Source organism: Phascolarctos cinereus, unplaced genomic scaffold (genome assembly GCF_003287225.1).
Source record: "Phascolarctos cinereus isolate Bilbo 61053 unplaced genomic scaffold, phaCin_HiC Scaffold_3;HRSCAF=262, whole genome shotgun sequence".
NCBI classification, from domain to species: Eukaryota; Metazoa; Chordata; class Mammalia; order Diprotodontia; family Phascolarctidae; genus Phascolarctos; species Phascolarctos cinereus.
Window position 1 is genome coordinate 149,662,923 of NW_027555736.1, and position 288,358 is coordinate 149,951,280.

A 288,358-nucleotide genomic window follows, 5' to 3' on the forward strand; every position below is an offset into this window, starting at 1 on the left:
TTTTAATAGAGCAGTGCCAAGCACCTTGTGTTTCCTGAAGTAAATGTTTGAATTCCATCACCTGCAGAGTGAATGAGAAGAAAAAATGGCTGTGACATCTTTAGAAAAGTGGGATTTTAGAGCTGGAAAGGACCTTAGAAATCTAGTCCAGCTCCCTGAGATGAAAAAAACTCAGGCCATGACTTGCCAAGAGATTAGAGTAAGTTATAGAGTGGTGTCCTCTGACTCCAGATTCAGGGCTCCTTCCATTAGGCCAAAAGGCCCTCCTGCTAACTACCATTTCTAGCCATGAGCACCTTTGCTGTCCAAAAATGGACCCCAGGCATTCGTTTGGGGGCTCTTATCATGCTGACATTGGACTTGGAAACAAAAGACCTAGGTTCAAAGCCGGACTCACTTCCTTACTACCGATGAGGCTTTCGGCAATTTGCTTCACAACTTTTAAGGACTCAATTTGCCTCTTTGTAAAAATGAAGTGTTTGGACTAGATAATCTCCAAGTTCCCTTCCAGCTCTAACCCTAGATGTGCTCTCCCAAGCCCAAGCAAATACTAAGTGGCCACGATGATGCATTTGGTGCCTGCTTACAAGCAATTCTGGTGCTCTGAATTTGGATTCCCTGCTGATCTGTTTTGCTTCCCAACTGATGGCAGCAAATTATCCCATGTACATATAAGCATTTTGCAAATGCTTCTAAAGAAGGGATCTATCTATACTCCTGTGGAGTCTACTTTGAACCGCTCTAGCAATGTTTTAATTTTTTCTCTCTCTCCATTCCTTGTTCTCTTGGGTTTGAGAAAGGATATAACCACTCCTTCATGTTTTGCCCTGCTTTAACTACACATAAAAAGCAGCATGACATAGTGTCTTTGAGGACCTTTTGGAGACAAGAGAACTGGGATTTTTTAAAGTGTATTTATTTTTCGTTTTCAACATTCACTTCCATAAGATTTTAAGTTTCAAAATTTTTCCCCATCTCTCCCCTCCCCCCACCCCAAAGATGACATGCAGTTTGATACAGGCTCTACATATACATTCATAACCTATTTTCACGTCATGTTGTAAAGAAGAATTCGAACCAATGGAAGAAAGCAGAAGAAAGAAAAAAAAGAGAGCAAATAATATGCTTCAATGTGCATTCAGACTCCAGAGTTCCTTTTCTGGATGTGGACAGCATTTTCCATCATGAGTCCTTTGGAGTTGTCTTGTATCTTTGCATTGCTGAAAAGAGACAAGTCTATCAAAGTCAGTCATCACACAGTGTTGCTGTTACTGTGTACAACGCTCTCCTGGTTCTGCTCACTTCACTCAGCATCAGTCCGTACAAGTCTTTCCAGGTTTTTCTGAAGTCTACCTGCTCACCATTTCTTATAGTGCAATAATATTCCATTACATTCACATACCACAACTTGTTCAAGGCTGGGGTTTTTAAATCCTGCCTCAGACAGACAAGGTAACTGGAAAGTCTTAGAGTTTTTTTGGGGGGGGGTTTGCACGAAGACTTTTGGGAGACCCTGTATAACAGCTGTATATATGGACAAGTCACTTAATTTCTCAGTGTCCCCAGACAACTCTCTAAAAGTCATAAATTATAAATGAGTTGCCACTTCCCACAATGGGAGTCCCCTACACCGTGTCAGACAACACCAGCCACGAGTGACCCATGCCCACGACACTCCCGAGTGCTACCAGACCAAATTAAAATGTAATTAAAAATGTTTAACAAAATAAAAATACAATAGAACATAATAGCATTAACATGTGGTTTTCTAAGTCAATATGCAGTCTGCAGTATAGTCTAATGCCCCCTTCCTCCCCAACCCCCTTGTTACTGTTTGAGTTACACACCACTGCCTTAGGCCACTGCAATCACAGGTCTGGGCAAAACATTTTTCATTCCTTTGATCTTAGGATATAGACTTAGAAAAGAACTTTTGTGATGGAGTCCAACCCCTTTATTTTACAGATGAAGAAGTTGTCACACAGACGTAAAATGACTTGCCCATCCATGGTCACAAAGGCTTTTAAACTGCAGAGAGGGGATTTGAACATAGGTCTTCCAGCTCTAATCCCAGAGTTCTTTTGGCAGCTCACTATGGGAGACTCTTCACTTCCACTGGTGTAACTGCTCAATTTTTTTTTTAAACTACTGCCTTCAGTGCCAGTTTATGAGCCAGTCCCCAAATACCTACCTCATTATTTATGATAGTAACTCTTTTCACCAAATCCTGCTGAAAATAACTTCTGGTTGTTTCTAAAAATCAAATAAATCCGTCCCCAAAAGATTGTTGCTGCTGAGGATATTGACCAAGATGTGCCACTGGCGCAGCTGGTCCAAAAGACCCATCTTATAAGTCCTTTGAAGAGCCCTCAAATGAAAACTCTCCTCACTTTACATAAAGATAAGGAAATTGAGGCCCAGAAAAGTGAAAGGACTTACCTGTTGTCACACAGCTAGTAAGTAACAGATCCAAGATTTAAACTGAGATCTAACTCCAGATTCACTCTCTTTTCCACTATTCTAGACTTCTTTCTTTAAGGCTGATTCCAAAAGCCCAGATCATCCTTACCATGTTCTGAGCAGCCTTCAAGATACTTTCAGTCCTTCCCCTGCCACGTGCTGCTGTCCTTCAACTGTTTTCCCATAGCTGAACTCCACTAAGATTGGTCCAGCCTCAAAATATGCACAGAAAAGCCCCAAACAAAGGCAGGAGGTGACTTCACAGATCAATCAAACCACCTTAGAATGTGTTCCTGTTGCCTGGCTGACTCGGTCCCTGACAACCTACCTAATCCCCTGACCTCAGCCTGGCCCCACAGTTGGCCTCACCGTGTTGTGGTGTCCTTACTGGTTCCTTGAAAACCTTGCTGTCTCTGTCTACCCTGCTGCAGGCCGGAGGTCTCCACCACCCCTTCTTACCTGTGCTTGAGCTACTCATCTTTTCCTTGACACAAGCTGGACCCTAGTGGTCATTGTACCTACCATGGCCTGTGACCTCCTGCCAGAATGGAATGGAAAAAGCCCTAGGCTGGAGTCCAGTGATCTGGGTTTGAGCCTCAGCTCCAACACAAGTTGAGTCCTCGGGGAAAAAAGGTTCACAAGCCTTGCATTACTCACCTATCAAGGGCATTGTGGAGGAAAGTGCTAGGTAAACCTTCAAGCACTATAGCAGCATCAGGTCAGTTATTATTCTTGTATAAATTTAAGCTGCTGTTATTTTATTATTATTCATGCCCTGGCACTGACAACAGCTTCTCGGTCCCATTACAGGCTAATTAATATGAGGGTCATTTGTTGCTTAATGCATGTGTAGTTTTATCTTTGGGAAACACTTTTATAGGTAAGAGCCCACTTCCCCTTTCTGTTGCTAACCAGCTACCCCATGAGGTATCGATGGTTAGCAGCCTTTCCACTCCACAAATAGCATTGGCGGGAATGTGCTTGGGGGAGGCAGATCTTCCTCCATGTATCTTAAGCACTCCCCTCGTTACTCAGTGTTCACTAAAAACCAATGCATTGTTTCCCATGATCTTTAATTCCCAACCTGTGAAGGAGAATTGACCAACTTACTCATGAATTACTAATGTAATTCATTACATAGACTTATAGAATATATTGAAATAAATGCAATCTTATTACTTTCAAATAATGTAGCTATTGCATTGGCCACTGAACCCTAAGGATCCATGGGGCCTTCGGTTTTGACTCCCAACTGAAATTTCCATGTATTCTCTTTCCCTGTTAAATATGGGCTCCTTAAGAGTCAGGACTGTCTTGTTTTTATGATTATATTCCCAACATTTTGCACACAGAATGCACTGACGTGCTTTTTCATTCATTCATAGATAGGGGTTATTAAGAAAGTACAGCTTAAGGTCATCACACTTCAGTTCACAATTGGCCTCAGTGACACATTTGCTGACCACTCACAATGTATGAAGGACTGTGCTCTCAGATGCACATAGCCAATAAATGTAAGAGTCAAGATTCAAACCTATTTCTTTCCACTGAGGCACCTTCACTGTTACAACCAGGCCGGTGCATAGGAAGGAGACAACGTAGCATAAATATGAGGAAACATACTGAATCAGAAGACCTGGATTTGAATCCTGGTCTGCCACCTCTGTGACCTTGGACCTGTAAAGTGAGGGGTTAAACTACATAATTCCTAAGGTCCCTTGAGACTCCCAAGCTATAATCCTGATTTTCATGTTTCTCTTTTCTGCAGTAAGTGACACTCAAGGTCTAATTTATTACACGTTATTCATCTGCTTCATTTAGGGCTGAGGCTGTTTTAAAGGAAACATTTTTAAGGGGAAGCAAAATTCTGTGTTTTAAGGCACTAAAGCCATAACCTCTTAGAGTTGCTATCACAGAAAATCCCAACAACATAGTTCCCTCTAGAAATAGACATCATTTTACTTTCCTATCATTGGTTCCTTTGTGAGGGGGGAGATAAAATCCCTTCATTACAAGCTCCATAGAGCAACCAAAATAATTTCATTGTCATGGAATTTTGTTAAATGGAGCTCACTGGCAAAAGAAAAAGAGACTTTCTTGGCTACAGGATGTTCTCTTTTGCTCTTCACAACACAGCCCAGTAAAATAGAAAAAGCCCTGGATTTTAAATCAAGAAACCTGGGTTCAGATCCAAGCTCCCTAATTTAACTACCCCTGGGGCCTAAAAAAAAGTCATTTCATCTCTCTGGATCCCCGTTTCCTTCCCTGTAAAATGAGGGCTGGACTGGATGATCTCCAAGATTCCTCCCCGGCTCTAATTCACTTTAACAAACATCTGAGCATTTGTTGTTTGTAAGGCACTGTTCTTTGTGTTGAGGCATCAACACAAAGCAGATAGAGCTGAGTCAGGAACAACTGAGTTCAAATCCAGCCTCAGCCACTTACTAGCTGCGTAACCCGGGGCAAGTCACTTTACTTCTGCTTGCCTCAGTTTCCTCATCTGTAAAATGGAGATAATAATAGCACCTCTGTCCCAGAGCTGTTGTGAGGATGAAATGAGATAATATTTATAATATACTTTGTAAACCTTAAAGCAATATTTAAGTGCCAGTTGTTTTTTTTTGTTTTTTTACTAGACTCTAGGAATACAAAGATAAAAATTCATCAGCCCTTGCCTTCTGGAAGTTTTTCTAAAGCTAAATGTTTTATCCAAGGTCACATAGCTAATAAGTAGCTGAGATGGGGTTTAAACCCACACCTTCTGGCTCTAGGCCAGAGCAGTGGCACTGCTGAACAGTTGCTATGTGAGGAATACAGAAGAAGCAGGGTATGGTCCCGAGTTTTAGGAGAATGAAGTGTAGTTAGAGCAGGGGTGTGTTGGAGCAGGCTCGAACCAGCCCATGAGAGCTAATTGTTAAATTTTCATTATGAACAAATTACACCTCAGATATCAGCAAATGCTACAAACCAAGGCTTGATTTATTTCATTATCCAGGCTTAAGAAAATGATAGAGGACATTCCAATAAAGCAAATTAAACTTAAAAGTATGTGACATGTAATTTTTTTTCTCCCAAAAGCTAATTGTTAAACATTTACCAACACACTGCTGATTTGTATAAAAAAGATACACAAAATGAGGAAACATTACAATTGTATAGAATTGCATGCTAGCTTGTCAATAAAGACTATAGGTACTGTGGAAATTCAGAGAGAGGAAGCATTACTGGAGATTATGCTCTGTGTGAGATTATTACTCTAGCAAGTGAAGCTCTCCACAGCCTGGCCCCATGCTACCTTTCCACCCTTACATCATGCACACTATGGCCCAATCTTACTGGCATTGTTATTCCCCTCACCATCTCTCATCTCTGTGCTTTGTTCATTGGCTGTCCCTTATGGCCACAATGTTCTTCCTCTTCATTGCTACCTCTTGCAACCTGTGGTCTCCTTCAACACCCAGGTCCAACGCCACCTTCTACATAGAGCCTTTCATGATCCTCACAGTCACTGGAGCCTTTACCCCTAAATTCACTTTGCATCCAATTTGCACATACCAATATATGTGCATGTTGTCTTCTCCCATGGAATGTAAACTCCTTGAAAGCAGAGACTTCACTTTCACTTTTATCTTTGTATACTTAACATACTTGTTATATATACTTTGTGTGTGTGTGTGTGTGTACTTGGTGCTGTACTATGTCTACCTAGCACAGAGCCTAGTATTGAAGAAATGGGTTTGTCAGGGGAAGGGAATAAGCACTTACATAGCACCTACTGTGTGTCAGGCACTATGCCAAACAATACCAGTATTATCTCATTTGATCCTCACAATAGCCCTGGGAGGTCAGTGCTGTTATTATCCCCATTTTACAGTTGAGGAAACTAAGGTTAAGTGACTTGTCCAGGGTCACAGAGCTAGTGAGTCACACATATTTAAACTCAGATTTTCCTGCCTTCAGGCTTAGAGTCCTACCCACTACACCACCTAACCGAGTGGAGAGGAGACCTGTATGATTGGACATGTTGAATTTAAGATGTTGAGGATTCTGAGAGAGAATCCCAGTTTATATAATATACTTACTAGACCTTACAGTTTAGTAAGGGGATAAGACAAACACAGATCACTGTAGTATACCATGTTATATAATTGCATTAGATAGGTGAAAACAAAATGATGTATGAGGTCAGAAAGGTAGAAAGATTGCTCAGTACTAACAGGAGGGCTTCGTAGAGGACATGGAATTCAAATTGAACCTTAAAGGAAGAATAGTAATTCAACAAGCAAAGGAAGAGGAGAGAGGGTATTTCAGACAAGGGATTAACCTTAGCAGAGGCATAGAGGCAAAAATGTGGAGTGTTTGTTCAAAGGGTGGGAAAATAGCTCAGTCAGACTGAAGCAAAGAGACTTTGGGAGAGAATCGGGCTGGAAAGGTAGCCTGGCACCAGTGGATGAGATGCCAGGCCAAAAGAAATCTTAAAGTTTCATTTTGCTTGAGGGGGCAAGAGAGAGCCATTGAAGGTTTTAGAACAAAGGCATGGTGTGACCGGATTTGTGCAAGAGGAAGATCATTGTGTCACTGGAAAGAATGGACGGGGGTGGGATGGGGTGAGAAGAGAGTGGAAGTGAGAAATTTTGTAAAAAGCCATTGCACTAGCCAAGGCAGGTGGTAGTAAAGGCTTATACTAGGGTGATGACAGGGAGAAGAGAAAGGAGAGAATGAATAATGGCAAAGAGCTAGTTCCCAGTCTTTCCTCCCATCTGCGTACTTTCCCAAGCAACATATGTCCATTTTGATGGGGTCCTTCATAAAATGGTTCCTTCTGTGACAGAGAATGGAGAAGGGGAAGGTGGTAATGTGAAGTGTCAATGGGGAGTGTGTGTATGTGTGTGTGTGTGTGTGTGTGTGTGTGTGCGTGTGTGTGTGTGAGAGAGAGAGAGAGAGAGAGAGACAGAGAGAGAGAAAGAGAGAAAGAGAGAGTTGGGGGGGAAGTGGCATCCATCATATAGGGTGACCATCTACTCCATCAATACTAATGGTGCCATCCTGCTGCACAAACCTTTCCTGATCAAGCCTTCCCTGTCTCTTCCAGGCTGGTGACTACAGCTACATTGCTCATGCAAACTTTATCCAAGAGGAAGAAGCTTTAAAAAAGGTTTCCTCCCTCCCCACCAAGGGCAGAATTAGCCCTTTAATAGTATTCACCAGAAAGACACCATCTTTGCTGGCAGCTGGGGTAAAGAAATCCATTTAACAAAAATGTCTGTCTTTGGGATAAAATCTACCAGTTACTGTTTGCCTTTAATGAGGACAGTTTGGATCTTTGGTGTCTATTGTTAGGTTTTTGGGGAGCAAATCACCTGTGAGAAGTACCAGGCATTAGCTCCAAGAAACTGCCTGTAAGCCTCCACCTAACAGCTTCATTCTCTTTGTACAGTACATGGCCCTATTTAAATGTCATTTTGACTTCAGAGCCAGGAGGCACCGACATAAATTTCAACAATTGCGGACAATTTTGATTTGTGCTAATAACATCACATTATGGCTGACAAATTGTTCCTTTGAGAATCCTGGCAGGGAACAGGGGCAAATGTGGGGTTTTCCATCTGTTACATCCTGGGGTCTCCCTTATTGTTCTATGAACTAATCCCAGGAAAGATGCTCCGAAGCAGAGCCCATTTTGGCCTTTACTCAGGAGACTCCCTTTCTAGAAGAGGGAGCTGAGTCTTGAAGACATAAAGGGACTTGCGCAAAATTAGATAGTCAGTCAGTGAGAGATCCAGGGTTAGAACCTGGGACTCAATCCTAATCCAGATCTCTCAACTCTACCTCCTTTCAATGAATAATAATTCACTAAAGAGGTTCTTTAAAAAGTATTTTCATAATGTCAATCTTATACTCTAAACCTTAATAGTATCGTGTTTCCTTCTTCTATACCTTGTCTAATCTCCTCTGCTTGGCATCCAAGGCCTTCCACAACCTAGTCCTTACTTATCCTTCTCCTTTCCTAGTCATTTTGGTTTTCTCTTTCTCGTTCTTGACTTTTTGCTCACAATTCTTTCCCAGTTCGACATGTTCTCCTCTATCAGTTCCAGCTCTACTGATATTTCAAGGCTCGGGCCAACAAGTGTCACCGTCACCAGGATGTTCAGGGGGAACTAGCACCTCTGATGTGAGGGTTTGCTGAGCTTTTTCACCTTTAGTGTCCACTTTTAGTGTCCGCCTGTCACCCAGCTCTCACCTGTGACTCCAAGGAGCTGCAGCATGTACAGTAGCGGCCACACACCAGCAAAACAGACAAAAACAGGCAAGCAGACTAAATAAGGCTGAGGTAACCGACAGGCCTCAACCCCCGTGGTGAAAAGGGGTATATGTGCCCCAAGCAGGTGAAGACTTTCCCTAGCAGAATGGACAGATGAGGACAGTTTGTTCCAACGGCCATGAGGGCAGCCAAAGCAGGCGACGTGGAATGCTTAGACCTTGGTCAGACATCAAAGATGCCAAGGGCATCCAGTGCATTCTGGGCCATTGCCAGTCATCTTGACTTTTGTCTTGCTGCTGGACTTTGATGATCCTGGGAGAGAGAGGGAGACTGACGACTTTGTGCAACTCTGCCTCGCTCCAATCCAAATCACACACGAGTCAAGACATCACCTGTGATGGCATTGGTCCTTTTCTAAAACGAAGGACGAACACCCTGACCTAGAAGAGGCAGTTAGGACTGGGCCTGGAGTCAGAAAAACCTGAGTTCAATTCTGGCCTCAGACACTAGCTGTGTAACCTTGGGCAAGTCACTTAACCTTAGTTTCCTCAACTGTAAAATGGGAATGATAACAGCACCTGCTTCCCAGGGTTGTGAATCAAATGGTTTTCTCTCTTCTGACACTGCCACCTGTCTGCTACAGGTCCTCATCACCTCACACCTGGACCATTGTAATAACCTACTGGCAGGTCTCTATGCCTAAAGTCTCTCCCTCTCCAGCCCATCCTCCAGTTGTCTGGGCCTTCCTTGTTCAGAGTGAATGTAAATAGTAACTGTTTCTCTTTTGGCCAGCAACCCTGAGGATCTTCCCCTCCCAGTTTGATTTTTTTTTGGGGGGGGGATTAAAGGGACCATCCCTAGACTCACTTCTTAAAGAGGCCTGTTCACTGAATGGACATTACCTCACTCAAAGTGAGAACCTGTAAAGACCTTAGTGTAAAAGGGCCAGGGTCTCCCATTGCATCCTGGGCCATCTGGAGGAGAAAGTGAGGCTGGTGACCTTGCACAGCCCTCCCTCACTCAAATCAAAGTCAACTGCAAGTCATGTCATCCTCTCCCTGATGTCACGGTCCTCTTCGAGAATGAAGGACAAACACAATAACAACAACTGACCGTGTCCCTCCTCTATTCAGTAGCTCCCTCTCAGTTCCAGGATCAAACATAAAATCTTCTTTTTGCAATTCAAAATAACTGACTGCCTCTTACCTTTCCGATCTCTGAACGCCTTATTCTCCTCCATGTTCTCTGTGATCCAGTGGTAGCTGGCCTCCTTGATGTTGCTCAAACAAAACGAAACAAAAACACTACCATCTCCCAACTTAGGACATTATCACTGGGTGTCCCTCATGCCTGGAAGGCTCTCCCTCCTCATCTCCGCTCCCTGGCTTCCCTGGCTTCCTTCTAGTCCCAGCTAAAAACCTCACCTTCTACAGGAAGCCTTATTCCCATATTCCATTAATTCTAGCGCCTTCCCTCTGTTGTTCACCTCTAGTTTATCCTGTATCTATTGTGTTTGTATATAGTTGTTTGCATGGTATCTCTCCCATTAGACCATGAGCTCCTTGAGAGCAGAAACTGTCTTTTGCCTTTCTTTGTATCCCCACAACTTAGCACAGTGCCTAACACACAGTGGGTGTTTAATAAGTGCTTGTTGACTGACTGACTGCTGTGTATATAGTTGACACTTAATAAATGCTTGTTGAATGTTGTATTAGTTAATTTACTGTCATGGTTTATTTTATCACATTCTTCTTTGATTCCAGAATTCAGAGTCTTGAGGAAATGGAACATGGTATGTCTTGATGAAGTGACAGAGAATTAGAATGTGCTTGTGAGGATCTCTTCCATTCTCTGGGCCCCTATATATACAAAATGAAGATGTTGGTCTAGGTGAACTCTCCCATCCCCTGAACACTCTGCATTCAGCTGTTGGCGTACTAAGCCCCAGCACCCAAACAACCCCAAATTTAGCAAGGGTCATGAAGGAGAGGTCAGAATTTAGCCTTGGGATTTGAGCCTTTAGGGGACTGGAGGAGGAATTAAAGAATGTCCTGTGCAGGTCAATACAATTTAAGGGGTATTTATTGAGGGTTTACTCTGCACCTACCACTGCCAGGGTGTTGTATGGTAGATGCTATAGTCTTCGAATTGAATGGATGTCCAAGTTACATGAACTAAGTCAATGCATTGCTTGTCCAAATGTGTATATATACATATATACGTATGCATATATATATATATATATATACATATATACATATATACATAAATATATACACACATGTATATATATATATATATATATATATATATATATATATATATATATGTAAAATGTGGGCAATTTGGATTCTTCATTTACTTGATTTTTTTATGTGACTTGCTAAACTGATCTTTCTTTAGTGATTGTGGATCTCATCAAGGAGACCCTATAGGGCTCTGGAGGCAGCTAAGTGGCACAGTGGATAGAGCATTGAGCCTGTCACCAGGAAGACAATTCAAATCCTGCCTTACACACTTACTGTTTAATCCTGTAGAAGTCACTTAACCTTTGCCTGCCTCAGTTTCCTCAATTGTGAAATGGGGATAATAATAGCACCTATCTCCCAGGGTTGTTTTAAGAATCACATGAGTTAGTGTTTGTAAAATATTTAACCTAGTACCTCACATGTAGTAGGCATTTAATACATACTTGTATCTTTTTTTTCTTTCTGGGACTTAATACAATCAGACAATGAAATGTTCAAGTAGGAACATATAGAAAACCTTACCATTGGTGGAAAGAGTTGTTAACACTTTTTTAGGAAATAAATCCCCCTGGCAGTTTGATGAAGCCTTTGGATTCTTTCTCAGAATAATGAGGGGGTTTTTTTGTTTATAATTAAAGAAAATGCTAAATTTCAGTTAAAAGTTAATTGAAAACAAAAATGTAATTTTCTTTCCCATCCAAGTTCATGGACATCAGCTGAAGAACTCCTGATCTTATTTTCACAATAAGTTCAAAATAAACACATTGACTTAATATTAATGACCATAGCATAAAAAATTAGAAGCAATCATATGCCTTTCATAGCTATGAGTAGAAAATGTATTCTTAATCAAACACAGGATAGAGATAATTGCAAAAGGTAAAATAGATAATTCTACATGCAATTAAAAAGCATCTGAACAAACACAATTAATGTGGCAAAGATAAGAGAATCTTCTAAGAGAATAAGGTCAAATGGGGGAAAAAAATCTTGGCATCAAATTTTTCAGATAAGGCTTTGATGGAACAAGGTGTATAGAAAATTAATAAATATAAGACCAAAAGCCATTCCCCAATTGACAAATGGTCAAAGGACATGAACAAACTGCTCTCAAATGAATTGCAAATTATTAACCATATTAAAAAATACTCCAAATCATTAATAATAACAAATGCAAATCACCTCATACCCACAAATTGTCCAGGATGACAAAAGATGGAAATAATCAATATTGAAGGGGTTGTGAGAAGATAGACACACTATTGCATTGTTGGTGGAGCTGTGAGTCAATACAACCATTAAGGAAAGGGAAAGCAATTTGGAATTATGCAAATAAAGTGACTAAAATGTCCATACCCTTTGCCCCAGAAATTCCATTTTTGGGGCTCATACTGTAAAGGGGACACTGATAAAAGGAAATTCCCCCAAACACCAAAATATGTATAACAGCATTTTTCCAGGGTAGCAATGAACTGGAAACAAAGTAGTGGGGGAGTAGCTAAACAAATTGGGGTACGGGAATGTAATAGAATATTTCTGTGCTGTAAGAAATGATGAATCTGATGAATAGGGAGAAGGATAAAAAGATTTCCGTGATCTAACACGGAGTGAAGCAAGCAAAGCCAAGAAAAGAACATATGAGATTACTACAGCAATGTAAATGACAAACATAACCATGAAACAATTGAAAGTGGATGTTGCAAAACTGCCGAGAAGAAACATGGTTTGAAAGAAGAGATGTGAGGATACACTCTTACCTTTACCCTTTTACAGAGGTGAGGGGTCCACAAATGTTGCATGTTGTACATATTTTCAGATTTTTTCAATATATTTTCAGACTTTTTCAATGTATTCATCAGCTGATTTTTTTTCTTCTTTTTCTTTGTTTCTTTTTATGTTTTTAAAAAATACTATTTGTTACATGGGATAGTTCTCTGGGATGTCAGGTAGATTTGCTGAGCAAAATCATGCTGATGTGAAAAAAGATATCAAGAAAAACCTATTGTTAAAAAAGAAGAAAGTGAATGTTGCCAAATTACAAAGAACAAGCATGATCTCAAAGAAAAGAGATGAGAAGACGCCCACTCCATTCCTTTGCAGAGGTGGGAGGTCCCCAAGCATGATATAGTGAATGTTTTTTCAGACGTTTTTGGTGTTTCAATACATCTTTCTGACTTTTGCCTCATCTTATTCTTTTTTTTCTTTAAAAATATTATTTCTTAGATGGGATGCTTCTTTGAGATAAGAAGGGGGAAAGATATTAATAGAAACTCTGATGATATAAAAACAAAAGATATCAATACAAATTTATCTTTAAAAATTCCTGATCTACAGTGAGTTCCACTTGGACTTTGCACAGGCAAGCTTCCATGCCGTATTTCACAAATATATTTCCCTATTTTATGTCTCACGTGGTATTGATCATCAGAGAATCATTGATTCTCACAATTATCTCTATAGTTGCATGTATAAGATAACTATAATGCAAAATAATGAATGATAAGTACACCAAAGAATTGTAAAACAAAATGCCTTGTGAAGTTTTTTCTGAAAAAGATTGTTATTGACTTGGAGAATGAGGAAAGACTCAGTAAAGATGGTGGCTCTAGTTAGGCTTTAAAGGAGGACATGAATTAAGATGGCAAAGATCATAGGTTTCATCTTATATAAGTAAGACACATTTCTAAGACTCATATATCCCTCAGCCTCAAACACAGAGTTCTTCACAAACCATAATAGGTACCCAACGAACAGATGAACAAGTTACCTAGAAAACATAAGTTTAACTACACACAACTCTGACAATATCACTTCCTTGCTCCAAAAACCTTCAGTGGATCCTTTTTGCCTTTAGGATAAAGTACACACTCCTTAGCCTAATATTTAAGATCTTTCCAAATCTCACTCTAACTTACTTTGTATTTTATTTTTTTGGTGAGGCAATTGGGGTTAAGTGACTTGCCCAGGGTCGCACAGCTAGTAAGTATTATGTGTCTAGGTCGGATTTGAACTCACATCCTCCTGATGTCAGGGCCGATGCTCTATTCACTGTGCCACCTAGTTGCCCTTCCAACTTACTTTTTAAGACTTACTTCACAGCATCCCCTTCACGCACTACTCCTTCCAGCCAAACTACACTATTAGTTCTCTATTCTCCTGCTTCTATGTGTTTGCATTGGCTTTCTACACCTCTTCCCTCCGATTTAAACACATTCATTCTTCATCTGTATTGAAATCTCTATTCCTTCAACGGCTATGTTATTTACCACCTCCCCTGATTCTATAAGGATCACGATGAAGTTTTGATGCCCTGGCTTGGAGGCTAAGGTACCATAGTGGGGAGCCCTGGTAGCCAAGAGGGGACTGGCACTTGGAGATATGGAGAGCTCAGGGCTGAAAAGCAAGCTTGCCTAAGAGCAAGCATTGTGGCACAGGGAATTGAGGACCAACCTCTGCGTTAGCATAAGCAGGGTTCAGGTTCCACTAGAACACATATTGGATCGTGACTTTGAGTGACTCACTTAGAGACTTGCCTGGGATATTGAAGTTAAGACTTTGACTTGAGGCAGATCAATAGAATGGAAATCAAGCCAGACTTGGAGTGAGAGGACTTGCTAATTATTTACTACCCATGTGACCTTAGGCAAGTCTCTTTCCCTCTCTGGGCCTCAGATGCTCATCTGTAAAATGAAGGGGTTAAATCCTAAGGACCCCATCAGCTCCTTCCTAATTGGATTTCATGTGTCGTCTTCTTGAAAGCTTCTACCTCTTCTGACGTGTAGGGCAACCCACAGCTTTTCCAACATCAGCTTTTCCAGATAAGCAACCACAGATGGAGAGTGGCTGGGGGAGAGGGAGGTTGCTAATCTATCATTGAATCCTACTGAGTCATGCATAGTCGGAAGCTACCAAGGATTGGAAAAAAGGAACTCTTACCAGAAGAGTGACTGAGACAAGACATTCACAGCTGTGCCTCTTGAATGTTCCACATAAAGTAAAGGAGACTGAAAGAATTTAATAATTACAAGTGACCTAACATTCTTTCTTGCTTGATCCTCACAACAACCCTTTGGGGCAAACAATAAGTATATTATCACACACTCACCACCCCAACACACACACACTTGCTCTCATGAACTGGGGTGGGGGGGGGAGGGAAGAAGATGGAAAGAAGAGGGAGATGTTATCCCTTTCCTGAGCATCTTCTAACACTACTGTCTTTAAATCTGGTCTTCTCCTACCTTCCCTGCCCCATCCCTGACGGACAAAATGCCACCATTAGCACAGCACCCCCTTGACTTGTCTTGGAAAAAAGATTAGTGTAGTGGATACAGAGCCTGCCTAGAAGCTAAGAAGACCTGGGTTCAAAATCTATTTCTGATAGCTAGTAGCTGGGTGACCTTGGGGGAGCTCCTTAACTTCTTTCAGTGTCTGAGGCTATAAGTTTCAGAGAAGGTGCTGATCTGCATTGGTAAAAAGGAGTTGCCTCACCTTGGAGTTCCATATGCTAGATATAGGTTCCTGTGCCTTTCTTTAACCCTTAATTCTTGAGCAAAATTTAAATCACTAAATGAAGGTCACTCATTCAAGCTCTGATTCTGCATTTCACCTCAGTCTGAAGGAGACAAAGTAGGGCACATAAGAAAGGAGGGAGGTATTGGGCACTTGAAGAAGACAAGAAGTGAATGCTACCAAGGGGGAGACCTTGGAAGCCCCTTTGAGATTTTGTGGTTCTGAGACTGTGAAATTCGAAGACTGGCTTCACAATTTTGAATCAGCCAAGGCCTATTCTTCAGCTACGCTGGGAATCTGGAACTACACACCAGGCCTCTCTTGCTTCCCTTCCACCCCTCCCAAGCAGTTGGGAAAATAATGCCCAGAGTGGCCATTTAGGAATCCACGAATAGCTCTAAATAGAGATTTTCTTCCTTGTTCAGAAAGTTATTCGTTTTGCATATGGGCTTTAAATCAATACCCCAGAGCCCCTTCCAGTGACATATTCATAGCTTTTACATGCCCTGTAAGCAGATCTTGTCAGTGCATTAATATTTTTAATTACAAACTGAATTAAAATAGATTAACTGAAAAAGGTAGCCAGCACTGTAGCTGAGGGGTGTGGGTGGAGCAAGTTCACCCCTTTCCCCCAGACTATGAAAAACAGCTGTGGCTAGCCCTTGGTGGGGGAGGGAGAAAAGATACTGGAAAGACCTTCTTTGACTAAATCCTGCAACATACCCATAAGCCGTTCTTCTCCACCTCTTTGCCTGAGCTAATTATTAGACTCTAATTTTCTGACAGCAGACATTGGGGTCTTAAATATCTTCTCTGCTCTCTCCTCACGCCCAGGCACTTAGAACAGTGCCTTGCTCCTAGGATGGCTCTAATAGAGTCTATATTGGACTTACCATAGAAGCTATTCCAAACCGGTTCATTCCTCCTTGATCCCCTCTTCAGTACTCTATCCCTTTACTCTCTCAGCTGAGGCCCTTATTCATGTTTCTCTCCCCAAACTAAGGCCATTCACCAAGAATTCTCTTTTCTCTCCTCACATCACTCAGACATCTTCCCACACTACTTCCTCCTTCACTGCTGCCTCACAATAAAGAGGAGGTGGCCCTTCTGTTTTCTAAGGGAGGGAAAGGAGGAAGGAAGGAAAGAAAGAAGGAAGGAGGAAAAGAAAGAAAGAAGGAAGGAGGGAATAAAGGAAAGAAGAAAAGAAGGAAGGAGAAAAGAAAGGAAGGAAAGAAGGAAGGGAGGGAGGGAGGGAGGGAGAAAGGAAGGAAGGAAGGAAGAATGTGAAAACATTTGCTAAGCCTTTATTCTGTGCCAAGCATTATACTAAGCCTCAGGATACAAATACAAAAAGAGGAGACACAGCTTGTCTCTTTATGGAGCACATATTTTAATAGGAAGAGATGATACATTTAAGGGAGTGGTGGCCAGGGAAGGGTGTTTGGGCTTGGAAGATTACAGCGATGGTAAGGGGAGCCTAAGGGGAGTAGACTGACACATGATTTCCAGTAGCAATAGAAGTATTGATTTGTTATGGTTCCAACTCCAGAAATTGGGGAGGGTGCTCAGACCAGCCTGTAAAGTGAAGCGTGGCTGGAGCTGACTACATATAATGGGTCCCTTGAAGTGCTCACAAATCAATACAGTGCAGAGGCCAGGGCTGAATTCCAAAGCCCGAAAGAGTTATGCACCCCACCCCTCACAGGGTATGGAGAAAAAAATCTTGTTTGACTGGTCTAGTCTAGCATGAAGAATACAGTAGCTTTCCCTACCAGCTTTTCTGGGGAAGCTCAACCCTCCCCTCCAACTTATCCTATCTGATATGACCTGCAGTAATGGCCAAGTTTAAATATCAACTAGCTGGCAATTTCCCCAGCATTCCCTACATGAGTCAGCCCATCTGAAACCTTAATTTACATCCTAGGTCCAGCTCTCTGCTCTCTGCCCTGTCTTGTTTGACCCACATAAGAACCCTATCAAAACCTACCCTGCTTCACCCCTTTGGGGCACCTAATTCCATCCAAGGTCTCTGCCGAGTGTTCTAGATCCACCTTCCCTGACTGATCCTCCATTGTGTCAATGTTTTCCCCTAATAAAGCTTTCTTACATTATTGGTGGAGTGAACTAATTCACCCATTCTGGGGAACAATTTGGAACTATGCCCAAAGGGCTATAAAACCATGCATAACCTTTGATCCAGCTCTACCATTGCTAGGTCTATATCCCAAAGAAATAAAGGAAAGGAGAAAGGACCTACTTGTACAAAAATATTTATAGCAGCTCTTTCTGTGGTGGCAAAGGATTGGAACTTGAGGGGATGCTCATCGATTGGGGAATGGCTGACCAAGTTGTGGTATTATGATTATCCTATAAGATTATCACTATTACTATTACTATTGTCCTATAAGAAACCATGAGCAGGATGGTTTCAGAAAAACCTGGAAAGACTTACATGAACTGATGATACAAAGTGAAGTGAGCAGAACCAAGAGAACATTGTACACAGTAACAGCAATACTGTACAATGATCAACTGTGAATGACTTGGCTATTCTCAGCCATACAATGATCCAAGACAACTCCAAAAGACTCATAATGAAAAATGCTAACCATCTCCAGAGAAAGAATTGATGGAATCTGAATGCAGATCAAAATATACTATCTTTCACTTTCTAGTTGTGTGTGTGTGTGTGTGTGTGTGTGTGTGTGTGTGTGTCTGTTCCCATGTGTCTCTGTGTGTTTCCCTTTGGGTCTCCATCTTTTTTTTTTAATTCATTCTCTTTTTAATTTTTAAAAAATTGTTCATTCTTTCCATTTAATAGTATTTGCCGTCTTAGGGAGGGGGGAGGGAGGGAGAAAAAAATTTTGAGCTGTGTCTTCTTTCACAAGATGACTAATATGGTAATTAGTGTTTTGCATGATTGAACATGTATAACCCATATCAAATTGCTTACCATCTTCAGGAGAGGGGTGGTGAGGGAGGGAGAGAGAAAATTTGGAACTCAAAAATTTTCAAAAAAGCATGTTAAAAATGTCCTTACCTGTCATCAGAGGAAAAGTAAACCATTATTTAAAAAAAAAATAAAGCTTGCTTACTTACTTCCCTTTCTCTCTGTCCACTTGGGTGGCTATATTGCCCGGCCAAGCTACCAATTCTCTCCTTAGAACAGCATAAGCCATCATCTAAGGTTGTGACTCAAGATTTTAGTAGCCACACCTGTACTGCAAGTTTCTGATTGAGAGAAGGTAGATAGCCAAGAGTTGAGTCAAGAAATACATGCTCTGGGTGGGGAGGCCTCCTACCTTCTCGCTGACACCAGGACTGTGACTAGGGCCCTTCCCTGAACCACATGCTCCTAGGGCTTTTTCCCTTACCAACATAAGTGGAAAACAAGGGAGATTACCCCCTTTCCCTATCCTGGATCACAGTATTCCAAACTTCCCTGAATCTGTGTTAAGACATCCAGAAGGTGAAGACATCCCTTTTCTTCCTCTTTCTGTCATCTTAGAGCCTGGGAAGCCCACTGCAGATAGGACTTCCACAACAACTAAATGTCTGAAAGGCTGGGTGGCCACAGGCCATCCTTTCTGGTGATAAGCATGGCCTATGAAACCAAAGGGAACACAAAACTTTAAACTGAAGGAGATGATTGGGATGAAACTGAATTTAGACAAGAGATGTGCCTATGTATACAAGGCAAAAAACAAGACAATGACTCCTGGTGGTGAACCCAACTGAGCCAGAATGATCTGGGGAAAGGTGACTCAGGCTCCTGGGAAAAGTGGCATGGTGCCAGCGGAGTTCTGTAGCCATTTATATGCCAAGGCCCCACGACATGGAATCCAGGTAATGCAATATCTTTAGAGGGTCTAGAATATTACTGAAAACTAAATAAAATCCTACATTCCAGGGGAATGTGCATTTTGTTTTGAATGGCCTTTTCCTAAGACTTCAAGGTCTATTTATGGTGCTAATTAATGCAAGATCTGACAAAAGGCAAGACTTTAGAAGTAACAGATAAACTTCATTTTCCCCCAATATCCATTGATATTGGTTAATTTAATGTTACATAAATTTATTCTAGTTCAGAAAAAGAGTAAAGTTTAATGATACTTGGTTAAAAAAAAAGTATTACTACTATTACTATTACTATCACATTTCCCACCCCAATTCCCTTTCCATTTGTAAATTAATAATTTGCCTTAATAGTTTATGGGGTGGAAAAAATGAGGGCAATGCCATATCCAACAAGAGATTCCTAAGATGTTATAGAAAAACATGGGCCTGAGAGACCAAAAATCTGGCCTCTATTCCTGGCTCTATCACTAATTTCCTGGATGACCTTGAACAAATCACTTTCCTGTCTTTGAGCCTCAGTTTCTCTATCTGTAAAATGAAGATACTGAATTAAAAAATCTCCAAGTTCCCTTCCAGTGCTCAGTCCTTTGATTTATCTGGTTATTTCAATGTTGGGGCTGAAAGGGTCCTTAGAGGCCTATGTGTCTGTCATGTGTTATTTCCATATAAGGTTGGGATTACCCTGCTACACTGTCCTACTTCTTTAAAGAAGGCCTTTTCCCTTTCCTCCTCCCCCTCTGGAGAACAGTAAAGAGAGCCTCTGACATAAATCTTTGGAAGGATGGTTGATGGTCTTGGTGTCAGGAGAGGAGGCAGGATCATAACTACGCAAAATGTCATTTTGGAATGCCCTGGGAGATACATGGGCCACAGATAGACCTCCTTCTTTAATTGCTTATAATTATAATAATAATGGCCACTTACATAATGCTTTAAGGTTTTCAAAATGATTTCTGTGTCTTGTATCAATTTCCTGGTCCTTGTCACTACAAAAAAACCCTATTTACCACCCTGAAAGGGAACTGCAAGGGACCTCAGAGGTCTATTGTTCACCACCACCACCACTCCCCCATTTATAGATGAGAAAACTGAGGCCCAGGGAGGTTAATAATATACAGATATCACTTTAAAGTTTGTAAATATTTTTGGAGTAGGTGCCTCTGACACTCTCCCTATCCCCATCATAAGCTAGGACTTTGCCACTGTGACGGGTGATAGCCAAACAAATAGCATTTAAAATGGAGGTAGGAATGGGTTAACAGGTATCAGAGTCCCTCCTGCTTAGACTTACACAAGGGCGCCATCTGGTGTTCAGTCATGACCCTTCTCCAACGGAACAGACTTGAGAACCTGGGGCTCTCCAAGGTAAGGGAAAGTTTGAACCTCAGTTGCAACCTCCTTCTCCAGGTCCCTACAAAAGGGCAGGAGTGAGCCAGGAAGTGATGTCAGGAAGAGATATAAAGCTCAGTTCCTCCTCTTCTGTTTTCCCAACTCTCCAACCCTGACCTACTAATCACCTCTCCCTCTTGCTCTTTACTTGAATCTTCCTACCCCCAAAACACTCAGGATAGTTCTTTTAAATGCCTAGCCTCAGTGTCTAGGGCTTCAGTATGGCATCACGGACTTGGAACTGGGAAGGCCCAGGTTCAAATCCCACCTCTGACACTTACTACCTGTTTGGCTGTAGGACTCAGTTTCTCCATCTATAAAATGAAGACGTTGACCTCTAAGGTCCCTGCCACTCTAAATCCATGATCCTGTGACTGTTTCTCCTCCCCACCTTTTAGCTACAAGCCCTATTTCCTGAGTCTGATTAGTCCTTCCTCACTTCTTCCCCAGCATCTCTTGGACAGTGTTCCTTCTCCTTAGAAATTCCTGAAAGTCTTCCCCTCAAGCTACTCACATTTTTAGAATCCATCTTTTTGGTTGTTTTGGGAGTTTTTTGGACAGGGTCTATGGTTTTATTGGTATGGGGAATTCCCAGAGAGGAGCCTCCCCTCTATCAATGAAGATCAGCACTAGCTCAGCAAAGTGTAGCCTTGAGAGTTGCCTGGTCACTAAAAGGTTAAGTAACTTGCTCAAGCTCTCGTAGGCAATAATATGTCAGTAGCAGGACTTGAACTCAAGCCTTTCTGCCTTCAAGGCCAGCTTTTGCACATTATACCACCCTGCTTCTGTGAGATCACCTTCTTAAACTCAGGTCATCTGCTTTTAAAGTCTTCTGGAGGTAAACCCCTGACTTTTGTCTGTTGTACAAGAGGATTGCATTAAGTTCCCAGAAATAATATAATGGGTAAAGCCACCTCTTGCTGGGCAACTTCCTTACCCTTCCCCTCCCTAATTCATGACTCAATAAAAGGAAAAGAACAATGGCAGCTTTTCCACTCAGACTCTAAGACTATTTCCCAGAATTTCCACAACCTTCTCAGAAAGCCCGTGCCCACCAATCACGGATCTCCCCCTCCATCCTAACCTTGCCTCATAAAACACTCGTTTTACTTTATCCAGGGTCCCAGCAACTTGTGTTCTCCCTCCCAAGGCTAGCTTCCATCTATTTGGTATTATCTCTTCCACTAGGAGGTAAGGTCCTTGAGGCCAAGGACTATTTTTACTTTTTCTCTATGATGCCACCCCTTACCACAGTACCTAGCACACTGCTTGATGATTGGTCAATTGAACACTTATGTTCTTGAGTTATATTGTGTTCATTTGCATTTACTTCCACATTACCTTTTGAGTAATGCTTTCCCCCATCTCTGGGAAGCCTTCTAAAGACAGGTATAATTTTCACCCTTAGTTAAATATTAAAGTCGAATTTCAACCAAAGGGCGGTGGAGAGATGCCTGGTGGGCAGGAGTGGACTGCAACACATCATATATGAAGATGCGTAGAAGAGAAGTGATATAAAGGATACCATGAGTGATATTTGACTGGATGCACCAATCATTCAGGATTACTGATGGGCAACAGTGTACCCTGTTGGTGTCTACAGAATGGTAAAACATCCAGAGAAAGGCACCCACAATGAAGAGTGGACACTCAGGGCTGGATTTATGGGAGAACATGAGCAAGTGTTGCACAGAATGGGCACGGATGGATGGGTTGTTATCCATTAAAAAGCCTAGGAAGTGTCACTTGGCTATCTCCCATATACACTCTCCTTATCTTTGGGGGTGGAGAAGAGATAGGGGATGGGCAGTGGAGATAAGAAACATCTGGCTTCACATGAAATAAATAAACTGTCAACAGGTCTGTTTCTTAGCTTGGTAGTGATCTATGATTCATGTGTTTACCTGCATTTACAATCCCTAAATCTTGAAGTAGGAAAAGAAGTCAGAGATAATCTAATGTATCTCTAAATCCTATGATTCTCATTCAACCTCAGACACATTAGATATGGGGTCAAAAGGACTGGGTTCAAATCAAGGCTCTGCCATTTGGGGTCATAGAATTTAGAGTTGAAAGGGGAACCTGGAGATCATCTAGTTCATCTCCCCTTATTTTACAGACCAGAAAAATGAGGAACCAAGAGGTTAAGTGATTTACCCAAATTAACACAAGTAATAAGTGGCAAGGCCAGGATTTGGTCCCAATCTTCTGGCTTCAAATACAGTGCTATTTCCATTACAGCACATTATTTCCAATGCTTAGCACAGTACCTGGCACACAGTAGATGCTTAATAAATGTTTATTGATGATATCTATTGAGCCAGTCAACAAGTATTTGTTAAGCACCTGCTATGTGCTCGGGACAAATTCTGGGGATACAAAGAAAGGTGAAAATACAGTTCCTTTCAAGAAGTGCACCTTCTAGTGGGGTTGAGAATATGTAAATAACTACGTGGGCACAAAATATGGGGAGCAGAGGCAATTGCCTGGGAGGTGCAAAAGTCCATGACATATGAGGATAGAAGGCTGGTGGACTGTCTGAGGAGGAATCAGATCATCCTACTACCTCAGCTTTGACTCTGGAAGAAGGAATTTTGGGTTAAGGGAACACTGTGAACAGAAAGAAGTACAGAGTAGTGGAAAGAATATTCAACTAGACTAAAGCTTCTTGAACCAATGGCTTTTCTGCATGCTGTAGGAAGAGTTGTTTATCAGTAGACAGACTTTGGAATAATATGGCATAAAAAACAACCCTTTAATGTACACAATTAAGGATGTTGGCTTAGGGCTAAATTAAATATTTACATAGTTCTCATTTCTTTCCCTGTTCTTTAGTGCCTCCCTCATGAGGCTAAAATATTTATCAAGGTCTTCGGGAAATATTTCCAGACCTCATTCATAGCTCAGAAAGTTATTTGATTTATAGAGAAAGGCGTGAATTTTTTTTAAAGCCAATATCTGAGTCCTTTCCTTTGTGAAAAAAGATCAGACTTCTGTAAAATAAGGGAGTTGGAACACATGGTCTCTAGGATCTCGTACAGAGGCATAGACTCTGAGAGTGGAAAGATATCTCAGAGACCGTTAAGTCCAACTTACACATGGACAAGAATCCTTGCTACAATATCCCAAGTGATTGTCCGGCCTCTGCTTGCAAACCTCCGGGGAGTGATACATATTCAGAGGATCTCCATTTGATTCCTCTGCTACTTATTAACCCTGTGACCTTGAACATGTCCTTTCTCCTCCTCAGGCCTTAATTTCCTCACCCTTAAAATGAAAGAATTGGGCTAGAATTGCTTGTCTCTGACATCAATGATGGCCCTTACAACTAGAGGATGCCATGAAAGATTTGTTATGTGGCTGATATTGACATTCACCTGCTAGGAATACCTACTTCAAAGGGTTTTGTCATCAAAAGGCTTAGGTAGATTGTAAAGTGATACATATGTGTGTATGTGTTATCGTGATGAAATAATGACTAAAGAGTCATATCCACATCCATATCCATATCATATCCATGATAAACATGACCCAGGAAAGACAATTGTTATCAAGGTTAGCTATCTAATGTGAAATTTATTAATGCTATGGAGTTAAATTTTAACCCAAACTTGGCATGCATTGAGCTTTATACGTTAGACATGTTCCTAGCAAGGTAGTGATTACATTAAACTTTTGAAAATTGAATTCTATTTTAAGTGCACTGGGGGGAGTCACTATTTGAAGCAATTCTATTATGCTTCCCAATATAACATGACAGATCATTCCCTAATTAATCTTTCATATATTTTTGAATTTGCAATGTTGGATCTTGAATGGCACTTTACCATTTTAAAAGGGCTTTCTTTCCCAGGTAACACAAATGGACATTTGCTGTGCATGGCACTTTAGGGTTTTCAAAAGCACTTTACACACATCATCTCATCTGATCCTTGAGATAACTCTGTGGGGAAGTTACCACAGGTATTTCAAACCCATTTTACAGGTGAGGCTCAGGGAGGTTACCTGACATAGGTCCACAGTTAGAATATGGAGATGCTGGGACTAGAACCCAGTTCTTCTGTCACCTAGGGTAGTGTTTGTTCTGCTAGGCCAGGTTGCCTCACCTAAACCAGTGTAGACCTTTTTCTACGTGTTACAGTTTACTATTATTTCTTACCATTCACCTACATTGGGCAGTGATACAATGGAAAGAGCCCTGTGTTTATTACCAGAAAGCCTGATATAAGCGCTACTTATTAGCTGTGTCTTGGGCAGATAATTTACCACATTCTGAGCCTCAATTACCTCATCTGTAAAACACAGTTAATAATACATGCTCTCTCCACCTCACAGGATTGTTGTGAGGAATGCACACTATAAAACACCATAAAAACATGTGCCATTAGAGGATCTCCAAGGAAGCTTTCCAGCTCAACATCCCAGTATCTCCTAATGGACCTTTGCTTGCATTTCTTCTCCCTCAGTGTCTCACTCAAGCCCTTCACATTATTCCAATACTCCACATACATCATACAGATGGTAGCTGCCACATACAGTCTCTTTTTGGTATTATTAAGTATTTTATTATAAATGTAACATTGAACATGAATATATACAACTAGACCTGTTTATTAGCTATTTACTTTAAAATTAATTTCAATGCAAGAAATATCATAGCATGACTTAGCCACTCCCTCTAAAGCCCCATCAGGATTCCTTGTCCATTCATTCTCATCTACTTTTCCTTGTTTGACCATAGTTATGGTGTAGTCCGCTTGTGTGTCTCTGATTTTTTTTTCTTGCTTTACACTTTTTCATAAAAGTCTTTCCAGATTTCTTTATATTTCTCATCTTGCTTATTCTAATTGTACTGTAGTATCCCACTATACTCATGGACCGTATTTATTTAACCATTCTCCTACTGATGGCAATTTAGAGTGCTTACAGAGTATTTTTGTTTTTGTTTTTGCTTTTTTTTTTTCAATTACACATAATGCTGCTATGAGAAGTCTTTGAATGGATGGCTCTTTTTAAAGTTTTTGTTAATGTTTTCAGCAAAATATCCCTAATGTAAGTCAAAATGTATGATTATTTCTGTAAGTTTCACTGTATCATGCCAGATTGTCTCCAAAAAGAGCCTGCAAGTTTGTAAGTTCCATCAGCAATGAAGGAATGTACCTGTATCTCCACAACCCCACCAGTGTTGAATTTTGTTGTCTTTAATTATCATCACCTATTTGATGGATGTATAGTAGTACCTTAGTGTTGTTTCATTTTGGATCTCTTTGAAGTTAAATTTATTTTCAAGTGATTATTAACAATAATTTGTATCCCCTCCAGACAGGTGATGAACTCAAGGTGTAGAATGGGCTGACATTTCAGCTATATTCAATATACTGAGGGGAAGGAAAGGGGAGGGATGTTTTGCTTGGCTATACATATCAGACACATGAATTTTATTTTTCTTTCTCTCAATTTAGCAGGCGAAGAGGCCAGCTTTGGGGTTACTAAAATGAAGAAGAAAAGTAAGAAAAAATCAATGAAGCATTTATAAAATGCAGAGAAGAAAGGACAACAAAGGTTACTGGTCTACAAAAAACAGGACAGCTTTGAAAATAACATGTAGAATTTATTATATACTTAAAAGAAAAGCAAGTTTTTCATAATGTTTTTTCTTTAATTTGGAAGCTCTGGATTTTGGCTTTGAGATTCCTGAGAGTTTTCACTGTGGAGTTTCTTTCAGGAGGTGTATTCTCTATTTTCACTTTGCCCTCTAGTTTTAACAGATCTGGGCAGTTATTTATGGTTTCTTGAAATGTGGTACTCAGGCTTTTGTATTGGTCATGATTTTCAGGTGGTCTGATGATTCATAGCTTAGCTCTTCTTGACTTGGTCTTGACGGGTCTTCTTGACCTGTTTTGCCATTTGTTACTTTTTTCCCTTTTTAAAAAAATATTGTTTTTTTAAAAATTTTATATATAGCTAAAATTCCCTTGTATTTCACCTGCCCTCTCCCCCTCCTGGAGAACCATATCATATAACATTTTTTTAAAGAAAAGGGGGGGGAATTCAGCAAAACTGATCAATACATCAAAAAAAATCTGACAATATGTATGCTGTGTTCCACTTCCGTGGACCCTCCCCCCATACACACACACACACACACACACACACACACACACACACACACACACACCTCTCTGCAAAGGATTGAGGGGAAATGGTTTGTCCTCTCTCTTCTTGGGGGCCAAGCTTATTTGTATTTTTTAATTATATTTTATCTGCCCTCCTACTACCCTGCCTCAACTTAGCAATTAAAAAATAGAAACCTGGAAGACAAAGCCTTCAATACATTGCTGCATAGTCCAGTAAAATAAATTTTCATATCCAAAATTATATGTCTCTTTCTACATTTTAAATTCATCATTTTTCTGTCAGGTGAGTGATATTTCTCTTCATTCTTTTGGACTCAAAGTTTATCATTCCATTGATCAGAGTTCTTAAATTCTTTCAAAGTTGTTTTTCTTTATAATGTTATCATTATGTAATTTGTTCTCTTAGTTCTTCTCACTTCACTCTGCATTAGTCTACAGAATCCTAAGTCAAAGGGTATAATATACTTTAGCCACTTTATTTGCACAATTCCAAATTGCTTTCCAAAATGGTTGTGCTAATTCATAGCTCCAGCAGCAATATAGTAGTGTGGTCAGAATCCTCCCACACTGACTATTCCTAATTTTTGTCATTTTTCCCAATTTGCTGGATGTAAAGTGACACCCCACAAGGCTGTTTTGATTTACATTTCTATTTTTATTATTAATTTAGAGCATTCTTTCATATGGCTGTTAATAGTTTGAAATTCTTTTGAGAACTATCTGTTTATATGCTGTAGGTCAATTGTTTTTTATAGCATGTCATTTTCCTCTTTTTTTAAAAAAATCTTTTGAATTTGTTTTATTACCTTTTGTTGCTTCCTGGAGTCATTGCTTTCTCTTTGACTCATTCTAATTTTGAGGGAGTTCAATTCTTGAGGAAATTTTACTGCTGCTTGTTCTAAACTGTTAATTCTTACCATTCTTCCTCCTTAGCTGTCATTGGTTTTTAACATTTCATTTTCTATTTCTTGTCTTCTGAGTACTCTTTTAAAGGAACCCATTATTTATTTATTTTTAACATTTTAAAATTTTGAGTTCCAAATTCTTTCCCTCCCTTTAACTCCTCCCCCACCCATTGAACAGGCAAAAATAGGATTCCAATTATACATGTGAAATTATGCAAAACATATATCCATATTCACTGCTTCTGACCACTGCCTCCCCTAATCTGTACTTCCTTTTATCATCTCCCCCCACCCTATCTTTTATTCCCCTTCCCTCCTATTTACCTGTTGGATAAGATAAGATTTCTATACTCAACTGAGTGTGGATATATATTCTTCCCTCTTCGAATCAATTATGAGAGAATAAGTTTCAAGCATTGCCTACCACCCTCCCCCATTTTTACCCTCCGCTGTAAAAGCTCTTCCTTGTGCACCTCTTTCATGTGATATAATTTTTTTTCATGCTACCTCTCCCTTCTCCCTTCTCCCAATGTGTCCCTTTTCTTCACCCCTTCATTTTGGGGAGGATCATCTCAACATAATTGACTCACACCTATGCCCTCTGTTTATGTAGAGTCTTCTAACTATTTTAATAATGATAAAATTCTTAGGAATTACATACACAATCTTCACAGTTCAACTTTTATTCAGTCTCTTTTGATTTCTTTTTCATGTCTACCTTTTTATGCATCTCTTGAGTCTTGTGTTTGAATATCTATTCAGCTCTGGCTTTTTCATCAGGAATGCTTGAAAGTCCTCTATTTCATTAAATATTCCTTTACTTCATTATACTCAATTTTGTTGCGTAGATTATTCTTCATTGTAATCCTAGGTCCTTTGCCTTCCAGAATATTATATTCCAGTTCCTCTGCTCCTTTAATATGAAAGCTGCTAAATCTAATGTGATCCTAATGGTGGCTTCATGTTATTTGAATTGTTTCTTTCTGGATGCTTGCAATATTTTCTCCTTCACCTGGGAGCTCTGGAATTTGACTATAATATTCTTGGGAGTTTTTAATTTGGGTATTTCTTTCAGGAGGTTCTATTTTACCATCTGGATCTAAGATATCAGGGCAATTTTCTTTTGTAATTTCTTAAAATATGATATGTAGGCTCTTTCTTTGATCATGGCTTTCAGGCAGTTCTTAAATTTTCTCTCCTTGATCTATTTTCCAGATCAGTTGTTTTTCTGATGAGATATTTCACATTTTCTTCTATTTTTTTCATTCCCTTAACTTTGTTTTATTATTTCTTGTTGTCTCATGGAGTCATTAGCTTCCATTTGCCCAATTCTAATTTTTAAGGAATTATGTTCTTCAGTGTACCTTGTACTTCTTTTTTCCATTTGGCCTATTCTGCTTTTTAAAGGAGTTATTTTCTCCCATGAATTTGTGTGTCTCTTTCACCATTAGGTAAACTTTTTAACTGTTTTTTAAGGTATTATTTTCAATTTTTTGTGTGCCTCTTTTATCAAGTTGTTCATTCTATTTTCATAATTTTCTTATTTCACCCTTATTTCTTTTCCCAATTTTTCCTCCGCCAGCCATTTGTTTTCTTAAACTCTTCCAGGAATTCTTGTTGGGCTTTTGTTCAATTAGAATTTTTGAGGCTTTGCTCGTAGCTGTTTTCACATGTGGTCTTCTTTTGAGTTTGTGTCTTGGTCTTCCCAGATGCTGTCGTAACTTCTTATGCTCAAGTTCTTTTTTTGTTGTTTGCTTATTTTCCCAGCCTATTTCTTGAGTTCAAATTTTATGTTAAGTTGGGCTCTGCTCACCTGGAGGTAGGGAGGAACTGTTCCAAGATTCAAGCTTTTTCATGCTGCTGTTTTCAGAGCTAGTTCTGGGGGTCTGCTTTCAATGCTTCCAAGGTGGTATGATTTGGCGAGAGGTGTGATCCCTGCTGTCCTGGTCTGCACTCAGGTGTTTATCTAGGAAGGACCCCTGCTCCCTTGCATCTACAAATGCATTTTTCTTGGCTCAATATTTATTAGGTCAATAGTTTTTTTTAACTTTCAATCTTATTAATCTCACCTTTGCTTTTCAGGATTTCCAATTTAGTACTCAAGTGGGGATTTTTAATTTGTTGGGATTTTTTTCTAGTTTTTTTTTTTTTGGTTGCATGCCCAATTCATTGATCTGTTCTTTTTCCATTTTGGTGATATAAAAATGTCGATAAATAAAATTTCCCCTAAGTACTGCTTTGGCTGCATCCCACAAATTTTGATATGTTGTCTCATTGTTGTCATTTTCTTTTTGGAACTTGGGTTTCCCCAGGCCTCAGTTTTCTCAGTTGTAAATGAGGCCTCTTCATGTTAATAAATCCCATGATGATAAAATGATAACATTTATATTGCATGATGTGCCAAGCACTTTATAATTATGATCTCATTTGATCCTCACAACAACTCTGGGAGGTAGGTGCCGTTATTATCCCCATTTTACAGAAGAGGAAACTGAGGCAAACAGGTAAAGTGACTTGCCTGGAGTCAGATAGCTAGCAAGTGTCTGAGATTGGATTTGAACTCTGGTCTTCCCGACTTCAGGCCTGGCACTCTATCCACTGTTCCACCTAGCAGCCAAGTCCACCCTTCTCCTGCTATCTTGGATAGAAAGGTAATTATAGATCAAAGAGAATCCAATTAATTATAACCTTAGTTCACTTACACACTTGCATTAGGAATGAGAGCCATTCTACCTAAGTGCACTTTCCAGATAACTGGAAATAAGGAATAAGGTTACTTTCTAAAGTGCTGCATCTTAAACTTTAGATTAGCAGAAATCTTTTAAAAACCTCTTCCTTTAAAAAAAAAAGAGTGTACTGATCATAATTCAACTATCAAAGCAAGGCTTCATCATTCAGAATATCATATGTGTGTGGTCCCTGTAATATGGCTTAGTACCTGGGGCTGTTAGGTGGTATTCAGTCTATTTGCCCTCTACTAAATGGTGGGAGGACCATCTCCAGTCATGCTTATCTACATCTTGCCACTGGTCCCAGATGGCTCTGGAGGATAAAGTGAGACTGGTGACTTTGCACAGCCCTCTGTCACTTAAATCCAATTCATTTGCAAGTCATGGCATCACCTTCCTGATGTCATGGTCCTTTTCGAGAAAGACAAACAACAACAATATTCTCTTTAATTAGATTATTAATTGTTTCTATGATTTGTTCTTTGACACATTTATTCTTTAGGATTAGATAGTTATCTTTAATTAGTTTACTTAATTAATAATTATATTATTATCTTTAGGATTAGATAAGTTTCCAATTAATTTTTTCCAATTAATTTTTAATCTATCTTTTCACTACCCTTTGTTGAATGTAATTTTTATTGTATTATGATCCAAAAAGAATACATTTGACATTTCTGCCTATTTACATTTGGTGTTGAGGTTTTTATGACCTAATACATAATCAATTTTTCTGTAAGTGCAATGTGCTACTGAGAAAAAGGTATATTCATTTCTATCCCCATTCAGTTTTCTCCAAAGGTCTGTCATAGGTAACTTTTCTAATATTCTATTTACCTCCTTAGTTTCTTTCTTGTTTTTTTTTTTGTTTGGATTTATCAGCTTCTGAGAGGAGACAGTTGAGGTCCCCCCCACCCCAGCATAGTTTTGCTATCTGTTTATTCCTATAACTCACTTAACTCGTCCTTTAAGAATTTGGATGCTATTCCAAAAAAAGAACTGTGGAGTTTGTTTGCAGATCGAAGCATACTATTTGCTATTTTTTTTTCTTCTGTTGTGTTTTGTTTCCTCTTTCTGGTGGTTCCTCCTATTGGTTCTAATTCTTACTTATAACATCACTAATGTGAAAATAACGTTTAATAGGAATGTTTATGGATAGCCTATATCAGATTGCATGCCACCTTGGGGAGGGAGGTGAGGAGGGAGGAGGAGAAAAATTTAAAACTCAAAAGCTTATAGAAGTGATTGTTAATAAATCAAAATAAATTAATTAAACAAAAAACAAAAAAATAAAATGAGGATAATAACACTTTTTAAAAAATTTGGATGCTATACCACTTGGTGCATATATGTTTAATATTGATATTGCTTCATTTTCTATGGTATCTTTTAGGAAGATATAGTTTCCTTCATTATCTCTTTTAATTACATCTATTTTTTGCTTTTATTTTGTCTGAGATCAGGATTGCTACCCCTCCCTTTTTTTTTAACTTCAGCTGAAATATAATAGATTCAACTCTATCCCTTTTAGTCTGTGTGTGTGTCTCTCTGCTTCAAGTATATTTCTTGTAAACAACATATTGTATGATTCTGGTTTTTGATCCACTCTGCTATCTGCTTCATTTCGCTGACATTCACAATTATGATTACTGTGTGTTTCCCTCCATCCTATTCTTCCTCCTGGTTGTCTTTTCTCTCCTTTCACACTTTCCATCCTCTTTTGCTTCTACCTACCACCTCCCCTGATCTGCCCTCCCTTCTTTCAGTCCTCCCCACACTCCTTTACTTAATCTCCTCCCCTCCTACTTCCCTGTCAGGTAAGATATATTTCTATATTGACTGATTGTGTATATTATTCCCTCTTTGAACAATACTGATGAGAGTAAGGTTCAAGTGATGCCCATATCCCACCCTCCCAACTTCCCCTCTACTGTAATAGGTCTTTTGTGCTTCATGTGAAATAATTTACCCCATGCTACCTCTCCCTTCCTTCTGTACCCAGTGTACTCCTCTTTTTCATCCCTTAGTTATTTTTTATGTAACTCCCTCAAATTCACCTTACACCTATCTATACCTTCTGTCTACATATATTCCTTCTAGCTGTACTATTAGTGATACAATTTTTAAGAATTACAAGTATCTTCCCATGTAGGCATATAAACATTTTAGCTCTATTGAATCCCTTATGTTTTCTTTTCCCTTTATACTTGTTCATGTTTCTTTTGGGTCTTAATATTGGAGGTCAAATTTTTGGTTTAAAATTCTGGTCTTCTCCTTATGAAAGCTTGAAATCCTTCTATTTCATGAATGACCATTTTTCCTCCTTGACATTATTATGCTTAATTTTACCACATAAGTCATTCTGGTTGTAGACCTAGCTCCTTTGCCTTCTGGAATATCATGTTCCATGACCTCTGATATTTTAATGTTGCAGCTGCTAAGTCCTGTGTAATTCTGATTGTGTCTTCCTGATATTTGAATTGTTTCTTTCTGGCCAACTGCAGTATTTTTTCCTTGACCTAAATAGTTCTGAAATTTGGCTATAGTGTTCCTTGGAGTTTTTATTTCAGGATCTCTTTCCTGAGGTAATTGGTGGATTCTTTCAATGCCTATTTTGCCCTCTGGTTCCAGGATATCAGGGCAGTTTTCCTTGATAATTTCTTGAAAGATGCTGTCCAGCCTTTTGATTATGGCTTTCAGGTGGTCCAATGATTCTCACGTCATCTCTCCTCAATCTACTTTCCAGGTCAGTTGTTTTCCCTGTGAGGTATTTTACATTTTCTCCTATGTTTTCATTGTTTTGAATTTGTTTTACTGATTCTTGATGTCTCTATAAGAGTCGTTAGTTTCCACTTGCCCAATTCTAAAGAGTTGTTTTCCTCAATTAGCTTGAGTACTTTCTTTTAGTTGTATTTTTTAAGGAGTTGTTTTCTTCAGTGAATTTTTGTATCTCCTTTTCCATTTAGCCAATTCTACTTTTTAAGTAATTGTTTTCTTTTTCCAAGCAATTGACTCTTTTTTCATAATTCTCTTGCATCACTCTCATTTTTTCCCCAATTTTTCTTCAACCTTTCTTATATGATTTTAAGGTTCTTTTTTTTTTAGCTCTTTCATAAGTTCTTCTGGGTTTGAGACCACTTCCCCATTTGTTTTGGGTTTTTTTTGGGGGGGTAAGGATTTTCCCGTAGGTGTTTTGACATTGTTGTCTTCTGAATTTTTGTCTTGACCTTCTCTGTTACTATAATAAATTTCTATGGAGAGATTATTTCATATTGTTTTTTGCTCATTCTTTTTGGCCTTTTCCCCTTTCTTTTAAATTTAAGTTCTGTTCCCATGGTGGAAGGTAGCCTGTAGGCCATTGAAGAATGTTTTCCTCTGGTTATTGGATAAATTTCTTAATTTCTTGTGGTAGGTAGCATGGTTTGGCAGCTAGGTGGCATAGTGGATACAGTGCCAGGTCTGGAGTAAGGAAGACCTGAGTTCAAAAATGGTCTCAGAAACTTACTAGCTGTGTGACCCTGGGCAAGTCACTCAACCCTGTTTGCTCAGTTTCCTCATCTGTAAAATGAGCTGGAAAAGGAAATGGCAAACTACTCCAGTATCTTTGCCAAGACAACCCCAAATGGGATCACAAATGGTTGGACATGACTGAAAATGACTGAACAACAATCATAGTTCAGTATTGTTGCAGTATTCCATCTCCATTTAGGAATTTTTGTAATTCTAAAAGAATTTTGCTCATCAATATATTAGTAATAAATTTATCAGAGTTTGTCATTTCCTCAATGTAGACAACACTTTAGGCCTATTAAAATTTTTTAAAAAGCCAGTGTTTTACAATCTGATGACAATATTTAGATCTTACAGGTTCGCCTGCACTGTTTCTGACACTGGCTTTGCTTTAGCCTTGAATGAAAAAAAAATTACCTTTTTATAATCTTCAGTGCTCCAGTCTTTATGTTGTCTTGCTCCTGACAAGAATTTTTTTCTTCACAACCTTTTTAGAAGTTATATTTTTACTCGTCTTTACCTGGCTTCTCTTTCCTTCTCTATCATGATTTCTGAAATTGAATTGTCATTTCCCCATAAGGTTCTTAGCATTACTACCCCAGCAACCAGGTCTTCTGAACTAATGGGAATCACATCTAGAATAGATTTCCTTTCATTGGTTTCTCTACCTTTTGAAGAATCAAGGTATTATTAAGGCAAATCAAGAAACAGACAAGATCAAATAAATTACCTGTTATCCCATCTTTAAGAAGACCACACCATATTATAGGAGAATGGAGAATAACCACTCCACCTTCTAACTGCTTTGAAAATCTTTGCTTATTTTCTGAGGAATAATTAGGCTGTTCAGAAGCAATCATTTGTCAGTTCTGCTGTTTTTTGTTTTCAACCACACTTTCTCGGCACTTTGATATGACTGATCCTATTTCATTGTGGGCTTGAATTATTCCTGAAATTCTTGACTTCCTTACACCAATAGTCACTACATTATCTCTAAAAGTCATTGAAATGTGCTCTCTAAGAACTACACCTTTTGCAATGAAGGACATCTGTGAGACCGGAAATCCAACATTTGGCTAATAGAGTTATTATCTAAGGTGGGGAAACCAGTTTCCTCTGGTCAAGATGAGATGTCCTGAGTTAGCCTAGTGTCAGCAAACAAGCCTGATGTTTTGTAAAGTCTTATGAAAATTATTGCTTGTCCCAGGTAATTCACACATGACTATAGTAGATACTTCATAAATGCTTGTTAACTGACTAATTGACGATCTTAAAGACACTCTGATGAGAAGGCTTAACTGCTGAAATTTCTAAACAAACAGTTTCAATCCCTGTTGTTACAACTCTTACAACAAAATGATTTAGTTCCTTTTCAGCAGTTCTTGTTTCGCTCTTTATTAGTACATTGAAGTTTAACTGAAAACTTTGAGATTTGTTCAATATGCTTCCATACCCATCCCTACTGTATCATGCCTTTATGACCTATTCCCCAAATTCTGTATCTATTTCCTGTTATTATGATTATTAGCAATAATAATAGCAAACATTCATATAGTACTTCAAAATTTGCAAAAAGAAAACCACTGAAAGAACACATAGAAGAACCCTCCACAATCCTCTGAAATGATAACAGAACAATTGAACAAATGTTAAGAATAATTCATGAGAGCAATTTAAAAACTTACAAAAAGTAATAAAAGAAGAAGTAAGTTTGGAAATCAGAGCTCTCAAAAATTAAACCCGAAGGACAAAAAAAGAGAGTAAAGAAATGAGAACAAATGATAACTAATCCTTTCAAAACAGTAGATTCTCTGGAAAAGAGAATGAAGAATATGGAACTCACATATTCAGAGGTAGAAGAAAATCAACTGAATTAAACCAAAGGATAGTGAGAAGAGAAGAATGCATGAGCTTTCTACCAATGAAGGAAATTGAGCTTGAAGATAAACATTGAAGAGATAATGTATCTGAAACATGTTACCTACCTCCAGAAGGACAGGTGATAGACGAGATGCAGAGTAAGACATACATTTTTGGACATGGACAAAATAGGAATTTATTTTGCTTAATTGTGAAAATTTGTCACTAGAGTTTTTCCACCTTTTTTTTCAATTTGAGGGAGGAAGAAAAATGGAGGAGAAAGCTTAGGAATAGGATTCTACCAACACTCCTTCCTGGTAAATTGAGAAGGGAGCAAAAGGTAGGCTAGAATGAAACATAGACAAAGAGGACAGATTTCAAGTTACATATTGAATTTATTATGCACTTAAAAAGAAAAGCCAAATCTACATAATAGAGATTCACATTTTCATGTACAATCCTCTCCAATCCCAGATAGATGTAAATGGAGAGTAAGTTACAACATCCCAAATAACAAGTGGGTCAAAGAACAAATCATAAAACAGTAAATGTATATTTCTCAGGGGATTAAAATAATGACAAAACTTACCAAAATTTACAGATGCTGCTGAAGAAGTCCCTAGACAAAAATTTATATCTCTGACAATATGTTGACAAAAATTTTTTAAAGAGATTAATACAATTCTTTAAAACCCTAGAAAACTGACTAATTAAAAAACTTAAGCATGAAAGGAGAAATTTTGAAAATCAGAGAAGTAGATGAAGTTAAAAATAAAAGAGATGACTGAGAAATTAAAGAAAGCATAATGTAAAACATCCCAATTAGCAAAATTAGAAATAATTATCTTGGGGCAGTTAGCTGGCACAGTGGATAGAGCACCGGTCCCGGATTCAGGAAGACCTGAGTTCAAATCCAGCCTCAGACACATAACACTAGCTGTGTGACCCTGGGCAAGTCACTTGACCCCATTACTTAGCCCCCCCAAAAAAGATAAATAGTTATCTTGACTGAATATTAGGAAGAAAAATCATGCAAGTCATAATTGATCTATTGGGGTGGAACCCTAGTCCAGATGAATTTACAAGTGAATTCATCTTCTGAAGGTATATCTGAATTTTAGAAACATCTAAAATCCTCCTTGATGGCCAAGGTAGGGAATATAGTGAAAGAAAGGAAAGAAAGAAAGAGAGAGAGAGAGGAGAGGAGAGAGAGAGAGAGGAGGGAGAGAGAGGAAAAGGAGGAAGGAGGAGGAAGGGGAAAAGAAGGAAAGAAGGAAGAAAGAAAGGGATAGAGAGAGAGGAGAGAGAGAGAAGAAAGAAAGAAAGAAAAGAAAGAAAGAAAGAAAGAAAGAAAGAAAGAGAAAGAAAGGAAGGAAGGGGAAGGAAGGAAGGAAGGAAGGGGGAGGGAGGGAGAGAGAGAGAACAAAAGACAGAAAGCAAGAACAAGAAAGCTAACCACAAAAATCAAGGCATGACTGTAAAGCAATGAGACTGGTTTTGTATTGTGGTTGCTGAAGGTATCAGTGAGCAGATGAAGGCAATATTTGGGGTGACAACTGTTGAGGAAAGAGAAGAAAGAAGAAGCCTTCCAGTCATCTCTAAAATTGCTGCAATGGAATGGCGTCCTAGTCTGACAATAGCTACATGTACATATTAGATACAAAGGAGAGGCTAAAGTACAAAAGATAGTGGCTACAAAAGAAGACCATAGAACATTTAAATCCCCACCTTTAACCCCATCTTGAATTCTTTGAAGAAATGACATAATTATAGTGCATCAGGGGACCTGTAATTTAAAAACTGGATATCTCCAAATAAATCTACTCCATAAGGGCTAATGACCATGTAAGATAATTATTAGAGGTATTATTACCCCCATTTTACAGATAAAGAAACAAAGATTCAGAAAGGTTATGACTTGCCCATGTTTGCACAGCTGATAGGTGTCAGATTTAGAATTAAACCCATATTTTTTCTGACTCCCAACACTCTAACCACTGGACCGCCTGCCTCTTGATCCCCGTGTTTTAAAAGTTACAGTCCCAAGATTATCCTTTATCATCACATTTACCCCAAGCTAAAGGCCATGCCAACCGTCCACTTGGCACTTCACCACTTACAGAGTTTTAACATTCTAGCCAGTGGGGTGTTATCCTCATCTTTTTATCCCCACCCTCAGCTCAGGAAGAAGAAAAGAGCAAAAAGACTTGATTTTGTATGGTTGTTGAGGGGTCTCAGTATGAACAGATCATTGGCCAAGAATGATATACAACTGATAAGCAGCCTGAGTGCCACACTGAGAACCCCAGTATATTAAAAGGACCAGAAGAAGGTGTCCAGGGAGTTTTACGGTTCCTTCATAGAGAATTCATGGAAAGACTCGAACAGAAATCACATAAAATGAGGATGGAGGACCTGAGATCTGCACTGGCATTGTAGAAAGTACGAAATCACTGGTTTACCAAACTAAGCACCTGAACTGGAAGAGATGCTGCATCCTGAGCCATTCAAGCGATGGTCCTGCTGTGTCTGCCTGTGTCAGACCACATCCGCAATAATGGGTTCAGTTATAAGCATGGCATTTGAGGAAAGATATCGATAAGCTGTAAGAGGCAGCCTGGCATGGTGGATATAGGGTGAGCCTTGAGGTCAGGAGGTCAGGGTTCAAGTCCTATGCTGATACATAATAGATGGACAAATCACTTCAATTCCCAGCACCCTGGGCAACTCTCTAAAATCATAAATTACGGATGAGCTGCTGACCTTGAGAGCAGGGACTGGTTTTTGTTTTTGCTTTATTTTTTGGGGGGGTACACCTGGCTAGCCCTTAGCACCGAGTATGGCACATAGTAGGTGCTTAATAAATGCTAACAGACTAACTGGCAGCTCTGTTTCAGTGGAGGGAGTTTCCATACTGGGGCTTCCAAATAACAACAACAACAACAACAACAACAACAATAATAATAATAATAAAATAATAATAATAATAATAATAAAATCCTAGGCCTGAATCACCCTACCCCAACCACAAATAAATGAATGAATGAAGAAATAAATAAATCCATGAGTTATAGAGTGCTAACAAAAAGAGTACAGCCAGGATGAAGAAATACCCATAGGAAGATCAGCTAAAGAAACATAATATTTAGCTTGAAAAAGAGAAGACTCAGGGATATTGTATTAGCAGTCTTCAAGATCACTAGAGGTAAAAGAAGGATCAGTTGGGTTTTTTTTGGCCTAGGAGAGCAGAACTAGTCTCTGTATAGGTGGTAGTTAGAGACGTGTGATGAAATGTGTCCAAACACGTAGAGCCGCCCACAAGTGGAATGGGGAGGCTATTGTCGGACAGAGTTGGTTCCCCCTCCCTTAAGGTCTTCAAGCAAATGCTGGACAGCCACTTGCTCGATATTCTGTTTGAGATATTTTTGTTCAGATATGATTTAGACTAGATGGATTCTGAGGTCCTCCTCCAAGTTTGAGATTCTGTGAAAAAACGTCCTCATGAGTTCAGTGGATTCAAGAATCCTGCTTATCACACCCCCCCCACACACACACATACACATGCACACACTCCCACATCCCCACACATCCCTTTTCTCAATGGCCTATGATAACTAAAACTCTACAATATGGCTTAGATCTTTGTTTCCTATTAAAATGAGAACAACATTATTATGATAATTAACATTTATGTAGCCTCTTAAGGTCTACAAAATACTACACATATATTATCTTATTTGCCCCTCACAACACACTTGTGAAGTAAATGCTTTTATTATCCCTCAGGAAACTGAGGCAACAGAGGTTAAATGACTTGCCCAGCATCACAGTTAGTAAGTATCTGAAGCCGCATTTGAACTCGGGTCTTTCTAACTCCGGGTTCAGTTCTCTAGCTACTGCACCACCTATCTGTCCAGTGAAGGGTCACTATTAAGCATTAAGTCATTTGTTCTACCGTCCACCAAAGTGGGTTGTACTCACCTCAGAAGGTGGCCAAGACAATCCATTTGAATATGGGAAGAAAACAGTAGTATTTCATTTTTATGCAAATAATGATAAATTAAGCTTTTTTATTATCTAGTCTATGGAACAACATTTTCACCATCACTTGATCCATGTGTTGTATACAGAAGGTGAGGTATCCTGAGGGAAGAGTGGGAGTTTCACAATGTAGAGGGGTTGACAGTGATGCCCTCGCTCATTCCTTAGCTCTCAGCAGATTGTGGTGTAATGTATTGCAGTATGCACGTACCCTGTTAAGTGGATTTACAGGTTATGTATCTAGTTTTAATTAAACTAACCCTCATAAAATGGACAATTGGCTATAAAAGATTCCTGCAAGGAAACCAGTTTGAAGATTATACTAATAATGCAAATACAAAAGAAAATGTCAGAGACGTAAGCTGTCAGCTCCTTGAAGACAAGAATGACTAGTATGAGCCCTTTGTCAGTCACATGAGGTAAAAACAATGATAATAATCTAACCAAGTTTGACAAGAAGTTGATCCCTTAAATTCAAAGTTATTAAGAAGATTATTTGAAATCTGGACTTTTGTACCAATGCATTATCATTAACAATGAACCCCACCCTGTTGTTATTATTGTCAATTGTGTCTGACTCTTCATGACCCCATTTGGATTTTCTTGGCAAATGCTGGAGTGGTTTGCCCTTTCCTTCTCCAGCTAATTTTTTGTAGATGAGGAAACTAAGTCAGGGTGTGCCTGGGATCTATGTGACTAGTGAGTGTCTGAAGCTGGATTTAAACTCAAGAAGATGAGTCTTCCTGACTCCAGGCCCACCACCATATCCACTGCACCACTGAGATGCTTAACCTATATATTATTCCTTAAGATTTTAGCTAGTGCCATCATCATTAGAAAAACATATCTGATTAGGCTTTTGTTGCCAAAAACAACTTAAATGTGTTATCCATTAAAAATGCATATCCACACACTTTAAAAACTTTGAAACCAAATTTTCTAACCTGTTTAAAAATCTTCCAAATGAAGTGGATTTTGACCTCATTTATTAAGAATATGAAAAAATGCAATGCCTTCCAATTAGTCTGCAAGAAGAAATGACTATCTTCAGGGGAGATGGAAATTTCCTAGTCTTTGCAATGAGATCTTTGCAAAATTGGTGGCTAGTGTTGAAAAATGAGAGTCATGGCTTAGCAAGCACAGGCAATGATGTACTTCTATCTGTATCTGTGAATCTTTGTGAGGTCTCTTTTTCCCCTATGACTGCTATTAAAACTAAGTAAATAAACGGAAGTTAGAACTATACTTTCAAATATCCGTGCTGCAAAGTGCTAAAGCAACATTTTCAAAAATAATAAAACATTTAGTCAAATTGCTCTTGGTATAAATATTAGTATTATCAATTAAGAATATTATTATATCTAATAAGAGCCAAAAAAAGGTTTTTTTGCTTTGTTTTTTTGCCAAAGTGATTTTCCTGAAGCCCATATCCCACCCAGCCACCTCCTTCCCACATAAAAACACATGTAATAAATTCTAGTGGCTCTGGATAAAAATATCAAACCCTCTGTTTGGAATTTGAATCTTCCCCACCTTTTATCCCTAGGCAAAACTGAGAGTCACATAATGGGTAAACTTGGAAATCTTAGATTAGAAAGTCCTTGAAGGTAGAATCAGTTTATGGAGAGCTCTCTATGTAGCAAAAGGTGAACATAGTGCCTTGGGACAATCAGATACCGAAGAAGGTCTTGATAATGAAAGAGTGATGATGAAAGAAAACGTCAATGTCTCACTGAGTTTGTGTCTTTCCAGGCTTAGGACAGATCTTGGCAGATCAAAGGATCCAGTCATTCAATAAGCACTGGCTGAATGCTTGCTGCACAGATTTAAGATGCAGTCATAGAATCCCATAGTCTGAAAGCTGGAAAGACACACAGCTTTAATCTAGCCTAGGGGTTCTTACCTTTTTGGTGTGTCATGGACCCCTTTGGCAGCCTGGTGAAGCATATGGACCAGTTTTTAGAAGGAATTTTGGATCCGAGAGCCAGCCCATAAATTTAGGAGCCAGAAAATGTTGTTGTTGTTGTTTTTTCCTAATGGCGCAATAAAGAATTTATCATTCACAATGATGCTGTGTTTTATCATCCCTTGGCCTCGGTCTACAGTCTTGATTTTATGGTATTCCTACTGTAACTGTCACTACCCTGGTCCTCATTGCCTGAAGGCCAAGTGCAATGCATTAGATTTCATCCCTTCCCCCAGGGTTCTCCAGCAGTACCCTTAAGAAGGTTGGGGGAGAGGGTGTCTGTCTCTGCCATTGCTCAAGCCCTTGTATTTCCCCAATTTTAAGGATCCCCAATACCCCAGTTCCATTTAACAGTCAGATACGCTTTTACTAAGGAATATTTACTACAAAGGTGTAACATGAACAGACATTCAAACATTCCACCTCCACCATCTTGGGGAGACAATCCCCCTTTCTCTATCCCTCCTATGCCTCTGGGGAAGAAAGGAAGATTAGGTTCATAATTTAGCTCCGTTTTTACAAGCATAGCCTCACCAAGCTGAAAGTCCAAAGCTCCCTGGGTTTGCATACAGGTAGCCTACCAAGCCTACCAAGACTTCCCTGCTCCGCTGGCAGAAACATTCTAGGTGATGTCAAGGTCACCATGACTCTAGCTTCTGGGTCCAGAACCCCACCACTCTTGCCTAGGACTGAAACAGGCCCTTTTCCCAGGGCCACAGGGCCTAAGGAGAAGAGAAAGATGGACGTTCTCCCCACCTTCCTTTCGCCATCCCAGCTTAGTGCACGGTGCCAATACTGTGGGTGAACAAGACCCACACCCTTGGACAGCACGAAGTCTGTTAGTTTTAAAGATTCATTCCATTTCAGCCATGCAGCAAGTGGAAAGAGGTAATTCTGACCCATATGGTCGGAGAATAAAGAATGTCTTCTCCCAGAAGCAAGTCCCTGCCATCAACCTCATAGATGCCTCCATCTTAGGTGATTTGAGTATATGCCAAATCTGGATTACACTATTAATATTAATGCCACAAAGTATGGTACCTTCTTCTCTCCCGATCTTCCCCATCATTTCCTCATGCCTGTTTTCCTTATTCTGACGTTAGGCAGATAGGTGATATTGGAGAGAGGACTTGATCTGGAGTCAGGAAAGCCTGAGTTCAAATCCTATCTTGGATATTTGATAGCTATTTGACTTTGAGCAAATTACACGACCTTTCTAAGCTTCAATGTCATCATCTGTAAATCAGGGGATAATATGAGCACCTACCTCACAGGGTCATTGTGTGGATCAAATGACATGAAATGCAATAGTACTTTGCACACCTTAAAGTGTTTTATAAATGCTAGCTAGTAGGTACCTCCCATTCCATCTCCGTCCTAACCAGTCCACTCTATCCCTTCCACCCTATGTCTGTACACAACCTGCCTTGCCTCAGGGACTTCAGACTCTCATTTCTTTCTGTGTCCACCCTCTTCTTCATCCTCCAGATGCCAGCGGTTCAGAAAGCCCCATTTATTTGCAGGGTGAGGACTTAATAAGAAGCAGAGTACAGAGATTGTCTTCCTTCAGAATTCCCCACTACGGACCTTCTCCCTTGTTCCTTCTATCACCAAAACTGCAAGATGTTTGGAATTAAATGCCCTAGGCAGAGTGATGATCAGGATTTGTTACCTAGGTGAAGTGTTTGCCCAGGATCACAGAGCAGGTCATTGGCAGAGTTGGGACTAGAACCCAGAATTCTTTCTGAGAAACCACATCTCTCAAGCTCCATCTTCTACATGAAGCCTTTGCTCTCCCTACCCCCACCCAATGCTACTACCCTTACTCCCAAATTACCTTGTGTTTGTTCATTTTATCAAGCAACAAGTATTTATTAAGTACCTACTGTGTGCTACTAATGTGCTGTTAAGTACCTACTATGTACACTGTGTTAGGCACTGAGGATATAAATACAATTGGCATAATCTCTAGTCTCAAGGAACATAGTACTAATTGAGGTGGAGGAGGGGGGAAGGAAATATATAAGTATGTTTAGAATAAATCTAAATGGAATAAGTACATTGTAGTTAAAGATAAAAAAAGACACTAGCAATTGGAGGAGAGCAGGAAAAACTTCACATAGAAAATGGTGCTTATTGTTCATCTATTTTTGAAGAGGACCGATGACATCACCACCGATGTCTTGACTTGCACATGAATTGGATTTAAGTGAGGCAGAGCTGCACAAAGTAGTCAGCCTTACTCTCTCTTCCAGTCATTGAAGTCCAGTTAGGTAAAAGTCAAGAGGGCTGGCAGTAGCCTGGGATGCAGTGAATAACCTTTGATGTCTGACCAAGCTCTAAGTGCTCACAGCCCATTCTACTGGGAGAACTCTTCACATGCTTGGGGTAGACATCTTCCTAACTCACCAATAATTTTGAGGCCCGATGTTTACCCTCCACCTGATTTATACTGTCTATCAAGACAGTTTTAGCAGGTGTGGCTGCTGCGAGTGCTACAGCTTCTTAGAGCCACAGGTGAGAGCTGGGTGACGGGTGGATACCAAAGGTGGATGAGTAACCTCACAGCAGAGGTGCTAATCTTCCTGAATCTTGAAAGGAGGGAGGAATCCTATGAGGTAGATGTTAAAGTATGTTCTAGAGTATGTGTGAGAGCTAGAACAAAGACATAGATAGAGTGGTTAGAGTATCATGGGAAAAACTGAGAGAAGGTCAGTCAGGCTGGATTAGAGTTTGGAAGGAGTAATGTATAGAATCAGGAAAGATAGGCTGGGGCAAGGTTGTGAAAACCTTTAAAAGCTAAACAGAGAGGCTGATATTTCATTCCAGAAGCAAAACACTTCTGCTGGCGTTTATTGAGTCAGGAAATTACATGATCAGATTTGTAATTAAGGAAAATTGTTTTGATAGTGGTGTTTAGGAAGAATTATAGAAAGGGAGAGACTGGAAAAAGAGACACCAAGTAAGAGGCCATTGCAATACTCCAGACAAAAGAGGAGGAGAGCCAGAACTAAGGTGGCAGCTGTGTGGGTTAAGAGACTGGGTCAGATTCATGAGATCTGGTAGAGGCAGAAATGGTAAGATTTGGCAGCTGGACAGATCTGGGGGATGAGAGAGAGTGAGGCATTGAGGATAACACCAAAATTGAAAACCTGGGAGCCCGGAGGAATGGTGATGTCTTTGACAGAGAGCTGTAGAAGGGGAGTAATAAAGGTGATGAACCAGCAAAGCAAATGGAGAAGAAACAATTAGAAAGGTAGGAAGAGAATCGGAAGTGTTATATGTCTCCCTGTTTTAGCTGTTATGTTTGAATCCTCAGTGCCTTGAGCACTTGGCACATAGCAGACATTTAAGAAATCCCTAATTGAAGAAGTGAATGATTAATTGATTGGACATCAATTTTAAGTCAACACAGTAGGAGCGGTGATCAGATGTGTCCTAATTTGGAGAAAGCATTTTAAAGACTTATTTTTGTGTGTGCAAAAAATAGAACAGAGTTTAAAAGTATCTCAAGGTATCTTACTGAGTCACTACTGGATTTTGTGGTTATTCTTTTTAGTTTGATTTCAGTTAAGAAATATTCATTGAGCACCTAAGGGAAAGGCAAAAGCCGGAATAGTTGAAGCAAGAGGACACTTGAGAGTGCCAGGCACATCAAACAAGTATCATCACTGCCAGCACCACCTCCCTTCAGCCCTGGTCCCTGCACTCGAGGACCCCCAGAATAAGAACCTCACTCCCCTCTACATGTGGTCACCAGCTTTGCTTCCAGCCTGGCCCCACAGCCATCACAGAGGGAGCCAAATGAACAATGGGGAAGAGAAGGAAGGCATTGGGAGCACGGGAAGAAAGAGCAGAGAGGGCACTGGTCAGCTGAACGGGATGAGGAAGGGAAAGGGGAAGTTAGGAGCCCACAAATGAGAGGCAAGACAGAACATCAAAAGAGCACTGGATCTGGAATTAAGGGACCTGGGCTTGATTCTCAGCTTCACTGGGTAATATCAGATCTTAGATTCAGAACCGAAAGGGACTTCAGAGGTCATCAAGTCCAATTCCCTCATTTTACAGATGGGGAAACTGAGACCCAGAGGTGGTAAGAGGCTTGCCTAAAGTTGCCCACACAGTGAGTGGCTGAGCTGGACTAAGAACCCAGATTCTCCAACTCTAAAACTAGTGCTCTTTCCTGGACACCATGAAGTCAGTCTTTCTAGTAGTGTGACCTTGCCAAAGTCACCTAACCTTATGTTCTACCTCACAGGGATGATGCAAGGAAAGTGCTTTACAAGCCTTAAAGAAATGCATAAAAGTGAATGGTTATTATTTTATGGAGGCCCGACCATAAGGCATGTGTCCAAAGCTCAGCCCTCTGTTACTGTCTCTACTGCCTTCCCCCCTCAGAGGCAAATGATTGGTTGCCACCTCCTTGTATACTTTTTAGGCCCCTCTTTTGTTGGTTTGGGGATGTTGGGGAATGACTGACTTCAAACAAATCTATTTGAAAGGTGAAAAAAGTCCAGTGAGTAGCTCTGCTGCCAGGGCAGAAGGAGTCATTCTTCAGTCAAAAATTGCTGGAAAATGAGCAAGACCTGTGAACATGGAATCTGGTACATATTAATCAATGAGTACTGCGTTATTTCTGATCAATTTCCACGTCATTCTCCCTTGGGCAACTAGGTAATACAGTGTGCAGAGGACTGGGTCTGGAATCAGGAAGATCTGAGTTCAAATTCAGCCTCAGATACTTCCTAGCTGTGTGACCCTGAGTAAGTTACCTGTTTACCTGGGCAAACCCTGTTTGCCTCAGTTTCTCATCTGTAAAATGAGGACACACTGGAGAAGGAAATGGCAAGCCCTCCAGTATCTTTGCCAAGAAAATGCCATGGACGAAGTCTATGGCGTCACATAGAGTCAGACACGACCAAACGACTCAACAGCATTCCCCCTTATTGTTTGTATTCTGGCACTTCCCATGCATGCCCTGCCTGGGGGCGGCACCGCCATCTGCTCAAAAATGTGAACACAGAAGTAAAAGTCAGCTGGTTTAACACCTAAATAGGAATCTCTTCTACCACATCCTTGGCAAATAACATCCAGCCTCTGCTCAAAGACCCCAGGGATGAGGAGCTCACTATTATCCCAAGTCACCCCAACACACTTGGTACTATGTAGTTAGGAAGTTTGCCCTTACACAGAATTGAAATCAGCCTCTCAGCTCCTTCCATTCACTGCTCCTAATTCTGCTTTTAGATGCCAAAAAAAAATGAGTATAAGCCTTCCTCTATATGACAGCACTTTAGTTATTGAAGATAGCTACCATGTCCTCCCTCAGACCTTTTCTGTACTTCCTCCCTTCATCTTCATAGAGCATGGCTTGTGGTCTTTTCATCGACATAGTCATTCTCCAATGGATACTTTTTAGTTTATTGATGTCTCTGCCACCTACTCCATGCCTCAGCTGAATTGGAATATTTGCCCCCCACCCCCAGAAGCCATGCCATTCAGTGATGAAGGATCTTATGAATTGTGAATGTTTGGCCTAGAAAATCCTGAGTTTTAGGAGTTGATGGGACCTTTAGAAACTCAGTTGAATTCAACAAGTATTTATTAAGAAGGAAAGTATTGTGCAGGGAAAAAGTTATGGAGTCATAGGACCTGGGTTCAAATCCCACCTCTGAAACTTGCTACCTTTATAACCTCAGACAAGTCCCTTATCACTCATGGCTAGATTTGAAGCTACAATATACATTTTTTACTTCCAGGTTGTAGCTAAAATCTAGAACTTAGAAGAGACTTCCGGGTCATGCCACCAACAAGATGGAGACTGGACATTTTCCCTGATCTCACAACCTCTCAAATCTCACCAAAACAGAAATTACGTGCCAAAGACAAAGAAACTTTGGCTTTCTCCATCATTTAGGATGCCTGGAACCTAAAAGGAGGCATAGTATCCAAATTTCCAAGTTCTTTTGGAAATGAAAAGGTTAAAAACAAAAATGAGTTGTCACCCTGAGCTCATGCTGCACCCGTTCCCCATTGCCCACCATGCTAGGGCAGAAAGGCTGCACTCATCAACCCAACCTTTGGGTTTGCTCTTATCATCCATGAGTCTTAGTGTCCTCTTCTATGAAATGAGGGCGTTAGACCAAATAGCCTCCAAGGACATTTGTTGCTCTGTATCTTTGATTCTATGACTGACTATGTGCCAGGCACTGTGTTAGGACCTGGAAATAAAGACCAAAAAAAAGAGTCAGTTCCTGCCCTCAAGGAGCTTATATTCTATCAGATAATCATCCATCTCCCAATCCTAAATTTGTCAAGAACTCTAAATTTCTCTATCTGATCATAATATTCTATGATCCCACTTCTCCGTGTGCTTTACATGTCTAAACCTATTTTTCACCCTCACCATACCCTACAACCTCTCTACCTCTCAGTACTTTTTTTTTTTTACTCCCGCTTTGGATACACTAACCTTTAATAAATCATTTCCACTTTGTATTATACTCTGCCCTTGAATCCTTCCTTTGCCCCCTAATCCTATCTTCTCTCAGGCCTGTCCAAACACAAATTATCTGCCTTCTCAGCACCCATTCACACACTGCTCAACAGTTCTGGAGGAAATCATACCGACTATAAACTCTGGAGAGAGTCAAGCTTACTATAAATTCATTCTATATAATCTCAAATGGGCTCTCACTGTAGAAAGGTGATTGTGTTCTTCTCTTATTGATTTTCTGTTCCGTTCCCCACAACAGTTGTTCTAACCCTTATCCTGTCTTCTCAAGACTCCCATAGCACCTCTGCTTTGCTGAAGACTTTGCTTTATATTTTACTGAGAAAACTGAAGCCATTTGCCACAAGATCCCTCTTTTCTTTCTCTCCTCATATTACATCATTGTGACACTATTGCCTACTATCTCCTCATTTACTCTGTTCTCTGATGAAGTTGCCCTTCTTGACAAGACCGATTCCATAATTACCCTTGATTTCATCCTTTCCTGTCTTCTCCAGCAGATTGCTTCCATCAGCATCCCCTCTATCTCTCTAATCTTTAATCACACCATATCTGCTAGTTCTTTCCCTACTACTTATGAACACAGCCAAGTCTTCACATCCTTAAAACAAACACCAATTCTCTACCTCCAGCCATCTCTGCTATCATACTTTATTCCCCCCCCTCAGGTAAACCCCTTGAAAATGTTTTCTATAATCCATACATATCTCCTTCCTCGTCTCACATTCTCATCTAAACCCTATTCAATCTGTCATCTGTCATTGATGTCATCACCTCAGCTGAAACTGCCTTCTCCAAAGTACCAATGATCTCCTAATTGTTAAACCTAATGGCTTTTTCTCAGTCTCCATCTTTCCTGACCTTTCTGCAGCCTCTGAAACCATGGACCACCCTCTCCCCATGAATATCTTCTCCTCTTTGGATTTCTGTGGCATGGTTCTTTCTTCATTATCCTCCAACCTGTCTGACTACTCAGTACCCTTTCCTGGATTTCCATCCATGTCATGCTATGGGTGTAGACCCAAGGCTCTGAGCTGGGCCTCTTCTCTTTTCTCTCTACACTCTTATTTAGTAAGATCATTAATTACCAAGGGTTCAAATATCATCCATATATAAATGACTATCTGTCCCTAGCCTCTTTCTGAGCTCCACTCCCATATCATGAACTGCTTATTGGTCATTTTGAACTGAATGTTTCATAGGCATCTCAAATTCAGTGTGTCCAAAAGAGAGCTCATGATCTTTTCCCCAAAATCTATCCCCCTTCCAAATGTCACTATTACTGTCAAAAGCATTACTATCCTTTCAGGTACCAGGACTACAACCTAGGCATTATCCTCAATTCCTCTCTGACTCACCCCACATATCCAGTCAGTTGCCAAACTTTATTCTATCTCCATATCTCTTGTATTTATCTCCTGTCCACTCACACAGCCACCACCCTAATCTAGGCCTTCCTCATCTCTTGCCTATGATATTGCAACAGCCTCCTAATAGTTCTCCCTGTCTCATGCATCCCCTCACTCTAATCTATCCTTTCCTTAGCTACCAACATGGCTTTCCTAAAATGCAAGTCTGACCATGTTGCTACCCTACTCTATAAACTCCAGTGGCTCTCTATTTCCTGAAGGAGCAAATAGAAATTCCTCTGTTTGGCATTCAAAGCTTTTCATAACCCAACCCCTTCCTACCTTTCTAGTCTTCTTGTGCAGTACTCTCCTCCATGGACTCCATAATCCAGCCATATTTGCTTATGTGCCATTCAAATACTGTGCTCCATCTCCAGGCCTTTGCATTTTATCTCCCCCAGGCCTCTTGCTCTTCACCTTCCCTTCTTGGAATTCCTGGTTTCCTTCAAGTCCCAGCTCAAGTTCCACCTTTTGTAGAGAAAGCTTTCCAGGTCCTGTCACCTGCTGGAATCTCCTCCTCTGAGGTTATTGTGTAGCTACTTTTTGTATATATACATATGCACATACACATACATATACATATAAAATCTCACCCATTAGAATGTATGTATATGTGGGTAGATAGCTAGATAGATGGAATCTCACCATTAGAATGTAAGTTCCTTGAAAGCAGGGACCATTCCATTGCAGTCTTTGTTTTTCTAGCATCTGACATAGTGCTGGGAATATAGTAGGTACTTAATTAATGCTTACTGATTAATTGTAGGGTATATTCAGGGAAGATCAGTACCTATGGTGGGAGGGATATGAGGCCTTTTTCAGGGCCACTCATCCACCTTTGGTGTCTACCTGATCCACTCAACTCTCATCTGTGACTCCAAGAGGCTATAGCAAGTGGAGGGGCCACACCTCAGTAAACCATTTTTATAGACAGGCTAAACCAGGTTGTGGGTAACCAAGGGGTCTCAAACCCTTCAGTGAGTTAGGGAGATGTCTACTGTGAAGACATCCCCTGGTGGAATGGGAGGATGAAAGCAATTTGTTCCAATGGCTGTGAAGGTGGCTGAAGCAATTGTAGAGAGGTTAGAACTTGGTCAGGCATTGAGGATGCCAAGGTCATCCACTGCATGCTGGGTCATCACTAGTCATCTTGACTGTGTCCTACCACTGGTCTGAGATGACTCTGGAAGAGAGAGTGAGTCCAATGACTTCGTACAATTCTGCCCCACTTAAATCCAATTTATGCATGAATGAAAAGACATCACCCATACTATTTTGCCATTTTTACCTATCTCAAAGTGACAAAGCAGCAGGTGTGGATACACTGGGAGCTGTAGACACAACCCTGAACACAGGCAGCCCAGGCCATAGGGTTGTTTCTCACAGGCAGCAGTGAGATTCAGCAGCCCCCTGAGTGTCTGAGCAGCCTTTTAAGGACCTCACTGCTCTCTTCCTGGTGTGAGGGAGGGGCTAGACGAGGTGCCCTAAAAATTGTCTGCCTACCCAACCCTGGACCTGTTTACTGTGGCAGGTGGAGATCCTACCCTGAGGTTAAAACACACACACACACACACACACTCACACTACAAAATTTTCTGCAAAGATGATTCTGCTCAGAATTGCAATAGCTCAAAAGAAATGTGAGATGCACAAATTTAGAAACCCCACCCAAAAGTTCATATGGATTATTTGTGCCCAACCTATGGTAGAGCTTTTTTCCATATTGATCTGATCACCACAGTGACATCCTGTAACTTGACTCTAACATAGTGATGTCATTTTAGTCCTCTTGGAGAACAAAGGACAACCAACACCACTGGTTGATTAAATTAGAGCAGTCCCAAAGGGAATGGAATGGAATGCTTCAGGAGGTTGTGAGCTCCCCAACTCTGGGGCTGGAGTGGAGGCAAAATGACTTCTTGTTGTGGATGAAGATAATATGGCACAATGGAAGCACCATTAGACCTGTAGTCATGTGGCTTGTGCCTCTCAGTTTCCTCAACTGTAAAATGGAAATAATACCACTTATACTTCCCTACCTCAGAGCATTGTAAGGAATAGTGGCAGCTCAGTGTCTGTGGATAGAGCGCTGGCCCTGCAAATCTGGCCTTGGATACTTACCTTGGGCAAGTCACTAAATCCTGTCTCCAAAACAAAAAGGAATGTGCATTATAATTTTTAAGGTACTATACACACACACACCACACACACACACACACGTATGTATATACATATATATATATATAAATTTCAAACAATAGCATTTAACAAGTGCCTACTACAGCCAGCCTCTGTGTTAGGAACTGAGGACATAAAGACAAAAAAGAAAGAGGTTTTGCTCTCAAGAAGTATGGTCCACTGGAGGAGAACACAGACACATATATGCAAAACACATATGAGGTAACCCAGAAAGAAGGTGGGAGGGGGTGAGCAATGTATCAGTAGCTGAAGGGGACCAGGAACGGGCCTCATGCATGTAGAAAGGGACATCTGATCTGACTCTGGAAAGAACCCCAACATTCCTGCTATGTTACGGGTTAGGGTTCCTTAGTGTAGGCTTCATGGAACCTCAAGGGGTCCATGGACAAATATCAAAGGTCTGTGAGCATGGATGAGAAAAAATTATATCTTTATTTTCATAAGCCTCTAACTGACATGTAGCATTTCCTTCAATTATTTAAAAACATAATTTGGATTTAAAAACATAATGCTTTACTGAATTGCCAAAGGGGTCTATCACACACACACACACACACACAGAGGTTAAGAATCACTAAACTAAGTTAATGTCTTTGGGCTTCAATCTGATCATCTGAAAAATGAATAATAACCTCTGCCTTGCCTACCTCTGATGGGTGTTGTCAGAATCATATGAAATAATTGATGTGAGAGCACTTTGAAAGCATATAAAGTGCTACCCATATTTAAGATCTTGTTATGTAGTGGTGGTAATTTTTTAAAAGTTATTTTTGCAGTTAGTGTTTCCTGAGCTAGCCTTATGTGCAGAAAACATTTAGCAGACACATTAGAGCAGGGGTGGGGAACCTGTGGCCTTGAGGCTGCGGGCCGTACTTGAGGACCTAGAGGGCCATATGTGGCCTTACGGACGAAAGTTCCCTACCCCTGCATTAGAGGAATGCAAAGAGAAGCACTATGGAGACCTTGAAGGGACACTGCTCTTACAACTGTAGGACCTGGCCCAGAATCTGACTGTGTGACCTTAGGCAAGTTGTATAACTTCTCTGGGTCTCAGTTTCTGAAAGGATAAAATGGGAATAACAATACTTGCACTCTGCCTTCCAGAACAGTTGTGAGAACTGCAGAAATGTGAGCTATAATTATTATACAAAGTAAGGGAGTGGGTAGAAATCCTGTTTTTGCCTTCAAGGGGCTTAAGAGATAGATAATAATAGCTAAAATGTTTATAGAGTTTTAGGGCAGCTAGCTGTTGCAGCAGCTAGAGTGCAGAGTCTGGAGTTAGGAAGGCTCATCTTTCTGAGTTCAAATCCAGTTTCAGACGCTTTCTAGCTGTGTGACCCTGGGCAAGTCATTTTACCCTGTTTGCCTCCGTTTTCTCAGGTGTAAAATGAGCTGGAGAAGAAAATGGCAAACCACTCCAGTATCGTTGCCAAAAAAACCCCAAATGGGGTCATGCGGAGTCAGACACAACTGCATATAGAATTTTAAGCTTTGAGGAGTACTTTACAAATATTATCTCATTTTATCCTCGCACACGAAAATGACTAAAGAAGGTTCACATAATAAAAGTATGTCTACTGTTACGTGAAATAAGGTCTGAGTGGGATTCAGAAGGGAATACCCCTCCATACCCTTTTTCCTCAGGCCAGACTGTTCTCCCCACTGTCCCCAGAACAAATCCTGGTCATTGTGGCCATTAGCAGCCTGGCCATTCTCCCTGTGCTCCAGTTACACACATCCCGGTGCCGGCTGAAGCATCTCCACCTGGATGTCCCAAAGCAAGTCCATCATCTTACTCCCTAAACCTGCTTCTCTTCCTAACTCACCCCTTTTCCCTTATTATATGACCATTCTCCAGGTTCCAAACCTCCAGCTCTTCGATTCTTGCTTCTCCCTCAGCCCCTCAGTCCAATTAGTGACCAAGTCCTCCCAATTCTATCTCCTCATTGTCTCCCAAATGAGTCTCTTGCTTTCCGTGAAAAATGCCAATCTCCTACATATTCCTTCTCAAATCCTTCTGATTCTGCTCCCTGCAGCTGCTGGTGCCCTGCCTCCCAAACTACTTTGTATGCAATAACTTTATACCTATTCTGTATGTACAAAGAGAAAGAAGCCACATGGCATATTAGATAGAGAGCTGTCCTTGGGGAAAAAAAAACAAACTAGATTTGGGGCAGCTAGGTGGCACAGCAGATAGAGCCCCAGCCATGGTGGTGAGACAACCTGAGTTCAAATTCAGTCTCAGACACTAGCTGTGTGATCCTGGGCAAGTCACTTAATGCTGATTACCTCAGAAAAAAAAAAGAGCTGGGTTCAAGTCTGGCCTATGACACATACTGACTATGCAATTTTGGGCAAGCTACTGAACCTCTCAGCTCTCCAGGCAAGTGTCTGAGACTACAAGTCACAGAGAAAGTGTTAACCTGCGCTGATAGAGGGAGTTTCCTCACATGAGAGTTCCCTGTTAGTGAAATCACGGGTCCGATCCTTCACCTTGCATACCTTCTACATTCGTTGTCCTCCCTATTAGAATCTAAGCTCTTCTTGAAGGGAGATTGTTTCATTCTTTATACTTATAGCCCCAGCATCTGGCACATACGAGGCTATACTTAACAAATAATTGGTTGACTGATCCTTCCCACAGCTGCTAAAATAATCTTAATACCTAGTTCTTGCCACGTTGCCCTCTCTGCTTAAAAACTTTCAAAAGCCCCCTTCTTCATGGAGGATAAACTACAAATTGCTTTTTCTGGGTTTTTATCCCCCAACATCTGGTCCCAACTGGCCCATTTTTTTTTCTATATTATGCCTCATGAGAGCTCTTTGTTCCAGTCAAACTAGACTGACTGCCGGCTGATCCTTGGGTCTCATAACTGCACCAGCCATCCCCTGGGCATCCTCACAGGCTAGCCTTGTATTTAGAATATACATATTGAAATATTCTTTCAATCCTCCAAAGCCCAGCTCAACTGCTACTTCCTCTATGCAGCCTTCCCTGATCTCTCAGTTAAAAGTGGTCTCTCTATCACCAGATTTTATTCTCTAGAACACTTTTGTTTAATCTGCCAGGGAAAACTGCTGGCCTGATACTATTCACCAATACAGAAAGGCACCAGAAAGGTCTATGCTCATCCACATGGTTTTTCATTGGATAGAATGTAGAGCAAAGACTTTTCATTTTGTAATCATTGTATTACTAGGGTCTGGCTTTTAATGGATGCTTAATAAATGATTATCTATTGATTGACTCAGGGCAGCTAAGTGGCTCAGTGGATAGAGTGCTGGGCCTAGAGTCAGGAAGACTCATCTTCCTCAGTTCAAATCCAGCCTCAGACACTTACTAGCTGTGTGACCCTGGGCAAGTCACTTAACCCTGTTTGCCTCAGTCTCCTCATCTGTGAAATGAGCTGGAGAAGGAAATGGCAAAGCCTCTCCAGTATCTTTGCCAAGAAAATGCCAAATGGGGTCATGAAGAATTGGTCACTGCTTGAAATGACTGAACAACAAGAAACTGATTGATTCAACACTAGGGCTGCTTTCAGGAAATACTGAGCTCTCGATGGTTCTCAGAGAGCTGCTACTCTACCTTTCCTCTTGTGATTGATTGTTCGTGCCCATCTTGTTAGGTTAGAGGTGTGGCTTAACCCTTAACTTGAGGCCCCCCCCACTGAGAAAATTCTACCTTCCTCCTTTTATCTTATATTTGATGAGCCCTAATCCTAAGTGCATGGCATATTGAAATCAATAACAGAAGGTTAGTTTAACTCAACATAGTCTTACCTATCCTCATGGACTCAAAAAGAATAATAAAATCCAAGTATATTAAAACAACCATCACCTGGGCTATATATCTATGGCTGCTTTCAGGTCTAGGCAGCCAAAACCACTCTGTAGACATGCGTACTCCAAACCAGGAGTTTTTGGACAGAGGAGTTCCTGGACAGCTACTTCCTGATAGCTGCTCCTACAAAGAACTAGTAATGTTCCTGACTCCAACCATTCTTCCCATCCCCACCTGCTTTTCCACTCCTGTGCTCCTCCAGGGTTCATGAGGGAACGCAGGGAAGTGGGATCAGCTCCTGATTCCACTGTTTTCCCAACTACAATTCTGCAAGTGGTAAAACCCAAACAACCAAACAGAAACTTTCTGATTCTTCCCCCTGTTTCTCAGCATGGCTGTCTCATCTGCTAAGTTGTTTAGGTTTTTGATCAACCACTGAAGTCTGATCATCAGTAATGGAGCAATAGAGAGGAATCCAGGGCAGGCCAGAGAGATTCCTCTAGTCTCCACTGGTATCTTTTCTTCCCTTTGCTTCTCCTCCAATGTTTACTTTGCACCAACCCCTGGCATCTCACACCATCTCTGCTCGAGGCTGATTTTTGGTTCTTTCCATTTGGTTTCATTTTTGTGGGTGGGTTCAACCTAAAGATAGCAACCATTTGTCAAGCGGAACAAAGATATAACCCTTGTTCATGGGAACGTCTTCTTTGCCCTTATCCTGTTTTATCATATATCAGATTCGTTTGCGTGTATCTTAGATGCCCCTCTGCCATTAGATTTCAAGTTACATGGAAACAAGGGGTTATTAATTTTTTCTTCTTTGTGTCATCAGTGTCTAATACAGTGTCTTACACATAGTAAATACTTATTAGATGTTTTAAAATTTTATTTCTCTATGACTTTGCTCAAGCCATTTCCCATGCCTGGGATTGGTTTCCCTGGCTTTTTCCTTACCCAAATCCTGCCCACCCTTCAAGGCCTAGCTTGGGTCCCACCTCCTACAGGAAATGTTTCCTGACTGCTCACTGATCTCTCCCTTGTCTGAATTCCAATAATGTAATCACAAAATTTAGCACTTGATTCTATCCTGTCTATATTGTTCTGTTTCCTGTTTTAGTCTCATTTCCCCTTCTGGACTCTAGTTAGGCTACTTGATAGCAGGGGCCATATTTTATACCCCACATTGCCTAGTATAAAGTGGGTCATGTGGGAGGCACTCATTGAAGGCTGACATATTGATAGTTTATGGCCCAACATTGACTTTTGTTTATAATCAAGTCATTTTTCAGCCGTGTTCGACTCTTCGTGCCCCTATTTGGGGTTTTCTTTGGCAAGGATACTGGATTGGTTTGCCATTTCCTTCTCTAGCTCATTTTACAGATAAGGAAGCTGAGGCAAACATGGTCAAGTGACTTTCCTAGGGTCATACAGCTAGTAAGTGTCTGAGGACAGATTTGAACTCAGGAAGATGAATCTTCCTGACTCCAGGCCTGACACTCTATCCACCTCGCTTCCCTACTGTCTTTAAGCCTTCTTTAATTTTGTAGGGAGCAGGCCTAAGAGCCTAGAAGACCAGGAGTTCAAGTCCTCCTCTGATATACACTGTCAGAGTGACCCCTGGCAAGACATTTAACTCTCAATGCCCCAGTCACAACCACCCTTCTGTGAGTTGCCAAACAGGTACCTATCTGCCTTAGTGACAGCAGTTTCCTCCAGAGAGATTCTCTAAATTAAAGAAATCACAGATCCAAATATAAATAGATAGATAGATAGATAGATAGATAGATAGATAGATAGATAGATGAATGAATGAATGAATGAATGAATGAATGAATGAATGAATGAATGAAATCTTTGCATTTTTACCATGAGCATAAAAACAGGCTTGCAGATGGGAGCTGGAGAGCGTTGCTGTTTCCAGTTGGGGCACCAAGAGTCCCTGTTTATCTTGGCCATCATGAAATAGAGTTGAGATTTTTTTGGGGGGTGGGGGTTAGATTCCTAAGCATTCTGTGCTGTAGTTTGAACAGGGTGGGGAGGATGCAATTGTGTTTGGATTAATCTCCTGGTGAACATTCTGTGGGAACATTATGCCTTTTAAAGTCATTCATCACAATGTCATCAAAATATAGCATGATAACAATTGCATTTTCTCTCTCAAAGGGCTTTCAAAGCTATTATCTTATCTGAGCTTCAGTACACCCCAGTGAAATGGGCTGGGCAGCCATTCATTTTTATCCTCATTCTGCTGATGAGAAGCTTGAGTATCCCAGAAGGGAAGTGACATGCTAAAGATAGCCCAGTGATTTAGTGGCAGAGCTGAGACTAGAACTCAGGTCTTTGGATTTCCAGTACATTTTGTTAAGCAACTATCTAAACTGGATTCTTTCTTTTTTTTTTTTTAGGCAATAGGGTTAAATGACTTACCCAGGGTCACACAGCTAGTAAGTGTCAAGTGTTTTGGTCTGATGCCGGATTTGAACTCAAGTCCTCTTGATTTTAGGGCCAGTGCTCTCTCCGCTGTGCCACCTAGCTGCCCCCCAAACTGGGTTCTTTAAGAGGCAATTCACCACAATCACTGTCTCCAGCACTCTAAGATGTAAGAGGTCACATCGGCCTGAACAAATATATAGAGTATACAAAGGCACAAGACAATAACTAGCAAATAAAACTCCAATAGACAATATTCATAGGATCAAGGGGTTTTAGAGATGAAAGAAACCTTGCACTGCATCTAGTCTACCTTCCTTGTTTTACAAATAACAAAACTGAGGCCCAGAAAGAGGGAGTGACTTGCCCTGTGGTCACACCAGTAGCAACTTCAACTCTGCATTTAGTACCTTGGGTGAGTCACATTCTTTTCCTGGGGCCTCATTTTTTTTAATGAGGTCCTTAAATCTAGGACCATATGTCCCTAAGTATCATTTGAGCTGCGTATTGCCATGAAAATAGACGAGAAGATCTTATCCTGTCCTCTACCTTACAGATAAGGAAACTGAGGCTCAGAAAAATGGACATGCCCAAAGTTAAGAGAAGAGCGAAGACTAGAACCCAGATCTCTTGACTTTCCTAGGCACTGAAGTTGCCACCACACGTACCAAAGCAAAGACGTGGGTAAAGAGAGTCTCCAGAGAACTAACTGGGAGGAAAAGTGAAAACTGAGAAAACCAGTGTCTGTTTTCCAATCAGCCCAGTACCTGAGGGCAGGGGTAGGAGGTTTCATCCCTTCTTGATGGGATAAAAATCTTTTTATAGAAGCTAGATTCTGGTGGTTGTTTCTTTGACTTATATCCTTAAAGAACTTATTTTCACTAATTTTAGTAGTTACTGAGGGGGAAGAAAAAGATATGAAGCCAATCCACTTTTATCTCCCAGGCAGGAGACTCCCTGTCAGTAGAGGATCCCAAATCTCTCTGCTGGTGGGGGTAGGTCCCACAGTGACCCCTGATCCCTGGACATTGCTTCCTTTAACACAATTTGGAAGTTTTCCTTTCCAGAATCCTGGGAATTCCTCAGGGAAAGCATTGGGGACAACTTCTATCTTTTTGAACACCAGACTGTCAGGGCCTGAGGCCACTTCTAGTGGATGGATCCTAAAAAGAAGAGACTTCATTTGGCTTTCCAAAACTTCATGTTCTTCTCTCCAAGGAGCTACTGGACCAGACTGAGCGCTGATAATCCTGATCTTCTCTTATGTTTCAGATTCTAGAAGCTCCTAGAATGGGAAACCCTGGTATAACTGAATGGGGTAAGATGAAAGAAGACACACATTTGCCTTGCCTTTTTTTTTTAAAGGCAGTATGATACATGGCACACTTCAGGGGCACCTTCAACCCTCAGATCTGGCTTATTTACAACTTTCTCCACACTAAGACTTCAGTTTTCCTGTTGCAGAACAGATGTTGAGAAGGCAATCTTACCAAGCCCCACAGGAAAGACATTGCTGCTTTCCTGTACTGCATTTGGGCTCTCCCCTTACTTACCCTACTATCATTTATTCAAAATAAAGGCCATTTCCTCAGCTTGGCTTCTATAAAAGGGGGAGGGAACTCAAAAGGGGAAGTGGCCTTGTAATAAATAATAAAACTACATGGGTATTTGCAGGATGTTGTAAGCTCTAGAACAGGAGTACTTAACCACAATTTGGGGATTTATGGAAACCTTTAGTGTCTGATGGAGCCTCGGGACCCCTTCTCAGAATAATGTTTTTAAATAAAACTTGTGGGATTACAAAGGAAACCAATTATATTAAAATATGGTTACCCATACATTTTAAGAAGAATTTAAAAAAACAAAACAAAACTTGAGGACTCCCAGTTAGGAAACCCTGATCTCATCACACTGAGAAGATCATCTCCATGGAGGATTTATGAGCAGACTTGGAGAAGGCTCAATCAGGATGGCAGAGAATAGTTGCAGACTGTTTGTTGGAAGGAATACTTAACACGAAATCATTAATCCAGCAGTGGGTGTGGTACCCAGTCCTGTAGTCAGAAAGACGAGGGTTCAAATTTGACCTCAGCTGCTTACTAGATGAGTGAACCTGGACAAGTCACTTAATCCCCCTTTGCCTCAATTTCCTCTTCTGTAAAATGAGCTGGAGAAGGAAATGGCAAACTACTCCAGTATCTTTGCCAAGAAAACCCCAATGGACGGCTGGTCCTCGGGGTCACAAAGAGTAGATATGACTAAATAACAAAAAATGGTTTTAGGATTTGGGAGATGGCCTGTATTTGGAGCAATAGGCACCCACCATAGGAGCCATATCCTGTAGTTCAAAGCTCAGTTGTATTTCAGTTCTGTGCCATCTTATCCCTCCTCTGGCGTTCTCAATCTAAAGCTGAAAGAAACCTCCAAGACCATTTCATTCAATGCTCTTTTAAAAACAAAACAAAAACTTTTAATATTATTACTTTTGGGGCAGCTAGGTGGTACAGTGGATAGAGCACCAGCCCTGGAGTTAGGAGGTCCCGAGTTCAAATCCCGATTCAGATACATAACACCCACTAGCTGTTTGACCCTGGGCAAGTCACTTAATCCCATTGCCTAGAAAAAAAAATTATTTTTTTTTAAAGTACACTCCAGTGTCTTTGTCCAAAAAACAAAACAAAACAAAACCCAAATGGGGTCACAGAGTCTGGTACAGCTGAAAAGAAACAGCTGAACAACAAAGTTAAGGTAAAATACTTGTCTAAAGCAGTGCTGGTGGTGTTGAAGGAATTTGAACTCAGGACCCCTCATTCCAGAGTTAGTATACTTTTCACTGTACCAACGCCACAAGTTGAGCATGACTTTTTCTCCCCATCCCCAAGGGCACCAGAGGCTGTAAGTCTCTGCTGAGAATTAAGATATGAGCTTAGCCGTAGGTCGTTACTCCCCGCAGGCCAGGAGACACTGCAGGTGGTGGCCGGGGCTTGGATGCGAGTGTTGCCGAAGGCCAAGAGAAAAAGGAAATCACCTCTTGGAGGGGCCTTGCCAGGATAGTCAATGCCCAGCCCTTTTTCCTTCCCCCCCTCCCAGTCCTGGTGCCGCCTGCAGAAAAAGGGCGAGTGGACCTTCCCCCTGCGCTGGCCTGCCCGCCCCGGCTCAGCTCCTCCCTCGGCCCGCAGGGGCAGGGGCGGAGACGGACCCGGCTTGAGCAGCCCGAGCGGGCTGGGCCAGGTGCCGCGCAGTCTGTCCAGGAGAGGGGAGGTCAGGCTGTGGCCGTAATCGTCGGGGATCGGGGGAGGGGTGTGGACGCCTAAGCAGCCCCAGCCTCCGGCCCATCGCTCTGCTTCCCACCCCAACGCCCCGCAGAGCCCAGGTAAGGGAGCAGCAGCAGGGACGCCCTCCTCTCCGCCTGGCCCCTAGAGCGCTGGGCTGCGGCTCTCTTTCCTGCGCCCGGCTCCGCAGACTCCCGTTTCTTTCCCCACTCTATAGTTTTCTGGGCCTTGGTTTCCTCCTCTGTCATGAAACGTTGGAGTGTATACACGATCTCTAAGATCCCTTCCTACTCTAGCAGTCTAAACTCTCCTGGCGCTCCCCGCCACACGCGCGCCCTCTCCCCGGGCCACGAATGTCCCCTCCCCTGACTTAGCTGCGCACCACCTGTGCCCCCTCTCCCTCTTCACGCGCCTCAGCTCCCTCTGCTGCGCCCTGAACTCCCCTTGCGCCCCATTCTGGCGGCATGAGCTCTTGGAACCCGTGAGTTCTCACTGCACAGACTTTTCAAGAAACTTACTTATTCGACATCTAAGTTCTGTCAGTACCCAATTTCTACAATTTGCATAGCCCCTATACACGCTACAGTGAAGTACAGCTCTCGGGAGTTCAGAGCCCTCAGTCTTGAAGGCGGAGGTAACGGACAGGAAGAGGTGTCACTGACTTTCTTTGAATTCATTTTTATTTATCTCTGCCCACCCACCCCCGCCGCCGCCATCCCCATTGCCCCTAGCCTTGTATCCTTGAGAGGTGACTGAGACAAATGCTATTTTCTTAGGCGATGTTGTGTTTGTCTTCTGCCTCAGTTCAATTCAGATAATCCATTAAGAGTCCGTGCAAGACTGATAAAGATTTCCCTAGGAATCTTGACTAGGAAGCCACTAAACACTGGAGAGGAGGAAATCTTGGTCTCCTTCGAGTCTTGGTCCAGGGACAACTTGAAGTTTCAACGGGTTCCCCACGAGTTCGTGATTTCTTTGAGAAAAGGGACGTTGTAGGTAGGGATCAGACAAGACTCCATTGATAATAGCTGACTATAGCTATTTATGCTTATATACATTATCTTACTTGATCAGAACAACAGCTTTGTCAAGTGGGTAGTGCAAATACGATTCCACTTTGCAGATAAAGAAATTGGGTCCAAATAAGTCAAGTTTTTTGCACAAGGTCACCCAGCCAGTAAGTAACCAAATTGTATTACGTGGAATGAATGGCTTTCCCATCCAGGTTGGGGCGAGGGAATGAGGATAGAGACTGCACCTGTGGATCAGGGAAAGAAATTTGCCAAACTAGTGGCAAGCCTCTCTACAACTTATACAGTCTTAGTGGCATTTCCTAGAGCACGACTTGGCCAGCGTCATAGCCAGTGTGTCCAGAATCTGGACTTAAACTAGGTCTTTTTGGTTTTGAGGTTACTTTCTGTCCTCTATACGTCAGATTAAATTGGGGAGGGACAGGGAAAACTTGATCAAAGCCATAGAAAAGAGAAGGAAAGAGTAGCCGGTAGGGAAAATTCTTGAGCCTTAGATGCAAGTTTTCCAGATTCTGCTTGGTTCTTGTTGCAAGCTTCCTCCCTTTTGTGGGTAGATGTGTCTTTCCTCAGCTCCCTTGCAGGCTTTTCCGGCTTCCTTAAGTCATAATGAAGCTCCCACCTTAAGCAGGTGGGATCCCTTTAATTCTAGTGCCTTCCCTCTTTTGATGATTTCCTATTTATCCTTTATAGTTTGGTTGTACACAGTTGCATTGTTAGATTCTCGGCTTCCTTAGAGCTGGGACTGTCTTTCCGCTTTCTTTGTCTCCCCAGCACTTAGCATATAATAGGTGCTTAATAAATGCTTACAGACAACACTTTAAAAATAATGGTCTGGAGCTGTGATTTCTTGGTTTCAGAGAACTCCAAGTACGGAAATCCTCTCTACTGAGGAAAATCAATAACTTTTCTGCAATTTCCAGTCTTACAAAGTTGTTGGGAGCCCTGAAAGATTAATTGACTTGTCTAGAGTCACAGAACCAGTTTATGTCAGAGGCAAGATTTGAACCCAGATCTTCCTGACTCCAAAGTTGGTTCCTCTATCCACACTGCCTCAAAAGCTGGAAAGTGCTTTCCTTATAACTCTGGAGGTAGACAATGCAAATATTTACAAAATGGGAAACTGAGGGTCCAAGAGGCTCATAAGTAAGTACCAGAACCAGATTTAAATTACGACCTTTAGAATCTATGATTCTACGGTAGGTTCATAGGCGGGCAATGTTAAACAGGGACTTCGATGAAAAATAAGTTTTGTTTTTGATTAAGTGAAGGGGAAGGGAAGGGAAGAAGCATTTATTAAGCACCTACTTATGTGCCTGCCACTTTGCTAAGAACTTTACAATTACTTTCTCATTTGATCCTCACAATAATCCTGGGAGGTGTTGCTGTTAATGATCCCCATTTTACAGGTGAGTAAACAGGCAAATAAGTTAAGTGACTTACTCAGGGTCACAGAGCTTGTAAGTGCCTGAGACTGGATTTGAACTGAGATCTTTCTGACTCCAGGCCTCTGACTCTACCCACCATCATTATTGAAATTCAGAGAACTGAAATATTTACTCAAAGCCATCCAGTTAGTAAGCTCTGGAGTCAGTCTTGAGAAAGGTATCAGAGAAGGCAAGAGCATTAGGGACATTTTGCCTTTCCACTTAGCTATATCCTGTTGTCCCTTAAGGATGTAATACTTTTTTTACCTCTCAAATCAACAAACCTACTGAGTCCAGGTGCTGGAGTCAGAAAGATGGAGACAAAATTAAACATAGTTCCCATTCTCAAGGAGCTTACAATCTAATTTGTTTTAACATTTCAACATATTATTTATTTATTTTTATCATTCTCTTATTTTTAAATCCAAATCCTCCCACACCCACTGAGAAGGCAAAGTAATATGATGTCAATTAGATGTGTGAAATCATGCAAAACATATTTCAGTATTTTTTTTTAAAGAGTGTGAAAAATAAAGTAGAAAATTTTACTTCAATTGCACTCAGAGTTCATCAGTTCTCTCTCTGGAGATGGATAGCATTTTTTTCAACATGAATCATTTGGAATTGTCTTGGATCATTGTATTGATTAGAGTAGCCAAGTCTTTCACAGTTGATCACCATAACAACATTGCTGTTACTGTTCATAATGATCTCCCAGGTCTTCTCACTTCATTTTGCTTCAGTTCATGTAGTTCTTGCCATGTTTTTCAGAAACTACCCCCCTCATCATTTCTTCTCACTCCAAATCTAGGACCCTTTTCATTGTACTCCACTGCCATGTTTTACCTATTTCTTTGTCTTCCATATATAGCACCCAGCACTTCTGAGCACTAATATTTCCTGATTCATAATCCTTGTTGATGACCTGAATGATTATCCCCAGGGTAAGAGAAATTGCTGGACCAGTTGTTGCAAGTGTATCTTGTAACATCTATAGTAAATCCAGGACAATAAGATGGTTGCCCTTGTGGTTTCCTGACAGGTCTACCTGTACCTCTGGTAGGTGATTATCTACCTACCAAGACTAGTGGAGAAGCTAGAGTTTATATTCTGTGCACTCTACCCTCAAAAGAGATTGGAGTGATGAAATTCTTGAAGGGGGCTCTTCCATCCAGGTTTATAAGTCCCCAGGAAATGCAAAGGGAAGTTCTGGTGGCAAGTTTACTAGACTGGGCCAGCAGAGAGTGGCAGAGAGAGATGGCGGCCGGCTTCGGGGTTGTGAAATGCAGAGTGAGGTCTCTTTTGGTAAGGGCTGGGAGCCATTGAAGGTGTCTGCCTGAAATGGGACCACTTTTCTCTTGATTGGCTGTGATTGGTAAATTCAAGAAGCTACCTTTTAATTACCACTAGCACATATGGAGTGCTTTTGTTTAGAAAGCATTTTCCTCACATTTGACCTATGAAGTAAACAAGTATTATATTCCCATATTACCATTGAGGAAACTGATTTAGAGAGGATGAGGGACTTCCCCACAATGGATCATTAAGTGGTAGAGCCAAGATTCAGGTAGGCCTTCTAATTCTTAAGTCCAATATCTTTCCATTACACCACCCTTAAGTAAAGTACCTCATACTTTAAGTACTAAGCACTTCAGTAAAGTACAATGAACGTCATTCAATTAGAGCTGAAAAACCCTGCACCCCTCTTTTACTCCATATCTTTAGGAAATATAGCCTTGTTGTAATTGCTCCCTTCTGTGCACTCAGTGATCCAGCCATACAACCTATACAACCAGCCCTCCATTCCTCATATCCAGACCTTTGTATTTGCTGTTCCCCATGCCTGGAATGCATTCCCTTTTCACTTCTGCCTCTTGGGATCTCTCATTCTCTTTAAAGCTTAGCTCAAGGGTCACCTACATGAAGCCTTCCCTGGTTCTCATAGCTGAGAACCCACTGCCTCCCTAAACTACCTGGTATTCATTTTGTGTATATGTGGTCTTTATTTATACAAAGGGGAAGGGAATAAGCATTTTTATAGTATCCACTATGTACCAGGTCCTGTGCTAAAAGATTTATAAATATTATCTCGTTTGATCTTCACAACAGCCTTGTGAGGTAGATGCTGTGATTATTTCCATTTTCCAGTTGAGGAAAGTGAGGCAGACAGAGGTTAAATGACTTGGCCAGGGTCACCCTGTGGGTGTCTGAGGACAAATTTGAACTCAGCACCCTGTCCACTGCATCAACTAGTTTCATTATGGATGAATTGAATGAATAAAGTATTTATTAAGCACTTACTATATACAAAGCACCATGCCTGTCTGCTTGACATTCTACCTGAAATTTCTTTTAGAAGAAGTATGTAGTAGGTGCCCTGGGAGCTTCTTGTACATTTTCCCTCTAGCCTTCTTGAAAGGGTGCCACTAACATGAAGTCCCAGCATCTGAGTGGGCATGCATTGACCAGATCCCCATTTTTCTGGGACTGGAGAGACCAGAGAAGCATGGGCAAACTGGGGCCTTGGGAAAACAAACCAAATATTTGTTGCAGAATGATGGCTGCTTCTCTGTTCTGCATCATGTCTGCTCCTTCCTCCCCATTACAGGGTTGTTGGTGTTCTCTCCTTGTTGACATCACCTTGTATTTTCTTCACCAGGTACATGTTGTTATCCCTTCCCCCAACCTCAGTAGAATGTCAGCACCTCAAGGGAGAGGATAATTTTGGTTCTTATCTCCCTCACCCAGCTTGCAGTCTTATAAAGACGGGATAGCTGAGCATCCTTGGGTCTCAAAGGAATGAACAGTGGTTGTTTAATCCTTATTTACCTTCAGCATGGTGAGATTTGACCCTTGGAGCTGGATTTCAGAATAAGTGAGTGAGAACAGATGGGAAAAAATGTTTCCATGGTACCATGTGGTTAAATCAGGAAAGGATTTGCACCCCTGGGGTGTGGCACCTAGGAGACCTAGGGACATTAGGTGTTTTAGTGGCTGGTGGCCTGGTCTGGTGACTTCAGGGTCTGGAGTGGCTGCTGACTCAGCTTGAAGTCCCAGAAGGAGGTTAGATGGTGGGGATGGGGTTTCAAATGGTCTTTCTGAGACATACTGGGTTCCCAAGTATATGACCCTGGGCAGGCCATATTACCTTTCTAAGCCTCCATTTCCTTATCTGTAAAATATGGGTAATAGCATTTCTATTACCTATCTCACAAGGTGGTTGTGAGGAAAGTGCTTTGCCATCTAAATGTGAGTTAGTATTAGTGTTTTTCTTCCTTCCTTTTCCTCTTTATTCCCCACCCACGTTTCAGCATTCTTCCTTGACACAATAAGTGGATTTAGACTGAACTTAGCTAGCTCTTGATTCCTTATGGGTGGAAGGGCAGGCCAAGTAGGTTCTGTTTCTTCAGCGTAGTTTCCTACCTCTGTGGAAGAGAAAAGCCTCAGACAAATTTTTACAAAAAGCCAGATGGGAGACTGTGGAAGTAGCACATTGCATATAAAGTCAGATTTGGGAGGGGGCAGCTAGGTGGTGCAGTGGATAGAGGTCTGGCTTTGGAGTCAGAAGGACCTGAATTCAAATCCAGCCTCATACACTTGGTACTTACTAGCTATGTGACCCTGGGCAAGGCACTTAACCCAATTGTCTCACCAAAAAAATAAAGCAAACAAAAAATGAAGTCAGATTTTTTTCACTGTATTGGTTGTTTTGCTAACCTGTTTTGTGGAAGAAGGCAGTGGTATATTAGGAAATGTAGGTAATATAAAAACCGAAGATACCAATTAACACTTTTTAAAAATTCAAAGATCCAGGGCCATCTAGGTGGCGCAGTGGATAGAGCACCAACCCTGGATTCAGGAGACCTGAGTTCAAATGTGGCCTCAGACACATAACACTTACTAGCTGTGTGAGCCTGGGCAAGTCACTTAACCCTATTGCCTAGCCAAAAAAAAAAAATCAAAGATCCGATGCAACAAGTGAAGTTTATTGACTAAAATGGAATTCAATATTAGTTGTGGGCTAATAATTCTCTAATAGAGTAGTTCCCGATATTTTTAGGATGTGAGAGAATCCAAGAAGATAGTAGTTGTAAGTATCCATTGACTGATTAAATGCTTCAGTGACTTAGCACTTCATCAACTCAGGCCAGTGCAAACTTTCTAAAAGATCATTCTGTGGATAAAAAAGTAAGATATCCCTTTAAAAATAGCAAAACACATAAGAATAAGTGTACTTTTCCTCAATATCATAATAGCACTTAAAACCAAGAGTGTTATTTTTACTTTTTATCAGAGAAACATTAGAAGTCTTTCTAGTAAGATCAAGGGAAAACAAGGATGTCTGTTTCCTCTGCTTTGATTTGATATAGTTCTAGAAATGTTACTTATAGCAATGTCAAGAAAAAGAAATTGAAGGGATAAGCCTAGGCTGAAAGGAAGCAGATTGTACCTATTTGTCGAAAATGTGATAGCTACTCAGAGAATTCCAGCAATACAATGAAAAAAAAAATTTGAAAAAGTAGCTACACTAATGTAGCAGGTTATAAAAAGGAACCCACAAAATACATCGTCCTTTGTGGATATTACTGGTGATAAGCCTCTCTGAAACTCACTAGACTGGTCCTTCCTTGGATGACAAAAACAGTCTGTCATCGGGCCCATACTTGAAACCTCTCCAGCTTGGTAAGACCTGCCAGAGCTTGACTGAGTAAAATACATGATTACACAAAACTACTAAGAGTTCAGCAGTGCTTGTTAATGAATTTGTATTTTATTCTTTATAACAGGATCTAAACACATTTGGAAAATTATAGGTGTGAGAGATATTCATTCAGTCCATGGAAGGTGTAGCTGAAAATAAAAATGACAATTCTTGTTATAAATGTTTATAGATGCCTTGCAATAATGCCAAAGTCTCCCAGGGGTCCTTGGCCCATAGGTTGGGGTCCATTCCTCTATGATACCACTATCCCCTACCGTTTTGGATAATTGACATAACTGGTTGCCTTTGATTTCTGTAGCTTATTCCTAAACTATTTTGCTGCTTAGCTCCACCCTGGTGCTTAATTTCACAGGTGTCCCCCCACTTCTAAAAGAATTGAGAATGAGAAATTTAGGGATAATGTATTATCCCTTGGCTCCTGGGTTGAGGCAAAAATACTCGTCACACCCCCTGCAAGGCCTTTCTTGCAGGTAAATGATACAGCTACATTTATGTAGCATTTCACCACCACAAAGTGATTTCTATATGTTACTCTCTACACCCTCTACCCACCATTTTACCAGTAAAAAAACTGAAGTCAAGAGACACTAAATTACTTGACCACTAAGTGTCAGATCTGGAACTCTGAGTCATTTAATGGTTATTTACTGCCTATTGTATTAGACATTGGGATACAATGACAAAAATGAACCAATCTCTGACCATAAGAAGCTTACCTTATCTATGTATACTGATAAATTAATGTGAAATAATTTGAGGAGAGAAAGAAAGTATTGACCATGGACAGGGGAGAAAGAGGATGAGAGGAGTCAAGTGTTAGAGAAGGCTTCCTAGCGGTAACACCTGAGCTGAGTCTGGAAGGAAGATATGGATTCTGAAAGATAAAACTGAGTAAGTATGTTCCAGTGATGAGGGACTGCCTAGGAAAATACACAAGAGGCTAATGATAGACTGTTGAGTTTATGGAACAGTTAGTAGACCAGATGGACCATATCACATATACAAAAGGGAATAATATGAAATGAAATAAACTAGGAAGGAAAATCAAAACCAAATTCTGGCAAGCCCTAAATGCCAGACTGAGGAGTTGGTATTTTATGGTAGATTCAATAGGGAAGCACTGAAGTCATTGAATAAGGGAGTGGCATGGTCAGGAATGCACTTTGAAAAGACTATTTTGGCAGCTGTGTGGAGGATGACTTGGAAAGGGGGAGAGACTGAAAGTAAGAAGTGTTGGGGTTTTTTTTACAATAATCCAGAGAAAGGTGATGAGGGCCTGAAGTAGGGTATTGGTCATGTGAGGAGAGAGAAGGTAGTGAGAGATATTGTGGAGGTAGAATGAGTAGGATTTGTCAATTAATTGAATCTAGGGAGAATGAAGAGTTGAGGCTGATGTTCTAAACCTGGGTAATGGAGAAGATAGTGGTGTATTCAGTAGAAAAAGGGTCGAAATTGGGGCAGGTAATGATTAGGTTAGTTTGGGACCATGCTGAGTTTGAGACACAGACAAGATATCTCAGTGCAGGTGAATAAGCTGGCAGTTGGTGATGCAAGACTGGTGTTCAGAAAAGAGAATAGGACTGGAGATGTGATTTGGGAATCATCTAGGTCAGAAGGTCTGCAAACTATGGGCTGAATACACAGTTCCTTAAGATAAGAATGGTTCTTACATTTAAAAAATGTTTTTATTGTATTTAAAAATATAAAATCATTCTTACAAAAACAGCAAACAGGCTGGATCTGGCTCTGGGGCAATAGTTTATGGACCCCTGATCTAGGTTAGAAATGATAACTGAACTCAGGGGAACATAGGAAATCACCAAAAGAAGTCAGTGAACAGAGCCCAGGATCGTGTTGGGGACATTCAGATTAGGGGATGGGAGATGGAGAATAAGAAAGAGGAGTCAAACAGGAAAGAGGACCAGCAAGTAGTGTCACAGAAGTCAAGAGATTTATGTGTCAAAAATGGCAGAGAGGTCAAAGGAGAAAATGCAGCTAGGTGGGCCTGAAATCAGGAAGACTCATCTTCCTGAGTTCAAATCTGACCTCAGACATTTACTAGCTCTGTGATCCTGCGCAAGTCACTTCAGTCTATTTGCCTCAGTTTCTTCATCTGTAAAATGAGCTGGAGAAGGAAATGGCAAACCACTCTAGTATCTCCACCAAAAAAAAAAACCCAAATAGGTTACTGAAGAGTCAGACTGAACTGAAAAACAACTGAACAACAACAAAAGAGAAAGAGACTTGGGAGTTAGATCACAGGATCACAGATAATTGGTAATTTTTCAAGAAGTTTCAGTAGAATGTTTCAGTAGAATGGTGGGACCAGAAGTCAGACTGCAAAAAGTTGAGCAGTAAGTGAATTGGGGAAGTAGAGGCAACCAATGTAGATAATTTCATTTGAGGAGTTTGACAGGAAAAGGAAGAAGCATATAGGAAGATTGCTTGAGAGGATGGTGAAGTCAAGGGAAGTTGGGGGAGGGATGGGTTGTTGTTTTTAAAAGTAGGGGAGATCTAGGCATGTTTGTTCCCATTGGGAAAGAAGACAATAGATTGGCAGAGACTTGAAGGTAGGAAAGAAAGAGGGAATGATTGATAAGGTGAGAGAGGAAACAGGAAGACATGGGATTGAGGGCACAAGTGGTTTGCCCTGGCAAGAAGAGGGGCCACCCTTTCTTGTGTGACTGGACCAAAATAGGAGAGAATGAATGAGGTTGTAAAAGTATTGGGAGGTTTGTGGAATAAAGGAGATGAGGGACCCAGCCAAAGATGTTTTGATTTTTCTCAGTAAAGTAGGAGGCAAAGTTATCTTCGTAAAGAAAGTGGTTTCATTGACCTTGAGGAGAATGCAGATTATGAAGCCAGGTTTATTGATTTAAAAGAAAAACATTAAAAGTTAAAAGAGACCTTTGAGATGGAGGATAGCATAGTATACTGGAAAGAATGTTCCTTTGCCTGTAAAATGAGAAATTAAGATGAGATGATCTTTAAATTCTTTCCAGATCATCACAGGATGGTCTTATTCAAGCCTCTGATTTTTTCTTAATTTTTATTGATTGTTTTTGTTTCTAGATCACCTTAATATCTCAATATATCCTTCCTCCTACCAGAGAGCCACCACTTATTAAAAAAGAATAACAAAAGAGAAAAACAAAAGCAATTCAACAAAATCTACCTGTAGCAAAACCAAGTCTGATAATATATGAAGTACTCCATGCCCATTGCCTCCTGCCTCTTCAAAGAAGCTTGGGAAGCGCATTCTCACATCTCTTCTTTGGGGCCAAACTGGGTCATTATAAGTTCGCAGCAATTCAGTTTTGGTCGTGATGGTGTTCTTTCCTTTTTTTTTCTTTGGTAGTCATTGTGTATATTATTTTCCTGATTTTCCTGGATTCCCTGATTACTTCACTATGTATTAGTTCATGTAAAATTTCCCAGGCTTCTATTGTCCTTATTAATCATTTCTTTAAAATTTTTATTGATTCCTCTTTGTACATCACCTTTAATTTTTGATATACCACCCTCCTAGAGAGCCATTCTTCGAAACAAAGAATAGAAAGGGGGGAAATCATTTAGCAAAACTAATTAACATCATATGTAGTGTTATTATATTAATATTAATATTAATATTAATATTATATGTAGTTGTATACCCTCATAGTCCCCTACCTCTGCAAACAAGTAAGGAAGGTGCATTCTGCTATCTCTCCTTCAGGGCAAGTAGATGGCACTGTGGATAGAGCATGGGTCCTGGAGTCAGGAAGCCCTGAGTTCAAATTCAGCCTCAGACATTTACTAGATATGTGACCATGACCAAGTCACCTAACCTCTGTCCACCTCCGTTTTCTTCATCTGTAAAATGGGGATAATAACAACACCTATCTCCCGGGGTCTCTGTGAGGATCAAATGAGATAATAATTGTAAAGCACCTAATTCAGTGCCTGGCATGTAGTAAACACTATATAAGTGTTAGCTATCATTATTATTATTATTATGGCCAAACTTGGTCGTTATAATTTTATAACAGTCAGTTTTAATTTTTGCTGTTGTTATTCTTTCTATTTACATTTTTGGGTTCATTGTGAATGTTTCCCTGGTACTGTATACTGTTTTCCACCAAACTGCTTTCCTGTTTTCCCTGCAATTTTTGTTGAAATCAGTCCTTTCCTGGTACAGCGAGGTGGCTCAATGGATAGAATGCCAGGCCTGGAGTTAGGAAGACTCCTCTTCCTGAGTTCAAATCTGACCTCAGGCACTTACTAACTGTGTGATCCTGGGCAAGTCACTTAACCCTGTTTACCTCAGTTTCCTCATCTGTAAAATGAGAAGGAAATGGCAAACCATTCCAGTAGCTTTGCCAAGAAAACCCCAAATGCGGTCATGAAGAGTCAGACGCGACTGAAATGACTGAATGACAACAACAGTCTTTTCCCTGGTTCGTGTTTGTAGGTTCATACAATACTGGGCTATTGTATTTCGTTACTTCTAGACTATTGTGTTCTTTTGCTTGTACATCATGTTTATCTAGTGTGTTCCCCAAAATCAATCATAAAGTTTTAAAGCTGGGAGGGACTTTAGAAAGCTTCTGAAGACCATCTATCCCCTAGCACTTGCATGGTTGTTATCTAGGGCTACCAGTGCTGTTGCTAGGATTTATTCTCTGTCCAGATAGCCTGAATGTCTTTTTCTCTCTCTCTTTCACAACCCAGGCAGGAAACCACATAGCAACAACGATCTCAGCGTTTTCCATCAGGGATGGCCTGCTCCCCTCCCTCTAGGGAATATTATCACTCAAGTAAAACTTGTTCTGCAGGTTCTTCTGAGGCTCCAAGAGAAGTCCATGGCCCGGTTTCCCTTCATTTGAAATCAGCCCTATCTTTGCTGCTGACTTTAAAATAAAAATAAATTTATTTTTGTATTATTTATTTACTATATTGTTTATTATTTATAATGATATAATAAATATATTTATTATATTATATATTATTATTTTTATATTTATAAAAATAAATTTATTTATATGATTTTAAAATAAAAAACCAAAGCAATCTGAGAGCACCTTGCATACCTGTCTGCCCAAAGAATAAACAGAAGAGTTTCATATATGCCCAGTAACCTAAAGGAATCAGGTGTCCTGACCTCGGACACAGCTGTGAGATGGTGGGCAAATGATGTCACCTGTTTGAGTCTCATTCGTCTTCTGTAAGATGAGGGCAATAATCATTGCAGCACCTCCGTCACAAGATTGTTTTTAGAAAGGAATTTTGTAAATCTTAAAGTGCTGATAAATGACGTTTTTCAGGCACTTCAAGGTATACAAAGTATTGTGGGTAAGTGAGGACCAGCTTCCCTGACACCCTTGACCTCTCTGGTGCCAGTCTAAGCTTGGCTTTATATCCAAACAGCTGGGTGATCTCAAGCAAATCATCTTACAGAGCCCCCAGAGAACTGCTGAGGGACCTCAAAGGCCGTTCACCAGGCCTCTATCTGTACAAGAAGCCACTCTCTAATACCCACCTTCTGTATAAAGAGCTCTGGAGAGGGAGTCCACTTCATGAAGGGAGCCCATTTCACTTTTAGTCAGCTTTCAATGTTGGGAAATTTGTCCTTACATCCAGCCTGGCTCTATGTCTTTGCAACTTTGACTTTGCTCCCAGTTCTGACCTCTGGGGTCTCCACTTCAGTCATATCTACCCTTGCCTATTCCTCAAAAAAAGTTGTTTGAAGATAAAATTAAATGACATGTGAAAGCACTTTGGAAATTAAAAGTGACACAGACATGCAAGGGGATCTCTTACCCTAATAAGGAGGAAAGCCATTCCCCAAACCCTTCTACAAGGAGGGGAAGGAGAAGGAAGGTGCCTTATTGGTGCAGTGAGCTGTCTTTTGCACCCTTGCCCTTCAGAATTAAGGATTCGTGTCTCATAAAGGTCCCTGCTTCCTATGCCCTTCTTGTGGACTATAAGGTCATAGCTTCTCATAGGAATAAACTTTAGAGACAACAAGTCTGAGTCTCTCATTTTAAAGAGGAGAAAAATGATTGTCAGAAGTCGGTCAGTGAGCATTTATTAAGCTCTTACTATGTGCTAGTTATTATGGTAAGTGTGGGGAACACAAATAGAAGTAGAAAGAAACATAGTCCCTGCCCTCTAGGAGCTTGCATTCTAAAGAGGGGAAACAATACATAAAGGTACCCAGTCCAGGGCATTGTAGAGAAAGTCCTGCAGATGTGAGTCAGAAGGGCAGCCTGGCAAGGGATGAAGACATCGCCAGCCTGTGTCTCCTCTTAAGTTGGAGGTTTGAGGAAGAGTTAGGCAATCAGAAGGTGAGACTTCTGAGGTGCAGAGTCCTTCCATCATGAGAAGTAGTCCAGAGGGTGATGGAATCTTCCAGAGTGAAGAGGTTTCTATGGCTTTGGGAGAGAAAGTCCTGTGCAAATGAGTCAGCAGGGCATCCTAGAGAGGGATGAAAGAGTGTCCTGGGATCATAGGAGCTGGAAGGGACCTTAAGGGTCATCTGGTCTAGTCCCCTCATTTTATAATTGAGGAACTGAGGCCCAGAAAAGTGAAGGGATTTGTCCAAGGTCACACGGGCAACTCAGAGACAACAATAACATTAGCTCTCATTATATATACCATGGTGGTTAACATGTGCTTTCTTTACAGCACGTCTTTAGGGGAGGTAGGCAAGTACATTTTATCCCTATTTTACAGGTGAGGAAACTGAGGCTCAGAGCTAAAATAACTATTCATACAGTTACATAGTAAGGATGAGGATTTCAAGTCCCCTCAGTCCAAGTCTGATGGACTGTCTCATAAACTGGCCCCAATGCCTCTCCTTGGGGAGGTTGGCATTTGGGCAGGGATTATGCTTATCCTTAAAGGAATTATTCGGTAAAGGTGGAAATTTTGGACCCTGTAGTATCAGGGCCTTCCAGGGACCTCATAAATCACACCCCACTGGTGACCACCTTCTTTTGGTGTTTGGGGCTAGTCTTGCCCTTAACCTTTCCTTCTTCCAAATTCCTGGGGGTTAAGAGAGCAGCAGTCTTCCTCCTTCAGATTAACAGACCCTGATCCAAGATAAAATTTTCAGAATTCCTGTTCCCAGTTTGCATTCATTGTTATTGTTATTTAGTTAATGGAAAAGTACCTATTGCCACATGCCGTGACTCAGTATTTCATAAATAATGGGGCCCTGTCATTCCTGGAAGTTGTCCCTGGTAACTTGGTTTGGGCATTGGGATGTTGTTACCATAGGGGAAGGAAAGTAGATGCCAGGGCATTATTCTGAAGTAATCTAGTATAAGAGTGAAAATGTGATGAATCAGTGATCTAGGAGCCTTCATTAGAATGACGAGGATGACAGAGTTATAAGGCAGGACGTGTGGTGGAAAGAGCTCTGTGTCTGGATTCGAATAACAACTCTGACTTCTAGGGCAAGATCATTTCACTTCTGATCTGTTAAATGAAGGGGCTTGATGAAAAAGATCAAATCATCAGTCAGCAAGCAATTATTAAGTACTTACTGTGTGCCAGGCCCCACATTAAACCCTGTGGATACTAGGACAAAAATGAGAGTCCTATTCCTTAAGGAATTTACATTGTTTTGAGGAACTTTCTAGCTTTCATATTTAAAATCCTGATTTCCAAATTAACTAGCCATGTGACCATGGACAGGGCTCTCTGAGTCTCAGTTACCTTACCTGAGAAAATGGCCATCATAATAATAAAATTTGCATTACCTGCCTAAGGGTTATCAAAGAGCTTAAGTGTAATATACACCTCAGTGGTGTTGGAGATGAACTGGTCTCCTTGAGGACCACACCATCAGGGCCATATCATTCACCTCGCCCTGTGGCAAGGACTTTAGATTACCTACAGAGGTCTCCAGGATTACCAACACAACACCAACCCACACTCCGGGCTTAGCCCAAGTGATGAAGTAGCCATTTTAGAAGGCTACCATGCCAGCAGGGCTTTGCTCCCTCCTCTCTGTTTGGAGTGGGAGGGCCAAGAGGGGTGCCCATCCCTGCCAGAAGCTGGATCACCCTGCTTGGCCACATTATTTCCAGAGGGGAGTGTTGGGGGTGGGCTGGATGTTTGCACAGACTCAGGGCTGCTTCCATTTGTTTATTCCTCTGGAGTTAGCTGTTTATTAACTTCATCCACAGAGATCTGCTTCTGACCTTGGAGGGAAAAGAAAGGGGAGAAATGTCTGTTTGTGGGAAAGACTGACATGCTAAGGATGTTGCGTTTTTCCAGAACAGAGAAAGGGCTTTGCAAGGGTAACAAACAAAAACTTGTTTCTCTGTTTCCTGTTTTGGAGAATGACTGTGACTTTGGGTTTCAGGGAAGGGTCTCCATGGAGCATGACACAAATAACCTTCAGTGTGTTTGGTGAAGCCTATGGACTCCTCAGAATAACGTTTTAAATGCATAAAATAGAATACATGTGATTACAAAAGAATCCAATTATATTTAAATATAACTATCAAGTATTTTTAAAGATAAATTCCTTGATCCCAGGTTAAGAATCCCTGCCACAGGGGACAGGGACTGGACCTGACCTGTGGTTGTAATGGTATGGGAAATTCCCAATTGGGATTCCCTCTACCAAAGTATGTCAGCACTTTTATTTATTTATTTATTCATTTGTTTGTTTAATTTGTTTATTCATTTATTTATTTCAGTTTACAGACCTAGGGAGTCATTTAGAACAGAGTTGTCAAACTTGCAGAAAATACATCACAGATAAGGTTAATTTTTTTGAGTCAATTTGTGGCCTGCAGGGATTCCATTTGAGTTGAACACAACTGGCCTAGAGCACTGGAAAGTAAAATGTGTGACACAGCACCTAGAAACCAAGTCTTCCTAGATCTGAAGTCAGCTCTATTAAGCCATCTCAGTTAGCAGTACCTTGCCCTTTGTTGGCAAATCTTCTCTCCCTTCCCCTATGCCTCTACCCTCCAATGCTGGAATTAATTAATCAATCATTATTTTTTCAGGATCCTGCATAAAGTACCATAGAAGAAAAAAAGTAAAAGAAACAGTTTTTGCCCTCAAGGAGGAGACTTGCTGTCTGGTTGTAGGGAGAAGACCAGAGTTGTTACTAAGAATTCTGGTCCATGGTATAGATGCAGCTGAATGGTGATGTTAGAGAGTCAGGGTGAGCAGCTAGGTGTCATAGTGGGTAGCGTGCTGCCCTTAGAGTGCAGGGTCAGGAGCTATGGGACCTTGGTGCATATCCTTTGAAATCTCCAAGCCTCAGTTTCCTCTTCTTGCCAGGTGTTGGACTTGATGGCCTCTATGGCCCCTAACATCTCTGATCCATGATCCTGTGATCTGAAAAAAGAGCTTGGAACTCAGGACCTAAGGTCCCATGGGAAGGAGACAGAAGGTCTGGGCTAGAACCCCGATAGGTATGGGTGAGACTGAGAATATTGCTCCATTTTCCAGGTATTACAGTGTACTATCGAGACACAAAGGCCAGTCCTCCCTGGTGGGGTAAAGTTGGACTGGAAGAGAAGCAGGGCCTTTTCCTTGTAGCACAGCTAATAATAACCAGGAGAAGGGAATAAAATGAAGGGCAAAGCATATCCTGGGGAAAAGAAACCCTGAAGCTAACGTCGAAGGCCATAGAAAGGAATGAGGGGCAGTCATTTGGTGGGTGGTAATGGTAGGATGGCCCTGGGGAAGAAGTATGACCACTCCCATGTCAGCACCTGGGAAAAGCCAAGGACTTAGGAAATCAGAGTAAGAAGAGACCTCTGCAGGCTGTGGTGGGCCCGAGGGTGGGCAGGCTCAGGGAAGGCCTTACAGAGGAAGTGAGACTTGAGTTGGGCCCAGAAAGGTGGAGGTGAGGGAAGTTTGGGGTTTTAGAGCTAGAAGGGACCTTACCTTAAGAGATAGCCTAGGCCTACCCCTGGCTTTTAAGGATGAGGAATCTCAGGTTTAAGTGAATCACTAGAGGTCTCATAGGCTATCAGTAGCAGAGCCAGGATTAGGACCTAGGTTCTTGGATATCAAATCTGGTGGTCTCGTTTCTGTATCATTCAAAAGGAAAGGTGTTCCAGAATAGAAGTGGGAATGTGAGATTAGGGCATAGTAGCTGGTTTACACATACTCATACACACACATACATTTACACTATGCATACATATACATATATGTATGTGAACATGTATATGTATATGTATATCATCTACTATGTGCCAGGCAACAATTTGGTGACAGAGTATTATTATCTGCATTTTGCAGTTGAGGAAACTGAGGCAATGCTTTCGTAGCACCTACTAGGTGCTAAATTCTTTACAAATATTATCTCCTTTGGTCCTCACAACAGCTCTGTGAGATGGTGTTGCTATTATCCTCATTTTACAGTCAAGGAAACTGAGGCAACAGAGATTAAATGACTGGCCTGGGGTCACACAGCTAGTATCTGAGTACAGATTTGAACTTCGAGCTTCCTACTCTAGACCCAATGCTCTCTCTACTGTGCTGTGCTGTGCACCTAGCTGCCTCTGGTGCAGAAGGTTTATATTGAGTACAGAGGTACCAGTAAAGTTAAATGAAATAGGGTGGACATTGTGTCTTCTTTTGAAATGATGGTGTTTTTTACAATTCTGTGTATGTAGTTTTATTTTTTCTTTTCACTTTCTGCACCAAGCTCAAAGCCCTGCCTCCTCCTACCCTGACTCCCTTCTGGAGCAAAGCGAATTCTGCTCTGCCATTGTTCTCCAGTAGGCAAAGGGAAAAGTGATTTTGGGGTTTGGTTTCCATTGATTTGCTCCCTAGGATATGGGGGAAGGTGAAGCTGAGGTTAGAGCTAGAAAGAAACTTAGAACGAGCCTTAAGAGATTATCTAGTTTGGGGGTTCTTAATCTGGGGCTCCTTTATGTATAGATTCCAGGGAGCATGGCAACTTGGATGGGAAAACATTGACATCTTTATTTTCACTAACCTTTAACTGAAACAGATCATTTCAATTATGAATTAAAAAAACCCACTCTTCTAAAAGGGGGGCCCATAAGCCTATGGACCAGACCACCAAAGGAGCCCATGACACACACAAAAAGGTGAAGAACCCCTATTCTAGCCCAACCTTCTCATTTTTTACATAGGAGAAAACTGAGGCCCAGAGAAGGTAAAGGCTACATAGCCTATGAAAAGCAGAGCTGGGGGCAGCTAGGTGGTGCAGTGGATAGAGCACCGGCCCTGGATTCAGAAGGACCTGAATTCAAATCTGGCCTCAGATACATAATACTTCCTAGCTGTATGACTCTGGGCAAGTCACTTAACCCAATTGCCTCACTAAAAAAAAAAAAAAGCAGAGCTGGAATTTCTACTCTGACTGGGCTGTCCTTCCATCATACTACTAGCCTCCCTAAAAACACAGACAGTGATCTATTCTCTTTACCACCTTACCAGCTCCTCTACCAGCTCTTGGAGGTGGCTTCAGTGTCAGGGGAGATGAAGGTTATGCTTGTGAAATGTCTAAATAAGGATAGACTCGGTCAGTAGGTGAAGCATGTCTTTTATGGCCTTCTTCCTGACTCTCCTAGCCTCTGTGCCAAGTTATCTAGGGTGCCTGTGTCCCATTTTTTATTCTCATCTGACCTATCGATGACTCCTTGCTCAAGTGTTCACTGCAAAAGTGAGAAGACTGGATTAGATCTTGTGATAGGAAGAACGCCAGACGGAGCCAAAGGCAGAAGACCTTGGGTCTGCTGCCAGTTTGGGTACCTGCCTGTCTGGAGGGCAAGGGCTAGCTTTGCGTTTTGACTTTGTGTTCCCAGAATGGTAGGCACTTGATAAAGGCTTGATGGGTTGAATTGAATCAGGTCTCTTCTGGCTCCAGTGATCTTTGGATTTATTCTAGTGTCTGATCAATGATCTCTACAATTTTATTCTATGATTTGCCTGTTAAGCTAAAGCTTAACTGTTTAGCTGTTAATGGAGGCGTGACTTTTCCCAGAGGTACCTGCATTTCACTATGGGATTCTGCGAAAGCATTCTAGAAGTCCCGTTTAGGACCCATGAACTCTCAGCACTGTAGGCTGTTGGCTCTCTTTAGAATCCTGAAGGTCACAAGGGAACAAATATACATGTAGTTCCCTGAGTTATTGGTTCAAAGTCCTTGACTAGACAATTACTCTCTTATTGCCTGGGGATAGCTCTTCCATCCTTATTTAACTTTGAATGTTTACCTTGTCCCCTCCAACTGCCTCCTAAGCTGCAGAATGGCAAGGGACAGGTCACAGGATTCATCTTTGTGTCTCCTCAGTCCCTAGCCCAAGATCATCCTTGCACGCTGGAAGTAGGCCAGTGGTTTCTAAATATGATACAATGACCTACCCATTGTTTATATTATAGTGCACTCTATATACACTTTCCATCAAATAATCTATGTGGATGCTTTTCTTACTTTATGTGCTATTCAAATAAAATATAACATTTAATGTTTTACAACAACACAAAGAAATCTTAAATGATATAAAATAACAATAATTGTGATAAATTCACTGCTTGAGGATCATAGGCACATAGATTCACAGTAACAACGACAACAGTTATTTTATGAAATGCTTACATGTGCTAGGCACTGTGCTGGGAATACAAATATAAGTAAAAAGAGTGACAGTCCCTGCCCTCACACAGCTTACATTTTCATTAGGAAAGGCAAGACATAAAAGGAAGTTTTTAAAAGGGGGTAGGGGATGGGAGATGGGGCATAGTGGGAAAAGAAGTCTAGAGAACAGAACCCAGAGAGAATGAAGAAGTGAACATAGCTGGCATGGGCTCCTTAAAATAGAGGTTCTGGAAGGAATTGTCCAATCAGAGCAGGAGGCTGGAGGAGTCATGTGATTTTCTAGGCAGTCGGGGAAGAGTGATCTTCCAGGGTTTGAAGGCTGCTGAAGCATGGCGGAGAAAGAAATTCAGAGAGTTAAGGACAAAGTCCAGGGACAAATGAAGGGGTGAAATTTAGACATGAAAAGCCCTTTTGATCATGCCCCTTTCATTTTACAGTTGAGGAAGTGGAGGCCCAGAGAATTCTTAAATTCTCTCTCCAATTCTCTGACTTGTCCAAGGTCACACATGTAGTGAATAGCAGAATTAAGACTTGAATCCAGGTCCTCTGATTCTAAACCTAACACACATGTCCAGTTTCTATTCTGCCTTCCAAAATCAAAGAGGAAAACATGATGAATGTGGGTGCCCCACAAATCTTTAAGCTTACAAGCTAAGTAGCTGGAAACAGAGACGCAAAAAGGACATGGAGTGATCTCCTTGCCTAACTTAAGCCTCAGGGAGAAGTGGGTCCTTGGCCTTATGGCATCCCATATCCAACCTGAACCTTCTTCATCCATGTGGAGATGGGAGGCCTGCAATTGAGTACATCAGGTTGTCATCACTGGAGCCCAAGGCTGAGCAGCACTGTAACACTAACTCCCAGGGAGCCAGAGGAGACAGAGTGGACTCTAGCATCAGTCACCAAAGGATAGGGCTGGTGGAAGACCCCAGATTACCATTATGATCTAGCACTGCCATAACTGCTGGAGCATTACCATCTAAAAGAGGTGAGGAAGGGTAGGCTACAAATCTTCCCCCCCAAAAAAACCCAGGCATGACAGTGGTATTTCACCTCTTCTTTCCTCCCCATGCTAGCCTTACTCTTACTGATTTTAATTTTGTTTTTATTGAAAAAAAGCTGATGTATTTATGGAGGAGTTGTACTGATAGCCAATAAATACGACCATTACTTTACTTGGCAGCTTTCCTCCCTTCCTTCTTCCTCCCCTCAGGGAGCATGCCCCACAGTTTGGAAAAGGTGATCAACAAATACTCATTTTTTTTAATTTTGACTTTGTTCTAAGTACCAAAAAACACCCCCTCAAAAAACCAAAAACCCAAACCCAAAATATTTATTTTTTGAGTGTTCCTAGTTTTCATACCCCCTACCATCGATTTAATTTGCCTAACATATTAAATTAGGAAAAGGAATAAAGGAATTTTATATTAAACAAAGCTAAATATTTGGCTAATTTTCCTCTATTCAATAATAAGCATTGAAGTATTTACTTAGTAGGCCTGTGCTAAGTGCTGGAGATACAAGGACAGAACAGCCAAACAAAAACCAGTCCTTGCTCCTAAGGCACTTACATTTTACTGGCTCTACCACTGATCCCTTCTTCCACCCTGCCTTGGCCTACTTTGGTTTAATATAAACTTGACACCCAGCCACCAAAGGCATTCTTAAAAGTCAACCAAGCCAGGTTGTAACAAGATTGTTCTAGATGTGGCATCTAGGAGAAAGGATAGGCCCTGTGAGTCAGAAGATCAAACCTCTAGTCCCTGCCCTTTTGGACTTTTCTGTGTGATCTTGAACAGGTCATTTCTTTAGGCCTCAATTTCCTGGTCGTCCTCTCTCAGGTAGACAGCCTAATGCCTACAGAATAGCGTTTTTGACAAATGTGCTGGGTATCTGTAAGATATAATTATCAATGACAAGTAAGAACCTCAATCACTGCTCCCAGGGCATCCTTGAAGTGTCTATGAAGGCCGTGGAAGAGGTGAGAGATGGAAGGAATTCTTTAGCACTTTGCCATTTATTTACCAAATGCTCTCTTTACTGTGCCCCAATGAGAGAGGGCAATTTCAAGTGTTCTTACCTCCATTTTATAGCTGATGAAGTGACTTGCCCAAGACTGCCTGGCTAATGATCATAAAGCTACAATAGGAAGCCAAGTTTCTTGAGGCAGCAGGGCATTAGAGAGCTGATTGGCTTAGTAGTAAGGAAGACCTTGGTTCAAATCCTGCCACTGGCCCCCTGACCAGTTATGTGTCCGTAGCAAGCTACTATGATCTCTCAACCTCAGTTCCTTCATCCATCAAATGGGGATATAGTAGTAACCTCGTAGGATTATTTTAACGGTCAAATGAAATAATGTACATAAAGTACTTGGCAGCTTCTATGCTTTATTTAGCATCATGCAACTGTGTTGTGATTGTTTTTCAGTTGTGTCCAGCTCTTCATGACCCAATTAGGGATTTTCCTGGCAAATATATTAGAGTGGTTTGCCATTTCCTTCTCCAACTCATTTTATAGATGAGGAAACTAAGGCAAACAGGATTCAGTGATTTGCCCGGGGTCATACAGCTAGTAAGTGTCTGAGCCCAGATTTGAACTCAAGTCTTCCCAACTCCAGGCCAGGCGTTCTATCCACTGCATCACCTAGTTGTCCCATAAATGTCACTAGTTGTGATTGTTTTGACTTTCAGTCCAGCAGTCTCCCCAGTAGAGCTCTGAAGGGCTGCATCTCAGATATGGAAAGGTAGGGAAAGAGAGGTTTGGCCTGGTGCTGCCAATCAGACCTTCTTATATAGCATGAAAATGGCATTGTAAGTTAATTTCAGATTTTACTTTCAAAGGAGTAGTAATCCTGTAGAACTTTTCTTTCTAAGCTGCTCTGATCAAAGAACCGGATTATTCTATCGTCCCTATGGCAATTCCAACACTATGGAAGAATGGTGGTAAGAAGACAGAACCAGTTTTCCTAACCTGTTAAAAAAAAGTCTGAACTTTATAACCATCAGTATAAAAGAAACAGTCAAACAAGCATGCACAATTTAAATATCCTTTGGTCTTTTGTAGTCTACAACCCTGCTGATCACAAACCACAGGTCACTGCACCCAACATCAGTAGTAGTCTCTATGGCTACTCCTGAACTACTAACAAAGTGGCAGAAAGTGAAGAAATTGTACTGTGTCCACAAAAAATTTTTGTCATCTAATCTCAACTGGACCTTCACTTTATGTGTGTGTGTGTTCAGTCATTTCAGTCATGTCTGACTCTTCATGACCCTATCTGGTGTTGTAGTGGCAAAGATAATGGAGCGGTGTGCCATTTCCTTTTCCAGTTCATTTTGCAGATGAGGAAAATGAGACAAACAGGGTGAAGTGACTTGCCCAGGGTCACACAGCTAGTAAGTGTCTAAGGTCATATTTGAACTCAGGAAGATGAGTCTTCTTGACTCCAGGCTTGGCTCTATCCACCGTGCAACCTAGCTGCCCCTGGACGTTCACTACTGCTTGTAATTCATGGATTCATCTCGGATTGGCTCACTAGCATGCTCCCCACAATTAGTAACTGTAGCACTTACAGCAGATTCTGTAGAGAAAACGCAGCCAGGATTCACTTCCATATTTCAGTGAGGCAACAGAAGAGGACTTTTTATTGTATCAGTCCAGTTGGTCTTCAAGAATGAACATCAGCCCAGTGATGGGACGTAGGTTGGTTGTCCCCAGGACCAGCCTTGCTAAGTTCATGGAGACTTATCACCCAGACTGGTGAATTTGTTTTGGCTGCAATAACTCTCGAAGAGTAAGTTGCAGCAAGGCCACAGTCAGAACTGGTAGAAAGAGTATCCTCATTGATGAGATCCCAGATCCTTAAAGCATTAAAATAAAATATTTCCTCTAATGCCCACCATCATTGCTTATTATTTTATTTTTCCATTCTCTAGTGCATTAGTTATTAAAACCTGTTTGAAGCATGTTAAAATAATGAAAAAGGCAAAGGAAACAGAGTTAGATCAAAGAAAACCTCAATCAGTTCTAAGCTTGAAGGAGAATTCATCCCACCCCTAATGAGTGTTTTGGATGATGTCCCATGGGTCCCAGTATGTGCTCTTCCACAGTAGTTGGCTAGGACTCACCACTTCTCTGACGCTGCTGCCTTGGTTCTCCTTCCACCTTTCTGACCACTCCTTCTTAGTTTCCTTTGCTGGATCTTTATCCGTGTCATGGCTGCTAAGGACCTAGGGTACCTCTTCTCTTTTTCTTATACACCATCTCACTTGGTGATCTCATCAGCTCCTGCGCTTCAGTCATCATCCTTATCCAGATCTGTATATCCAGTCCTAGTCTCTCTCCTGAGCTCTAGCTCCTCATCAAGACATCTTGGGTTGGATGTACTATAGGCATATCAAGATTAATGAATCCAAAGCAGGACTTACCATCTTTCCCCCTGACCCAAGGGTTCTTAACCTAAGGGTCCACAGGGAAGGGGTCTTCAGGGTGGGGGTTGGGGAGTCAATGAATTTGTACGGGGAAAAAAATGCATCTTTAATTTCACTAACTGAAATTTAGCATTTCCCTCAGTTTTGAATATAGGAAACAAACCATTATTCTGACAAAGGTTCCATAGGCTTTATCAGACTGACAAAGGGAGTCTGTAGTACCAAAATAAATAAATAAAAAGTTTTGAAGCTCCTGCTCTATATCCTTTTCTTTCTTCCCACCTTTCCAATTATGATCATCCTCTGAGTCATCCAGAGTCACAACTTTAGCATCACTCTCAACTCCTCATTCACCTCTACCTTCTCAATATCTATCCTATAGGAATCCTAATAGAGCCCTTCTCATCTCTTGCCTGGACTAATACAATAGTTTTCTAAGTTGGTCTCTTGGCTTCAAATCTATGTTCCACACAGATGCCAGGGCAGTTTCCTAAAGCCCAGTGTGACAAATTGTGGTCATTCCCCCCAGCCCTATTCAGTAAACTCTAGTGGTTCCTTATTATCTCCAGGATCAAATATAAAGTCCTCTGATTGGCATTTAAAGCTTTTCAAAGGCCCTTCCTACCTTTCTAGTCTTCCTATGCGTAGTCTCTTCCACACAATCCAAGAGCCAGCTACCACGGCCTACTTGCAGGACAGCCACTGTTTCCCATCTCTGGGCCTTTTCACTGGCTGTCTCCCTTGCCTTGGAATGCCCTCCCTCTTCACTTCTTCTTCTTAGTTTTCCTAGATTCCTTCAAGACTCTACTCCACACCCACATTCTCTAGGAGGCCTTTCCCTCTTCTCCTAGCTGACCAGGACTTCCCCTTGGAGATTACTTTCCATCTACTCTGTGTGTATAGTATCTTGTAAGAATCCAGTTTTTACATGTTGTCTCCCCTATTAGAATGTAAGCTTCTTGAGAGCAGAGATTGTTTTTTATATCTCTTTGTATCCCCAGAACTTAGCATAGGATCTGGAACACAGTAACTTCTTAGGAAATGTTTGTTGGTTGTCAACTTCAATCTCTCCCCTGGTAATAGTGAGATGAGATTCCTCATTTCACTCTTTATAAACGCGGTAAGAAATAATCATCTGCCTATACAACATTTGATCATCCCTTTGAATTCATTAAACAGATATCTATCAAGCATCTCTTCGTGTCCTTTCTCTGCTTAAAGTTTGGTAGGGAAGAGGACGGACAAAAATAATTAAAGGATAAGGCAGTCCATGCTAGGCACTTCATGAGGTCATTAGTTCAGTGCAGGACCATTAAGATCTAGGATGAGGATGCAGGTGTCCTGTATCTAAGTCCCAGTCCCTCGGTCACAATTTAGTAGTCAAGGGAGGCAAGTCAAGTCACTGTTCTGGGCCTTCAAATGAATGGATTAAACTAAACACTCTTAAACTGCAAAGACATTTACTATCACTTGTGAAACTGAGCAGCCCTTTCCTAGAAGCCAATATATTGGCTGTCCTTTTACCTCTACTGTTCCCTACAAGTGCTGTGAGGCTGGAGTCAGGAACATCCAAGTTCAAATCTGACCTCAGATACTAGCTGTGTGACCCTGGGCAAGTCACTCTGTCTGCCTCAGTTTCCTCAACTATCAAATGAGGGAAATAATAAGACCTACTTCCCAAGAATGTTGTGAGGATCAAATGAGATAATATTTGTAAAGAGTTTTGTAAAGTGCACAGTGCCTGGCACATAGTAGGCGTTTGATAAATCCTTGTTTCCTTCCCTTTCTTCCATTGTCCCTTATCAGCTTACGACTTTGTTTCCTTCTTTTCTAAAAAACAAAAAATGAGGCCATAAGTTCTGAACTCCTTCATTGTCCCTGCTCCATGCCTGTAAGTTCGCCCATTTTCTCCCTTTTACCTTCTATCTCAAAGGACCAGGTAGTCTTTCTTGCCAAGGCTAACCTAGCCTTTCCTCTCTCCTTTGGGAGGTGCCTCATCTCTTCCATAGTAATGGTAACTATGGGCCAGCTAGGTCGTGCAGTGGATAGAGCTCTGGCCTTGGAGTCAGAGGATCTGAGTTCAAATCCAGCCTCAGACACTTGACATTTACTATCTATGTGACCTTGAGCAAGTCACTTAACACTGATGGCCTCACCAAAACAAAACAAAAACATGGTAATAGCTATGATACCTCACATTTATATAATGGTTTAAGTTTCTTCAGAACCATCCTGAGAGGCGGATATTAAAAGTGTTACCAGTTTACAGATGAGGAAATGATTTGTATATTGTACTGAGAATGTAGTACATACATATATACATATATACAGCCATATAGTACATAGGTATGTACTATGTACATAGTTGTTTGCATGTTGTCTCCTCTGCTAGAATATTAGGTCCCAAAACACAGTGTTTGCCCTTTTTTGTACCCCCGACTAATAGCACAGTGCTTGGCACATGGGAAACATTTCAATTCTTGCTGACTGATTGACTGACTGACTTGACTAGGATCACAAAGCTAGTAAATGACAAATTCAGACTGGGGTCTTGTGATCACAGCTACAACATCCTCCACCAAGTCAAGCTGCCTCTCTACTCTGCAGTCTATTCCTACTCACTGGTTCCTTCTACACTGTCTACAGCCATGCTCAAGTCACAGGCTATCTCCAAAAAACAGAAACAAAAAACAGACCTTCTCTTAGATCAAGCTAGTGTTGCTTTCTGAACCTCCTAGACAAAAAAGCCTACAATCCTTGTTTTTATTTCCTTATCACTCACTTACTCCTCTTCTTCTTATAATCCATCTATCTGCAAATTCCACCTTTCTACTGAAAATTCTCTCTCCCTCCATTACTCAATCCAATGACCCTTTCTCAGGCCTCATCATTCTTTGTCCCTTCTGGAGTTCTTGACGCTGTTGACCATGTCCTTTTTCTGGATGGTCTCTTTTCTATTGGTTTCCATGACATTGCTCTCTTCTAACCTGAACAAACATTTATTAAACACCTACCATGTGCCAGGCACATAGTGCCCTGAGCACTTTACACTTCATATGCGTTAACACTTTACAAATTTTATCTCATTTGATCCTCACAACATTATTGGGAGGGAGGTCTTATTATGATCCCCATGACTACTCCATCTGAGGCTAATTTGCTGGATTAATCTATCAATCAACCAACAAGCATTTCTTACATACCTACTCTGTACTAGGTATTGGGCATATGCAAAAATAAAAGTGAAATACCTTCTGCTTTCAAAGAGCGTAGGTTCTATTGAGTCGTCATCTTTCTCCCTCCTCCAAGCATGGATGTCCTTCAAGGCTATCTTCTGAGCCATCTTCTCTTCTATTTCCCCGTAGTCTCTCTCTTGCTGATCTCCTCCACTTCATGTCCAAGCAAGTGACTTCGAAATCTATATATCTCACCCTAGTTTCTTTTCTAAACACCACCCCTGAATCAACAGCTGCCTGTGGGGCCCTTCCTAGAAGCACCTCAAACTCAGTGCATCCAAAATGGAACCCGTTAACTTGTCTCCTAACCCTTTCCCACCTTTAAAATTCCTGATTTCTTTTAAGGATACCATCATTGTCCCAGTCACCCAAGTGTGTGACCTCGGAGTCACCTTTGACTCTTGCCTCTCTTTTACTCCCTTTTTCCATTGGTGTTCATGTCCTGCTGATTCTCCCTTCATGATTATTTGTCACATCTGTTCCCTTCTCTTTACTTATGTGAGTAACAACTCAGTCCAGGGTATTATTATTATTATTACCTCTTACCTAGACTATTGTAATCGCCTCCTAAATGGTCTCCTTACTTCCTGTCTTTCTCTTCTCTTTCCCACCTATTTTCTATGCAACTATCAAAGTAATTTTCTTAAGAGACAGGTCTGACCATTGCCCTCCCTCTCCCCAAAACCTTCAATGGTTCCCTATCACCTCTAGGATAGACTACATACTCTTTAGGTTGGCATTTAAAGCCTTCCATAGTCCTGTACCAAGCCTCCTTCTCACAGTTATTTTACTTCTTTCTTTCTTTCTTTCTTTCTTTCTTTCTTTCTTTCTTTCTTTCTTTCTTTCTTTCTTTCTTTCTTTCTTTCTTTCTTTCTTTCTTTCTTTCTTGTTAGGCAATGGGGTTAAGTGACCTGCCTAGGGTCATACAGCTAGTATGTGTTAAGTGTCTGAAGGCAGATTTGAACTCAGGTCCTCCTGACTCCAGGGCTGGTATTCTACATGCTGTGCCACCTAGCTGCCCCCATTTTACTTTCTTATTCCCCTTCATGCACACTATATTTTAGCCCAACTGGACTGCTAACTATTTCATGAACTCAATATATGGAATTTCCTGATTCTCTACATTCACATTGCCATACACCATGCCTAACATGGATTCATTAGTCATCTTGGCCTTCCAGTATTCTTTTTTTTTCCTTAAGGCTCAGCTCATATCATCACTCCTCCACGTTGCCTCCCCTCATCTTCCCCCCCTACTTCCTCTCACATATAAGTCCATCTTTAAATATTCCTAGAATTCTTTGTATGGATGTCTTCTTTTGTATCATCACTCCTTACCTTGTATCATATTTTTCTTTGTACAGCTTGATTTCAGTGCAAGTTTCTTGAAGGCATGGAATGTTTTCTTTAATCTTTGTATTCTAAGTGCCAAGACAGTACCTTGCATATGGTAAGTGCTCAATAAATATTGAATTTATTTGAAAATGAGCATATATGAAACCATATGGGCCAAATTATTAATACCTTGTTTATAAACATATATTAACAGAATGATAACAATAATATGCTCTTCTGGTCTCTTTTACGTATATTTTAGGAGAACTTGGCTGCTATTATTATTATTATTATTATTATTTTAAACTATAGTAGTCAGTATATATTGTTCAAAGCCTACTTGAGACAGAACCTATTCTCCTGGTGGTGGGATGTCTCTTGCTTCTGGGTGAGGGCAGAGGATGTTACCCATAAATAGTAGAGTGTCTGATTCTGAGAACCTGACAGATTACTTCATAATCCTTAAAAGCTTAATAACTTCTGTTTTTATCCCTCCTAAAACTTGTCATCTCAAGAGCAAAAAGAGGAAGACTTCACCTGCAATCAGTCTTATTAAAGTCCATAAAATGTAGTCTGTGGACTGTGAGAGTAAAAAGTGATTCTGAGTCATGGTGCAAATCCTATTAGTGATAGTTACTACCTGGATGACCCTGACCAGGTCAATTTGCTTCTCTGGTGAGCGTCAGTTTAGTGTCTGTGAAATGAAGGAGCTCAACCAGTTGACCTCTGATGTCCCTTCTGGTTCTAAGTCTACGATCCTATGATTCCCACTGAAAAGTCAGAAATCAAGAAAGATCGTCTTTGGGTTCTCAGGCTTCCTTTCAGCATCTCTTTCCTTTTTCTTCGTTATCTCTCCTTCATTTTGCTATCCAGCTAGCTCTCCCTACTAGGTGTTCTCCCATTCCCAGGGGTAATTGCATTTTAATGGAGCACTAATGAAGATCGAAGAGTCTTCAAGACCTGAAGGAATGAATTAATATCTAATGATGGTGTATTAATTTTCAGAGTAGGAGGGATATTTGGCACATATTACCCCCTCTAATCACACCAGGCCCTGCTTGAAATCTCTGAGTGTTGAGAGAATGAGAGACAAGACTGTGACTTAAACAGTCCAAGGGCCAGAGACTGTTCTGTTAGGTATAATCTCCAACTACACCTTAAGCACACAAGGTTTTGGGAACAGTGTTTGGGAAAAGATTTCTTATCACTGGAAATGCTTTTTTTTTTTTACTTTTTCATTTTTCACACAAAACACAAAGCCCTCTCTTCTCTTCATCTTATTCCCTCCTGGGGCAAAGTAGATTAACCTATGCCAGAATTGCTTTGGAATGAGCAAAAGTAAAGGTGATTTGGGTATTCGTTTGTCATTGACTTGCCCCTAAAGCTTGAGGAAGATGAGGCTCAGAAGACTGAACTTAGATCTGGACAGAACTCCAGAGATCATCTAGGTCAGGGATTCTTAACCTGGGGTCTGTGTACTTGCTTTTTTTTTCCCTCAGCATTTTGATAACTGTATTTCAATGTAATTGGTTTTCTTTGTAATTTTATGCTATTTGTATTATGCATTTAAAAACACCATTCTGAGAAAGGGGTCTGTAGGCTTCACTAGACTGTCAAAGCGGTACAGGACACAACAAAGATTAAGAAGCCCTGGTCTAGTCCACCTCCCTTATTTTACAGAAGAAGAAACTGAGGCCACAGAAGCAGTAAGAAGCAGAGCTGGTATTTCAGCTACTAACCCAGTGTCCTCTCTCCTACACTGCTCTGTCTTCCTGGTACCCAGAGATCTCTACTGCCAATCAGCTTCACCACCAATACCAAGCTTTTCGGGGGAAAGTAGAGGTGTGCTGCAGCCAGCCCACCCCAGCTTGCGTCAGCTGGTTGTTAAAATTTCAGTATGAGCATCTGTATTTCAGAAATTAATCAAGGTGATAAAACATGGCTTGATTGCTTTGTTGGATAGCTAGACAACAGGAAATGATGGAGAAAGTATTAATACTACAAATTAAACATAAAAATGTGTCATAATATAGTTTTGTTTTGTTTTTTAGTGGGGGAGGGCTAGTTGTTAAACATTTACCAGGATGCCATTGGGTGAATGAATGTTTTGGTTACTGGGAATTCACGGTATCCCCTGTAGGCAGGGGCAGCATATAAAACAGATGTTCCTGGCGAAGGAATTTTGTATAGATGGGTTATAGAATGCATAAAAATGTAAATTACCAGTGAGAGGAACTTTCAGCTGGAGCCTGAGCTTCCCCAAGTGGGGAGCAGTCCCCACAAATTCCATGGGTGTTTATGGACAGTGTATGGGTCTGGAGCCGGCGGATATAGGTTTGAGCCCCACCTCTGCCACTTAACTACTTGTGTCACCTTGGTACAAATCATGTCCTGTCTTTAGGCCTCAGATTCCTCATCTTTAAAATGAGAGAGTTGGGTCAGATGAGCTAAAAGGTCCATTTCAGCTCTAACATTTTATGATCTGACTATAAAGGTGTAAAAAGACTTTTGTTTACCTGCTTCCCAGATGTGATGGAGACTCAGGATCTAGCTGTATATTCAACAGAACTGATTTACAGTGATCATCGCTCCATTTTTCATAGGTTTTTGAATAATGCATTTGGCTTCCACTCAGTTTTTTTTTAAACCACTTATTAATAATGCTAGAATAATGACTCCCATGTCACGCTTCGGTGATGGGGCTCTTAATCTGCTGCTGTGTTCAAATATTTTGAAATGTGTTCCTTATGCATATTCAGACAGCAGGGGAAATATTGTCTTACAGAGGAGAATGAAAATAAATCTACTACTATAAGTAGTCTCGGGCATGCCACAAGGGGTGCTACGGGCACAAGTAGTCTGCCCTGAACGGTGGCTACAGGGCTGTCCCTTGGCCTTGTTCTGTCACACGTCACTGACCTTGGTAAGTCACCCTCTCTTTTACTTCCCCACGGATAATGAGGCATTTGGACTCAACTGCGCTTCCAGGTTCTACTACTGCTTCCTTCTCCCAGCACATCCTGGTGATCTTGACCCTTCCTCCCTGGCTTATCTCACTGATACATGTAGATCCTTGGATCGTCTTCTGCCAGGGCATTTTCCTCCACTCCCAAGTGCTTTGGGCTGGTTTGGTAATAATTATGTGGAATGGCTTACCCATCCACATTGTACTTTAACACTTCCTCTCTTTGTCATTCACATTAAGTCTGGGGAATGAATGATTAACAGGGGTTGGTCTTATGAATTTAAGTGGGTTCACTACAGCTAACCTTTCATTGTCAGGCAGATCCAGGCATAGGTGACCTCGCTGTGGGCCAATCTGCTGTAAGTAGAAATATGTATTTGAAGGGGTTTTGGGGGGTGAGGAGGGGAAAGAAAGTAACTATTTAAATAGGTCCTACTATGTGCCAGGTACTATGGTAAATGCTTTACAAATATCTTATTTGATCCTCACAACAACCTTAGGTGTAGGTGCTGTTATTATCCTTATTTTACAGTTGGGGAAGCTGAGGCAAACAGCAGTTAAGTGCCTTACTCAGGGTCACTCAGCTAGTAAGTGTCTAAGGCCAGATTTGAACTCAGGTTTCCCTGACTCCAAGTCTCATGCTGTATCCGCTGTGCCACCTAGCTGCCTTTGCCCTTTCTGACCATTGGACTAGAACTTTACAGGATTCCAAAGAATAGCCTTTTCAGTCCTCTGACACTCTCATTACCAACCACCTTCACCTAATAATTTACATCACATTCCTCTTTCAAAATAAGGACAAGTGGGTCAACTTCTTCCTCTTCTCTCCTTTGTTTCCTGGCCCCCCTCAACCCTGCACCAAGCCTCCCTTTGGTTACTCAGTCTTCTTCATGTCCTACTCCCTCCATCCCACTTATTAAAATCATATCCATCATGTATTATAGTTACTTGTCTATGTTTCATCTCATAATTACTGTAAACCCCTTGAGAAGAGGAACTATGTTTTACTTAGGAAGTCCCTATTTTGGTTTTCAGGGAGACACAGACATAAAGCAGATGGGGGAAGGAAGAGGAGAGGGGATAAATTCACCAGGTGTCAGTGCAGCAGCACATTCTGTTCCAAGAGATCACTCCTCAAGCAGGTCAGATTCAAACAGACTTCAACTGCACATGATTATATTAAGTTTGGGGTAGCAGCGCCCTTTCTTTCCAGTGGGCTGACCATTGACCTAGTGAACCTCTGCACATCCTACAATCCCCAGAGCTCCAAAGTTCCCAGGCTTCCCCTATCCCTAGAGACTTCTGCTTCCTATGATCCTTCAGTTCTTCCTTTAAGTGAGAAAAAAAAAAACCCAACACAACTAGATTTCCTATCAGCTTTCTTGGCAATAAGGATCTACATCTATCTTTGTATATCCACAGAGCCTTACACATAGTAGACACTTACTAAATGCTTGAATCGAATCTTTCAAGGCCACAACTCGTTTTGCCTCCTTCAAGTCTTTGCTTGACACTCATGATTTCACTGATGTCCCCATTCTCTGAACTCTTTTATTTCTTACTGTGAGCACATAATGTCTCATATTTTTCTCAAAAGAAAGAAACAAATTTTCAAGCATATATTTTTTCTCTCCAGTGAAACATGAACTTCTTGAGAAAAGAAATAAAATCAGATATTCTTCTATAATTCATAGGTTCCCAAAGTGGATGATACTGCCCCCTGAGGACTGCTGGAATGATTCAGGGCAGCAGTAGTAGCCTTGAATGCAATTGGGGGGCATTGAATAAAAATAAGGGGGTAGTGGAACCATAATGAAAGAGGAGAAGAAAATTTTGAAAAACTGTTTGTACATGTTTCATCTGTTGTGTAACGGAGTCAAAGTCATAGTGATTACATTATTTTCCAAATAAACACACAAAATGCAACTTATAATGGATCAATAATCAAGTCTGCTGAGGGGTTTTAACAAGCAAGTGTTGGCGGGCGAGCCTATCGCTCATTGTCAGGAAATCCAACATGCATCAGCAGGTATATGTGTGTGGAATGACTTGTTTACAATACAATATCATATGGTTCCATGATGCAATATTGCATCATCAAAATTTCAATGCAGGAAAAACTCCACAAATTTACAATAAATTATGAAATTTAAGATGCATCATTTCAAAAAATGTTTTTTGAAATGATGCATATTTAAAAAAAAAACCTTTAAAGGGTTAAAGTAGATTTCCAAGGGAGTGCTGAGTAATTTTTTTTGACAAGGGGGGTGGTAGGCCAAATAAGTTTGGGAACTTCTGTTCTACATCTTTTAAGAGTATCAAGCATGGAGAGAAGCACATAGTAGGTATTTGTCAAATAAGTACTAAGTTGAATGGAAAGACTACTTCCTTTAGAAAAATTCAGATTCAACCAGTACTTATTAAGCACTTACTATGTGTAAATTCAAATGCAGCAGGGCATAGTGTCTAGAGTACCAACCTTGGAATTAGGAAGAGCTTGGTACAAGTCCTAAATCCAATACATACTAACTGTGTGACCATGGATAAGTGACTTGGCCTCTCAGCATCCCAGTCAACTCTCTAAGGCAAGAGGATCTTAGCCTGGGATCTACAAACATCTAAAGAGTCCATGGATAGATTTCAAGAGGTCCATGAAATTGGATGGGGAAAAAATTACATTTTTAAATTTTAATAGAATTGGTTTACTTTGTAATCCTCTGTTTTGTATTCTATGCCTTTAAAAACATTGTTCTGTACTAGTTCATTGTTGGTGGAGTTGTGAATTGATCCAATCATTCTGGAGAGCAATTTGGAACTATGCCCAAAGGGCTATAAAACTGTGAATACCCTTTGATCCAGCTATACCATTACTAGGTCTGTATCCCAAAGAGATTTCCAAAAAAAGAAAAAGGACTCACATGTACAAAAATATTTATAGCAGCTCTTTATGTGGTGGCAAAAAATTGGAAATTGAAGGGATGCCCATCAATTGGGGAATGACTGAACAAGTTGTGGTATATGAATGTGATGGAATTCTATTGTGCTATAAGAAATGATGAACAAGCTGACTTCAGAAAAACCTGGAAAGACTTACATGAACTAATGCTGAGTAAAGTGAACAGAACCAGAACATCATGCACAGTAACAACAACATTGTATGATGACCAACTTTGATAGACTTAGCTCTTTTCAGTAATACAGTGACCTAAGACAATTCCAAAAGACTCATGATGGAAAATGCTATCTACATCCAGAGAAAGAACTATGGAGTTTGAATCTAGATCGAAGCATACTATTTTTTCTTTTTTTTTCTTTCTTGTGGTTTTTTCCCTTTTGTTCTATTCTTCTTTCACAATATGACTAAGGTGGAAATATGTTTAATATGATTGTACGTGTATAGCCTATATCAGATTACAGATCATCTTAGGGAAGAGAGAGGGGAGGAAGAGGAGGAAATTTGGGACTCAAAATCTTATGGAAGTGAATGTGGCAAACTAAAAATAAATAAATTAATAATTTTAAATAAATAAAAAAATAAAAAACATTGTTCTGAGAAAGGGTCCACAGACTATACCAGATTGCCAAAGGGATCTATGACATAAGAAAAGTTGAGAACCTCTGCTCTAAACTTCTTTCTCAGCGATCTCATTTACTGTAGTGGTTCAAGTATTATTTCTAAGCAGATGACTCCCAGACCTATATAGGTGGGAAAGGAAGGAGAAGAGAATATTTATATAATGCCTACTGGGTGCCAGGCACCATACTAAGTCCTTTACAAATATCATATTATTTGATCCTCTCAACAACCCTATGAGGTAGATACTATTATTATCCCCATTTTTAGAGAAAATGGAGGTAAACAGAGGCAAGATTCGAACTTAGGTCTTCCTAACTCTAGATCCAGTGCTCAATCCATTGAACCACCTAGCTTCCTGTCTATCCAACCCTAGTCTCTCTCCTGAGCTCAGTCCCACATTACCAACCTCCTGTTAAACACTTAAAACTGATTGTTCCATGGGCATCTCAAACTCAACATAGTCAAAAGAAAACTTTTTCCCCAAACCCATCTGTGTTCTGAATTTCCCTCTTTCTGTCAAGGGCACAGTCATCTTTCCATTCGTCAGATCAGAAACCTCAGAATCATCCTTGATTTCATATGTTTTTCTTCACTAAGGTGGACACTGGCTTCCTTCATGCTTTGTCACCTCTTGCCTTCAGCTTCTGTAATAGACTTTTGATCCGTCTTGCTGCCTCTGTGCATGTCTGTGTCTACCTATCCTGGACCAGCCTTTCTGCTGACCTCCATTCTCCTGTCTCCATTGTCCTTTCAGATATCTCGAATTGATGTCCAGGAGACCTCTTAAAGGAAAAGTGTCCAAAACAGAACTCATTATCTTTCCTCCCATGCCTTCCCCTTCTCCTACTCTCCCTATTTCTGTAGAAGGCAACACCATCTTCCCAGTCCCTCAGGCTTACAACCTAGATGTCATCCTCGACTCTTCCCTCTTTATCACCCCAATATCCAATCTGTGGTCAAGTCTTGTCGATTTCATCTTTGCGGTGTCTCCCAAATACACCTCCTTCTCTTCTCTGAAGCTGCTGCCATTCAGACCCTTATTGTCTCATGTCTGGACCACTGTAATAAATAGCCCACGATTGGTTCTATATACAGCCTCTAGCCTTTCTCCATTCTACTCAATTCTCCATTCAGCCGCCAAAGTGATTTTCCTAAAGCACAGGTGCAACAACATCATCTCCCATTACTCAGTAAACTCCAGAGCCTCCCAATTGTCTCCAGGATCAAATACAAAATCCTCTGTTTGGTGTTCAAAGCCCTTCGTAACCTAGCCCATTCCTAGCTTTCCAGTCTTCTTAGAGGTTCTCCTACGTACTCTTCAATCTAGTGACACTGGCCTCCTAGCTGTTCCATAAATGAGACTCCATCTGTTGACTCCAAGTATTTTCTCTGAACATTCTCCTTACCTGGAATGTTCTCCCTCCTCATCTCCACCTACTGTTTTACTGGGCTTCCTTTAAGTCCCAAGTGAAATCCATTTTCTACAGAAATCCTTTCCCAGTCCCTCTTAATTCTCGTGCCTCTTAGTGATTTTCCACTTATACAGGATATATCTTGTGTGTCAATATGTCTTTGCATGTTGTCTCCTCGCATTAGACTGTGAAGTCCTTGAGGACAAGGATTGTCTTTTGCTCCCTTTTGTATCCCCAACACGTAGCACAGTGCCCAACACATAGTAGGTGCTTAATAAATGTTTATTGACTGACTCAAGTCTCCAAGCCATCTTCCACACCACTGCCAAAGTGATATTTGTAAATCCTAGGTCTGTCCACATCATTTTTGGCTCGACAAATTCTGTTGACTCCTTATGATCTTCAGAAGCAAATACAAACCCACCTGTTAGGAACTGAAAGCCCTTCACAATCTGGCTCCACCCAACCTGCTTTCCTAGGCTTATTATACATCACTCCCCTTAATAAACTTTTTCAGCATGGCCAAACTTGCTGTTCCTTACACATGAAATTCCATCCCCCATCTGTATGCATTTGTCCAGGCTGCCTGCCATGCCTGGAAGGTACTCTCCCTCCTCATCTCTAGTCTCCTTCAAGGCTCAACTCAGCTGCCTTCTCCCACACATGAGTCTTTTTCTAGTCTCCCCAGTCACTAGCATCTGCCTGCTAAAGGAGTTAGTTACCTTATGTTTAATAAATTAATATATTATTAATATATTATAACTAATTAATTATAACAAGAATATTAATGTTTACCTGTATACAGATTGTCTTCCCTAATAGAATGTAAGCTTCTTGAGGGCAGGGACTGCTTAATTTTTCTATTTATATCTGGAGATACAAATATTGAGCAGCATGTGGTATACACTTAAAAAATACTTCGTTTGATTGATTAAAATGTGTATTATTCATAAGACACTGTGTTAGATACTGTTCATGCCAAGACAAAAATAAAAAACAGATTCTGCCTTCAAGGAGCTTGAAGTCTATTGGAATCAATAACATGTACCCATAAATAAATGCAGGATAATTTGAGAACAGAGCAGGCACAAATAACTGGGGGAAGGGTAAGAGATAAGGAAAGGCTTTGCCCTGGGAGAAGCCCTGAATGACCCTGTGTGGATTGTGTGGAGGTTTTGGCAGGGAGAGAAGGCATTCCAGGGCAGGGGACAGGATATGCAAAGGCACCAAAGCAGGAAATTGAACTTTTGAGTTTGGGAAACAGCAAGAAAAGGGTGACAGATGTAGCAGTTTAGAGAGCCTTGGTAAACTTAGGGAAAGCAGGTGCAATCAATCAAGTGATGGGGTCAGAGGCCAATAGGACTAGAACATCCAGTATACGTGGAAGGGAGCAGTGTGAAATTCATCTGGAAAGTCAGGCTTGAGCCAGATTATGGTGACTTTAAAGGTCAAGGTGAGGAATTTGCATTTGTCTTGGAAGGAAACATGGGGGTCATTGAAGATTTTTGAGCTAGGGAGTGATGTAATAAGACCTGGGCCTTTAGGAAGATTATTTTGGCAGCTATATTAAGGATGCTTGGAGAGGGGGGAGTCTGGAAGTAGAGAAACCAATTAGTATAGTAGCTTCCAAACTTTATGTAGTGACATCCACTTTTTTTAACAACAAAAAAAAATTGTGTATCTCCCACTTTTCATAAAGCAACCCACAAAAATAATTTTCTTATATTCAAATAAAATTAATAATTTATTACCATTTATAGCACACAAATTTTAAACATATGATAAAAATACTGTGTAAAATAATTAATTGCTGTGCTGCTTTGATGGCCATAAGAGCATAGATTTAGAGATGGAAGGTCTTTGCTCATCTAGTGCAACTCCCTTTGTTTTGCAGTTGAAGAAACTGAAGGCTAGAGAGTTTAAGTGATTTGTCCAGTCATACAAATAGTAAGCAGCTGAACTAGGATTTGAACTATGATTCCACATCTAGCATGTTTTCCACTTGCACGATGCTCCCCAAAGGTAAAGGGGAATCTTAAGCCCTCTGGGCTGGGACATACTATGTAGGATCAGAAGTGAGAGGAATACATTGGGTTGCAGCCCCACTTCAGAAATGTCCCCCAGAATGGTGGGCTTTAGCAGGCCTTTGCAGTAGATACCAGGAACCTTCTTCACTCTGTGAAAGGGGGACATAGGGAGGTCCAGGATCAAAGCACAGAGAATCAACATAAGAAGGACTCCTGGAGTAGCAGTACCCTGGTGTCTGACATCTCGGAAGCATTTCCAGGCCTTCATATTCCCAAGTGGAAGCATTGGCTCCCAGCACCCAGCTGCAGAGTAGGCATCAGACTGATTGGCATAGGGTTGTACTACTGCCATAAGCACCCATTCCCCCTTTATTGGAAGATCCTAGTCCTTTCCCTGTGGGGCTGGGGCCTCTGCCTAGAAGATGAGAAGAAATTAGGTACTCATGGGATGGAGAAGCTAAGAAGAACTGCTGCTCTGGTCCTACCTACACACAAGGCAGTCACCCACAGCCCAAGTGCGATGTGCTTCTGCAGCTCACTACCAGTTGAAGTGAATTTTCCTTGTTAGTCTCATTTTTGTTGACTTCGAGTTAAACTGTTTTCATTGAATAAAAAAGGTTGAGGGAAAGGAGATGTTTTTGCCAGAGTTATACTCAAAAGAATGTCCAATAAGTCTTCTGGAATTGTAGTTGATCATTGTGTTGATCATAATTCTTAAGCCTTTCAAAATTATTCATTTTTACAATGTTATTATAGTATAGATTCTTTTCCTGGTTCTGGTTGCTTAACTCTTCATCACTTCATAAGTGCCTTCTTAAGTTTTTCTGAAACTTTCATCATTTTCTTATGGCACAATAGCATTCCGTTACATTTTTTTACCATAATTTGTTAAGCCATTCCTTATTAATGGCCTCCTCATTGGTTTCCAATTCTTTGCTAAAACAAAAAGAGTGGCTATTAATATTTTTTGCACATAAGAATGTTTTCTTCTTTTTTTGATGTCTTTGGAGTGTAGGCCTAGTAGTTGTACAAATGGGTCAAAGAATATACACAGTTTAGTAACTTTTTAAACTAGCAGGGTTTTTATTAAGGCAATTGGGGTTAAGTGACTTGCCCAGGGTCACACAGCTAGTAAGTGTCAAGTGTTTGGTCTGAGGCCAGATTTGAACTCAGGTCCTCCTGACTTCAGGGCTGGTGCTCTATCCACTGCGCCACCTAGGTGCCCCTAATTTAGTAACTTTTGAAGCACAGTTCCCAATTACTTTCCAGAATGGTTGGATCAATTCACATTTCCACTAACATGAATTAATGTACCTGTTTTCCACAGCCCTTCCAACACGTGTTGTTTCCTCTTTTTGTAATTTTGCCAATCTGGTTGAAAGGAGAAAACTCAAAGTAGGTTTGATTTTCATTTCTCTATATGGATTTGGAACATTTTTAGACATAGCTATTGATAATTTGGATTTCTTTTTGATTATCCATTGGAAAGCTGTTCTTTTTCTTAGTAACAATAATAGTGAAGTTTGAAGGAGGGGTGGGCTTAGAGAAAAAGAAAATGGATTCCATTTTAGACATGTCAAGTGTGAGATACTTGGGCAATTGGATATGTAGGACTGGATTTCAGGGGAGAGATCAGAGTTGGATAGCTAGATTTGGGTTTCATTGGGTAGAGATGGTCATTGAATACTTTTGAGCTAATGAGATCACCAAGAGAGAGGTTGAGAGAAAATAAAAGAGGTTCTAAAAGAGCTTCAGAGGACACCTAATGTTAGAGGGCAGGATATAGATTACTGGTAATGCAACAAAAGAGACTAAGAAAGAGTGGTCAGATGGGTAGGAGGAGAATTGGGAGAAAGGAATGTCACAGAAACTAAGGGAAAAGAGTACCCATGGGGAGAGGATGGAGTTAAAAGCTACGAAGAGCTGAAGAGAGATGAGGATTGTCAAGGTTTAGCAGTTTAGAGATAATTGGTAAACTAGGAGAGAATGGTTCCAGTCAAGGGAGAAGTCATTAGGGCCAAAAGCCAAACTCCAAGGTGTTGAGAAATGAATGAGACAAGAAAATGACAGCAATGAGTAAAGACAGCTTTTCTAGAAGTTTGGCTCTGAAAGGGAAGAGAAAATATGGCTCTAGAAGGGTATCCTTGATTAAAAAGAAAAAGAATAGGTGAAAGGGGGGTGAGATGGGGTAGCATTGTATACTCCTGGGAAGAAATCCAGCAACCAGAGGTCAAACTCATTCAGATGAAGATCTTCAGAATAATAGTTGGATTGGTATGGACAAAATAATCTCACAGCCTGAGACGCCTTCCTCAACTTATCTTACTACTATAGATGGATGATTATCTGAGTAGTTGGAGGAAGTTCCTATACCTATCTAGGAAATCCCTGATGTATCCTTCTAGAGAAACTGTAAGGCTGCAATTCCCACCACAGCCTCCAGAAGACAAAATGGCCACTCATTCAAAGAATGGTGCAGAAAAATATTGTGTGAGGCATGAGTCAAGAACATTACCAGATACCAGACAGTATTTAAACTGGCTCAGACCTTCACCACCTCTGTCTGGACCACTTCTGTCTGCCTCTTAACTGGTCTCCCTGATTCCAATACCTCCCTCTCCAATCTCATCTTTGCGCAACTGAGAAAAGAATCATTCTAAGGCACAGTTCCAACCATGTCATTTTCCTGCTCAAAATTTTTCAGTGGCTCCCTATTGCCTTTAGGATAAAATACAAATTCCTCATCCGAGAATTAAAACTTCTGCACAATTTGGCTTCAAGCTATCTTTCCAGGTTTATTTCACATTACTCTTTCTCGTGCACTCTGTATGAAGTGTTCAGGAGGATTAGCTTCTCTGGTGTGAGAGTATGCTGAGCCCTTTTCAGGGCTGCTCATCCACATGTAGTGGTGTCCATCTGTCACCCAACTATCACCTTTGGCTCTAAGAAGGTGTACATGGCCAGTGGCCACACCCCGGTAAAACCTCTTTGCAGATAGGCTAAACAGGTGGAGGGTAACCAGCAGGCCTCAAACCCATCCATGAGTTAGGGGGGTGTCTACCCCAAGCATGTGAAGACTTCCCCAGTGGAATGGGTGGATGAGAACAATTGCTTCCAATGGCCACGAGAGTGGCTGAAGCCGGTGCTGTGGAGCACTCAGAGCTCGGTCAGACATGGAAGATGACATGGTCATCCACTGCATCCTGGACCATCACTAGTCATCCTGACTTTTGTCATGGCACTGGACTTCAATAACTCTGGAAGAATGAGTGAGGCTGATGACTTTGTGCAGCTCTACCTCATTTAAATCCAGTTCACGTGAAAGTCAAGACATCACCCCATGATGTCCTTGGTTCTCTTTGAAAAATGAAGGATGAGGGGGCAGCTAGGTGGCGCAGTGGATAGAGCACCGCCCTGGAATCAGGAGGACCTGAGTTCAAATCTGGCCTCAGACACATAACACTTATTAGCTGTGTGATTCTGGGCAAGTCACTTAACCCCAATTGCCTTGCCAAAAAAAAGGAAAAAGAAAAATGAAGGATGAGCCACCTTCTAGCTAGAAAAGTTTAGTACCTACTAGATAGATGTTTAACACCACATGGTGGTTACAACCTACACAGCAGAAGCTAATAGTCTTTCATGGACTGTCCCATGGCAAATTCCCATACTATAAATACAGACTTAAAATACTCTAGAAAATTCAACTAACAAACTGTCCTAGAACCAGACCATTATCACAGACTGAACCATTGCTTATAATCTTCTAGACATTACATCAATTCATAAAAACTGGAGAACAATATTTTTTATAGCTGTCACCATCCCAAATACTCAGTAGCCTAACATGTAAAATGAGGGGGCTGGACTTCAGCAGGATTTCTTCACCTTTTTTGTATTTGTGCCCCTTTGGCAGCCTGGGGAAGCCTATGGACCCTTTCTCAGGGTACTGTTCTTAAATGAATAAAATAAAATAAAATACACAGGAGATCCAGGGAAATCACTTATATTGAAATAGAGTTATCAAAAAGGGTTTGAAAACAAGTTGTTGGGCCCCATGTTAAGGACATCTAGACTAGAGGGACTGGGGAGAGTACTGAAGAAGAGCCCCAGCTGCAGATGATTAGCATGTTGTGGCTGACTTGCTGCCTGCCTCACCCTGCCCTTCTCCACTCCCAGGCTTAATGTTGTTCTTTTTGTGACTTTTTCCCCTATTGCCCTACGTATTTACTGTAGCCTGATCTTACCTGTATCTAGATGGTAGAGGGGGGAGGTGAGGCAGTGATTTGTTCCCAATTCTGCCCTGCTCTGATTGCCGCACCCACTGACCCTGGCCAAAGGAGATGAGCATCTTTTAATATCTCTAACCAAGTCAGTGTGGGTCAGTGGAAAAGTCATTGACTTAAAGCCTGAGGAGCTGGGTTCAAATCGTGTTTCTGTTGTGTTTACTATCTGGGCAAGTCCCCTTGCTTTTCTATAAAATAAGGAGGGTTTGGTCTTTTTCAGCTCTAAATCCTATGATCCTACATATTTATCGCTTCATCCTCACAGTAAGGTTTCCTGGGCACAGATGAGGGAAGCTATGGCCCTACCCTCAAGGAGCTTACATTCCCCCTTCTCTCTCTGTCTCTCTGTCTCTGTCTCTCTCTCCATATATATGCACATACACATTTTATATATGTATACATATATAAACATATATTTTAAAATTTTGTATATGTTTTATTTTGTGTGTATACACATATGTATATACATTTTACATATGTATACACACATATATAAACATTTAAATTTTTGTATATATATGTTTTAGTGTGTGTATTAATACACGTGTGTATATACTTTTTATATGTGGATACATATACACATAGACATATATTTAAATTTTTTTGTATATATGTTTTATTTTGTGGGTATATATATATATATTATACCCATTTTATGTATGTATACATACACACATATAAACATTTAAAATGTTTTGTATATATGTTTTATTTTGTGGATATATATATACATATACACATATACACCCATTTTATATATGTACACATACACATAATAAACATTTTTATTTATATACATATATATTTTATTGTGTGTGTGTATATAAAGACATAGACATATACACACACCATAAATACAAGTCATTTTCAATGAGGAGGCACTAGCAGCTAAGGGGAGGCCAAGGATCAGAGGGGCCTTTGGTGGAGTCACCTTTCCCTCCTTAATTTCCAAGGTAACAGGAACCTGAGAGCGCATTTGGCAGGAGGGCACCCACATGCCCACATTCTTCAGATAAGTTCACCTGGGGCCTGTGATTGCAAATACTGACTTCATCTGTGTTAAAAGGAAATAGTCAATAATGCTTTAAAAACTGGCTTTTCTCCCTCACTCTCTTCCTTTTTTCTCCTTCCTTGTCCCTAGCCCCCTTCCTCTGTGGCAATCTGGACCCATTTTAAAGCAAGGAGGTAAGAGCAGGTTAATATAAAATAAACACTTCATTGATTAATCAGTTGATAATAAAACACCCTAAGGGCCTTGGGTGTTCCCATCTCTCAGATGTCTAGAAAGTGATTTCTTCTGAGTCAGAAGTCATCTTGCACCTGCTGTGGTTTTATTACATTTCCCCCCCCTGCTGCTGCCTCAGGAGTCTGTCATTTATTGTTCATTTTCCTTCAGGACATGCCTCTAATGTATGTTTCTACCCATGGTGTGCGTTTATGTGTATTGGAAAGAACACTGGGCTGGCTGGGTTCTGAACCTAGCTCAGACACTAACCAGCCATGCCTGATTAACTCCTTGCGCCTCAGTTTTTCGATCTGTAAAAAAAAAAAAGGCCTTTGAACACCCCAAACTACACTTTAGGGGACAAAAGTGGTATGTGGCTCGGTGGGTATAACTGGGTATGCCCTTCTGTCCATGTGACAAGTTAGAGGTGCCATGTTTTGTCTACTTGACAATTTATGCTGCCAAGCACTAGACAGCTGAGAATTCAGAAGAAATGCCCAGAATCAGCTCTGATACCTCTGTCTGCTCTGCCAGAGGGAAGACAATGAGAATGAGAATGTTATAGGATAGGGATTGGATCTCTGGTTTCATCGGTGTAGGGCACTCCCAGAATAGTGGCTCTGACTAGGGCTCTCCTACAACACTGTTTATGGTAAGAGCTCACATTTATGGAACACTTTGAGGTTGATAACACATTTCCTTTGTATTATCTCATTTGATCTTCACAACAATCCCATGAGGTAGTTGCTGTTATTATCTCCATCTAAAGATGAGGAAACTGAGGCTTGGAGATGTTAAATGACTTGTCTGAGATCACACAGCTGGTTAAGTGTCTGAAATGATATTTAAATTAAACCCCCAAATTGGAGTTTTCTTGGCAAAGATACTGCCATTTCCTTCTCCAGCTCATTTGACAGATGAGGAAACTGAGGCAAACAGGATTAAATGACTTGCCCAGGGCCACACAGTTAGCAAGTATCCGAGTGTGGATATGCACGCAGGCCTTCCTGCCTCGAGACCCATGGTTTTACCCATGGTGCTACCCAGCCGCCTGATACCTGACATTAAATCAATTCCCTTTAATGAGCCTCAGTTTCTTCATGTGTAAAGTAAGGATAAAAATAACTGCTTTGCTGACCTGACAGGGCTTCTGTAGGGGCTCAAATGAGATCATGTTTGGAAAGTGCTTTGCAAACTTGAAAGTGTCAGTTATCATTATCAATCAGTTAGCAATCATTTATTAAATGCTTGCCATATGTCAGGAAGTGTGTTGTGTTGAGGACACAAAAAGAGGTTAAAACAGTCTACTCCCTAAAAGAGCTTACACTCTTTTAAAAAAAAAAGATTTTTATTTTATTCCCATTTGCAAGAATTTCTTTTCTTCACCCTTCCACCAGCACCCCACCCTGCAAAAAACAAACCTTTGTAACAAATATGCAAAGTAAAACAAATTCCCATATTGACCATGTCCAAAAATGTATATCTCAATCCACATCTTCAGTCCATCACTTCTGTATCAAGAGGAGGGTAACATATTTCCTCTGGAAATGTAGTTGATTGTTGCATTGATCAGAGTTCTTTCAAAGTAGTTCATCTTTACAGAGTTGTTAATGTAAGTCTCGTAAGTCTCCCCAGGTTTCTCTGAAACAGTTTCTTTCATCATTTCTTATGGCACAATAATATTATATTACCTTCACATACTATAATTTATTTAAGTCATTCCCCAATGGATGGACACCCCTTTAGTTTCAGTTCTTTGCTATAATAAGAAGAGCTGCTATCAATACTTTTGCACATGCAGGTCCTTTCTTGCTTTCTTTCTTTGATCTTTTTGGGTCATAAGCCTAGTAGTGGTCTTGCTGGGTCAAGCATATTCACAGTTTAATGACTTTTGGTATATGGTTCCAAATTGCTTTCCAGAAAGACCAGACCAATGAACCACCAACGGTGCCTGTTTCCCTGAATTTCCTTCAACATTTGTCATTTTCCATTTTTGTCATCTTTGTTGATGTGATGGGAGTGAAGTAAGACCTCAGAATTGCTTTAACTCGCATTTCTCTGATTATTAGTGATTTGAAACATTTTTTCCTCCATAGGGCTATTGATAGTTTGGATTTCTTCCTTTGAAAATGGACAGTTTGTATCCTTTCCCCATTTATCTATTTGGGAAGTGGCAAGGAGTTTCCATTGTAATGGGAAGGATAACAGTTACATGAATAGATATATGTGTAGAAGGTAACCTTAGAGGGAAGTAGAATAGGTGGAGTGGAGTTGGGCAGGAAAGACCTCCTGCCAAAAGTGGAATTAAATTGAGTCTCAAAGGAATACAGGTATTCCTAGAGGCAGAGGTAAGGGGGGGAAGGCATTCCAGGCATGGGGGACAGATGGTGCAAAGGGCATGTGGATGGGAGATGGGAGAATTGTGTGTGAAGATTAGGAAGTTGGCTTAGTAAGGCTGGATCAGAAAGAGAGCAAGTAAAGCGTAAGAACATTGGAAAGATGGCCTCATTATTGTTGTAGGAGCACCTTCCATCCTTTGGTATCTTTTTCTAGATGAGGTCGTGAGCTTTATCTTATTGACTTGGTTTCTTCCTTTCTGGCTGCTTTTTGTACCCACTGATGGTATGTTCATGTTCTTGGGGTCCATGTGTGTTCATACTCAGCTCTCTTGGAAGGAAGACTGTGAAGCTTGTCCTACATATAGGTAGATAGGCCCTCATGTGGTGGGGCCATACTCCAAACATACTCCAAAAGAGTATTTTCTCCACCAGTCTGCTATAGTACCTGAGATTCCAAACATTAATATTCCTTTTGACTGAAGGGTCTCTTCATCTCTAGGTCTCTATAAATACAGGAAGGGATCCATTTATAACTGCTATCAGGAATTACTTTTTCAGATTAATTGCTTATCACCTGGCAAAGAACGGGCCTTAGGGGACAGGTAAGGTTTGATGAGCAGTGGCATGGAGGGAGGTAAAGGTCCAGAATGGATCATTGGTGAGGAAGTTCAATGGTCTGTGTTTAGGGCATAGGTGGCATTGTGTGAGGTAGCCTTATTCATTTTTCTTAGCGCCAAGTAAAGGGATGGTGAAATTAGCAGAGTTGGGATGTTGGACAGCAGCTCATAACTGCGGCCTCTCCTTTGCGTCATTTCTTATTCCCATTCTGAGATTTTAGGGCCTGTCCTTGAAAAGGTTGCTTAGTGGTCTATGGTACATGATCTTTTTCTCTAGTCACTATTACAAACTCATTAATGATACCTCTCTTAGATAGCAAAGCAGCAGTTGAAGCAAGGAAACCATACTACCAATCAATCAATGAGCATTTGTTTAAGTAGCTAGGATGTGCTGGGTACTGTTCTATAGAAAAACAAGAATATTTCAATTCTCATACTCGCTTGTGTTAGTTTTATTATATTGAAGCAACAGAACAAAACAAAAATTCCTTGAATTTCTTTGTAATAGCTAAGTCACAAACAAGATCAAAGAGAGCAAGGAAAAAATACCCAAAACAAACAAACCAACCCCTCCTACCATGTTATATGTCACTTGTTGACTGTGATAAAATTCTAGTTTTAGTTTTGTTTGGTTTATTTCATCACAACATTTATGTATGTGCTAGGCACTGTATAAGTGCTTTAAAAATATGATCTCATTTGATCCTGAAAATAATCCTGTGAGATAGGTGCTATTATTATCCCCATCTTACTGTTGGAGAAACTGAGACAGACAGAGGTTAAGTGCTTACCCAGGGCCACATAGTGTCTGAGGCTGGATTTGAACTCCATGAATCCAGGCCCAGAATTCTATCCACTGCATTACCAGGCTGCCAGGACAAACCAATGTAAGTTTATTTTATTTTATTTTATTTTATTTATTTATTTTTGGCTAGGCAATGGGGTTAAGTGACTTGCCCAGGGTCACACAGCTAGTAAGCGTTACGTGTCTGAGGCCGGATTTGAACTCAGGTCCTCCTGAATCCAAGGCCAGTGCTCTATCCACTGCGCCACCTAGCTGCCCCCCCAATGTGAGTTTAAAAAAAGGTAAAAGACACAGGTGGTTTTCATAGTCTTCCCTTGTTTTCTCTCCCTAACAAAAAGGCATTAGGGGCTTTGAAACCAGAAGCTGGAGGAAGAGCCCAAAGGGACGGAGGAAGAAAGAACTATATTGCTCTGGGTCACGGGAGAACGTTAACCAGCAGATCCTGAGAAGGAGAGGCTAGTACCAACCCAGGATGTTGAGCCTGAAGCTGCCCAAGCTGTTCAGCATAGACCAGGTGCCTCAGGTAAGTGAGCTTGGTGAGACTTGAGGGGAGCCGGGTGGGGGCCCTGCACTGGATTTGGTGAGGGCAGCTGGTGAAGTCTGCCTGTGGGGCTTTTCCCTGCTCCCTCCTCTTCTGCCCTCTGCCTCTGATGGTTCCTCCCATCTTTTCCCCTTCAGCTGCCCGTGGGCCTCATGTTTTCTTCTGCTCTTCCTGCCTTCAAAACCTGTCCTCAGTCTTCCTCAACTCTAGGGTACAAATGACTGACAGCCACTCTAAACAGGACTTCCCCAGCTCCTGGGGGTATTTAAGATGTAACAGGGCTGAGTGTCGAAAGGCTAAGGAAGTGACATTCTTTTTTTTTTTAAGGCAATTGAGGTTAAGTGACTTGCCCAGGGTCACACAGCTAGTAAGTGTCAAGTGTTTGGTCTGAGGCAGGATTTGAACTCAGGTCCTCTTGACTTCAGGGCCAGTGCTCTATCTACTGTGCTGTCTAGCTGCCCCTGGAGGTGATATTCTGATGGAGGAATTTGGGCATCAGCCTAGGAATGGGCAAGGATTTCTCTGAATGATAAAACTTTCTTTTTCTTCCCCTGAAGTAAGGGACTGTCTGTGGGGATGGCATCACTATATTTTCCTAATTGCTCTCTAGGTCTGAGTCAGAGTGGGGAACCTGTGGCCTCGAGGCCACAGGTTCCCCACCCCTGCTCTGAGTTGAGAAAGTGAGAGGATTGGCCTATATGATCTCCAAAGCAAAAGCCTATGACCATATGTTCTTTAGACATTCCTAGGATGAAGTGTGATCACCAGGGCTATCCTACATCAAGGATCATAAAACAGACCTTTGGCTGCATATAGGATTACAGATTCAGAGCTTGGGGGGACCTCAGAACATATCTAATTCAACCCCCTCATTTTACAGGCCTAGGGAAGTTCAAATGACTTGCCCAAGGTGACAGAGGTAGTTAGCATGAGGGGCAGGATTTGTGTCCACGTCCATTGATTTCAGAGCTGGCACTGTTTCTAGTGTGCCACAGTGCCTTTTCTGCTTAGGATCATGGATTGTAATTACCCTTTTAAAGGTTTGTAGGGATTTAATGGACTTCTTGGCTTGAAAACACCTCCATGAAAGATTGTTGAATGGTTTCTGGTTTTGAGACATTTTTGTCTGCTTGGTTGCCCACATAACAGTTAGAGGAAGCCAATCTACACAAAAGCTTTTCCGTAAGTCCATGTGCCTACCCTCAATGACAAAAGAAAAAGTTGCTTCATTTCATTCCTGTGTTTGTGTCCATTTCTGCTGGGTCTCAATAAGGAAATGTTGTGGCTATTTCATGGAGGGCAATGTATTGTTAACTTTCATGTTGAGGATATCATAAAGGAATCTAAGCAGAATTTTCACTAAGGTGATTGCCAACGATTTATGACTTTCTCCAGAAAAAAAAAAAGAGTTCCTAAATGAACGCTCCGCCAAGATGGGAGATTAGATGAGGCAAACTGCCAAATTCTCTCCCTAAAAGCCAGTCAAGCTATTTGATTCCAGGTAAGATGATATTGAAAATACTCCTAAAAAATGCAGAGGAATTTGGTTTTAGGATTGGTGTGTATGTAGGAAGCACTGAAGGCAATGGGCCAATTACAAAATGAGTTAGAACTCCTATGAAAGCCACAATTAACTGTTGTCCTAGCTGTAAACCTGTGTACACTTCTGATGTGTTTTTTGGGAAACTAGAGGCCTTCAGATACTATGAACAGGAGATTCCATTCCTGAATTTTCCAACTTACACCGTGGGGCTACATGTTGAAGATGCAAATGTCTTCTCTGGCTGACTGCAGACAATAAAATCAGATGGAAATAGTGTTATGGTTTTGCAATATCTGTATCCATTGGAGCCAGAGGACAGATACCATGACACTGTGTTTAGATCTAGGTGCCATATTTGAATAAGGACATTGACAAGCTGGAACATGTCCCAAAGAGGGTGACCACCATGCAGAGAGCACTTAAAAAAGAGTTGTCATGGGATTAGTAGCATAATAGCTGTCTCCTAGTATTTGAAGTGTGGAGACATTGTCTCTCTCCCTCTGTGTCAGAGGTTCCTGCTCTGAGTACAGGTGCTGGGAGATGGTTATGTTTCTTCCCCTTCCCTTTTGAGGTCTCCCAGAAACAACCTAGCTGGCCTAGCAGCTATGGGAAAAGACAGGAGGAGACAGACAGAAGGAAAGTAGGAGTGATTCCCTGGATTCCACAGGACTTAGTGGGAGGTGCTTATTGGAGTAGGTGGCATAGTATTGGGCTTCTAGGAGAGACTCTACCTGATCTACAGGAGAAAACAGACTGATTTGAATGGTCTGAGGAAGAGGTGATACTGCCACAGCCACCTGAAGATTGCCTTTGTGTGGGGACTTTGGCCCTGAGATCCTGGCATAAAGCAGTTTTCAATAGACTGAAGGCGCTCAAGGTCTGATGAAGTTTCAGACTAATCACTAAAATAGTCCAGTTGCTTAAGAGATTGTACCCAGAGAGGAAGTAACTAGTACTATCTGCTGGAAGAGAGCTGAATAGCAGGAAACAAAGCAGAGAACTGTAAGAAGGCCCTTTTCAAGAGTGGAGAATAGGTGATGAGGAGGATCCATGACTTCTGCTGGGGTGGAAGGATGGTTGCAGTAGAATGGTGAGCACAGACAAGAGGAGAATTGCTGTGGAAAAGGCAAGAGCGTGTGTCATTCAGACAGCGGTTGGAAGTGCCCTTCGTAAGCGCTGTCTGGTTGACATCAGCTCTTGTCTTTTCACTGTTCATTTGTTCAGAATCCACAAAGGGTTAAATGAGTTGTAAGTGTAGCCAGATTAGGAAGATGTCTTTCCAGGTGTACCAGGAACATCATGAACGTCACTTTAGGTCACCCCCTCAGCCTGCTGAGTCATTTGTGTTGGTATTTAATCTCATGTTTATAAGCTCAAGAGCCCTGGGAATATAATCTTTTCCATCAAATAGTTCAATGGATATGGTTTTATGAATGGAAATGATGATGCATCACCATTTACCAGGCTGCTGCTCCCTAAGGGCCCTGCAGCCAAACCCTCCTAAATGTATTCTCTCTTCCTGGAGAATGACAGCTCCATGAGGGCACAGATTGCCCTGCATTTGTAATTGTATCCCCAGCAGTTAGCATGGTACTTTGCATATAGTAAGCACTCAATAAATGCTTTTTCATTCTTTTTCCCATTCGTTTATTCATACATAAGCTATTTTGTTGTGATGGCAACTGGCACTACTTAGAAACAGAATGCTCAGGTTGCTTTTAATAGCAAATAAGCAGATTGCAGACATTTGGAAAAGAAATGAAGTCATTTAGTAAGTTAACAATGGATTTCACAGTGTGAATTACAATATTACAGTCTGCTCCCTACAACACCACTGTCTGGTCCCTCGGTGGCTCCTGCTTTCCACCTGACATTACAGGGTACATATTTTGTGTTTACCCATCTGTGCTCAACAGAATGTAAAGCACTGGAGGATAAGGGCTATTTCCATTTGGCTGTGTGTCCGCAGTACCCAGCACATACTGGCATATAGCAGATATACAATATGTGCTTCTTGTTGAATCTCTGAGCAAGAGAATGGAAGGAAGTCTTTTGAGAGCAGGGATGAGGCGCGCTCCCCCCCCCCCCAACCCAAGTGCTTGTCTTAAGAGAAAGTTAGGTTTATGAGTGCTGTAAATAGTCTCATACATACGGATCCCTTCTCTTCTTGACCTCCTTGGGACATATGCCTAATAATATGCTGGGTCAGAGGGCATATACAGTTTACGTGGCTTTTTAGCTATAGTTCCAAAATTGTTTTACAGAATGGTTGAACAAATCTACTGATCCTCAATCCACAAACAATGCATTAGTATGCCTAACTTCTCACATCTTCCAACAGTTGCAGTTTTCTGCTTTTGTCACCTTTGCTAATCTAATTTTGACCAGAAGTGAATCTTTTCAAGCGAGTTGATGGTCACTGCACTGGTCAGACTATATTTGGGGTAGTGTGTTCAGGTCTGGATGCTGCATTAAAGAAACTTCTTTTTCATTGTGAACTTAGCAATCATTAACAAATATAAGCCTTTTAAGATACAAAGACAAACACGAAAGGGATAATATAAGAAATTATGAACTGTTACACATAGCTTTGTTTTTTAAAAAATATATAACATATGAAGTTTGACAAAGTTTGAGCAAATTGCTCTGCGTCACCTCCTGCATTTTTTTTCTTCTGTGTATTTAAAAAATGTTTGATTGGTGCTTTTTTTCATGTCTATAACTACCTACTAAATGCACCTTCTCTTCCCCCTTCCCCAACTGCCCCAAGTAAAAGACTTGCGGCAGGTAGGCATAGTCATGCAGAATAAATCAACACATTTGCTGCATCTGAGAATACATGTCTAATTCTTTACCTCTAGTCCAACACCTCTAAAAAGTATATTTCATTATGTCTTTTGGTTGAGATTTAGGGGTGCTGGGACCCTAAAATCACAACAACATGCGTCCTGTCCAAAAGAATTCGACCCAAGCGTTCTCTCAGCCAAAGACAAGGTTTATTAGAACACTGGTCATATTGGGCAGACTCTTAAGGAGTCTGAACATTAGTAAGCTATTGGCTAGATTATCAGAATCTGAGCAGTGGCTAGATTTTAAGAATCTAAGCACCTTAATGGAGATAAGATGGACCTTATATACAGAAAGACTATGGGAGGGATCTAGGAGTGGCCAAGTAGTTTGGGATGACTGGAGGAGGGGTCTAAGGAGATCTAGATGGGAGTGGCCAGTAACCTGGGATGAACAGAACTCCTGGGACCTGGACTATGGTAGCCAAGGGAGAATGGAGGCTAGCTTGGATTAAGGGTGGGAAATGGCTGGGGACCATAGGGAGGTAGGGCTAGGCTAGGTTAAGGGTAACAGAGAATTGGGACATTGGGTGTAGCCACAGTGAAAGGCCAGTTGATGGTATTATAGTCTCAGGCAAATGCCAGAGATTTAGACATGTGGGAAAGTCCAGGGTTTTTTCCTTTTTGGGGCCTAGATCCCATCCTCATCATTTTTAATGTCATAATTGATTGCTGCTTTGATTAGAATTTACAGTTTTTCAAAGTTGTTTTCCTTTCTTCTAGTTCTGCTTATTTCACTCTGCACATATTCACGTAGGCATTTCCATTCTTGAATTCATCATACTCATTTTCTTTTTTTTAAACTTTATTAATTTAGTTTGATTTATCAACAATCACTTCTATATGCTTTTGAGTTAAAAATTTTTCTCTCCTTTCCTCCCCCCCACCCTCCCCAAGACGGCTATAGCGATTCGACTACCATAGTTCTTTCTTTGGATGTGGACAGCATTTTCCAACCCAAGGCCTCTGGAGATGTCTTAGATCCTTGTGATGCTGAGAAGGGTTCAGTTTAACAGTATTAGTCATTGCATAACGTGGCTGTTATTGTGTACAAAGTCCTCTTGGTTCTGCTCACCATACTCATTATTTCTTGCAGCATAATGAAATTCCATTACATCCATATACTACTATTTGTTTGGCAATTCCCCAGTCGGGCCCCTATTTATTTACGGTTCTTCACTGGACAAAAAAAGTCCTGCTACAAATAATCTTATACATATGAGTCCTTTCTGTCTTTGTCCTTCTTGATGTGCATGCCTAATAATAGTATTGCTGGGTCAAAGAATACATACAGTTCAGCGACTTTAGGAGTATCATTCCAAATTGTATTCTATAATGGCCAGACCAACAGTGAATTCTCCTACAAGTCCTCCAATAATTGCTATTTTCCATTTTTGTCATCTTTGCTAATCTGATGGCAAGGTGTTATACATTTTAAGAGGAAGATGGATGACTTGGAATGCATCCAAGGTGGTGAGACACCCAGAATTACATTGCATGATACTTGGTTGGTTGAATTGGAGGCATTTAGCCTGGGATAGAAAAGATGTTTTGAGATATCTGTCATGTGACAGGTCTGTCATCTGTCATTTTTCCCTCTGTGGCTCTGGAGGGGAGAACTAGGTTACATAAAGGCAGATGTAGTTCTAGATAAAGAAAAACTTCTTAGAAATCTCTAAAGCTAGAAGAGGCTGAAAGCAAAAGTCAGTTCTCTGTCACTAAACTACTTGTTTTGAATGTGATGGAGGGGATTCACATTTCAGGGATGTTGGACTAAATGACTTCTGAGGTCCTTCTAAATAAGGAGATTCTAAGATTCTTATTTTTCTCTAAAGCTCTTACATTGGAACATCAAAATAATTTCCCAACAGAAGGCTGAACTAAATAGACATTTCATTTGGCTCTAATTTTTCCGGGGCCTTAATTTGAGTTCAGATAAGATTTGAGTACTTCTGGATAAATTTAATTATGCATGTCCATTCTATTGCTCCCCACCACCCTTAGAAAATGGAAAAGTGACTCTCAATTATATTGAGAGAGCTGAAGCTTAATTAATTGAAGATGGTGGTTGGGACTGAGCCTATCCTGAAGAAGTTGTAGTCTCCATCATGATCATCAGCAGCACCACTGCCATCATCCATCATCATCACCACCATCATCAAAAGGCCTTTGTGAAGTGCCCTGCTATGTTTATTACTGAACTGGAATACTCACTACCTAGATAGAATCTCAAGTAGTCCCTGCCATCTGAGGCTTATATACCAAGACACATATACTCATGAAGACAAATAGGGTCATGAGGGTGACTGCATAACAGTATAAGGACATGAACCTGGGACAGAAAGTCAGTATTTGTGCTATGCACATGCAAAGGATAACTTCATTTTAGGTTCTTTGCAAAGTGAGGGGATGTGAGGAAGTCTTTTGACTTGCCACTTCTCCAAGAAGGCTAGGAAGGCTTCTTGGAATGGGAAGGAAGGAAGGGAGCTAGGGAAGAAGGAGGAAAGGAAAGAAAAGAGGGAAGTGAGGAAGGAAAGAGTAAAAGGTAGGAAGAGAGGAAAGAGTGCAATGGCTTTGTGGGCTCAGGGATTGGAAAGAGAACCTTTATAGGCACAGATCACAGCTTGGAAGAAAGTTATTTCCTGGTTTCAGTATGTGCCCCAAGTTTTTAATGCACACTGAGACATCAACAGTAAATGAACAGAATGAAACATTCTTTTCCTCTCTCTGCAGGTGTTCCATGAACGGGGCATAATTTTTGGCTATCGTCATCCTCAGAGTTCAGCCACAGCCTGCGTCCTCAGCCTTTTCCAAATGACCAACGAAACCCTCAACATCTGGACACACTTGCTCCCTTCCTGGTATTTTCAGACTCTTACCCTCAGTTCTTTGGAAGCAGAAATTAGTTTGAGATGATGGGGGTGGGGGTGGGGAGAACAGAGGAAGAACTTTTTGTGTTTGTTTGCCAGTAGGGAGCAGTGTCAGCCAATGGCCTTAGGTAGCGGTTTATATAGGATTTGAATGCTGGACAATTGAGATATTCATTCCTTTGGGTCTTGGTTGCTTTTTAGGTATAAAGAGTTCCCTCTTAAAATACAGATACTTTCTGGAGAACTGTTATGTATTAAATAGCTGACACTTCAGCAAGGATTATTATAACTACCCACTCCAAGCAAAGCCTTTATAGCACACAGGATAGAATACAGGATAAGTTAACATCAGAAAGTAAGAGAGTAAGTGCCAAAGACAAAGAATTTACAGGGTTTCTTGGCCACGGTCCATTATAAAGGGTGGGGGGACAGAGGCAACAGATAGTGGTAGAACTAAGATTTTGAACTGGATAGGGGCCTAGGGAAACACCTTCTCTAATCCTCTCATTTTATAGGTGAGGAAACTGAGTCTCTGAGAAGTGGACTTACTGGTTAAGGTTATACAATTGACTAATTAGTTGCAGACTTGGGGCTAGGTAGAGAGGTATCCTGATTCTCAGCCTGGGGCTCTTTCCTTCAGACTGCTTGCAATTCAGGAAAGAGCAGAGATGGACAGATGAGAAAAGCACCTAAGAAACGCCTGGGAACTAGGAAAGAGGGCCATGAGATCTGTATGCAGAGGAGAAATGCTTACCAGAGACTTCCTATGAGTAGAACCAGAGGAGACACTGGCCTAATTGACTGGAGAGAGGCCCTTGGACCTAATGGCAAAATGGATGAACAAAAAGAGAAACAACTTGATGTAATAGAAAAAGCACTGAACTTGGAATCAGAGGGCCTGTCAATTACTGTTAATGTGCATGACCTTGGGAAAATTAGTCACTTTACCTCTCTGGGTTTTCTCAACTTGTAAAATATGTTCCCTTGATCCTGCTGAATCTCAATTTCCACATCTAAAAATGGCAATAATAAAACTCTTGCTATCTACCTCATTGGAATGTTGCAAGAAAAGTGTTTTGTAAACTTTGAAATGTTATTTCTATGTGTTATTATATAGTGGAAGGAACACTGAACTTGGAATTCTGAGACCTAGGTTCAAATCTTGGTTCTGCCATTTTACTTCTTGTTTTGATGTTTGGGCAAGATATTTCAACTCTCTTGCCCCACCCCACCCCCAGTTTTCTCATCTGTAAAATGGGGGATTGGACTAGATGATCCCAAAGTCCCTCCCTCCTCTAGATTTATGATCTTATGAGCTTGGTGATCTGCTAAGAAAAGTCTTGCTTTCTCCAGGGACACAAGAGCTGAGAGAAGAACTCAGCTTTGGCCTGGGGATATGGGAATAGAGAAATGCTAATAAAAAAAAATATATAATCCCCATGTTGGTAGAATGGAAGGGGAGATGACAACAGGGAACACTTGGAAGGAGCTTTTAAATACCTGAACCAAGCTAATCGATGCTTATGAGTTTACCCTCATGAAATAAATCAGTAGTTCAGTTCAAAAAATGTTTATTAAGTCTATACCACGTGTAAGGCACTGGGCTGAACGCTCTGCTGTACATAATGTATACCAAAGGATTTGCTTTGTCAGGAAGCTCAGTTATACATTTGTGCTAGTCTGCATGTGGCCTGCGGGGAACAGGATGAAAGCAGGGGTATTGCCAAAGACGATGCAGAGAAGGGAAGGTTCCCCAGCCCAGGGACAAGAGTTTTAAAAAGAGAAATTGCTTCCTTATTTACCTTAAGTGGAGACGGTCTAGAAAGAGCATGAGACAGGTCAGGATGACCTTGGTTAACAGTGCAGGATACCTGCTAGACGTATGCTAATTCACTTCTGGGCCTCATTTTTCTCATCTATAAAATGAAGGTATTGGATATGGTAATCTTTCCCTTTCATAATAGGAGCTACATTAATAGTTAACATGTGCATACTTTAAGGATTCGCATACTACTTTAAATATATTGTCTCATTTTATCCACACAACCACTCTATGGAGTACTCATTGTGTAGATGAGGAAACGGAGGCTGACCTACTCAGGTTCACACAGCTAGTAAGGCAGGATCTGGATTCATAATCTTCCTGACTCCACATTCCACACTATCCACTATTCCACTTATCGGTGTTTTTAAAGGAGCTGTCTTTAAGTGAGGGTGTGGAATTGAGTCACAATGATCAATAAACTTCTCAAAGTTAGGTGTAAACATGTGCCAGTTGTCTCACCTCCCCCAGCTGAGGGGACCCATAATTAAAATTGAGAAGTGGATTAATACAAACATGATGAATTTATATAGGGTAGTGTATTGGGTCAACTGTCTAGCATATTACAAAGACATATATCTGATTTTACAAAAGAAGAGCAGAGATAGGGAAAATGATCCTGAGAGTTATCATGAACTATAAGCTAAATATGAATTAGGACTGCATTATTAAGGGGGGAAAAAGGATAATGAAGTAGAGAAGACTTCAGGGGGGAAAAGGAGGATATGAAGGAATGTTCTCCTGGAAGAGGGATTTGCTTCATTCTGTTGAGTCCCAGAGGACAGAACTGGGAGCTATGAGTGGAAGCTGTTATAAGAGGAAAAAAATCCCAACATCCTAAAACTGAGAGCTGTCCCAAAGAAGAATGGATTGTTCTGGATGGTGGTGCTTCTCAGTGCTGGGATGCTGAATGGTAAGCTCTTTTGGAGCTCATCAAGCAAAAGCTGGATAACTACTTGCTTAGTACCAGGAATTATTTTTCAGGGATGATTTGAATTTAACAGCCATTGAGGTCTCTTCTAAATCTAAAATACTGTCTCTATGAAAGTCTCAAAGTATGGCATAAAGCAGGAACAGGCTTAAAAGTTCAAACAAAAACATTTAGGTTAGAAAACATGGTGGATTTCCTAGATGAAGATGTAAAACCCTAGGAAACATCATTAACAAAAGAGCCTGTCAATTGTGTTTCTTTCCCTAGAAATTTTAAAGAAAAGGGGAGACAACTTCTGAATGGTTTAAGGGTGTCCCTAGAAATAGAGGGTAGAAGAATTATTCTTGAACTAGAAGAAATCTTAGGGATCATCCAATCCAAATTTCTCATTTCATAGATAAGGAAACAGGCTTACAAGGGTTACATTGGATGACATCATCAGAACAATTTGCCATTCTTGGATCTTAGGATCCAATGATTATTGATTTAGAATTGGAAGGGATTTTGAGATTATACAGCCCAACGCTCCACCTGAGATTATCCAGTCTAATCCTCCACCTTTTATTGATGAGGTTGAGGACCAAATAGGTTCTCCTAGGTCTTGTCCAAGGTCAAACAGGTATCATAATGATAATATGTGTATTAATCTCTTCATATTAACTTTGTATATCAGAGGTACTCTAAGTTCCAAAACCTGCTTCTATTTCTAAGTCTTCCTCTCCTTCTTTGCCAAGCATACTTTTCCATCCAGGGTATGGTACTTTGATTAATCATCAAAGGAAAACACAAAAGGGGGAAAAAAACCTGTGGAATACATCTTCTTTAATCCTAAGCAAAGAAAAAGGAGCTGGAAAGGTTGCCTTGCATCATCTTGACCGAACATGGAGGAACGTTACATGTGTTTCAGGTACTTCATGTGGAGGTTTATGGCCACCCTGTGCATGGTTGATTTCTGGAATGACAGCTACTCCTGGCCTCTGCTTGTCTACCTGAGTACCAGCTTCATTTACCCTTTTGCCTCCAGCTGTGCCCATACCTTCAGCTCCATGTCCAAGAATGCCAGACACATATGTTACTTCCTGGATTATGGTGCAGTCAATCTCTTCAGCTTGGGTAAGTGTGGCCCTCTCCTTCATTCTTGGTTTCCTTCCTGTCCTGTGATGGACCAAGTTGTTCAACTTCTCTTAGCCTCAATCCCTTCTCCTAGAATAAGGGTATGCTAATGCTTGCCTTCCACCCCCATGCCTTGGCAGAGATGCGAATAATGACGCGTTACATTTGCACTAATGCTTTGTTTATCCTTGCAAAGTGTCTTTAAATCCATTGTACTTTACAAAGTGCTTTTCGGTACATTATTCTATCAGGTCCTCACCATAAGACCTTGCCAGTTGATATATGAGGAACCTTTTAGGTTCCCACAAAGGGGTGAAATGCCTCGTATAAGAGTCACACATCTAGGGTGGTGGCAGAGTTCATACAGTTTAGAGCTGCCTTAATTTTCTCCTCTGTAAAATAGTTAATACCTGTAGCATCTCTCTACAGAGTTGTGAGATTCCGCTGAGGTAATGTATGTAAAGTGATTGGCAGACTTTAAAGTGCATATAAATGTCAGCTATTTGATTTGCAAAATGTCACCATCTTTGCTGTCAGTTATCATCATGATCATCATCACCGACATTGACATCATCGTCGTCATTGTTGTCGACATCATTTTGCCTCTCCTAGAGCTACCAGGTCTAGAGTTCAGGCCTTTTGATTCTTGGTCCAATGTTGCCTTCACTATGCCATATTGACTCCTTTATATTTCTTTTTTAGTGGTGCAGCCTGGGATAACTACTGGTAATTACCCCCCTCATGTACCTGTGCTCGACTTTGCATTATGTTTATTTGTGTAATACCAAGCACATCTGATAATTGTCGCCCCTTCTGGAGAATGTGAGTTGCTTAAGGGCAAGGACTCTGAGAATAGCAGTGGAATGGGAGTCAGAAGACCTAGGTTCAGGATTTCACATACCTGACCCCAGCTTCTTCCTCTGTAAAATGGAGTTGTTTGTGGGAAAAGCATTTTTCAAAGCTTAAAGCAGTAAATGTTTTTGAGCTGCTATTTTATGTCATTCGTGGCACATAGCAGGTGTTTGGTAAGAGATGCGATGAATAAATAAATATAGCCCTGAAAATCTACTGATAACATCCAGATGGGAAAAGAACCTTGTATTCTTCCACAAGATAGGGAATTATAAGATGAAATTTCATGAATGCTTTAGAATGAGCACCATGTGTGGAAGCAGGAGGTCTGTGGTCACTTGACAGCTTGCTGTAATGACAAGTTAGAAGATCTGGGTTTGAAATCTTGGTTTTGTTACTCACCACCTTAGTGTCATCTTGGGCAAGTCACATGACCTCTCTGGGCCTCAACTTCCTTCTCTGTAAATGATAAGATTGGATCTCCTTCTAACTCTAACTTAACTTATTAGTTATGTCAACCTTTCACAACCCCTCCGTTGCCCCACTGGCAAGTGAGGATGCCTAAGCTGCTCAAAGAAAGAGTCTGAAATAGATGCTCTCCTGAAGTCTCTTACTACCTGTGTGACCTTGGGTAAATCACTTACCCCAACTGTAAGAAAAAACAGGATTGGGCTAAATGACCACTAAATTCCCTTCTAGTTCTAAAGCTGTTATGCTTTTAGCTCTCTAGGACATAGGGTTTTAAGAAATTTAAAGTCCTTAAAAAATAACTTGGATCTTAGCCCAGCTGGCTCAGAGTAGTTAAGCTGTCCTGTACAGCAGAGATGTTAAACAGAATGCTGCCCTCAACAGTCCCAAGTGTAGCCTGCACCAGATTAAAATGTAATTGGAAATTATTTAACAAAAGAAATTAGAATGCAATAGAACATCGATTCTATTTGAGTTTGGTGCCACGGCTATAAAGGATGGAACCTGAGCTAAAGCTTTTCAAAAAAATTTAAAAGCCTAAATCTGAGAAGGAAACCTGGCAAAATGACTTATCGTTTATGTTCCTGTGCTCCCATAAACAGGATGTGACATATCTGAATATCAGAAAGAGGATAGCCTTAAATAAAGTAAACATTAAATTAAATAAAAACTTCAGGGGCAGCTAGATGGTGCAGTGGATAATGCTCCAGCCCTGGAGTCAGGAGGACCTGAGTTCAAATCCAGCCTCAAACACTTAACACTTACTAGCTGTGTGACCCTAGGCAAGTCACTTAACCCCGATTGCCTCACCAAAAACAAAAAAAAATAAAGCTTCAATAAAGGATACTACACAAAGTTCTTTGCCAGCTGTATGTAACAACCTCTGTACACCTTTTAAGGTACCTGCACTAAAGCCTAACCTTCATACATTGGTGCAGTGTAAAGAGTGCTGGATTTGGTGTCAGTGAACCTGGGTTCAAATCCTGCTTTGCTGTTTACAACCTGAATGACCTTGGGCATATATCACTCATGTCTCTGTTGCCTCAACAGTCAAATAAGGACCAGGAGTTATCAACTTTTTTTGTGTTATGGATCCCTTTGGCAGCCTCATGAGTCCTTATGAGAAGCTCTTTTCATAGTGATGCATCGAATAAAATATAAAGGATTATGAAGGAACCAATTGTATTGAAATACAGTTATTAAAATATTTTTTAAAACAGGTTCGTGATCAAGTCCAGCCTTAGACACTCGACACTTACTAGTGGCCCTGGGCAAGTCGCTTAACCCTGATTGCCTCCCCAAAACAAAACAAAACAAAACAAACAAACGAACAAACAAAAACCAGGTTCATGGACCCTAAGTTAAGAATCCTTGAACTAGCTGACTTTGAAGGTACCTTCTAGATTTTATCTATCATCCTATAGTCCTTTATAATGTTGTCCTTCCATTAATCAGCAGCTTGGTAATACAGTGGCTAGAGGCTGGGCTTGGAATCAGGAAGACTCATCTTCTTGAGTTCAAATCTGGCTTCAGACACTGGCTGGGTGACCCTGGACAAGTCACTTAACCCTGTTTGCCTTAATTTCCTCATCTGTAAAATGAGCTGAAGGAGGAAATGGCAAACCGCTCCAGTGTCTTTGCCAAGAAAACCCCAAATTGGGTCACAAAGTCAGACAGGACTAAAATGTCTGAACAAAACAACAACTACTTCAGTTAGTCAATCAATCAACATGAATTGAGCACCTACTACATGCTTAACACTGTGATAGGTGTTGTGGGGAATATGAAAGTCTAACACAGAGACCATCCTCTGAAAGCACCTACTGACTGGTTAGGGAGAAAAGACATATACATATTAAACAAAGGACAACAGAGCATATTCTAAGCCTATTTATATGGTACAGATGACAGGGAAGAACTTGGAATATAGGAATTCAGGAGGAAGAAAGGGTCACCGTACTTGAAGTAGTCATATAAATTTCAGGGGAAAAAGGGGGACAAACATTAAACATTAAAATAACATGTATTATCTGCTGTGTGCAAGACAGTGAGCTGCTTATGCGTTCATGAATTCCAAGAAGCACATGAAAAGGTCACTGCCCCCAAGGAACCTTTGATTAAGCAGGATGGGGGTGGGAGGAGAGGTGGAAGGAAGTGGAAAGATTGGCAACACAAGGCATTGTGTGGAAAGTAACTTAGGAAATAAAATAAAAATACAAAAAAAAGTGGCAGTTATGTGGTGCAGTGGATAGAGCACCAGCCCTGGAGTCAGGAGGACCTGAGTTCAAATCTGGACTCAGACACTAGCTGTGTGACCCTGGGCAAGTCACTTAACCCCAGTTACCTAAATAAAAATAAAAATACAAAAAGTAACTTAGGAATAGTACGGATGACAAGTGTTATAGGACTTAACCTGGGACTTGAAGGAGGGGAGAAAGGCACTCAAGGAGGTTGAGGAGAACATGTGCAAAGGCATGGGAGATGGGAATAACTAGTGTTGAATTCAATATCCTCTATACAATCATCCTAAAGAATCAAATCTCACCAAATCTAAGTTCCTTTTCTAAGATCCCTTTAACATTTTATATCATTCTCAGAACTCAGAGGTGGGATATATCATTGTAAGCTGGGGGTAGTCAAGCAGTGCTTCATGGAGGTGGACAGAAGTAGAGGGAAGATTTGATTAAGTTAATGAGTGAGTGCTACTTTCCCACGGAATTATATAATAGGAAACTTTAAATCTCCAAAAATAATTCCTTCATGGGACTCATCTATCTATGTACCACTTACATCAACAGGTTCTGCCATAGCCTATTCTGCATACACATTCCCTGCCATGTTGGTTTGTACCACCTTCCATCACTACTTTGTGTCCCTGGCCGTGCTGAATACCATTTTGAGCATTGGACTTTCCTGCTACTCCAGGTATCCTTGGTATTCTTTTTCTCTGGGGGGCATTGGCTGCCATACAGATATTAACTGTTCAGATGGTTTGAAAGAAGAGCAAAAAAGGAGAAGCAGATAATGGATCTCACTCATGGAATGACTAAATTTGTACAATTGGTGCTAGAGCCCAGAAGGAGGGGACATATTGAGACTCTTAAATGGGAAGGTAGAGTAGTACACTGGATTTGGAGTTGGAGGACTTGAGCTCAGATTTCATCTTCACTACTTACTGCCTATATGACCATGAGTAAGAAGATACTTAACCTCTCTAGGACACAGCTTCCTTATCTGTAAGATAAAGGGGTTAAACCTCTGAAAACGTTTCCAGGTCTAAGTCTATGATGGCAAGTATAGGTCTGAGGTCAAATAGCAGTTCTGCTTAACTTGAACATGGCAAGCTGATGCCCAGGTTGAATTAGGTTCCCATGGATTTCCAATGCTCCATCTTGCTCTGTTCTCTACTTAGTATACCTAGTTATAGAGGACAGGTCTGGAACTCCATGTGAGAATCCTTACTTTTGCCTGTAGTATCATATAGAGGCATCATAGGGGGTGTAGTGGGTAGGATACTGGCCCTGGAATCATGAAAACTTGGCTTCAAATTCTGCCTTTCACAATTACTAGCTAAGTGGTCCAGGGCAAGTCACTAAACCTCTAGTATTCTTCAGGTAATTTTTTAGGAATCATTTACTAAGTCACAAACTGGTTCTAATATGTGCAGTTACCACTTGGGGGTAACCTGGGGAATTCGCCACAGGCATTTGAGTATTTATATCATTCTCTATATTACTATGTAGGACTCCCCACAAAATTGTGAGGGGGAAAGGAATTTCTGTCATCTTTTTTTTTTTTAATATTCCAGCACCAAACTTTATTCTCCATGGAGAGGAAGTCTGATATAGAGAAAACAGTGCTACACTTGGCATCCTGAACTGAACTTGGGGTCACCAGACCTGATTTCAAATCCTAGCTTTGCCCTTTATCACTTGTGTGAGCTTAGGGGGAAAATACTCCTCACCTCTCTGGGTCTCAGTTTCTTCACTGTAAAATGATGGGGCTGAACTAGATGACCTTTCAGGATCCTTTTAGCACTAGAAATCTGTGGTAGGATCTATGATAGTAAGAGCAAACCTTGGAATCAGAAGAGCTGGGTTCAGGTCCTGTTTCTAGTACAAACTGCCTCTGTGACTATAGACAGGCCATGATAAAAATGGTTAATAATTTTCATGTTAATAAAATGGTTAATAAGTTAAGTCTTATCGGGACTGGGCAGAAAGCATGTGGCTTTCGCAAACCTGATGCACTAGCTTTTGGAAAAAGCACTATGGATTTTTGAATAGCCTCAGGATTCTTGTCACAACATGTGTCCCCCTTACTGTTCTGAGCTAATACTGTTGCTATTTTCCATGAGTGAATATCTTCTAGCTTAAATATTCTCTCTTGATTTCTCTCTGTAAAGATGTTGATTTACAGGTTGCTGTGTTCTCTTTAAAATACCCCTACTCAGCCTCTTTCTCCCCACTTTATCATCCTAGAGTACACAGTGCTCCCAGAAAAAAAAAATCTTTTAGGAAATAGAGGAATGCTGGAAAGGATGATCCATCCTGGCTATAAATTAAATAAGCTATTAAGGTATTTTTTCCTCCCCCCCATCTTCTCAAGGATCTCAGTCAAATCAATCAACAAGCATTTATTAAGAATCTGCCATATGCCAGGCACTGACTATGTTAGATGCTGGGAACCAAAAGGCCAAAAATAAACAGTCCCTGCCCTCAAGGAAGGGCACACATCATTCTACTGGGGCAAACAGGTTGTACTCACTTAAGGATATGTAAAAATATACAAAATAAATAGACGTAGGTACTGGTTAGGTAAGAGAGATGGGAACACATTCTTGAAACACAGTTACTCCCCTCAAGAAGCTTACAATTCAGTTGAAAAGATAAAAAATTAGTTGATAAGGGTAATTACAAACAAAAGATGTCACTGAGGCAATGCATGATTAATGTCAAGTGAGTGACACAGACATTATAGTGTAATCCAAGGAACACTAGGCTGGGAGTTGATAGGCTGGCTTCTAGTCCTATCTTGGACCATAAAACGGGGTTTCAGTTTTCTCATCTAAATGAGGAGATTGAACAAGGTTATTTCTGAGATCTCTTTAACAGTCTTATCATTCTCAGAGCTCAGAGGAGGGAAAGATCACTGTAGGCTGGGGACAGTCAAAGAGGTGGAAAGAGGTAGGGGGAAGATTTGATTTATTAAATTAATGACTGAGTGCTACTTTCCAATGAAATTGCATAATATGAATTTTTAACTTTCCAAAAATAACAGAAGTTTTGTAGGCTTTTTATAACTCACCAACAAACCACCAGGTTGTATTATTTCCACCTTGATTCTAACTGAGAATGGGTCAGTTGCTCTTCAGCTGTTGGGACTTTTTTTTTTTGTTTTGGAGGGGAGTCTGGTTTGACATGTCAATATGTTTGCAAAGATTTGCAGAGATTGATTGGTAAAGGTGTTCTGGTGTCCAGCCCAGGAATCCTCTTAAGACCTTGAATGTTTTTGTAAATATCCCGAAGTCAAATAGAATAGAGTATTTCGATTTACTTACTGGGCAGATCCATGTCAACTCCCAGCAGCCTCAGCTTACCTGCATTGCTCTACTTCTTTTTTATCTTAAACAACAGAAGAGGCCAAACTGAGTCAAAAAAGTAGTGGACTGTGACATGTAAAGACTTCAGCCAAAGGTGACAGAAAAGAACTGGGAAACACTGAGAGTACAGTAGGCCTGCAAAGCCATGATTTTGTGACCTTTCAAGAATATGAATATTCTTGGAATTCAAGCAAGGAGCTTATTTTTGTTGTTTTAGACTGTCTCTGTTTCTTCTTCATTTCTTTTCCTTCCTTTTCTGTGTTTACCACTTTCTGCCATTATTCTTTCAATGTTTTGTTTTCTATTTTCCTTCAGGTTTTCATTCCATTTTTTTTTCTGGGACACAGAGAGAATATTAGGTAAAGTCCATGGAGGGTATATTGGTGAAAAGAACACTAGGATCAGGAGGCAATAGACTGACAGAGCCACCTTCCTCATTTTACAGATGAGAGAAGTGAGGCCCAGAGAGATTCGGTGACCCATTAAAGCTTATTCTGTAAAATGAGGGAGGTGGCTTAGAGGACCTCTGAGGTCCCTTCCGACTCTAATATTCTTTGAATTTAATGTTACAATGTTTGTCAAAGACTTCCTTCTCAACTTTACCCTTTCATATGGTTTTCCTCTTCCCTTCTTACAATTGCTCAGCCCTCTATTAGTAGAATAGTCAACAGTGGGTTGAGAGAAGTAACTTCAGCTTCCCTGAAGGGAATGAAAAATAATGCCATTTCCCCCCTCTTCAAATTATTAAAAGGTTGCCAGTTTTCAATGAAAGAAATCCAAGCTATGAAAAAATCAATATGAAAAAATACTCTAAATCATTAACAGGAGAAATGCAACTCAGAGGTTCCATCTCATATCAGGAAAATGCTGTTTGTTGGAGGGTCTGTGGGAAAATGGGCACAGTAACATGGTCCAGTCATCTTAGAAAGTAATTTGGCACTATGCCCCCAAAGTCACTCAACTGTGCTTATCCTTTGACTAGTGATATCAATTACCTCATAGAGATCAAAGAGGAAAAAGACCCATATGTTCAAAAATATACTAGCTCTTTTTGTTATAAAAAAGAACTAGAAATGAAGGAGGTGCCTATCAATTGGGGAATGGCTGAACAAATTAGGTAAATGAATGTAATCTATCAATCAGTAAACATTTATAAATGTTTAGCTAACCAGCTAACCATGTATGTGCCAGGCACTGTGCTAAGTGCTAGGGACACAAGAGGGGCAGAAGACAGTACCTGTCCTCAAGGAGCTCACAATCTATATACAAACAAGCTATACAGAGGATAAATAGGAAATAATTAACAGAAGAAGGTGTTAGAATTGAGAGGGGTTGGGACAGGCTTCCTGTAAAAGATGGGATTTTAGTTGAGACTTAAGGAAGTCAGGGAAGGCAATAGGTAGAACTGAGGAGGAAAAGCATGCCAGGCATGGAAGACAACTAGAGAAAATTCCAGTAGCCAAGATATGGAATGTCTTGCTTGTGGAGTAGTCAGAAGACCAGTGCCACTGTATTGAAGAGTATATGTCAGGGAGTACGGTATGAGAAGCCTAAAAGGGTAGGAGGGGGCTACGTTATAAAGGACTTTGAATGTCAAATAGAAGATTCTGTATTTGATCCTGGAGGTGACAGAGAGCCACTGGAGTTTATTGAAGGGGTGTGTGTATGTGTGTGTGTGTGTGTGTGTGTGTGTGTGACACATGACTGGACCTATGCTTTAGGAAAATCACTTTGGTGACTGAATGGAGGATGTATTAGAGTGGGGAGCGACTTGAGTCAGGCAGACCCACCAGCAGGCTGAGGTGATGAGGTAGTGACGTCCTTCATCAGAACGATAGCAGCAGTGTTAGAGGAGAAAAGGGGGGCATATTCAAGAAGTGTCACAAAGATGAAATCAGCATTCTTTGGCCACAACTTGGATTGTGTATGGGGAGGTGAGGTGAGAGATGTGAGACTTGAAAATGACTCCTAGGTTGCAAGCCTGAAGGACTAGAAGAATGGTGTTGCCCTCTACAATAATAAGTTAGGAGAGGGGTATAGGTTTAGGGGGAAAGATAATAATGTGTTTTGTTTTGGACATATTTCGTTTAAGATGCCTACTGGACATTTCAAGATGTCTGAAAGACAGTTGGAGATGCAAGACTAGAGGTTAGCAGAGAAGGTGAGGCAGGATGGGTAGACTTGAGAATCATCAGCAGCGAGATGCCAATTACATCCATGGGAGCTGATGAGATCATCAAGTGAGGTAGTATAGAGGTAATGGAATATTACATCATAAGATGAAAGGGACAGGTTCAGAAAATCTAGGGAAGACCTGTATGAACTGATGTAGAATGAAGTGAGCAGAACCAGGAGACAACTTCTGCAATGACAACATTGGAAAGAGAAACAACTTTGAAAGACTTAAGACATGTGATTGATTCAATGTTCAATCATGATTTCAGAGAACTAATGATGAAACATGCTATCCCCCTCCTGCCAAAGAAGTGATGGCCCTCTGGTATAGAATAAGACATACGTTTTGGGATGTAGCTAATATGGTAATTTCTTTGGCTTAGCTATGCATATGTGGTACAAGGGTTTTCCATTTCTTTTTTCTTTTAAATTTAAGAGTTGTGAAGGGATAGGGTCCCCCCCCAACAAAAAAGAGAAGCATACTTGAAGCATTTTAAATATATACATATGTATATATATAAATACACATACACACACATACACACACATACATATATATATGTGAGACCAGACAGAAGGCTAGAAAAAAATTATAAACAAAAGCCAAACAGCTTTGAAAATTACATGTTGAATTTATTATATGTTTTAAGAGAAAAGCAAATTGTACACAATTACAATTATATGTAAAATCCTCTTTTGTGTTCTGCTGTGTGTATGAAAATGTTCGTTTTATTTGCTGTTAAGTTCAGAATAAAAAATTTAAATTTAAAAGCAAAAATAGTATGAAAAGTCTATCAGCAAGTCAAAAAAAAAAAGCAATGTCATTCTATTACAGTATATATCATTAAGGGCTAATCCTAGCTCTGTGATTCAGTACCTATGTGATATCTAACAAGTCACAGAGCCACTTTGGGCCCTCAGTTGACTCGTCTGCAAAGTGTGAGGGGATTGGATGACATCCTTTACAGTTTTAAATTTATGCTTCTCTAGTAAAACAGAGCCAAACGTTTAGTCTCTCTGGCAGGGAACGACCTACTGAAAAGCTCTGGATCTGGTTGGGAAAAAGGGGGTCATGCATTCATTGCTCTTAACCCTTTTCCTTCTCTAAATTATTATTTTGGGTTTGTGTGTATTTATTATTTTGTTTTAGTGGGTGATTTGGATGTTTTTAGGGCTTAAGGAGGTCAAAGAGAGTTGAAGAGTTTCTATTTAAAGATGTACTATCCCATCCACTCACCCCTACTACCATCCCAAAAAAATCTATGAAGAACTAGTTATCAAGCTCAGCTTTTCTCCCTCTCACTCAGATAGGGGAGCACTGATAGTTCAAAAGGCATGAAAGGTGATGGGAAGAATACTGGGTTTGGAGTCAGAGGACCGAATTTTGAAGCCTGGCTAAGGTACTTATTACTTATGTGACCTTGGGCAAGTCTCTTAATTTCTTTAGGTCTTAGTTTTTTGATCTGTAATATAAGGAATTGGATTAAATTACTTCTACCATCTCTTCCAACTCTCAGCTATGATCCATATTCTATCTTTTATAGCATAGGAATGCTATGTGGACTGGGACCAGAAAAAAGAAGAATTTGTTTTATAGGATACATTATTGTTAATGAGATCAACAAAGCATTGTTCCTATAAGCTGTCTCCTAGAACATGAAATAAATATCAGGCCCTTCCTTGGAACAGTGTTAAGTTAAAATGAAACACAATCTGTAACCAATAAAGATCTCCATGGGACAGAAAGGTTTTTTTTTTTTTTTAAAAAGATTTAGTAGCCTACATATTTCAGGCAGTGTGTTTTCATATTCTAAAATTCCATTTTAACAAGATGTGGATGTGTATAGCCTTCTGGGATTCCTTGTCATAAGAATTTACCTGTAGCATATTTAACCTAAAGGTAATACTGACTTTTTGGAACTCCTCTATCCTTTCTTGGGTACAAAGAAAGAGAAGCTTTTTTTTTAAATTCTGTGTTTTTTGTAGATCACCAGGCCTATCAAGAGCAGACAGTTGTTTTGCTGCCTTGAAACTGGCCCTTAAATATCTCTCTACTTTGCTGGGATTAGGGCCCCAGCTGCTTCTATAAGTAAGGAGGTTGAACTTAGATGATTCTTTTTTTTCCTTAATAGTATTTTATTTTTTTCCAATGACATGTAAAGATAGTTTTCAACATTTATTTTTGTAAAATTTTGAGTTCCAAATTTTCTCCCTCCTCACCCCTCTCCCTAAGAGAGTAAGCAATCTGATATAGGTTATACATGTACAATCATGTTAACCATATTTCCACATTAGTCATATTGTGAAACAAGAATCAGAACAAAAGGGAAAAGCCACAAGAAAAAGAAAAAAAGAAAATAGTGTGCTTCAATCTGCATTCAAATTCCGTGGTTCTTTCTCTGTACGTGGATAGCATTTTCTGTCATGAATCTTTTGGAATGTCTTAGATCATTGTATTGCTGAGAAAGGCTAAGTCTGTCAAAGCTGATCATTGCACAATGTTGCTGTTACTGTGTATAATGTTCTCCTGGTTCTGCTCACTTCGCTCAGCATCAGTTCATGCAAGTCTTTCCAGGTTTTTCTGAAATCCACCTGCTCATCATTTCTTATAGCAAAATAGTATTCCTGTGCATTCATATATCACATTCAGCCATTACCCAATTGATAGGCATCCCCTCAATTTCCAATTCTTTGCCACCATAAAAAGAACTGCTATAAATATTTTTGTACATGTGCGTCCTTTTCCCTTTTTTATGATCTCCTTGGGGATACTAACCTAGTAGTGGTATTACTGGATCAAAGGGTATACACAGTTTTATAGCCCTTTGGGCATGTGAACTAAATTATTCTTTTGGGTCTGATATTCTATGATGACAAAACAAGTTGTAAAGCGAGACCCCCCTCCTATCCCAACCTTGATTATCCTAACTTCTCCCCACTTCCTCAGCAGGGAGATAGAAGTGGCCTTTTCGAGATTTGCAATGTAGTTGTTGAGTATTTTTCTCTGCCCAGCTTCCATCTCTCCTCTTCCTTCTTTCCTCTATTGCTGTCTCTTTCCTCTTTTTCTTTCCTTTTAGGATCAGCTGAAGACCATCATTCTACTCACCTTTGCAGAAGCACTTAATTGAGGCCACCTTCTACAATGGGCAAAATATTGATTAAAATCCCAGGAAATCCATAGTTTTTGTGAATGGTCAAGTAAGTGTATGTGGCCAAGTGACCATCCTGTCCCTTTTTTTCTGATTATGATTCTATGATTTTGTCACCTTGAAAATAAGAGTTACGGCAGGGCAAGAGTAAAATATAGAGTGAATTTTTAGTTTTTAGGCAGGTTTAAGTGAATCTTAACTAGGCCTGAAGGCAATGAAGCATGTGTATTGATTTGGGTGACAAGAGGAGAGATGATCAACATTTGAATTCTCCCAATGTAAAAGGTCCCTTATGGAGCAGGGAATCCTAATGGCCCATGTTCCCAGATGCAATCTATTTAGTGATCTGGTGACATGAGGTGGGTCCCACCTGAGAGAAGAGGTAGGTGACCAGGATGATGAAAAAAACCTTGAAATAACAGGATCAGCTGAAGGAAATGTGGATGTTCAGCTTGGAGAAGATTGGAGGGAGAGAGAGGGAGAGATATGAAAGCTGTCCTTACCAAGAGGACTGCCATGTGGAACAAGGTGTAAAGTAGATTTGTTCTCCTTGGCCCCAGAGAATGAACTGGAAGCAATTGATGAAGTTTGCTGAGGCAGATTTCAGCTCCACGTAAGGAAAATCTAACTATTAGAAGTGTCCAAAAGTCACATGGGCTGCCGCTTTGGGTAATGGGTCCTCCTTCACTTCAAGTGAACGCTCAATTGTTGTTTGTCCTTTGTTCTCAAAGAGGACCGATGACATGAGGAAGGTGATGTCTTGACTTGCAAGTGAATTGGATTTAAGTGAAGCAGGGCTGTGCAGTCACCAGCCTCACTCTTTCCTCCTGAGCCATCTGGGTCCAGTGGCTAGACTTAGATCTTAGGGGCAGGTAGGTAGCACAGTGGAAAGAGCACCAGGCTTCAGTCAGAGGACTCCTCTTCATGGGTTCAAATCCGACCTTAGACACTTACTAGCTGACCCTGGGCAAGAATGCTGAATAATCACTTGGGAGGGGAATGTTGCACAGGGAATTGCTAATTAGGTACAGATTGAACTAGATGGTCCCTACTAAGCCTGAGATTCTAGCATAAAAGAAAAAGTATTGAACTAGGAATTAGATTTGAGTTCTAGTCCCATTAACTAGTATGATGATAGGAAGGTATCTCTCTGGGTTCCAGCTTCCTCATTTATAAAATGAGTGGATTTAAGTAGATGATTAAGATCTCCTCAGATTCTGATATTCATGACTTCTTTGTGCTATACATAGCCTTATGCATCATATCTGCCAAGGGATAGCTAATCTAATAGCAAGTCTTTCAGAATAAGATGCTAGCCAGATTTCAAAATACTATAACCCAATTTGAATTCATTGTGAGTCACATTGTAAGTCACATGACTGATTCTTGGGGTATTTTGTAAACATTAACTGAGCACTGTGCTAGGCACCAGAAATACAAGTATAAAGAATGATAGGAAAAGAACATGGGCTGGCCACATGGCAAGAGTGAGGGGTTATAAGTGGACAGCCAGTGTTCCACTGGTCCCCTACTGATGTCAAGAGAATACCTCTAGCAAGGGAGACCTCTAGTACCTTGGGAGTCACTCTGGTGAACTTTTGGAGGATATGGCTGAATTTCACAGGACGGCTATGTGTGGATGAGTGATGACCTGTCCTAAGAGAGCTTCTAAATTGATGACTTAACAGATTCAGTTGAATATTGAGAGTTTGTCTGGAGATTGTGGCAAAGCATTTGACCAAGTCTTTGTGTAGAAAAGATGAAGAACTGGGTTAAGGATAGCATAATTTGAAAATGGCTTTGAAACTGGTTGAATGGCTCTACCCAAAGAGTAGTCATTAATGGTTCAGTGTCAGCTGGGATGTCCTTAATGGACTGCTCCCAGCAGAGATCTGTGCACAGCCCTGAGCAATTTAACATCTTGATCAATGACTTGAATAAAGACACAGATGACATGCTTTTCAAATGTGTAGGTAATCCAGAGTTGGAAGGATCACAGAGCTAATATTTTATGATAGTTAGAATTCAAAAAGATCTTGACAGCCTAGAACACTGGAACTAAATCCAAAAAAGATGAAAGTCTTAAACTTGGGTTCAAAAAATAAACTTCATATACATACACACACACACACATGTTATATAGCAGTGCATCTGAAAAAGATCTGGGGTTTTAGTAAACTGCAGCTAAATATAAATCAACAGGTTGGTATAGTAGCCAAGAAAGCTAATGCAGTCATAGGCTGCGTTGAGGCATAGTGTCTACAACTGCTCTAACCAGGCCTACACAACTGGAGTATTGTATGAAATTCTCATCTCCACATTCTTGTAAGATCATTGGTATAAATGCAAAACTTTACAGAGAGTGACTAGGACAGTGAAGGGCCCTGAGACACTGCCATACCAGATTTACTTGAAAGATCTGGCACCCTAGGCTTTAGATTACTCATTTATAAAGTGAGACTAGGTTAGCAGAGATATGGTTGGACTAGATGGCCACTTCAAGTCCCATCTAGGTCTAGATATATGATTCCTATGATCCCCCATTGTGTTTAGGCGTAAGTGAAGGGTGAAATGGGACAAGTATTTGTTAAGCACCAGCCATATGCCAGGCACTGTACTAAGTGCTTTACAAATATTTACTTGATCTTCAAAACAACCCTGAAAGGTGGGTGCTATTATTATCTCCATTTTGCAGATGAGGAAACCAAGGCAGAGGTTAAAATGACTTGCCTAAGGTCACACTGCTAGTAAGTATCTGAGACTGGATGGACTCAGGTCTTCCTGACTCCAGGCCCAGTGGTCTGGAGAAGAGAATATTTGTCTTCATATAGTTAAAGGGCTGTCACATTGATGAGATTCTTTTTTTCCACCTGGCCCCGGATGGCAGAATCTATGTATTGAATCCATTTTAAGCTTGACATAAGGGAAAATTTCCCTACAGTTAGATATCCCAGAGTGGAATGAACCTCCTCTGGAGATCCAGTGAGTTTCCCTTCACTAGAGATCTTCAAAGCAATGGTGATACATCTGTGGTGTATGTTATAGAAGGCAAGAATTCTTGTTCAGGCATTAGTTGGACTCAGTGACCTCTGAAATCCCTTTCAATTCTGGGATACTATGGTTCTGTGAGTTATTATACTTATATAATCTATGACTTCATCAGTGTTGGAATTACCTCCATCAGTGAAGACTGTAACTTGTTAAATGGTCTGTTGAGAGCTGTTGACTGAGTATAGCCAGTCTGATGAGGAACCTCTTCAAACTTTGTGAGTCTGAACCTCCGACAACAGCCATGAAGCCTATCCTTAGGCCTTACTAACATGGTAACATTAGGATCTTCCTTTCTGGAGGTATAGCCTTCGAAGACCAAGGGTTACCTCAATAGCATGAAGAGGAATCAGAGTGGGATTTTAAGGGGGAGAGCTATTATTGTAAGTCAGATATTTTCCAAGTGACACAAAAATACTTTGGTTAGGGGGCAGCGAGTTAAAAGACTTCATCAGGATTTCATGAGGTGTGGTGTTAAAATTACAGCCTAGGATTATTGTGGCTCTTTATCTGGTGCCTGGGGTTATTAGACAGGCCATTTTAGTTTGGGTTATAAAGATAATTTTCCCACTATTAGGAATTCCCATTATTTCCCATTCTTCAGGAAAGCTAGTTATCCTGAAGCTTAAGGCCAAATATACAGCTGATTTTTTTAATAGCTTGGGATTTCGAGTCTAGCTTTTGTGACTTATCAACACTTCCCCCTCCCCCTTTATTCTTCCTCCTCGTTTCTATTTTTTTTTCTCTTCCTTTATAGTGCTTGCTTTCTGAACTTGTACCTGGTTTTTGTCTTGTTTTGTTTTGTTTAAACAATATTGACAAGTTGGTGGCCAGGGACGGAAGGGGAATGTTAGTAGCAGGTTTTATTAGAGATTTGGAATAGGGTAAGTTGAAATACAAATAAAGTCAGGTCTTTAGGTAGCTGTGGATTTCCACAGCCCATGAAAAGTATTCCTTTCACCCATTAATATAGAGAACAGCTGTATTAGCTGACAATCACCTAGGTACGGGAGAGAGAGAGATGGACTTAGAGTCAGGAAGTTCTGAATTCAAATCCTGTCTCATATACTTAACTGTGTAAGCAAGTGTCTTAAAGTCTCAGATTCTTCATCTACAAAATGAGGATAATAGTAACACCTAGCTCAGAGAGTTGTTGTAAGGATGAAATGAGATAAAATAAGTAAAGTGCTTTGTAGACCTTAAAGCACTATATAAATGCGAGATATTATTAGGCACCTGATAGCTTTTGGGAAAATTACACAACTAGTAGAATAAAGCTATGATATATTGGCAAAAGCCTTGTATTTAAAATTACAGGATGTAGGTTCACATGCTGGTTGTGCAGCATGACATTTATACTTATTCGTGGCAGATCATTCATTCTCTCTGGGGACTGGACTAGCTGCCTTCTAGATTCTTTTCAAGCTTGAAATCTGATGTAGTAAAAAGCATAAGGAACTTAAGTCAGAAAACCTTTCTCTACTCTCAGCTTTACTGTTTACTGGACACATAAACTTAGATAAGTAGTAATTGCTCTGACCCTTATTTTTTCCAGATTTGTAAAATGGGAATAATACACGCAAGGCTGTTGTAAAGATCAAATAAGATAATACGTTGAAAATACTTTGAGAATTGCAAAAGGGACATATAAACATGAGTGGTAAAAATCATTTCTCGAGGAGTACAAAAATTTGCTTGATAGAAGTGAGGCTTTTAGGCAAGTTGTACAGAGAAATGAACGTAGTAAGATATAAAGGCAAAAGTAGGGGTGGGTGGGAACAAGACCTTAAATATTTTTTTTAAGGCAATTGGGTCACACTGCTAGTAAGTGTCAAGTGTTTGGTCTGAGGCCGCATTTGAACTCAGGTCCTCCTGACTCCAGGGCCGGTGCTCTATCCACTGCGCCACCTAGCTGCCCCAAGACCTTAAATATCGATGAAAATCCTAGCTACAAAATTAAAAAATTTTGGCTAGTGTTGAGAGGGCCAAAAAGTACTTTGTTTTAGTTAGGCACTTAATAAATCTATAGAATCTATGTTTTACCATGTTTCCATCAGTCAGATAGTCTTGCCTTTACAACTCTTTAGGCAGTAGCAGGACACTGATGTGATATTACTAGATACGTCACATCCAAGTGTTGGGTTTTCTGTTTGTCTCTAGCATTCTGAATCAATTAGCTTCATTTGATTTGTGAGATTGCCATAAGAGCTGGTCAGCACATCAGTTCTGCAGGCAGGCTGGCTTACCAACAGAGACCTTGGTGCTTTGCTGCAGCAATCCATTTTTTTACTCCTAATTTCCCCATGTCCTGCTATGTCAACTGTTCTGTTTGTGCTATCAACTTGACAAACTCCACTCTCATTTACTTGAGTTTCAGTAATGCAGCCTGTTTCTGTGTGCAGTATTGTTGACTGTGCCTTGCTATTGTCTGACTTCCTTTTTAGCCATTGTCATCACTCATTTTAATATTTCATCTATCTTAAGATTTGGAGGGGTTAAAGGGGGAAAGAAACAATGGATTCATATTAATTCTGCTTCCTCAAGATTTGGGCTACAGATGTATTAAATATTTAAAAAACCTCCCAAAGTCATTAAATGCCTAATAGAGCCACTGGGCTTAATGATAATAGCCTGATGAGCTTCTGATTAATTACAATACATCATAACCTTCATAGAAACATACAGAAGGCAAAAGAATAATGTTAACTGACCTGTTTCACTCAGCTCTGTGCTTACATCCACTCTTACCCCACTCTGCTAGTGAACATTTGGTCATTGTTCTTCATGTCTTATTTGAATTTTAAATGGCTCTTTGGAAATTGAATGACATGACCCTCTGTGTGTCTTTTCCCTCTCCTCACTCCCTCCCTGACTTGGCTGGTCTCCCCTCCAGTCTTGTTTCATTTGTTTCTTGTCGAGTGATTGGGACACATATTTTTTCTCCTGCTAGTATTGAGATGGGATCACTTGTCAGAAATTGAAAATGATGGTGGTAAAGTTTGCATGCAAACAAAAGCATTTATATGAAACTGCTTTAGTCCTTTTCTTTATATCTCTGACCCTAATGTATTTTGGCATTTTTCCTGAAAATGTTTCTTTTCTCTCCACTTCCTTTCTTCTAATTTGATCCAGGTTCCTCGAAATTCAGAAGCCCAAGCTCTGTAAGATATTGCGCATCCTGGCCTTTGCATATCCCTATGCCTGGGACACCATCCCCATCATTTGCAGGGTATGATGGCTCAGTTATGTTTTTATGTAAGCCCTCTAATAAGATATACTCAATCAACAAATATTTACTGAGATGCTGACAGATGCAAAGTGTTGGAGAGGAAATAAAGATGTTTCAGACATTGTATCTTTAAGTTGAACAGGTAAGCGATGTGCATGAGAAGATAATTAATAATACATGAACTGAATGCCGAATGAGTGTTACAGGCAGTAAAGTGCCATGATTTCATGGGAGAAAGAGACCACCATGGATTGGGATAGTTGGAACTTGAACTCAACCTTGAAGAATGGAGGTCATTTTAAATAAGCAGAGAAGAGAGAGAATATTCTAGGCAAGAGGAAAGGCATGAGTAGAACCTTGGAGGCAGGAATGTAAACGGTTTATTTGAAAGATAGCAGTTGATACTGTGAGTATAACAGGCTGTTGTGAGAGGGAAACTTGGCAAAGGCAGGGAAGAAGGGGAACTGAGGATTTGCCCGGGATTATGCTCAGCACTATAGGAGATAAAGTAGTAATATGACAAAATGCCTGTTCTCATAGCGCTTCTAATCTATCTGGGAAAATAAGATTACAACAACAAAATAAGACAAAATTTTGCATAAAATTGGGTGTGATATAGATTATGGATATATTATAAAATGTAAACTTTATTCAGAATGGTCAGGAGTATGATGGTTAATCAAATATATTTTTGCTTGATAGATCATGCCCTACATATATTGCCGATTTTCAAAGAATTAGAATACAATAAAATACATTTGTTATTGTTCAATACTGAGCACAATTGAATCTGGTTTTGGTAGCAGTTTAAGTACTTACAAGTTACCTTTTTTATGATGATGTGCTCAAAGGCCTAGTAATAGAGTTTTCTGCTTCCAGATGCTGGGTAAGCTAGCATTTAGTTTTTACTTTTTAATGTGAATAGAATATACAAGATTTTAACAATTAAATGAAGATGCCCTTATATGTACATGCTACACTAAAATATGCCAGCTAGGTAACACAGTAGATAGAGTGCTGGGCCTAGAGTTACGAAGATCTGAGTTCAAACCCAGCCTCAAACATTTACCAGCTGTGTGACCCTAGGCAAATCACTTAACCCTGTTTGCCTCAGTTTCCTCATCTGTAAAATAAGCTAGAGAAGGAAATGACAGACCATTCTAGTGTCTTTGCCTAGAAAACCCCAAATGGGGTTATGAAGAGTTGGACATGACTAAGACAACTGAACGACACCACCACTAAATATCCGCAGTGTTTTCTTGCTACTTCTGTCCAGCTTCCATGGGAGACATGTGTTGCACAAACCACAGTGCTGCATTACATCAAAACATCATTGGTCTCATGGACAAAGTTGGAGAACAGATTGCAGCTCTTCATGAGAAGCTACCTGATACCGTACTTGATGTCTCCAGTCCTAAAGCTATTCAGATTGGGGATGGACTGACCCAGCTGAAAGAAAAGTGGGACAGTCTGAATAAGAAGGTACAGTGATCATAAAGGTCGTTTTGATAGAGCTGTGGAAGAATGGACACACTTCCATCATGACCTGAGTTACTTCAGCCAGTGGCTGGTATAAGCCAAAGAGTTACTGCCTGATTTCCATACTGCAGATGGCGGCCTGGGTCTAGAGAAGGCTAGGATACATCAGCAGGAACTTGAAGAGGCAGTTAGCAGCTGCTGGCTAGTTTTTCACCACTAGTCTGAACTGGAAAAGACATCATCTACAAACTGTCCAGTGCAGTTGATTCATGCCTCTTGGACAAAAAGCTGCCAAAGCTCTGCAAATGCTGGAATGCAGTTGTGACAGAAGTGTTGGAGAGAAAGCTTAGCCTAGAAACAAAAAATGAACTGCTATTGAAATTCAGAAAACGGCCGCTAGGTGGCTCCGTAAATAGAGCACCAGCCCTGGAGTCAAGAGGACCAGAGTTCAAATGTGCCCTCGGGAACTTGACCTTTACCAGCTGTGTGACCCTGGGCAAGTCACTTAATCCTGATTGTCCTATACAGGAAAAAACAAACAAACAAACAAACACTAAATATATTTGCTTTGGGCTCACTTTGAATAAGAATCTCTAACAGTTTCAGCAGTTTATCTACAGATCCCCTTAGCTTCAACTGCTGAAAGCCACAAATGCAATGAGATAATAGTACTAGTATCTAGTATATGTATATATGTACGTTGGTATATACAGATTCCAGAATTATTGTTAGTCTGTGATATAGGTAGAAATGAAGGCCACTGTCACTCCCTACCCATTATTCTCCAATCATTCATCTCACTTTATGAACAATCTCTAGGCATGACATTTCTTTTAAACACCTACAGCTATTCTCGTCATCAGAAGGGAGTTCTGGGGAGGCAGCAAACCCATATCACCAAAAGCACACAGTTATCGCCATCCTTGCTTGTTTCCTCTATGCTGCGCACTTACCTGAGAGGCTTGCACCTGGACTCTTTGACTATGTTGGTAAGTAGTAGGAAACAATTTTTAACTTTCCCCCCTTTTTGAGAGGGGTTGAAATATTCCAGGAGCTAATGCATGTGTCCATTAAGGAGTATGTTGTGATTAGGGGGGAGAAATAACACTTCCGGAATGACGACTTCAGGCTATCTCTTTTCTTGTATTGATATTTCAAGTTTGCTTGTCCCTAAGGTCTCTGGACACAGTAATTCAGTACATTTCAGTTATGTTGAAATGACTGGCCAATACCAAGACTCTGGATGAGATTCCAGTGGAAAAAAAATGGTAGACTATGGAGTAGAAAAATTTTGTGCACTAAAGCACTGGCTCTAGAATATGTGGGATCTGGCCCTGGCTTTCAGTAGGTAGCTTATGGCCAAGCTCTGAGCCCCAAGATTCCCCATCTAGAAAATGGAGTTAATACCTGATGGGGATGCTAAAAATGTTTTAGAAAATTAAATTGCTTGCTGAAATTCTGTTGGTTTCTTTATTGTAGGTCACAGTCACCAGCTTTTTCATGTGTGTGTCATCTTGGCAACACACTTACAGATGGAAGCCATATTTCTGGACATGACATTGAGAAAAGAGTGGCTTTTAGCTACTTCAATACCACCCTCTCTCTCTCAGACAGCTGGGGCAATATGTCTGTGCATCATCTTCAGCCTCATTAACATCCTTTACTTCTCAGTTGCTCTGTATCAGACTCCAGAGCCAGAATTACAAAAAAAGGAAACGTGATCCAACCTATAAGCTTTTTTAAATATATAGGATAATGTGATTATGTTTTAACTATGTTATCACTGAAAAGTGGCACAGTACTTCTCATAAAATGCTATGATATTCATATTGGATTTGTGAATCAGCTTTTGTGAGTAAGCTGGTGTGGGAGAGGTATTTAAGTGGGGGAAATGTCTCAATTGCACTGATTTTGTATGTAATTTGTTAAAGATGGAGAGAAGTTAGAACATGTCTCTGTAAGACCAGATAAATCATATTTTATGAAGTTTAAATTTATTTTTATCAATTTTTCAACTTGTATTACATGTCAAGGGCTAAGCATATCACTGATCCCCCTTTACACTATAGTTTTTGAAGAATTACTTTATTCTATAATGAGATTCATATTGAATATCATCTATCAACAATCCTTTAACTTCCATGCTTCCAGTCCTTCTAAAAGGAGAGAAATACAGGTAAAAAACAGTTGGGAGGGTGCACAAAGAGAGAAAGAAAAGAGTAGTAAGTACTATAGAGGTCGTGGTGGGAATGGAACCTAGAGAACCGTGAGAGACTCCATTCCCTTCTCTGTTGGTTGGCTTCCTTTCTTCTTTCTGCTACAGAAATGGATGCAGAGAGTGTTCTCTTTCCCTACAGTTCCATCTGGTATTCAAATTGGGCAGGTCCTATCTAACTCACACGGTAAGCAGATCTAGGTTTTAGAAGTGTATTCTTAGAATCCTCTACTGATGGCTTACTATTGTAGCCTATGAAGTGTTTCCCTAGTGCCAATGGGATGAAGGAATACAAGATATAATGGACTTGAAGTATTTAAAATAATGAACTTTTGGTGACCAAATATTAAACTGTGATTGTTGGTTTTTTGCACTGAATCAAATAATCATATATATATATATATATATATATATATATACATACACACACATACATACATACATACATACATACATACATATTCTATAGACTTATAGAAAGTCAGAGTTAGGAGGTGCCTTAGAAAAATCATCTAGTCTAAACCTCTCATTTCATAGATGAGGAAACTGAGGCCTAAATAAAAGGCTTGGTATTGCAAACTTGGTAGGGTACATCTGAATCCCAAATCACAAGTAACCAGTTGTTCCTGGGTCTGCTTAATTTCTCTAACAGGTTACATAAATGGTCTTTGTTTTCCTGTCTGGTCTCTTTTCTTCTTTTCCCCTTCCCTACCCTGTCACTTCTTTTTTAAGACCAGGGCTTAGAGAGATAGGGCAAAATTCTCCATGAGGAAACAGATATTCAAGCATGTACTTCCTCACCTAGAGGAAAAAGTTTGAATTTGGAATAGAGGAGCCACAGTGGGCGTGTAGGCTATCATCTTCTATCAGCTCAACATGTGCAGGAAGTTTTTGAGGTTCAGTCACAGAATCAAGATTAAAAAACCTACTGAAGTGCTCCATGTAGACATTAACACTATTACCATTTCACATTCATATACTGCCTTTGAATTTACTAACATCCTGGGGATTAGCTGGGTATTCTTCCCATCTGAAAGGTAAAAAACTGGGGCTCAAGGAACTAGAGGAAGGTTAGTGTTACTTAGTCAGCAATAAATTCTGGATGACCCAGAATTGCCTCATTTAAAAGTGTCAGCCCAAGGGAATGGGATGAAAGTTATGCCTATTGTTTCTCCAAAGGTTCTGTTACCAAGGGAAGAAGGGCAACAGCTATGGAAGGGTAAACAGTTTCATTGTAAAAACTGTGGGAATGGAGAAGGATTATTTTCAATAAAAAGAAGGTTCTCCTGTTTCCTATGTTTAATATTGCCTCAATTTTAAATATAATGCAGGGATTAGTGTTAGTGTGCCAAGAATACTAAAAGCCAAAGAAAGAGAATGTAAGATATGTCACAGAATATATGAAGATCTGCCTATAGGGAATATCTTCAGTATTCATCAATTTAGTATTCAACATCTCATTTCATAAGGATTTTCCCATTTTGGTTCAGATGGTTTCCACTTCTAGGTAGGGTTAAAACTCCTTGTATTCACTATTTGTTCCAATACAATGCTTTCACAGGACTAGGTTAACTGTTTGCAGAAAGTATAGAAATTGTGAGATAATGAATTTACCATGGATCCGCTTATAAACTCTCTTATCTCAGATCACATTACAGTATAATTTTTTCTCATTCATGAATATCCTAAATAATGTATTTAAAATGAAACCAGTTAAGATCGTAGAATAATCTTGCACCCATTCAGGTAATAATTTATTGTAGATGCATAATCAAGAAATATATTTTCATTCTATTATCAGTTTCCTGTGGATACAGTAGACTGGCAAAATATAATTATATGGGTAGGTCAGTCTTTGGTACTTTATTGTAGGCTGCGCTGAAGGATGTGCTATTGGAATAGTCTTACATTAGAGATATTAGACCTTTGTTGGCTCAGATCACTCTCACTGTAATTTTAAGTCTGTGGTGAAAATGTTCAATGATACAAATTTTAAATGCTTTTCTCTATTTGTACAAAACACATCATGATGATGACTGCAATGTTATTTTTATTATGCATGGTAGCACAGCACTGATAATTTGCTTAAGAATTGGATCAGAAATGATTAATGAGGATTATTAGGTTTTTATGATGTAGACGTATGTGATTTATCTTTCAACTAGCATGTGACAGAATACATTTTTCAAATTGACAGAATAAACTATCAAATTTTTCAAAATTTTCTAGGTTTGGGTATATTATATCTTAGTAGAGGTATAATGCATTAAACTTTTTCATAAAGTTTGTGATCAAAGATATAACTTACAAGACATGAATTTTAGAAATTTTCTTCTAAGGTGAACTAAGAATTATTTACATGTTTAAGAAACATCAGTTACCTTTCCTTGGGGATAAGGATTGGACCTTGAGCTCAGGGATATATGGAGTACTCACAGATGAGGGGACTTTCTACCAATAAAGATCGGTTCCTTCTCTGCAACTTATAATCAGAGTTGCCTAGAGCTAGAGTTCTGAAAGGTTAAGTGACTTGTCTGGAGTCACAAATTCAATGCTGGAAACAGGACCTGAACCTAGATCTTCCTGATTTCTGGGGCCAGCTCTTTATGTACTCAACCACAAGGTCCCACCCTATCCTCTTTCCTTTTCTCTCCTTTCCCACTTCCCTCTTTCTTTGGAGAGAGGTAGAGGGGATACAGATGTAATAAGCAATATCATATATAATGATATGCAATTATGTCTTGGTACTGGTAGAAAGTTGAAAGGATGGCAAGCAATTCACTGATATACCTAATAAGAGTATATCTCATAATACTCAATTTTTCTAACATTGCAATTAAGGTAAAATGTGTTTGTTTGGAAGAAGTCATTTATGTTCAAATCTTACTGAGATCTGTACCTGATCTGTACCTGAGAAAGGGCTGTAACTCTTTCAAGTAGCTATGCAATGTCTTTTTTCTGGATAAATGAATGATGGTTACTGATAATGATATTATGATAATTTGGAGAACCTTAAATGACTATGTGACTACAAAAATGATATGAATAATTTTTGGTCTACTAATGAGACCACGAACACGAACTAGTTGAATGCTGAAGTTTCTTGCCAAAGATCCGTTATGGATAAAAAGATAAGGTCAATTGAGCCCCCTTTCTAAATAAGAGATGTTTTTTCAAATTGTGCTCACTGTATGGATTTCTTGTTTTCAAAAACATGTAAAATAAAATCTATTTATTATAACATTCATTTTCCCCATGATTTTGGTCATTTTTAGATCACTTCATAAACATACTTAAAAAAGGCTAGTGTACAAATGAATACCACTTAGTACATTTATTTAAGAAGGTTGATGACAGTTTGCTCACCTTGGTTAAAAGGGCTTTTCTTTTAGAAGCACAGCATCATAGTTCTTCTTAGACAGGAAAAAAAAATTGTAATACAGCCTTACTGTGTCAGTCTGACATGTATTTGGTAAGCTTTATTTAGCTCCTTAATTTGTCTATTATCTCAGTTTAGACACACATACCACCGTTCCAATCTGAAATGGCCATCCATCTTCTCTATATCAAACAACCTTCTCTTGTTTGTAAACCTTGTTTAGACATATCTACTCCATCAAGACTCTAATGTTCACTTCAGATCAAATAATGGTCAGGAAATGCAATAAGAAACGACTGTAATTCTTCCAATCCAGAATGTACAAGAGGTCAGCTGGAAGCCCAAGCACAATAGGTAAGGGGACCCACCAGCTAAGCTAGCATCAGTTTAGTGCAACTACATCAGCATCTGGTAGTGCCACTAGAGACGAGCCAGGGATAGCGTACCGCAGCATGAGCACAGGTCTTCCCCTGTAAAGCCTCAGGATGGGAAGCCTGGGAAGCAGAAGGAGTCACTGCAACCAGAGACCAGCCCAAGGGCTCAGAGGCCTCTAACATTCTGTTCTGAGATGCCAGAGAGGGCCCTGAAGATCCAATGCTCAGACCCTCAAAGATCAGGAGTTCTTAACCCTGGGACCGAGGACATGACCAAAGAGGGCCAACCACTGCACACAAACGCACATTAGAGAATAGAGACTGTCACTGGCATAGAGTCTTAATTCTGGAACTAAAGCTGGAGAACTGAGTAAATCAAAGAAAACATGAATCAGTATCAAAAATTGTTGTAGATCTAGAGATCCCCCAAAATGAAAAAAACTCTGTAACAGCTGCAAGCAGAGGCACCAAGGAAAAGAAATGGATTTTTCTACAAGGACTACATGAATACATAGAAGAAATGAAGGAAAACATAAAAAGTGAAATAAACTGTCTGGAGGAAAGAACTGAAAAGATATTAAATAACTTAGAAGAGAATGTGGTAAACTTTATCCAAGAAATGGAAACTAGAACAAACCAAAAAGAAACCAGTAACTCCATGAGATGGCAAAAAATATTGCAATAAAATTTTAAAAATAGAATATATTTGATAATAAAAATTTACTGACCTAGAAAATAGGTCCAGGGGAGATTACTTATTTATTTTTCTTTTTTTAAATTTATTTTTAGTTTTCATCATTCACTTTTATAAGATTTTGAGTTTAAATTTTTCCTACTTCCCCAAGATGGCATGTAATCTGATATAGGCTATTACATGTATAATCAATCATATTAAACATATTTATTTCCACATTAGTCATGTTGTAAAGAAGAATCAGAACCAAAGGGAAAAACCACAAGAAAGAAAAAACAAAAAGAGAGAACATAGTATGCTTTGATCTGCATTCAGACTCCATAGTTCTTTCTCTGGATTCAGGGGAGATAATTTAAAAATTATTTTTTATATGCTTTATTATTTTTCTTTTATGCAGAGACTTAAAATTTTTTTTTTAGTTCTGAATTCTCTCCCTCCTTTTCTCCCCTCCCTCACCCAATGGGAAAGCCTGAAAAACAAAACCTATTACAAATATATGTAGTCATACATAACAAAATTACACATTAGCTATTCTCCCCTCTCCTCTAAAAAAGCAAGAAAAAAATGCACTCTCAAGTCCATCGGTACTCTCTCTGGAGGTGGATACCATGAGTCCTTTGGAATTGTGGTAGGTCACTGTGTTGATCAGAGTTACTAAGTCTTCCAAAGTTAATTATCTTTGTGATATTGCTGTTACTGTGTGGATTGTCATTCTCCTGGTAATGCTTACTTCATTTTGTATCAGTTCATAAAGGTTTTAAAATCATTCCCTTCCTCATTTCTTACAGCACAAGAGTATTCCTCACATTCATATACCATAACTTGTTCAGCCATTCCCTAATGGGTATCCCTTAAGTTTCCAATTCTTTGCCACCACTATAAATATTTTTTTTGTACATATGGGTCTTTTTCCTCTTTCTTTGATCTCTTTGGAGTAGAAAAGTTTGTGGTCAAAGATATAACTTACAAGACATGAATTTGAGAAATTTTCTTCTAAGGTAAACTAAGAATTATCAGTTACAGGGCAGCTAGGTGACGCAGTGGATAGAGCACCAGCCCTGAACTCAGGAGGACCTAAGTTCAAATCCCGGCCTCAGACCAAACACTTGACACTTACTAGCTGTGTGACCCTGGGCAAATCACTTAACCCCAATTGCCTAAAAAAAAAAAGAAAAAGAAATATCAGTTACCTTTCCTTGAGAATAAGGACTGGACCTGTGAGCTCAGGGATATATAGAGTGCTTGCAGATGAAGGTACTTTCCCATATATACTGGTCTTTTTCTTCTTTCTTTACTCTCTTTGAGGGTATAGCCTTAGTAGTGCTACTGCAATAGTCTTTTAGCATAATTCCTAATTGCTTTCCAGAATAGTTAGATTGATTCACAATTCTACCAATTGCATTAGTACACTTGTTTTTCCCGTTTGTTAATTCCTTTTTGTCATCTTAGCTAATGTGATGGGTATGAGGTGGTACCTCAGAGTTGTTTTAATCTGCATATCTCTATTAATGATTTAGAGCATTATTTCACATGGCAATTGATGACTTTGATTTCTTCCTCGGAAAACTATCTATTCATATCCTTTGATCATTTAACAATTAATTAATTAAACATTGGGGAATGGCTCCTATTACTGTACATTTGACTCAGTTCCCTATATATTTAGACATGAGATCTTTGTCAGAAAAACTTGCTGCAAATATTTTTTCCCAGTTTCCTGCTTTTCTTCTAATTTTGGCTGTACTGGTTTTGTTTGGGCAAAAACTTTTAAATTTTAGATAATCAAAATTATCCATTTTACCTCCTGTGAACACTTCTATTTCTTCTTTGGTCATGATCTACCTATCTGTAGATCTGACAGGAAATTTCTTCCCTGATACACTAATTTGCTTATGCTAGCACCCTTTATTTCTAAATCATGCACTCATTTTGAGCTTATGATGGTATATGGTATGAGATGTGGTCTATGCTAGTTTCTGCTAGACTACTTTCCTGTTCTCCCAACAGTTTTTGTCAAATAGTAAATTCTTGTCCCTTGTAACTGGGATCTCTGGGTTTATGAAACACTACGTTACTGTGTTCATTTTCTTCTGTATATTGTGTACCTAAATTGTTTCACTGGTCAACCTCTCTATTTCTTACCCAGTACTCAACTGTTCTAACAATTACAGTTTTGCAATGGAGTTGAGATCTGGTACTCTTAGACCCCCTTCCTTACCAATTTTTTTTTCATTCATTCCCTTGATATTCCTGACCTTTTGTTCCTCCATATAATTTTTTTTCCAGTTCTATAAAGTAATTCTTTGGTAGTTTGATTATTATGGTACTGAATAAATTAATTTAGATAATATTGTCATTTTTATTGTATTGGCTCAGCCTACTCATGAGCAATTACTATTTCTCTGATCTGTCTTTATTTGTGTGAAGAGAGTTTCAAAATTGTGTTCATATAGTTCCCGTCTATGTCTTGGCAGGTAGATTCCCAAGTACTTTATGGTGTCTGTTCTTATTTTAAATAGAATTTCTCTATCTCTTCCTGTAGGATTTTGTTGGTAATATACAGAAATGCTAATGATTTGTGCAGCTATATTTTATATTCTGAAACTTTTCTCAAATTGTTAATTATTTTGACTACTTTTTTAGGTGACTCTCTAGGTTTCTCTAGGTAAGCCATCATATTATGTACAAAAAGTGAGCTTTGTTTCATCATCGCCTATGCTTATTTCTTCAATTCTGGACATCATACTTTGAAGAATTATAAGTGAAAATTGCCCAGATCTGTTACAACCAGGGAACAAAATAAACTTAGAAGCTACTAAGCATCTCCCGAAAGACACTCCAAAAGTAAAAGTCTCAGGAATGTCACAGTCAAAATCCAAAAGTTCCTAGGTCAAGGAAAAAAATACTACAAGCTTCCATAAACAAGCAGTTCAAGTAATGAGGAGCTACAGTCAGGATCACATAAGACCTGGCAGCTTTTACTACAAATAGGACAGACCTTAGAATACAATGTTGCAAAAGGCAATCTAGGCTTACAACCAAGAATAAACTACCCTGTAAATTTGAGTATAATCCTACAAAGACAAAAAAACAAAACAAAACAAAACAACAAAACAATGCCCCCCCCAAACCCCACAGAACCTGCAATGGAACAGAAGACTTTCAAGTGTTTCTGATGAAAAAGACCAGAGTTGAGTAAGCTGATTAAGAACTTTGAAATATTAACAGTCCAGAGCTGAATAATGTTACTAATGTAAAGAGAAGAAACAAGTATCCCTTTATAACCTTAATCTTTTTAAATGGTAGGAGGGAGAAAAATGGGGATGAAGATGGGTAGGGGGTAGGACAGAACATGGATTGACTCTTCTGAGAGTTTGAAGAAAGGGAGAGTAAAATGAGGAATATTACTAAGGTGGAAAGGAGGAAGAAGGGTATGAAACTATTATTATAACTGGGAAATATGAAAAGAAGATGCAAACATGGAAGAAGAGGCGGGAGGCACCAGCATGAGATGAATCTCACTCTTATCTGAAATGAACAAAAGAGGGTTGAACACATACTGTGTACATACAAACAGTTTGGTACAGAAATAGAGGGCTAGGTCGAGGTGTGGTGGGGGTGGCAAGAGGGAAGATAACAGGAAGATGGGAATAGTCCTAAGCAAAATAAAATTCCTGATCCTGAAGGGAGTATGGTATGAGAGGAGGAAGGAAAGCAAAGAACTAGACTCTAAGGGGGTGCTTTAAGATGGTCTTTTAGACAGTTGGGAAATGGCTAAACAAATTGTGATATATAATGTAATGAAATATTGTGCCTTAAGAAATTGTGAAAGAGATGATTTCAGAATCCTGTGAGACATACTAGGAGACAGTTTATATAAGGGTAACAACACTGTAAAAAAAAAAACAAAACTTTGAAAGACTTATGTCTAATCAAAGCAATGATCAACCACATCTCAGAAGGATCTATGAAGAAACTTTTGTTTTCCCCTTCAGGACAGGGATGATGAACAAACGCAGGGGTGCAAAAAAAGATGTATTTTTGGCCAGGACACTGAGTTAATTTATTTTGCTTAGCTATGCTTATTTGTTATATTTTTTTTGTTCTTTCTGTTTTTCAAAGGGGGAGAGAAGTTATAGTCGGGGGATAATAAACCAATAGCAATTCCAAAATAAGAAGGCCATTGAAAATTTTTTAAATTGAATAGAAGAAATCATGAACAAGCAAGACAGTTTTGAAAGTTACATGTAGAATTTATATACTTTTTTTTAAAAGGAAGCTGTATGAAATAGAGATTCATTGTTTTATATAGAATACCCTTTTTGTGCTCTGCTGTGTGTATATGGAATTTTCTTAATTTCTTTTTTTTTTTGGTGTTTGAAGTTCAGAATTTAAAAAAAAAAATTTTAAAGGGAAAAAATATCCCTGCTTCACATTTAGCCATTTTAGAGTATGTCACTTTTGAGTCTGGAAATACCTTTTAGAGAGCTGGGGAGTGATTTTGTCAACCTGGTACCTTCTAGGTGAAGGATGAATTGAAAGGAGGAGAGGCTAGAAGTAGGTGACCAATTAGGAAGCTACTGAAGTAGTCCAAGTGAGACACGAACCAAGACAGTGTCTAATGGATTGGATGACAAGAGTTAGACGTCAGAGGCGTTGTAGAAGGTAGACTTCACAAGACTTGACAATTCATTGGATGTTGGAGGAAGGGGTGAGGGAGAGGGAAGAGTCAAGGATTACTCTGAGGTTGTGAACCTTGGGGATGCTCTCAAAAAAAAAACAGGGAAGATTGGAGGAGGGTCAAACTTAGGGGAAAAGATTATCTCTATTTTGGAAATGTGGAACTTGAGACATCCAATGGGACATCCAGGTGGACATGTAGGTCTAGAATTCAGGACTAGGGCAGAATACATAGATCTACACTAGAAAAACAAAACTGTACTTGTGGCCTTCACTTTTCATTTCCCACTCCTTAGCTTCTTTCAGTATGGCAACTGCTCTTTCCTACTGACTTCAATCACCTTTTCTTCAATAACCAATAACCTGACTGTACCAGGCTGCTGTCCTGGACTTCATCTTGGTCTCCAGAAACTCATCATTCTGAAAGATCACATTAATTCTGAAACCTACATCTCCTCCATATCCCCTGCGTCTGGGGCCCCATACATCCTCTAAATGGAGAGGGTGGAGGATTGACATTCAAGGTCTTTTGCCTTTCTTTGTACCCCCAGCACTTAGCATAGTGCTTGTTACATAGTACACAATAAATATTTAGTATTTATTGACTGACATCCTCAATTCTCTGCAGACTGGTTTCTGACCTTATCACTCAAGTGAAATTGCTCTCTCTGAAGTTACCAATTATTTCTTAATCGCCAAATCTAAAGGGCTTTTCTCAGTCCTCATCCTTCTAGACCTCTCAGTCCTATGATATTGTCAATCACCCTCTTCTCTTTGACACTCTCCCTAGATTTTTGTGGCACTTCTATCTCCTGGTTCCCCTCCTACCTGATGGTTCCTTCTCAGTCTCCTTTATTGGATCTTTATCCAGGTTATGCCTACCACACATGGGTGTCCCCCAGGGCTCTGTCCTAGGCTTTTTTCTCTTCTCTCTTTATACTACTTCATTTGGTGATCTCATTAGCACCCCCCCCCCGGGGATTTAATTACCATTTCTAAGTTGATGATTCTCAAATCTACTTATTCAGCTCCAACCCCTCTGCTGATCTCTAGACTTTCAATCTCCAGTTGCCTATTGGACATCTCTAACTGGATGTGCAGTAGACATCTTAAACTCAACATGTCCAAAACTGAACTCATCATCTTTGCCCCTAAACCCTTCCCTCTTCTTAACTTCCCTATTGCTTTCCACACTACCATCCTTCACTCCAGTCACTCAGTTTTGAAACCTGGGTGTCCCCTCAACTCTTCACTCTCACCTCTCATATCCAATCTGTTGCTGACTTTATCTTCATAAAATCTCTCCCATATGCCCTCTTCTTTCCTCTGACACGGCCATTACTTTGGTGAAGACTCTCATCTCTTTACACCTACATTATTGCCATAGTCTGCTGGTGGGGCTCTCCCCACTCCAGTTCATCCTCCAGCTGTCAAAGTGATTTTCCTAAAATCCAAGTCTGACCACGTCATCATCTCTGTATTTAATAAACTCCAGTGGCTCCATATTGCTTCAAAGATCACATATAAAATCCTCTGGCATTCAAAGTTCTTCATAACATGCTCTCCCCCCCCACCTATCTATCTATCTATCTGTCTGTCTATCTGTCTGTCTGTCTCTGTCCATCTATCTATCTATCTATCTATCATCTATCTATCTATCTATCTATCTATCTATCTATCTGTCTATCTATCTATCTAGAATTATTCTTATGCAGTCTTCTCCCCTTCCCCCTATACTCTGTGATCCAGTGACACTGGGTCCAACAGGAACCACCGTCTCTAGACTCCGGTTATTTTCTCTGGCTGCCCCCTATACCTAGAATGCTCTTCCAGAAGGAATGATCATCTCCGCTTCCTGGCTTCCTTCAGGTCCCAGCTAAAATCCCATCTACAAGAAGCCTTTCCCAATCCCATTTAATGCTGGTGCTTTCCCTCTGTTGGTGCTCTCCAATTTGTCCTGTCTGTATCACGTCTGTCCATAGTTGTTTGCATGTGATCCCCCATTAGTCTGGGGGGCTCCTGGTGGGCAGGGACTGTCTTTTGCTTTTCTTGGGATCTCCCTGGCGCTTGGCACCGTGTCTGGCACTTGGGAGCCGTTTAATGTTTGACATTTGGACTAACTGTAATTGGCTCGGAGGGAGGATGGATGTAGGGACAGATACCTGAAGTGAGGTGAGGGAGCTCGCAGCACATACTCACACAGCTCACTAAAACAGGTAGACAAGATCACCCGGCCGGAGCAAATCCTTTGGTTTTTCGGGGCGCGAGTACCCCACGAAGTCGGTTCGCTGCTTTCATTCCGCGAGGGAAGTTTTCCTCTCAGCTGTCGGTTTCCACGGAAACGAGCCCCACTTCCGGCCTCGAGGTGACGCTCCCCCCGAAGCCACACTCTTTGCCCCGCCCCGGAGCACGCGGGGGGGGGCCCGGCGCGCCGCGGGCGCTGATTGGCCCGTTTGAAATGCGCCGGGGCGCGCGCTCGCCTGGTCCCGCTTTCCTCGCCGGGCCTGGGGGAAGTGAGCAACGGTTCGGACTGTGTGTCCAGGCGCTCTCGGGGCCCGAGCGCGGCGACCGCGACCCAGCAGGCTTCCCGCCAGCTCGCCTCGAGCTCTCCCCGCCACCTGCCGCCGATAGAGCGCCCACTCTGCCGCCATGAAGCCAGCGTGAGTGTCCGGGTGGGGTAGCGGGACTTGGCAGCGGGGCTGGGGATAGGGGGATGGCGGGAGGGCCCAGGACCTGGGGGCCGGAGCGAGACCCCGGGGCGGGGCAAGGCGATCCCCACGAACGCTCCCGCTCTGGCCCCCGCCTGGGCCCCAGGAAGGGAAGGGGAAAGCCTTCGAGTGCGTGGGCCAGTGCCTCTCCACCTCCGCCCTCAGGTTCAGGAGTAGGAGGCGTTCCCCTCCCCCCAGCTATCCCCATCCTCCTTGCTCCCGAAGCTCTTCCCCGTGGCTTGCCCCGCCTCTTCCCACAGCCCTCAAACTTTGCTCAGGCAAACATAGCTGAGAGTTAAGGAACTTCACCAGCTGCCCTGTCCCATCATGTTCTGTGCCCTTCTGAGAAGAGGTCAGAGCACCCCCGCACGGACAGACTTCTTGCCTCTTAAAGTTTCATTTTTATTCATATCTTTTGTTTTTACATCACCTTGGATGTCTAAAATTACCCCTCCCCTGTGAGTCATCTATCCCTCTTTTTAAAAAAGGGGGAGGGAAGCAGTTAAAAACCAACCTGTACGTCGAATTTTTTTTTTTAAGTTTTGGCTAGCAATGGGGTTAAGTGACTTGCCCAGGATCGCACAGCTAGTGAGTGTCAAACGGCTGATGTCGAATTTAAACCCGCGTCCTCCTGACTCCAGGGCCGCCGCTCTTATCCACTGCGCCACCTGGCTGCCTCCACATCGACTTTTTCTGATGGCATATTGCAATACTGCGTTCCAAAAGTCTTAGTGCTTTGTTAAACTGCTAAGGTTTTTGGGACACCCTGTTATTTCACACTGGTAGTTCCCCTCTATCACTTCTCTCCCTCCCTCATTCTCCCTCTCCCTAGGCGAAGAGACTAGCACTTTTTTAATTTAGAGGTCCTTGAGGGGGGAGGGTGTTGTATGTAGGTCTTGTTTTGTTCTGGCCTTAAAAAGGATAATCCTGGTTGTTGCCTGGAGGTAAGAAAGAACTGCACCTGGACCTGTCTGCCACATACTGTATAACCTTGGACAAGACATTTAGCCTCTGTACACCTTGCGTTTTCCCATCTGTAAAACAGGGGTAGCAGTTACCACTTCTGCTTCACAGTGTGGCTTTGAGAAAAGCCTTTAAAGTGCTAGATATGGGCTGTTATTGAGTACTGCCAGATGATGTACTGTCATTTAATTGTCTGGGAATCAGAGTGGCTAAGTCTAGAGAAGCTCATTTGTAGGGGTGATTATTTTTTTTTAACTGAAGCAACTCTGAAAACTCTTTACTAAGGGATAAAAGGTTTGTGTTCTGCATCTGTGGAGTAAGCTCTCACACCATTAAAATCACAGATCCTTGAAGATAGGAAGGTCAAGTCCTACCTCTGACACTTAATGAGCTGTGTGACCATGTGGCAGGCCTGCATTTTGCAAATATTATCTCTATATTTTGCAAATATTATTTGCAACATATTTCAAATATTATCTATGTGTCTCTGTGTAGAATATAGCCCTATGTGTATCTCTCTATAACTGTAATTTAGATATGAGATGCCCATGAAGGAGAGTGGACAATTTCCTCTTTAGTAGATTCCTATTGATGAACTCACAGTTCCAGACCAAGTGATAGAAACTATATACATAGTGAAATATATTGAGATGGTAGTAAAAAAGAAAACCTAAGTCAACAAATAAGAAATTTACAGTTTAGGGTCAAAATTATTTGAATAAGAAGCATAATTTTTTGTGGAGAGGAAATATGGTATTTGGTCTGCGCATTTATTCAGCCATTAACCTCCCTCTGTTTTACCTATTGTCATCAGGCTTTTCCATACCACTTTACTGAAACTGCACACCACTGTTTAATTATTTGCAAAATTCAGTGTTTTTAAAAGTCATTCTTCTTGTTCACTGACCTCTCTGCTACTGTTGGCTATGACTTCTTGTTGGCTTCTTGTATGCATCCATACCTCTTTGCTATGGAAATTCTTAAGGATGTGTCCTTGGCTCCTTTCAATAAAAATTAATTTATTAAGAACCTCCTATTCCCATACATTGGAGATACTGGTACAAAAAATGAAACAATTCTTACAGCGTGCTTATAGTCTCGAGGTGAAGCAAGAGCAAGTATATATATATAGAATCAAGATGGAGAATACAGACACATTTGTTAAATATAAGGTGGTCTGGAACAGAGGACACTAGCAGTTGGGATCAGGAAAGAAGGGGGATTCTGTAAGGTGGAGATGATGAGTGAGGACACTCCATATGTGAAGGACAGAATACAAAGGCACAAAGATGGAATAGGAATTGTCATTCGAGGAACAGAGAGGAGGCCAGTTTTTAACTGGGTCCTGGAGTGCAAAAGAGAAAGTGAAGTCCATTGAGACTGGAAAGATGGATTGGGACCGGGTCTCTATATAGGGACTTTAAAAGCTAAAACAGAAGAGTTTGTGTGATCCTAGAAGAAATTGATTGGTGGTTGTCCTTCATGCTTGAAGAGGACCAAAATGACATTGATATGTATGGGTAAAGGTACAATATGTCTGAAGGTGGCTGATCAGAGCAATGGGAGCTCAGAAGGCTCTACCGCAGATCAGACACAAATAGTTCACATGAACATTTGGAGTGGAGATGTCTATAAATTTGCACATCTCATGTTTCTTTTCAGCTACTGCAATTCTGCTTTGCTCACAGAGCACAGCATCTTCTTTGACGTGGGCATGCCATGCTGGGCGGTCCTGGGCCAGTGTCTCCCATGTCTCATAATAGATTCCATTGTTTTTCAGAGAGACCTTGAGAGTGTCCTTGTATCCTTCTGACTTATATGCGAGGACTTGCTTTGTGTGAGTTCTTCAAAAAGTAGTCTTTTAGGCAAACATACATTTGATATTCGAACAGTGTGACCATCCCAATTGGAGTTGTGCTCTATGTAGTAGATTTTGAATGCTTGGCAATTCAGATTGAGAAGGGATTTCAGTGTCCAGTACCTTATTTTGCCAGAGTGGTCTTCAGAGTCTTCCTAAGACACTTCAAATGGAAGTGATTCAGTTTTCCTAGAAGAAATAGGGAGCCATTGGAGTTGGAGTAAGAAAGTAGTAACTTTGTCAGCAGTTTGCAGGGTAGACTGGAATGGGGAGAAATTTAAGGCAGGAAAACCAATAAGGTAGCCTTAAAGTAATGAAGGCAAGAGATGATGAGAGCCTGAATTAAGCTTGTTGCTGTGTGAGTAGACAGAAGTGGTCAGATACTGAGAGTCAAGGAGGTAAGAATGGCTAGATTTGGTAACTGTTGAATGTGTGGGGTAAGGGAAAGTAAGGAATTGAGAATAATGCCATCTCTCCAAGTTTCACATATTTGGAATCTTGTTTTTTACTTTTCTCACTCATTTTTCACATCTAATCCACTATTAAATTGTGTTCTACTCTTTAACTAATCTCTCACGTCTTTATTCCTACTACCCTACTCTTATCCTGCTACTCTGGCAGCTACGTGGTACAGTGGATAGCATGCTAGGCCTAGATTCAGGAAGATTCTTCTTCCTGAGTTCAAATTTGGCCTCAGACACTAACTGTGTGACCTTGGGCAAGTCATTTAACCCTGTTTATCTCAGTTTCCTCATCTGTAAAATGAGCTGGAGAAGGAAATGACAAACCACTCCAGTATCTTTGCCAAGAAAACCCCAAATTAGGGTCACTACTGAAAAAGGATTGAACAACAAAATCCTACTACTTACTTGGACTAGTGCAATAGCCTTCTTAAAGGTCTTTCTGCCTGAACTTTCCTTTCTCCAACTCAACCATTGTATCATAGCCAGAATAACTTTTTCAATAACTTTTACTTGTTTCTTACTGCCTGGTAAATAAAGATGTTTCCTTTGCCTGACATTCAAGGGTTGCCACAGTCCAGTGCCACCTTACTTTTTCAGCCTTGTCCCGTATTGCTTCTTTCTGTGTGCTCAATTCTCTGCTTCATGGGTACCACCTGCATTCTCCTGCTGTATTCATTCTATTCCTTATTCTAGGAATAACCTTCTACCTGCTACTTATCTGTGGGATTTCTACCCATCTTTTAAAAAACCACCTCTGATATCACTTCCTCCATGAACATCTTTGAGAACTGCTCTTTACTTCTGCTTTTAGTAACATTATTCTGTTTGGACCTCTCATAATACTTTATTTCATAAGTCTCATATGCTTAGTTGTAACATTGTGTATGATGATTTTGTGTTTTGATATTTTATCTCTACTAGACTGTATACTTCATGAGGACAAAGACCTTGTTTTGCATGAACTATGTATCTTAGGGATAAGCACAGGGATTTATGTATAGGAGGGACTTAAATATATGTTGAATGTTAAATTTAGTGAGCACCTTTTGCATGTAGAGCATTGTGTTAGTTACTGTGAGGGGCACAAAGATGAATTGGATGAATTTTCTCCTCTCAAGGAGAGAAAGTGTAGGGGATTGCTAGGACATACACATAGGCAACTGTGCGATAAAGTATAAGATCAATGCATGGGAGAGGAACAAAGATCAGTGGGATTTAGAGGAAGGAGACCTTGATTTTTCACTAGAGAGATTGATCAGGAATGGCTTCACGATAGAGGAGGCAAAGGGGGTTTTGAAGGATGAATCTGATTTCAACATTTAGTAATAAAAAAATAAGTTTTTTTTCTTGAACCGTTAAACATCATTTCCTTAGTAAAAAAAAAACAATTATCCTTTTTCTATGGAGTTTTTTTTTTTTGCCTGGACATTGACTTGCTGGATTGATAACATCGGACTTAGTTTTCTTGTTATTTGAGGCTTTTCGCAGATGAGGGTAAACAGTGTTCACCTTCAGTTCTTAGTTATATGTACATTTTCAATTTGGATTATTCTCTGCAAATTTTATGTCAGCCACAAGCAAAAGCAAACTAATTTTAATATTAACTTATGTCTAATTTTTTAAATCTTCTTTTGAAGTTAGTAGTAATAGTTGACATGCATTTCATTCATTAAGCACCTACTATATGCTAGGCATTGTGCTAAGCACTGGGAATACAAGTAAGAAAAAGAAAGACAGTTCCTACACTGAAGGAGCTTTACAATCTAACGAAAGAAGACCCCAGAGAGAAGGAAGCTGAAAAACATGTATGGGTGGGTGGGCTGGCAAGGGGCTGATAGATGCATCAGGAGATTATTAAATCCTCTTTTTTTTTTTGCTTTTGTCAAAAGTTTTGTTCATTTTGAACTTGGGGGGAAAATCATTTCCATATACACAGCACAAGATAATGACAGGATTCAATATAAAACCATAAATTTCCATTTTATACTGCTTACTTTTTTTGGAAAAAAAAACTATGTAATAAATACTCAGAAGGTATTATATTCTGTGGAGTTGAAATCTAGCAGAGCCACTGATGAAAAATGGAGTCTCCTGGAAACTTCTGAGCCTTCTCTAAAGTTCTAGTCCTCCAATCAGAGGGGAGGGGCAACTGAAGGGATTTAAGAAGGTGTCAGGCATCAAAAATTGAGTTAGTCTGCATGATGGTGAGATTTCAGGTGATCAGGTTATCCTGAGAGAAGCAAGAGGTTCCATAGAGTTGAAACCACACAGAGCTGCTGATGGCCTTGACATTCATGGTGCCTTGTTAATATTCCATTATGTATGGACTGAAGAGTGAAAGTTTATTATCATTGTATATTCTTTTTTTTTTACCATTAATAAGGAAGAATTGTATAAAAATGGGAAATTATAGGGAAGAATTTGTTTTTGTATGATAACTTTGCACTAAGATTTTGGTTTCTTCTATGACCAGGAAAAGTAAAACTCCTAGGAAGCCACTTGTAAAGAAAGGAACCCAAGCAAGTCTCAAAGATCCAGTTGGGGTAAGGTTGCCTTGTCTAATTTCTTTTAGCTTTGCTTTTCTGTGCTATATTTTACTACTTAAGGGATTAAGGGAAGAAAAATGTGGAAACAAATTAAAGAGAAATAGGAGTTTCTATGGCCGAAGAATTCATCATTTTGTGGCCAACCTATTGGTAATGAGCCTTACCTAGAGTGGTTCTTATGTAGTAAGTACAGTTTGTCTCTGGGTACTCTGAGCCCTCTAGTTTGGTAGAACATGCCAGAGCTTGTGTTCTATTGGTGTGGCCTTTTAGAACCCTGAGTTTTAACCATGCCATGATCACATAGTATAGTGAAAAGGGCACTTTGTATTTGGCATCAGGAAAGATCTGGGTTTGAATCCTCCTCAGTAACTTAGTAGAAGTGTAACTGTGAGCAAATTGTTTTATTCTCTCTGTGTCTCAGATTTCCCTATCTATAAAACGAGGTTACTGTTACCTGTAGTACCTGCATCACAGGGTGGTCATGATCAAGTGCAATTATGTAAATAAAGGCATTAGATGGAAACCTCACTTAGTCTATTTGTGGAGCAGGAAAAAGAATGAATGGGAGAGAATGTAAGAATTGACTGTACTAAGTTCTAATTATTAATTAAGCCATGTTTCCATTCATTGTAAAGTTTGCAAGTTTATGTTTTTCAGTTCAAAATAGTGCTTCATTTTAATGATATTCTTTATCTTGTGCTCATAAATCTATCAGTATTACTGAGCGAGAGGCATCTGTTTTGCATTTCAGAATCTGCCACTCCCCTGCCTCCCCCCTTCAGAGGAGTGCAATACGATGATTAATTTAAAAATTTTGACTTCATGCTTATTAGAAGATATACCAGAATCATGGAATCTGAGTGAGAAGGGACCTCAGAGACCCTCTATTTCTACCACATTCTCAACAAGCTTTCATTTGAAGACCTAATAATGAGGTTTGCCCCTCAGCAGTAGAATAGTTCAAATTGTTAGGAAGTTTATCTTGTTTGGAGCCTTGATCTGCCTTTTTGCATCTTCTCCATTGCCTTTAGTTCTGTTCCCTGGGGCCAAGAATAACAACTCCCCCAGGCTCCAGTGCCTTTCTTCTGAGATTTACTTTATATTTATACTGTAGATCAGAAATGTCAAAGGGATGACCAACTGCTTACCATACAACCAAATTAAATATTGTAATTGGGAGGAGCGGCTAGCTGGTGCAGTGGATAAGAGCCCTGGAGTCAGGGGGACTTGAGTTCAAATCCAGTCTCAGTTACTTGACACTAGCTGTGTGACCCTGGGCAAGTCACTTAACCTTGCTTACCCCTAAAAAAATGTAATTGGGAAATTTTAACAAAATAAAAATACAGTAAAATGGAGGGAGTTACATTTTAAATTATAACAAAATTACATTTTGAAACTTAAGTCAGTATGTAGTGTGCAGGGATCCTTATGCTTGGTTTGGTGGCCTGTGTTTCTATTTGAGTTTGACACCACTGTTGTCGGTATCTTATGTATATGTAGGTGTTTTGTTTTGTTTTGTTTTGTTTTGTTTGCATGTTCTGCCCTCCAGTAAAATCAAAACTTCTTGAGATCAGGGACTTTATTTTGTCTTTCTTAATATCCCTAGCACTTAGTGCAATGCCTGTCACATAGTAAATAATTAATATAACTGAAAAAAAGTCTTAATTCTTAAAGTTTTCTTGGAGTCCTTCTTTGTACTTAATGGCTCCTTTCACAGCAGTACTTACCTAGAACTGCAAATGTTTCCTTTCTACTTTCAAGTGTAGGCCTGTGAATTTAGATTTGACTTCTGCATATAGTATGTTAGTTGATGGAAGTTTTGTGTGTTATAGGATGTTGTGCTTCAGAGTTATACTCAATCATGAGTTGAAGAAAGATGCTTTGAACATAATGAATAACTTTTACCAGTATTTGAAACTATATTAAATTTTACTTCTGTTTATTTGTATTAATTGTTAAGTTTGCAAATTTAATTGTTGTACGTGCCAGAGGTCCTTTTACTGTTGATTATTAATTGTGTTATTTTAAGTTTTTATTATGTAAACTTATTTTAATTTAACTTTAGATATGTGAAGTTTTGAAAAGTAGATAATTTTAAGTTGTAGTTCAGTTTTTATGCATGCGTTTTTCCATTCTAAATGGTATATTGTTTTCATTGTCATTTCAAAATTATAAGTTCTTTTTTTCAAAATGGATAAGCCTATAAGCAAAAAGTTTTCTGCTCATGAAGAACTAGCATTTCATTCTTTAAGGTAGTTTTGATTAGTTTTAAATAAATAGCAGTTTGGGTATTTATTCTTTCACTTCAGGTATACTGCAGAGTTCGCCCACTGAGTTTTCCAGATCAGGAGTGCTGCATTGAAGTGATCAGTGACACTACAGTTCAGCTTCATACTCCTGATGGATACAGAATAAACAGAAATGGAGACTATAAGGAGGTACTAGTTTACATTCATGAAAAGGAAACTTGAAGGAACTTTTATGTAGTTGGTTTTTCATTAAAGTTTCGTGAACTGCTTTTGTTCCCCCCCCCACCTTTTGTTGGTTACAGCCAGCAACCAATCACCCTTGATGTTGTTAAAATTCATTTAGCCATAAAGTAAGCTGATACAAGTTTTTTTGGGGGGGGTGTGTGTGAAATATAACAACTAATGTGATCACAGTTATCTGGGTTTTAGGTTATTATGTATAAATACAGGCATAAATTATTATGGAGTTATGGATGCAGTGTGGTACAGTGGAATGGAGTAAGTTCTGCAATTAAAGTCAGAGGAGATGGGTTTGAACCCCTTACTTTCCTAAACACTGATTGTATGACATGGAATCCTATGATTCCCCTGGGTTAGTTTTATGCTTTACATTTTGAAGTTGAACATTTGAATCTTTATTTTAGGCATTCTACACTAAGATAGTGTGGTGTGGGGGAAAGAGTGCTGGACCTAGGAGAAACCTAGGCTTAATTGCCTGTGATACTAGTTGAGATTACTTAATTCCTCTGAGCCTCAGTTTCATTATCTGTAAAAGGGTAATAATACCTACCTCATGGTGGTAAGGCAAGCAGTCTGTAAACTATAAAGTATTATAATAAATATGAATTATTTTATCATTTAGGTGAATTATACTTTTGAATGAATTTAAGACTATAAACCTCTATGTCTGAGGAGACTCCTTAGGATTTGTCTAAGACTTGGACTGGTAGTTGATTTAATGGAAGTTCCTACACTGGGAGTTTCTCATAAAAAAAAATTGTAGCAACTTTGTATGTTCCTGTAATTCTCAAAATTAAGCTTGGGGAAATACTTATTAGACATTAGCTATGAGAAAAAGGGATTGTTAATAGGTTTATAATATTAACAAAATATTGCTTTATCTTTGCTTTATTAGCGTAACTATTGTTTTAATAAAAATAATTTCATTTTAAAAAATATTTTATGTAAGTGCTCACAAATGAATTTTATTTGTATTTCAACTTGTTGAAATAACAGCATTGTGAGGCAGAGACAGACAGCATGTACTGAGCAAGTCAGATCACTACCACCAAATTGACTAGGATCTCTCCTCAGACCCTGATGAAGACAGTCTTGAATTCTGAACCCAAATGTGTTGGGAATTAAAGTGTCCACTAAACTACCAGACTTGCTTCTAGCTCAGACCTTCCGTTATTGAAGGGAGAAATCATCATGGAAAAGGGGCCCACTTTTTCTCATCACCTCGTGCAACAACTGCTGACTAGCTGCTACCAGTAATAGGTGGATAAGCACAAGAACTCTTTGAGTAGATCGCTGGTCTTGCTTCCAGCCCAGCCCTCATGGTCATCATCCAGGGAAACAATTCCTGAGTAGAAGGTTAGCCATCTCCACTAGCCAATCAAGTGTCACTCAAAAGGTAGGCAAACCAACCTACCTACAAGCAACTAGAGGGAGAGACGACTATCTCCTCTCAGACTTTGATGGAAATAACCTAGGACCCTGCATCCAGGAGCTTCCAACCTAGTACCCACAGCTATCCTTTTGGGAAGGAAACCCCTATGGAGATGGAGCTGAGTGACTGCTCCTGTAGATGCTATGGGCATATGTATTGAAGACCTAGAAAAGAAAAGTTCTTGTCATCTAAGTCACCTAAGAATCAAATGATTCTATATCACAAACTGATATGATTTTATCAGTGGAAATAACATTTAAAGAAGAGATATGACCACATCCTTTGCCACTGCACCCAAAGAACCATGGGACCTTTTCTTCTGTCTTGCAGCTAAAACTTTCAGAATGTGTTGTTTCCCATATAGAATGTCAGCTCCTTGAGAGTAGGGACTGTCTTGCTTAGCACATAATAAAGACTTAGTAAATGCTTTATTTGTTCATCTATTTCCATCCTTGAAATAAATGAAAGCATTGAGATTGTGCTATGCCATCCCTTATGGGTTCTTTTGAACCCTAAATAGAAAGAATGAAAAGCTGATGAGGACACATTAAAGGTTTCTTGTGTTGAAAGTTATGCAAATCTGATTCTATGAAATGTTTTATACTTTCCCACTTTATTATGAAAGTATGAGCCTATTTCTGATAGAGATTTATTAAAAATAATTTGAGGTTTTTGTTACAGTAATGAAAACATTCACCCCTTTATAGCATCATTATAGTGTGATAATGCTTTTTTTTGAAGTGTATTAACAAAAAAAAATTTAAAATGAGAGGATTTGAGTTTTTCTTTGGCTATTTATAGAAGTTAAGTTCAAAGAAAGTTTCAAACTTTATTGAAATTTATTAGTCTTCTAACCAGTAACATGGTTATTCTTAAGCATGGACAATTCTTATTTTTTTCTTCCTTCACAGATGCAGTATTCCTTTAAACAAGTATTTGGCACTCTTACCACTCAGAAGGAGCTCTTTGATGTTGTTGCTAACCCTTTGGTAGATGACCTCATTCATGGAAAAAATGGTATGGTATTTGGAATTTTTCCTGGCTAAATTTGCATTGGAGCTTCAACTTCATTCTGTTAAAGCAGTATAAATAAGTTAGCTCTCTTTTTTTTTTGAGCTCATTTTTCTCCCCCTTTTCCCCTCCCCCAAATCTGTGGTTTCATTAATGTAGGGAACTCACAGTATAGAACTTATTCTGCCTGTGTGAATTGAGCATCTTCTTTGTGGCTCCTAGTTTTAGTGATTTACTTAGGGACACCAAGAGGTTAGGTGACTTGCTTAGAATCATGCAGTTAGTATGTGTCAGAGGCAGTATTTGAACCTAGATCTTCCTGACTTCAAGATCAGTTCTTTACTCATGCTGCCTCTCAGTTTTCATTATTTTCTATGAATTTAAAAAACATTATATAACAATATAATCAATTCTGAGTAGGGAAGCTACATGTTACATGTTTAGAATTTTTCCACAATTGTGACTTTTCATATTATAGGTCTCCTTTTCACCTATGGTGTTACAGGAAGTGGAAAAACCCACACGATGACTGGTTCTGCTGGTGAGGGGGGTCTTCTTCCTCGTTGTTTGGACATGATATTTAATAGTATAGGATCATTTCAAGCCAAGCGATATGTAAGTGGCTTTTTCTTGTTGTATCCAATTAGTGGCTGGTACATACTGACTTATTTGATAAAATGGATGCTACATTATCACGCACAATGTGATACACTGTGCACTTTGTACATAGTAGACCTTTAATGGTCAATTAATGGATGATTTATTTATAAAAGCTAAATACTTGACCATTTTTAAAAATCTTAAGTTTAACTCGGCTTATAGATGTGCCATGTTGTTTAGCTCAAGTACATTGTGTCATTTTCAGGTTTTTAAGTCCAATGACAGGAATAGTATGGATATCCAGTGTGAAGTCGATGCCTTGTTAGAACGACAGAAAAGAGAGGCCCTGCCCACTCCAAAGACTCCTAGCAAGTAAGTACATTTCTGCATAAAATTTGTAATCAGACGATCAATTGGTGTCTCAGACATTTGGCACGGTTTATCCCATCCCAGGTGTGAAAATCAGCATGAGTGTTTGTTGTAGTGGGACTGAAGCAAAAAATTTCTTATTTATATATTTGACCAGATGTGCCGTATGTGGCTCTGATGCAGAAAAACAGTGGCTTGTTTTTTGTGATTTAGAGGATTGGACTTAAACTGTTTTTATCTTTGTTTTTATAGACGACAGATTGATCCAGAGTTTGCAGATATGATAAATGTGCAAGAATTTTGCAAAGCAGAAGAAATTGATGAAGACAGTGTCTATGGTGTATTTGTATCTTACATTGAAATTTATAATAACTACATATACGATTTATTAGAGGAGGTACCATTTGATCCTATAAAACCCAAGTAAGTAGCTTTCTTAGTTTTATACCTAGATATGTAGTTATATTAGTGTATCTCACAATATAATGTGCTAACAATATGCAGGTGGGATGTTTCATTCAAGAAATACAATAGTCACAATATTCAGCCTCAGTGCTACTCTCGAAGAGACAGCATGGTATGGTGGCTTAAAGATCCAACTTTGAAGCCAGGAAGACCTAGGCAAGACACTCAACTCAGTGCCAGAGAAGGTGCTACCTTGCATTGATAGAGCAAGTTTCTACACTTGGAAATTTCTTATATTAGTGAAGTCACAGTTCTAGTTCCTATCCCTATTACTCTTGAAAATAGAAATTAGCTGCAGGCCATATTCTGAGAATATTTCTCAGCAAACATTATTGTTTCAATAATTGTTCAGCAAAAATATGCATGAACTCTGGCTATACTTTGGAAGAACTTAGCTTTGGTGTTACCAGTTTTTCAGCTTGTTGTATTTGTGTTCAACTTGATTGAAACTTGTTTCAAGTATCTGCAAAATAATAATAGCTCCAAGTTATATAGTGCTTTTTGGTTTACAAAACACTTTATGTTTAGTGTTTTCTTTTTGTCTTCACAACTACCCTGTGAGGTGGTAGTATAAGCAGGACTAGTATAACCTCATTTACAAAGTGAGGGAACAGAAACTCAGAGAGATAAAGTCACCTACTAGGAAGTAGAAGTGAATTATAGTCCTAGTCCATACTTATTTTTAGATAGTAACATTAATAGCAGATATACAAGACAAATTGGATTTTTTCAATCCGATGTGAATATATATATACATATATATATAAAACTGATTATGTGTGTACTTCAGTTATAATATCAGCTTAATATCAATTGATTGTAGTCATGTTGATCCTTCAACTTAGCTGCTTTTCATTAATGGCTGCCTTCATTTGGAGTACTTAGAACATTAAAGAATATAAATTGTATTTATATTTACTGTTGTTCCCAGTTTTTAAAAATTATCTTTTTAAAAACATCCTTTTCACTTCCAATATATCCCTCTCAAAAAGAAAATGGGAAAAAAAGCTTTTCAGCAAAACTAAGCACCACATTATCTGAATCTGATTGTGTGCAGTATTTCATACTCTAAATCCCTCAGCTTGGAAAAGAAGGGAAGTAGGTGAATTTTCTCACCCCTTCCACCAAGGTTCAGTTTTGAATTTTTTTTGTTATTTCCATTTACATTGTTGTAATCTTATAATTTATTTTAAGTATCTTTTTGATGTCCTAAAAAACCTTTAATGAGGATAGCGGTTATTAGTTGGACAAATCAATAGGTTTAAAAAATAGTATTAATATAAGCTACTATAATAAGCATTTCATCTTTTTATATTCAAACTTTTAACTGTGACATTTTTAGAAACAACTTAATGAAAGCAACTTTTTCTATGCTTGCCACTTAGCTATGTTTCAAAACTTAGATGTTTTAGTTCGTCTCTTTAAATTTTAATTTACATGGGACAAACCCAAATGTTCTCCTTTTGAGGGTTGGTAAATGATTGTTTTGAGGATATCTTTTTCTTTTGCTCTTACTGTATTTAATTTTTAAACATAGTTTCTCAGATAAGAATCTTTACATGTGATTTAATTTCTGAGGTACATCACTATTATCTTTGAATTAAGAAAGATATTTTTAAGTATTTGTAAAGAAAAATAAAGATTTGAAAATATTATAAAATCCAACTTTCTTTAGATGCCAGATTTCCATCATTTTCCCAGCTTTACTTGTTTCAAGGAATACTTGTTTCAGTATGCCTGACTCTTTTTTTGAGTTATGTTTTTCAAGGTGAAATTCAAAAAAGCTTCTTATTTGTGACAATACTAGTTTTAGGTATATGTTTCAAGACTTCTTTTTTTTAAATGGAAGTGAATATGTTGCACTTGAACTGAAAAAATGCACATGAATATATTTATGGCCCAAAGTCTTCGTTAATGCTGTCAATAAATTTGTTTAAAAGAGTTCAGTATCCCATCATATATATTAAAATGTTGAAAATAATTGGTATGGGATGGCTTCTATAGAAACAGTAACTTATACCTTATTCCTTTGGTAGGTGGAACAGTTGCAACACTCCTGTGAGGAACACAGATTTTATGTACGTGACTGTGCTGTCCCTGTTCTTAAGGAGATGGTGCACTTTATATTTTAGGGATCAACAACTTGCTACATGTATGCCAGAGATAGCACCTGGGCCAGCTTTCATAAACATGCAGGCCAATTGTTACTGTTCTCCCCCTTCTCTGCCATTTGACTGGAAGAGTGTGCTGATCTTTGTCACAAGTAGTATTTCTGGTCCTCCATACCTTTGGCATGCTAGAAAAAAAGTCTTCTACTTGGCAGACCACTTTTGTAAGGTTGCTTACTGCATATGGGTGGTAGAGATTCCTATCCTGAATTTCTTTTGCTGTTGCTGTGAAGTTCAGAGCTTATCTTTAACTGCTTTATTGCTTATAAAATTAGAGATGTACTAGATGTTGATGTTTAGCCTTTGCATGTGACCTGGCTGTATGTTTGTTTACTTAAGTGTAAAATGTAGCTTGTGAGTTAGAACAAATCTTTTTTTCTGTGACGTCGTAAGTATAACTAATACAGTTAAATTCTTATCCATGCTCTGTATGACATAAATTTTAACCATTAGACAAACAGTTTTGAAATCTTACGATTGAAAGGCTCACATAACTTTCTTTATTGTAGACCTCCACAATCTAAAATGCTGCGTGAGGATAAGAATCACAACATGTATGTTGCAGGATGCACAGAAATAGAAGTGAAATCTACGGAAGAAGCTTTTGAAGTTTTCTGGAGAGGTAATAAACATTTCCAGAACTTAATGCCCTACTAAAAGTGCTATTAAGACTTAAACATCAAATACTTCTTAATTTAGCAGAAACAGCATGAAATGAAGGCTTTAAAGGTCCTATTTCAGAATTAACGATTGACTTTTCTGTTATAGGTCAGAAGAAGAGACGCATAGCCAATACTCAATTGAATCGTGAATCCAGTAGGTCACATAGTGTGTTCATCATTAAACTAGCTCAGGCTCCATTGGATGCAGATGGAGATAACGTATTGCAGGTGAAAGTGCTTTTTTGGTGTCATTTCTTACATGATTCCAGTGTCCTCATTCCTTGGGGTCCCCTAAAACTATGAGGATAAGCCTTATTGTAGAATTTATAGATGGTGATATTTTTTGAGGGTTGATTCATTTTAAATCTCAGTACTTTAACTTGGAAATTTTTCTTTTATAGATCTTTTAAGTACCCTTAAACATTAGAAAAATAATAATGTTCATTTCAGATATTTTGGAGTGTATCTAGCTATTCAATATGATATGCATACTCATTCTCACAGTGTAGTCAGTGTAGACTATTTCAGTGCTATTATCAGATTAGGCATAGCATATTAAGGTAACGTGACTCTTCCAGATGCAACTTATTATAAATTTGGAAATGTTCTACATAGTGATTGTAGGCTTTTAGCATAGACTTTCATACATATTTAACCTTCTGCCTCTTGTTATACATTACATTCTAGGCACTAGGTTCCATGGCTTGCTTATTGGTCTATTGTCTCTGTTTAAAACAGAGATCATCATAAACCAATGTTGATAAATTTGAATCCATACTTTTTCTGTCAGGAAAAAGAACAAATCACTTTAAGCCAGTTGTCATTAGTTGATCTTGCTGGAAGTGAAAGAACCAACAGGACAAAAGCAGAAGGCAACAGATTACGTGAAGCTGGTAAGCTAAGTTTAGTAAATACGTTATTTGCAATGTCATTCTTTAGAAGTACAGTGTTGTAGAAGAGTGTCTCTGTTGAAATATTTTCAGTTAAAGTATAACTGTTTTCAACTTGTCAGATCATATCAAGAGACTGAAAAATGAATGTTGATAGTTCACTATTTCTTTGCTTCTTATATCTTTTTATTGATAGTTTCGCTACAGAGACACTGATCTCTTTCAGAATCAATTAGTTTCAGTAAAATAATATGTAATTTTCATAATGGGGGATACCATAAATGTCTGTTGTAGTATTTATTAGGTTGGAAATTGTTGGGCTTGAGTTGTTTAAATTTTGATTATGATAAAAATGAGACAGGAAAGTTTCAATCATAATAGATATTTTAAATGGACATATGCTTTTATAAATAACAGGTTTTGTTTGAAAATTATTTCATAAACTCAAAGAATTTGTAATCAGAAATGACCTTAGAAATCAGCTAATCTAACATCCCATTCAGGAAGAAGTCTTTTCTGCAGTATCCCTTACAGATGCCATACAACCTCTGTGTAGTATATTGGAGGGTCTATACCACTATTGGATATCTCTTTTTATTCATCATTTCTTCCTTTTGTTGAACAAAATCTTCTGCTTTGTAACCTTTAATTAATTTTTTTGTTTAAAGGAGTAAGAGGTTTTATACTGTCATGGTACGTTTGAGCTATGAAATTTATATGTTTTCCCTAGGCAACATTAATCAGTCACTAATGACACTAAGAACATGCATGGAAGTCCTTCGAGAAAACCAAATGTATGGGACTAACAAGGTGAATAAGAGATTTTTTTCCAAGTAGTTGTATAGTTTTACTAATGTGGTTTCTTTATTTTGACTTGGTAGACAAATCAGTTTGGCATTTAATGTATTTACAGATGGTCCCATATCGAGACTCAAAGTTAACCCATTTATTCAAGAACTATTTTGATGGGGAAGGCAAAGTGCGTATGATCGTGTGTGTGAATCCAAAGGCTGAAGATTATGAGGAAAGCTTGGTAATTTTAATTGACATATTCTTCAGAAGTTTCTGGATCTCTGTAGGAAAACATAAAATTAAAACTCTTATTTGATTAGGAAAATCTCTTGTAAAAATGCTACTTTATTGAGTAATTTCTGAGGCAGCAAATATTTGTATTTCTTATTTGTTTTATATCCTAGCAAGTGATGCGATTTGCAGAAATGACCCAAGAAGTTGAAGTAGCAAGGCCAGTAGACAAGGCAATATGTGGTTTAACTCCAGGCCGACGTTACAGAAATCAGGCCTTTAGGGAAGAACTTACACGCCGACTTGAGCTTCGAGGAGGTCCAGTTGGTGATGGTATGATTTGTAATTATATTATTATCCATGCCTTCAAAAGTTACTGAGTCCATGTATTAGCATTCATTTCTTCTTCCTAAACTAAAACAAAGGATATGGAATTCTAACTAGATATATCAGTCAATATTTTACTTAACCACTAGAAAAAATATTTGAACTACAGCCTAAATTCGGTTGTTTCATCCTTTGAGCTCTTTACAGTTTTCATTTTCTAGAAGATGTAATTCCTTCGGAAATTAGCTGGTTGTATAACTGTTTTATTTAAATTCATTGATACAGAACAATCAGTTACAGAGATACTTCTGCAGAGTTTTCCACCTTTAACATCATGTGAAATTCTAGATGTCAATGATGAACAGACACTTCCAAGGTTGATTGAAGTCTTAGAAAAACGCCATCATGTTCGACAAATGATGACAGAAGAATTAAATAGACAAGGTAATTTCAATTGAAGTATTTTGTAACTCATGTGAGATTTGTAGTAAAATATAATCTTTAGCTGGAATGGCATTTTTTCCTAGGTGCAGTTCATCATTTGCTTTAGCATTGATATTAGAAATATGTTCTGTCAAGAATAAGAAAATTCTGCACAAAGCCAATGCAACTAAGATTAGAAGGAAGGTAGAAAATTGGGAAAGAATTTTTACAACCAGTCTGTCTGATAAGGGCCTTATTTCTAAAATATATAGAGAATTAAGACAAATTTATAAGAATACAAGCCATTCCCCAATTGATAAATGGTCAAAGGATATGGACAGTTCTCAGAGGAAGAAATTAAAGCCATCTATAGTCATATGAAAAAATGCTCTAAATCATTATTGATTAGAGAAATGCAAATCAAAACAACTCTGAGGTACCACATCACACCTATCAGATTGGCCAACATGACAACACAGGAAAATGATAAATGTTGGAGAAGATGTGGGAAAATTGGAACACTAATGCATTGTTGGTGGAGTTTGTGAAATGATCCAACCATTTTGGAGAACAATTTGGAACTATGCCCAAAGGGCTATAAAGATGTGCATACCCTTTGACCCAGCAATAGCACTTCTAAGGCTACATCCCAAAGAGATCATACAAATGGGAAAAGGACCCACCTGTACAAAAATATTCATAGCAGCTCTTTTTGTGGCGGCAAAGAATTGGAAATTGAGAGGATGCCCATCCATTGGGGAATGGCTGAGCAAGTTGGTATATGAATGTAATGGAATGCTGTTATGCTATAAGAAATGATGAATAGGCTAACTTCAGAAAAACCTGGAAAGACTTGTATGGTCTGATGCTGAGTGAAGTGAGCAGAACCAAGAGAACATTGTCCACAATAACAGCCACGTTGTGCGATGACTAATATTGATAAACTTAACCCTTCTCAGCAATACAAGGATCTAAGACATCTCCAGAGGCCTAGTGATGGAAAATGCTATCCACGTCCAAAGAAAGAACTATGGAAGTTGAATCACTATCTTTTTTTTTCTCTTCTGTTGAATTTTGTTTCCTCTTTCTGATGGTTCCTCCTATTGGTTTTAATTTTTACTTACAACTTCACTAATGTGAAAATATGTTTAATAGGAATGTAAATGTATAGCCTATAACAGATTGTGCACCGTCTTGGGGAGGGTGGTGGGGGGAGGAAGGGGGAGAAAAATTTTCAACTCAAAAGCATATGGAAGTGATTGTTGATAAATCAAAATAAATTAATAAAATAAAAAATAAGAAAATTTATTATGATACAGTATTTAATCACACTAGCATTTTATTGATTGATTTATATTAAGGATACTTTCTTAGAATTTTATCATGCCCATTCTATGCAGCTTCAGGAAACTAACTAATTAGGTAGTACATCATTATTTCTATGACCCATTTTTTTTCTTTCTTCCTTTTTTTTTAAATTAAAAAAATTTTTAATAGCATTTTCCCCTGATTACATGTCAAGACAATTTTTAGTATTCATTTTTTTTTTCTTTTTGGTGAGGCAGTTGAGGTTAAGTGACTTGCCCAGGGTCGCATAGCTAGTTAAGTGTCAAGTGTCTGAGGTCACATTTTCAGGTCCTCCTGAATCCAAGCCTGGAGCTCTATGCAATGCGCCACACCACCTAGCTGCCCCTGTAGAATTCATTTTTACAAGATTTGAGTTCCAAATTCTTCTACCCCCCTCCCCTCCCCTTTTCCTAAAATGGTAGGCAATTTGATATGTTATACAAGTGCTGTCTTGTAAAATGTATTCCCATGTTAGTCACAGTTGTGAAAGAAGAAAACAGATCGAAAGGAAAAACACAAAACAGAATAAAGTAAATGAAAGAAATATGCTTCGGTCTGTATTGAGTGTTCATCAGTTATTTATCTGGATATGGATAGCATTTTCTTTTGTGAGTCCTTGTTGTCTTGGATCATCATATTGCTGAGAAGTGTCGAGTCATTCAGAGTTGGTCATCACACAGTGTTTCTGAAGTTGTGTACAATGTTTTCCCAGTTCTGTTCATTTCACCATGTAAAAGTTTGTACAAGTCTTTCCAGGTTTTCCTGAAATCTGCCTGTTCATCATTTCTTATTGCACAATAGTGTTCCATTACATTCAACTTGTTCAGCCAAAAGAGCTGCTATAAATACTTTTGCATGTAAAAGTCCTTTTCCCTTTTTTTAATGATCTCTTTGGGACATAGGCTTAGTAGTGGTGTTGGCTAGATCAAAGGGTATGAACAGTTTGGTTGCCCTTTGGGCATAGTTCCAAATTGTTCTCCACAATGATTGGATCTTTTTACAACTCCACCAACAATGCATTAGTGTTCCAGTTTTCCCACATCCTCTCCAACATTTATCATTTTCCTTTTTTGTCATATTAGCCAATCTGATGGATGTGAAGTGGTGCCTCAGAATTGTTTTAATTTGTATTTCTCTAATCAAAAGTAATTTAGAGCACTTCTTCATATACTTATAGATAGCTTTGATTTCTTCATCTGAAAACTGCCTGTTCATATCCTTTGACCATTTATCAATTGGAGAATGGCTTGTATTCTTATCAATTTGACTCAGTTCTCTATATATTTGAGAAATGAGGCCTTTATCAGAGACACTATTGTTTCCCACTTTTCTGCTTTCCTTCTAATCTTGGTTGCCTTGGTGTTTGTACAAAAGCTTTTTATTTTAATGTAATCAAAATGATCTATTTTACATTTTGTAATGCTCTCTATGTCTTGTTTGGTCATGAATTCTTCCTTTCTTTGTAGATCTGACAGGTAGACAATTCCTTGCTCTTCTAATTTGTTTATGGTATTACCCTTTATTTCTAAATCATGCATCCATTTTGACGTTATCTTGGTAAATGATTTGAAGTGCTGGTCTATACCTAGTTTGTGTCCTATAGTTTTCCAGTTTTCCCAACAGTTTTTGTCAAATTGTGAGTTCTTGTCCCAAAGGCTGGGGTCTTTGAGTTTATCAAACACTAGGTTACTATGGTTATTGACTACTGTGTCTTGTATAGCTAATCTATTCCACTGATGCACCACTGTATTTCTTAAGCTAGTACCCGATAGTTTTGATGATTACCACTTTATAATATAGTTTGAGATCTGGTATTGCTAGGCTACTTTCCTTTTTTTTTAAAAATTAATTCCCTTTGATATTCTTTACCTTTTTTTTTTGCCTAGATAAATTTTGTTGTTATTTTTTGTAGCTCTATCCAATAAGTTTTGGTAGTTTGATTGGTGTGGCACCGTATAAGTAAATTAGTTTAGGCAGAATTGTCATATTTATTATATTGGCTTGGCCTACCCATGAGTAATTGATATTTTTCTAATTGTTTAGATCTGACTTAATTGTGTGAAAAGTGTTTTGTAGTTGTGTTCAGATAGTTCCTGGGTTTGTCTTGGCAGATAGACTCAAGTATTTTATATTGTTTACAGTTATTTTAAATGGAATTTCTCTTTCTATCTCTTGCTACAGGCTTTGTTGGTTGTATAAAGAAATGATGATTTATATGGGTTTATCTTATATCCTGCAACTTTGCTAAAGTTGTTAATTATTTCAAATGATTTTTTAATTGATTCTCTAGAGTTCCCTAAGTTTGTCATGTCATCTGCAAAGACACACTAGCATTTTAGAAGAAGGCCCCAGAGAAACAAAAGTTGTAGTGTCAATACTATTTGTATTCTTTTCTTTTGTTACTTGCGAGGGATCTTGAAATCTGGCTCTGAGTGATGTTCTGGAGCCAATGAATTACTCAAAATGAGGAAGGTTTGATTATGATAAACTTTAGAGAAATTAGATCTAGAAATAATTTTTGCATTGAAAGTCTATGATAATTCTAGGTATCATGACTTTCAAAGTTTGCATTTTTGAAGCATATTGTAATTTAAAATCTCAATCCTTCTGATTGAATTTCGGCCTGAATTTTTAATAATAATATTAGTTTATCAGCTATAGTTAGAGATAATATTTGTTTAATGGCAAGTATATTCACAGTCTTCATTGAACAAAGTTGAAACATTTGGGCTTTGGAATAAAAATTACTCTTGTAACTTTTCTGTTACAGTGATTGCTTTTAGAGCCATGCTGCAAGACTTTGATAATGCTGTTTTAAATAAGGAAAATTATATTCAAGGAAAACTAAATGAAAAGGAAAAAGTGATCTCAGGGCAGAAAGCTGAAATAGAACGACTGGAAAAGAAAACTAAAACTTTGGAATATAAGGTTTGTTATTGGGTTACTTTAGAGGTGTTAGAGGTAAAACTAAAACTTTGGAATATAAGGTTTGTTATTGGGTTACTTTAGAGGTGTTAGAGGTTTAGGGTGGGGTGAGGGTGGGAGTGGGAGTGAGGAGGTTTATGGACCTGTCATTTCATTGGCATAGGGAATTTTGGTGAGAGACCTCAACCAATGCAGATTCGCAACTGTTCTGCAATTATTATTGTGTTTTAGAGAATTGCCTGGAGGTGCCAAGAGATTAAATGATTTGCCCCCAGCTATACAGCCATTGTGTATGTATTAGAGATAGGACTGAAACCTAGGTCTTATTAATTTCCAGGATAGGTCTGTGAGGTACTACGATTATAGACATATTAGAAACAGTGGTTAGTATATGGATGAAGCTAATTCCTAAATGAGGAACTCTTTTCTAGCTCTAAATCCTGTGATCCTATAGATATTATCTTCTCATGTCTCTCTTCATATGAAGAGGAAGAGAAATAGAGAAAACATAAAATAGAGAAATAACTTACAGGGAGAGCAGAGGCATCTCAGTAGAGTTGAAAGAGCATTGGTCTTAGAATTCCAAGACTTGGATCCAATTACTGACTGGTACTTATCAGCAGTCTGATGATGGGTGAGGGTCTTCTAGCATTAGTTTCCTTATCTGTAAAAGGAGGATAATACTTGAGCTGCTTCACTTAGGATCTGGTTTTGAGCAAAACTCTTTTCAAACCTTTATGGGTTTCGTAAGCGAGGTGCTATTATTTTTTATACAGTTAACATTTTGAATCAACAACAGGACTCCCAAAGGAATATAGAAAGCCAGTAGCTATTATATTCATCTTGTAAAACAACTATTCCTCAGTTCTCTTGCTTGTGAGCCAGCCTCAAAGGTGTATTTTCTTCTTCAAGTCTTATGCATGTTCCTAGTTCTACTTCATGCCTCAGGGAGAAGAGCTCTACCTTACTAATGCATTTCTGTACCCATTCTGAGAGTAGCTTCCAAAGTTATCAATGTGGGCTTTTGGCTTAGGGAACAAGCAATTCTCTCCTAAAAGCAAACAGCTTGACTAAGGGGGAATGATTTGATTGATGTTCTCATTTTCAGATCTGGAAGTATACAATGAGCCTGTAAAATTAATGTTTAAAGGAAAAGTAACTTTTCTGTTAGTTTTCCTTGGAGCAAATCGGGGAGGAAGAGCTTAGTTTTTGGCTACATAAATTGTTTGTATTCCAAACATATTGAAGAATAATAATTTGCCTTTCCAGATTGAGATTTTAGAGAAAACTACTACAATCTATGAGGAAGATAAGCGCAATCTGCAACAGGAACTTGAAAACCAAAGCCAAAAACTTCAGCGTCAGTTTTCTGACAAACGCAGGCTGGAGGCCCGGCTGCAAGGCATGGTGACTGAGACTACCATGAAGTGGGAGAAAGAATGTGTGCGTAGGAGGCTTCATTCTCAACGTTTGATAAATTGAGATTGCAGATAATTTTTCTGTTTTAAATTATGTTACATTTGGATAGAGTTAGGTCCAGATAACAGTAGTATTCACAACTAAATCAATCTTTTCCTTATCTCCCCGCTACTACAAAACACATGAAGTTATTAACAAATTATGACAGGATGTCAGCTAGGTATAGTTAATTGCAGAGAAGGAACGGGGAAAAGTCACTTTTAGGAGACTGACTGAATAGCAGTTTAATTTTTGGCATTATTAAATCTGAATATAAATTTATGTTGCTAATCTTTAGGAGCGTCGTGTGGCTGCCAAACAGCTAGAGATGCAGAACAAACTCTGGGTCAAAGATGAGAAACTGAAGCAACTCAAGGCTATTGTTACCGAACCAAAGAATGATAAACCAGAGAGACCATCACGGGAACGAGATAGAGAAAAGATTTCTCAGAGATCAGTTTCTCCATCTCCAATACCTGTAGGTTATTGGTGTTTGATAATAACAAATACCAAAGAGCATAATTTATAATTATGTTGTTTGATTTATTTTCTATTAAAATATGTTATGTTATTTATTTTTCTACTTCCCTCCCTTAAGGTATAATCTACTAACTTTCCCAAATTATAATTTTTTTCTTTTGGATCCCTCATACTCTGAGGGAGCTCCCCTTGTGGGAAAATCCCTCCATTGATATAGATTGACGATTTATCTTTAACTTATGGAACACTGAAAGATTAAGTGACTTTTCTGTGGTCACATTGCTAGTATATGTCTAAGGTAGTTGTGCCTTATTCTAAGGCTGGCTTTTTACTGTGCCACTTAGCCTCTCAAGTTTTTCTTTAAAAATTAGAAATAAATAAGTGTACCAAGACATTAACATTAAGTAGTACATGTAGAAAATGTATAGAGTAATATTACAGTAATTGTTAGTTCATTGAATTTCAGTCCATTCTGTTGCTCATTAATTTTTCTTCAATTTTTTTAGCTCTCTACTAACTATATTGCTCAGATTTCCAACGGCCAACAACTCATGAGCCAGCCACAGCTTCATAGGCGCTCTAATTCTTGCAGCAGTATTTCTGTAGCTTCCTGTATTTCGGAATGGGAGCAGAAAATTCCTCCGTACAACACACCTGTCAATGTCACATCTCTCGCAAGGCATAGGCAACAGGAGCCAGGACAAAATAAAAGTTGTATCGTATCAGACAGAAGGCAAGGGATATACTGGCCTGGAGGCAGGGAGGTGGTTCCCTCTTATAAAAATGAGATAGCGATAGAAGAGGAGCAGTGCTGCAGGGTTAGTGCCAATATTTTAAAGTATTGTAGCTGTAGTTCTTTTTTTCTTTTAAGTTGATTTAGAACAGGGGTTCTTAACCTTTTTTTCATGTCATGGACCCCTTTGTAAATCTGGTGAAGCCTATGGACAAGGGGTCTCAGAATAATCTTTGCAAATGAACAAAATAAAATATGTAAGATTACAAAAGAAATATATTGGGATAAAGATATAATTTTTTTGTCATCCAAGTTTATGGACTTCAGGTTAAGAACCCCTGATTTAGAAGATCATTGGTTAAGCATAGAATTTTAACAATGTAAATAAAGTCAAATCTCTCTGCTTTTAATTTCAATGCTACTTATTCATATTACCTTAAAATTATGATACTCCATCAAGCCTAAAGAAATACTTTCCTCAGTTTGGACATCTTAGGCATCAGCACTCTTATGACCATTGTTCATTTTGGTGTCCTAGACTTTTGAATTATTATGGTAAAGTGATCTAATGACCATCACACAAACTGTGACTAAAAATGTTGAGAACAAAGTTTCAATGTTAAGTTTTCTTCTTCATGTACAGTATTCTCTATTTGCCTTCCCAGCCCCCCATCTCCTCTCACCCTTAAAGACAAAAATCACTTTACCAAAGATTATAGGATTGTATTGGTTGGTATTACAATTTGAATGCCAATAGGTTAATTCTAATTTATCATAATTTGTCCTAAAAAATTTACCATACATTGTGCGCATGAGAGTGGTGCAGGTTTTTTTATACTTTTTGCTCATAACAAGGATTAAGGCAAATAATTTTCTTTTTAATTGAAATGAATTTATTCTACATTTACTTATTTAATGTTATTTATTTAAATTAGTAAAATCTTAGTTTATTTGGTAGTTATTCTAGACTCCCCTGTGTTAAGGGATGGTAGAAATTTTAGGTTTTTGTTCTTTTAAAAAAATAATGTGTTAAGAAGCAATTGATTTCTCAATATATTGAGAACATTTGTTTTTACAAATTTTGCTTTAATCCTTTTTTTTGTAGCAAAGGTTGGTGTATGGTCTCTTTCTGATCAATACTTATAAAATTCTAAAGCTATTTGCATGGCCTTGATTGTGGCTGCTCAGTATTTGTAAATAATTTGTAGTCTATTGAAACTCTTTTTTGGCTGGAAGATATTTAAGAGGATATGGTGAATCTTTATATTTTCATTACTGAAACCAGAATCTTAAAAATTTAGAAGTGCAGCAGAATAGTTAATATAAAGCTCTCATGTGGATCTGGGTTTTTTAGACATCTTCAAGTCGAATGAATTTATATTTGGGTTGTGAGGATAAAGCACATTCGTTTTCTAACTACCTGATATAAAGTAGATTGTAAAGGCTATTGTCCCCACAAGCTATTTAGGAATATATTCATTTGCTGAATTTTTCTGGAAACTATTTCCCCCGACTTTCCTAGATAATGTGAACATTCATTCCATTATTATGTATAACCTCCATTATAATATTTTAGTTATTTCTTCATGGGTGGTTTTTTTTTTTTAGCTGAATATTGGATGCTCATTTCTCTTTCAGTGACTTTCCTCAAGCTCTGAGAAGGGGAAGGGGAAGGGGAAGGTAGAAGCTCTAGTTTGCCTATCCGTTATAATTTATTTAGGACTTGGTTTTTGTTTTCTGTTATAGCTGGAAGTATAAAGGAACAATCTTTAAAACTCTCCAGGTTAATGTTTTTGAGAAGGATGGATCTCTTTTACGTGTTACTGTTTTTGGTGACTCATCTAAGAAGTAGCCATGCAAAGACAGCTTTGTCTTTGTCACCTAGTAGATGATAAATTATTTTCTTACTGCTAGAAATGAGTTTTAGGTCTAGCTTTTGTTGTGGCATGAATCTTATAGAAGTAAAATCTTGTAATAAGACAAGAGTGCTTTTTCTAATTTGGGAACCATAGTAAGGTGAATTGTTCAGTCGTTTCAGTTATGTTTGATTCCTTGTGACCCCATTGGCGGTTTTCTTGACAAAGATACTGGAATGGTTTGCCATTTCCTTCTCCAGCTCATTTTATAGATGAACGAACTGAAGCAAAGAGGGTTAAGTGACTTGCCCAGGATCACACAGCTAGTGTAAGTATCTGGGGCCAAATTTGAACTCAGGAAGATGAGTCTTCCTGGCACTCTATCCACTGCACCACCTAGCTGCCCAGTCAGGGTGAATTGTATTGAGCCAGATTACATCAAGATGTGTTGTTTAGGAATTTTAAGATCTCTGTAATATTGTTGACTGAATGGACACAGGTGAACTTGAAAATATACTGAAAACATTTAAATTCCTAAAACATAAATTACATTCTTTCTGTGGAGAGCATACTTGATCAGTCCTTGCTAGATCCAAATGACTTGAGAATTCAGAAGTGAGTGAGAGAGATCGTATATATGATAGTGATGATATAGCCTGTTGACATCTATATTAATCATGTTCCTTCTTGGGAATTTATGAAGTAATTTTTATATTTGATTTGGAATAAATGGATTATTGTACAGAGAAAAGTCATTTAGTATGTCTAGGCAAGACATTTTATCTTATTTTTTGTTCTAAAATTTGAGCTTTGACCAAAACTATTCAAACTTGTTACATTCAATTTGAATGTAATTGTTTTATTGTATTAATTATTCTTTTTTTTAAACTTCCTAAATTTTAGGGCTTGCATAGAGAGTTTCTTTGCCCCTTTTGCTTAGAGAAATTTTTTTATAAATTGTGTGTATGACTCGAAGTATGCTAGTATGCAGGATAAAATGCTAATATCAAAATGGCAAATGAGGCCTTCGGAATGAAGAAAAGCCTAGCAATATTACCCAGAATTCTTTCTCTTATTTGACTGCTGAAATTGAAGTTCACTGATAGAATGTCTTATAATAATTTGTTTAGTTATTTAATTTAAATGCAAAGAAAACATTTAAAATTAGTTGAAGAGCACTTTTGGCTTTCAAATGATTTTGAGTTTTGATCTTGATGTTGTGTTTTCAGTTACTATAACCTAGCCTGCTGCACTTCTAATAATACCCTTAATGAAATTAATTCTGGGTTATGCTTGTTTCTTGATTCCTCTTTTAATCTGATCAGAATGCACCACCAATTCGTCTCCGACACAGACGATCACGCTCTGCAGGGGACAGATGGGTAGATCATAAACCTGCCTCTAATGTGCAAACTGAAACAGTCATGCAGCCACATGTCCCCCATGCCATCACAGTAGCTGTTGCAAATGAAAAGGCACTAGCTAAGTGTGAGAAGTACATGCTGACCCACCAGGAACTAGCCTCCGATGGGGAGATTGAAACTAAACTAATTAAGGTAAAGAATGAATTTACACAGGGGGAAGAATTATTTTTTAAAAATGGTTGCATCTCTCTCCCCTACTTTTTCCTACTATTGCTTTGACACATATAAGTCAGTGTGATCTAAACACAAGGGAAGCATTTTACTTTGTTGTACTGGTTTTGCTGATGCATGTCAAAGCAAAAATACTGACCCAGCTGGGTAGATTGCAAGTAAGTACTGGGTCTGTCCTCTAGGTTGACTTAGTCAACCAGTCCTCAGTCAGGCGTGGAATGTTGTTTCTTTAAGTTTTAATTTGCACTTCAATTGCTGCTATTTGATTTTGGTTTCCACTTTTAGAGGGAAAACTACCACAACAGAAAAAACTTGCCTGTTTATTTATTCTGCAAATTTAAGTTAGAAGGCACGTCAAGAAATTTATTTTTTACATATCCACTTATTTTTTCAAATATTCAAATCAAGTTTTGAGATTTTTCTTTTTTTGGGTTGCTGTTTTGGGCCTTTCAGAGTCGCTGGTCCAAAATGTCTCTGTAATTTTGGAAGAGTTTTTCTTTGGTTGTTGAAGACATATAGGTAATCAATGAAGAAAAAAGGGTTAACTATTAGGATGATTCACAATTTAGTTGCAGCTATAAATTCAGCTGTAATATAATTTAATACGGTGATCACATCTAAAGAATAAAGTAAAATGGTATTTAGACCTGAAACCCTAAAAAGTTATGCTGCTCCTTAGTACTGTTTGGCTTCTGAATTAATTGTAGATTAAGTGAACCTCAGCATAATGTATGATAGGATTTGAGGGGGAAATTGTGAAGAGTGAGCTCAGCACCTTAGGTCGAAGTACCTCAAATAGTCACTCAAGTAGCTTGAAATCTTTGGATTTGTGGGTACTCTGGATATGATTTTGTCTTGTGGATATGAGTTTGAATGAAATAGGACCACACTGAAAAGGGGTGACTGGAAATGTCGCAAGTGTGAGTTTGCCAATTCCGTGTATCAGTTTGTAATACTCATCTTTTTTTCTTTGTTTCAGGGTGATGTTTTTAAAACGAGAGGTGGTGGGCAGTCTGTGCAATTCACAGATGTTGAGACTTTAAAGCAAGAATCACCAACTGGGTGAGTGGTCACCAGAGATGCTACTCGGAAGAAGTGCTCTTTTCTTATAAGGATGGAACATATTGTCAGATAATTTTATGAAGTTATAGGGACGTTTATTTTCTAATCTGTTATTTTGAGATGTTTACAGTGATTCTTGCCATTCATTTTTATTCTATATTTTTCCTTTGCAGTCGGAAACGAAGATCTTCTACATGTGCTCCGACACAAGAAGTTGCTACAGAGTCTGAATGGACAGATGTGGAAACTCGGGTAAGCTTCAAGAAATAATCAATACGGAAATATTTTAATAATGCTTTTGGCATTGTAAATCAAAAGATAGCAAGGAAAATTATTTAATAAGAAAAGAACAAACAAATGTAATTGGAAGCTTCTGATCTTAAATTGTGCAGCCTTCTGTTCTAATTAAGTGTGATAGCATGCCTCCTGTGCAGTTTGTACAAAGTAGATATTACGTTCAAACTTAAAAGAATATTTTATATTTCCCTCTTATTTTAAATGAATTTCATCAGACCTTGTATAGATGCTGTATTCCATACACAGGACACTAGGATGGGCTTATAGAATTGGGAATAAAAAGAGGTCGCTCTGGATAAGGAGAATCTAAGAGAAATAATAGTCTTTTCCAAAGTGACCCAACCCCAAGAGTGGATATGTAAATGAATTGCTTTGGGCAGAATGTGATAGAAAAAGTGCTAGATCTGGTAATGAGGAGCCCTGTGTTTTATAGTTCTATTTGCCTTAGGTAAATTGTTTAACTTCTTTGGGTCTCAGTTTCTTTTTCTGTAAAATGAGAGTGTTGATCTTTAAGAACTGTTCTTTACCACTCTTAAATTCTGTGGCTGTATCAAAATTAAATTGCAAATAATTCTTGTGGGGCTGCCTCTTGACAAAGTGTCGTCTTATTGCTTGGAAGTGACCAAGAGGTAATTATGCCCAATTCCAGTTATTTGTGATATCTGTGACTAGTGGAAACTTTTGACTTTTAACTTCTCTCATTTTTCATATTAGTGTTCTGTAGCTCTGGAAATGAGGGCAGGATCCCAACTTGGACCTGGATATCAGCATCATGCACAACCTAAGTAAGTTATTTTACAATTTTATTGACAAGCTCCATGACTTTGTTATTTGGTCTTTCAAAAGCAAAATTTTAGGTAAAATTGTGTTTTGGGGCTGGTTAGTTCTATAGGAGGGCAGCTAGGTGACACACTGGATAGAGTGCCAGACCTAGAGTCAGGAAGACTCATCTTCCTGAGTTCAAATCTGGCCTCAAACACTTACTAGCTGTGTGACCCTGGGCAAGTCAGTGAACCCTGTTTGCCTCACTTTCCTTATCTGTCAAATGAGCTAGAGAAGGAAATGGCAAACCATTTTAGTATCTTTGTTGAGAAAACCCCAAAAGGGATCACATAGAGTAAGACACAACTAAACAACAGGTTCCATAGGAACAAATTACTAATGGCCAGGCAGCTGAATAATATTGTAGCAGGGTTTTAAAATTTTATAGTGAAATTTTGTTAATATGTTAATATTATTGCTGCAGTACTGTGTTAATTGGGGAAACTTATTATTAGTTGTTAAAATACAGGGTGTTCTATATAAATGGAACTGCATGAAATAAATATGAATACATATTTTTTATTTCAGGATTTATTAAAAGAATAGAAATATGCAAGAATAAAAATGCTTTCATTTATATGGGACACCCTGCATAGTATGTGATTGTGAGTGAAATAGGCTAGATAGTGTTTAATGTAATAAAGGTTAAGACTATTATTTTACTTATGGTACATAGTTCTTCAGCTTAGAAGTGAATTTGTAAACGTTATACTAAAGTTCCCTGATAACCATGGGCTGGTGGAAAGATCACTGTACTAGGAGTTTCAGGCTCTATACTAGTCCTGGGTCTAGAACTCTGGCCAGAGGTCACCCTGAAGATTACCAGAAATGATGATTTCTGGTATAATGGTGATAATTGAAGTTATTGGGATGAATCAGATCATTAAGAGAGAAAGGAAAAAGAGGAAAAGACAAAAGACAGACCCTTTGGTGATGCCCCTGTGTAGAGGGCAAGAAGAGGATGAGAAGTCAAAAAGAGCCTGAGTAGTACAGGGAAGTCAGCAGAGAACTATGACTGTAGTGTCAGGAAAGCTAAGGAAAGAGTTTATTTCTAGAGGGAAGAATGAGATGGGAATTAACAGTGTTGAATTTGGCAAATAATTTTCACAAGAACCTGTCAACTAGATAGGTTAGGTATCATTATCCCTATTTTACCTTGAAGGAAACAGACTCAAAGAAAAGTGACATGGCTAAGGTCTGTCAGTAGTTGTTGCTCTGGATTAGGAGTTAGGTTTCTTTAGTTTTCCTAATCCAGTGGTCTTTCCACTTCATTAAGATACCACCATATAATTTAATTGCAGCATTAAAAATTTCATCCTAACAGCCTTTAATCCTATGATTTGGACTTCCACTATAATATGCTAAAACATATTATTATTTGGTATGACATGGTATGTGTGTATATACATCTCAAACTTATCTAGATTGAGATACAGCTATATTTTTATTTATATCTAGATTAAGAATATATATTTATATACATTGAGATCTTTCTCCCCTCTCCCTTCTTCCCTCTCCCCTCTGTACTATCTCTCTCTCCTGAAACAGTAGCTTTTCCCTAAAATGCTAATGCAGCTACAGCATATTATTTAAGGCGTATTAGACAAAAAAGTCATAATTGCTTTTCTTTTTTTCTGTCTTCTAGTTCTTGACATAAATGAGCGCTTTGTTATGGTGTTTCTCAGCTAATATATTGGGAGATAGCAATGCTCAAAATATATATTAGCAATGTGTTGTGACAAGGCAGGCTTGGCCAGTTACTAGAGTGCCTGAAATATACTGAGAGTAGCCTAAGTACATTCCTGTCCAGGTATTTTTGCCCTTATTAACTCATGAAATTTCAGGTACTCTACATCTAATCTGAGACCTACCCTCTACCAGGGTTTCCTTTTTGCTATTCTTTTTCCATTATTGTAATTAAACACCTTTTCAGAGTTTCGTCTCCAGTCCTCTTCCTCTTCTGACAGTCTGTTGTGGCCAATGTAGAAACTTTTAAGTGCCATGAAATGAGCATTGAGGAAGCACTGCTTCCTTAGTGCAGTAATGGGGTAGGGGTATTCATAAATGTTGTATATTTCATCAAGTGTAAAAGTTCTGGTACGATAGAAAGAGGTATTAAAACATCCTTCTACCTAAATATATTGGTATGATTATGTCAGTGCTTTTTTTTTTTTTACAAAAAACTTAGTAGTTCATATTGTATAATGACATTCAAACTAATGTTGCTCTTATTTTTCAGGCGCAGAAAGCCATGAATTGAGCTTCTCTTGTGATAAAGGATTTTTTTTCATGTTATTGATTTCTTTTGAATCAAACATCTGTGCTATTTTGTAAAAACAAAAACTTGCTTTATTTAACATTGCATACCTCATAGCTGTTGGCTATGCTATACACTGGCAAAGAGAGCAACGCTTTCCCCCTTATCTCTAAAGACAGCTATTCAAATTCTCCATACATCCTGCTACACTTATGAATTTCAGAAAGAAAACTCTTTCCTTGTTTGTATATTACCTTTTGATTATGCTATTTTGTGTATATTTTCTGTATACTCTTATAGATAATCATGCAAGGCTTTGCCTCGGGGAAAGAGGGAGGTGTATTTGGCTCATGTGTTCTTTTATAGAATGATTTTTTCCAACTTAGGTCTCATGATTTTTAGGTTGAAAAATAAAACACATGCTGCTATTTATTTAGCTACAAAAATGCACTTTAGACATGTTTCGCTGACATACAAACTTTCATAACAAAGTGAATTCAGTGATTATCTTATCAGAATTCATATTGGAAAGTGAGTTGTGTTGAATTTCATATTCTATATGCATATCAATTTTCTGGCGTCTGACAAATGACTTAGGATAAAAAGCACTAAAAATACGAAGTGTATGATATGAAAAGACATTTTTTTGTTTTATATTGCAACTGTATTATATAAATTAGAAAAACATTGTAGGGTATTTTATTAAGTGGAACTACCGGTTAATAAACATATATACATATATATAATGTATCTTTGTGAACAATTTGAAAAATATAACTAGCAAATACATTTAAGATATATTTTGCATCACCTTGTGTTTCTAAATTTATAATAAGAACATACCCTGTTTACTTTGCATAGATTTTAATTTCCTTTGAAAATGGTTTTTAGCACACATGGGAATAAATTTCTTGGCCTCAAATGAGATAATATTTGTAAAGTGTTTAGCACAGGACCTGGCACATAGTAGTTGCTATTTAAATGCTTATTTCCTCCCCTTACACTCCTCAGAACTGGAAGGGCTTCTGAGAATACTTAATCCATCCTGAATACTAAAACAGGAATTCCTTATACAATCCTTGATAAATAGTCATCTGACTCCTCTCCTAGAAGACTTTTAGTCTTGGGGGATTTACTGCTTTATGAGATAGCCCATTTTACTTTTGGATAGCCCTCAATGTGAGGAAATTTTTCATTATATTGACCTGAAGATTATCAGGGTAAAATCATGTTTTAATAAATACCAAGGAGACTATTCATTTTGTTATAATGGAATTTTTGTCCTATTGAATTTTGTTTGGGCCTTGATAATTTTTGTTATATAGAAATTTTCATTGGTGGTATTTATTGTAACACAGGCCTTGGGCTCAGGAGACCAGGTCATGCTTACTAGTTATGATTCTGGACAAATCACTTAGCTTATTAGAAAGGTTTTTGAAATTACTAGAAATTGTTTAACTCTGTACCTCAATTTCTTTATCTGTAAGATGGGGATAACACTTGTACTGCTATTTCTGCCTATTTTATTACCTTTGGTAATCCATGATGAAGCAATCCTCTTTTTCCTTATTTGTAAAATGCAGAATTTAATGGTACCATCTTATGATCCTACCTGCTTCAGAGTGCTTTTTTGAGGGAAATGCTTGGTAAACCTTGGAAATGTAAATTATCAATAGGATTTACCATTGTAACATTGAAACACATCCAGTGAGTGATGGTTGCCAAAAGGGATAAGTAACCTTTGCACCACAATGCTTCTTTCAATTTGCATTGCACTTGCCTGTACAGGATGTTTTTGTGAATTTTTGGAAGAAGCCTCTAGTTTTCTTTGCTGCTGCTGCTTTCCTGCTGCTTTTCCATTTTCACAGCAGAATTTAAAACTTAGAAAAGATTGACTCTATTAATTGTTATAGCAAATTAAACTTGGTACTAAACCTGACTGCTAGTCATACCTCTTGAGTTAGACGCAGAGGGTAGCTTGTCTGTGACTTTGTAAAGGCTCAAGGAGAGCAGGCTCACATTCCTTCTTCTGGTAAGAGGCCAGGAAAGGGCTCCTGGATGTTAAGTGTGCAGAAAAGGTGGTCCAGGGCAACAAAAGGCCTAACATTATCCTTTGTGTGGGAAAGTCAACAAGTCATATTATTATTCATCTGTGAAGGGTAATATTTGGTCTTTTTGTGTCAGTAGGCCACTTCAGTTGAAATATTGAAGCAGTAGTGCAAGTTTTCCCATTTTATAAATGAAGAAAGTGAAACTTGGAGCTGTGATTGGCACCGGAAGTGTCCTAATCTTGGACTATATTTTAGTGGATGGAGTCTGACAAAAATCATATTACAACTAGCTCTTGGGTTAGTGATACCATCTGAGAATAGTTGTGGTACTCATAATCCAAAAGTCTTATTTCTGCCTTTTTCTTGTTTGTTCCAGGCTGATGATAAAAGAATGCAAATAAGTTTTAAGTTAATCCTGGTTAGAAGACAGGAAGTGACTAGAGCCGTGAAATAAGTGGCTATTACATTAGCAATGGTTTTTCCACGGATAATCCAAACACTTGTAATTCAGTGTGCATAATAATTTCTTGAATCAAATAAACTAGCTTTCTAAGAAAATGGGGACATTTATTGAAAGAAAGTACTCCAGCAAAGAGAAGTAAAACAAAATTTGGGGGGGGGGTAGCGTTCAGCTGCCTCAATTGCTTTTGCACTCTGAGCTTTGTAATTTCCTCACCCTACCCCCCAACAATTGCTCTTTGAGCCTTGCATTTTAATCAACCACCTGAAAGTTGCTGCTGAAAGATTTAAGTTCACCTCCCTTTGACAGTACACATGTGATGGAGGCAAGTCCCTTAGTATTTTTGTGTCTATAGCAGTTTTATGACTGTTGCAGAGCAAATAAGTGATCTGAATTTTAGAGGGAGTTTCTTCATGGGGCAATCCCTATGTGGATGAAATCACAGATCCTGTCCAAAAGTGTCAAGCAGTATGCCTAGCTAGGTACTGGAGATATAGAGATAGGAGCATACATTTTATCATAGGCATACATGTTCAGATTATAGGATTGTAGCAGTGGAACTGCAACGGAACTTAAGCGGTCATCTAGTCTTAAACCTGTTTTATAACAGCTGGCATCTCTAGCATTTTCAGGCATGCCAAGGGCTTTACATAGTTTTTCTTATTTGATCCTGATAATAACCCAGGGAAGTAGGTCAGATGAGGAAAACAGGTTGAGAGGAGTGCCTTTAACTGCAGAGCTGGGATTCCCACACAGAGAACCCAAGGCCTTCTGACTTTGAGGCCAGAATTCTTTCTACCATGCCACTCTGTCTCTCTAAGCAGAATCCCTTAAGTGCTGTGGTCCCAGAGCCCACACCCAGAGCCACTTTCTCTAGCAGCTTTCTTTGTTTACTTGGTCAGTCACAACTATTCAGTCATTTTTTTTCAGTTGTGTCTGACTCTTTGTGACCCCATTTGAGGTCTTCTTGGCCCATTTCCTTCTCCAGCTCATTTTACAGATGGGGAAATTGAAGCAAACAGAATTAATGATTTGCCCAGGGTCACACAGCTAGTAAGTGTCTGAGGCGAGATTTGAACTCTAGTCTTCAGGACTCCAGGTCTGGCACTCTATCCACTGGACCACTTAGCTGCCTAAATTCAATTCACTTGCATGTCATGGTCTCACTTCCCTGATGTACCGGTCCTCTTTGAGAATGAAGTACAAACAACTACCACTTCTGAGTACTGGAACTGGCCACTTGGGGTAACACAGCTCACGCCTTTCCCTCCAACTCCCATTATAATTTTGATCACTGAAATCTGGAAAGTTTTCTTGAGGTTTACAGGCAAGATTTCTTCCTTTAGGCCCATACCTTAAACTCAAATCACTCTGGCTCTCATTAGTTGGCCAAGCCCCATCTGGTCATTGTTTGTAACCTGACTGGCTCAAAGTGAATGTAAACAGCCAGTTGCTTCTGTTTTCACCAGAAACCCTGAGGTTCTTCCTCTTTTTTTACCTAGGTAAAAAAGGCCATTCTCTGCCTCATTTCTTACCTATCCTTAATCACTGAAAGGGCATTACCTCAGTCAAACTGGGAAAGACTTTAGCTTAAAAAAGCCAAGGTCTCCAACTGCATCTGGAGCCATCTCTAGTTGTCCTGATCTATGTGGCCACAGGACCCAGATGACTGGAGGATTAAGTGAGGGTGGTGGCTTTGCACAGCCCTTCCTCACTTAAATCCAATTCACTTGCACATCATGGCATCACCTCCCTGATGTCCTCTTCAAGAGTAAAGGACAAACAACAATTAAGGAAACAATCCCCCCAATTAATTGATTTGTCCAAGGTCACTTAGAGCTAGGATTTGATTCATCTTCAGACTCTAGATCCAACGCTTTTTCTGTACTAGATTTCTGTGCAAATTAACTGCTCTTAAGGAGATTACATTCTAATGGGGGTGAGGGACAAATATAATGCACATATATATCTCACGTCTACACACCCACACGGAAGATTCACAAAGGCAGGTGGTGGGATGTGTGCTGCGGGAAGGACAGTAAGTAGGCGAGCTGAGGGGAAAGGATGCAGGGAGATTCGTCCAGTCTTTTGACCTCAGCATCTGCACTAAGGTGATTATGCTATGAGACAGTATTGGGGCCTTTTCGCTACGGGGTGTGTGTGAAGATTGGATAGGCTCCCAGACAGCTGGGAAAAGGAAGGGTTTGGTAACAACTCGAATGACTGCATTAAGCCAGCTTGGAACAGTACAGCCTCATAAAGCAGCCCATCCTGTCTTGTTGCCCCATCGCTACGTTCACCCGCTTTCCTACACGAATTCCACGCACGGACCTGGTAGCTCAAACTACCTTACCCTAAACTCTTAAGTTTCCCTAGCAAAGTACATCTCGCCTCACGCACAGCACGAACCGGAAGCGAAGTGATCTAATTGCAGTGTACGTGCTCGGTAGTGGCCCCGCCCATCTGCTTCCGCTCAACGCGCGCGCCGATTGGCCAAACGGCGCAGATATAAGGCGCCACGCCGGCCTCCGGATCTTTCTCTTCAGTTGTCTGTAAGGTGCTGGGTTCTTCTTCGGAAGCTAAGGCCGCGTTGGGGTGACTCCTCACTTCATCCGGCGACTAGCACCACTACAAACAAGTCTCTCCTCATCCCTCTGCTGAAATGGCCGTCTCCGAGCTCGCTTGCATCTACTCTGCCCTCATTCTTCACGACGACGATGTTACAGTCACGGTGAGTGTTGGACGTGGTGGGGGGAGCCCGTAGGCCGGCGCTCCCATGCGCGGGTCGCCGGCCGCCTAAATCTGCGCGCCGTGTGTCCCGGCGGGACAGCCCCGAAGTTGGGACACGGCAGGGCCAGGTCAAGCCACGCTTTCGGCGGTCTCTTGACCCAGCGTGGCCCGGCCTGAAGAGGCGACTCCCTGCCACGTACTGTCCTTCAGAAGGCTCGGCCTGACGGACAGGTCCAACTGGGGCTGGAGTACGCGGCCCGCCTCGGCCTCCGGCCTCCTGGCGCTGGCGCTGGGGGAGGGGGAGCCTCTCCACCACGTGGCTGCTGCCTGCCCTCGGCTCGGCCGCCAACCGGGGATTCTGGCAGCGTTTCGAAGCTGGATTGATCTTAGTGTCAGTTGGTTTGCCAGCCGGGTTACATGGTCAGCATTTCTAAGGCCAGTCTGCAGGGCTTTCCCTCCCGTTTTAATAGAAACCGCGACAAAAATAGAGTGCAAGGTACAAGTTACTTTGTTTAGTGTATTTTGCTTTGCATTTATGTTGAAATGCGACTGACTTAATAGCCAGTCGGAGAGAGCTGGAGAGTAATTGTGGAGATATAAATGGTATGATTTAGAAACTGATTGGAGTTATGTAGGCAGAGAAGATCTGAAGACAATGTGAAGAGGTTACAAAAATTGGGAAGGTGATGAAATTTGGGAGGAGAGTTTTGGGGGTTTTTTTGTTTACGTGTTGAGTTTGACGTCCACAAAACTAAAATAAATTTAATCGTTGAACTTTCCAATGATATTTTGGATATTTGTAGCGTTTATACTCCTGAAGTTATTTATTAAAGCTTAAAACTGAATTTCTGAAAAATGTTGACGAGGCCTGGGAGGCCTCTGAATTGAAATAATTAGAAAGATGAAAGAAAGGGTGCTCTTGGAATTGGGGCGGGTGCAGCTGTAAGGTAATCCAACTATTTAGGTGAGAAATGAGGTTTTCTGAATTGAGCTCTCTCCTTCAATGGAGGTTTGAAAATTCATGGCTCCACCCTTCCATCTGAGGGACTGAGTGGTGATAGGTGGGGTATCAAGGTTGATGGGATTTGGTGGATGGTGAGTTCCTAATAATGAACTTCCTGGGGGTGGGTGGAAAAGTCAGGAGTTCCAAAGTAGTGCAGATGGGTGAGATGTTAACCCAGAAGAGAGTAGTGTCATGAAAATTCAAATTAGAGAGAATATCTGGGAGAGTGGGTAAACCTGTTAACTGTTGTATACAGTTATGTTTTAGCTTAACAGCAATGGGGTGCTACCAAACTTAGATTATTTGTTTAGGAGTTTGATCTGCATAAGTAGAGAAGTAACAGCACCAGTTCTGATGGAATCAGATCCGTTCTGGATAGAGGATGCAAGATCTTAATTTCTTTAAAAATTTTAGCACCATCATTTGTAATGGTAACTTCAGGCTTTTTCATTTTATCATTAAGTTACTGTTTCTGATCCCTTGTAGATTTATTTTCCTTTACATGAGAATTTGAGAGATCAGTTAATATTTGAAATCAAATCTAACATGTACGTGAATAAAACTGTGGTCCTATTCAGCAGTGTGGTGTTTTTTAATCTACTTTATACTCAGTTGCTTCTGAGCAGTCTATATGAAGTTTGTATGTATTGTTATTGAAAGAATATGAATTTCAACAGCATTTCATCTTTTGCAGGAGGATAAAATCAATGCCCTCATTAAAGCAGCAGGTGTAAATGTTGAACCATTCTGGCCAGTATTATTTGCAAAGGTAAGACAATTGTGGGTTGTATGGACATTGAAAAACACAGTTGCACAAAGCAGCATCCAAAGGACTGAAACACCTGAGTTTGAACTCTCATCTACTAGTTCTGTGACCATGAGCAAGTCATTGTGTGTCTTTGAGCCTCAGTTACTTCCTCTGGATAATAGAGATAACACGACTTGCAGTACTGATTTTGTAGAGTGGTTGAGAGTACCAAAACACCTAAAATTATACAAAAGGAATTAGATTGGGCATTAATTTCTAAGTTTCATTTCTCTCAGGTATAAAATGAGGGGGCTAAGACTAGATGACCTCCAAAGTACCTTCCAGTATCAAATATTGATAGGAATATTAAAGCGTAGAAGCAAACCTCCTCTTATGGCTCAGGATTCAAGACTGGGTTTCATCATGACATTGAATATCATCAAACGAGCTGTGCAGATTATTTATCTCTAACGTGGGATGTTAATTATAACTTGACTGTTTTGGGTTAGGGTGAAAATTTAACTGACTTAGTATTTGATAATGGTATGTTGGTTACAGGCCCTGTCCAATGTCAACATTGCAAGTCTCATCTGCAATGTTGGAGTGGGTGGACCTGCCCCAGCAGCTGGTGGTGCTGCCCCTGCTGGAGGGGCAGCTCCTGCTAGCACAGCTGCCCCAGGTAAGTATTCTTTTTTGCTTGAAAAACTGGGTTAGATCATAGGCTAGTTAATAGATTTGTTCAGGGGTGGGGATCCTGTGACTTAATAAAAGGAATTGTGTGAAATTTGGATTCAGTCAAGGGGCCACACTTAAGGACCTAGAGGGCCACATGTGGCCTTGAGGCCACAGCTTACCCAACCCTGGAGTTCATGGAATCAGTCGAACAGGCTGTTCCTTATTCATTATCCCAGAGGAAATAACTTATGTTATTTGACTGTTAGCCTTTGTGGAATGTCTTGCCTAAGATCTAGACTACTTTAGTATTGCAGTGGCAAACACTTTGGTTTAATAGCAACAAATGTGCAAACCCATTGGGTATATTTAACAAAAGCTAAATAGAGCTATTTTTTTTTAAAAACTTTGCAGTAGCAGACTTTAGCTTTGAAGTTAGGCTTTGGGAATGTGAAATTGTTTTTGTTTCTAAGGCTATAATATAGAGCAGAATTCAGCATTATTTGGAAATTCACTTAATTTTATGGCTATTTTTCCTACTTAGTCTATTCAGTTTTCAAATGTATAATTTTGATTCTTATCCCTTTTTAGCTGAGGAGAAGAAGAAAGAGGAAGCAAAAAAAGAAGAATCCGAGGAGTCTGATGATGACATGGGCTTTGGTCTGTTTGACTAAATATTTTTTGTAACATTAAATAAAATGCTTAACTCAACTAAAAATGTAGTTATTTTGCTAATTTTTAAGTGATCTCAGCAATGAGTAGTACATAATTGTTCTCATGCAGGAGAGGTAGACAGTGCTGGATGTGAATGAAAAAGCATTTGTTTACTATTTTTATAAAGTTTTAGTTTCTGTTGATAAAAAGAATATCTAGTTCTTGCTTTGAACCTTTGACAATGACTTTGCCAAGAACTTGGTTTTCTGGGCATTTAGCAGCTGCTTTTCTCTGCTCCGGGTGTAGGGTGTCCTGGACTTATTCCACTTGGACCTTGGTCCAGAGAGGGGATGATAGTATTTTGGCTTATCTTAGCATTTTCCAGTACTTCAGGGTTCCTTACTTCACTCAGAATGGCTTACTTGTCTTGGTGGTGGCAAGCAAAAATGGGGGGGGGGGCATTTCCACAAAGATTGCTTCTTTGGACTGTGATTGGAGAATGGGGCTGGGCTAATATCCCTGTGGCATCTAAGTGGTTGTAGACAAAGCTGGACCTGTTGTAGACAGGTCAGGAAGACCTGTGTTCAAATCTTTCCTCAGATATTTACTATGTGACATTACCCAGGAGTTACTGCAGCAATGGTAATTGAACCTTAGATTGTTGTATGGATCAATTGAGTTAATATAAAGTGCTTTTCAAAACTCAGGGCTGTATGTAAATATTTGCTGTTTTCACTGTCTACATATGATGCTTCTGGCTGTTTTGACTTTTGCTTCTTGGTGTGCTATTCTAAGGACTGACTTTCTTAAACTTAGATGATAATTGTACAGCTTTTCCTCATTCCCTAATCCTGGAAAGACTGTAGCTAGAAAGGGAAAGAAAACTGAATCATACAGTCATGAATTATCTAAGCTTGGAAGGCTTTCAGTGGTAAAATAAGTAAAGAGCAGGATTTTAACTGCTTCTGCAGTTAAAGTGACAAAAAGTGTATGATGATCATTTTCAGTCATCACTAGAAGCTGTTGCTCAGTTGTATACTAGGGTTTGGTGGATGTTAGGTAATGGAGTATGCAAGCATTTGCCTCCAGTTACTTAGGAGTAGAGGAATTGTCTCTGCTTTTACCGTGTACATAGAATTATTTTATACCTGAATGCATCTGTGATTATTGTGCAGCTCTCCAGGACTTCCCGTGAAACTCCCCACATTTGATCAACTAAAGATTTGTTCTTTATAGAATGTTCTGGACATTGTCCTTTTAATATAATCCAAATAAGTAGGCCTTAGATTATATGTACAGGAATTTATAGTTGTATAGTTGAATTCAGAAAATGGCTATATTTTTCCTGTTTATCTGTGTCTTCGTACTTTCATAAATGCAAGTTGATGCTTAAAATTGAACTTAAAACATTTTTGAGTTTTCCCTCGACTTTGACTAATAATTACATGATTTATATTTCCCTAAACCTATTTAGAATCAACTACTAAGCCATTCAGAAAATTTGCCTTCTGGTTTTTCATTTTGAGATTTCTGAGGATTAGCTGGCTCTCAGTTAAAGGTAACCATCCTGCTTGTGTCCTTGATTTAGTCTCTTTCATCAGTAATTTTTCCTATGTCTAGTTAATAATCTTGAGTTTTCCTTTCAAACACATTTTATATGGTCATCACTTCAGGCTGTCCTCTTTCCCATTAGATGTTATATAAAGAATTTATGTTCTTTGAGGAGTTAACCCCTAAATGGATAGATTTCACTGGAATCTCACTTTCCTCTAAATCTTCAACTTGCTGCTGGGTGTTTGTGCCTGAGTGTCTCACTAACACCTCAAACACTTGTGAAAATGATTGTTTTCTCAACTTAGCTCCCATTATCCTTGTTCAGAATCTTATTGGTTCTACTGGATTATTATAATATTTTAACTGGTCATCTTTCCAGTGTTTGTTTAACGTCCCTGCTCACCTCTCCCATCTCTGCTTTTGTGTGCACCATTCCTTTACCACCAACTGAAATTGTTATTTCAAGGCCCAGGTGAGTTACCAAATCCTGAAGCTTTTTAGTGATCTTAAAGTTTTCGTAGAGGACTTCTTTGTCTGGTCAGATGCTCTCTTGTAACATATTTGTAGGTGTTGCAGGCCACCCCACTTCCAACACCATTTTCCCATCAAGATTGTAAGTAATTTGGTTAGGGGGTCATTTTTAATTTTCCTGTATTTCAGTTCTGTATACTTAGATTCTTAGTTTGAATTGTGATTTCATTGGTGCTGAGAATTCCCTGATGGGGAAATACCCACACATTGATTATATTAATAAAGGATTGGTGCATAGGTGCTGAATAGAAATAAAGTCAAGAGATTGGACTTGCTTCTTAAACTAAGCTGTATGATCATAGGTAGGTCACTGCTTTGAGCCTTGTGAGAAAAACACTTTGTTAAGTGTTAAAAGTATGTATGCAAATGTAATAGTTTTTTTGTACTAGAGAATTGTTCATATAATAGAATAATATGTGAATATATAATGGAAAAATATTAGAAAGAGGAGGCAGACAACCTGGGTTTAGCTGTGATTGAAGCTGGCTGACCTGTTGAATTTGTTCTTATTCCTTGTAAGGATGAAATAGCCCATGAGCAACTCAGCATGAATCTCAACTCTTCTGGTCCAGGGCCTGCAACAAAGGAATCTTCTACCTGTTTTTGATGGATTGTAAAAGGACAGAAAGCTCTAGGCAGCTAGAAGGCATTAGGGAAAGGTAGAAAGTAGACCAACCTTTAGGCCCTTTACCTGTTTTAAGGGGCTTAGTAACAGCGTAAAATGAATACAATGTAATAATTGAACAGGACTGTTAATCCAGCAGGTCAGAGAGCCAGTTGATAAATAGAGGAATTGATACTGCAGGGACAAGTACCAGGAGCTGCTTTGGCACATGTAATATATGCCCTTCTACAACCCACATATGTAAAAAGGGTGATGTCCATTGGCATAAGCCAGTATGTTCCCTTCTAGGATTTAAATTAGGATTAAATTTTGAGGTAAATTTGGAAAACAGAACTGTAACCCAGTTTTAAAGTGGACCAGGTAACCTGCTTGTATTTGGAAGTTTTGTTTTCAGTGAAAAATGAGCATAAATGATCTAGTACAAGGAGAAAGCAGTAGCTCTGAGTTAAAATTTTGCTTTAAACATCACCTCTGAGGTCCACTACATTTATATATTTATGGTCCAAAAGGAAGGATAGTAAGCCAATACATATTTGCATTTGTTTTGATTTTGACCCCCAACTAAAAAATTCAGGTTCCTGCCCATTCATGGTTTGGAGATTATTCAGAATTCATATGCTAGGATACAGAGATCAAAGTCCCTCCTCAAGGAAGCTTCTATTCTTTTGGCAGTGGTGGTACAGTGTATGTATGTGTGTGTGTGTGTGTGTGTGTGTACACATATATATATATATATGTGTACACACACACACACCCACCTGCAATTTCAGGAAGGAAGCACTAAGGCCAGGAGGATAAGGAAGGGCTTCCCATGCAAAGGAGGTGGCACCTGGTGTGATTTTTGGAGGAAGCCTGGGATTCCTAAGGAGTTGGGGGGGAAAGAAAGGAATGAATTATAGACACGAGTGGACATTGCAAAAGCAGTCAGGAATGCTGACATTAGGAAATAGCTAGTAGGTCACTAAGCTGGAGCGGGGAGGAAAGCAAAGCAATATGAAAATTTCTATTAGGAAAGTACAAGGGAGCCAGATTGTGGGAAATTAAAATGCTAGATAGTCATTTTTTTATAGGGAACAACACTGCAGATTTTTATTTAAATAGGTTGATAAGTTTAGACCTGAGTTGTAGTAATAGTGTGGTACAGTTAACCTCAGTTAAGTATGTTGGGGTTCAGGCGGTTTTATTTTAATTGTAAACTACCAGTTTGGTGAGCTTAGGTAAATCACTTAATATCAGTGCCCCAGAAAACCAAGATAGAGAATACTTAATATTTATGGAGCTCACTGTAAAAGTTTTATCAGTGTAATCACAGGTCAGGATAAAAAAAGTAGGGCAGACATTGAAGATGGACTCCTGAGAAAGGGTCACTAACTGGGGAGTCAGAAGTTGATTGCTAGGATTAGGCTTCTTTTGAAGAAAAAATTCATTGTTTGCATCCAGCAAGATTCTTTTGCCTTGATGGAATTTAATTTGAATCTAAATTTCCATTAGGATTCCTAAACTTAACTATAGTGCTCATCTTTCTCACTCTAAAATTGTGTGATCTTTCTGCCACACAAGTATATGCTTCTAGGATTAGAGAGTGAGGAAAACAATGCTGTGGCTTCTAAATTTGTATTGAGGGCTAGAGGTTAAAGTGGTCACAAATATGAAAAAGAATAGGTTTGTGAGGCTTCCCACCTTTTCTGAAAGTCCTACACTGCTGTGAGATTGAAGTGCCTTAGTACCTTAAGAGCTATCACAGAGACCAACCACAGCAGAGTTTGCAACTATTTATTTGCTGTATTACAAGAGATAATTAGTCAAAAAGGCCAAAGCCCATGTCATCATCTGATTCTTCGGATTCCTCTTTCTTAACTTCCTCTTTCTTCTCTTCAGCTGAAAAGGAACAAGATGATGAGATGAATGCATGACTGTTTGAACTGAACTAAGAAGTAAATGTTTCTTGAATACTACTTCAAATACAGTGCAAGAAAGCAAGCACAGTTCTAAATCTCTAGGTATCATGGCACATAGTGAAAGTACAATGTCTTTTTGCTTACTTGTGGCCTTAGTTCTTCTACCCAATACTAGTAAAGCATGTCATCCAGGATGAGATATAATCTACTCAGGAGTGACCTGGCCTGTATGTACATCCCCCTAATGCTCAACAAATCTTATCAACTGTTTTATGGTGACCACATCTAGTTCAGAGATCAAAGAAAGGATGCTTACCAGGGGCAGCACCAGCTGCCGGGGCAGTACCCCCAGTAGGAGCAGCACCAGCTGCTGGGGCAGCTCCACCAACTCCAACATTGCAGATGAGACTTCCGATGTCAATGTTGGCCAGGGCCTACAACCACACATAACCAGCAATTAAATATTGGCTCTTCAGCTAATTTTGCGTTTATGGGCTGCTTGGTTCAGCTGTCTTCATTTTCAGAGGACAAAACAGAGACTTGGGTATTCTAGAAACAGGGTAATGAAAAGATGGGTGAAATGTATTGACCATGAGAGCTACCTTAGAAAAGAGAATGACTTCAAATATGTTCCCTACTTGCTTGGTTTTGATTCTGCAGGACATTCAGAACAATATAGAATCTTGTGCTTTTCTTAGTATAAAACAAGCTTGTCACCCTGACATCAATATCAAGTACTGGCATTGTACAATGAATGACTCTGTTCCTTATGTAATCTGATAGGCTAAGGCTGTCTTACCTTTGCAAATAGACTAGGCCAGAAAGGTTCAACATTTACACCTGCTGCTTTGATGAGGGCATTGATTTTATCCTCCTGAAACAAAGCAATAAAATGCTATTTAGAAGTCACTTTGCTGATAACAATGGCATATAAGCTTTCCAGAACACACCCACTATTAGATACTATACACTGATAAATTTTATTGGGTCTAAAGATGCTGTCAAATAGCACTTCAAAGTTGACAAAAGTACTGTTCACAATCCAACAAGCATTTATTAATCATTGCTAGGGACTCCAAAATAAAATGAGTATCTGTCTTTGCCCTCAAAACAGCATGATATGGTAGAAAGATCTGGAATTATTTGGAACCTGGGTCCAAATCCTGCCTCTAATATTCACTAATGATGATAGCTAGCATTTATATTGTGTCTACAAATACCAGGTACCTTACAACCCTGTGAGCTAAGTGCTACCTGCTTTATTTCCATTTTTACAGCTGAGGAAACCGAAGCAAACTGATCACATGAACTGCCTAAGGTCAGGTTGCTAGTGTCTCTTGTGCTCTAGTAAAAGCAATAGCTAGCTCTTATACAGTGCCTTAAGATTTGCAAAGTGATTTATATGAGTTTTACCTCATTTGGTCCTTAAAATTCTTGTGAAAGTAGGTATTTTTATTATCCCCACTTTAAAGATATAGATGAGAAATGAGTAGCTTGGGGTCACACACTGTCCCATTCCACCATCTATTGTCTTTTTGGCACCGAGTTTCCTTATCTGTTAATTGAGGAAGTTGAAAGGAAGGGAAGGACAGGCATATTTATGCATGGGTTACCTCTGAACTTACTTCCTACTAGGTCTATGGAACTTGTAGTCTACTTGGGCTGAGTAGACCTGAGTTCAAATCCAGCCTCTGACACTTAGTAGCTCTGACCCGGGCAAGTCACTCAGTCGCTTCCTGCCTCAGTTTCCTCATCTGTAAAATGGGGACAACGATTTAGATGATATAGCCCCCTCCCTCCCAGGATAAAATGAGAACGCTGGTAAAGCCCTGACACCTACTATAGAAAGGCTAGCTAGCATTGCAGTTAATTACCCATTACCACCATTACTTGCAGCTCCTGGATGGAGGCGGGCCTCGGATACCAGGCGGTGGGAGGGGAGCATCGCTCCTGAAGCCTGCGCCGAGCAGGCGTTAACGCGGGGGATGGGGAGCGGCTTTGGGGCCCCTCACCTCTTCTTTTACCCACTGCCCCCCGGCCGTGACCTTGTCCGTCCTGCGTCACGCTCCAGGAAAGAGACCCCAAACCCAGGCTGGATCCCGAGGCCTGGAGGTCCGGGGCCCCACCCCCTCCCGCACAGTGAAGGAAACTGAGGCCCACGCAGCTGACCGGTGCCGGGTCACCGGAGAGGCTGCCGGGGGTCAGGGTCGGGATTTGAATCCAGATCCTCTGATTTCAAGGCTGCGCTCTGCTCCCAAGGCGACCTTGCCGGGAGAATGCAGAGCGCCCCGCACCCCTCAGCTCAGTCCCCCGCGGCCGGCCAGGGCCAGACCCGACCCCTCTGCTCACCGTGACCGTGACCTCATCGTCGTGCAGGATGAGGGCCGAGTAGATGCAGGCGAGCTCCGAGACGGAGGCCATTTCTGGGGCTGCCTTGCCTGGTGCTAGCCGCCGGCTGAAGCGAGCCTCAGCCTCACCCCAACGCGGCCTTAGCTTCCTGGGAAGGACCGAGCACCTTACAGGCAAACGGCGAGGCGGGGCGAGGCTGGGCGGGGCAAAGCGGCGTGGCGCCTGCGCAGACGCACCGCACAGAGGGGCGCGCCGCTGGCCCTGAGGCCAATCGGCGCCCCGCGGCCCAATCAGCTCCCAGATCCGGGCGGAAAGGGCGGGGCGGGTGCCCCCCCGCCCCGGGACCCTCAAGGGCCCTCGGGCTGCTGTCTTAGCGGCGGACCCTCGCCTTGCACTGCGCATGGGTAGCCGCTAGGAGGCGGTGCTCCCTACCGTTTCGTGCTCTGCACGTTAGACGATCTGACAAAGAGAACCGTAATCTCTAAAAGAAAAAAAATTTATCTGTCTATACGCCTGTCTGTCTGTCTGTCTATCCATCTGTATTTCCTCATTGCTGTCTTCAGACGCAAATCATAATAATTAGAGCTGGTCGGTCTACTGCCTTTTATTCAGGGGGCCTTTAGGAGCCACACTCCCATCGCAGGCAGGCGGCTGGTACCAGACGCGAGAATTCCCCCCGCAGGCGGTCGCAGCGATTTCCTGCCTAGTTCGCCCAGGACAGAGCCCGCCCTCTGCGGAGAGCACTGCGGACTGCTCCCCTGCTTCCCTTTTCTGATCCTCCTTAACTCACTGTTTCTCTCTTCCCACCATTTCTTCAGTCAGCTATCTGAAGTCTCTAGGTTTTGGAGAGTAATGCCTGTGGGCATCCAGAGTAAAATCAAACAGAAGGAAAAGGCCAATCCCAGGCGTGCAACAAAAGAGGAATACTGCATAATGCAGCATAGAGCCCTGGCTCTGGAATCAGGACCTGGGTTCACAAAACTGACAAGTGAGCTCGGGCAAGTCACTTAATCTGCTTCTCATCCTCTGTGAAATGTACTAGATGGGCTCTGAGGATCTATGATCCTGTGAGTGGACTAGCAGGAGAATAGTAAGGGCTGGAGAGGGGTGGGGGGGAATGCACACAGAAAGGATCCGTCGATAGAGGTCAAGAGAAATCAACCGAGACATCACATCACCTGTGTAAGTGCCACACAGCCGGGCTCTTAGAACTATTTTCTGGGAAGTTTTGGGCGCTGACAGCTTCTGTTTCTTTGTGTAGGTCAATCTAAATAGAAGCAGCCTGGTATGTTTGAACCAGGTATATCTGCGTTCAAGTCCTGCCTCTGACGTTTACTGACTCTCAGTGTTCTAGATAAGTCTCTAAGATTATAAATTGCAGGAAAGGTGCTGATCTTCGTTGGTTGAAGGAGTTTCCCCATTAAGGGAGTTCCTTTTATCAATGATACCATAGGTTTAGTCCCTATTCAATTCCCTATATAAGTATCCTAGAACTCAGAGTCCTAGAGATCAGGAATCCCAGGGGAATAGCTAGAAGGCTATAGAGGCTTCTTCTTTCAAGACCACAGACTGTGGACCATCCCCGCAGGGAAATGTTTGGTCCCAATCATGAATGTGAATGAGATGAACTTGTGTGTAAAATGGAAGAGGACAGCAGAGCGGATTAGAAAATAGAATCCAACATGTGTTTACCAGAAACATACTTGAAACATAATGATTCACACAGTTAAAATAAGGGGCTGTATCAGGAGTTATTCTTCAGGTGAACTCAGATACATAGCAATCATGATCTCAGACAAGATAATAATAAAAAAAAACATTCCTAAAGAGATAAACAGGGAAACTACTTTTTTTTTGTCACCAAAGATGGCAAACTAATATCAATATAGGTGTACCAAATGGAGTAAAATCTAAAAAATGGAAAGTCAGTCAGGAAGAAATGAACAGTAAAACTACAAAGATGGATAAAGACTTCAATGTACTGCTATCACATTTAGACAAACTAACAAAAAGATAAACAGAAAAGAGATTAAGGACCTGAATAGAATTTTGGAAAAGTTAGATAGAATAGCAATTATTAGCAGTTACTAAAGAATAATAGAAAGGAGTATACATACATACATATACATATATGTAGATAGATAGATATCTCGATGGTGAATTGTAAAGGTTCACCTTTGCAGAAATTGACCATGGGCATAAAAATCTTTCAGATTCAGAGTACAGAAATATTTAATACATTCTTCACTGACCATAGCAAAATAACAATTATGTACAATAAACCTTGGAAGAAAGGATTAAAAATTAGACACTAAATAATTTAATCCCAAATAATAAAAAAATCATAGAAACTATATAATTTCATCAGATAAAATTACAATAATGAGACAATATACAAAAAAATTTTGGATGCAACCAATGCAATCTTCATGGGAAAATTTATGTCACTAAACATCTAGGTTAAGTGACTTGCCCAGGGTCACATAGTAAGTATCAAGTGTTGGAGGCTGCATTTGAACTCAGGTCCTTCTGACTCTAAGGCTTTTTGACTCCACTGTGCCACCTAGTAAACATCCTTTTCAAGAAAAGAGAAAGAACAGATCAATGAACTGGATATGCAACAACAACAACAAAAATCATAGAAAAGCAACATATCCAAACCTTCAACTGAATGCCAAAATAGAAATCTTGAAAACTGAAGAGATTGGAAAGTTGAAAGAAAAAAACCCTATTAATTGATAAAACCAGGAGCTTAAAAAAACAACCTGACAAATTAAGTAAGTGGCTAATTTGACTTTTGGAAAGAGAGGAAAACCAAGTTGCCAGTATCAAAAATAAAAAATAGAAGAATTAATAACAAATGCATACAGATGAAAAATATTAAATATAATATTAGCAATGAAGCTATGACAGCATAATAAAAATTATATACTATGACCAGGTTAAATTTATGTCAGGAATGAAGGGTTGGTTCAACATAAGGAAAACTACAAACATTAAACCATATTAAGATTAAAAAAAACAATAAAATTATTTGATACAGAGGAAAGTAAGAATCAGGAGAACTATATACAAAATACCCACATTTTTGTAAGGAGGAATAACTTTGAAAGGCTTAAGAAACTTGATCAGTAAAATGACTGATGACGAAAAATGTTCTGCACCTACTAATAGAAAGCTGATGGTCTCAAGGTGCAGAATGAGACATTTCCAAACATAGCCAGTATATGTATTTGTTTTGCTTAATTGCGCATTTATTATGTGGTCTGGTTTTTGTGTGTGTGTGTGAGTTTGTCACATTGTAGGAAGAGTTGGGAGGAGGGGATTAACAATATGATTGCTTAAAAAAAGGTAATTTAAGAAGACCTGAAATAAAAAAAGAAATTCAGAGAGAAACAGAGAAGCAGGATAGTTTTGAAAGTCACATTTTTAATTTATTATGTACTAAAAAGAAAAAACCTATACATAATAGAAATTCATGACAAGTCTAACACAAATTATACAGCTTCCTTATGGTTCCCTTCAAACGATATGATATGCTGAAAGATTTTTTAAAGTATTAAATGAAAGAAAATCTTTACAATGAACTTTCAGATCACCTAGACCAGCAGTAAAGAATTTCTACCAGGGAAGAGGCTATTATTTTTTCAAATTTAAAACATTTAGGGAGAGAACTTCATAATAGGAATTCCTAAGCTGATTTATATTTTGGGAAATTCATTAAAAGTGCATGTTGTTAGGAGACAGAATTAGGAGAAAAGGGATGGGGGGGGAATTTCAGAGAGGTAAATTTAAGTTAAATGCAGGGGAAACTTCCTAACAATTGAGCAGATATCTTTAACCTGAGGTCCATCAACTTGTTTTTGTAAGTATTTTAACAACTGTATTTCAACATAACTTATTTGCTTCATGATCCTATGTATTTTATTTTATACATTTAAAAACTTTGGTCTGAGAAGGAATCCATAGTCCTTACCAGACTGCCAAAGGGGTCTGTGGTACAAGAACAGTTAAGAATCACCACCTTTGGAGGTACCGTGCTCCCCTTTGTCAGAAGTCTTTGAAGGATCGTTAAATGTCCCTTTGTCAGAGCTCATTTATCTAGAGCTGGAATGAAGCTAAAATGCCATCTGGTTCATCCACCTTCCCCCAGTTTTACAGATGCTGAAATTGAGGTCCAGAGAGGTTAAGGCCTTTGCTCAAGGTCACACAGGAATTCAGTGCCAGAGGTGAGGTTTGAATCCAGGTCTTCTGACTCCGCTTAGAGCCAGTGTTCTCTCTACTGTTCCTCCCTGGATGTTGTAGGTGTTCTTGGTCAGGTCCACCTTGGACCAAATAGTCTTAAAGGTTCCTGCCAAATCTGAGATTCTGTGAACATCATGGAAAGGGCTTTTTTAGGCACTCTATCACTCCACTGAATTGAGAAATCTAAATCTCTTTGACAAAGGAAGTTTTAAATCCAAGAATTCCTTTTCTTCTGGGTGATTCTGGCTTTGTGCTGCCCTCCTGTGGCAAGTCTTTGGAATGATGAGTTAAGTTGCCGGTCCTCTCTATGACTGAAGATCCTTAAATTGTTAGGGCAAATTTAATGAAGGAATATAGTGTTGTCTGTAGTGCCTAGACAGATGGGTCGGGTGAGCCGAGGATAATGAAGGCTGTATCCCAGGTACATGTATATGATAAGATTATGAATCTCTGAGTTGGTAAGGAAGTATGAAGTATTGCTTAAGAATTGACAAGGGATCAATAGTAGGTACTGAGAGAGACACAGGAAGAGCTTAAAGGGAGATCAGAACTATCTCCAGATGGGATGGGCTGCTTTGGGATGCAGTGGGTTCCCTTGTACTGGAGGTCTTCAAGTGGAAGCTGGAAATAGGAGTGGGGGGGACCTGCTGGCAATGGTGCAGCAGGGATTCGTGTTGGGTCAGACTAGTTGACCTCTAAGGGAGCCCAATGACTCTCATATTGTACCTAAGTGACAGTAGAACCTGATTGTCCAGGCCGAAATCATGCCTACCAAAAGCACTCATCTGGGACCATGAGGCATAGGGGCTTTATGAATAGGTCCAGGAACACGTCTTCCTGCATAGATCATGTCTCTTCTTTGCCTTAGTATGTACTCTTGGAGAATTGCTGTGGCTGGAAAAATTCATCACCCGGCGATGTTCCTTTCTGAATTCAGAAAGCATTTTCTTGGGTGATAGATGTACAGGGCATCATTGAGCCTATACTGGAGGCTGTGTGGTAGAATAGAAAGAATACCACATTTGGAGTCAAAGGAACAGAGTTCAAATCCTGACAGCTAGAGTTGAACCTAAGTCTTTCTGATTCCATGTCCAACATTCTATGCACCAGGTTGCGTATCTTGCTCTCCCAGTGTGGAGTTCGGCCCAGTCTTCTGAGTTGTCTAGTATCAAGGCTCTCTGGGTGGGACCACAAGCTAAATAAGAAGAAAATCCCTACCTTCCCCACAAAATAACTGGTGCTCTTCATGCCCTGGTACAAGGGTTCTAGTGGTGCCATTCACTAATCCAGGAGCAGATCCAAGGAGAAAGACATGTTTGCACACTCACAACTCCCACAGTCGAGTGGAAACGAGAAGCAGTTTGACTTTCTCTCATCTCCCATGTAACATAGTTTGCACAACTGACTTCTTCTCTTTAGATCCTCAAAGCTATTTTATGTTTAAAAAAAATAAGTAGGATGTATGAAAGATTTTTTTCTTCTTAAGCACTCTGAGTTTATTTACAATCACAAAGGTGGACCTGAATTTCTTTGTCAGATAAGAGCTTTAAAGAGGCTAGCACAATTGGTGTACAGTTTTTCTGGCCATAATGTTGAAACTCATTGGGTTTCTCTACAGGAACTAGTCATAACCTTTTTGAATGAGAGGCAGCTAGGTGGTAGACTGGATAGAGTACTTGACTTGGAGTCAAGAAGTCCTGGGTACAAATCCAGCCTCAGGTACTTGACTAGTGGGTAAGGAGTGTAGTGTGACCCCAGGCAAGACACATAACCTCTCTCAGCCTCAGTTTCTTCATCTGTAAAGTGGGGATAATAATAGCACTTAACTCATAGAGTTGCTGTGAGAATCAAGTGAGATAACATGAGTTAAGTGCTTTGCAAAGCTTAAAATGCTATATACATGCTAACTAGTATGATTAATAAGGTCATGAGGAAATTAATTTTTAGAGATGGCGGGTGTCAGAAGAGGAAAGGTCGCTTGGTTTGTTGGTTTCGTGTCCAACAGAGACAAGGACGGTATTGGAGTCCATCTTAGACATAGATTGAACAACAGCATTCATCCAATTAGCAATTAGTAATCACCTACTTTGTGCCACTCACTGGGATGAGCACTAGAGATACGAAGACAAAAGTGAGATAATCCATACTCTCAAGAAGCTTAGATTCTTTTGAATGTAAAAATATAGGAAAAATAGGGAATATATAGGTAGAGTAAGAGGCTGCCTATTCAGTGTGAGAGAGGGGCTGTGGGAAGGCTCCCTGCACCAAACCTCTCCCCAACCGAGTCCTAAAAGTCTGCTATTCATCATTCATTCCTTTGGATTAAAGATCATTTTCTTCCTGTAGTTTTTAAAACATGCAAGTGTTCCTAGGAGAGAGAACACTTATGTAATCTATGTAAACCTAGAACATTAAGATCTTGGTTTTCAGGTGGCAGGTTCAATTTTGAGACTTCACACAAATCATTCTTTTGTTCATACCCCCACCCAAGATCTCCTCTGGGAGTCATCTTTTATTCCCCCACTCTTTGTGACCCCATCTGGGATTTTTTTCAGCAAAGATACTGGCGTGGTTTGCCATTTCCTTCTCTAGCTCATTTTTACAGATGAGGAAAGTGAGGCGAACAGGATTAAGTGACTTATCCAGGGTCACATAGCTAGTTAGTGTTTGAGTCCAGATTTGAATTCAGGTCGTACCAACTTCAGGCCCGGCACTCTCTCCACTGCACCACCTAGCTGCCCCTGTCCCTCTGGGAACATCAGAATATTGCTCTAAGGACCTATACTAGTCAAAACTTGACCTTGAGAGAGAGCTGACCTCTCATCTTTTGCTGAGTCCATTCCTAACACCACAATATAAATGAGATCTCTGTATTTCTTTCTTTGGAAGGAGTCAGGGGTTTTGCAATCCTATAAAAATAAATGATCCTTAAGGAGAGAAGAGGGACCATAGCATAGGGAAAAGAAAATTGAAGTAGGTATTTAGAAACCTGAGTTCTAATTCTATTAATTTGTTATGCGACTTTCAGCAGGCCTTCACCTCTCTCAGTTCCATTACCTCAACTGTAAAATCAGGGGCTTAGACCGTTTGAGTTCTAAGATTCCCACCAGCTGTGATATTCTCTGACTCTAGAAACAGCATCATTCCTCCTCATCCACCTTCAGGAAGGCAAACTCCTCATTCCCTGCCAAATGGAGCTACATTCTAGCTAAAGTCTCTGTCCCAGTGAATTTTCCCTCTATTTACTCTCAAGTGCAGCCTCTGTTCTGTTTGCTTGGCAAAGATTCTTTTAAGACAGGGCTAAACACATGGTTTACTCTCCTAACAAGGCTTGGCATTTATTGTGAAGATCTGGGTTGACTTATTCTTTATTCTCTATCGTCATTCAGTGGGAAATGTTAAAATAAACAGGAGGAGACAGTTTGAGCTGGGTCAGGCTGGCACTTAACTGGAGAAAGTGCCCTGAGAACAACCTTTGTGCTCAGTATTGGTTAGAATTCTCTTGGCATTTTTGTTTTAAATGTAGGTGTTTCATTTAAAAGGACTTCTTCACTATCAGCTTATCCTCTGAGATGCGTGCCAAAAGGAACATAGTGTTCCTTTCTTCATTCCTTCCTTCCTTTCTTCCTTCTTTCTTTCTTTTCTTCCTCCCTCCCTCCCTCCCTCCCTCTGTCTTTCCTTCCTTCCTCTCTCCCTCCATCTCTCTTTCTCTTTCTCTTTCTTTTCCTTCCTTCCTTCCTTCCTTCCTTCCTTCCTTCCTTCCTTCCTTCCTTCCTTCCTTCCTTTCTCTTTTTCTTCCTTCCTTCCTTCCTTCCTTCTTTCTCTTTCTTCTTTCTTTCTTTCTTTCTTTCTTCTTTCTTTCTTTCTTTCTTTTTCTTTTCTTTCTTTCTTTCTTTCTTTCTTTCTTTCTTTCTTTCTTTTTCTTTCTTTTCTTTCTTTCTTTCTTTCTTTCTTTCTTTCTTTCTTTCTTTCTTTCTTCCTGTAGAAGATTGGCAACACCAGTGCTCTGCAGGATGGTTAGATACAGTGCAGCAGACTTTGTTCAGGTAGCTACCCTGTGCCTAGTCAGAATTTGGATTTGAAGTCAGAAGCTCTAAGTGTCTGAGGCCGGATTTGAACTCAGGTCTTCCTGACTCTAAATCCAACATTTTGTACTGCAACATATAGCTACCTCTGACATTTACGAACTATGTGATGTTGGACAAGGCACTTAAATTCACCAAGCCTCAGTTTCCTCATCTGTATAATGGAGAGGTTGGAATCTGAGATTCTTTCCAGCTGTAGATCTATGACTTTTAATAGATGATTGTTGGATTGGATTAAATGTTACTTGTCCAAAGTCATGTAAGTGGTAAGTAACAGCTAGACATTCAATCTAAGTCTCTTCACCCTAAGTTCAATTTTCTTTCCATTATACTATGTAATTCACACTGATATCAATAATAACCTTTTATACCATTATAGCATCCTACAGCCTTTATAGTGATTTCACAGACACAGACAATGAGGTCACCCAGTGAATAGTACACTGGACCTGGAATCAGGAAGATCTGAATTCAAATCTAACCTCAAACATTTCATAGCTATGTGACCCTAGGCAAGTCATTTAACTTCTGTCTGTCTCAGCTTCCTCAACTGTAAGATGGAGATAATGAGTTGTGAGGAAAAAATATGATAATATTGTAAACTGCTGGTAGTAATGAGTTTTTGGTGTTTTTTTTTTTTGGCATGGGGTATATGCATAATTGGGATTGGTGTGAGAATTTGTACTCATGATGTTGCACAATAAACACAGATACCTAAAAGATTCCATTTTCATTTCCATGTGGTCTTTATCTATAATAATGATCTTTGTAGATTTGTTTTCTGTAGACTTCATCTGTAACAGACTTTGTAGATTCTGTGAAATGTTCTTTTAATGAAATCACTTGAGTCTTTAATAGGAAACCATCAATATTCACTGAAGTCAATCTCTTATGATTTTCTGTGACTTGGATGGAAGCTTTTAACACTAACAAATCGGTGTTAACTTTTCCTGGGGTTGTTCCACTGGGGCATTACTGTATTATGACATGACTCGATGTTGCCACTTTGACTTTGAGATATACAATATTTGGGGAGTTTTGTTGTTTGGCCTCTGTTTTATTGCAAAGTGTGAAGCATGTAAAGTTTGGCTAAACTGTATATAGATAGCTTACTGTTGACTAGTGTATTTAGAATTGCCTGTCATATTTAATGTTCTTACTGAATTGAATACGTGTAATGGTAGGAACATGCAATTTCTGGACATTATTTTTACTGAGATGTTGCCATTTTAATTTACAAATACTCTGGAGTTCAAATTTTTTTTGCTTCCGTGAGGATTAATTTGGAAAGGTTTTTAATGACATTCCACTGATTACAGATTTTGCTTGAAATTGACTTCAATAAATTGTCCTTAATGTTCCAAGTTTTTAAAAAAAATCTTACTGGCACATAGTAGGTATTTAATAAATGCTTATTCCTTTCCCTTTCCTCTCTAAGGTATTTACTCCTGCTTACCTCATCCCTTCCCCCTACTGCTGTGTTTACAAAGGAAATATCTGGCAAGGTGAGGTGACTGTACACTCGGTTTGCCTGTGTTGTTTGGAAACTGTTGATATCCAGAGGCATTCTGTTTCCTGCAGAGGGCCATGAAAAACTGATGACTTTTTTTCTTGCTTCTGTCAACAAACCAAATGAGGCTGGTTAACCTTGGCTCAGAGTGGGTGAGAAGCAATTGCTCCTTGTCTGAAGGCCATTTGTGCTCTTTAAGGGCGTGGATCTTCTGCATTCCTGTATTCACAGGCACAGCTAGCATACATGCCATCCATAGGCTTCCCGGTCATTGACCGTTTTTTAGGTCCTCCAATCACCCCTACATTTCCAGTCCAGCTGGCTTCATCATTCTCCTCCAGGGCATGCCATCTTCCTTTCCACTTCCCTAGCTTCACTCATCTGGAATGCTCTCTGTTTTCCCCTTCATCTATCCAAATTTTACCCATCTTATAGGGCCTAGTTCCAACTCTTAGTGGAAAAGACACTGGATGTGAAATCAGAGGACCTGGACAGGAATTTTGACTCTGCTCTTTATTACCTCTGTGGTTTGGGCAAGTCATTTTCCCTTCAGGATCTCAGTTTCTTCTTCTGTAAACAAGAGCAGGTTGGACAAGATGGAAGAGACCTTTCTCTTTCCAGTTTTAAATCCCATGTTCCTATGACTTTATCCTTCAAGATTTCTCTTACTGTTCCAGCTCTCTCTCTCCCTTAAGCTTCTAAATCTCTTTTTGTCTGTACTATATGATATCTATGGAGCAAAGAGTCAGGATGGGAAAGGGGTGGTGTTGGAAGCCAACTGTTTTTCTGGGGATCTGCCTGGGATTTGCCACCTTTTCCCTCTCCCTCTAGTTCTGGTTTTTGACCAATTGCATTCCTGAGTGACCTCAGAGTTCATGAAACCAAAAAAGATCACAATGTTTAGTCCTACTATGTCATACCCCAAAACAGGCTAAAGGGGGCAAGGTATCAGACTGAAGCCTCTTGAACTTTGCCCTCTCCTCTCTGAAAGGGAGAGTAGGGCCATCAGGCAGCATGATCAAAGGGAGATGTTCTTAACTTATTGTGTGTCATGGACCTCTTTAACAATCTTTAAATGCCTATGGACCCCTTCTCAGAAGAATGCTTTTAAATAAAAGAAAATAAATGAATACAATTTCTGTAATTATAATTATAATCTTACACACACACACACACACACACACACACACACACACACATAATTGCAAGGGAAATCAATAATAATGAAATAGTTATCAAGATAGTAAAAAAAACCAAACCAGTTTACAGACCCCATTTTAAGATCCCCTGAAATGCAAAGAGCCTTGGAGTAGGCATCAGAACACTTGGGATCTAGACCTACCTCCTACAGCTCACTCGCTGTGTGTCCTTGAGAAAGCTGTTTAGCTTCCCCAGAACTCAGTTTCCCTCACCTGTCAAGGAAGAATGATGAGAACTAAACACTTGAACAAACATTTATTAAGTACGTATTATGTGTTAGGTCTGCTATGTGCCAACTTTTAAAGTCCTCCTCTGAAGACTTATTGTGGTATGGAGGTGACTCTGAGTTCTTGAATAGAATGTTATTGGAGTATAAGCTCTGGTAGGTCCTAACAAGCTGGAAATAATAATAACAATAATAACTAACATTTGTATAGTGCTTTACATAGGTTACCTCATTTAATCCCCATAATAACTGTGTGAGTTAGATGCTATTATTATTATTCCCATTTTCCAGATGAGAAAACTGAGGCTCAGAGAGGTTGTCAGTCAACAAGCATTTATTAAACATTTACTACATGTCAGGCATTGTGCTAAAGTGTGGGAGCACAGTACAAAAAGACCTGTAGAGATTCAGGAAAACAGCATGGAGAGGAATGGAAGGTATTGTTGGCCTAGTCCTCCTGAGGTTCTGAGAGGAACCAGCCAATCAGAAGGAGAGCCCATGGGGGCAAAGAGTGCTTCCACTTGAGAAGCAGGTTAAGTGAGTTGTCTAGAGTCAGCCAGTTAGTAAGTACCTGAGGCAGGATTTAAACTCAGGACTTCCTCCTGCTACCAAGTCCAACACTTTAGCCACTATGCCATTAGCTGCTGCAAGCTACAACAACTTGAACACAGGATCAGTGATAGAAGATATTGTTCAAACAATAACCTAGCTAAGTTAGATGAAGCATATCACCAGACTGATTGTGGGGTGACAGCTTTTGATTCAAGAGCTCTTGAAGACAAGCTGCTTTGTTACAGATGGGGTGTGGTATGTGTTGGCATAAGGAGCACCCACCATGACAAAATGGGTAGTCAATGTACAAAGCGCTCTTCTAGGCACTGGAAGTGCATCTGTTTATTGATGGATCCATGATCTCAGCCATCTTAGCACTACCTCTGCTAGCCAGATCTTAACCCATCCATGCCTTCTCACTTTACGCAATTTTTGTCTATATTTTCCCATCCTTCATAGCAGACCTAGACAATACTCATGATGCCTGCCTCTAAGTCTTTTGGTGTTACTGAATATATCACAGATATTTGTGGAATGATAGGGCTGCTTATCCTCACTCCTTGTATATGACTAGCCGGCCTCCTTTTCTGAGCATGCATGTGAGTCAGTCAATCAATCAATTATTTGTTAAGCACCTACTGTGTGCCAGGCACTGTGCTAAGCACTAGGAATACAAAGAAAGGCAAAAGACAGTCTTTGCTGTCAAGGAGCTCACAATCTAATGTTCTCCATGTTGTCTTTGATTCCATCTCTCATCATTAAGAAAAATATGCAAACCACAGCAGCCCTTCAATTAAACTCTTGTGGGACTGAATTGAGTTGAATGAAACCCACAAAGTCCCGGTCCTCAAAGAATTTGCACTCTGTGTACCTCACTTTCCCCTCAGAGTTGCTGTGAGGGTAAAAATTTAGTGGATGAGAATGTGAACATTTAGTGAGGAGAATGGCATGGTGGAAAGTGTACCGGGTTTGAAGTCAAAAGACCTGGATTCAGATCTCATTTCTGCCACTCACTCCCTTTATCATTTAATCTCCCTGGGTCCCAGTTTTCTTTATTTGTAAAGAGAGGGCACTAGACTGGAGGACCTCCGAGGTCCCTTCTAGCACTAAATCTGTGACCCTTTAACAAGAAAAGGTTGAAAACCCCCTTAAATGCAAAGTGTGATTGTTATGTGAAATCCAATTATGCGTCTTGGTCTCACAGTGAGGTTATAAAAACCAGGTGTTTGCAATTTAGCTTTCCTGGAAGATCCAAACGTGCCTCTGAACACAGTAGCATCATATTTGCAGAATTTCTTAAGTGTGTGGAATCTTGGAGCTTGTCTGGGAATTGCTTTTTTTTTTTTTGACAAAGTAAAGAGGCTTCTATTTTTCCACTGGCTCGCAGCCCAGGGATCAGAGAGCTGAGGCTCTTGTGGAGAAGGCAGTGCATCACAATGGATAGAGTCCTGCATCTGGAGTCTGCTTCCTAAATCTTACTAGACAGGTGATCCTGGGCCTTAGTCTCTTCATCTATAAAATGGGGAGAATAAGAGAACACACCTTTGCTAAGTTATTGTGAGGGTGAAATGTAGCAATGTACGTAAAGCTCTTTGTAATCTTTAAAGTGTCACATGCGTGTCAGCCAGGATCGGTGTCCTCTGGGGCCTTGTTGACTTATACAACCACAACCTTCCTGCTTCTGCCTCTCTATAATAGCTGGAGAGTGAAAGCTGCCCAGGGCATCTGGTCGCATTGTCCTCAGCCTAACCATCCTCCAGCGAGCTGTGCTCACTGGAGTATCTTGTGTCATTATTGGGCTCAAGTCTTGGCCTACTTTTCCCCATCTCTACTGTGCCTTCGGAAGGAGCCTGCTGCCATAGCTGTCCTGATGTCACGAACTTCCACTGACTGAGAAGTGAATCTTTAGGAAACGTGGTCTACCAAACTGTCTATGTGAGAGCTGCCTCTAATCTATCTTGAAGTAAATGGAATAGAGCCTGTGGAAAGTGTGTTGGATTTGAAATGAGAGGATCAGGATTTGAACCCCAGCTCTACTTGTATAACCTTGGACAAATGGCCTAACCTCTCTGGGCCTCAGCTTCCTCATCTGTAGAATAAGGGGTGGGGGTTGGACTGGATGGCCTCTGGGGTCTTTTTTGACTCTACATCTCTTATCTCTTTCTGTAGATTGATGAAGGCTAGAGATTCTAGCAAGGAGGGGAGCACTACAAGACAGACAGAACACAGGGCCAGAGGAAACTAGCAGAAAGAAAATCAGTCAAGCAGGGTTTCCTGAGGCTAAATGCTCACACTGTGAGGGGCAGTCAGGAGGGAAAGAGGTCAAGTGCCCCGGGTGTCCAGGGGAAGGGCATGCAGCATTCTGGCAAGGCTTGGATTTTCTCAGGTTTCTTGTAATAATAACAATGATAGCTAGTATGTTTATGTAACACTCTAAGGCTTTCAAAGCATTTGATAAATATTATCTCCTTTGTTCCGTGCCAAGACCCTGGGAGGTCCGTGCTATTATTATCACCATTTTATAGATTAGGAAACTGAGGCAGAGAGAAGTTAAATGACTTGCCCAGTCACACAACTAGCAAGTGTTTGAGGCCAGATGTGAACTTAGATCTTGCTAACTTTAGGTCATTTAGAGCTCTAACCACTGTACCACCTGGATTCCTCAAGCATAACCATGTATTAGGGAACCTGTGTCTGGTGCACAGCAAGTTATGGATTCTGGGGTTGGTACTGATTCATATTGGGAGAAACACCTGGAGAAACCGCAGATAGTTTGATATTCATACTCCCCAGTAGAAGGAAAAGGGCCTTTGGCAGCTCCCTGAGACCTTACTTTGCCCAGGTGACTCAGGATAGTCAGGCTTCCGTGTCTTCTATGTTTAGCTGGCCAGTGAGGCTGCCAATGTCCTTATAGCTCATTTCCTCTCTGTAAAATGAGGAAATGGTGCAAGGTGACGATGATGATCAAGAAGTGATTCTACCTCTGGGGAACATTTTGTTTTCCTGTTACATTTTACTATTAGCAAAAGTAAAACCCGATTCTGGTTCTGCCTTGTGGGATTGCTTGGCTAAGGGGGTGGAGGGTGAGAGAAAGAGAGGTCTGAGGTCTTGTTTTTAGGACCTCATACTGGTCATCTAGTCCACCTCCCTCCCTAATGTATAAGAACCTTTTCAACTGCTCCAGCAAGTGGTCCTTCAGGCTCTGTTTAAACACCACCAGTGAAAGGGAGCCACTAATTCAGGGGTGGGGAATCTGTGGCCTGGAGGCCACATGTGGCTCTCTAGGTCCTTGGGGTGCAGCCTTTTGAGTGGGTCCAAGTTTTACAGGACAAATCCTTTTATTAAGAGGATTTGTTCTATGAAGTTTGATTTAGCCAAAGAGCCACACTTGAGGACCTAGAGGGACACATGTGGCCTTGAGGCTGAAGGTTCCCCACCCCTGCCTTGTGAACTATCTCCTATCATTGTTGGACAGCTCCAGTTCCTCAAAAATTCCTCCTTATGTTGGAGCCAAAATCATCTGCCTTGTGGTTCCCTCCCACTGGTTTTAGTTTTCCCCACCTTCACCATCCAGAACAAGTCTCGTTTGTGTGGCCTTTAACAAATTGAAGGGGACAATCATTTATTCCCAAGGTCTTCTCTTCCTCAATATCCACAAGACCTTCTATTCAAGCCTCCTAGGACCTAGTTTTGAGTCCTTTCGCCCCTTAGGTCTCCCTCTTCTTGGCACATTCTAATCTGTCAATGTCTATCCTAAAACACTGACCTAAGAACAGAGCATGATATTCTAGATGTATTGTGACCAGCTGGAAGTGTAGCATAATCATTGCAATGGGGAACTGGCCAGCAAAGGCTCAGTCCTCAGAGCACGTGAGGATTTGCTCTTCTTCTTGGCTATACAAAGTGTGGGCCCTATTTTTCTGCCTTCTGCTGATCTAGCATGTGAACCACTGGAAAGGGTGTTTCTAGCCATAAGTGACTGAGAGACTAGTCCTAGGGGATGATGAAAGGACTTCTGGTTGATGGAGGAGCTAGAAGGACTAATGACTCAGGAGAGTCTGAGCAGGAACTGGACATACATGCAAAATGTTCAAAGAGATACTATCTCACTCTCTGACAGCTTTTCCTTGAACGTTGCTGTGACCCATTGGACGGGAAAGAGGTAGGCAGCTCTATCTCCCACCAGCTTGCTACGTGTTTATAAACACACAGCACCTCTGGTTCTTCTGTTTCTTTGTTTATTCTTTCTTAATCAAAGATGAAGGTATGGACATGGAATTGACTGGGTTATGATCTTGTGAGCTTCCAAAGGTCCAAAGAGGTCTATCAGAGGCTTCTTCAGCAACCAGTCAGAAGCAGAGACAACTAATGGAATATGGTGCTGCTGATTCTGGTTGGGAGCTAATCCTGATGAGTGACCTGTTTGACTCAGCCCATCAAAGGATTGGCCTATCAGCTGAGATATCATATCTTTCAAGGAGCCACCCACAATGAACGAGAAGAATGACTCAATCATTGGCAATATCTTACTCAGGAACTAACTTGGTGGGGAGATTCCTGGGGTCAGGAGTCTTGAGATGCTCCTTGGCCCCACATTATCTCTACATGTGTATTTTTGTACATTCATGTGTGCATTCTACATGTATACACTTGTGTTTTAAGTTTGAATCCACTCTCCTCAGAGACCTAGTGTGTACAGAGGGGAGAGTACACCACTGGTTTGGGGGGATTTTTTAAAAAAACCTTTGTCTTTGCTAAAACTCAGTAAATTCCTTTTTGCAAAAGCTAATTGATATCAACGAGTTGATTGACATTGGAGAAAAGTCAACTGGTTAATTGATATTGGGAATAGTAAAACAGATGGTACTAGTAACTGATTGTATTAGAAACCAGAATTCCTCAGACTTACCCTTAGAATCCAGAGGGAAGGAATAGTCCATTATCTGTTCTCTGGGGATCTGACCTGCTAATGTGAGTGGGGGTTTGGAGAGTAAGCCTGAAGGGGGTGCTTCATTATCATTTATCGTATTCTGGATTCTTTTGCTGCTTTGTTGCCGTGAAATACCTGTCTCTTTCTTTTTCAAAAAAGTTATTGATATGTTTTGTTTTCACATCACCTTTATTTCTGAATACATCTCTCTCCCCCCGCTACACAGTGAACCATCCTTGTGAAAAAAAAAAAGGAAGAAAAAAAAGGAAATTAGCAAATCTTAACCACACATCAACTGAATCTGACATTAAATGCAGTGTCCCACTCCCAGGGTCCTTCACCTTTGCAAAGAAGGGAAGGAGGTGCATTTTCTTCTCTTCTCTGTGGGTCAAAGATTAGTCACTATAATTAAATAGTTTTCAGGGTTTCTTTTTTGTTGTTGTTCTTTTCACGTACATTTTTGTGGTTCAGTTCTTGGTACATAGCAACACTTGAAAAAGGTTTGTTGACTGATTACTGACTGCTTTGTTTTCCTGGTTCTGCTCACTTCATTCCCCAAGGCTTTTTCATGTTTTCTAGACATGCCTTCCCCACCCTATATTTGTGTGGGTTGATTCTTTGAACCCAGGGGCCTTTGTCTCTATTAAAATGCATCTTGGGAGCTTTGGGCCAGTGTTTTAGACATCCAAGATCCCGACAGAGCAGGATCCGTCCAGTTTTGTGTCATCTTGAACTATAACCAGCACACTTTAATGTCTTCATCTGAATTGTTGGGGGAAAAAAATGAATCCTGAAATCTCAGGCGCCTTGAATAAACTTCCCATTTCAATAGTGAAGGGGGAAAAAAATATCTTCCTTAGATACCTGAGATTTGAAGTGCGGCCCAGCTTCTATGTAAGAACAGCAGGTGGTGCTGTGTAATTGGGAGTAAGGTCAGGCCTACTCCAGAAGAAAAGGAGACAGAATGAAATGTCAGACTAACGATTCTGATGATGATGACACCAATAATAGCTGACATTTATATAGTGCTTTCAGTTTTCCAAAGTTCTTCATGTATATTTTCAATTTTGATATTTACGACAACTCAGTGAGGCAAGAAGCACTGTTAACATCCCTATTTTATAGATGAGGAAACTGAGGCTGGAGGAGGTTATGTGATTTGCCCATGGTTAAAATAGATTCTTACATTACTCCTACAAGGTTTGCCCCCATTTTGCAGATGAAGAAAATAAAGCAGAGAATGGTTAGGTGATTGGCCCAAGATCACACAGCTATTAAGTGTCTGAGGTAAGATTCAAACTCAGGTCTTCTGTAGTTTTGTCAAGGTGGAGAAACTAGGACTGTTTTGGAACAGAAAATCTGAAGGATGAGTCGGAGAGAGGGGAACGCTTAAGGAAACCCCAGAATCTTGACCATGGAAAAAATTGTGAAATTGGCAAAATTTATTTGTATTGCTTCTCATTTGAGTGCCCTGCCTGGTTGTCCTCGCTGGGTGGAATGATACCCTCTGAGCCTTTCTTTCCTCCACTATGTCTTACCACTCCTATTCCCCGGAACCCCTACTCTCTATTAGATGACTGCTAGCTAATTTGAGACACTCATCATAGGGTCCTCTGGAGAAGACCTTGGTGATCATATAGTTCAACCCTCTCAATTAGCAGATAATAAAACTGAGGTCAGAGAATGAAAGTGACTGGCTCCCTGTGTTACAGATGGGTAAGTAGGAGAGCCAGGAGCCTAACCTTGGTCATCTGATTACAAATCAAGCTCTTTCTGTCGTACCATCCAGTGCTGTAGCAGGTAGAGGCAGTGTGACATAATGAATACAGTGCCAGGCTCAGGATCGGGAAATCTTGGGTTCAGCTCTTGCCTTGACATATCCTAATTATGTGATCCTGGGTAGGTGGCCTCTATAAGTTCCAGAGCAGGTGCTAATCTACACTGGTATAGGATGTTCCTTGTACCCATAAAATATGGTCCCCAAAATGTAAAAAATCAAATAACCCCTTATGGTGGTGTATGATCTTACAATCATAGAATCAGATGGAGAGCTGGTAGGTACTTCAGAGAGCAACCACTTCACCTCTCTCAATTTGTACGTCAGGAAATTGAAGCCTGGAGAGAAGTTAAGTGAACAGCTCAAGGTCACCAAAGTATTAAGTGGCAAAGATAGGATTTAAACTCAGTTATTTTGACTCCAAACTCAGTGAAGACCACAGCCTTCATGAGATTTCCCAGACATTCTATTACTGAATTCTGTAGTCATAGAACTTCAGATCTAGAAAGATCTTGGGGTTCATCTAATTTTAATGAATTAACTAAAGCCCAGAGAGGCAAAGAGACATCTCTGATTTCACACAGCTTATAAATGACTGCTAAAATGAGAGCATGACCTTTTCCTCTTTCCTCTTCTACAATAACCCTGTGAGGTAGGCAGGTCAGGTATTATTATCTCCCTTTTGTAGATGAAGAAACTGAGTGGTGGCCAATTGATTTGTTCAAGATCACACAGCAAGTCTACGACAGGGCTAGGTTGGGACCCCAGGGCTCTGCCTCCTTGTTCAGAGCTCTTTCCAATATAACATGACTGTTAGAATCTGGAATTAGGGTCAGCTTGGAGGAACACACATTACCAACCAGGTCCAGTGAATTAGTTGAATTCTAGCTTCTGGGCAAATTAACTTCCAAGTAATAAGTAATTAACTTTTATCATCTTGACACTATCTGCAACCACAGAATTAATATGAGTTCAGTAAATAAGGCTCTGTTGCTATTTGCCAAACTGAGAATGGGGAAAATCAGTATCAAAGTCTCAGAATATAGTTAAGCTGGGGGGCAGAGAGGGCAGAGGGAGCCAAGGAAAGGTTACACTTATGGTAGGTGCTGTGGCTTTAAGTCCGGATGGGTTCAAAGTTAATCTGCCACATAGGGAAAGAGAAGCCCTGATGGAACAAGGAATTTTGGAGACTGCTAAACATGAGACCTCAGATAGGAGCTACTCCTCACTGTACTGGCTGGCCTTCCTGACAGGAATGGTTAGGCTGGAAAGGATAGACTTAGGGAAGACATAGCAACTGGTGGTAATTCGTTTGAATTAAACAAATGTCCATTGAACCCTGACTCCGTGTACAATCCTGTGCTGGAGAAGAGGAAGATAGTAAAATAAAAGCTCTGTGAGGGGAGGGACTTTTATCTTTGTATCGTTACACAGTGGCTGGCACACAGTAGGTGCTTAATGAAATGTCTGGTGAATTGACTTTTAAATTGAAATGGTCCCTGCTCTCATAGAGTTTATGGCCAAATGTGGAAATCAAGCATACAACATTGCACAGAATGGAATCATGTAAGACAGTGTGTCATCCAGTGCTAAATTGTGTACTGCCAAGTCTGAGTGTGCCAATGAGTAGAGAATGGGAAAAGGTGCAGAGGTAAAGTGGAAACGCTAAGCTCCAAAAACCCATCCAAGAGCATCCCTAGAACTGCAGTCAAACCATTACTGATCTCTTTACTTTAGGTAAAGGCCAACATCCAGGTTTTTTCCCTGTAAGTTACTCGAGGGATAGACTCTATTACTCATTTTGTGACCCCCCCACCTCCCATTGACTGTTTCTAGCTGAATCAGTTGGGGAATGGTGGAGACTTGGACGATAGTAAGCACTCATTGTGTAGGGAGGATCCAGTAAAAGAAAATCTTAGGATTGTCAAAAAAATTCAGTTAGGATCTTTTGACCTTTGTTGGGTAAGGGTCCTTGAAAGCATCAGCTATAAAAGCAGTCTCAGAGTAGCATTCCTCTCACTGGAGATCTTCAGATATAGCTTGGATGAATACTCGTGTTATTTTGCAGAAGAGTTTCTTTTTCAGGTATGTGTTAAACTAAAGTACAGATACGACCACATCACTCTCCTACCCAAACTCCAGTGACTCTCTGTTACCTCTAGGATCAAATATAAACTTCTCTGACATATAAAGCCCCTTATAATCTGGCTCCAACCTACCATCTCCAGCATTATCATACACTGAAATACTCTTGATCCAGCCAAATTAGCCTCTTTACTGTCCCACATATGACATTCTCTCACCTCTGTACCTTTGCCTGGACTGTCCCTCATGCTTGGTAGGTTTTCTCTCCTTATCTCTGTCTCATAAAACCTCAGATTTCCTTCAAGACTTACTTAGCTCAAGCATCATCTTTACCTCAATCCTTTCCTGTTTCTAAAAGTTAAGCTTGACTGGCTACTAATCAATGGGAGAGTATCCCAATAGGGCCTCATGAGTCATGATATCAGGAAAACTAGCCATTGGTGCCTACCCCAGAAATGACCTTATATTTAGTTTTAGATCTTTTACATATAGCTATATGTGTATATATTGTCTCCCTTGTAAGAATGCCAGCAACTTGAGGGCTAGGATTGTTTTACTTTTGTCACAAAGCCTACCAGAGTGCCTAGTATGTGGCATTATTGCTTACTTGGTTTTGTAAGGGATAAGAGTGTTCTATATCTCTAACTAAGTAATTACAGAATTTAATGACTGAATCAATCAATCAGAAGTATGGACTAGGGTTGAACAAAATCTAGACATGTTTAACAAATCAATCAATCAAAGTTATTAGATTAGGTGCTAGCAACCTGGTTAATCAAGTGGGGAAGGATTGGAGCACTTCAGGTTATTCGGTGAAACCAACAGCACAGGAAATGTATTGGGTTTGGCTGAAGAGACTTATGTTTGATGGGTTTTGTATAAACCAGCAAACTATTTCAGAACCTGAGCATTAGAGCGTCTGCAGCCTAGAGGAATGAACAGTTCCTACTAAGCCAGTGACAAGGAATCATTTGAAAGGAGATAAGAAGACCCTCTGTCTCCACCTCTTTTCCCCTTGACCAGAGAATGACTTTGTGAACTCTGAAGGGCTGGAGGATTTGGATTTCTTATCAGGATTCTGGAAGTGTCCCTGGAATGACAGTGGTCACATCTGCATCAGGGACCCAAGGACAAATTAGGCACGCAGAGAAAAGGCTGCTTTGGGACTCTATAAGGAGTCCAGGAGGAAGCTACACTGTGTCTAAGGAAAAACCGTGAGGGTCCCAAGAAGGGGAGAAACAGATTTCTAGCAAAAAGACTTCCAAAAGCTGTGTTACCCTCTTTGCCACATGTACTCAAAACTTGAGCCCACTTTCCATCAGACTCATATAACTTGTGGGAGGGTATACCCAGGGTGTATGTGTATGTGTGTAGGAGTATTTTGTACCAACTGGCCTTACTCTACTCTCTTAATAATACCTGTTTCTAAAAGTTAAGTTTGACTGGCTGCTTGATGTCATCTGATAATCAATGGGAGAATATCCCAGTGGGGTCTCATGAGTCATGATATCAGGAAAACTTCCTAACCCTTCAGAATCTACTCCTAGAACCCCAATGGGAGAAGTAACAGTCCCTTTCTGGGGTCCTAACCCACCAGTACAAGTTATGTTAGAGGCCCTGAGGTTGTATTACTTTCATGTTTGACCAGATGGCTTCAGAGAAGGAACTGAAATCCTTCAATTCTCTGATGTGAGTCCACGAGATCCACATGTAAAATGGGAATAAGGAAATTTGTACTTCATAGCTCATAGGATTGTTATGAGAATCAAATGAGATAATGTGTGAAAAAGTACTTTGTAGAACATAAAACACTGTATCAATGCCAGCAATCATTATAATAATAATTATTATTACCAGATTGAAAGCTCCTTGAGGGAAAAGAATGTATGATATTGCACATTTGTATCCCCAGACCCCTACCATGATACACTGTAGATAGTAGGCACTTAATAAATATTTATTAAATTAAATTGAAGGCAACATGGTATAATGAAATGATCTTTGGATGAGAAAATGGGAGACCTGAGTTCTAGTTTTGACTTTGTCTTTAATTTACTGTTTATCCTGGGCCATAGCATAATATCTTAAAGGTTGGATGGACCCTTTAGAGATCATTTAATCTAACCTTCTACTCACTCTAGGAATGCCTGAAAGAGCACCCCTGGCAGAAGTCACTTTGACTCCCTAGGCCTTAGTTTCCTCATCCGTTAAACAGAAAAACTAATTTTTTCTCTAAGCACCACACAGGATCGGATGAGATAATGAATGTCAAGTGCTATTGAAAGAAGATATTTGCTATACAAATACAAGGATTTTTAAAAGCAATTAACATCCTCAATGTTTCCTGGCTGTAACTCACATGCTGTCTTATTGGAAGACAACCAGTGAAGAGGGAGATAGCTTTAATGGGAGACATTGGTGTGTGCCTGCCAGAAGCATTCATCCAGCCAGTCCTTTGGGGTTCTGAGGATGACTTCTCAATGCTCTGCAATTGCTCTGTCTCCAAGGCCTCACCTGAGAGAGCTTGGGCCAGAGCCACCCCAAGCTCTGTACCCAAAACACTTTTCTGGGAGATATTGGGAGATATTCTTGCTTTTCTTCCCTCATTGACAGTGACAGAAGAAAAAGGTCTAATGGATGGTTGTTATAGAAACACAAGGGACGAGGAAGCAACAGCCATACTGATATGTGGAGAGACCTTTCCAAGAAGCGTCTACAATCTGGAGAAACCAGATAAAGTGCTCTTTGACACCATTCTTGTCATCTCCAGCATAGTCTCTACCATCATTATCGCCACTACCATCCTTCACCATGGTCATTTGAGAACAAAGGGCAAACAATAACAACAACAACTCCATCATTGTTTTCATTTTCATTATTGTCTCCGCCACCATCATTAATACCAGCATCACCGATTCTACCATCTACTCTGTTTACAATTTTAGGAGCTCTGTTGTACTATAACATGAAAAAGAATGATGTGGTCCAAGAAATAGAGGACCAGCTTAAAGCATCGACCAATGGGATAATAGAGTAAAATTCTGGCCACTGACTAAGAAGATCTGTCAAATTTTGGCTCTTTGTGAAGAAAGAGGAAAAGGACAACATAATAATTTAATGATGGAGATTTAGATTAATCCTTCCCTAATCTGCAGCACCTTCTATGGCTTGTCCTGGGCTCAGTGTGTACTCTTCTCAATCTCTTACATCCCCCAGTCCACTCAAGGTTTGGACCATGAAGATCCCTGTTCACAGAGATGATCCTAAGTAAACATCCTCAGTAAACAAAGGAAGATTTAGTTATGGCCCCCAGACTCTTTAGACTAAGAAAGGAAAATGACTTCAAGGTATTTTATGAAAATTTGCAACAAAAAATGTAGTTGTGGTTAATCCTACATTAAATAGTTGGAGGTATAGAGGCCAGAGGGAGTGTATTCAAGTCAAGACATCCTTGCTCGGTCACTAGCTATGAGACTTTGAGCAAGTCATTTAAAATCTTGAAGGGACTTTAGAGATCACCTAACCCAATCTGTTATTGTACAGATAAGGACACTGGGCTCCAGAGGAGTTTAAATGACTCCTCCCTCTAAGCATTATTCACATTTCCTTCATATGTAAAATGAGGAAATTGAGCAAAATAATCTTTAATGTCCCCTCCAGCTCCAAATAGAAAACTCAGTTAGCCAGAACAAGAGCTTGCCTGCCATTCAACAATCACTATGGTTTTGCTACATTGACCTAAAGTCCATATTTGAATTCAGGATGTTCTCTGTCTTTGGTTAATAAGCAGAAGCCTAGGGGAGGTGCTGCTTCAAACATGGCTAGTTTGGAGGAAACTTTGGGTCCTTGACTCCCTTCCTTTTTTTTCCCTTCTTTTTATTAATTAATTAATTTATTTTTAGTTTTCAACATTCACTTCCACAAGATTTTGAGCTCCAAATTTTCTCTCCATCTCATCCTTCCCCCCCCCAAGATGGCATGCATTCTGAATACCCCTTCCCCTAATCTGCCCTCCCTTCTCTCTCTCCCCCCCCTTCTCTTATCCCCTTCCCCTTCATTTTTCCTGTGGGGCAGGATAGATTTCTATACCCCATTTCCAATATCTTATTTCCCAGTTGCATGTGAGGGGAACACACTCCTTTCTTTTGAATGAGGCATCATGGAAAGCACCCTGGCTCTAAAGTTAGATGGACCTGGTTCCAATCCGATCTTTGAAACTACCTGTGTCTCCTTGGGCAAGTCACTTAAGCTCCAAAAGTTAACATCACTGAACCTGCCTCAGTTTCCTCGTCTGTAAAATGAGGTGAAGGAGTTGTTGGATTAGATGGCTTCTGATATCCTTTTCTCTAAATTTATGATCCAAATCTTGGTTTAGGAAGGTCTCCAAAGGGAATCCTAGGGAGAAAGTAAGCCCAGGATGATTCTCTGGATGATGAAACTGTTAGTTTTAACCAGAGGGTTTCCTCCTGTTAGCTTTGGCTTCCTCACTCCCCAGGCTCAGTCGGAGACTGGCCTGGTTTCATTATGGGGTGACTTGGATTGAAACCCCAAACCCTTTTTTTCTCAGGGACAAAAAACCCCCTCAAAGCTGCTGATCTCAGTCAGCAAGAATAAACACGTTGAGCTTTGTGATTCTAATCTCCCCTGGCACACATCTCTGGAAAAAAGGCATTCTGAGGAAGTCATATCAGCTTCGGCCCAGGGGCCACCCTATTTTACCACCAACATCAGCAGAGAACAACCTCAGTGACATTGTTTCCTGGAACAATATTGACTCAAGAACACCTCCACTTTGTTCTGGGATTCTACAGGACAACTGTTAAGTGCCGGTAAAACAAACACCACGTGGTTCCCCAGGGCTTCTCCCCACCTGGCACTCAAACACTGTCTCCTAACTGCCTACACACTCGCCTTTTCTCCTGCTCTCCTGCCTCTTTTACTTTAGGACCACATGGTAATAGTAATTATTAATATTTTTGGCCTCTCAGTAGGCTCTTGTATTGGGTCTCCAGATGGCTTCTCTCTCCGCTGGGAATTTGTCACCGGCAGGTGAGGACACAGGAAAGTGCAGTGGAAAATGGCCCAACCCTGAGAGTTAAGAGGCCTGGCTGGGCCACAGACCATCTGTGTCATCTAAGACAAATTATTTCAAGGGGGAAGTGGGACTGAGACCAGGCCTTGAAGGATGAGTAGCAATTGTTCAGCCACAAAGGAAGGGGTAAAGTATTCCAAGGACAGAAAACAATAATAAAATAATTAACACATACTTTATTATCATTATTTTGAGTCTGGACCTTCCTATCTTGCCTAGGCTAAAGTGCAGTGACCACTCCAAGGCTGTTTCCACCACAGATTGGGATGGAGCTTTGCCTTACTCCATTCCTTACCTAAGCCAGTTTGCTCCTCCTTAGGCAACCTGGTGGCCTCCTGCTCCCAGTGTTTCAAAATACTGTTGCTGGACTTCATATGAACACCCAATCTTAGACCATTGCAGCTCAGAATTTCTTCTTTTTTTTTTTTTACTACCATATACCTTTATTCCACCTTTGAAACTTCTCCTTACAATGGTGTACCTAACATGCCCTTTAAAAAAAACTAATTTATTTGGATTTATCAATGATTACTTCCATAAGCTTTTGAGTTTTAAATTTTTCTTCCCCTCCCTCCTCACCTCCTTCCCAAAGACAGTGTGAAATCTGATATAGGCTATACATATACATTCCTATTAAACATATTTTCATATTAGTGATGTTGTAAGGAAGAATTAGAACCAATAGGAGGAACCACCAGAAAGAGGAAACAAAATGCAACAGAAGGAAAAAAAATAGCAAATAGTATGCTTTGGTCTGCATTCAAACTCCAGAGTTCTTTCTCTGGATGTGGATAGCATTTTCCATGATGAGGCCTCTGGAGATGTCTTAGATCCTTGTATTGCTGAGAAGGGTTAAGTCTATCAGTATTAGTCATCGAACAATGTGGGTGTTACCATATACAATGTTCTCCTGGTTCTGCTCACTTCACTCAGCATCAGACCATGCAAGTCTTTCCAGGTTTGTCTGGTCAGCCTGTTCATTATTTCTTATAGCACAATAATATTCCGTCACATTCATATACCACAACTTGCTCAGCCATTTCCCAATTGATGGGCATCCCCTCAATTTCCAATTCTTTACCACCACAAAAAGAGCTGCTGTGAATATTTTTGTACATGTGGGTCCTTTAGCTCAGAATTTCTGAGCTCAAGTTATCCATCAGCCTCTCCCTCAAGTGTGTGCCTCCACTCTTGGTCACACACATTTCTAGAAACCTCCCTGTAGAAGGCATGAGTTTTATCTTCATTGCACGGATGAAGAAACTGAGGCCCAGAGAGGTGTGAAGCAAGAAGACAATGTAGAATAATCGAAAGAGCAGTGATTTAGAGATGGAGTATCTGGGGAGGCAGTTCTGTTATTTAGTACCTAATTCTGTTAGTTATTACCATTGTGACTTTGAGCAAATCCTTGGTTTCCTTCAAGACATAGCTCAAATCCCACCTTCTACAGCTTAAATCCCACTCCTCTGTGGCCATCCTTTAGGGCCCAGGCCCAGTCCCTTGAAATAATCAGTCTTTCTCTTCCCTTCTCCTACATGTTAATGCCTTCCTGTCTCAGACTGCCTTCCATGTACTCGGTATGTATTTTGCATTCGCCTAATTAATCACGTGTTGCCTCCCCATTAGAGTGTGAGCTACTTGAGCCAAAGGGCTGATGTTTGCCTTTCCTTGTATCCTTAGCACAACATCTAGTGCTTAGGAATCACTTAATAAATGCTTAGTCATTGAACAACATACATTCTTGGCCTCAGTTTTCTCTTCTGTAGAAAAAAAAAGGGAGAATGGAATTGACTAGATGATTCCTTGCTGCTCCAAATCCTCTCACTTGTTCAAGGTCACATAGCTAATGAGTAGCATAAACTAGATTTTATAGTTTTTATTTATGTATTACATAATTTATTTTATTATATAATATGTAAATTATTATAATCTATAATATCACATAAATTATTGTAAAATAAACAAATCATTACATAATTTATTACATAAATAATTCATTGGCTGTGTGTTGGTTCATTGTAGGATCACCTTCTCTAGTTCCTGGAAATACTGAGAATTGTTTTGTTTTATTCTTCCTCTCCTCCAGTTTTTACCCCTTCCCTGAGGTCTCCCAGTGGTTTTATTCTTCACATTACCCTACCATCTTCCAAATTTCCCCTCCCCAAGTATAACTGCCTTCTCCCCCAACATCTTATTCCAAAAAATCTGACCCCTTGGTGTAGAAAGGCCATTTTAACTCTATCCTGATTGATATCAGATCTGAGAAGCCATTCAGGTATTGAGATCTGTTTGGAGGTTATTTTAAATGGAAAATCAGTTATTAGACCATAAGAAATTGATTTTAAGTATTTTTTCCTAGATAGGCCAGCAAACTGTTGTTAATATCTCAACATAAATAAAATGTAGGAGTAAGCAGAGGCAAAGGGGTGAAGTTGGAAGGGCACTGCAGTGGAAGTCGGGCAACCAGGCTTTTGGTCATGGCTGGAGGCTGATTGCTTGCGTGACCTTAGGCCTTTCTGAGGCCCCACCTACAAAATGAAGGGTTTGGACTGGATGAGCTTTTAAGTTCCTCCCACCTCTAACAGTCTATTGTTCTGCAGGGAGAGGGAGGAGGCATATGCCAGGCAAGGAGCTTGGAGATTAAATTCAACTTGGATGAGTTTCAAGGTGTGCAGAATAATACAAATCACTTCCTTCTCCATGGTCTGATAACATTCTCTCACTTCCCAAACAGCAGCCCAGCCTAGCCTTGCCCAGCCCTGCGCAATTCAGCTTAATCCAGCCATGATTAAAGAAATGTTTGTTATGAAAAAGAGCAACAAATGGGTAAGAGGAGAGAAGGAAGCTTCATCTTGCTGCTTTAGGTGGAATAGAAGATATGATATGAAGGATATTTAGGAAACCTGATGCGCCAACCTTTCTCCCCCAGTCTCCCAAACATCTCTCCAACTGATATCCCAAATTCCATCATTAATGATTCATTTCTTTGGATTAAGCATATCCTTTTCCAGGTTCCTTTTATAATCCAAACTCTCTGGGAGGAGTACTAGATCAGCTCTCAGACGTGACTGGATTCTAAACTTCCTGAGGGCAAAGACCATGTCTTATATCTGTCATCATGGTCAGTGCTAGAAGGGACATTAGAAATCATTAGGTCTGCTCCCATTTTACAAATTTTATAGATGAGGAAACCCAGGTCCAGACAGCCTAAATGACTTGCCCACAGTCACCTAGGTAGTAAGTGATAGAGCCTAGATTTGAACCCAGGTCCTCTGACCCCAAATCCAACATTCATTCTTATTGCATCCTCCAGAGTTCATACCACAAAGAATATCGTTGATTGGCTATTTCATTTTCTCTGGAGGAAACAGAGTTAAACCTAGAAATCTGGCCTAAATTGACTTTGTTCCCCTCTTTTATTTCAGTCTTTCTATCTGGATAATGGTGTTTCTAATCTCCTGTGGTGAATCTGGGCATGACCAACAATGGCTTCTTGCCTTCATCCTTGTTGGAGCTCTGATAGGCCCTTCATTGTCAGCTCCCTAGTCTCGCAGCAGAGATGTCACCCTTGAATCTTAGCCTTCCCTCCAATTCTTCTTCTTTTCCAGTTGGACTCTTTTTCCATTCTATCCATTGCCATCTTGCCCAGACAGAAAATCCAAGAGCATGCCTTAGTTTTATGTATGTGTGAAGGAATCCCCAAATATAGACTTTATACCACTGAGGAAAATCCCAAATATTAGCTCACATTCTTCAGTTAGGTGTACTCATGTTTTGATGCAAGATGGTCAGACTTTTCCAGGCTCCAAGGAGGGAAGAGAGAGGAAACAGGTCAGCAGCCTTGGCCAAGAGCTGGAAGGACCTTGGAGGCCCTCTAGTTCACCCAAGCCCCTACAAATTAAGTGACCTGTCCAAGATAACATAAATAGCAAGTGGCAAGGTTGGGATTTGAACCAAATTCTTTGATTCCAAAAATCCGGTGATCTTTCCACAACATCGTGTATGTATTTATTCATACAATGGAGCTGCATGGCACTGAAGATATCTTGCCTATAAACCAGATCTGAATGCAATTTGGAAAATTTGTGGCAAATTTCTCTTTTTATGGGAAGTAAAATAAATTCCTAAAATACATTGAGCTCCTCAGGTTTTTCCAGAGCAATTTTTTATTATAGTCCCAAAATTGTATCCTAGTGCTCATGTCTTTGAGAGATGGTCTGGTACCATGTTTACACATGAATTTGTATTTTCTCTACTTTGGCCTTATTAGGGTCCTGCTTGCTTAGACATTCTTAGCATCTCATAATTAATAGTGGGCACTCAGGCATCTTCATCTTCTAGTTACTTGATGTGGGAGATAGGCAAAATAACTCTCCCTTGGAGAATGAGCCCTAGCAAGTCATGTTACCTGGAATGAGGAGGTAGCTTTCTATTATGAATAGGGCAAGATAACCTTTTGAAAACTGACTTATCCCTTGGAAAATGATACAATACCTCCACTGACCTTCAGATCTGGTAGAACTTGGAATGAAGAAGACAAGGTATTGTCACATATTCTCCAGACTTGCTAAAGAGCATGCCCAGAACCTAGCATATGATTTGACTTGACTAGAAGTAGTAGGCAGGATTTTCAGACACAGGTCTTCTGAGGTCTTTCTCTTGGCTATACTTTCTTCTTTTTTGCTAGGCTAGTAGTACACAGCACTCTTTCTCTTTCTCTCTCTCTCTCTCTCTCTCTCTCTCTCTCTCTCTCTCTCTCTCTCTCTTTCTCTTTCTCTCTCTCTCTTTCTCTCTCTCTCCTGCCCTTTTCCTAGTGGTCCAAGGAATACTCTTTGACTCTTCTGCCCTTTTTAGATGACTACTTGGTAGGCATTGATTGTTGATCCATTCTTATCGTTCTTTCAGAAAAAAATATGTGACTCATTTTTCTAGCATAATTGTTATGAATTCTATTTTTGTTGAATAGGAGTCATTTTTAATGTATTTGTTTATGCTGAGCTAGGAATTTCCTGCTATAGTCCATGCATGGCAGGCTCATTAATGCCTGGACTATCTGCCTGAGTCAGACTCAACCACTAAAGATGTTTCTTCCATGGAAAATGAGGTAAGAAAATCAAAATAACAGATCTACCTTCTTCCTCTTCTCTTCCTTTATACCAGTACTAATTGAATGCCTAATATATGTAGGGCCTTGCATCTGGTAAAGAGAAGGGCTCGGTTATTCAATGCTTACCACATTGGTTCAGCAGGAAGGAGGATGCTGCCTTGCAATGAATATCTCTGTCCCTACAAATCTTTCTCCTGCTATCCCTGGATGGGTATCAAGAAGAACTTAGCACCTTCTATCTTTTCCTACTCACATAGAATGAGATCTCTCAGTTGGAGAAGGGAGAGAGGAAGAAGAGAGAAGAGGGACAATTACTCATTCTACATCATGGTATACTCATGAAAAGAATGCAGTGACTCATCTGTGTCTCCATTTAAATGTCTTTTCTCTTTCTTTCTCTCTTGCTCCAATTTTGTCTTCTTCCCTTTTTATTCCTGTCTTCTCTATCTGTCTCTTCTCCTCTCTCCTCTTTTTTCCTTTTCTCTTTCACTGTCCCAAGTGCCTTGGAAACATAAATCAGAGCTCAGTACTTCACTAATTTTTTTAAAATTAGGACAAGGTCTGGGCTAAAGCTCACTTTTGTGTTATTTATAAGGAATAAACAGTCTAATCAAATAAACAGTGTGAAGATAAGATGACTGGGGGAATGTTTAACCAGCTTAAAAGAACACACAGTCAAGTACTCTCAAGGACTTTAGAAGTAACATTCACATGCAAAAATAATTGATTTTCTGAATTAAAGATGACTCTTATCTATTTGTTAAAGTAGGTCCCCTAAGGACTTCTACTAGGCAACGTTTTATTAGCCTTGAGCTGTTATATGTGTTGTTCAATTGTTTCAGTTATGTCTGACTCTTTGTGACCCCATTTGTGGCTTTCTTGGCAAAGATACTGGAGTGGCTTGCTATTTCCTTCTCCAGCTCATTTGACAGATGAGGAAACTGAGGCAAACAGGGTTAAGTGACTTGCCCAGGGTCACACAGCTAATAAGCATCCGAGGTCAGATTTGAACTCATGAAGATGAGTCTTCCTGACTTCAGGCCTTAGCACTATCCATTGCACCACCTAGCTGCCACATTTGGTGCCAGCCATAGCATAACTCACTTGTCCATATCACCAACCCAGATAGAAAGCCATATCGCAACAATCACCTGGCACTCTATCTACTACATCATCTAGCTGCCCCATTTGTTACATATGCATATGTTATTTGTAATAAAATCGTATTTCTTTAACAATGTATTTTGTCATTAAATTCGGTGAGGTTACACTCTGTTTGCAGGATGGGATGGAGAAGAAGGAAGTTATAGCTGACGCCTTCTCATGATCCACTATCCACTAAATACTTCATGAGTCTCATTCCTGATGTGTGAGTCCCCTCCATGTGACTTCTGATTTTACTGCGCTCCCACCCTTTCTGCCTTCTTCCCTATTCTCAGTACTCTAACATCCATACAACCAAAATCTAGTCATTGAATCCCTACTTTGTCCTTAGATCTCTACCAGGTGCCTTAGCGATGATGTAGAAGTGTAAAATACAGTCCATGCTCTCAAGCACTTTACAATCCAGGTGGGAAGCAAAGACTATGTGTGTATTTGATACTTCAGTGAATCTCATAGCTACCGGTACAGGTTGACCTTATCTAAGGCTTCTTGGCCTGTATAACTCTTGGCCAGGTTCTCCCATAATCCCCCACAAGCAGCTTACTCAACAGAGCTATAACTAGCAATGTTGGCCCCCAAGGCAAGCAGCATGAAATACACCTAGAGTAAGAATAAAAATGTGCCTTCAAAACAACTTTGGGCAGCTAGGTGGTGCAGTGAATAGAGCTCCAGGCCTGAAGTCAGGAAGACTTGTCTTTCTGAGTTCAAATCTGGCCTACTTACTAGCTGTGTGACCCTGAACAAGTCACTTCACCCTTGTGCTTCAGTTTCCTTATCTGGATCCGGAGAAGGAAATGGCAAACCACTCCAGTATCTTTGCCAAGAACACCTCAAATGGAGTCACAAAGAGTTGGACATGAGTGAAACAATTGAACAACAACAAAGCAGCTTTGTAATGGATGATAGGAAAATAATAATAATAATAATAATAATAATAATAATAATAATAGCAATAATGGTACAGTGGATAGAGAACTGGATCTGGAGTCAGGAAGACCTAAGTTCAAATCAAGCCTCAGACACTTACTAGCTGTGTGACCCTGGGCAAGTCACTTAACCTTAAGTTCCTCAGCTGTAAAATGGGGATAAAATGAAAGGCAAAAATATCCCCTATTCTCAAAGGATTCAGTCTAATTGAGCAGACAATGCGTAAACAACTATATACAAATGATAAACTGGACACCATATTACAGAGAAGCATCAGCCCTAAGAGGGATTGGGAAAGTCTTCTTGCAGAAGGTGGGATTTTAGCTGGGACCTGAAGGATACCAGGGAAGCCAGAAGGCAGAGATGAGGAGGGAGAGAGTTCTGGATATGGAGGATAGCCAGTAAAGATGCTCAGAGTTGGGAGATGTGTTGTCCAAAGAACAAGGAGGCCAGTGTCACTGGATAGTAGAGTAGGTAGGAGGTGAGGTGTAAGGTAACTGGAAAGGTAGGAAGGGAGCAGGTTTTGAATGACTTTAAAAGCCAAAGAGGGGGTTTTTCATGGGATCCTGGAGGTAATAAGAGACAACTGATATTTATAGAATAGCAGTTTAGGGAGATTGTTTTGCTAGTTGAGTAGAAGATGGATTGGAATGGGAGAGATAAGGCAGGAAGACCAATCAGAAGGCTATGGAGGCATGAGGTGATGAGGGCCTGTGTCAGAATGGTGGCAGTGAAAGAGCAGGGAAGGGGGAGTATGCAAGAAATGTTGGTAAATTTGAAAAACATTGGCAAGGCCTTGGCAACAGAATAGATATGGGGGTGAGAGATAGTAAGGAGTTGAGAATGACTCCTAGGTTGGGAGCCTGGGTGACTAGGAGGGTGGTGGTGCCCTTGACCTTGATAGGGAGGTTGGAAGGGGGTTAGGCTGCTGGCAGAAGGTAATGAGTTCAGTATTGGACATGTTGAGTTTACGGTGTCTCTGAGACATAACAGGCAGTTAGAGATGTGAGACTGGAGACTGAGAGAGAGGTTAGGGATGGATCAATACATGTATCTGAAAGTCATCTGCTTAGAGATGATAACTGAATCCTTGACTACCAATAAGCTCAAGTCTCTTGCCTCATGGGGCTGAAATTTTTCTGTTGTGTCCGACTGCCACTGGCATTCCATGTATGTTGGTCTAATCTCTCCCGACTAGACTGGAAGCTTCCTGAGGGCAGAGACTAGGTCTTCGTCTGTCCTATCTTTCACATTTCCTAGCACGGGGCTGAATGGCTAGAAGTCATTCAGGAAATGCTCACTGAATGATGGATTGTTTGGTGGCTATCGGGGTGGTGGTAGGGATGGAGCAGGGTGTGCTAATGATTCAGTCAGCTCTGCCAGAAGCAGTCATCACCTCTGGACTTTGCAGAGGAGGAACACATGCTGCTCAGCTATCTGCCAAGAGTTATTGGCCTAACAGGCGGCCGGCCACCCAAGCATGGTTTGGTGCAAACTAACCTGTGAAGCATGCAGGGAATACAGTGGCTGCGACCCCCAGCTATCCTGTAGCAGCAGCAGCAGCAGCAGCAGAAGCCAGCCTGCCAGCCCCAGAGCTGCCCCAGTGCTTCTCAGTCAAGAGCAGCAGCCTCTTCTAACCCTTCTTGGGCTGTTGACTTAGTGTTCAGGGAGGAAAAAAAAACAACCAAAAAACTTGGCCGCCAATGGAAGGCTGAGATGGAGTGGGGATCGTGGCCTTTCCACATTCCTGGGGTTAAAAGAACATCCCTTGCTTTCTCATCTGAAAGGCACTTTGGCTCCCGCTGAGATGAAATGTTTTGGGAATCCCTCTGAAGTCCCTGCCATGGAACTGAACCGGCTTTTGGCTCCAAAACATTTATGGCTTAATGGGAGAGACACAGTGGCTGACCACACAGTGTGTGTGAGTACAAGCATGAGTCAAAAGGAGAGGAGAGGCAGCAAAATAGCCATTCTTGTTGATACAGCTTGTCCGAGCCAGGGAAGGAGATGGAGAGGGGGCTAATCATCATAATCCTGGGAATTTCAACAGCATCTTACCGTTTCCAAAGCACTGTACTGGAGTTTCTGTTATCAAATGACATGCTCATAATAACCAGCAGAGGTAGGTTTTAGGGTCAATTAACCAAGCAGTCAAGAAACATTTATTTAGCAGCTACTATGTACCAAGCACCATGCTAGGCACTAAGGAGACACAAAAAATGAGAGTCTTTGCCCTGGAGGAATTTACTTTCCATGTAGGTGTTCTCAACCCTTTCGTGCCTGTCATGACGTCTTTTGGCAGTCTGGTGAAGCCTATGGACCCCTTTTGAGAATGTTTTTAAATGCATAAAATAAAATATGTAGGATTGCCAAGACAGTTATTATAACTAAAAAAAACCCCCAAGTTCATGGAGCCTGGTTTAGTACCCTTAGACCAAGGGAATACAACACATATACAGATAAATAAATACGGGATGGAGACCCCCCCCAAAAAAAAATACCCAGAGATCAGGGAGGGGGCACTAAAAGCTGAGGGAATGAAGGAAGGTCTCTTGAAGGAGGATGCATTTGAGGTGAATCTTGAAGGGAGATGAGTTCTGAGACAAAGTATTGAGGAAGAGAACACTCCAGGCGTGGAGGACAGGTAGTCTGTGCAAAGACCCAGGTGGAATGTGTTGTAGGGGAACAGAAGTAGGCCAGTTTGGCTGCAGTGTAGAGCACATGAGGAGAATTAATGTGCAATTAGCCTGGAAAGACAGGCTGGAGCCAAAGTATGAAGGGTCTGAAATACTAAGTGGATAAATTTATATTTTATCCTAAAGACACTAGGGAGCCACTGAAACTTCTTCAGCAGCAGAGTGACATGATCAAGCTTACACTTTAGGAACAACAATTTGGTAGCTGTGTGTGGAGGATGGATTGGAGAGAGGAGGGACTGGATAGAGGAAGGTGGCTATGGTGATAGTTCAGACCTAGACCAAGGGGGTTGTGGTTTAAATATCTAGAAGAGAACAGGATTGAGAGATGGAATCAATAATCGGCAACTTTAGTTAGCTGTGGGCAGAGGGGTGTTGTGAATGAGTCGAATTTTTGATTATGAGCCTGGGTGACCAGAAGAATGGTATGGTGCCCTCAACAGAAAGAGGAAAGCTAGGAGGAGGAAAGAGGTTTAGAGAGAACGATCATAAGCTCTGTTTTGGAAATACTGAGTTTGAGATACTTATGGAACATCCAGTTGGAAATGTCTATCAAGCAATGCTAGATGACAGATAAGAGCTTAGGACCAAGATAAGATGTGGGTTGGATATGTAGATCTTAGAAAAATTTGCATAAATTGCAAAATAATTTAATCCAATTAAGCCTATAAATACCACTGAGATAGTGTGTAGAGATAGGAGGAGAGGGCTGAGGTCAGAGACCTGGGGTATACCTGAGTAGAGGGGGTAGGAGATGAAGGATGATCCTACAGAGTGGAGAAACTAGAAGGGTCAGTGTCATGAAAGCCAGGGAGGAGGCATTATTCTGCAGGAGAGGGTGATCAACAGTGTCAAGGACTACAAAAAGGTTTAAGAGAAACAGATGAGGGTCTTTAAGGGAGAGCCAGGTTTCTGTGATTGCAAGAAGGTATAAGGAACATGAGATTTTTTTCATTCATTTTTTTAGTCATGTCCAACTCTCCTTGACCCCATTTGGGGTTTTCTTGGCAAAGATACTGGAGTGGTTTGCCATTTCCTTCTCCTGCTCATTTGACAGATGGAGAAACTGAGGCAAACAGTGCTAAGTGACTTGCCCAGGGTCACACAGCTAGTAAGTATTTGAGGTCAAATTTGAACTCAGAAAGGTGAGTCTTCCTGACTCCAGGCTGGGCACTGTATCCACTGTGCCACCTAGCTGCCCTAAGAACCATGAGAGGAAGAGGTCTAATTAGAACGGCAGATTAGTAAAACTAGAACAAGGATTCTGCAAGGCTCTGTGGAGGAAAACAGTAGAGTTGGATAGGGACTGAGAAGGAATAGAGTACTAGATTGTCATGGACTTGCTAGTAGAAGTGGTAATTTTGATTTGATTATTATTTCCTGAGCAAGGAGTGGAAAGCTGGGTGGTGGAGAAGGGAGGTAGGATGGTAAACAGGAACAGGCAGCAAGGCTGATGTCCTGGTGTCCTTCTGGGATGATTGGATGGGATGAAATTCTGTGTGGGCTTGAAGTAAAATTTGATTTACTCTTCAGTCAACAGCTAGGTCATCTGTGCACCTGGGAAAATCCTTTGAAGCATACATTTAGAGCCACATTATGCATTATCTCCTATTGTTCTCTAATGATTTCATGCTTTCAAGTCATGTCTATAAACACTTATTAAGCACCTTCTATGTGCCAGGCACTGTGCTAACTCAGGTCTTCCTGACCTCAGGGCCAGTGGTCTATCCGTTTCACCACCTAACTGCACCCCCCCTTTTTTTTTTAGTAATCACAGATGGCTATTTATTTCATATGGGGATCTGCATGTGTGCTAAGTGCTGAGAATACAAAGAAAAGCAAAATAGAGTTCCTGGTCTCCAAGGAGCTCGCAATCTAATGGGGAAAAGAAAATATGCAAACAACAATATACAAACAAGACAAACAGAAAATATTGGAGATAATCTCAGATTTTGTTGTTCAGTTGCATTGGACTCTTCATGACCCCATTTGGGGTTTTCTTGGCAGAGATATGGAGTGGTTTCTCCAGTTCATTTTACAGATGAGGAAACTGAGGCAAACAGGGTTAAGTGACTTACCCAGGGTCACACCATGAGTAAGTGTCTGAGGCTGGATTTGAACTCAGCAAGATGAGTCTTTCTGACTCTAGACTGGGCTCTCTATCTACTGCACCACCTAGCTGCCCTATATACAGGACATATTGGAGATAATCTCAGAATGCACTAAGAGTGAGGAAGACTGGGAAAGATTTCTTGCAGAAGGTGAAACTTTGGCTGAGACTTGAAGGAAACCTGGGAAACAAGGAGGCTGAGAAGGAGGAAGAGAATTCCAGGCATGGAGAACAGCCATTGAAAATGCCCAGAGTGGGGAGATAGAGCGCCTTGTCTGAGGAACAGTAAGGAAATCAATGTCACTGTGTCTTTTCTTCTCAGGCAAGGAACTGTGTCTAGGATAACACTTTGCACAGGTTACAGATGCTCTGTTAATGTTAGCTAGTCAATTGATGGATTATAAATAGCCTAAATGCATACTCTTTGAAGTATACCCCAGACAGACCTGAGTGCTATGAAATATCAGCTGTGGTTAGTTGGGGGAAAGCTTCCTGGCAGAGGTGGGTTTTGGACCTAATGACAGAGAGGAGGTAGACAGGTGACTGTAGAAAGTATGGATTGAGGCAGGAGTGGGTTGAGTGAGGTCAGAAGGAAGGCTGTGGATATGAGTTGGTCAGGGGAGAGAGGGAGGGAGGGAGAGAGCAGGCTTTCTTGGCTCGTGCAGAAGCTGTGAAGAGAACACTAGTTATTATAACTAGCAGTAGTTAATAAGCACTTTAAGGTTTGCAAAGTGCTTTATATACATGATCTCATTTGATCCTGTTGCAAGAAGTAAAGTAGGAGGAAGATAGGAAGAAGATTTCACTCCCAGAGACTGGAACAGGGCCCGGTCTGGGCTAAACTGTGAATAGGGCAATGTTTCTCTTTGTACTTGGGTTGTTCCTCCCCCCCCCCCAGTGGTCCTTTTTAGGCACTCCATGACCTCATTCTTTATTCTTTGTCTCAGGAGAAGCTGTGGTACCAGTTTTTTATACTTTTGTATGAGTTTAAGGCACTTGATTTCCTCTTTTTAGGGGAATTTGCATTTTAAGCCTTCTTTCCAATAGAGGGATGAAAGGTTCTGTCTTCCAGTAAAGGAATTTTAGACAATAAGCCACAGGTTGGTGGGGTAAAGGCAAGGATTTAGATTTTTAAAAAATTTTTAAAGGAGTCTTTAATTTTTAGAACGTCAGTAATTTTTTTTTGGAGGGGGAGATATTTTTATTTCCTGGCCACCTCCCTAAGTCTATTTTCACTAGAGGCCACTGTGCTCAGAGGAGCAAGGTGTTCATAACTGGTTTGATGATGAGTGGGGACTGCAGCTGGAGAATTTCCAAGTCTGTCCCCAGTAGTGACCACTATGTCTTCAGTCTGTACCCATACTTTTGTGAGCTAGCTGAGGAAGAGCAGGGCACAGGACAAATGCCTTTCCATAAGCTAATTGGAGCACTAAGGCCCTCAGCAAGGAAGCTGAAGGCATACTCCAGAGAAGTCAATTGATGGTCACAAAATCATGGAAACTGAACTGGAACATGTCTCAGAGGTTACCTAGTACAACTTGTATCTGACCAAAAGTCCCCTCTACCATATTCCCAACAAGTGGTAATCCAGCCTCTTTATGAAGCCCTACAATGAAAGGAGACCCTCTGCTTTCTAAGGCAGCCCTTTCCAATTTTAGATGTCTCTATAAGGAAGATTTTCTTACATGGAAGGAAGGATGGAAATAGGTATCTATTAAACTCCTGCTATGTATCGGTTACTGTGATAAGTGTCTCACAAACACATCATTTATTTCTCACAACAATCCTGGGTTTTGGGTGCTGTTATTACCTCCATTTTACAGTTGAGGAACCTGAGGCACACAGATTAAGTGACTCACCTCGGATCATACACTAGAGGAGGTTCAAGGCCAGATTTGAATTTAGGTCTTCCTGACTCCAGGTCCAGTGCTCTATCCGTTGCACCCATAGCTGCCTCTGAAATGAGACTTTACCTTTCTTCTTTCACCCATTGCTTCTACTTCTGTCTCTTAGTGCTAAACAGAAGATGCCCAATTCACCTTCCACATGAAGACTTGAAGACAGCTATCATGAACGTTTTCAGTCCTCCTTTCTCTGGGCTAACCATTCCTAGTTCCTTCACTTGATTCTTGTATTGTAGGGTTTCTGGTTCCCTCAGTCTTGTTTTCTCTCCTCTGGCCTCACTCCAGTTTGTCAGTGTTCTTCCTAAATGTGCCCCACTTTTAAAAGAGTCTTTCTTCTTCCCATTTATTCATTGATCTGGCTTCCTGAGGGAAGAGAGTGTTGGATTCTGGAGCCCTCAATTACTGCTTGCTCTGGGCCTTCTGCCCCTCCTGTCCCTCCTGCCCATCCTCCTAGAAATAAAACAAGGGTTGTGCCAAGAGGGATGGTGGGACTCATAGTCTGTGTCTCAGTCCTTTAGGAGCCGGACTGTCGGCAGCTTTAGTCCATAAGATGTCAGTGTGGTACCAGAATTTCCAGACTGGTCAGAAGGGGCTGACAGGATAGACGGAGAAAAGTAGAGCTGAGCACGAAAGGACACATAGCATGGTGTGGGAGAAAGATCTGGAGTCTTCAGAAGATTGGGGTTAAAAGTCCTGCTCTGTAACTTATTACTCACTTGACCTTGACAAATCGTTTAAACTCTCTGACTTCTTTTCCTGATCTGTAATATAAGGGGGTTCAAGTACTTAATCTGTGAACTCTAGATCTAATGATCTCAAGACTTCCAGGCTACAATACTGACAATTTGTCACCAGGAGAAGAGATTGTACGATCCTCCACAGGGCATCATTTGTCCTCGTGGCCATTTCAGAGAAGATGGGCCTCGTGGCCCAGTCAGCTGAGGCACGGTCACCAGCTGGCGTATGGTTAGAGGAATGTATTGTTCTGTTAATGGTCACATGAGATATCCTCCAGTCCCTCCAGCCATCCACAGGAAGCCAGGGTCTATGCAGACATCTGGCCATCTGCCCTTCTGTTGCTCCCCTCTCCCCTCAAGAGGACAGGCACCCCTGTGCAGCTGACCTCCAAAGACCATTCTTCTTCCTGCTCCTCCTTTCAGGGGAGTTAATGTGATGAACTTTGAAACTCTGCCCTGAGACTGAGCTGACTGACTGGTGAGTGAGTAGATAGTGAGATATAACAAGCTGTAACTAGTGAGCCTCAGGGAGCAATAATCAAATCAATACTACCATGCTAAAGGTAAGGAGATGATAGTATATTGACTACCGTGTGGCTTCACTCACAATCCCTGTGCCTCTTAGACCAAATTTCCCTTCGCTAGTCATCACTCTCTCATATGTGTGATTTCTCCAAGACCAGAATGTAATCTCTTTAAGAGTAGAGACTGTTTCACTTTGTACTTGTATCTCTAGTGCCTAGCACAGAGCCTGGCACACAGTAGGTGCTTAACAAGTGCTTTTTCGTTCATTCACTTATTTCCACCTAGGGGAAGGGGCTGATTTGTGTCAGGTGATTGTTGTTATATGACTTCCTATCTGGGCTGGTGGTATGTACAAGCATGTACAAAAAGAGCCTTCCTATGGCTGCCACCCTATGGGGCAGCTATGTGGTACAGTGGATAGAATGCTAGGACTTAAGGTCAGGAAGACTCATCTTCCTGATTTCAAATCTGGCCTCAGACACTTACTATCTGTGTGACCCTGGGCAAGCCACTTAGCCCTGTTTGCTTCAGTTTCCTCATCTGTCAAATGAGCTGGAGAAGGAAATGGCAAACCACTCCAGTATCTTTGCCAAGAAAACCCCAAATGGGGCCATAAAGAGTCAGACACTGCTGAAAACAAGTGAACAATAACAACGAATAATGGCTAGTACCTCTGCGAGTGCCAAAGGAGTATAGATTCCTTGCCTTTGGTAAACAAGTCGATTTATTTTTAAGTATGGCCTTGCCAATTTTAGTCAGCATGGCCCAGAAACAATGTCTTCCAAGTGGCATTTTGGATTTCATCTTGGACTATATGCAGACTGAAGTTATGTGACTAGAAATCCACCTGATGATGTCTATATTTACATATGGACTTGTCATAAGCTTCTTTTTTTCTTTTTTTAATAGTATTTTATTTTCTCCAATTACATGTCAAGACAATTTTTAGCATTCATTTTTACAAGATTTTGAGTTCCAAATTTTTCTCCTTCCTTCCCTCCCTCTCCTCTTCCTAAAATGGTAGGCAATTTAATATAGGTTATACATGTGCTATCATGTTAACATATTTCCATATTAGTCACAGTTGTGAAAGAAGAAACAGACCAAAAGGGAAAAAAAAACCACGAAAAAGAATAAAGTAAGTGAAAAAAGTGATCTGTATTCAGAGTCCATCAGTTCTTTATCTGGATGTGGATAGCATTTTTCTTTGTGAGTCCTTCGTACTTGTTTTAGATCATTGTGTTACTGAGAAGAGCTGAGTCATTCATAGTTGATCATCACACAATATTGCTGATACTGTGTATAACGTTTTCTTGGTTCTGCTCATTTCTGTCATTAGCTTCTTAAGAATAGGAATTTTAATTTTGTTCTTGAGTCTCCAGTGTCTAGAACAAAGTAGATACTTAATGGATACTTGATTGATTGATCTTGGGCAAGTTGCTTAACCTCCCTGGCCTCATTTTCCTCCTCTGTAAAATGAGGGTGTTGGACTGGATGACTTCTTAGGTCCCTTATAGCCCTAGTTCTCTTAACCTCTGATTTTATGACCTCAGCCTAAAAAAATAGAACAGCTACTTTCCCAGACCATAGCCCTGGGAAAAGTAAAATGTGAACTTTTTATTTAAAGCTTTGAATTTGTTTTGGGGGGAGGAAGGGTCAAGGAGGAAGGGCCACATAGAAGAAAAGTAGGGTATGCATTGCTCACCTATAGAAGGAGGTGCCTGATCTCATGAGCTGTGATGAAAGAGAAAGAATCAAACTCAATAGACTGAGAATTAGGAAACTTTTTGTCCCTCTGATACAAGCAGTACCTGAGGCTTCAGGCTAGTTACAGCCATTTGGCAGTTGCTTATGATTTGAGGGTGGCTGGAAAGGACCCATCATCTTCAATATCTCCTCTTCCACTGCACTCAGCTTATCAGTGATGCCTGAAATTCAGTCAATAGAGATGTATCCCTTTGACTTAGGTTTTGTCTATTAAAATTCATATTCCCTCAGGAAGGCTAATACAAGAAGGCTATATCAGCCACCCATACTTTATTGTGAAGGAGTTTATCAAGTTCTCTACTGAGAAGAGGTTTAGGGGTGAGGAGGGCTAGAGATATTCAGGGGCTGAAGGTGTTCAGAGGGAAAGAAGGGCAAGGGAGAAAAACTTGGCCAATCTCATAGTTTGGCCTAGAGTTGTGTTAAAGTTGAAGGCATGGAGTGTGGAGGGTGGGGAGAGGAAAAAGAAAAGAAAGAGAAAAAAACGTGAAAATACAAGAAAAGAGGCAAAGGAAGTGAAAAGGAGAGGTGTACCCATATCTAGTGTAGAAACCTAAAACAAGGGCATGGTGACTAGAGCTTTCTCCCAGGGCACACTGAAATTTAGAGGGCACTGATAGCACTTGGACTCCTTAAGAGGCATAGAAAAAATGAGTTTAGCATCTAGTTAGTAAGAATAATTAGTTAAAATAGGAAGGTAGTCGATAGCATGCTTTTGTAGGTAAGTTTCTGTTAGTCCCAGCCACATCCTGATCCACCTTACTCTGGGCATTGACCTCCACAGCAGTGACTTCACCATGTCCTGTGGTCTCTGCCTCCTCCCTACACATGACGTTTTGAAGTTTTCTCTCCCCTACTCCACACAGATTTATTGAACTTGTCTTTAAAAGCTGATTTGAGGGTGTATTTCGTGCTGTTTGCCTTGAATACCAAATCTGCTAGTTACAGCTCTGACACTGGTAATTGCTTAGTGTCCATGTTGTAGTCTTCCCCCCTTCCCATTCCCAGTAAAATGGAAGCTCTTTGAGGGCAGGGTTTGGGCCTTTTTCCATTGTTACAACCCCAGCTCCTGGCACAGTGACTTGTACATAGTAAGAGCTTTATACATTTTTTCCCAGTGAATTGAATCAAAGTGTTAAATAATAATAATAATAATAATAATAATAATAATAATAATAAAGAACAAGTTCTCACTGCAGCAAATTGTGCATTAGAATATACACAGAAAAAGAAGAAACAGTTCTGACCCTCACAGAACTTCCATTCTAGCGTGGAGGAAGGCAAATCAGTCTGTTTTCTATCATAGTTCATTTTTTTTAAGTGTAGGTTACATGGAGTAAGAGAGCTTCATTACTCTGTTTTAAGTTAGAATGTAAAAATAACGAGAACACCACAAGAAACCTATAGCAGTCATTCATACCTTAGAGTGACTAAATATTATGGGAGAGATCACTTCAAGGTAAGAGTAGATCAGGAAAGGGTAGGTGTCATGTAGGTGACTTGGCCTTAAAATATGGGTAGGATTTTTGAGGGGAAGGTAGGATTTGGGAGGGTGGCATTCCTGGCAAAGACAGTAGTACAATCAAAGGCACAAAACTTGAGTGTAAGGCATATTTGTGATATTGACTGTAGTTCAATTTCTTGGTTTCATGGGATATGTGATGGCAAGGCAGTGATAGTAATTTGGGATGAAATCACGGAAGGCCTTGGATATCAAGGTAAGATATTTGGACCAGAAGCCTGGTTTTCCACTAAATACTTACTGAAGAATAAAATAATTGTTTAAAGAAGAAGATGAAGGAAAAACAGAAGCCTTTATTAGCTCATAGTAGAAAGTCAACTAAGAGTCAAGAATGACCCAGTCTCAGAGTTGGAAAGGACTCTTGAGTATCTCTACCTAAGTAACTCTTCCTACTGTACTGTTCCTATGGTACTGCTCTGCATGAGTAGTCTCTACCTAGTAACATCTACCTAACCTCTGATTCAGCTGAGACATGATGGATATATTTAGGTGCTTGAAGGGTTGGCACGTGGAAGAGAAATTTGACTATCTGTTGGGTCCTAGAGGGAAGAATAAGTATTAATAAGTGCAAGGCATGGATTTTGGCTCCATGTAAGAAAAAACCACCCCTAACAATTGGATTTGTCCCAAAGTGGAAGAGTCTGCTTCTGGATTCAGTGGATTTCCCATGTCTACCTGCCAAGGTTGTTGTAGAGGAAATTCCTAATCTGGTACGGTGTGGTTAGATGATCTCCGAGGTTTCTTCAAACTCTGTGTTTCTGTGAGCAGGAAATCTCTCACTTGGTTCTTACCTGATAATAGCTTTATCTGTTATAGCACAACTCTTCTCCTTCCAATCAGATAATGGACTTCTTATAACCCCTCCCAGGGTTCTCTGCACATGGTAGGCACTCAATAAATATTTGTTAATTGACTACAGGCTGAATCCCATCATAACAAATCCCATTACTAAAAAGTATGAGTATAAGTGAACCTGGATAAACATTGGATATTCAGAGGCATTCTGTCTCTGTCACTCACTACCTGTATGATCATAGGATCATAGATTTAGAACTAAAAGGGACTAGAGAAGCCCTTAAATGCAGCCCATTCATGTCATAGCCAAGGAAGCCAAAGCACAGCAAGGTTAAGTGAATTACCTAAGGTCATACTGGTAGTAACACTCATGGAATTTGAATATTCTGATTCCAGTTCAAGAGATTTCCCCGCTGTATCATAAAATATTGAACTTTAGTGCACCCTAGTTCCCTCATCTGGAATGTAATAGTATGAATGTGGTAGCAGGATTGTTTGATTTGCTAAAAGTAATCAGGACCATGGATAGCAGTAATTCTTATTCATCTCAACATCCCACCTGCACTGCTATATGCCCCTCGTTCTTTATGTCTGGAACAATTCACAGATAATTCTCCCATCTACCCAACTTCTTGTTATGTCTCTTGGGAGATGTAGTCTATGGGGGAAAGTATGCAAGTCTCCAGAAAGTCAGTTATAGGACAATTAAATAAGGATAACAGAGGCATGGCTTACCTTTGCTTTAGATATGGAAGGGACATTAGAGAAAATGGGGTCTAACCGTAGAGTTGTTAGGAAAGCATTCTGCAAACATTAAAGCACTGTGGAAATGGAAATTGTTGCTTTGGGGCCAATATAGTAATAACAGTGAGGATATAGTGCCTTAAGTTTTGCAAAGCATTTAAATCCATGTCTCATATGATCCTCACAACAATCCTGTGAGATAGATTCTATTATCGTCACCATTTTACAGATGAAGAAACTGAGATTGAGAAATGTTAAGTGACTTTTCCCAGGGTCCTACCTACATATCTGTAGTAGGATTTGAATTCAGATCTTCCTGATTATATGTAGCCAGTACTTTATCCGCTGGGTTACCTAGCTACCTTCTTGACAATTAGAGTTCTTGTTCTTTGGCTACTACTGTCAACTGACCTGTTTTATTGTAGCCATATATGGGTTAAATTGGGCAGCTAGGTGACGTGGTGGATGAAGTGCTGGATGTATAGCTGTGTGTTCTTGGGTTAGTCACTTAACCCTGTTTGTCTCAGTTTCCTCATCTATAAAATGAGCTGTAGAAGCAAATGGCAAACTACTCCAGTATCTTTGCCAAAAAAAAAAAAACACCACAAAACCCAAATGGGGTTATGAAGAGTTAGACATGAGTTCAAAGAACCAGGTCAGTTAACTTCAGCAGACACCCATTTTCTCAGCTCTCTCTTGGCTGCCTATTGCTTTTTAGATAAAACGCGAGCTTCTCAGCCTGGCATTTAAGAGCCTCCATAATCTGGCTCCAATCTCCCTTTCCAGACTTATTTCATATCACTTCCTTTCACATACTCTGTGTTTTGACACAATTAGCCTACAAACTTATCCAAATTCAGCATTCCATCCCCTGTAAATGTGGATTTGGCCAAGGCTGTGCCTCATGCCTGGAATTAACTCCCTCCTCGGGTCTACCATTTTGAATCCCCGACTTCTTTCAAGGTTCTGCTCAAATTCTTCATGAAGCCTTTTCTGATCTCTCCAGTTGTTGGTTTTCTCCCCTTCTTCAAATTACCTTGCATTCGCTTATCTTTGTGTTTTACCATCAGTAAAATACAAACTCCTTGAGGGCAGGAACTATTTCATTTTTGACTTTGTATCTCTAATGAGGAGCATAGAGCCTTACACTACTAGGTGCTTAATTGAATTCCAGTCAATAGAGTATTCTCTGCTCACTCCAGCCTGCACTGGACTCGCATTCTTCTTAACCCTTTAATCCTTATTGTCTCAACCACTCACAGATGCTACTCTGTATTATGAGGTTTTTTTCATGCATATGCATATACATACATACATATATATATAAACACACACACACATGCACACACACAGACACCCTGTCTCACACTCAGATCTCCAGGTCACAAACCATGTTGGATTTTACTTTACATCCCTTACAATGCTGACAGTGCCTTACACATGATAGGTACTCAGGGAATGTTTGTGAAAGAACTGATTGAATTAATACAGTTACAGCTGGGTGTGTAGACATAGTTGCCTCAGAGGACAGACTCGCAGATCACAAGTCCCTGGGTGTGTAACAGTTTAAGGTGAGGATCAGAGGAATGGCAGGAATGAAAAGGATCTCTCTCTAGGCCTTGGCCTACCTCTGTAACTTGAGAAGGCACTTACTCTACCATTGGCAGAGGAACCAGCAAGCAGGAGTGTAAAGAATGATGGACTGAGATTGGTAGGGGAAAGTAGTGGCAGTCAGGAGCAAGCCAGAACATTCACTGCAATCATGCTGTTTGCTTTTTCAGGAATTCTGATGGTCAGGTGATGATGCCTCTGTGTGGAGGATCCCAGCAGACTTTGTACCAGGAGTAAAAAGACAAAGTTGTAGTTAGATGCCTGCACCACATCTCAGGCAAGAGATGACCAGGTATACAATGAGGGTGGGGGTGGGGAGGAGAGGTGAAGCTGCCAGCAGCTCTGGGAAAAGCTCTAGCTGCCTTCACAGTCCCACCAGCGTATGAAGCCTTTGGGAAAGACGCCAGATGCCCTGAAGTTCCTACATTCATCAGCCTAGTATAAACAATTGCCCAATTCTTGAGTTAAAACCATTCTGCTCAGCAACTGGAAGAGGCCTCTTGATGTTTCCCAACAACACACCAAATGACCTGACCACAGAACGAGATTTTTTTTTTTAAATTTAGAAAAATTTCCCCCCTCTCTGACTCTTGAAAAGGTTAAAGGAGGCCTGACTACGGGTGGAATGTGCAGTGGTGGAATGAGATCTGTTATTAATATGGCACAGTGGATAGAGTGCTGGGCCTGGAGTCAAAGAGAACTGAGTTCAAATCTGGCTTCAGACATATACTAGCTGTGCGACTGGGCAAATTGCTTAAATTTTGTTTACCTTTTTTCTCAACTGTAAAAAAAAAAAGATAATAACAGTACTTACCTGCCAGGATTGTTGTGAGAATCAAGTGAAATGATATGTGTAAAGCACTTAGCACAGTGCCTAGCACAAATGCACATGATATATAAATGTGTATTCCCTTCCCCTTATGTTTCTTTTACTACTTTGATTAGCCCATATTCTAAAGCAATGATTTTAGGAAAGATAATTCAATGAAACACAACTTGAAGAGATGAAATAGGAGTAGGATGAGGGTTCAAACTGGAGTGATCTGTAAAATGAAATGAGTGGGTTCCATGGCCTCCAAGGTCCTTCATCTAGGGGCACCGTAGTACATAGAGTGCCGGGCCTGGAGTCAGAAAGAGTCATCCTCACGAGTTCAAATCTGGCCTCAGACACTTACTAGCTGTGTGACCCTGGGCAAGTCATTTAACCCTGTTTGCCTCATTTCCTCATCTGTAAAATGAGTTGGAGAAGAAAATGGCAAACCCCTCCAGTATCTTTATCAAGAAAACCACAAATGGGGTCACAAAGAGTTGGGTGACTGAAAAAGAACTGACCACCACCAATAAAGTTCATTCTAGCTTTAAGTCTACGATCCTGTGATCCTACAATGTTTTTTTTTTTTTTGGTAGTCACAAACATACCACTGGACAGGCAGTGGAACCTGACACCACCCATAGAGGGACAGAGTTAAGGAGTCATTGGCAGCCAATTGCCCAGAGATCCTGACAGAAAGAAGCTTATCAGCTTGGGTGATAGCCACAGCACTCTTTGGTGCTGGGGAACATCCACTCCCCACATTTTGTTTAAACCATTCTGTAACATCCCCTGAGATTATTAGATACTATGAAAAGTAAAAACAAAAAACAAAAAACAAACCAGGGTTTGAAATAGCAGAATTAGGTCATCTATACCACATAGTGAAGTGGAAAGGGCATGAGATTTAGAGTCAAGAGACTGGTGGTAGTGGTTGGGTGAGGAAGTTTGAACGAAAGAAGGGTAATGTCAAAAAGTCCAGTACATCCGTTGTGGCATTGGGGAATGCTGAGAGACTCTGGGTAGCCAAATGTTGCATTAAGGACCGGGCTACTGGATGTTGTTGTGACTCTTTGTGACCCCATTTGGGGTTTTCTTGGCAAAGATACTGGAGCAGTTTGTCATTTCTTTCTCCAGCTCATTTTACAGATAAGGAAACTGAGGTAAACAGAGGTAAGTGACTTGCCTAGGGTCACACAATGAGTACATATCTGAGGCTGGATTTAACATGAGTCTTCCTGATTCCAAGCCCAGCTCTCTATCCACTGCCCCAACTTACTGTCCCTAGGTTCTGGGATAAGGCTGGTCGGAATTATGGTCAAAATCATAGAACAGAAGGGACTTAGTGATCACTCTATTTTGGAAAAGAATAATAAGCACATTGGGAAATAGAATTTAGACCTGAAAGGGACCTTGGAGAGTACTGGATCATTAATGCAGCAGAACAGGGAGGCTGGGTGAAGCCCACACTGTCTTCTGTGGGTAGTGGTCATTGCATATGTTTTGTTTAGATAATTCTATATAAACTCTCCCTCCTCCAGGTGATTAGATACCTTGAGATATTCTAAAAGCAGAGTCTGGATTTGTTGATGAACCTCAAAAGTCACCTAGTTCAACCCCCAGGTACTAAGTAGCAGGGGTGGGATTCAAACCCAGGTCTTCTGATTCTAAGCTCCATGCTTTTTCCACAACACTACATTTATCTCAATATTTTTATAAATGAAGAAAACTGTGCCAAGGCTGACTCTCTGTAAGAGGGCTGTAACTTTTTTTTTCTTTTCCTAACCTCCTCCCTTCTGCTTGCAAGCCAGGAAATCTCTTCTCTTATAACATGTCTGGCATCTCCCTTTGTTCACAGACCTCCATTTACATTCAGCAGAGTAGTGGAAAGATCAGCCTGGATGGGAATGAAAAGGTCAACCATATGGAGACCTTGGGCAATGTTGACTTGTGGCCAGGGCTATGGGCTTAGTTTCCCTCATTCCGATGCCTCCCTAGGCTCCTGGTTATTTTGAATGAGATCAGGGCACAGAATTCTCCCCAACCTTCGGGATTCTTTGGCCTCTGTGTCTCAGGTGACTCTGTATGCTGAGGACAAAGGCAATTTCTGTTGCTATGGGGAACCCTCTTGTTTTTCAGGCCTTTTCTGTGGCCTCTGCTCTGTGCCCCTCCACATGAAGCAGGTGAAGAGAGAAGCGTCTCAGTCCTTTTGTGGGAGCTCAGTCAGTTATTTTTAGTGGTGGGTAGGCTCCGTCCCTGCATCATGACATTCCAGATGGGACTTTTAGAGCCAGGGCTTCACGAATGCAGCCTGAACAGTTTTCTGAGTCCTGGGTCACTTCTCCCATCCCCCTGCTCCCTGCTCCCCTCTCTGCACTTCCGCCCTGCACGCTGCCCTGTCTGACAGATTCTCAAGTAGCCATGGGTCTGAACTGCCTTAACCAGGAGACCAGCACACGTTGCTCTCCGGGATGGAGAACATAGGCCACATATAGGATATGTTTTGTGTTTGGCTTGGCCTAGAGGGTGTGTAACCTCCAATTAGATGGCCGGTCAGTCAACAAGCATTTATTAAATGCATACTATGTGCCAGGCACTGGGCTGAGCGCTAGGGATACAAAGAAAGGCAAGTCTCTGCCCTTGCCTTAGACTACTGGATCATTGATGTAGCAGAACTGGGAGGTTGGGTGAAGCCCACACTGTCTTCTGTGGGTAGTAGTTATTATATACATTTTGTTTAGATAATTCTATAACACCCCCACCCCCCAGATGATTGGGTACTCTGAGATATTATAAGATCTAAGGCTAAAGGGGAGGAGATGATATGCAGACAGCTGTGTATATACAAGAAATATACAGAATTGATGTTGCTCAGTCGTTTCAGTTGTCTTACTCTTCGTGATCCCAGTTGGGATTTTTTTTGGCAAAGATACCAAAATGGTTTGTCATTTCCTTCAACAGATCATTTTACAGATGAAGAAACTGAGGCAAACAGGGGTAAGTGACTTGCCCAGGGTCACACTACTAGTAAGTGTCTAAGGCCAGATTTGAACTCAGGAAGGTGGGTATTCCTGACTCCAGGCCCAGCACTCTACCCCCTGCACCACCTAGCTGCCCTATTAAGAACTTACCTGACACATAAAACTCAAACTCCTTTGCCTGGCATTGAAAGCCCTCCATAATCTGGCACTACCTTATTTTTGGAGTCTCATCTCATGTAATTTCCTTGTAGCCTGATTGTACTAATCTCTGTCCCCTGGGCTGTCTGTGTTCACACTGTTCTTTATGCCTGGAATGTCCCTTCTGCCTGCCGAATTCCTGCTCCGTTAAAGTCCAATTTGAATGCCTACTCCTCCAGAAAGTCTTCTCTGATGCTCTTTGCTCCCTCAGACCTCACACATCATTTTGCTGTTCACTCTCTCATGCCCTTATTATGTATTATTTCCTATTATCTTTGTGTGTACCTTATCCTGCTCCATGAGGGCAGGCACTATATCTTGACCTAAATTTTTATCTTTTCCAGTGCTCAGCACAATGCTCTGCACACAATAAGTGATATATATATAATATTTGATAATATATCATTACATTATTATATAATAGATACAATTTTAATATAGAATATATAATTATATAAATTATATATAATAATATACAATTATATTATATAATAAATATATAATCATAATAATATAGAGCATATAATTATATACCAAAAATATATAAGTATATATATATATATACATATATGCATATATATGTGTCTATCTATCTGTCTACCTATCTATCTGTTGAATTCAATTCCATCTCTATTTCATTGCCAAATAATTCCATGTGGTCTCCCTGCCAGACAGGAAAACCTACCTTCTAGCCAGTCCTCATGTTCTTTTAGCCAATTGGGCACTGGGAACACTATAGAAGAAAAGGGAAAGTTAGTTGAGAGGCCATCCTAGCAAGATTCAGATTACATTCATCCCTGCCCAGTTTTCCCACAATATAATGCAATATGTTAGAAGTAAATAGTAGCTCACATTTACATAGCATGTTAATGTTATGAGAGACACTGAAATAATAGCTCACATTTACATAGCGATTTGATGTTTGCCCAGTGCTTTACATGCATTATCTCATTCCATCCTTCCAACTATTCTGTGAGGGAGATGCAGTTATTATCCCTACTTCACATATGGGGAAACTGAGGCTCAGAGTAGTCAGGTGGCTTATCTAGGGTCACACTGCTAGCAAGCATCTGAGGCTGAATTTGAGCCTGGTTTTCCTGATTCCACATCCAGTGCTCTAACCGGTGCATCATAATGAGCTGTATAGTGTCTCAGCGCCTCTCTGACTCTTCCTTGCCTGATCCACAAAACAAGTTCGTTGATTTACCACTAAATGGCACAGGAGTGATACAGACAGGAGTGAGCACTATGCATTCTAGAGGAAAGGCAGTGCCCTGTGGATCTGAGTAATGAGGGAAGACTTCTTGGAAGAGGCAGGCCTTACTCCAATCTACCACCGTTGTGATTTAACTTGTCCTGATCAGGAATCAGGAGAACCAAGTTCTAGTTTCTGTTCTGATGAGAACTAGCTGCCAGTGACTTGTCAGTCAGTCAGTCAGCCAATTATTTATTAAGTCAGGTATTTATTAAAGCAAATTTCTCTCTGGCAACTCAGTTTGTTATCTGAAATGTTAGGAGGCAGCAATGTGGTTATTATAGAAAGAGCTCTGACTTTGACCACCTTTGATGCTTGCTACCTGTGTGGCTTGGAACAACTAGGGAGTGGTGGGAGGAAGGGAACGAGCACTTATTAAGCACCTACTGTTTGCCAGGAAAGGACCTCAGAGGTCATCTCATCCAACACCTTTATTTTACAAATTAGGAAACTGAGGTCCAGGACGTAGTTGCCAGGGGTAGTTCCTGAGGCAGCTAGGTGGCTCAGTGGATAGACTGCTGGGCCTGGAGTCAGGAAGACTTGAGCACAAATCCAGCTTCAGACACTTACTAGCTTGTGTGACCCCGAGCAAGCCACTTAACTTTGCCTCTGTTTCCTCATCTATAAAATGAGCTGGAGAAGGAAATGGCAAGCCACTCCAGTATCTTTGCCAAGGAAACCCCAAATGGGGACACCAAGAGTTGGACACGACTGAACAACAGCAAAACTATTTGCCAGACACTGTACTAAACACTTTGCAAGTGTTACCTCACCTGAGCCTCACACAAAAATCCCTTGTTTCATTACAGCTGAGAGAACTGAGGCAGGTAGAGGTGAAGCAGCTTACCCAGAGTTATGCAGCTAGAAGTGTCAGAGACTGGATTTGAACTCAGGACATGCTGATTCCAGGTCCAGTTCTTGATTCATAGAGCCATCCAACTGCCTCAGCAGCTACCACCGCTACCCCCCTGGACCTCAGTTTCCTCATTTGTGAAATAAAGGTGTTGGGTTAGACGGCCTCTGGGGTCCCTTCCAAAACTGAAGCCTAAGATCCTAAGTGCCCTAGTGGAGAAGGTGGCCTTAATGAGAAGGGTCATTTCTTTATCAGAGACTGGAAGATTTCCCATTCCCCCTTACTCCTCCTTCTTGCTCCTTATATTTCTAATTCTCCAGACTGAGATGACTAGAAATTTCAGATTCCAGTGCGATGAAGGTGGAGAAGCCCCTCCCCCTCTTATCTGCTAGATGAAGTGCTGTGGGAGCCATCTTTGGAAACGTAAGTAGAGGAAGGTCTATGGAAGCCATCAGGTGGATTCTGACAATTGCCCCTGTTACCCCCAGTTATGGTGAATTGGGAACCTCTGCAAACTTTACACACTCAATTCTGTCCCCTAAAGAGTCAGTAGTTGTTTGTTTTGGTTTTTGAAGTTTGTTTGTGAAGAGAGCCAATGATATCATGGGGTAATGTCTTGACTTGCTCATGAATTGGATTTAAGTGGGGCAGAGCTGCACAAAGTCATCAGCCTCACTCCCTCTTCTAGAGTCATTGAAGACCGGTGGTGGGACAAAAGTCAAGATGACTGGAGATAGCCCAGGGTGCAGTGGATGACCTTAGTGTCTTGGAGGTCTGACCAAGCTCTAAGCACTCCACAAGTCCCTTCGTGGCCGTTGGAACAAATTGTTCTCATCTTCCCATTCTGCCAGGGGAAATCTTCACATGGGGTAGACATCCCTCTGATTTGCTGATGGATTTGAGGCCTGTCCTTTAGCCTATGTGCCAAGATGGTTTACCGGGGTGTGGCTACTGCATATACTACAGCTTCTTGGACCCACAGCTGAGGATGGGGTGAAGGCGGACACCAAAGGTGGATAAGCAGCCCTGAAAAGGGTTTGACAGCCCTCACACCAAAAGATTCCAGTCCTCCTTGAACACCCCATACATCCCAAACAGTCAGTCCCCCAGAGATATTATTCCACATTCAGTGGGCATCCATTTCAGTTGACACTAGGGAGCCAGGAGACCAGGCTGCTTTCATTTTGAGCAGGGAAATATTATGGACATTTCCTGTAGAACTCATAATACTCACTACTGTCTGTATCACTCATGTGCCAGTGAGTGATAAGTCAATTGACTTGTTTTGTGGGGTAGGCAAGGAAGAGTCAAAGAGGGGCTTAGACTCTATATGACTCATTGAGATGCAGCGGATGTGGATCAGGAAAAGTTAGGCTCAATTTAACCCATACTGCCCTCTTCCTTGTAATGCTGGGTTAATTGACTGACTGGTTGTGTAGCACAATTCAGGTATCATGAGGGACTCAGGAAAGGTCACTTTTCCCCACCCCCTCATTACTTCCAGATGCATGGCTTATCTCAGCCACATGACATATCATTCTACACCACAGGGCTTTTTCTATTAGTAGGATTATTGACATCTGTTTACCACTATTGAGGCAGAGAAGCTGTCTTCTACATAGGCTGTTAGACTGTGTGAACAACTTGGTTCTGGGGCCACCACTTCCAGCTGGCTTGTTGACCAAGCCAGAGATAACAACCCCATGGGAACTCTTGGAAGAGAACCAAAAGAAGGGATTTATCCAGCCTAGTCTTTCCCCAGGGCAGCTGAATGGTGCAGTGGATAGGGCACTGGACCTGGAGTCAGGAAGACTCATCTTCATAAGTTCAAATCTACTTACTAGCTGGGTGACCCTGCGCAGGTCATTTTACCCTGTTTGCCTCCGTTTCCTCATTTGTAAAATGAGAAGGAAATGGCAAACCACATCACCATCTTTACCAAGAAAACCCCAAATGGGGTCACAAAGAGTCAGACATGACTGAAATGACTGAACAACAGACCTTCCCCCCAAAGAAGCCAGTTCTATTCATTTAAAAGACAAGTGGGGGCTAAGTCTCCTTCACAACTTTAGGACCCTGAATGCCATCAGTGTCTGAAGTGCTCCTTAACACCTGATGGATCAGTTGGCAGGTAGTATGTGTGTCAATATTAATAGATCATCAGTGGAGAGCCATAAGGGATTTAGGAGGCCCTCTAGCGCAACCTTTTCCTTTTACAAATGAGGACCTTGAAGTACAGAGAGAGAAAGTCACTTGCCCAAGGTCACACAATAAGTAACAAAGGCAGGATTTGAACATAGCTTCCCTGATTCGAGAGCAGGGGTTCTCCCCACTGTACCTTATATTTCCAAGAGGCCCTAAAACCTGATTCAGAGATCACAGAATCCATGCTGGGGTTCCAAGGGATCTTCGAGGGTGACCAAACCACAGATGCTTACAAATCTCTTCTTTAAAATAATAATAACAACAGCTTCCATTTATACAGTGCTCAAAGGCTTGCAAGTGAAATTTGTATCTTATCTTATTTGATTCTCACAACAATCCTGTGAGGTAAGTACTATTATTATCCCCATTTTACAGATGGGAAAATTGAGGCTGAGGGAGGTTTAACATCCCTGATAAGAAGTCACTCAGGCTGTTCTTGGAAATCACCAGTAAAAGGGAACCCACTACCTTCCAAAGCAGCTCATTTCACTTTTGGGCGGGAAGTTTTTCCTTAAACTGAAAGAAAATCTGCCTCACTATAGCCTCCTCTGAAGTAAAGCAGAGCCAGCTTATTCTTTCTTATGTATGGTTTCCCTTCAAATACTCAAAGATGACTATCACGTTTTCTTCTGCCTTTCCTTCATCTTATCTTGTAGGGCACAGCTTCCTGGCCCTCTGTATCCTGGTTAACTTTAAATAAGCTCTGGCCTGTTAATATCTTTTCTAAAATATATCACCTAGAACTGAACACAATGTTCCAGATTTGGTCTGATTGGAACGAAGTATCTCAGGGCCATCACAATGTGGTATAATGGATAAAATGCAGGATTGGCAGTCAGGAAGATCTGGGTTCAAATCCTACCTTTTACCCTTACTATAACTGTGTTACCCTGGGCAAGTCACTTAAACACTTTGAGCCTCAATTTCTTCATCTGTAAAATGAAGAGGGAGCGAATTAAATGATCTCCAAGGTCACGTCCAACTCTTGATGTTTGACTTTATGATCTTCACATATCAATGCATGTGAAGATCTCTAAATATAAGCTCAGGTCATATTAGTTTTTTTTTCCCCCTTAGTGGTCCACCCCCCTCTACTCCCACTGTGCTGTTGACATATTAAATCTAGGATTTTTTCAAAATAAAGTTAGGAGTTAGAGGTTTTTTTTTTCTTTATTAAATGGCAACTGGGTTCATCATTCAGTTTTGTTCTAGTTTCCTATCTAGATTAGCTGGATTCCAGCATTCATTAATAAATGAATGATCTGTGATTTCTGCAATGTGGTTACTACGTTCATTGTCACAGATCTCAACCCTTTCTCATGTCATTAGTTGCCATGGCTGCAAAATTCATCATGGAGCAGCCAGTCTTCTGGCAACGAGCCTCTCTGCACTTAGCTAAGTGGGCCCTGGGACATTAGGCATGCTGTTAATTGCTAGGTTCAGACTCAAAGCCTTTTCAGTGTGATAGGTTTTGCCAGAGCTTATGCTTGAATGAGATAGCTTTGGAAAAACTAAGGTCACTCCTACATAGAGATGAGGCTTCAGAGTCACCCTAAGGTCTTCAGAGGGAAATTCATAAAGCACTTCAGTTTTAAGCATGGCATCTATTTACAACATTGGATTTACAAGGTCTTCCCATGTAGCAGGGACAATTATCTTGGGACATAGCCTCATAGGTGGTACAGTGGATAGAGTACTGGGAGCAGAGTCAGGAAGACAATCTGGCCTCAGACATTTACAGGCGGCTTGATCCTGGGAAAGTCACATAACCCCATTTACCGCAGTTTCTTCATCTGTAAAATGAGCTGGAGAAGGAAATGGCACTCCAGTATCTGTGCCAAGAAAATCCCAAAGAGGGTAACAAAGAGTCAGGCATGACTGAAAAAACAATGAAGGAGAGGAGGAAGGAAGGAAGGAAGGAAGGAAGGAAGGAAGGAAGGAAGGAAGGAAGGAAGGAAGGAAGGAAGGAAGGAAGGAAGGAAGGAAGGAAGAAGAAAGGAAGGAAGGAAGGAAGGAAAGGAAGGAAGGAAGAAAGGAAGGAAGGAAGGAAGGAAGGAAGGAAGGAAGGAAGGAAGGAAGGAAGGAAGGAAGGAAGTCACAGAGAAGTAGATTTAAGTTTGGCATAAAGAAAAAAATCCCTAACGATTAGAACAATTCTAAAGTGGAATGAGTTACCTGGGGAGATAGTTGGATCCCTTTCTTTGGAGGTCTTTAAACAGAGGCTGGACAATCACTTATAAGGGACAATTACTTGGGTATGAGTTGGGTTAGATGGCCTCTGAGCTCCCATCCAGTTTTGAGATCCTATCCTAACACTGAACACTAGTACTATCCATTATACCTGTTCAGTAACCATTTACACATAATTTAAGTGCATAAAGTACCATAAGAATTTTTCAGTCATCACCTCTTAAGTCCTTATCAATCCTTAATGCTTTTGCTGATTTCTTTGTATTGTTTATACTTGTCCTTAGTTGCATTACAGTATTCTATTACATGAATGCTAATTCCTATTTTTATTATGATGTATAAATATACTATTATAATTATATCATAATGTTTATCATAAATAAAGTAATATTGGGAAAGGCAGGGATGGAAGGGCAGTGAGAGTGATAGCAGGGCATTTCCCCAAGCTCCTAGATTCAATCTGAAGTCTTGACATGAGTAGAGTACCTACTGACCAAGTGTTGGATGAGAGGAGAAGCAACCTGTAATAAACTACTGTGAGACAGACAGACAGACAGACAGATGAGAGAGACAGAGATGACAGAGGGAGACGGAATGAGAGAGAGAGAGAGAGAGAGAGAGAGAGAGAGAGAGAGAGAGAGAGAGAGAGAGAGAGAGAGAGAGAATGCTACTTTTGAAGCTAAAGACGAAGGGTTTCCAGCTGCTCCTGAAAGTCCTTATCTTTGAGATATGGGCTCTAGAAATGAACATAAGAAAGCTTAAGGATACCAGCCAAAGGGGACCTTGTGGTAAGACGGCTGTGTGGGAGGGTGTATCTAAGCCCAGCTCCCACTCATTACATCACAGCTGCTAGCTGAGGGCCAAGAGAAGTAAGAGAACAACAAATTAGAGAGGGGAAAAGAAGGAAGTCTTCACAATGGGAAATCTTCATAGATCCTCACAGATACTGAAGAAATGAGCAAGCAATGAAAAGCTATTAATGCAATGAAGAACTATCACAGGAGGATGAGAACGCCAGAAGAAGTCTCCAGAAGAGAAGAATTCTGTAATAACAACAACCAGAACCAGCTTATCTCATGTAATGGCAAATGCAATGGCCACATGTAATAGCCTCAAACCCCAGAAAAGGGTTAGAAAGCCTAATCAAATCATTGAAAAGAAAGAATCTTTTATAGAATTAGACAAAAATAATATATTTAGAAGAATAAAAGGTCATGACTGTCAGGCAGTGATGTGGTACATTGGCTATGGAGGTGCACTCCTTTGGAAAAGAACAAGCCCTTGGGGCAGCTAGGTGGTGCAGTGGATAGAGCCTGGCCCTGGAATCAGGAAGACGTGAGTTCAAATCTGCCTCAGATACATAACACTCACTAGCTGTGTGACTGTGGGCAAGTCACTTAACCCTAATTGCCTCAACAAAAAGAGAGAAAAGAACAGGTCCCACCACCCTCTACTAGAGCCCTACCTAGTATTCTAGGTCACTGAGGGCACTTGTTTGTTACCATCTATGGATCTGGCTGGGGCTGAAAGTCACTGAGGCTGTACATAGAGTTGCTTCCTGGAGGGTAGCATTATTATCTGCGGCCTCAACCATTTCCCTGGAAATAAAGCTGTTCATGCTTTGAGCCTTGTGAGCCTGTGTGCTTAAAGGGAAATCGGTAACACTGTTTGGCAGGTGTCAGAGAGTACGGTTCCTGGATCATATGAGTGGGTCAATGAGTCAGAGAAATGAGAAGTTCCCCCCAATCTTTTTTTTTTTTTGTCATCAGCAAAGCCCATGCCATAAGGGTTATATATAGACTGGGAACTTGCCTCTAATTCTTGGCAAAATCCTAGAATGTATTATTAAAGGAATGGTTAATGAACATTTAGGAAAGGAAAAGGTGGTCACATAGAGCCAGCATGGTTTTATAAGTAATAGGTCATTACAGATTAATATAATTTTCTTTTTTAACATGATCATTAGATGGATATCTCAGGGAAATGCCATAGATGTCTTCTAACTAGATTTCAGCAAAATATTTGATAGTCTTTCATGCTATTCTTGTGGAAAAGCTGGAGAGCTTTGAGCCAGCCAATAGTACTGTTGGGCAGATTAGAAAATGGTCGAAACATTGGATTCAAAGAATAGTTATTAATAGGTCATTGTCAACTTAGAAGGAGGTGTCTAGTGGATTTCCCCAGGGACATGCCCTTGGCTTGCACTTTTTAACATTTTTAAAAAAATCAGTAACTTGAGCAAATGCATGAGTATCAGATTTTCAGATGGAACATAGCTGCTAATGCAAATGATGGAGTCAAGGTCCAACAAATCTTGACAGGCTAAAACGTGGAGGCGAATTCTAATGAGATGAAATTGTAAAGGGATAGGTGTAAAATTCAGCACTTGGGCTCAGAAAAAGTAACTTCACAGCAGTTTGTTGGAGAGAAAAATCTGAGGGTTTTAGTACTAAAAGTTGAGTATCAATGAGCAGTGTGATCTGGCAACAAGAAAGCTGTGTTCTTGGAACACACGAAGAGAGGCATAGTGTCTAGGAATAAAGAAGGGGCAGTCCTGCTATACTCTGTCTTAGACCACATCTAGAGTACAGTGTTCTATTTTGGATCCTACATTTTATGGAGGACATTAGCAAGATGAAGAATGTCCAGAGGAGGGCAATAAGCGTGGTGTTGTTGAGCTGTTTCCAACTTGTGACCCCATTTAGGGGCTCCTTGGCAAAGATACTGGAGTGGTTTGCATTTCCTCCTTCAGCTCATTTGATAAATGAGGAAATGGAGGCTAACAGGGTTAAGTGTTTTGCCCAAGATCACACAGCTAGTAAGTGTCTGAGGCTGGATTTAAACTCAGGAATTCCAAGCCTGGTGTTCTATCCACTTTGCCACCTAGCTGCCCCAATCACAGTAGTAAATGACCTCAAAACCATGCCATACAGGAATCATTTGAAAGCCTGGGGATGTTCAGGCTGGAGAAGAAAAGGCTTAGATTAGGAGCTATGGTAACTGTGTTTGAGTATTTGAAAGTCTTTAATATAAAAAAAAGAATTAGATTTATTCTACTTAGTCCCAGAGGGCAAAACCGGTAGAAGTAGGTGGAAGCAGCAGAGGCAGATTTTGGCTCATTATAAGGAAGAACTTGCTAAAATTAGAGCTGACCAAAAGTAGAACAGATTATTTCTGTAGGTAGCTGGTTCCTTCTCACTAGAGGTCTTGAAGCAAAGTCTGGATCACTGCTAGATGAAGATATGTCAAGGGAGGGAATTCTTCTTCAGGTATGGATTAGATTAGGTGATCTGTCAGGTTCCTTTCAACACTGCCATTGTAACTCATTTGGTGTTTCAAGACTTGGGATCCAGGGGCAGCTAGATGACACAGTGGAGAGAGTACCGGCCCTGGAGTCAGGAGGACCTGAGTAAAAATCTGGCAGCAGGCACTTACTAGCTCTGTGATCCTGTGGAAAGTCACTTAACCCTGCTTGCCTACCAAAAAACCCCCAAAAGACTTGGGAAACATAGGGAGGTGGTTCATCTCAATCATATTATCATCTAGTGCTGGGATTTTCCCCTGGACACTAAATTGGTCCAAACCACCCTCCAGGGCCTATGCAAACACCCAAATTACCAAAATTTAAGAATTGCCAAAGTGATGAAGAGATGGGTTTACTGGAGGCATATGAAATGGAATATAGCATTGTGTATATACAGTATGTTGAGTTCTTGGTTCAAGCCCTCCTTTTGGCACACACTGGCTGCATAACCGGCCAAATCACTTAACCAATGCTCTATTCACCGTGTCCCAGCTAGAGCTAGTAAAGTGAATCTGCATATTAGGCACAAGACATTTATACTCAGTGCCATTTGTCCTTATGGATAATCCAAGAGGCATAATGTGCAAAGGTCTTCCAATCTCTCTCTGTCTGTCCCTCTGTCTCTCTCTGTCTCTCTGTTTCTCTCTCTCTCCTCTATGTTATGTTGTCTCTCATTGTTTTGTTACAGTTTTTTTAAAGGGATAATTGAAAATAAATAAATGTTAGAAATGAAAAAGGAAGAATGCGTAAAAATTTAGAGGTAGAAGTACAGAAGAGAGGGATGGGAAAGTAGGGCAAAGTTACAAAGGTCAGCAGGTACAATACAGTTCTCAAGGAAATCTTTGTTTTGGATAAGATCTGCTACCTCTACTCATACCTGCATGTTCTTTCTGGCTAAACTTGATAGGCAGTGTGCTATGCCACAATAGCCTATTGGCAGATTAGGGGACCAAGTATTTATTTATTTTTCTTTGTAATATTTATCTTTTCCCCGATTGCATGTAAAAACAATCTTTAACATTCATTTTTTTTAAATTTTGAATTCCAAATTCTTTTCTCCCTCATTGAGAAGGCAAGCAACTTGATATAGGTTACACACGTTAGTCATGCAAAACATATTTCCACATGTCATGTTGTGAAAGGAAACAGACTAAAAAGCAAACAAATAAAAAACCCAGGAAAAATGAAGTAAAGGAAAGTATGGTTTGATATGCTTTGATATGATATTCTACCAGTTCTTTCTTTGGAGGCAGGAAGCATTTTTTTTCATCATAAGTCCATTGGAATTGTCTTGGATCATTGTATTGCTGAGAACAGCTAAGTCCTTCACAGTTGATCATCTTACAATATTGCTGTTACTATGCACAATGTTTTCCTGGTTCTGTTCATTTCACTTGGAGCAAGCACTTATTAAGTGCTTACTATATGCCAGACACTGTTCTAAGTGCTTTACAAATATTATTTCATTTGATCTAGAGGCTCATTCAAGATTTTACATATGTGCTGATGGTGTCTGGTTATTTTGGCCAAGAAACATAATTGTTTGGCTTTTTCTAGTGGTGTTAAGCATATACTCAGGTCAAGAATACACAGGCTTGCTGCATACCCTGCTACCCGCTTTCATTCTGGATAGTAGTTGTGAAATTTTGCAACAGATATCTTCTTGTCCCATAGTAGAATGAAATCTTGTTGTAGGGCACCTTGACCAAGCTAGTTTACTTTTGAAGAATATTGATACTGTTTGCTTTTATGTCAAAGTTATTTCCACATATACTTCATACCCTCACCACCTAATAAAACTTCCATTATAATAAAGAAAGTTAAGCAAAACAAACACAGTAACCACATCTGAAAGTATATTCAACATTCTACAACCATAGACCTTTCTGCAGAAAGAAGGGAGGTATATATCCATATTTCTTCTCTGAGGTCATTTGGATATCATAATTATGTATGTGTCATCTTTGTATTAGTGTTCTTTTCATTTATGTTATTATAATACAGAACAACCCAGTATATTGTTCTGCTTTTGCTTATTTCACTCTGTCAGGGCCATCTCCAGTCGTCCTGATCCATATCTTGCTCCTGGACCCAGATGGCTAAGGAGGAGAGAGTGAGGCCAGTGACTTTGCATAGCCCTATCTCACTTAAATCCAATTCACTTGCAGTCATGACATTATTCTCCCAATGTCACGGTCCTCTTCAAGAATGAAGGACAAATGACAACAAACAATTTTACTCTGTATCAGTTCCTGGATGGGTTCCCCATGTTTCTCTGAATTCTTCATTTCTTATAACGTAGTGATAGAGCACTTATTTTCATATACTACTTTATTCAGTCATTTGTAAGTGGATAGGCCCCAACTTGGTTTTCAGCTTTTGGCTACCACAGAAAGTGTTGCTATGATATTTTGGCTTAAGTAGGATTTTTTTTTCTTTGACGTCCTTGGGGTATATGCCTAGTAGTGAGATTTCTGAATTAAAGGATATATGAGTAGTTCAGTGACTTTTCTCATGTAATTTCAAATTGTTTTCTAGAATGGTTACAGCAATCCATGGATCTACCAATAGAATATTAGTGTGCCTATCTTCCCATGATCCCTCTAATATCTAATATTTCCACCTTTTGTCAAAAGATGGCTTATTTCTTCCCCATGCTAAATCTTTCATAGCTATTTACACTGCTTGTTCCAGAAGGAAATTTTTTGACTCTCTAGGCTTTCCTCTAATATCCTCTCTGATTAAGGTCCATTTGCATTTTTGGACTGCTCTGTTTACAGCCCTTCAGGTAACAATTCTTCTCACTAGGGAATATTACACCCAATCCAAGAGGCGGAGTGTGCAACATAAAAATATATAATAGTATTTTTGGACTTTATCTCCTGTTGTTGTTCATCCTTCATTCTGGAAGAGGACCAATGACGTCACAAGGGTGACATCTTGACTTTCACTGTAAATTGGATTTAAGTGAAGCATCATCAGCTCACTCTTTCTTCCAGGGTCATTGAAGTCTAGTGGCAAGACAAAAGTCAAGATAACTAGTGATGGCCAAGGATGCGGTGGATGACCTTGGCCTTTCTAAATTAAATTCTTTCCCAGGCCTCAATTTGACTTCATATGATGACTACCTGGGGACTTGGTCCAAGGTAGAGTAGTTAGTATGTTTCAGGAACAGGACTAGGTGCTTTCAATGAGGGCAACTTGACCAAGCTAGTTTAATTTTTAAAAATATTGATGCTATTTGTCTTTATATCAAACTCATTTTTACATACGCCTCATATCTTTACCACCTAGTAAAACTTCTATCATAACAAAGAAAATTAAGCAGAACAAACACAGTAACCAAATCTGATGATGTATTCAAAAATTTGTGCTGGACCGCTCTATTTATGGTCCCTCAGGTCACAATTCACCTTTCTGTGGCATATTATACCCAATCCAAGAGGCAAAATATGCAAAGGTCTTCCAGTCTCTCTCTGTGTGTTCTATGTTGGCCTGTCTCATTGTTTTCTTATAGTTTTTTAAAGGGATAATTTAAAATAAACAAATGTTAGAAATGAAAAAAAGAATGGGTAAAAATTTAGAGGTGGAAATAAAGGAGAGGGATAGGAAAGTAGGGCAAAGTTATAAAAGTCAGTTATTAGTCAACTTTGTCTCTGGGAGAGAAAAGATGTCTTTTGGGAGAGAGAGGCCTGCTTATCTGTCTTGTGGACTTACAAGGCAAGCCCATTGGTTTGGTCAGTGATAATGATATACAATGCCCAACCAATTTAGGAGGAAATAAGGTTTTCTTCCAATTAAGCAAGTCTTATGAGTGAAAGCCTTGCCTCTTGAGGGGATGCACAGACTGTGCCATCTTGGTTTGCTGACAAGAGAATAAACTGATTTCTCATGAAAGAGACTCTTGGGATTGTTACGAATTACTATTCATAAACTCTTTGGCTCACTAATGGTCAGGGAAACTTGGGAAAGTAAGTAGATTAAAAGTTAGATCGAGCAGAGAAAATTCCCCAGGTGGCACAATTTGTCTGTAGATATGGTTGGTACCACATATGAACAAAACAATGTCCCCTTTAATGAGGCCCTTGGTTGGCCTGGTTCGTGGGTTCCCCACCCCTAGGATAGTCTTTTTAGGAGAGTAGATGGGAGGGAAATTTTCCTGGAGCTTATTTTCATAGATTGTGTGTCTTTGCTCTCCGAAAAGGAACTAAAAAATCTTGCTTAAGATTGGCCATGAAGAGGGGCAGCTAGGTGGTGCAGTGGATAGAGCACCGGCCCTGGATTTGGGAGGACCTGAGTTCAAATGTGACCTCAGACACATAACACTTACTAGCTGTGTGATGCTGGGCAAGTCACTTAACCCCATTGCCTAACCAAAAAAAAAAAAAAAAGATTGGCCACGAAGTCAGCAGAGAAATAGAATATTAGTAATAGTCTTGATGCAGTAATGCCTCATTTATTTGGTATTGTCACAAAGATCGAAGTGTTCTGTATAAGTGATTTTTTCCATGTAATGGAAGTTTACCCCTTCAGGGAGGCAATACATGGTTTATTTTCAACATTTTAGATAGAAGTGGGAAAGGAAATCTATGAGATATTTCCTTCTTAGGCATAAAATTACAGCACTTACCCCCTCTCCCCAGCTTAAAGCATGCTCAGTTGGTGTTCCAATCAAGCTAATAGAAGCCTTGGGTGAGCCTGATTCCTAGCATTCATGATAAAAGGTTGACTCTTTCCCTACTCCCCTCCCAACACACGCACTTCAGAGCTGAAGTAGATATTCCCTGACTTCTACTTGTTGGCCATGAGCCTTGTACTTATACTTTGTATTTATTTTGCTAGTGCCTAGCAGTTCCTAGCACACAGTAGGTGCTCAATAAATGCTTGCTGATTGATGATGGGAGTCAGGAGTTTTCACTGTGTGGTGATAGAAGGTCTTTAAACGGTTGCTGAGCTAGAACTCTGAGAAAAAAAAGAGGCAAGGGGCAGTCCCTACTCATCTAGTGTCTTCTCCCCTCCCCCTGTCCCCCATTGGCTGGTTCTTTGAGCTCTTCAGAGGGATGAATCAGGGGCAGTATATGTCCTCCCACCCAACCTCAAGCACTGAGTTCATGACCTCCTTAGCCAGCCTGTGCATGGGGTAGGGCTGGCTCTCATTTGTGTTTTCTTTTATTTGTTTTTCTTTCTTTCTTTTGAGACATCTCAAAAGGCAGCTGGCATGGTCCTCTTTCCCAGGCATCTGAGCATAAAGGTAATAGGTATCAGAAGAGATGTGATGATAGCAGCAGCAGAGGCAGGCTGGTGAGAGAGAGAGACAGACAGACAGACAGACAGACAAAGAAGGACAGAGACAGACACAAACAGACACAGAGATAGAGCCAGAGGCACAGAAAGACAGAGATAGAACTAGAGACAGACAGAGAGTCAGAGAGAAAGAGATAAACCACTGGAAAGAAAGAGCGCCCTTGCTGCTGATACTTAGAGCTGTACTTAGAAAAGGTGAACTATGAAATGGCTAGTTAGCCCTCACAAAGAAACTATTTGCAAACGTCCTGAGAAGGCTTGACTATGGTTCTTTCAACTCATTTTACTAGTAATGATGCTACTGGATTCTGTGCCAATCATTCCATGATTCTTTTTGGCTTGGAATTGCCTTTTCTGTGTGGGAATCAAGTTACCTATTCCATATCTGCTTCATATTTGTACTCCAGATATTTGTTTATTTTAAATTTTTCCTCCTTTGGGGGACTAGAGCCCCAAATAGAATTGTTCTCCAGAATCCATGCTGGGTGTGGAATTAAAGCCCTATAGAACCTAGTTGTCTGTTTGGGAAAACAGGGAACAGACCTAGCGCAAACCTTGAAGACAGGTAAAGGACAGAGATTGGTGAAGGTTGCCACTGATTATGGCCTTAGTTGATCAGTTCTTGGCTAGCCACCATGTTAGATAGAGAACATGATTTTAGCTTTTATTGGCATTTCAAGGTCATCACCATAAATACCCACTTTTACTCTAACATGCAATGAGTGCTGTATCAGCTACCGCCTCTGTTTTCACTTTTGTTCTAATCAATATATTTGCTTAAAAAACCCACAGGTACAGTGGATGGAGTGCTGGGCCTGGAGTCAGGAAGACCTGAGTTCAGATCCATCCTCAGAGACATAGTAGTTGTGTGACCCTGGGGAATTCACTTAACCTCTGTTTACCTCAAGTTCCCCAACTGTAAAATGGGAATTATAATAGTACCTACGTCACAGGGTAATTGTGAGAATCAAATGTGATAATATCTGTAAAGTGCTTAGCACAGCGGTATAGAGCAGGTGTTTAAGAAATGCTTGTTTCCTTCCTTCCTTCTACTTTTTAATGAACTTATCCCTTCTAATGTGTTGTGCATCGGAAAAGAAGATAATGAAGCTCATTAGAAATCTGTGTAAAACAAGTCATTGGGCTATGAGTAAGTCTAAGGGCTGGACTTCCAAATAGGAACTTTATATTAGCTATTTCAGGTGTTCAGAGGCCTTTTTCACTTTCAGGTTTAGGGTTGTGTTTGGAAGGATTGAAAGCTGCTCTCCAGAAAAGAGGAATGTTACTTTGAAGGTGAAATAACAACAACAACAACAATCCTTCCCCTCCTTTCCCCCTTCCCCTTCTCCTCCCTCTTCCTTTCCCTCCCTCCTCTCCCGTCACTTCCCCCTTTCTTCTGTCTTCCCTTCCCCTTTCCCCTTTCCTTTCCCCCCTCTTCTTTTCCTCCCCTTTCTCCTTCCCTTCCTCCCCTTTCCTCTGGTTCCCCCTTCTTCTTCTCCTTTTCTCCCTCCCCTTCCCCCTCTTTTCCTCCCCCTTCCCCTCCCCTTCCTCCCATCTTCTTCTCCCTCCTCCTCCTCCTTCTTCTCCTTTTCGCCCTCTCTCCTTCCCCTCTCCCTTCCCCTCCCTCCCCGTTCTTCCTCCTTCCCCTTCTCTTCTTCCCATCTTCCTCTCCCTCCTCCTCCCCCTCCTTCTTCTCCCTTGCCCCTCTCCCCTTTCCCTTCCCCTTCCCCTTCTCTTCTGAAATAAAACACAATCTCTTCTTCCCTTAAGGAGTTTTCTCAGGTATGAAGTGGGGACAATGGTTGCCCTTCCCACCCAACAGAATTGTTGGGAGGAAAGCGCTTTGTTTGCTCACCCTCTCCCCCACTGGATGATAAAGTTCTTGAGGTCAGGGACAGTGTTTTGCCTCTTTTGGAATCCTCGGTATTTAGCACAGCGTGGAACATAGTAGATATTTAATAATTGTTTATTGACTGACTGTCTTTGTAAATTGTAAAACATTATGTAAATATAAACTGACATTATTGTTGCATACTGCCAATAACAATATAGAATGTAAGAAGCAGCTATAACTTCCCAATCACTCCCAGGTAGGTGGGAGAGGAAAGTGTGTGGGATTGACCTGGATGGTTAAGAACGATTTCCTTGTTTTAGGAGGGTGGGGTAGCGAGAAAGAGGCTTTGTTCTGCCAGATTTTTCTCTTGACCTTTCTCCTTTATTTTAATTTTATTTTCTACTCCCAGTTTCTCTGTATGGGTATGCAGAGTAGTTGTTTTCATAGTGTTAATAAAACTATTAACTTCTGAAAGGGGATGGGGGGGGAACTGCCCTTAATCCCTCTTTCATACCATAATGCCAGCAGGTAGCATATTCAATATGTCACTGTCTCTGTAACTCCGGGTCAGCAGGGTCACTATAGTTTTTGAGCAATAAACAAAAGCCTGCTTTTAATTACTTCTGTGAAATTGCCTGATCTACGCATGATTAAATATTCATCATGGCATAAGAGGCACTTTCTTTGTATATAGATCCATATTAAATTTAGCTGGCACCCTGCTGGTTTGGAATCGTTAATAAATTCCTTGTAATTTGCTATAGACTTGAAGGGCTGATATTGCTGTCTGTCTTTCTATCTGTCTCTCTCCCACTTAGACATTTGTCTCCTGACAGTGTTTCTTAACTCCATATTATGTGTTTCTAATATTTTTTGAGGAAGGGAGTTTGGAGGTGGCCTGCAAAAGGTATAATCGGGTTAGGAGATGCTATGGAAAAAGGAGCTTGCCAGCTAAGTAAATGCATTGTTAGAAAGAAATGAGATCGGGAAAGAAAACAGAGACAACTGGGAAAGAGATCAGAGAGAGGGAGATAGAGGAGAGATAGTGGGAAGGGTAGAGAGGAACACACAGAGAGGAGAGATCATGGAGAGAGAGGTGAGAGAGAGAACAGAGATAGTGCGTAGCACAGTGCCTGGCACATAGTAGGCATTTTATGAATGCTTCTTGACTTGACTTGAAATAGGGAAAGAGAGAAGATACGGGAGAGATAGGAAGGGCAGGAGAGAGAGAAGAGACAGAGACACAGAGAGACAGAGATAGAGACAGACGAGGAGACAGAAACAGAGAGACAGAGACTCAAAGATAAAGATTCTAGTGCTTAGCACAGTGTCTGGCACATAACAAGCTCTTAATAATAAATGTTTATCGATTAAACAGAAGAAGACAGAAAGAGAGACGGGGAACTGAGAGATAAAGAGACAGAGAGATAAAGAGAGGAAAGAAGGAAGAGGAAAAAAAAGGAGAATGCAGGAGCCCTCTATTGAGGAAAAAAGTCTCCCCTGACCCGCACTTTTCAAAATTAAACCAGGACTGATGTAAATGTTTATAACATTTTATTACAATCTGAATCTACTTCTGGTATAATAATCGCCTAGAGGCCTTGTAGAAGATGAAATGAACATGTGATTCAAGTTTCTTAAGGCTTTCTCCTAGCTTACCCCGCACACCTCTTAGTGTTCCTATTTTACGATGATTGCAAAGGAGAATATATATATATATATATATTTTTGTGTTTGTTTGTTTGTTTGTTTGTTTGTTTGTTTTTGTTAGAGCATCAGGCAGAGGGATTTGACAGAGCTGGAGAGTTTTCTCAGGTTACACAGATGTGAAGTTTTAACCTGATCGGGCAGTGAGCACTCTCGGTGAGAAAACATCCCTGTAGCTCAACATGGATTGATTTTTGTTCGCACAGAGGCATCATGGAGGAGTGGGAAGAGTACTAGACTTGATGCCAGAAAACTTAGGTTTGAATCTCTTGGCTTTTCTACTTAGCAGTTGTGCGACTTTTGACAAATCACTTCTTCTTTCTGGGCCTCAGTCTTCGCATGAAAAAAACAGGGGGGGTCAGTCAGCAAACTTATTAAGTGATTCTTATTATGTGCTACGTTCGAAAGACAATTCCTGACCTCAAGAAGTTCACAATCTAATGAGAGACAACATGCAAACAGCTATGTACAAATAAGTCATGGATAGAATAAATTGGAAATAAACAACAGAGGGAGGACACTATAATTTAAGTGGATCAGGAAAGACTTCCTATAGAAAGCAAGACTTTATTTTCCCCCCCATTTCCTGTATTTCTTATTTCTCAGTTGCATGTGAAAACAATTTTTTTCAAACATGTGTTTTTAAAACTTTGGGTTCCAAATTTTCTCCCTTCCTCCCTCCCCACCCACCCTCATTGAAAAGGCAAGCAACTCGATATAGGTTATATATGTGTAGTTATGCAAAACACTTGCACAGTAGTCATGTTGTGAAAAACTAACTATATTTCCCTTAATCCTATCCTGCCCCCCATTTATTCTATTCTCTCTTTTGACCCTGTCCCCCCTCAGAAGTGTTTGCTTCTGACTACCCCCTCCCCCAATCTGCCCTCCCCTCTATCATCCTCCTTCTCTCATCCCCTTCCCCCCCCCCATTTTCCTGTAGGGTAATATAGCTTCCCATACTCAATTGAGTGTGTATGCTATTCCCTTCTCAAGCCAAATCCTATGAGAGAAAGATTCATTCATTCCCTCTCACCTTCCCCCATTTCCCCTCCACTGTAAAAGCCTTTTCTTGTCTGTTTTATGTGAGATAATTTACCCCATTCTATTTCTTCCTTTTTCCTTCTCCCAGTATAATCCAGAAAGCAAGACTTTAGTTGAGACTTGAAGGAAGCCAGGGAAGCCAGGAGGCAGAGATGAGAAGGGAGAGAATTCCAGGCCTGGAGCACAGCCAGTGAAAATGCCTGGGGTTAGGAGAAGGCTTGTCTTGTCCAAGGAATAGCAAGGGGGTCAGTGTCACTGGCTCTCAGAGTATGTGGAAGTGGTGGTGGTATATGCAGTATAAAAAAATGGAAAAGTAGAAGGTGGCCAGGTCTTAACCTGAGCTTTGAAGGCCCACAGGATTTTATATTTGATTCTCAAAGTGATAGGGAGTCACTGAAGTTTGTTGAATAGGAAGGAGACTTAGTCAGACCTGTGATTTAGGAAGTTCACTTTGATGGCTGAGTGGAAGATGTACATGAGATGGGGGGACCAACCATCAGGCTATTGCAATGGTCTGCAATAGTCTGGAAGTGAAGTAATTAGACCAGATCATCTGTAAGATAATTTCCTATTTAGTGTTTATGACTTTGAGATTTGAGAGCCATAGAATAATAGGCCCTTATCTAATATCTTCATTTTGTGGTTGAACAGACTGAGTTCCAGAGAGATTGAGTGACCTGTCCAATGTCAGACATCTAACAAGAGGCAGGATGTTGATCAGAATCCAGTTTTCCCAGATCACCATTGAGTATTCTTCCTAATATGTACTAGGCTGCCGATCTGAGATCATCAATGTATCTAAATATGCAAATATTGTCTTATTGAAGACATTGACAATGAAGTCTTTCAGGAGTTGGAGCATTTTAAAACTGGGGAGGGGGTGGAATGCCTACTAAGCAAAGACAGAGGAGTGCTATTTATTCCATACCAAGGCAAGAGGAGAAGGTTACAATGTCTGGCAACTTGGACTCTTGTTGTAGCGTAAAAGGCATGATTGAGTCTAGAAAACACTGCATTTCCCAGGATGCCTGGGCCCAGACAGAACAAGGAGTCTATTTCCTATGAAACTCTGTGCTCATAGTACCACTGGGGATTGATGCAGAAATAATGCTGGAGAGATGGTGGAGAAATGGAGTTTGCCCTGAGGTCCTTTGATACGTAGAGCTATAGAGGTTTCTGAGAAAGTGCGGGTTTGAATAGCAGATTTTATTGTTCATGTCTATATTCTGAGTCCTGCCTAAAGGAGAGGAAGAAGATAAGTTACCTAGCAGGTAGTGCCCTTGGCAAGCCAAGTTGGGAGCTCTTGATGGAAACAGAGCAAACAGGAGCTGCAAAAAAAGAAGTGGAGCACAAACTAGGCATATGAGAACAGATTCAGGGGAGGAGATAATGGATTGAGTCCCATTACTGAGGCTTTCATTCCTGCAGCCAATCCAGGAATTCAGCCAGGCTGGTAAGACTTTGCCTGTGTCTTCCTTATCAGAGCTATGAGTTTTAGTTCTAAACCATTGGGAAAGGAAGGAAAATGAAACCATCTTTATTTGGGGATCTTATAGAGGTCATTATCTGTTTCTTTACTACTATTCATTTTCGTCCCAATTCATTATTTTGCTGCTTCCACCCTGGTTAGTTACTTTTCCTCCTCTAATTAATATGCATAAAATCAATGGATTGCCACATCTGGTCTCGGGTTGCAAGGGGAAGCAAGGCAGCAGGTCAGAGTGGATGGGCAGCTGTCCTTCGAGCCAGGAGGACCGAGGTTCAAGTCCCAACTCTGACACATACTGGCTCTTGAGTTGGAGCAAGTTACCTACCCTCCCATTGTTCTAGGTAGTTCTTTAAAACTATATGTTGGAAAGAAGGTAGAATTTCAGGAACTGAGAAAGGTTATAGAGCAGGGATTCTTAACCTTCTTAGTTTCATAGACCCCTTTGGCAGCCTGGTAAAGCTTATGGATCCCTTGTCAGAAGAATGTTTTAAAATGCATAAGATAAGGGGCAGCTAGGTGGCACAGTGAATACAGCACTAGCCCTGGAGTCAGGAGGACCTGAGTTCAAATGTGACCTTAGACACTTGACACTAGCTGTGTGGCCCTAGGTAAGTCACTTAACCCCAATTGCCTCACCCTCCAAAAAATAAATAAATAAGAGCTAAAATGCATGAGATAAAATACCTAGAATTACAAAGGAAACCAATTATATTGAAATATAAGTATCAAGATATTTTAAAAAATAAAATTCACAGACTCTAGGATAAGAACCCTTTTGGTAAGGAAATTGTTTGGGGGAACTGCATGATCCCTCTCAAACCATGCTGAGAGGAGGCTACTAACTAATAAGTCCAGCTCTGATACATTACCCTTTACCCCTTCCCCCAAATCCTCTCTATAACCTTCTCTGAGGATTTCGTAATATGTTGTCTAGACACTGCTACTGCTTTTTCTTCTCCATTAATCCATTTTAATTGGAAAGTTATCATTAATGTGAACTCTCCTTGGCATTCTTCATGTTTCTGCATTATTAGAACTTCTTTTACCAGCTCTTTAAGCCAGCAAATTAAACCTGCCATTGCAGCAATAAGATCAAATGCTCATACAGAATTCTGCGGCTGAGCCTGGCGGCCTCACAGGAGGCTGGGCCGAGATTGCCGGCTACTTCAATACTCTTCCTTGCCTGGGCTTCCGTCTCTGGTTCTAAGTCTCCCCTTTTCTACTAGGCATTTTCTGTTGAACCTGGGGATGGGAATAGACATGGGACAAAAGTATGTTGCCTACTGGTTGTCTCCCACCCAACTTTAGAGCAATCTTAGGTCGGTGGTGGAGAGGAGGGAAGGGAGCCGCAAGAATCCCTGTTGTTGACTAGTCATGAATGACCTTGAGATTGACACTTATAGCAGTCCATAATAAAAAAGTATGGTATAGAAAGTAGTTGTAGGTCACATTTTACCCAGGTTAAGCAGGTTGAGTTAACCAGGGCCTAAATCTCCCATTTATCATATATTATTTAGGATCTAGTTTCTTCTTCTTTAATCTGTAAGTTAATGAGTATATTTTGGGCACCTAATAAATGTCCAATACTGTACTAGATGCTGTGGAGGGAGACTAAAAACTGTAAGACATGTCTACGCCCTCAAAGAACTTCTTCTAGGGATGGGGAACCTGCAGCCTCGAGGCTGAATGTGGCCCTCTAGGTCCTCAAGTGTGGCCCTTTGAATCCAAACTTGTTCTGTGAAGTTTGGATTCATCAGAGGGCCTTAGTTGAGGACCTAGAGGGCCACATGTGGCCTTGAGGCTGCAGGTTCCCTAACCCTGTTAATCTAGTCTATCTGAGGAGAGAAAATTGACAAAGGAGGTTCTGAGGAGGTATGCCTTTGCTTAGAGCCTTGATCGTTTTTCCTTATGGAATATGTGGACATGCCTATTAATGCTTAGTGAGTGCTGAGAACAGATACATATTGGGCCTGGGTAATTGTGGACCTATTTACACCTCATCAATGGTGAGGATTTGATTAAATCTCAGTGATTGTTGTTGTTTGTCTTTCATTTTTGAAGAGGACCAGTGACATCAGGAGGCTGGTGTCTTGACTTGCAAGTGAATTGGATTTAAGTGAGGCAGAGCTGTGTGAAGTCATCAGCCTCATTCTCTCTTCAAGAGTCACTGAAGTCCAGTGGCAAGTCAGGATGACTGGCAATAGCCTAGGATACAGTGGATGGCCTTGGCATCCTTGATGTCTGACCCATCTCTAAGTGCTCCACAGCTCCTGATTCAGCCACCTTCATGGTCATTGGAACAAACTGTTCTTACCTGTCCACTCCACTGGGGGAAGTCTTCACATGCTTGGGGTACCTGTCAAGACAGTCTTACCGGACTGTGGTTGCTATGCATGCTATAGCTTCTGGGAGCCACAGGTGAGAGTTGGGTGGTAGGTGGACACCAAAGGTAGATGAGCAGCCCTGAAAAGGGCTTGAAGCCCTCACACCAGAATTACTAGTGCTCCCTGAACACCTCATACACCCCAGTTAGAAAGCATTTGATTGGCTCAGGCTATTGTGGATTAGAGCCTCCTACTTTGTTCTGGGAGCAAAAAAAGGAGTCTTAGGGACCTAGTGGAAATCAGTCAGTCAATCAAACAACAAGCATTTATTAAGTGCCTCTTATGTGCCAGGAACTGTGTTGAATGCCCTAGGTACAGATACAGTCCCTGACATCAAGAAGGTAACATTGTATTTGGGAGATAAAATATGTCCACATATATATATATATGTATATATATATATATACATATATATATATATATATATATATATATATGTATATATATATATATGTATATGTATATATGTATATAACACATATATATATATATATATATATGTATATGTATGTATATACACACACATATATATTATAAATACAAAGTGATTTTAGGGGTAGGGGATACTGATAACTGGGGCCATCAGTAAAGGTCTGTTAAATGAAGAAGCACTTGAGATAAGTTATAAAGGGAGCTAAAAGTTTCAAGAGGCGAAGATAAGGAGAGGGAGTGTTTCAGGCATGAGTGACTGCTTATGCAAAGATTCAGAGATGAAAGATGGGATGTCCTGTACAGAGAATTGCAGGTAGACAAGTTAGGCTAGAATAGGCTAGAATAGAATAAAGTAGGCAAAAATATGTGAATAGTCTGGAATGAAGTGAGAAGCCAGATTGTAAAGGTTTTTTTTAATTTTAAAATTTATTTATTTTTAGCATTTGTTTTTAAAAATTTTGAGTTCCAAATTCTTTTCCTCCTTACTGTCCTTCCCCCATCCATTGAGAAGGCAAGCAATATGATATGAATCATACATATCAAGTCATGCAAAACATATTTCCATATTAACAATGTTGCAAAAAAAGCAAGAAAATGTTAAAAGTGTGTTTCAATTTGTACTCAAAGTTCCTCCATTTTCTCTCTGGAGGTGGACAGCGTTTTTCATTATGAGTGCTTTGGAACTGTCTCAGTTCATTGTCTTGATCAAAGCAGCCAAGTCTTTCATTGTTGATCATCATACAATATTGCTATCACTGTGTACAATGTCCTCCTGGTTCTGCCCACTTTACTTTGTATCGGTTTATATAAGTCTTCCCAGGTTTTTTCTGAAATCATCCTGTTTGTCATTTCTTATAGAACAACGGTATTCCAAGATTGTGAAGGGTTTTAAACTCCAGAGAAATTACTCAAGTTCCTTCAGCAGGGACATGACATCATCAGACTCATACTCTAGGACTATCAATTCAGCCACTGTTTTATGGGTGGATTGGAGAAAGGAGAGACTAGATATAGTTAGACCAGTTAGGGCACTTGTCATAGTCCTGAGGAGAGCTGATGAGGGTGGTTGTGGTGTGAGTGTAGAGAGGGGATGAATGAAGAGATGTTGTGAATGAAGAGGTAAAATCAATAAAATGTCAAGGGGTGAAAGGGTGAGCAGGCACAAGAGGGGTGGTAATTGAGAATGAAGATTCAAGAGTGACTCCCAGATTGCAAACCTTCTTGACTAAAAGAATGGTGGTGTCCTTGATGAAACAACAACAACAACAATAAAATTAGGAGAAGGGATTGTTTTTAAGGGGAAAGATAAGTTTTGGACATTTTGAGTTTGAGATGTTTGTGAGATGTCTAGATGGAGGGGTTCAGAGGAAAATGAGCATGGACCACAGACCATAGACCTAAGAATGAGCTTTGGTCCCTGGAGAGCCAGGCCTGCACTTAGTCCTTTAATCATCTCAAACTCAAACCTAAGATGGTAGCTGTGAAGAAGCAACAACAAAGCATCTTGCCCCAAAAGGTGGCAGTAGTGAGAAAGCATCAAGAATACTTGAAGTTTCTGGGCTGGTACCTAGGAAGTGCTTAATAAATACTATCGATTTAATTGTTGGGCTGCAACAATACCAGCCTGTTTGAGAAAAAAGAAACGTTTTCCTCTAGCCCTGAAGCTGGAGGAGCAGCAAAGGACTGAGGCATGATATGGAGAAGCAAATACCTCTGCTACAAATGTGACTTACTCAGACAACATGAGTCCGATGGAAAGGGGCTTGACTTTCTAAGATTCCCAGTTTGTCTCCTGAGGGGTAATCAAAGCTCTTAGGGTGGTATTATAATACTGAGTAGGTCCTAGATTTAGAGCAAAGAGACCTTAGAGATCATTCAATCCAATGCCCTAATTTTGTACATGGGGAAACTGAGGTCTCTTGGTGGGGACTCTTAGAAAGGGAAAAGAATTATACTAATTATTTATGGACTACTGTGACTATTTGGTGTTTTCAGTACTTTCTCTGTGGGATTAAATGAAAACTGTCCTGCACTCCGTTGACTGCTTACCTTGAGTGCTTACACAGGAACTAGTGCCTTTTTACTCACATCTTTGGAAATGAGTTATATTCCAACATTCTTAAAAAAAAAAACCTCTGAACTGGTACAAAATAAACCAAAGATGTATGATTTTGGAGGTAGCTCTCAAGATTGAGAGCTGTGTTAGCCCAGAACTTGGGATACTCAGACATAGGTTATATACGCATGAATCAATTTGAGTAAAATTAAATGTGAAATTGAATGGTCCCTATTTTAAGGAACTCAGAAAAGGAAAGGATAGGTATGTTCTGGAGTAGTAGGAGTTGGGACCTAAACAGAACCTAGAAGATGATTACAATTTGGATAGACATTCCAAGTATGGGAAATAAACAGGAGAAAAGGTATAGTATTGAAATATCATTGTGTAAGGTAGGGAACAATGAGAAGATGGGCCTCTAGAACAGAGGTTTGCTCCCGCCTTCCTTTAAATCTCTATTAAAATCCCATGTTCTGGGGCAGCTAGGTGGCACAGTGAATAGAGCACCAGCCCTGAAGTCAGGAGGACTTGAGTTCAAATCTGGCCTCAAACCAAACACTTGACACTTACTAGCTGTGTGACCCTGGGCAAGTAATTGCCTAAAAGGAAAAAAAACAAAGAAAAAAATCCCATGTTCTGCAAGAAACTTTTCCCAGCACCCTTTCTCTCTCCCCATCCCCACCCTCACCCCTGTCCTAGTTACCTTAATGTTAATGTTTTCCCTCTGAAATTACTTCCAGTTTATCCAGTATATATCTTCATTGTTCGTGGTTGGTTGCTTGTTGGCTCTTTCCATTAGATTGTAAGATCTTTGAGGGCAGGGGCTGTTTTTGCTTTTCTTTGAGCCAGCACATAGCACAGAGCCAGGCACATAGTAGGTGCTTAATAAATGCTTGTTGATTTGACTTGGGGAGTAGTGGGAGATAAAGTTGGTTTCCTAGATTGGAAGAAGAATTAGACTTGCTCTGTCTAGCCCTAGAGAGAAGAATGAGGAGCAATGGATTTAAGTTGGAGAAACAGATTTTGACTTAAAATAAGGGGAGGAACCTCCCTTATGATTAGGGCTGTCCCAAAGTAGAATGAACAGTTTGGGATGCTACCCACTATTCAAGGTATTCAAATGGACATTTGATGAGCATTTCTCTGGGTTTTTGTGAATCTCCTACTGTTCTGAATACTCTTTCTTAGTCTTCTTTGCTGGATTATCATCTTGCCACCTAACTATGAGTGTTCCTTAAGGCTCTGTCCTGGGCCCTCCTCTTTTCTCCCTACACTCTCTCTTGGTAATCTCATTAGACCTCATAGAGTTGTGATTAAAACCCAAGCTCCCCAGCTTTAAAAACCACATCTATAGGGCAGCTAATGGCATTGTGGATAGAGCACCAGCCCTGAAGTCAGGTGAACCTGAGTTCAAATCCAGCTTCAGACACTTACTAGCTGTGTGACTCTGGGCAAGTCACTTAACCCCAAATGCCTTCAATAACAAAATAAAAACTATCTATGCAGATGACTGCAAGGTCTATATATTGATCTCTGATCTCTCTCCTGAACTCTTGTCCTCCATCACAAATTGCCTGTTAGATATTTCAATCTGAATGGTTTTTTAGGCATCTCTAATTCAACATATTCAAAAAAAGAATTCATTCCCCATTCTAAACTTCTTCACTTGTATGGAGGGCGCTATCATTCCTCGGGTCATCTGGGTTCACAGTCTTGGAGTCATCATCAATCACATACCCAGGTAGCTGCCAAGTCTTATCATTTCTATCTCCCCAATGGTTCTCCAATCTACCCCCTTCATTACCTTTTCACTGGATTATTTACAACAGGGTCCTCCTTGGTCTCCTTGCCTCAAATCTTTCCCCTGATCAATCCACCCTTCACACAACTACCAAAGTTCCCTGAAGTAAAGTCTGATCATGTCACCTCCCCCACCCAAGAAACTCCAGTGGTTCACTATTACCTCTGGGATCAAATAGAAATTTAGGCATTTAAAGCTCTTCACAAACTGAATCCAAACTGCCCTTCCACTCTTATTGTAAGTTACTCCCCTTCATGCATTCTGTTGTCTAGCAAACTGGTCTTCTTTCTGTTCCTCATAGATAGCTCTTCACCCCTTTCTGTGCATTTGTACAGACTGTCTCCCATGCTTGGAATGTACTCTTTACTCCCCTCATTTATATTAGGCTTTTCCTAATCTCATCAGCATATAGTACTTCCCTTCCCCTGGCCAAAAAATCTTGTACATATTGTCTCCCAGATAGAATGTAAGCTTCTTAAAGGCTTTTTTCTTTCTTTATTCCTTCCTTCCTTCTTTCCCTTCTTCTTTCCTTCTTTCATCTTCTCCCCTTCCTCCCTCCTTCCTTTCTTCTTTTCTTCCTTCTTTCCCTCCTTTCCCTCTTTCCTTTCTTCTTTCCCTTCTTCCTTCTTTCTCCTTCCTTCCTTCCTTCCTTCCTTCCTTCCTTCCTTCCTTCCTTCCTTCCTTCCTTCCTTCCTTCCTTCCTTCCTTCCTGTCTGTCTTTGTATTCCCATCACCTAGCATAGCACCTGACATAGTGGGAGGTTAATTAATACTTGCTCATTAATTAATTGATTGTCATGCCTATTGTAGAGAAGATTACATATAGGTACAAGTTGGACAGGATGGCCTCGGAGGCCTCTTCTCGCTTTGTTATGGTAGAGTTGTGATTAAACCCCAGGTCTCTGGACTCCCATTCTGGAGCTGTTGCCACTCTACCATGCTGCCTTCCAAGCAGGAAGGCTGTTTCTACTCAGCTTTGGCCACAGACCTCATTGCTGATGCCGTAAATTGAATGAAATAGCTACTCGGTTACAAATTAATAACAGATTTGTTTGTCATTAAGGCAGCATTGTTTAATACAATTAGTTCAGCTGAGCACAGTTAACCTTCATATAAAATTCCCCTTTAAAAATAACTTTGATAAATCTAAAGCCAATTAGGCCTGTGAACAGATTGGTAGAGAGGAGCAGTTTGGACCTTTCCTCTGCATTGGCTTCCCTCGGGGCAGCACACTTGCCTTCCAGTTCCTTGTGGGTCAGCTTTCCCAGGACAGGGTCCATAGGCCCTATCTCCCCCCATACTCCCCAGCTCCTTGAAGTCTGGCTTGAAAGGACTGGAACTGGGGGATATGCTCTAGTCTAGCTTGTCTGCTGAGATGGTTTTACTGGGATATGGCTGCTGCACATGCTATGGCTTCTCAGAACCACAGGTAGCTGAACATCGCCATTATAACTCATGAACTCACTGTTCTCTTTGGCCAAACAAATTCTCTTTCTTCGCATCAAGCTGCTCTCTCCTCTCCCTGCCACAGCTCTGATTCTAGTGATTAAGGCCACTAGAGTTATGTGGGGAATAGTTTCTTTCCTGGAGTGTTGTGCTTCCTTCCCAAAGTAACTGCTATCCCTGAGCATTTTTTTTTCTCGAGGCAATCAGGGTTAAGTGACTTGCCCAGGGTCACACAGCTAATGAGTATGATGTGTCTGAGGCCAGATTTGAACTCAGGTCCTCCTGACTCAAGGGCTAGTGCTGTATCCACTGTGCCATCTAGCTGCCCCTGGGGCCTTTGTTTTCAAAGAGGACCAATGACACCATGAGGTGATGTTTTGACTTTCAAATGAATTTGATTTAAGCAAAGCAGGATTGTACAAAGCTGTCAGCCTCCCTCCTTCTTCCAATCATTGAGGTCCAGTGGCAAGACAAAAGTCAGTATGACTGACAATGGCCTGGGAGGCAGTGGATGACCTTGGCATCTTTGATGTCTGACCACACTCTGAACCCTCCACTATGCCTGCTTCCATCACCTTCGTGGCTGTTGGAACAAATTGTTCTCATCTGCCCATTCCACTGGGGGAAGTCTTCACATGCTTGAGGTTGACATCCTCCTAACTCATCAGTGGGTTTGAGGCCTGTCAGTTACCCTCAATCTGGTTTAGCCCATCTGCTGAGATAGTTTTACTGGGATATGGCTACTGCACATGCTACAACTTCTTGGAATCACAGGCAGCTGAGTGTTGGGGATACAAAGAAAGATAAAAAACAGCTCCTGCTCGCAATAAGCTTACAGTCTAAAGTGGAGGAGGAGGGGACATAGAAATCACTACGCACAAACAAGATAGACACAGAATAAATGAAAAAGCTTGTTGCAGAAAGTAGAACTTCAGCTGATACTTGAAGGAAAATAGAGAAGGTAGGAGGTGGATATAAGGAGGGGGAGAGTTCCAGGCATGGGGGAATAGCCCCTTAAAATTCCTGAGCTGGGAGATGGAGTATCTTGCATAAGGGGCAGCAAGGAGATGAACTTCACTGGATTTCAGAGAAAGAAGGTAACTAGAGAGAGAGAGAGAGAGAGAGAGAGAGAGAGAAGGTGCAGGTTGCCTCAAACCAGCCACAATTTCCCCATTTTCTCTCTTCACATCAATTTTATATCCTCCAATTTCAACTTCCTTGGTTAATTTCCTCTGAAGCTCTGTGTGGACATGCCAATGTGATGGAACCTGAATTGAGGACAGCTACTAATTCAAGCTAAGCAGCGAGACAAAGCATCGGGTGGACCTGGAGTCAGGAAGAATCCTCTTCCTGAGTTCAAATCTGGCCTCAGATACTTATTAGCCGTGTGACCTTGGACAAGTCACTTAACCCTGTTTGCCTAAATTTCCTCATTTGTCAAATGAGCTGGAGAAAGAAATGGTAAAACTTTCCAGCATCTTTGCCAAGAAAACCCCAAATTGAGTCATGAAGAGATGAACCCAACTGAACAACCACAAAAACAATCCAAGGCAGCTTATTCTAAGGAGGTTTGTGGTATGGTAGAAAGAACACTGCAGTGGGAGGCAGGAGGTTCATGTTTCAGCTCTGCTATTTACTGTGTGACCTTAGGCAAGTCATTGACCATCTACAGGATTAAGTTGGATCACTAAGGTCCCTTCTAGCTCTGAGATGTCTGACTAAAAAGCCTATAAACGAATAGAAAGTGTGGTAAAGTTTGAAAAGTGTGTTAGCTTTGTAATCAGTGGACTTGGGTTCAAACCCTGGCTCTGTTAGCTACTGACTGTATCACTTGGGCAAATAATCTAACCTTTCTTGGTATCAGTTTCCTCATTTATAAAATGCAGCAGTTGGATCTAGATGACTTCTAAGGTCTCCTTAGTTTTAAATCTTTGATCCTATGAATCAGTCCTGTTTCTGAGGTGAGATTTGCCATAGACTTCTTGAGAAGGTCTTCCTACCCCAACCAACCCAAAACCTCAATCCTCGTCAATTAGATTTATCAGGGGAAGACTTTTCTGGTTAGGTTTGCAGTATCAGATAAGGTAGCTGCAATTCATTCCCCTTCTCCTCCAATCAAATCTGGCTCTGTTTATTCTTGGCAGGGGGAGAGGAAGGGAGAGAGAGAAGGAAGGGGAAAGAGGGGTGAGAGGGAAGGTTGGAGGAGAGAGAGAAGAAAGGTGAAAGAAGGGTGAGAGGGAAGGTTGGAAGAGGAGGGGAGGACAAGATCTCCCTGCTTCTATGTTTCAACCTTATGCTTCATATTTCTATCCATAATATTGCTCAAGAAAGTAACCCTTAATGAAAAGTCCAGGACATTCATCTTGAGAATAGCACTGGGGAAATGAGGGGGTGGGTAGTGGCAGATGTGGATGGAAAGTACTAAAATTGTCTTACAAAGTTAATAAAAAAAAAGCTCTCTTCTAAGTGAATTTTGAAAAGGGATCTAGGAACAGTAATGAGTTGAGAGTCTCTACTGAAGCCCGGGCAAACCAATTAGCTTGCTTAAAAAATATTGTATTCATTAGCATGAAAATAAGACTGAACTTTTTTGAGCTAATTGCATCTTTTAAAATGTGGTAGTCTTTGTCTGAGCTTGTCTCATAAATATGCATGCTACATAATCTTTAGAAAACCTGGTAGTAATAATGACTAACACACAAATAATGTTCAACGTATTAGTGCTCTGACAAAGGCAAGGACATTCAGGAAGAACATAAGGGGTTGATGGTACACGTGAGATGGTGAATCTCACAGGATACTGAGCTGAGACCTCCTTGTTGTCAGTCTCCAGGGATAATGGGAACAGGATGTGCAGAGCTAACTTTCAAATTGGTTGCAGAGTCAAGACCTATTAGAATCACAGAATTTCTGAGTTGTGAGAGACCTCAGAAGTCATTGTGCCCCAACCAAACTGAAAAGGGATTTCCTCTAACAACTGATCATTCTTCTTTTTGAAGACATCTAGCAATGCGGTGCTTGTGGGGTAGTCTATCCCTTTTTGGATAGTTCAAATTGTTAAGAATTTGATAGAAAATCTGAACCACAGTCTTGAATTGCTCCTATTTTTGAAGTTATAATTGAGAATTCATTCTGAGCCACTTAAGAGATTCTTGTACTATCCCAATAATGGGAAGCTACAATAATGTGAAGTGTATATAGGGGTTATTTCCATTTTACATATGGGGATTATGAAGCCCAGAGAGTCTTATGTCCAACTTTGCCCAATAATGCACAGGGAATTGTTGATGGGGCTAAGATTAGGGAACCTGTTTTTAAAATCAATGTAGTATTTCCTGAAAACAAGCTTGGGTTAAGTGGACTTGACTCTTTTCAGTAGAAAAGTTGTCCTGATTTATCTGTGGTTCTTTCCTCCTAACAGCATGCTATCTGACACATAGTAAGCATTTAATAAATGTTTTATTTGGTTGTTTACTATCCAACTAAAAATCTATGACTGAATCCAGGGATAGTCCTTGGAAAAATTACCAGTTTGATAAAGTTTTTCCTGATCCCTTCCCACACCCTTTTTTGTACCCTTCTCCCAGCTGGGGCTCCCACTGATCTCAATTCAGATTCTAGTACTTCTAAGCTTACCCGCTGCAATGACACACAATCCTTCAAAATTACTTTCTTCTTCTCCCCTAACCTTGCCTCTCTTTCAGATTTTTGTTTCTTGCTAGGATCATCCTCAATTGAACTATTCACACCAATGTATAAAGAGCACTTATTGTCTGTATTATCTTGTATGTGCCACTTTGCTTGCCCTAGTATCCTTATCTGCAAAATGGGGACAATGTTACTTGCCTCTGCAAATGAATTTTGATATTATTTTTATCATATTCTATAATGTAGGCCATTGGTAGTTTGATTACTATGACATTAAAACTATAAATTTACTTTGGAAAAATGTCATTTCTTTTTACATTGGCACGTCCCAGTCATGAGCACTGACTAGTACTCTAGCTACTTAAGTTGTTCTTTCTTTGAGGAATATTTTGTCATTGAATCTTTGGTGGGTTGACTTCTAAACATTTTGTTCATTTTATAGTTATTTTGAATGGAATTTTCCTTTATTGCCTATTAGATTTATCATATAGAAATGGTGTTGATTTTTGTCAGTTTATTTTGTAGACTGAAACTTTGTTCAAGGTATTAAATGCTTCAGTTATTTTCTTTGCTGATTCCCATGATTTTCTAAACAAACTATCATGTTATCAGCAAATTGGGGATAGTTGTTTCCTCTTTAACTATCTTTATGCCTTTAATATCTTTCTCTTGTCTTAATGCTTTTGCTAACATTTCTAGAATTGCATCAAATAATAGAAGGGAGAGTGAATATCCTTGTTTTACTCCTATATTTATTGGTAAAGCTTCATGTACAGGAGACAATATTAGTTGCAATACCTGCTCCATAGGACAGCTGTGAGGAAGGCACTTTGCAAACCTTAAAGTATTATTGAAATGTGAATTATTATTACTATCATTGAGAACCTAGACTTAAATCTCTCAGGGGTGTTTGCATTTTAAAAGAATATGATCTTGAACCTAAATGAATTTTTAATTCGTGCAACCCAGACTGGGAAACAAAGAAAAATCAGTAGCTTCAGATAGAATGGAAGAGAGACTGAAAAAGAATCTTCCTGGAACTTTATGAAAGCACCAAGAAGGTGTGCCTATGTGTAGGGATTGTTCTTT

At 40.3% G+C, this 288,358-nt stretch overlaps 4 protein-coding genes across 13 annotated transcripts; 3 read left to right on the forward strand and 1 right to left on the reverse strand.

Moving 5' to 3' along the window:
• Positions 1-61,416: 61,416 nt before the first annotated feature.
• PAQR5 (progestin and adipoQ receptor family member 5) lies at positions 61,417-146,634 on the forward strand. 4 transcript variants are annotated; one of them, XM_020982264.2, is made up of 8 exons: positions 61,417-61,584; positions 109,843-110,027; positions 117,168-117,295; positions 120,965-121,170; positions 125,289-125,415; positions 139,597-139,693; positions 142,020-142,161; positions 142,652-146,634. In XM_020982264.2, exons 2-8 carry the CDS (start codon positions 109,977-109,979, stop codon positions 142,891-142,893), a joined length of 993 nt encoding a protein of 330 aa, XP_020837923.1. In that variant the 5' UTR covers positions 61,417-61,584; positions 109,843-109,976; the 3' UTR covers positions 142,894-146,634. The 4 variants fall into 4 exon arrangements, with proteins under 4 accessions (XP_020837923.1, XP_020837931.1, XP_020837937.1 ...); XM_020982272.2 differs by lacking the exon at positions 61,417-61,584 and adding an exon at positions 93,536-93,578; XM_020982278.2 differs by lacking the exons at positions 61,417-61,584; positions 109,843-110,027 and adding an exon at positions 116,632-116,778.
• Positions 146,635-154,981: 8,347 nt separating this feature from the next.
• On the forward strand, positions 154,982-192,990 carry KIF23 (kinesin family member 23). Of its 7 annotated transcripts, none has more exons than XM_020982210.2 (24): positions 154,982-155,174; positions 160,981-161,050; positions 163,363-163,491; positions 165,886-165,991; positions 166,464-166,600; positions 166,851-166,957; positions 167,207-167,377; positions 169,456-169,497; positions 170,097-170,209; positions 170,356-170,477; positions 171,040-171,142; positions 171,870-171,949; positions 172,053-172,172; positions 172,336-172,495; positions 172,775-172,933; positions 177,030-177,187; positions 178,454-178,627; positions 178,941-179,120; positions 179,629-179,940; positions 183,037-183,267; positions 184,286-184,368; positions 184,542-184,620; positions 185,380-185,450; positions 187,727-192,990. In XM_020982210.2, exons 1-24 carry the CDS (start codon positions 155,164-155,166, stop codon positions 187,740-187,742), a joined length of 2,934 nt encoding a protein of 977 aa, XP_020837869.1. In that variant the 5' UTR covers positions 154,982-155,163; the 3' UTR covers positions 187,743-192,990. The 7 variants fall into 7 exon arrangements, 6 of the variants coding, with proteins under 6 accessions (XP_020837869.1, XP_020837878.1, XP_020837911.1 ...); XM_020982219.2 differs by having other exon boundaries at positions 166,491-166,600; XM_020982252.2 differs by lacking the exon at positions 179,629-179,940.
• On the forward strand, positions 192,789-196,126 carry LOC110205539 (large ribosomal subunit protein P1-like). The gene is made up of 4 exons (XM_020982202.2): positions 192,789-192,986; positions 194,683-194,757; positions 195,295-195,415; positions 196,000-196,126. The coding sequence occupies exons 1-4, from the start codon at positions 192,918-192,920 to the stop codon at positions 196,080-196,082; spliced, it is 348 nt and encodes a 115-aa protein (XP_020837861.1). The 5' UTR covers positions 192,789-192,917; the 3' UTR covers positions 196,083-196,126.
• A 4,405-nt stretch (positions 196,127-200,531) lies between these two features.
• On the reverse strand, positions 200,532-203,232 carry LOC110205534 (large ribosomal subunit protein P1). The gene is made up of 4 exons (XM_020982188.2): positions 203,020-203,232; positions 201,470-201,544; positions 200,987-201,104; positions 200,532-200,650 (listed from the first exon to the last, which is right to left on the reverse strand). The coding sequence occupies exons 1-4, from the start codon at positions 203,089-203,091 to the stop codon at positions 200,571-200,573; spliced, it is 345 nt and encodes a 114-aa protein (XP_020837847.1). The 5' UTR covers positions 203,092-203,232; the 3' UTR covers positions 200,532-200,570.
• Between the last annotated feature and the right edge of the window lie 85,126 nt (positions 203,233-288,358).

What these genes read in the sequence shown, in the direction of transcription:
- LOC110205534 (XM_020982188.2), bottom strand. Translation starts at nt 203,091, where the DNA reads ATGGCCTCCGTCTCGGAGCTCGCCTGCATCTACTCGGCCCTCATCCTG. An exon ending in ACGATGAGGTCACGGTCACG is followed by an intron (nt 201,545 to 203,019) that starts GTGAGCAGAGGG and finishes GCTTTGTTTCAG; the next exon opens with GAGGATAAAATCAATGCCCT. An exon ending in GGCAGCTGGTGCTGCCCCTG is followed by an intron (nt 200,651 to 200,986) that starts GTAAGCATCCTT and finishes GTTCCTTTTCAG; the next exon opens with CTGAAGAGAAGAAAGAGGAA.
- PAQR5 (XM_020982264.2), top strand. Translation starts at nt 109,977, where the DNA reads ATGTTGAGCCTGAAGCTGCCCAAGCTGTTCAGCATAGACCAGGTGCCT. An exon ending in ACACACTTGCTCCCTTCCTG is followed by an intron (nt 117,296 to 120,964) that starts GTATTTTCAGAC and finishes CATGTGTTTCAG; the next exon opens with GTACTTCATGTGGAGGTTTA. An exon ending in TGGACTCTTTGACTATGTTG is followed by an intron (nt 142,162 to 142,651) that starts GTAAGTAGTAGG and finishes TCTTTATTGTAG; the next exon opens with GTCACAGTCACCAGCTTTTT.
- LOC110205539 (XM_020982202.2), top strand. Translation starts at nt 192,918, where the DNA reads ATGGCCGTCTCCGAGCTCGCTTGCATCTACTCTGCCCTCATTCTTCAC. An exon ending in ACGACGATGTTACAGTCACG is followed by an intron (nt 192,987 to 194,682) that starts GTGAGTGTTGGA and finishes CATCTTTTGCAG; the next exon opens with GAGGATAAAATCAATGCCCT. An exon ending in GGCCAGTATTATTTGCAAAG is followed by an intron (nt 194,758 to 195,294) that starts GTAAGACAATTG and finishes TGTTGGTTACAG; the next exon opens with GCCCTGTCCAATGTCAACAT.
- KIF23 (XM_020982210.2), top strand. An exon ending in GAAATGGAGACTATAAGGAG is followed by an intron (nt 163,492 to 165,885) that starts GTACTAGTTTAC and finishes CTTCCTTCACAG; the next exon opens with ATGCAGTATTCCTTTAAACA. An exon ending in AAATGTATGGGACTAACAAG is followed by an intron (nt 171,950 to 172,052) that starts GTGAATAAGAGA and finishes ATGTATTTACAG; the next exon opens with ATGGTCCCATATCGAGACTC.